Here is a 265,368-nt window from a genome sequence, read left to right as displayed (position 1 = left end):
AACACTGTGTGACTATGAATAGGAAAACCCCGAGATTTCCTTGTTCCCGACAGGTGAGCTGATCCTTCACACCCCACAGTTTAAAGCTGAGAGATTTACCCTTTTCAACTCCATTGTTGAAGTCTGGAGTAAAACACGCTGTGTGAGAAACAAAATGAGGAAAACGATAGATTTATAGCTATTTTGTCTTTGTGACGTTTTCTTTGTTTATTCTAATAAACTTTGCTTTAGTACTGTTGACACCTGTGTTTCAGTTTGTCTCTGTTCCGACCTTCACTGTTCTCAAACCAGCCTCTGTTTTTATTACACTCAGTTGGCAACTATGTTAATACATGTACTCACTTAAGTCATTTTTAGCCATGCTAGTGGCTCTGCGGGTGGCACTGTCAGTCATCTGCTGATTGATCCACCACTTTAGTCCAAACTAAAATATTTGGACTACTGCCCAATGGATTGGATTGAAATTGCTGCAGGCATTCAGGATCCTGTGAAATATCTCAATATAAAATATCTCAAATGATTGACACACAGTTTTGTACAGAGTTTTCCTGTAATGCCGCTGTAATTGACATTTTTGTTTTTCAATATAATACCACCGATTACTGGGTTTATTGCTATTAAATCTGGTAAAGATAGTCATGGTTCTCTGAGGATGAACTGCAATAACTAAAATTGGGTTTTATTTTTCATCTAATATCTGCAAATCTAATCTGTGTGTAGTGCTCATTAGCAAACGTAAGCTAAGATAGTGGACATGGTTAATATCATACCTGCTTGTAAATGTACTGTGTTTTGAGGTTTTTCTTCTTCTAAGGTAGTAAAGTAAATATTTTTGGACTATTGATCAGATGAAACAAAAAATGTAAGTATGTCAACTTTGTAAGATTATGATCTGTATTTTTACCATTAGTGACATTTTATTAAATGCATAAATCAAAAAAGCCACTGACAGGTGATTTTATAATGAAAATACTTATATGCACTTAATTTGATGTGAAATGCTCCAGGTATGTCTTTACAGAGTTTTCATTACATATACAAACATTAGCATCTTTCCAGTGTTTACAGCCAAAGTCCACAATGAGTACGAATCCAATGATGAATTCTATATATAGTATACTGTGTGTTCTATATGTAAGCAGAGTATACATAGAAAAAAAGAAATTCTAAGCATCATTCAGGCTGTTTGCATTCAGACCGCACATTTCTGCCAGCTTCTGCTTCTATACAGTTAATAATAGATTGGTCCACAATTGCTGTTGACCTGTGTTATCACATTATACAGTAGCAACATCTTGGGTCTTGGACCTTCCACATTCAAACGAGAAATTGAAAGAAAAAAAAAAAAGGATTGAAATCTCTTTGTTTCAGTGTGCATAGTAAACATGTGTGGGTTTCTTCTGGTGCCTTTGTCAAACCTGCTGAATATTTCTGTGCATTGTTTTCTCAAGCGCCTCATTAATTTCTGTTGTGTGCATATTTCTTTTCATCTGCAGTAAGCAGTGTCAAATTGGAACACACAGCAGCTTTTTCAGCTGGAGATATCAAAAGGTCTTAGGGGCTGAACTACTGGCAGGGTGACAGTGCAAACTATAGCTCCAGTAATAAGTCTCTACACTGGGGGGTTGAAACAAGCTGGTCAGTGACTGGCAGTGGAAGTCCTCTGCCAGCTCTCACCAGCTATTTTTGTCCCATCGTCAGTGTCCTGAGGCAAACGGGCCTTTGTTTTGTTCCGGTGGTGTCTTCACTCCATTCCCCATTCACACCAGATTGTTTGCATCCCTCCTCATGTTTAAATCTGTTTCATGAATGTAGACGACAGCAGCATCTATAGACTAAGACAGCAAATATTTATGATTCCATGACCATATAAAGACTGAAATGAGGATAAATTATGTAAACAGAAATGTGATGTAACAGAGGATAAGCTTTAGAAATAATCCTTCTCCTTATTCTTCATATATTGTGAAACTGTGTTACTGAGACTTTTAGCTTCATTTAATAATTAATTCATGTGAACTAAATGTGTAACTAAATGTGGTAACTCCCTTGTGTTTATGCACAACGCTGTGATGCTTTACCAAGGACGAGCCAGAAAACAGGACACAGGGACACAGCACTCATTCTGTACACACACACACACACACACACACACACACACACACACAGGTGATAGTGGAAATATTTCATTCGTCTTTAAATAACAGTAAGCTTTTAAGTTTATTTATCTGGCCTCTTCACCCATAGAGACAGGGTCTGTAGACAAGATCCCATTGTGATCAAAATGTTATATGGATTGATATGACATCAATAATATTATAGACTGTATCCAACATGATACAACCTTGTCTACGGTTTTGAACGAGTTGATCTGTTTCCTGCAGTTTCCAGAAATATTTATCAATACACACTGAACCCAGTTAGATACAAGAGGTACAGGTCTTTTCTCTTGTTTCTCTTGAAACATGGGAAATCGTTAAGTGAAGCAAACGTCCATTATAACAAGCAGAGGTCGTTTCGAGCTAGATACCCTGAAAAAAAAAAAAAAAAAAGGACATTAAAACTTGCTAAAATAACTCCTGCAATGCACTGAACATCAAAAGTGGGCGATATCTTCTCGTGTTAACAAGCTCTCAATGCAGACTTTCTCCAAAGGGGGAGCGCAAAGTCAACCATGCAGAACCACCTCTGGAAAATGCCCAGTCTTGTATTGATTACAGCGAGCATGCTTCACTGGAGCAGCTGGAAGGATGAGGCAAATAATATCATTTCAGATATTCTGATGCTCTGAGTTGAAGCTGCTTGATTTGTTTCCATTGAGAAGCTTTATGCACCTCATTCTGGAGCAGCTTTCAACCACATCTCACATCTTTTAGTCTCAGTGAGCAGGAGCCAAAGAGCCTCGCTGGACGTTCCCAGCACCAAAATGATGGAATCTTTGATATTGGGGCTGCACTAAGCACTAAACTAACTCCCTTCTTACTTACCACCACGAAGAGTAAAGTGATCCTCATGTTTAAAATTCATGATGCACCTTTGAAATTGTTTTATGAGCTATTACTAATAAACTATTAGGGGAGGACGGTGTTTGTTGTCACACAGGTAAGTTGTCACATTGCAATTATCTTCTCAACCAGAGAGGGCAACTAAAAAGTGTAATACTAGTTTTCTTCCTTTACGTGGGGTCATCTCCTGTAAATAGCACATTGTAAACTGAGATGAGCACCAATTAACCATTTTGCACAACCCAAAGTAAAATATAGGTCATATCCTACGTGTGGGCAGTTCCTAAGGACTTTAATCCAGTGCATGTTGCATAATATTTAATGTTAGTTTGTTCATGGCCGTGTTCAATGACTTTTTCAAACTCAATGATAAACATTTTCTGTGCCTGACTTCAATGTTCAATTTCAAGTAAAAAAAAAAGAAAAAAAGAACAACAATAATTTTGTCCTTGTTTAATTACTTCCAAAATCCAGTGTGACATCTTATCCCATAGTGTGGCAACTTATGATGGTGGGGCAACATGTCACGTGTATACGTGTTTGATTGCTTATTATTTTTTATATGACATATGCTTTTCGAAAAGAAAAAAAAAAGCTCCCCGAGGCAGCTGGGTAGCTGCCCCCCTCCCGTGGCAGGTAGCAGGGTCCTCATGGAGAGGACCCAACACCTGCCTCCCTCAGCGGCTATGTTCCGCTCGGTGCTGGGGAGCGCCGAGCAGAACATAGCCGCCTACCGAGCTGCAGCAGCGGCTTGGAGGCACCAAGCTGCTGCCGCCCGAGGACCAGGTCCCCGGGAGGTGATTCACGATCCACGGAGGGATCGTGAATGAAGATTTCAGCAACACTGGGTCCTATTTACAACCTCGGTTCGGGAGAACTTATGACCTCACTAATGACGTCAAAATGCCACTGTGCCAGTGTGTCTTTGATGTGTGGATGGAGGGATAGCACTAGGCTATATGACGTCATTAGTGGCATAACTTCTTCCTTATGACGACATAGTGCTAGCACTCCACACCAAAGTCACCACTGGCACAGTAGAGCTTTGTTTTGCGTCAGAATATAATGGCTACACCACATTACAGTGTAGCCTACCCTTTTTCAAGCTCAATGACAAACTGACTTTTTACTTCAAAAAAAAAAAAGAACAACAACAACCATTTTGTCCTTGTTTAAATAGCCTAGTTGCGGGATCCAGTGTGACATCTTACCCCATAGGCTATAGTGTGACAACTTATGATGGTGGGGCAACATGTCACATGTTCACACTCTGAACCCTGCACTATATGAACAGTGGTGTGAACACAGCACACTGCAGCTGAGCAGCGTGGCCGCACACAGGTGAGAGGAAACTGTTTTTTTTTTCTTTCTTTTTTGATGTGATCTGTAGTGGACTGTGAGCCCAAAAGGACCCACGGGTCGCCGGGAAAAGACCCGGTGCACCGGCCGCTGGACCCGCGCACAAAGATGGTTGATTTTTGACAGAGAGGGAGGTATAACCCCCAGGACACCGAGACAGGTCCCGGTGACCCCGAGGGGGCCCCGCTGCAAACTCAGAGGAAACCCAGATGCTCGGCCTCATCGCGAACCGCCAAGCCTCAGGCAGACTCAAGCGTGCGGCTCCTATGCAGCACGCTCCTCCTCCCTGAGCCCACCCCGCTGACTCCAAGTTTCAGCGGGACCGAAGTCCTGGGCTGCGTCTGTCCGCACAGCCGGGACTCTGAGGTGTTGCGACCACCGGCCTCCAGCGCCTCCTCCCTGAGGGACAGCGGAGCGGAGAGAAACAGCAACACCACCTCTATTTACAACCTCGCTTCCGGAGAACTTATGACCTCACTAATGACGTCAAAATGCCACTGTGTCTTTGATGTGTGGATGGAGGGATAGCACGAGGCTATATGTCGTCATTAGTGGCATAACTTCTCTTGATGTGTGAATATGTGACTGTGATATGTTTTTTTTTTTTTTCAATTAAAATATTTATTCAACATTTGAAAAAGTACAGACAATCAGAATGTTCAGAAACAGACATTGAGAGATAATGGGACAGTATATAAAAATATATAAATGAAATAAAAAATAATAATGTATGTAGCCTAATTTAAAATATAAATAAAGCAAAACATAAATAGTACTTATTTTCTCCATGTCTGGTGTCCATCTTTTATCCATGATGTGTGTGTGTCTCTGCTCTCAATATTATATGATTAATTTCCTTATCTTTTCAACCCAGTTCATATTCAAAAAGACAAATTAGTATTTTATTTATTACTGCAGGATTGTGTTCATCCTACATGTGCCTACCTAATAATTATACACAATTATAACAATATAATTGATATCTTGTTATTTTTCCACACTTATTGAATTTTAAATAAGTGTAAGAATGGTGTGAGTTACTGCCCATGAAGCAGACCTCTAGGTTAAGTGGGGAAGTTTTCAAGAGTACAGGGTTAGGGTTAAGTACATATATCATGTTATGTGATACAGGATGGATGGATATATCATTTGGTGAACCTTTTACATATGAAAACTTCATGAGGAAAAACTCAAAGGTAACAGTCAGTACGTTTACATGACACTTGAAAAAACCGAATTATTGCCTTAATCCGACTATAACTGGATAACTGAAGTGCATGTAAACACCTTAGTCCGACTGAAATCGGAGTTGAGAACTCCGATTAAGACACCCAGATAATGCGATTGGAATTCGATTTTCTCCGTCATGTATACACCTTAATCAGAGTATAACTGGACAATGCATGTGCGCATGCTCCACAACCGTAGAGACGGCACCAAGTGGAGCAGAGAAGCCGCCCGAACCCCGCAAAGTAAAGAAGAAAAAACAACAACGTCAGCGCAGATCATAGACTGTAAAAAGAAGGCGCAGATTCAATGCATTTCACACATACACAGCGCAACCAGCCAGATTGTTTTATTAGAGAGAGAGAGAGAGAGAGAGAGAGAGAGAGAGAGAGAGAGAGAGAGAGAGAGAGAGGAAAAAAGGAAGCCCGTATCCTATTCTCAGCGCGAATCCGGCCCAGACTGGTGCGTCTGGTCGGGAACTGCAGTTGAGAATTTATTAATAAGTTTACTAAGTTGTTTATATTCAGTTTTTTTTACGAGGTGACAGAAAAGTCAACAGGACAGGCGGCGTATTAACCCGCTGAAACAACAGGTGACGGCGCATGAGGGGGCGGACCCCGTCAGTTATTCGATTTTCTCAGTTGCATGTAGGCTATATTGAGACAAGGACAGAAGTCCGATTTGAGCCAAAATCGAATTTTGAGCATAGCTCGATTAAGCTCTGCATGTAAACGTACTGAGTGTGTGTTGCACGGATTTTGCTTTTTGAAAAAAACAAAAAGAAGACGCCCGATTACTTCTCCAATTTTCTCCATGTCTGGTGTCCATCTTTTATCCATCTACTGATGTGTGTGTGTCCATAGCAGGCAGTGGTTAGTGGCAGTTCAAGTTCCCTTGATCATCAGTTTCCTCCAGTGCAGCTACTTGAGGCCTAACCCCCTCTGAAGACTTCACTTGGGCATTCAAGTGCACAAACACTGAGGAAGGACTTTTCAGTAGGATAGAGTCACCCAACTTCAAATGACAAACATAGATTCATTTGTCTTCTTAGATTATTCATAAATAGATTTTAACAAGAAAATACTTGTTAAAACTCTTTTTTTAAATCAGCATCATGTTTAAATGTATCACTTAATCATCTGCTGGTACCGACCACCCACCGGCTAATTTACCACCAACAGTTGAATGAGGAGAATACCGGCACTTATTTTTTTCCACTTAAAGCACTGTTTATATTCAATTAAAACCAAACCATGTGTTATTCACTAGGTTCCTCACCAGTATCTGGAGGCCCTTGCTGGGATCCTATCCTAACCTCTACTTTAGGAACCACAGCACCAAACAAAATTGAGGTCAAGTACACAAAACCAAACCTTTTCACATAATTTTCATGTAACTACGTCCCCTGTTTTCCCACCAGCCGTCTGCTGCTGGTTCCACGTTCAGAGCTGAAGCACTTAGTCAAGACGTGTTTGAGTGATTTCATTGGACTTGCTGGACTCGTCAAAGAAAAGCTCAGTTCTCTGTGACACCTTCAAACAAACCAAACTCCACATTGTCCGTAGGTGAACTCAGTATTTCTCCCCGGGACAGAAGTGGACTATTTTATGGAGTCTAAACAGCATGGTTAATGCATTCGGCCCTGGCAGGGAGCCCCCGCTTTCTGGCACATGATTTGTAACTGCCGTTCCCATCCTGCAGCAGCTGAGGGGGAGTCTTGCCCCGGCTGCCGAACCCTCCTGCAAGTCTCTGATCCAGCTAGACTAAAATCTGGTCCTGGGTGTTTGTTCTCAGTTTTATTTTTGTTATATTTTTGGCCTTGAAGTGTTTTTCCAGTCTTTGCACCATGAGAATATACATTCTCTGGTTTGCAGGATTTTATGCCTGAATCGACTTGGCTTTGAGAGAAGAGGTTTCAGTGAATGGTGGAACAATGCTGCAGTTGTTAAAGGGATAGTTCAACATTTTGGCAAATTGGCCCATTAGCCATAATCCCTATAGTTTTAGGAGTAGGTTTGTTACCTTTAATTGTTGGTGCAAGAGCTACACTACGGAGGCTCATGGGATTTCTTGGTTTCCCTCATCAAACTCATCAAATACACAATCCAACAATTCCAAAGCGCTCTTGTGGACAAGTTGTGACCTGCACATTCACCACGCTACGAGATAATAATGGAACGTTATGAGATGGAGTTGTTTTCCAGGTAAATTCATGCAAAAAGTCTCTGCATTTGTCTCGAAAACAACTCTGTCTCTTAACGTTCTGTTATTATCGACAATTCAAGTTCAATCAGACAACTCTGGAATGAGAAGAAATCATTTATTGAGCATAAGCATAGCAAGCTGAAGCACAGCATGGATAGCATATTCTTGAGCATGGCTGCAGCAGGTTTGGCGTCAGGCTCTGACTCATATTCGTTCCCTGAATGATCTGGTTTGCCAGACATTACAGGGAATGAAGCGGACCCCCACAGGGAATCAAGAGACAGAGCCCACAGGTGGATGCTGGGGAGGAGGTGGGTTTGCGAAACCTCATGGGCAGCACCAGCACCAGCAGCAGCAGCAGCACCAGCAGCAGCAGCACCAGCAGCAGCAGCAGTAGAGAAAGGCAGAACAGCAGCGGAGTAGCAGCAGAGCATAGCCAGGGATGAGCAGGTAAACTGGGGGATTTAAATAACCCGCCCTATTTGGGTGAGGAGAGCACGTGACTGATCAACTGATCAGGATGGGCGCGGTTTGAGTTGTCTGCCTGAACTAGCATCGCAGGCTTCGCATCATGTAACGAACCTCCTTCTAAAACTAGAGGGATTATGGCAATGGACCAATTTGCCAAAATGTTGAACTATCCCTTTAACACTGTCGCTTCACATCTAGGTTCTGGGTTCGATTGGGCTTGGCTTTGAAAGTTCCCCTTAGTCACTCTAAATTGTGAGAAGTCCCAGTCCCATTTCTCCTCCTTTGACACTAGCTCTTGGTTTCGAGTGGCATCGGAAATCCCGAATCCAGCGGTTGTGTTACCTGGTGCGAAGGCTTTGATGATATTTCTTTGTTTGATGAACCAACAAAGAAGAAATGCAGAAAACAGAAGACGCCTTCGCCTTTGCTTTTCATTTTGCAATACGTTCGAAGTCTGCAGCTGGCCTCCCTCTGATTTAAGGAGTGATTTTAAAGATTGAATAGCACTTCCCCTTGCTCTTGGGTACCCTACCCTATGAGAACGTGCAAAACCAAACACTAGGGCCAAAACCAAGTGGGAAGTGGTTAAAATGGGACACGGCCTAAAACTGGGGATAGGGAAGTAGGGAGACAGGGTGACCCTGCAGAGATATGGCCAGTGGATTTTAGTGTAGAGTGTTTGAGATTTCTTTTTCTGGAGATGAGCAAACATATGCAGTATATTTAGACTGAGAGCATCCAGCAGATCTATTGTGAAAGTGAATTACTGGCAGATTGCTTGGTTGCTTTTGTTAAAAACTGTCACTACAGCCTTCCCAATCCCACAATTGTCCATAATAACACAGGAAGAAGAAGATGTCTATAAGCGCTGACACATGATGGGGAGATTTCAGGCTCCCCTCAAATGCATGAAACTCATGGTGGCCCAACTAAAAAAAGGAAGCTGAGGGCTCCAGCTGTGTACTGGTGATAAGAAGAGCAGCCATCTCTTTAAAATTAGAGGCAGAAATGACCACAGCTTAGTCCATGAAATCACACTTCATTGTGAAGATAAAAATTGATGGAAAACTGTTCTCAAAATCACTAATGTACACTCTCTGGTATCATTTCCAGCCGATTGTGTTAATAATGCAGCGCCTCTAATCATGTTAGCTTAGACGTAAAATGGGATTGGTTTTGATGCTGGGACATAACTGCATGAAATATTCAAATCGAGGTGCCCTACATTAGGCTGTGATTTTTCTTGCTGGTAGGCGAGCGTCTGATAACAGCTTTTCTCCGATAGCCATGCAGAGATGCTAATCTCGTTGTCCAAACATATAATTATGTTGCGGAGGAGAGAACCAAACACTTTCGGGCATTGCTTAAAGTGCAGCCACTGACAAAAGGAACAAAGCACTGCATTGTGGATGGAGAATCTTTTTGTCTGAGCGGAGAAAGTGCCTATAGTTGCTTGTGGTGGTTGACTTTGTTGTTGTGAATATGGTCAAAGTATTTTCTGAATATATTAAATCCACCAACATGTATGAAACATGAGCCATACTAGCAGGTCTGTGCTTAGGGACATTAGAGATTTGAGTTAAATGTCTATTAATGAAATAATTTATATTACTACTGTATGCTTACATTTGCCGTTCAGCACTAAATACAAAAAGTAGCCAGCTGAGACCTTTTTTTCAGGCACGTATGAAGATATAGTTTACAAAATATGTATATAATTTCCATCTATATTCAAGGATATGTATTTTCGAAATAGTCAGACATATTTATGAATTTCTGCATCTCCAAATTGCCTCTGGACGTGCAATCCAAATGTGGAGTTTCTGACCATGATTTCTAGAGTTATGTGAAATTGCAGACTTCTTCTTTTGTGGAATACAAAATTCACAGTATTTTTTTGATTTTGGGAGGATACAAATGTCATTCAAATGAACTATTTTGCTGTAAAATATTTTAATACAACCATATTGTTCATAAAATAGACTTATCAAAGTTATGAAAGAACATAGCTGTGCTTTGTTCTGCCTCGGTGGAGCTATCTCAGCTTTTGAAGGCTTTAGTTCCTCTGCTAAAAGACAAATATTTTGACATGACGGAGGCTCTAGATCAGGAGTCAGATCCAATAATTTATTTCAGTTCATCTGAGTGTAACAGTGTCAGTACCAAATGTCATGGCGATTCTGTTGTCAAGACATTTCAGTAAAAGACATTAAATGTCAACTTCGTAGTTCCCCGAGATAAAGTCAAGGGATCATCAAATGTCAGTAGGATTCATCTGCAAGGACCCATTAATATTTGGAGAAAATATCATCTTAATTCATCCAGTGGTTGTTGGTTGATGTTTCAGTCCAGACTGACAGCTCTGCTAAAGTGAACCAAATGCATCTCATCTCAGTCACCTCTTTGGCTGCACTATAGGTCATAAACTCCATGTTACACATAAGATAAAAAATTTAAAATAAATATTTGAGGTCATAATTGACACCCCATTAGCCTACTGTACAATTAACCTGGATGGGGCCGTGATATCATGACTCCATCCCCCCAGTCCTTACTGTACACACTCTGGCTCCAAAAGATGTCACCAGCACATCACGGCTGCACACACATCCTACAGTGGAAAACAAGTGGGAACACTTTCTTATGGATTTCAACTGAATTGTTGAGACAAAAGCCAAGACACTTTCACACTCTAGAATATAAAAATGAATATTTAAAATCTGGTCTTAAATTGTGTATGTGAACCTGTCGTATAGCCAACAGACCCTCAACCCAAGAACCTCTTTTAAACATTTATATCAGACATGAGGTCGACAGCCTGACATGAATGTGCAGGACATTCACCACCTCAGTGTCTCTGAAGTGATGATAGTTCCACTGTTTGGAGGTAGTTTGTATCACTCTGCCCTGACTCTGAAGACATGGTGACGCTGTCATCTCTGTGCATAAGAGATTTCCAAGCCCCAGACAGTGAGAGGTTGTAAGACAACTAAAAAATTGACTTGACTTGACAGGACTATTTTAAAGTGCAAAGCACCATGACATTTTTCTTAACCATATACTAAAAGAAAACACGAGGGCTGGGTGGGAAATGTCCAATTCACAAGGGTTTGTTCAACGTTCCCTGAGCTTAGCCCTGTCTGCCAGCAGGTACTAATAACACCTGTTGTATCTCTGCTGATCCTTTCAGGGATGTGTGGTGCTTAATTAGATATCTGGGTCAGAGCTCAGGTGTTAATTTGGTGTCATTTCACTTTGTGAGATAAATATATATCAGCCGAGGCTGGTTACATTAGATAAAATAAAATTAGGTTTTATTAGATTTTAGCTTTTGCAAGTGAAACCTAAGTCATCTGAGCAGGGACAAGCAGAGCAGTCGTTTCTCTTTTTTCTAAGTGAAGATCATTTCATTATTTTCAACCATACACACTTCTGTTAAATTCAGTGTGGTCATGAAGGTTTTTTTTTCTGTATAGAGGAACACATACAAAAGACATTAGACAAGGCTGGAGGATTACAGAACATTTTCATCTCACAAGAGTTTAACCTTTTATGGCACAAATGTTAGCCAACAGCCAGAGACATTTAAAATATGGAGAATTTGTTTTATTCTTTCAACAACGCAATAGTTATGACTCATGGAAAATCTCTCAGGAGCGATGCCTGTTCTCTTCCTGCCAGGCTGAAGTCATGCCCTCTTCAGTTCAGCACGAGGACAGTGTTATCAATGTTGGAGTCATACTTCAGCTTTAAAAGAGAAATCCAGTGGTTACACAAAGCCCAAATTGTGGAAAAAACAACTGGAGAATTGTTAAAGTGCTATATAGCCTCTCATTCTGAAAAATGTAAAAACTGATTCAAGAAGAGTTGGTTTTTTGTTGTTGTTTGCTTCTTATGAAATGTTGATTTGTTGACTGGTGGCGATTTAACAAACCCAGCTAGAGCCTGATGGATGGCCTCATGCAGGAGAGGCAGCCGAGTCCAAGTTACCTTTCAGCTTCACCCAAAAAATACAAAGTCAAACCAAGCAATCACACACTCTTTGTTCACTGCACACTGCAGCGTTTCACAATAGACATATTGTGTTCTGGGAGAAAGGAACTGAAGGCCTCATATTTCTAAGCCATTTTGAACTTTTGGGGAATTACTTTAATAAGTCCCTCCCTTGTTAGGATTTAAAATGGAAATTCCACAGCGAATTCATTTCATTGCAATGGGATTGCTGTAATCACAGGATCGGCTCGAGTGGATGAAATTAACTTTTGTAGAGTTCAGCTGGAACCACTGACGGCGCTGACCTTTGGAGAGACGAGGATAGTCTGAACTGGCCAGGCTGTGTTTTACCATTCACTGTATTTAATCTCTTATCTTGAAGCAAAAACTGTTTCCTAACAACAGAGCAGTGGTTTGCAGACGGTTATTAGACAGGAGTCAATGGTACCAATACATCTTGTAAAGTATGTGAGCTTATTGTACCATCAGTGACCGAGCCAGTGCTAATGAGCTTCTGCTAAACAGGCGTCTAACTGACCATTTGCAAGCTTGTTAGCCCCATTATCTCTTCAAGGAGGCAGTTTTAGCAGCAATAAAAACCGGACGATGAATGGTACAGGCCACATGGAAGGACTACTGATATTGCATGGGCCCAGAGGTCCAAGTGGTCAGAGGGCCCATGGGCCAGAGTCTTTGTTTGGATTGACTGTTGTTTCTTATTGCATCTCATTACATACTCTACTCAAATGCCTACAGAATGACCACAATGAGACAACATGATCATAAAGCAAAAGAGTCATAAAACCATCACCAAAAGACACACAGCTCACAACAAAGAGACCACAAAGCGATGCAAACCAACCACAAAAAGAAACTACTTCTACAAATAAATGCATTACGACTGCACGAAGACACAAAATGACCATAAATTGGACACAGAGCAATTTACTGCACCCCTGCATCATTTGTAGTTGTTCTGTATCTCTTTGTTTGGAGAACAGCCTTTTTTTTTTAGAAGAATAAAATCAATCTTAGGTGTTTGGAGAATCTTAACAGCCTTGAGTATAGTGTGTAAGTATAGTGTGTTTACCTGTATTTTGAATCAGACTGGTAAAGCCTTGCACCTAAAGTTACTCTGCAGAGAGAAGGACCCTTAAAATGAAAACGATCTCTTGGAAGTGGGTTTTTTCCCCTGAGAAGACGTTTTATTTTTTTTTATTTTTCTGGATTTTGGGAGGAGCACTTTAGGCAAGCGACAGATGCAGTGGCTTCCTTTCACGGCCCAAATTAGAGACACAACTCACGCGGGCGAGCGATGGCCTGAATTGTAGTCATTTTCTCACCGTTTGAAAAGGCCATCCATCTATGCTGTTTTATCAGCTCAACATGGGCCCACAGTTTGGCTTCAGGAACAAGACGGGAGGATGGAGAGGTGAGGGAGCAAGCACACAAGTATGTTTTATTGATCAAGCGCAAGATGGGAGAAAGCCCATGAACATGAGAATGAATAATGCATTAGACGGGGGGAAAGGCAACAGAGATCTGCTGAAGCACTGAGGTGAATTTGAGAGGCAACACAGGGATGAGGAGAAAGGCCAGGGTTTGAAAAGACTCGCTATGATGTAAGCAACTACATTTACCCGTAATGGAGTCATCGCAGTGTCTTGTGCTCTAGTCTGACTGCATTACACACACACACACACACACACACACACACACACACACACACACACACACACACACACACACACACACACACACACACACACACACACACACACATACACACCTGTGAGACATTTACAGCTCTTCCAATGCATATTGCATTGCAGGTTAATTGTTTGATCTCTCTTGACATGTCCCAGATGTTCCACTGTGGCCGTATATGGATTAGGAGACAGCGGGCCCTAGGCACATATGTGGCACCCTGATCATTTTAATCAGTTTATTTATTTGTGTAGACAGACACACCTGATTCAGGCTGGACTAATAACCACCTTACGCCAGTAGATGGCGTAAGGTAGCAACGGGTGGTTGCTGCGGGCCCCCGGTGTCATGGCAACAAGTGTAAGCTGAGAGGAAGTCCAGCCGCAACAGTTGTAGCTCGTAGTTTCCGATTGAGCTGCTACTGAGTGAATGTGTCTATCTGTTTGTATTTTCAGGTGAGTCTAACGTTAGTCTACACAAGCACCCATATGTTTAGATGTTTATCTGTGTATTCGCTATTTCCTGTTTAATCGCGGTGGTGTTAGTTACGGTGTTTACTAGTTAAATGTGTTAGGCTAAATATAACTGTTTGTGAGTGAGAGTTCGGTAGGCTAGCGGCAGTTAGCGACCGTTGTCATATTTGTTAGTATGCTGTCAATATGTCGACACTGTAAATGTATAGTCTATACGTGCTAACAAAATATTGTTGTTTATATTGTTTACATAGTTGTTTTGTAGTGGTTATATTGTGTTACCTGTGTCAGATTGTGCTAAATCATTACACGTTAAACATTACACGGTCGCTGCTGCTGCTGCTGCTGCCGTTGTCATGGCAACAAGTGTAAGCTGAGAGGAAGTCCAGCCGCAACAGTTGTAGCTCGTAGTTTCCGATTGAGCTGCTACTGAGTGAATGTGTCTATCTGTTTGTATTTTCAGACTGCTGTATATCTAATAAATACAGAGTGTGCAACATAATTTGGCGAGCCTGGCCAGGAGGGACTATTACGACAGCTGAGAGTTCCTTCCCACGAGACGAACCTAGAAGAATAAAGACCAAGTAAAGACCAAGATGGAAGAGATACAAGATAAGATCAGTGCAGTGCTGTGGACGCTTGAGAAACCAGAGCTCATCAGGGTGTGTCAGCATCTCAAGTGCAGCGAATCATCAGGAGAGGGATTCAGAGGACAGCCCCGTCGGACCCTGATTCGCCTGGCAGAGGGAACTTTGGATGAGATCGAGGAGAGTGAGGAGTCTCAGGTGTTCCAGCAGTTCCTGCATGACTTTCAGTCATTCCTCCAGTCATTACAAGAACATGCTTCAGAAACACCACATCGCACCACCACCACTACACCACCAAGTGAAATTGAGAGACTAAAAGAAGAATACCTACAACTCCAGCAGGCTCAGGCAGAGGCAAGGCGGGCCCTGGAGGAGAAAATAGAGGCTTTGGGGACCCAGATGAGCAGCACAGCGGTGGTGAAGGAAAGAGAAGTCAGTCAGCCTGTACCTCTCAGAGCTCCAGAGGTGATGCTGAGAAAAGATTTCCGGATCTGGGGTCAAATAGGTGAGGCTGGACAGAGAGAAAAATTATCCTTCACCAGTTTGACCAACCAGATCGAGTCTGGGCTCAAGAAGGGCTATTCAGAGACTGAAGTAATTGAGGCTGTGATTAAAGCTGTAAGCCCTGGCCTTCATCTTCGAGATCTGCTGGAGGTGAAACGAGACCTCACACTTTCAACTCTAAAAACCATACTGAGAGGACATTACAAGGTTGACTCATCATCAGACCTGCTTCACAGACTCATGAACATTTCACAAGAGCCCAAAGAATCTGCCCAGGAGTTTCTGTTCAGGGCAATAGAGCTCAGGGAGAAACTCCTCTGGAAGTCTGGTGATGAAGACGAGGGGGACCAGTTCAGCTCAGATTTAATCCAGCGCAAGTTCCTTCGCTCATTAGAGACTGGTCTGTTCAGTGAGGCAGTGAAGTTTCAGCTGAAACCCTACCTGAGTAACCCCAGAGTCAAAGACGAGGTGCTGATCGAAAGAATGAATGAGGCTGCCAGTCTTGAGCTAGAGAGACAAAATAAGCTCAGGAGAACCACTGCAGTCAGACCACCAAGAATAAATGAGATACACACAGAGCTGCAAGTCAACAACAGCCATAGTGAGACCGATACAAATGATGACGCAGTGAGTGGGGTCGCTCCCACAAAGAAAAAGCAAGGACAGAGTAAAGGGCCAGATCAAGAGACTGTGAAACTCATTGCAGACCTCAGGGCGGATGTTCTTGAGGTGAAGAAAATGTTCAACGAGGCAAGAGAAACAACAATGTCAAGGCCAAGCACAAACACCCGGCCGTCACCAGCTGCGAGATGGGCAAGAGGATGTCAGCAATGCAGAGAGGCTCAAGCAGGTGACACATGCAGACACTGCTATCGTTGTGGACAGGAAGGTCACCTCTCCCGCGGCTGCAGGCAGGGCAGACCCATGCAGGGAAACGAGAGGGGGTTGCTGAGTCGGGACCCACAGTAGCCTTTCCATCCTCCAGGTCCCAAGTGAACATGGTATCTCTGCAAAATACACGATCACATGCCCTAAATCCACCAAGTGATCACACAGACAATCCCTCTGCCATCCCACAACCACCCAGCAACCAGCCCGGAAATAACACAACTGCCAACTATGTACCTTCACAGCGACAAAACAAGCTCATCAGTCTCATCGGGAGAAGATGCATCGTCCCCTGCCATCTAGACAATATACCAGCTGAGGCTCTATGGGACACTGGAGCTCAGGCAAGTCTTATGAACGATGACTGGCGGAGACAACACCTCCCACACAGCACCGTCAGGCCACTTGCTGAACTTTTGGGTACAGAATCACTGGTAGCAGTAGCTGCAAATGGGAGTGAAATTCCATATGATGGGTGGGTAGAAGTAGAGTTTTACTTGGACTGTGACACACATGAAGGAAAGAGACTCTTAGTACCCATGTTAGTGTCCAGTGACCCCAATGTTGCAGAGAAACCAATTATTGGGTTTAATGTAATTGAAGAAGTAGTGGGTAAATGGGGCAGACAGCAGTCAAATCACATTCAGAAGATCAGTAGAATGTTCTCAGTGTCTGCAAGAACTGCTAAATCAGTGCTGAAGTTACTCCAGACCCCAGATCCAGGTCACGGTGTGGGCACAGTGCTGACAGGAAAAAGGGGAGTACACCTGGCTGCTGAACAGATAACCACCTCATCCATCCGTGCACATGTGGGAGCCAAGTTTGCAGGACAAAGTCTGTTGTTTGTTCCACATGAGACATCACAGCTGCCTGAGGGTCTGGTCATCCAGGAGGGACTGGTCACTGTCAGTGAGCGGAGGTCAGTCTATATTCCAGTCTCCATAGCCAACACCAACAAGCATGACGTCACCTTAAATCCTCACACCATCCTGGGGCACCTGGAAGAAATTAAAGCAGCGTACCCCATTGCAGTGGAGTCGTCTGATGAGACACAAGTGACAACAGCACAAAACAACATCCAACTGAATGAGATAACCAGCAACACACAACACAGACCATCTCAGTGGGATCCTCCTGTTAACCTGGACCACCTCAGCAAAGAACAACAGGAGAGGGTGAAGCTGGTATTAAGAGAGGAGTGTCATGCTTTTGCTTATGATGACAAGGACGTTGGGTGCATTCCCACTTTGAACATGCACATCACATTACATGACACTACGCCTGTTCGTAAGACCTACATATCAGTGCCAAAACCCCTGCATCAAGAGGTGAAAGATTATCTACAAGATCTTCTGAACCGCGGGTGGATTTCAGAGTCAAGGTCACCCTACTCCTCCCCCATCGTCTGTGTTCGCAAAAAGTCAGGTGAACTGAGGCTGTGCTGTGATTATAGAGAACTAAACAGGAAGTCAGTGCCAGACAGACACCCTATTCCCAGAATTCAAGATATGCTCGACTCTCTACATGGCAGCTCCTGGTTTTCAGTTCTTGATCAGGGCAAAGCATATCACCAGGGGTTCCTTGATCCAGAGAGTCGCCCCCTCACAGCTTTTATAACACCCTGGGGCTTGTATCAGTGGAACCGCATACCCTTCGGCCTCAGTTCAGCCCCAGCAGAGTTTCAACGGAGCATGGAGGACTGTCTGAAGGGGCTTCGTGATGTCACCTGCCAGCCTTATTTAGACGACAATCTAGTCCACTCACCCTCCTTTGACAATCATGTAAATCACATCCAAGCTGTCCTGCAGAGATACCAAAAACACGGTGTCAAACTCAGCCCGCAGAAATGTGACGTCTTCAAGAGAAGAGTTCGCTTCCTTGGACGGATGATATCAGCGGAGGGATACACCATGGACCCAGCTGAAATAGCCCCTGTTCAGGCACTCAAAGACCAGCCACCGTCAACAGTGGGGGAGTTGAGCCGAGTCCTTGGTTTCCTCTCCTACTACAGGGCCTATATCCCAGACTTCTCCAAGGTTGCAAAACCACTCTACCAGCTGCTGACCCTGCCTCCAGACAAAGTCCTGCCACCTGTGTCCAAAAGAAAAGGGAAAGTGAGTAGTACAAGACACAAGGGCCGCCCACCACCCAGCACACCCATCAGTTGGACTCAGAGCCACCAGGATACTTTAAATAAGTTAGCTGACTGTCTAACAGAGCCACCTATTTTAGGTTATCCTGACTTTGCAGAGTCATTCATTCTCCACTGTGATGCATCACAAGAGGGTTTGGGGGCAGTGTTATATCAGAGACAAGCAGGCAAGATGAAGGTCATAGCATATGGCTCACGGACATTAACACCCCCTGAGAAAAATTATCATATGCATTCTGGGAAGCTAGAGTTCCTCGCCCTTAAATGGTCAATTTGTGAACGCTTCAGAGACTATCTCTATTATGCCCCACATTTTGTTGTCTATACAGACAACAACCCCCTAACATATGTGCTGACAACAGCTAAACTTAATGCAACAGGCTACCGCTGGGTGGGTGAACTGGCCGACTTCAACTTCACAATTAGATACCGACCAGGCAAAAGAAATGCTGATGCTGATGGACTGTCCCGGCTTCCCCTTGACATCAACCAGTACATGGCCCAGTGCACAGCAGAAGTAAAGCAGGATGTTATTGGAGCTGCTGTGGAAAGTATAGTGCAACAGAGAAATGACATTTTTCCTGAGACAACTGTAGTCAGCCAGAATGTTATCAGTTTAGTGCAAGACACTACATACCTGTCTGCGGGGAAGGGTCTTTCACCAGATGACATCAGAGTGAGTCAGGAGCAAGATCCTGTGATTGGCCCTTTCCTCCAACACAAAGTCAACAACTATCTGCCAAAAGGTCGTGCCCTGAAAACAGAACCACCTGAGGTCAGAATCCTGTTAAGACAGTGGAGCAGACTGTATTTAAACGAGGATGGAGTCCTCTATAGGAGAGCGAATGGCAGAGATCAGCTCCTCCTTCCAAAAGAGCACAGAGACACTGTATTTAGAGAACTCCATAAAGATATGGGACATTTGGGAGCAGAAAGAACTCTGGGACTAATAAGAGACAGATTCTACTGGCCGCGAATGCAAAGTGATGTGGAGCATTTTGTGATGCATGCTTGTGAATGTTTGAAGAGGAAACGGCCAAGTAAGACAACCAGAGCCCCACTGACCTCCATCACCACCACTTATCCCTTCGAGCTCGTCTCCATAGACTTTTTACATCTCGAGACCTGCAAGCATGGTTATGAATACATTCTAGTGGTGATGGACCACTTCACACGCTTCGCACAAGCTTATGCAACTAAGAACAAGTCAGCAAAAACAGTGGTGGATAAAGTCTTCAATCACTTTGCCCTGGACTTCGGCTTTCCTGCAAGGATTCATCACGACATGGGCAGAGAATTCGAAAATCAACTGTTTTCCCAGCTGCAAAAGATCTGTGGCATGCGTGGCTCCCATACTACCCCATATCATCCACAGGGAAATGGTCAGGTGGAACGTTTCAACAGGACCCTCCTTTCCATGTTGAGGACACTGACAGATGATGAAAAAGCAGACTGGAAAAACTCTCTGTCAAAGGTAGTGCACGCCTACAATTGCACTCGGAGTGAGGCCACTGGGTTCTCTCCTTATTATCTGCTGTTTGGCCGCTCTCCCCGACTTCCTGTAGACATCTTGTTCAACCTACCATCACAAGAACAACAACTAAGTTACACAGAGTATGTGGAAAAATGGCAGTCACAAATGAAAGAAGCCTACGAAATTGCATCAGCAGCAGCTAAGAAAGAAGCTTCAAGAGGAAAAGAATACTACGACCAAAAGATCTACGGAGCTCAACTGCAGCCTGGCAACAGAGTCCTACTCCGCAATCTCAGAGAAAGAGGTGGGCCCGGCAAGCTCCGTTCACACTGGGAGGAGGTCGTGTATGTGGTGGTGAGTCAAAAGAGCCCTGACTTGCCTGTGTATGAGATCAGACCAGAGAGAGGGGGCCAAAGCCGCACAGTTCACAGAAATCTGTTGCTACCATGTGACAGCTTACCTGTAGACAAGCCAGAGAGAAAGGGACAAGACAAAAGGAAGAAAAGTCTCAGACAAAATATGAGAGAGCTGCAACAACATGACACAGACATGGAAAGTGAGGATGAAGGTGAACTTGTGTGGAGGTCGTCACGGCAACACGACCATCCTGGCAGAGTTAATGTCCCGATCCCTGACGCCGAGGCCTGTGAACAACAGATGGGAGAACTTCAGGACAGAGAGAGTGAACCAGATCTACAGGATGTGGAAGAGGACGAACCTGAGCTGCAGATCACACAGGATCATCACCACCAGCAACAACAAAGTGAGCACACATCTGATGAAGAAGAGCCACAACATCAAGGGAACACAGACTCTGATCAAGAACAAGAGCCATCACCTCTGGCATTCCACACTTACCCTCAGAGAGAGCGGCGGCGGCCTAGGATGCTGATGTATGATACACTGGGACAACCGACCGTCAGAGAAGCTGGTATGGACTGTTTAGAGGTGGACCAACCAGCACCTTGCTTTCAGAGACTGTGGCGTCCCTGGGCGCTTATGGACGCACACAATGTGTTTGGGACTGTGATAAACTGATACAGTTTAAAGAGACTGACACTGGAAAAAAGAACACTTGAAGCAAAACATTGACAGAACAATGGACTGAATTACATTCATTTTATAAAGGTCTTAACAGTGCAGTATAGTGTCACAAATTGCTATATAAATACATGTTTTGGTGTCTTTATGTAAACAGTAGAAGAGTGGTAACAGACTAAAGTGAAGTGTTGGCCGAATAGTGAGTCTGGTTACAGTAGTTCATCACAGTGAGGTGAACCTGTTTATTAATTTTGAAAGAGGCAAGTAATGGTTACTCTACATAATTTGGTAGTCTACAATGTGTCAATCGGGTGGTGCTTATCTCTATAGATTTACATGTGTTTAATCTCAAAGTACTTATATTTGACAGCTAAATGCCAACAGTGTGTAACCATTATTATTATTCAAGAAAAGACATTTGTATAATATTGTGAGTTTAAGAGAGAGGAAAAAAAAGTGTAACAACATTTTTTTTATTTATTTAAGTAGGGGAGGGTGTGGCACCCTGATCATTTTAATCAGTTTATTTATTTGTGTAGACAGACACACCTGATTCAGGCTGGACTAATAACCACCTTACGCCAGTAGATGGCGTAAGGTAGCAACGGGTGGTTGCTGCGGGCCCCCGGTGTCATGGCAACAAGTGTAAGCTGAGAGGAAGTCCAGCCGCAACAGTTGTAGCTCGTAGTTTCCGATTGAGCTGCTACTGAGTGAATGTGTCTATCTGTTTGTATTTTCAGGTGAGTCTAACGTTAGTCTACACAAGCACCCATATGTTTAGATGTTTATCTGTGTATTCGCTATTTCCTGTTTAATCGCGGTGGTGTTAGTTACGGTGTTTACTAGTTAAATGTGTTAGGCTAAATATAACTGTTTGTGAGTGAGAGTTCGGTAGGCTAGCGGCAGTTAGCGACCGTTGTCATATTTGTTAGTATGCTGTCAATATGTCGACACTGTAAATGTATAGTCTATACGTGCTAACAAAATATTGTTGTTTATATTGTTTACATAGTTGTTTTGTAGTGGTTATATTGTGTTACCTGTGTCAGATTGTGCTAAATCATTACACGTTAAACATTACACGGTCGCTGCTGCTGCTGCTGCTGCCGTTGTCATGGCAACAAGTGTAAGCTGAGAGGAAGTCCAGCCGCAACAGTTGTAGCTCGTAGTTTCCGATTGAGCTGCTACTGAGTGAATGTGTCTATCTGTTTGTATTTTCAGACTGCTGTATATCTAATAAATACAGAGTGTGCAACACATACATGTAGAAGGTGTCCTCACCCTGAGACAGGACATGTCTCAGAATCACAACAGGTTTGTGTCCTTTAAAAAAAAAAATTCTGATAAGATATTTAGAGTTAATTTCATTGTTAGTCGTGTCGTTTGCACTTGATCTCTTTCTAGTGGCTTTGCATCTCTTTGTGGTCATTTTGAGCATCTTTGTGGTTCTTTAGTTGTTTTTTGATTTTTTTTCTACTTCCTTTGGATCTCTTTGTAGCCTGTGGTTGCTTTGTATTGCTTTGTCATCCTCGAGTCACCCTCATGACATTGTGTGTCTCTTTGTGGTCCTAATGAGTCTCTTTATAGTTATTTTTGGTCCCTTGTTGTCATTTCAGGTCTTTTGATGGTTTGCTGTGTATCTCTTCGTGGTCATTCTGAGCTTCTTTCTTTAGCTTTCAGTGGTACAGTATTTTTCAGGCGAAACCTGGGAAACAATCCTGTGTCCACTGGCCTCATTCAGTAATCCATCCACAACTCTGACTACTCCTTTATGTTTCCAAAGCTTTTGTGTTTCAGAACCTAATCTAGGCCAACGTATTTTTAACTTCACCATATGTTTTATCTCTAAGACCCTCTCAACATTGCTCCTTTTCACCAGAATTGCTAATTTCCTATTTCATTGCTTTTAGTAGTCAGATTACTATTACTGATCCATTAGATACACACACAAACTTATTGTACAGCATGTTTTTCTGTTGAAAAAAATACACATAATGTGACTTTTTTCATTCAAGAGAGTTTATCTGAAAAGAAATCCAAACGATTGGGCCGGAGTTTGCTCACGTTGTGGGCCTGAGGTTGAGGATTGTCGTTTTCATTTATTGTTTCATAATCCTGGCTCTGTGAAGCCTTTTGAGACTTTGACTGTGTTCAAGGGCAGCACACATAAACATGACTTATTTGGTAATAAGGTGTCTAAAGCACTGCATGAAAACAGAGGTGTATAAGTCGGTGCTTAATCTGACCAAACAGTAAAAAAAAAAATCCATATGTGAAAAGCAACTGGTATTAGGCCTGGTGTCACTGAGCTGAGGAAAATAGTCTACATCTGTCTTGGCTTTTTCAAACTAAATCTCTGCATGCTGGATTTATTGGAAGCATTTGTTAACCAAGGGAAAAGTGAGAGTTTGCTGTTTGCCGTTGCTGTAGCAGGTCCAGTGGCTCAGGCCCATCAGTCAAACAGACCAGTTAAGATATCACTGTTAGACATATACAATACAACCAACTGTGACCTGACACAATGTGGAGCGCCGCTGTATCTTCCTATATATTAAACTCTATATCAAGCGTGAGACTTTACCATCTCTGACCTTCTGTCAGCGTTGTTGGGTTCTTGGCCCCGTGACTGGTGATATCTGCTGCAGAATGACTCCGTTTTACAGGAACACACTGTATTAATGAAAGAAAATGTGTGAATGTGAGTGTGCAGTGTTGTGTCTGTTGGTCTGTCTGTGAGCCATGTGAGGCTGCTGTCTGTGCTACACCTTGCCTCTCACCCAGTGCATGCTGGGATGCAATCCAGCACCCTGCTGCTGAAAAAATGGGGATTACAAAATTGGCTTGAGGATCACATGGAGCCCGATGACAGTGAAGATCCTCATGCGGTCTGCTGAGGTAGAAGTATGGCACCTCAGTGGCTCACCTGATAAACAGCATGTACGACAAGGGCTAAGTCTGAACTGGAATTTTGCTGCACCCCCCACCCCACTCCCAAACAGAAAGGCAAAAATCAAAAATAGAGTGAGAGAAGTAGGGAAGCAGAGAAGATGTGATGGCAATGGTCACATTTTAGTGTCTCACAGACACATGAGGGAAAAGAGAGAAAAGATTAAAGCTGCTTCCCAGCAGTGGTCGGGGCCAGGCAATTCTGGATAAATTTAGGCAATTCTGAGTAACAAGAGACAAAATAGGAAGACAACAAGAACATCAGCATTATATTGTCCATTCTGCCTTCGCTGATGCTTGAATGCACAACCTCTGACACCAAGAACTATCTCTAACTCATGGTGCTAATTGTCTGGAAGCGAAACTTGGTGTGTGGCTTCACAAATGGACTAAGCCAGTCACCAGGGTGACAGCAGCTGATAGGCAGATTTAAAAACTTGTCAAAATGTCAAAAATTCTGTTGTCAAGACAAAAATGATAATACATATTATATTGCATCTTGACAGCATGGAAATGTTGGTGATTTGTTTTTAACTATAAGTGTTTTGCTTCATAGAAAATCTGATGTTAAAATACCATTCTTACATTGACTCCAATTGTTCCTATGAGCGCAGATTCAATCAGATTCAGATTCTGTTTTTGAGATTTGCCAAACTTCATCAACCACGACAAAATATTGTCAATTTTTTTCAGGAAGGTTGAAAATGTATTTAGCGAGAATTGTTTACAGTGGCCTACTGTTTTCAGTCACACGTTTTCATGCAGTGTCGGCTCAATTTTTCAAATATCAAAAAAGCGGGTGGTGTTTTTGTGGAGGATATCTGAAGATGCAGTGTAGAAAGGTTGGTAACCCTTTAATTATGTGATAATGTCAAGAAATATAGCCAAGAAATAAAGATTGATTGTGTAGAAATAGACCAGAAATAACGGTCAATTACAAGGACTTGGTTGAGAAAAATTCTGGCCTCTCCCAAAAAATTCAAAGCATGAAAAGCATGACATTATTTATTGGCCATTTCTTGACATTATACAGTAATGTAATTAGCAGCCTGTAATTTAAAGGATTGCCAGAACATTTAATAAGTTTTACAGTTTTTGAAAAAAAAAGAAAAAAAGATGTCCTTGCATTTGAGCAAATCTGGCATGGGACTGGACCTTTGTGCAAAGCTTGGTGATTTTTCATATATGGGAAGTAGGATTTCCCAGGAAGAAGAAGAATACTGGCGAAAACACTAGGTTCCCAGCAGCATAGGCTGCCTGGCCCCTAATAAATATGTGCATGTCTACTAAAATAGAAGTTGTGAGCCAAAACACTCAAAGAAAATCAAAATAAAGTAAAGCACGTTTCCCGCTTCACCTACAGACACTGACTTGTGTAAATGTTTTCGCTGACTTCAGCAGGGAAGACTTGAAGCATTTCGACAGATTTGATTGCTTTGGGAACTTTTCTCTCTGAGGTCCAGATTAGTAAAATAAAATTAAGAACTGTGAAAAGACTCCCAGCACCTTCAGTGCTTGGACCTCAAACTGCATCTGAAAACATCTCCTAAAGCATTTTTCCTATGGGGCTATTTAATCAAACTGTGCCTCTGGTGTACTTATAGCCTGGATTATACTTGATGGCCAAAGGTAGAAAGAAGAGGAAGAAAAATAGGAACTTAAGGAGTCACAAAGGGCTAGAGGAGGCTTCACAGCCTGGAGATGAATCTTTATCATTGGAGCTCTGATTGGTGCTGGGAGGGGAACTGCCCCAGGCCAGTCTGGAGGATCCAGCTACTGTTCATTGAAATTCCACTGACAGAATCTTCTTTTTGTAGTTGGTGCAACTCTCATGTAAATCCACCTAGTAAAAAAGCCACATGTTCCATAGTACATGAAGCCATAAAGTAGTTCATATTCACTCTATACGATATTATGTCCAATTACAAAATATTTTAATGACACCGGCACGTAGCAGCAGAGGGACTATATTAAAAAAATGTAGATTCCGGTTGCTGCCAAACTCCCATCATCCATCCTGTTTGTCATCCAGGGTGTCAGCAGTAGGATTACACATAAAACCCTTCAGTGTTTCCCGTTGAGGAATGACAGGATGACGTGTACTGTTAAGTCGAGCCAAAACGTTTATTACACACCATCGCAGGAGACATGCACTTGCAGCACTTCACACAGTGCACTTTCCCAACTGTAGCTCTCATTTTGAAAACACATACAAACCATAAAATAATTTAAAACAAAACACATATTAAAAAAGGGTTACACTTTGTTTGTTTGTCTTTTTTTTTTAATTTTTTTTTTTATACATGTTCATAATACTGCTTCATAAAATGTATCACAGAAATTAGCTTTTTTTTGACACAGAGCAAACCATAGGAACCAACTCAGGTATTACACTGACACTGTGCTTGTTGATAGTTAGAGGATAAATTGTGAACCGGTGACATCCGAGAGCGAATGTCACAGGAAGGACAAGCATTGGAGAAAAGAGTCTGTTCGGGGAGGAGGAAGAGGAAGAGGAGGAAAGGGAGGAGGAGGAGGGGGAGAAAGAGGAGGAGGGGAGGGTCTATATCTGTCCCTCTCTGATGTGACACAATCCGAGGGTGCTGGATGGCAGAGAGGTCGTTCGCTAGGCGTAGAAGGTTTCCACTTTCACTGCCTGACAGAACATCGTCATAGAGAAGACCAGGCCCAGGATCTGCACAAACACAAGAAACACAAGACACAAATCAGACCTTAATGCCTTTAGATGTCCGTGTGTGAAGCCACAGTGAAATGCAGGAGGAAATCTTCAGTCTGTTTGGCTCATAGTCTGTATTGCAACGTCCACCTGCGCGACAATAAATGCCAAAAAGATGAACTTTCTCACGGCGTTATGCTCCAACCTCATTACATTTATTTCTTGGATAATAATAAGCGGAGCATCTGCACACTCCAGCCAGTGCAATATTCATTTATTAAATATTACACATATTGGAGAGTGTGGTTGCCCTTCTTTTTATTAGTATCATTATTTGTATCTTTGCTTCTCGCTTTATTGTACCCAGTCTCATCTGAAAAGGCAACACACGATGTTTCACCAGATTTTAAACGCATTTCCCCTGTAGCTCGTAGCTCTAAGAAATTGGATCATGTATTAACGCAATATTTTTCTGCCAAATTTTTAACAGTTTCTGTCTTTTAGTGTCTACTTTCTAACTGGTCTGAGTCTGGCTCCATTGGACAAAATGCCTCATTAGTATAACGAGTTAAATACTCAATAAATAACAGAGATGTGTTGTTGTTTTTGTGACTTATTTTATACTTATTCAAGGAGAATTATGAGATTAATGTTGTTGAGTTGTGTATTTACATAATCTCTGATGTTTACAGAGAAGTTCAGTCTGAATCTTTACTCAAGTAAAGCTGTATGTGTCAGCATCATAGCTGTGTGCCAAAAGTGTCAATATCAACCTTTTAACCTGTGTTAAAGGGATAATTCAACATTTTGGCAAATTGGCCCATTGCCATAATCCCTATAGTTTTAGGAGTAGGTTTGTTACCTTTAATTGTCTGTGTGCAAGCTATTTTCAGAACAGCGGAGCAGAGCCGTGAGCTGCTCAGAGCTACGCTACGGAGGCTCATGGGATTTCTTGGTTTCCCTCATCAAACTCATCAAATACACAATCCAACAACTCCAAAACGCTCTGGTGGACAAGTTGTGACCTGCACATTCACCACGCTATGAGATAATAACGGAACATTATGAGATGGAGTTGTTTTTGAGGTTAAATACAGAGACTGCTTGCCGAAAAACTGCCACCGACGGGAACGCGCATCAGCAGTTTTGCATGAATTTACCTCTAAAACAGCTCTGTCTCGTAATGTTCCGTTATCTCATAGCGTGATGATTATGCAGGTCGCAACTTTTACAACAGCCTTTTAGATCTTGATTATTTTTAATCATGGGAGGATGTGGACATCTGATGTCTTCCTAGACATTTCCTGTGGAGTCAAAGAAACAGTAACTTTTATGACTTTATTCTGTGTCTTAATTTGTCTGTGTGTTCAAAAATCTGATTTTGAAGAACTGATATATCATCAGCTATTTTCTAAGACACAGTGCAACGATGTCCTGAGCAGGTAACGAAGTCGCACCATTGATATATTATTTTAGGTTTTATATTACAGTCATGAGTCACACCCTCTCTGCAAGTGTTGTATTCTTAGTTTCTCACTTCTTTTATATTTTGGTGTGTCTGTCAAGCATGAATGTGTGATTTTCACCTGTTCAATCATTAGGCCTTTGGCATAATTACACATTGGGAAACATCCTGTCATGAGATTTCACAAGTGCTCAGGTGTGAGCACCAGATTGTCCTCCACGGAAGAAACCAAGTTTTCTTGTGGAGCCCAGCCAGGACGAGGAGAGAGATGCCTCAGAGAGCAGGTGGACAGACCACACAGACTTCCAGTTCAAAGGGAAGGTTTTATCGGCTCTATCAGTGTCTTTGCCTGCTGCTGAGAGCAGTAAGAGGTCCAAGACTTTCTGACCGTTGAGCCTGTACTGATCTTACTGAGATGTTCAAGGGCTCCGGCTCGGCCCAGAACCGGCTTTTCTACTTAACTTGATGGCCACATAAAATTACATGACACTTTTCACTGCACAATGCGTGCTAACGTTAGCTTCTCGTATTATGAATTTGTTTGGCAAATGTTGCTATCGATAGCTGGTAACTGCAAGCATACAGTAATTGTATGAAGTGTTGTGTTTGTTTGAGTAAATTTGCATAGTAGTAAGTGTGTGTGTGTGTGTGCATATGATTGAATTCATGCAACTGCTATTTATCATTTTGTTTTAGAATAAAAGAATCAAGTATCAAAAATAAACATTTATTTATATAGAAATAATTCCCAACATTTTACATATACTAGAGGAGGTGGCAGGAAAACACTTTCTTTTTAAGAGGCAGAAACTTTGAGTAGAATCAGACCAGAATAGTTCTGTTCTAATGAATCATAGTCATCATCACCATCACCGTCATCACCATCACCATCCTTAGTTGGATTTTAACCAGTTTCCTGTGTTACAGTTAACGGTTGCTGTTAACAGGATTGGATACACATTTTAGCGCCTTCCTTCAGACCCCCCGGTGGTATTCCCATCAGGGTCACAGCTGGCACGTGTGAGAAATTGTGATGAAACAATTCCTCAAGGGTTTTGAACCCTTCTCTCAAAAACTATTTTCGTCCACAACCAGGATACGTGAGAACATTTAGCCTTTTGTTACCATTAATTGGAGGATGGTGGTGAAGTCCCTGTGAATTCACTTTGTTGTCCGCGGATCTGTACAGCTGCAATTAAGGAACTGTTTTGTGTGATTGGTTTGTTTGCTGCTGCTTGTGTGTTCAAGTGAAACCATATTTTTTATAACGCTGTTCTCCATTAATAATTTGAATTATGATCACGAAATGTCTGCCTATTTTCATGGCCATTTTTCGTGATTTTAGTTTTCCTCCTAGCTTTATAATTTGTCATATTGATAAAACTAGACAACAGATAAAAAGCTGAGTTTGTACTGAACATAGCTGAAGAGATAGTAAACGTAGGCAAAGGGAATGCTGATAGGATCAGCTAAAAGAAAATAGAAGTGAAAAAGAAGAACCAGGGAATCAGAGGGTTACGATGTCACCAAATACTGAAAAGAAGAATATGCAGTTTCTTCTCTGCTTTAATTTGTTAAAGCATTGCTTGAACATAAAGCATGAATGCGCTATTCTTTGCATTGAAAGTGCAGCACGTCAGATGTTTGAGTGAAGTCATTCAGATGATTACTGTACATCTTTCTTTTCGGTTTTTTTTATGTTGCTGCATGTAGGATTTTGAAAAGGGGGCCTTGAGAATCTGAACAGGGGACTAAAAAGGAGCCTGCAGCATCACAGGAGCCGGGTGATCGATGCTTTCAAAAACAGCACACCCTCCCCACCCCTCCCAGATTGTCAAAGCACATCACGTACCACTTGGCTGGAGAGGACATAAAAGAATTTTATGGAAAGTAAAACCCACCTATGTGGTCTTCAGTGGTAACACAAGAGGTTTATACGGGCTCCTGCTGTCCACAGAAACCCTACACTCAGCGTTTAATGCAAAAGACACTGGAAGTATTAGGTTTATTTATCACCGCGAAAGAGCCTCCGTCTCCGTCTGAGGCCGGGGATATCAAGAGACTGAATTAATGACTGCTGAAAAAATAATTCACACAACTCAGAAGCTGTAATTACCTGAGTAAGTGCTGTGCATAGAGCAAAGATCCAAAGTGCCACCAGGTTCTCATTAAGCCAGTCCTTTACCCGCTCGTAGCACGGCTGTGGAGACACACACACAGACACACACACACACACAGAATGAGCAAACATTATCCAGCAAATATAAACCCACTGCTTTGATGTCCAGTGCTATATACAATAGAATGATCTACAATTAATAGCGAGTCTTCTGTGCTTGTATTAAGAATCTGTAGAAAACGTCCCCTGTGGCAACACCCTTATCTCCTCCTCCTCCTCCTCCTCCTCTGACCTAATATTCTCTGGGAAAACTTTCTAGAATTCGAGCAAGTCCCTGTCGTCCTTGTTTCCCTTCAGCTGTACAAACAGGAGAAATGCGAATATGAGAGCAGCACATGCACCGGAGGCATCATTTAGACATGAGAATGGGCTGAATTTTTCATGTCTGACATTGTTTGAATGCATTCTGAAGGCAACTCGATAAAAAAAAAAAAAAAAAGTTCTTTCTTTTTTGTCACTGGTACATTTTCACCACCTATTTCAAAATCTCCTTTGAAACTCTGGAAAATGTCCCTGTGTCACGCAGTGCCCAGCAGACAGACAGACAGACACAGAGAGATAATTATTATTAATAGAGGGAAGAGAGCAGGGTCCTCATGGGACAAGAACGTAAGCAAATAGTGAAAAGGAAATGAATCCTGAAAGCAAGGACAGTAGCTTTCAAAGAACACATTAGAAGTGACAGGAGTAGCATTTGGCATGTTGCTCCTTCACGTCTTACATTTGAAAGATGCACGCGCGCGTGTGTGTGCCAAATTGTGTGTTTGATAGTGTTTGTTACATTGGAGAAAAGACCGTCTGACACACTGTAGTACAGGGAAAGGTGCTATCATAACAGGCTACACTGCTGCTATAATTAAATTATTCATTTCTGCAGACATGCCTTCCCGATTGTGCTATTTTCTTTTTTTTTAAAATCTACTTACATCAAGAGGCTGAGTCAGAGCCAGGGAAACCAAACACGGTCGGCTCTGTATTTCACCGCTGCTTGGAATGTCAGGAAACCAAAAAATATATATTTTCCTTAGCACAAGGTGAAATAATTCTCGGCTGGATCAATATGGAAAGTCATGCTGTAAGCCAAATTTAGGACGGCTTTGGAGTTATTTATCAAGCTGCTGCCCGAAGGCAACCCTCCTGGCCCACAGAGCTGCAGCTGAAAATATATATATTCAGATTGTTCTTGTTTGACTTCCACTGCAGACTCTCAGAAGACCAGGAGTAAGAACAACAAAACCAACTCCAGCACAGGGATAGTGCTATATTAAAGGGATAGTTCAACATTTTGGCAAATTGGCCCATTGCCACAATCCCTATATAGCAGTGGGTTCATTACCTTTAATTGTCGGTGCAAGCTATTTTTAGAACGGTGGAGCAGAGCCGTGAGCTGCTCAGAGACAGGCAAGCAGTCTCTGCATTTGCCTCAAAAACAACTCTGTCTCGTTCCGTTATTATCTCATAGCGTGGTGAATGTGCAGGTCACAACTTGTCCACGACAGAGTTTTGGAGTTGTTGGGTTGTGTATTTGATGAGTTTGATGAGGGAAACCAATAAATCCCATTAGCCTCCGTAGCGTAGCTCTGAGCAGCTCGTGGCTCTGCTCCGCCGTTCTAAAAATAGCTTGCATTGACAATTAAAGGTAACGAACCTACTCCTGAAACTATAGGGATTATGGCAATGGCCCAATTTGCCAAAATGTTGAACTATCCCTTTAACAAAGTAGCTCTGTGAATACAAAGCAATATAATCTTGAAGTGGTGATAATTGCACTATGCAATACCATTGCTCTTTGAACAAAGTGATGGTCTCTCCCATGTGGAAGCTCTCATGGCCTTGAAGCTTTCAACCTGAGTGCAGTTGTGTGTGCCCATATTTGGCTGTGTCACTTTGAGTTTGTTGTTTCAGTTCAGGAGGCCATGAAGAGTTTTTTTTATTTTTTATTTTTATTAAATTAGATGAAATGACTGACACAATTCACAAGTCCACAAAATGCTCAGCTGCCAATAGCAAGAGCCAGAAGAATCTACAACGAACGCCAATTACCACGTTTTATTTTATCACTTCTTTTCATCACAAAACTGTACCCTGGAATGTGGTGTGTGGGTATTTATAAAATGTGGATTTTGATAAAAAAAACACCACTCTCATATTGTCTTGGAGACACAGCAACATAATGACTGTACCCACCACTGGGACCACCCAGGTCTGCACCTCAGTGTATTCTCGTGATGTAATTGCCTAAAATAACTCCCCTTAGGTTCTGCAACGATACTGTACAACACAAAGATCACAGACCTTCCCATTTCTTCACCTGCGCCACTGTTTTGTGTGGGTGGGTGGGGTGAATGATCTTGTTGTTACTACCTTAGACGGTATGTAGGGATGGACTTGACATCACCCTTTGTCTTCTGAGTGTTTGGATGTGGAGCTCAGCTGTGTCAGGCTGCTCTGCTGTTGCCATCTTGGCAGGTATATAGTGTGTGTGTGTGTGTGGAGCAGAGACTTTGGTGCTCCCACATGTCTCTCAAAATGGCCAAATTATGCATAATTTTAAACCTTCATAAAATGTTAACAGTGGAGCTATTAAATTCACTCATTAATTCCATCCATCCAAAGTCAGACTGGAAATATTTCAGTGAAAGTTTTAAATGCTTTTCTTAAATTTCAGATATAGATGTAGATATATAGTTTATTTATGGCCTAGGTAATATTCAGGTGTTGTGCAGTCTGAGGACAGTGGGGACAGAGGACTTGAACCTCTCAGTCCTGCAGTGAGATGATACGTTGCTGCTGCAGCTGCTTCTCTGAACCGCCAGTCTCTTATGGAGGAGCATGGTTGGTGATGTCCAACACGTCCTGCATCTTGTGTCTCTCATCTACAAGTCCTGACTGAGTCCAGACTCCTGCCAACCACAGTCTCAGGCTTCTTAACCAGCTTGTCCAGTCTCAGGTCAGACATGCTGCAGCACAGACAGGACACTGGCCACTACTGACTGTTAATGTGCTGCATTTCACTGCAAGGACCTGAGAAGGAAGACAAATCAGCCGTGTCCCTTCAGGTAGGTGGCGTCTGTGTTCAGGGACCGCTGCAGTTCACTGTGCAGGTATTCACCTAGCTGTTTATCAGGCTGCACCACCTCAGCGTCCCTCTCTGTGGTGATGAAATGCAGGGTAAAATGAGCTTCTCCTATAGTATGTTCTTATTTACATTGCAAGATTATCCTGGAGGCTGTTAACATTTGCATATAAATATCAATTGACGATTATGTTGACTTTCTTCACTGACACAGATGAAAATAAAAAGACTGCATTAATCAAAGCACAGCTTTGAGGGAGGGGAAGAGCGTGACAAGACGAGAGTGAGAGAAAAGAGAGGGAGAAGGTGAGTGAGATGAGGGAGGAAGAGCAGGTAGACAGAGAGACATAAAATCTAAGCAAGGACAAATGTCTCAAATCGAGCCAGATATCTGTTCTCACCAGGTAGTTTTCATTTTTATTTTTATGAAGAAGCATTTAACCTTTTTAGAGCTTATTTTATTATTTCAAAAAGTGAAAACTTCCTGTTTTGCTGGGTGATTATTTTGTTAATTGTAAACAACATTTCACCAATTTATTTATGAGAGCTGAGCTGCAGTGGCAGTTGACTGCAGTGTCCAGACAGGATTAGTCATATGTCCTTGTGCTATTCGACACAAACAAAAAAACAATTTACCCGATGTTACTGCCCTGAAGATGTACTGCATGTCATTTCCATGGCTATAGATTCATTTCAACAACATAGTGGTCTAAATTTTAGACCACTATGTTGCTGAAATGAATCTATAGCTTCCATGGAAATAAATGATTGCATAAGACACACTTTTGTTTTTGTCATGTGTATTGTTTGAGATACTTCTATAATTCCTGACACTGAGGTGGTTTTGAAGCTACTGTCGTCTAATTTTTGTCCTCCAAACATCTTAGAATGCAATAGATCAGGGAAATCAAAACTTGCCCTCGAGCCCCCATTGCAAGCTGAGATTTTGAATTATTTCTTGGTACTTGTAAAACCCTGCATATGGCCATGAAAAAACATAAACCTGTCAGTGGCCTTGAATGGTTTTATGCACTTCTTTTTGTTTCCTTGAGTCCAATAGAGACATGTCAGGATCAAACAGGGCATTACCGACATGGATGTTGCAGGCATGTATGTAATTGGAATCTAGAATATTTTAAAATGCAGGCATTTATTGGAAGAGGGAGCTGCTATGCTTCAGTGTGAACTACAGTAACTGAATCCTTGATCTGCAGGACAAACATTAATCAAAATACCAAATAGCCAGATTAATTTTGTTGTCAAAACGTCTGTCACGCCGGAGGAGCCGGGGGAATTCAAAAGGTCTACGTGAAGGCCAACAAGCTGTCACCTGAAGGAGGTAATGCATAATTTTGAAAAGTCTTTCAATGGGTTTTGTGGAACTTGGTTTCAGAAAGAAGTAATGAAAGTACATTTGAAAAGGTTATGTCTTTCATTTCTAAAATTGAAAAAAATGAAAACAGCTGCAGTTTGACCACTGTTTGGCCTTTTCCACTACTGAATGGACAAATTAAAATGAGTGACAAACAGCTGGAGTAAGAGGATTACGGTGGATTTGGAGTTTGAAAGGTTGACCCTGATGGCAACATATTTAAGATATGCCCTTTGCAAGAGAAAGTAAGTTTTTATTGAGGAGTTACTTTATTTACCAAACTGAAGAATGAGATTTACTACGTGTTTGTTGTCGACTGAGGGTGAGACTGATTGAAAAAACTGGTTGCACATGGTTTTTATCACGAAGTCATCCGACAAGACAAGAGTGATATGAAAGACACAGGTAATATGGGGTTTTATAAACTGTGACTGTTTCTACCGGCTCGATCTGACACAATGGATATGGTTTTGGAAACGGGCCCATTTACCATTGTGCTGCAACAACTTAATAGTATCAGAGGCTTTGCAGAAATCATGATGATGGTTCCTCTGCTTTACTCATTCTGAAGCACGCTGACTGCTGTGGCAGACAAAGACAATCAGTTGTGTTAAGTGGCTCTAACATTTGTTATTTGTACTGATAACAGGTCGACCTCAAGACTTAAATTTAATTTTACCACTCCATGCCAAGGCGTTTTATTTTTATCTTTCACGCTGGTGCCTCAAAATAATATGGTAATTATCAGCTTTTGCAGTTGGCAGAGCTGGAAAGCAGATGTGTCGGTCTGCAGAGTTACACAGTTTAAATGTTAAACAAGCAGAAATGGCATCTTTGTGATCCAGAGTAAAATAATGTTTTTTACAGTACTGTACATCCTGCAGCATGCACTGTAAAACATCTTACTACAAGGTAATTATGAGTTTTGGTTTTTAAATTAATCGGAATTTTAGGAATCAGTTCCTCTAATTCAGGTCTTTGGACCTGAAATAAGGAGTTGATTGAATATGCTTGTTTTTTTTTGTCTAACATTCTTTTCATTATTAAAACAATGCCAACTATAATTTAATATTGAATTCAGTCCAATTTAATAAAGCCACTATAGGCAGCCTTGCAGCTCAAATAAGAGGTGCTAAAGTGCATTTTTATTCAAATATTCAAAATCCTCCTGCCCTGACTAAACATAAAGGAGGAGAGGATCTAAAGCTGAACCATGAGGGAGCCGGCAGGAAACAATGAATTGACTATGAGAATGAATTTCCAACACGGACAGGGAAAGTTTGGATGAATCTGATGATGAATCTGAAACACCTTCTCACAGCACTAGTGGACTTTGACGGACAGACTGACTCTGTAACCTACCCAGCCTTTCAGCATGAGTGGTGTGGTCTACTTTGTCAAAGGGTGATTGAAAAGCTGGAGGAAGGCACAATTTGATGCATCAGCTGCCAAGAGGAGATCATTAGTTAAGATGGCTGATTCTGTCAAATGGAGCTGAGCCTCTGAAACCAGACTGGGATTTTTCAAAGATGGTGTTCTCTGCAATAAAACTAGTTTTCTTTATATATAGAAGACTGCATGGGAAGAAAGGGGATTTTGAAGATGACAGAGATTTCTCTTTTTCCAAGAACACACTGCACTATTGTACTTGAAAGGAAAAGGTCAATTGCCATATTTGGAGCTCTGGCTTCACTTAATGGCAGAGCGAATTCTTGGACCAATTATGTTAATGACAAATTTATAATGTGTTGCGGAGTGTCAAGAAAACGGGTGGGCACATTCATGTGGGACACAATTTGCTAATGACTCTGTAGGAAAGAACAGCAGTTGGAGTTTGCCAGGGTGACGAAAAGGTCACAAGAAGGTCGGATAATTTTAGATGTGAATGAGTTTGTAATTAATAGCAGCTGTTGTTACTGTACAGTATGTTTTATATCAACTCACATAAAGCTGCAAAAAAAACGATGCAGCTTATAGTGTTGATCCACACCTCTGCACACCTTGTTCAGCTTTTTCACCAGCAAGTTTACTCTCATAGACATCCGACCCCTTTTAGCAGATCAGGCCCTTTTTTCAACGTGACACTAAGTGCCAACCTTCTTTTCATCTGGTTTGGCAGCAGCAAAGACACTCAACTTGTTGGCTTAACCTATAAGTCTAGATGGCCTATTAATAGTCTAAGAGACTTGAAGAGGCGCACACCTCTAAACCTCACTTGCTTGCTTTTTTTCCCACCTCTTTCTGTGAGGTTTCTTTGTCAATCTTACATAACAATTCAAAACAGCAACTCTGCACTTTGGCACTGTTCTGAATTAAATATATAACACTGAGTATGCAGGAGTAATAAGAGCAGTAAAGGTTCTCTTGATAGTAGTGATTAATTCAATATCAGTAATTATAGATACCAAACTGTCAAATTTGTGAGGGAAGTTGTTTTTCAGTGAATAGATGAGTACATTCAAATCTTCTGGGTATATGGTAAAATAAAAGATAGATATGCTGAGTATAGTGGCAAAAATTATTTGGGGTCAAGTGAGGAATTGGCTTTACCTTACAATTACCTTATCTTGGCCTTACAATTTGCATTTAAATGAAATATGACCAACACTGTGCCAACCTCATTTCTCTTCATTGTTTTTCAATTTTTCTGAATCTGCACCTGAGATGATACCAGTAGACCTAAAAGAAAACGTATAATCAACTTAACGTTGCGTTCAATTACGTGGAAGAGAATATGTACTAAATAATATTGTATATACCACATAATGTATGACTATATTTGTGCCCTAATTTCCCTTCTGATTAACCGACTGCTCGCTAATCCCCACCCACTGCATTCGCGGTGTACAAAAAATCTGTGGCACATTTACCCCTCACACAAAGGCAGCAGACAACCGTCAAATTTGCTGGTTGAAATGTTGCCATCAGATTTTGATCAACTGTAGCTATCTACCACACTTTGCTATGGTAACTCAACGTGCAGTGTCTGTTAGTGTCTGTGAACCAGTTGACCTATTCTAAAGAGGAACTATGGAAGATTTGCACCTTAATTAAACAGCTCTGGAGTAATTGTGATGGTTACATGACTTGTTGCAGGGAGAATGGAAGCTCTCTGCCTTCCACCTACAGTAAGGTCTCTTGGCTGAAAAACAAGCTTGCAAGATCAGCGCCTCCGACCTGGTGTCCCAGATCTCATCTTTTGAGAAACATGCACCCCGCTTTATGACACAAACATGCCCCATAACCTATCGTTAATGTTACCAGCCTTGGTAGACATCGCAACATGGATTGCCTTCTCAATGGTTTTGTTGAAAACAAATTAGTTAGCTGTGAGTTTTTACGATAGTGAGAATATGCACTCTGAAACTGTAGGGGGAGCTCCGTAGAGAAAAAAAGCGACCAAAACAGCAAAAAAACAAAAAACAAAACAAAAAACCCCAAAAACTTCAGGACTATAGTTTTAGGTTCATTTCCTGTATTTGTCGGTGCAAGCTATTTTTGGAACGGCGGAGCAGAGCGGCGAGCTGCTCAGAGCTACGCTACGGAGGCTAATGGGATTTCTTGGTTTCCCTCATCAAACTCATCAAATACACAATCCAACAACTCCAAAACGCTCTGGTGGACAAGTTGCGACCTGCACATTCACCACGCTATGAAAAAATAACAAAACGTTACGAGACGGAGTTGTTTTCGAGGCAAATGCAGCGACTGCTTGCTGAAAAACTGCTCCCGACGGGAATGCGCATCAGCGGTTTTGCATGAATTTACTTTGAAAACAACTCTGAAAATCATAATGCTGAGGCTACATATGATATGATGCTAAAATCTATGTGATTAAAAACATACAATAGCATTGTTTTTGTAAAGGACTATCAGAATCGATATGTTGAAAGAAAGAAAAAAAAAAGACTTTTCTAATGTTAACCCTTTCTGTTCTGTTCAAAAAGGAGGGAGGGAACATTAGTTGCACATTTTGGGGGAATATTTAGATTTTCCTGCCACAACTTACCGCTGTCCACCACGTTCCTGGGTTGTCCAGGCCACAGTTGTCGCTGTACTCCAGGCAGCAGGAGTCTGGCACACGGGTGGCGTTGTAAACCTCAAACCAGTCTGTGTGGTTGGTTACTCCACAGCAGCGAAACTGCACCAGAGAGAAACAATGCATCAGGAAAGTCTGATCTTTCATCACGCTGAAAATCCTAATGCATGATAACAAATAAACATCCTCTCCTTATGGAAACCATTTACTGGGCAAAATATATCATGTGTGAAGCACTTCATCTTGCTGATATTGAGCTGCAGCGCTTTTGTAGGCAACAATCCACATCTCATTTGTCTCACAGCCCTAAAATCATTTTCTAACTCTCCTCCTTCTTTTTTATCTACATCTTCTCCCATTGTGAATCGTATAGATTTTTGATAAGGGATCGTGGCTTTCCCCACAATTCAATTCATCAGTTGGACTTCATGGAAAGATAAAGTGCCCCTGATGTTTTGTTCATTCGGTGGACTAATTCCACACAGGAACAACGCTGCCTGTGCCTCTCCCCACACCAATCCGTGCCTAGAATCGGGGATTATGTATTAATTCAAGACTTAGCTCAGCACTTAAACAGTGGATCAAATTTATGTGCAATTCATCATGAAGTACAGAAAAATTCAAATTACCAGAAAGCGTCTGAAGTAGCCTGTAGTTTTAAAGTTTGAGAACAAAGACCGAAGAATGCATCGTCAGAAAATATTCAAATGCTATTACCTCAGAAAGTTAACAGCCAGTCTGGCATGTGACCCTTTACTGATTTATTGTATTGGCATTTGGCGCCTTGTTGAATGTTTTTACAACTTCTTCTCATGTATGTAGATCCTCTCCTATTCCATAAGAGGCCATTAATAATACGCGGGGTGAACTTTGCCACAGGGGCATCTGCTGTATTATCTATTCAGTGACTCAGCATGTATGAAGGAGGCTGGGGAGGCAGAACAGTGACAGAATGAGAGCTGCCTTTTAATGGTCTTCATCTCAGCCAGACAGAGACTTTATGGAGCCCCCATACATTCGCACTGCACTGCTGATCTGACAAGGAGAGAAAGGTGCACATTCACGCTCGCACGCAGAAGTTTTCAAGCAGAGACTCATCCAGATTCCCCTCATGGCATCGCATCCAGTACACGGGGAAAAAACAAAACAAAAACAAAAACAACTTTTATATTTGCACCCACACATACCAACACACACTCACATACATTTGCATATATTATTTGCGTAGCGGTGTATTATACTGTCATCATTTTATGCCTTTTCAGTTGCATACACATGGGCACGCATTCAGGCAATATGCCTTCCAGGACGCTTGATGCATTGCAAACAGACGACAGCCTTACATTCAGTATGTGCTGCACATTGGCTAATGGAACAAAACGACACGACATAACAGTGGATGTGTAATGGGGGGAAAAGGTCCAAAGAGCCCTGAAGTCTCCGATCTATCATTTGATGTTCCCAAAGGCATTCGCCGGCAGCAGCATCTGTCCTGTGCAATTCTTAAATCCAAATCTCTTTCTCACATTGTACTTCCTTTGCAGAGGAATTCAAAAAAGGAAAATACAGTATATAAATAATACAGAGGGAAAGGAACATCAAAGTGAGGGCTGGAAACAAAGATTACCTCAGAGAGTCTATGGTGTTTGCATTAATCTCTCTGACAGCATTTTACCGCAGCATTTAAAGTAGAAAAGCTTTGCGTGTTTGTCTTTAGAGGCCTTTCAAACATTTTTCCTGGTGCCATTTCTTTTGGATTACCAGTGGTTTTTCTATCAGCCTGATTGTAAATGTCCAGATCCCATTAACGACAAAAAGGATTGGAGTGTTTTATTCAAATTTTACACAAAATGGAGAAATGTAAAATCAAATGGCCCTTCAACATTTGACTACCCCCTTTTTTTTAATTTAATGTGATCGCAGCGCTACAAATGGTGAAACCTCGCCAATAGCAAAAGTAAGCACTGTCACGATGAATAATGCAGTCAAAACGTCATGTATCTCAGCTTGTGACAAGGTATTTTGCATGACTTGACTTGCTAAATGGCATTAAAGTTAATATTGAATGGGCTGCAACGCTCACAACAGACTTTAAATTCTTTTTCAAAGCAGCATGACTTCTGCAAACAAAATGCAGGACTGTGTGTGTGTGTGTGTGTTTTTAAAATCCTCTAGTGTGTGTGTGACTTGTGTCTTACATCAGTTTGTACTATCATCCAGGCGTTGGTCAAACCCACGTTGCCCTCTGTGCCGAAGAGCTGGAGGCCCTTCTTCAGATCCCGCTGGGCGTAGTGATCGATCTGTGAAAACAGGACGGGACAAACATTTGTATCAGTGAAGATATTCATTTGATCTCATTTAATTCATCTTATTTGAAAATTCTTCGGCATCTTGGGCAGATAGATAGATTACAACCATCAGGCATCCCACCAATCCATATAGCATATATACTGTATAGTAAAAACAATATTTTCTATTCTATATTATATTTAACATGGCTCCAGGGAGGTAAAGACCGGCTCTGGCCTCATGCATCATATTATTTACTCAGTGTGCTGCGTTGGCCAGGAGGTATTGTATCACACTGAGAGCGGAGGGCACTTTCAGTGTCATTAAAAAACTGACACAATTTCCTATCCAGAGTAAAACTTCTCTGGAAAAACTTCTAAAAGCCGTGTAGAGGAAGATATAGCTATATTAAAGAAGCACCCTGTATTCACAAAAGAAAATACATTTTGAAGCCCTAATCTGAAAATCATGAGAAAAGGTTAATATGGTGATCAATCATTGCTATTTGAAAAGATAGGAGGGATTATGGCTCCACCTGATTTAATTTGCCGTTATTTCATCTTTGGTTTGAGACAGTGGGAGATATTAATGTCACTGAGTATTGTGGATGGTATTATCATAAGGAGACGTTTCTTTGTCTCTTATAGACTGTACTTGAATGTAAGCTTAAATAGTTATGGTAAAAAAAAAGGTGTTTGACAGGAAACAAGAAGCATGTAATAGATCCAATGAGTTATACTGTACCATGGGCTTCAACTGAAAATGAAGTACACCTACAAACTAGCAACTCAGTTTTTTATACAGTATGTACCTTTGGATGGAGTGACAACTACAGTAGCAATAATTTACACTGCAGTGTTTCCCCTAGCTTTTTTTGTTTTAGGCTCCAAACTAACTTATATCTAGATGTATAGCCGAAGGGGGGAAAAACGACTCGGCTTTGATTTTATTCTGAAAAACACGTGCATCTGCGACTCCGCGCCCCCGGAGCTTGCATTGCATTCATGTGATCGTTTTTGAGGGTGAGTGCTGGTGTTTAAAGGGACAACGAGGAGTTTTGGAAAAGCGAAGCGTTTTCACACTACATTTATGAGCCTCCGCGCGCACCGTGAAATTCTTTGACCGGCGCAATACAGACTCATGTTTTCATTCATCAAGAATTAAAGTCAGAGGTTGGAAGACGATCACATACCGTCGTAGTTCCGACTATAAACGGCGATTCGGCGGTATTATTCTCATGACTCGCCGTGCAGCGTCCGTGAAACCGAAAGTAAGGAAACGCTGGTCGGCTCGTCCAGCATTTCCGCCACCACTAATAACAAAATAACGACAGAGACAAAACGATATATTTATCGAAAATGGGCCCATTAACAAGTGTGGGTAGCGTAGATTCATCCACATTAACGTGAGACTTTTTTATTGTCTCGGAATTTTTCGTTCTGCCGCTGGAGAAACTCCTCGTTGTCCCTTTAAAAATCAGATAGCAGAGGGAGAATAGCTCTGTTTGGTCGACCCGTCTGCAGCTTCTTACTGGGTGCTTCGGGTGGAGGGCTCCAACGGTTTTGGACTAGTCAGACCAACAGGTCTGCTCGGACTGCTACTGGCTCCTAGATTTCCAGTTTTTCAAGGGGGGTGGGGGCTTAAGCAGAACAGAACAGTAGGGGAAACACTGCACTGGTACAGAAGAAATCATGAAAAACCTGATGACTTTCAGGCAATTTCACAAGTCTTCCAATTAGTCTGAATCAGTGTTTCACATGGCCTGTCACTGTGATAACCCCCCAGTGATAAATACACTTTTATCTTGTCTCTGGTTGGACTAGGGTGGAGGGAGAGAGAGAGATAGAGAGCATGCAATGATAGTGACATTAATTAATAATAGTGATAGCAGCAGCAGTAACAGCAACTGTGGTGCTGCTACTGATGTAACTAAAACTGAACGCTAGCAACAGTAATTATCATTAATCATAGTGAAATTTCATGGCAGAGTTGATGGAGGTGTTGGGCTGTCATAATTAAGAGGTCAGGATCTTGTGTCTGATCATAATTACAGTAGATAAGGTATCTGTTTTCTTCTTTGTGAATGCAATGCACTTGCAAGTCAGCACACCAGCTTTCATGGAAGACCACCAGCGTACAGGGTTTCAAGATGCACCATTAGTTTACAGAGTGGACCACTGACTTTCATGGTCACGTGGCAGACCACCTGAGCACCACGGCATCCTTCACACAAGGATTTATGGGAAGGACAAAGTGGACACTGAGACCTGGCTGCGGCAACACAATGGACTGAGGCAGACTGCAGTCGGTTGTATGCTCATTCTCAGCTCGTATTTCCTCAAGTGTTCATATTAAGACAAATAAATTGAGGTCAACAAAGAAAACAATCCACTTTGCTGAACTTGAAATGACTGAATTTGCTTCGACTGATCCGACACACTGCGGGATGTGTGGGTAACTGAGCTGCCGTCCAACAAACAGGGCCACATGCACATCACATGTGGGTTTAGTTTAGAGGCGGTGGTTCAGCACTGTGAATCTAAACAAACAAGATAAAAACATTTAACAAAATCTGCTTTTCCAGTAAGCTCCGAGTCAGAGAAAGCTTCACCGTAGCTGTGAACACAGTCGCAAAGATAAACAGGCTTAAAAACACTAAACCCTTTGCAGCTAATGAATGTGGAATATAATGCTTTAAAATTAGCGCGACACAACCGGGGACCGCGCGGGAGCTCGATACAAACAGCAAACAAAACTCCAAACTCACACACAACCCAGTCATCCTTGTTTACACATGGAGACGGTCAATCTCGTCCGACATCAATCACATTGATCCCCGCTGACCTTGCTCTCTCCTGCACTGCAGCCTTTTAGCCCGTGAAGTGCTGCAGGCGCCAAACACCTTGTTAAATCTGTCTTCATACAGTATACTCATCCACATTTAAACGTGGTAAATGGGTCTCTACATACATTTAGTGATTCTTGACGTTACATTAAGCATATTAGAGGGATGAAGGGGGTAAGTTGTTGCCTGACGAAGCCTTCCTGAAAATTTTGATCAGCTTAATCTGACAGTTCATTTTTAGCAGTGCAGTTAAATGTGTTAAACCGTCCTCCTCATCACCCACCACTGAGTGGATAATCTGGAAACAGATGTCTCGCAGTAAAATTAAGTTACTGGCTAAAGTTGGGTTGAGGTAAGAGTGGAAGTTTTGTTTCATGGCCCCCATCAAAGGAGAATTCATTTTCAAGTCATTTTCTAAATAACGCTCTACAGCTCTAGGTCCCCAAGTGCTGCCAGAAAAATTATGTGCAGCCAGGACCGAGCTCTCCTCCTGCTAGCTGCGCTACATTGCAGTTAAACAGCGAAGTAATGGGGGCAGAACTTTAAAACCGTGACTGTGGCCTCTATTATGATCAAAATATCACTACACACGCTACACTACATCACTACACAACACTGACTGTGCATAAACTCTGTTCATATGAGAGCAGTGTTAACGTGTGTTTTTGTCACATAGCTCTGAATGCTGGCTTCCTTGGTCGACCTTACTAGTCGACTGTCAAGCTTATGCCCGGTCTGCATCGGTGCAGAAAGTGGAAGAAGGAGAATAGTCCGGATCCGATGTTGAAGAGATGGAGGAATATTTTGAATTTGATGGTTGTGCGTGTTTATTCAAACCAGAAATACAGATGAGATGTCTTCATTCATTGATATGGAAACAGTCCCGAGCTCGACAGTCGACTAGTAAGGTCTACCAAGGAAGCCAGCATGAACAGAGCTACGTGACAGAAACACATGTAGCACTGCTCTCTCATATTCACGGAGTTTATGCACAGTCAGTGTTGTGTGGTAAGGCACTGGTGGATGTTGCAAAGCATGTGTAGTGATATTTTGAGCATAATAGAGGCCAAAGTCACGGTTTTAAAGTTCTGCCCCCATTACTTCACTGTTTAACTGCAATGTAGCGCAGCTAGCAGGAGGAGAGCAGCTAGGTCCTGGCTGCACATATTTTTCTCAGGTCTTTTCCTATGGTAGCACTCGGGGACGTAGAGCTGTAGAGTGTTATTGAGAAAATGACCGGAACTCTTCTTTAAGGAGCAGTGTCTGTATGAGTCCTACCCTGTTTTGTTTGACTTTTGTCATACACAGGCATGAACGCACAGCAGTGTAATACTAATCCATGCCAAAGGTTACACAATATTCCCCCCAGCTGAACATGGCGACTTGCCAATAGATGCACCAGCAAAGATGAGGATGCAAAACTGCAAGATAACAAACATGGGTGTAAACTGCAGGAGTAAGGATAGGCCTGTGAACATGAACCAGCCAGTGATTACCATCACGAAGCAATCAGGAAAACAATGTAACACCATTTACAGTAGGTAATGTGATTTCTATGGGACTGAGTTGGTGAAGCTGACTTCACATAGCGGCTCTGTGCTATGTTAGTTTTGTGTTGAGCCATATTTATCGTTTGTAAAAAATAATCAGAGGCCACAGATTTAAAAGGAGGCACGAGGTAAGAAAATAAGGTGATTTAATCATGGCGTGTATTGAACATCTTATTAGGTGTTTATTAGAGGTCATTAACAGGCCTGCAGGTCTGAGGAGTTGTATGAAGCAGTTTTATCATGCCACTATATGGAGAATAAAAGTGCCACGAACCCTGGGGCCAAGATAAAGCATGTGTTCATCTTATATTCTATTCACTGTAATTATATTCAACACTTACATTTGCACAGGCGCTATTCTCTAATATTACAGAACGGATATCATTATGCCAGACTGTTGAAGTTAACAATGAAACAAAAGGGGGCTCATAATGTAGGCAGCAAAAAAAAAGAAAAAAAAAAGATCAGCTAAATGTGAAGAGACAATGGAGAAAATGACACTACAAAGATGTACAGGAGAAACTCAGAAAAAAGGCTGAATTAACATGAACAGGTTATGACAGAAACATGTAGACATGATGCCAATTTGTCCCCCTTGTCGCATCCCAAACAGACCAATTTTTTTTTTTTTGGTCATTTTCATAAATGTGTTTTCTACAAAAAACACATTTAATACAACAAACCACGTTGACAGTTTCCGATTTTCACTCAAAACAACAGCACTGTGAAAATCTGCTCAATAAAACTGCCAGGCACAATTTTGTGGGGGTGTGGTGATGACCAACATGATAGTTGTATCCCTGCTATAATTTCTCCCCCCCAAAGAATTACAATCGTCTTATAAGTATAAAGAACAGAGAAGCATTGTGACATGTTGAGATGACAATATGCGTCACTCACACATTTATTCTCAGTTGTGTTAGCAATGGTTTGTAATTGCGTGATGTTGCGTGTTGGTAAATAAAAGATAAGACACTATAATGAACTTTTGATATTGTAATTGAGTGATATTGCTTCCATTTTTGGTATCTGAGATACTGTACTGTACCTGTTTTAAGCTTTAACTGGTCAAGCATTGGCCATTGAGCCTAATTTGATGTTGCATTAAGATCTGTATACATAAAAAAAAAAAAAATCATTCTTTGAATGCCTCAAAGAGATGAAGATGAAAGAGCATTCTGGATGAAAAGACAGAAGACACAACGTAATTTCGTGCAACCGCATATGAACTGTTGATTTGAGTTGGACTGGTGCTACAGTACGAGCTGCATGGCATCACCACTTTGGCACACGACAACTTGCAAGCTGTCTCCAAACTGATGTAAGGATCCAGCAGATGGACGCCATATTTGCCATTTGAGTGGATGAAAGAAAAGGGTGTTATTCTTCTTCTTCAGTTGTGCAAATAAAGAATAAGAGATAGTGAAAATGTGAGGGAGAAAAAAAAAAACTTTTTATTCAAATCTAAGTAGGTCATTAGTAAAGAGTGACTCCTGTGAAAGCGCACAAGCAGCCTGTGCATGAGCCAGGGCTGTACTTTAAGCTCAGTATTGATGTTGTCCTCGGGACTTCAGTCGCCCTTTAACTACACCAGACGAGCAGAAGATGGGCCATCAATTATTTATATAGCAGGGATACAAGGGGAGATAAGAGATGTACTGTATATGGCGAGGAGAGGATAGTCGGGGAGGAGAGACAGAGATGTGGATTTGAAAGAGAGAAGAGAGATGGAGGTGTGAAGAGAGTGGGTGCAGAGGATGATGAAGGGCAGAATAGGTAAAAGCCATCACACTGTGGGGCTGATGAAGTGGATGTATGACTACTGGACTCCAAAATATACAGCGACAAAGAAGTCCATCTGTGAGAGCCCAGGAGAAAGACATTATGTCTGAGAGGAATACAAGGAGCTGGTTTTAGAGGAGGGGGAAATAATGAGTGGAAAAATGCCTCAATTTACGCTCTCCCCTGAAATAGTGGAGATCCATTACCTGAGTTACAAATGTACTAGAGAGGCAAGAATCTGAGATACAGTAATGTAGACAGAGGTATTAACAAAGAGGGAAGATATGTGATCATATTCCCTGTGGATTTCCTGTGAACATAATGATTTCACTATAAGATGCCAGACTGGATAAAACATGCTCTGCTTCATCCTTCACAATGATGTTAAGTGATTCTATGAAAAATAGATTTAAAAAAAAAGAAAAGAATGATTTTAACATTATTGATTCATACCTTAAATTGCTGCCTTGAAGTTTGAAATAGTTTTTTTGTGGCGCTGACAGTTCTGAGCAGCAGGATAATCCCAAATCAAGGTTAAATTAAATGTTGGATTTTAAAAGTCATGTTTTAGTCATTTCAGATATGTGAGATCTGGTCGTCTCTGTAAAAAAAAACTCTTGGCTGTCCCTAAATACCGCACCGGTCCTCTGCACCCTCTTCACCTACAGTATGGGCTCCCTCACCCACCGGCAAGGGCTGGCTCTCTGATAATACGCTCATTTTATCCTTCCTCCAAGGGAGGTCAGATTACATTCCCTGGACTGCCAACCAATTTGGACCAAAGTGAAGGTTTGTCAAGGGCATTTACTTTGACTGCAAGACATACCATACTCATGTCTGACGAGCTGCACTTTATTTCCCCTGGCTTTGGACGTGAGCCTCAATCTTCCGAAGTGTTGCACTGTATTCGAAAAAAGGAGTTATAGGGGGAATGCCACCCTTCTGAAGAATCCACATGTTATTCCATGCGCCTCAGGACAAAACGGTCAATATTTTTGAACTTAGACGTCTCTGCTCTAAAGCTAGAGACTCCAAAGCTCAAGAACTAACCCTTAAATCTGTAAAGTGGGATGTGGAAATCTTGGCGGTGCTCCTTGGATAATGAATGGTGCAATTTAAAGCCTCTGTCTCTGACTTGTAAATTTGTCCTGGGGCACGGCAATGACATACGTAAATTATTAAAATGTGTAGCATTTCCCTTTAAGTGACTATTCTCAGTCCTTAGCTGAGGCAAATCAATTACAATCCCAGCTCTTCTCCATTCTCTGCTTCTAATCAGTTCCTGATTAACACTTGGCAAACCATGTGAGTAGACAATCAATGGCACTAACAGGAGGGAAGCAGTGAGGGATGATACTTGAACGGTGTTAATCAAGGTGGTAGTAAACTGAAGGGTTTTAGACAAGATGTCGGACAACAGCACAAGGTCAGGGCTCATTGTTTCAGAGGCTCGACAGAAACTCGCAGAGTGATGCAGTTTTTATACTTTTGTAGCAATTTGAATTTCAGCAGAGATTCTTGTGTTTTTAAGTGTTGATGCTTCAAAAGTGCTGAAATACTATTCAAGCAAAACTGAAACACTCAGAAAAACCTGCTAAGACCTGCTCTTGTTGGCATTCACATGGGTCAAATGACAGAGGACACAAACCCGTCACTTGTCCAGCAGTGTGTTGATACACTGCACTGCACGCCAGAGTGAAAGAGAGAGCACGCAGGCACTAAATAAGTTTTAAAAACACACAATGCCAGACTGAGGCCCTGACACCTTTACAGCACAACAATCTGGGTTGACATGTGACCGATCCATTTGACCAATTTGCTTGGCAGCCAGCCGCTCAATCTTCCTCGCTGTGTTTTTGTATTTAATGACCTCCTCTGCAGTTGGGTGTGTCCTGAGTCTGAATAGAAAAGCATGTAGGTATCAATTGGCTTTTATTATTGGGTTGAGACCCATTTACAAGTTTATTTATTTAGAAATCGGACGAAACATATTAATGAACATTTTAAAAGAAAAATGTAAATATGGAAAGAGATTGTAGCCGTACGCCTAATTTTCATCTCCTGTCCCATGGGCAGGTAGGTGTATAAAAGACGAGAAGAGAGAAGGAAGGACAATAAATTACAGAACCTATAACACCACAAAGAATGCACCACAACAAAGGCTATCAGTTTGGGATGACACATGATTAAATAATTATCTCGATATTAAAATTCCATTTGTACGTGGGAAAAGTGCCTGTATAGGGTGCTACACTGTAGGCTACCACTATAATCTATTGCAGATTTAAAGAAAAAAAATGCTTATACCCACTAATTTTGGTGGGAAAGGGCATGATAGCTTCTTTTTTTTTTCAGCAGCAGGTGCATTTTCCCGAAGCCTCCCTTCGCTGTTTTACACAACACTGGATTCATTATTTTTTAAAGTTTTCCTCTCTCTTTTACCTGCTGCTTTACCTTCACTGTAGTTCAGTCAGCCAGGCAATGAATGTGAATATAGAATGTGCACAGAGTGTTTTCTGCTTTTTCTTTTTTGTGTGTGTGTGTCTGACCTTGTTATTCCTAAAGAAGAAGCCTCAACAAGGGAGTGCAGAGTTCTGATAAAGAGATCATCACTTCCCTCAGACTCTGGGTCTACAAGTGGAGGTCAGGCCAGGCTTTTAACATGCTGGGTGAGCAGCACCAGTAGCAACAAAGTGTTCATGTGAGCTGTGATTCTTATCAATCTGTTCAAATAATAAAGTTGGCCTATTGATCCCAAATTCTGTCTTTTTCATAGTGTTAAAAAAATGGCCAACATAAACAGTGAAATGTTCCTATGAACAAGTATTGTCTGTGTAGCCAAAGCCTCCTAGATCTTATTCCTGTGAGCTATGAGCCGAAATAGTTGCAGAAATGATTTACCGTAAGAAAACACATAAATAAACTACACTGTTGCACTGGGTGACATTTTCTCTTATTACAATGGATGTGTGTACTATAGTTTAATTTGATTGAATCCCACATGCACCATGTGGCTTCTGTAAACACCCACTCGCGCACCAAATGTGTATTAATGTACAGCTGAAAATAGACTCCAACAAATACACTGTTTACACCTATTTGATAGTTGTTTGCTAAACATCCAGAGAGTTTGCTACTCTTCCTCTCGAAATACAACATTACTATACAGTTGTGGGTCATTTAAAAGATTTATGTATTTTTAGGAAACAATAAAAGACAGAGAGCTAAAAACAGAGTTTACTGCTTGTTTGTTGCAGTCATGTATTAGAATTACTATCATGACCTCCAGAACAACAAATACTTATTTTTACTTTCAACCTGAACCCCAAAAGTTGTGAACTAAAGTGAAATTGTGAACAGAACTTTTTTATGTTGTGTGTGTGATTGACAGCACCGCACCCACACTGATAGATTGCCTTTTCCAACTCAATTATGAGTCTTCAAAGAGAATTGTTCTGTGTGGGGTTTGGAATCAAACTAGTTGGGAGCTTCTCAAATTTGCCAAAACTATTTACTCATAGCAAAATTGAATCTGGTGATGTTTTTTTTTTAATCACTTCACAATTCAACCAGCCAGTTTTAACAAATTTCATTTTCTCCCCACAAACTAAACGGTGAAGTAATTTCATTTAAAGCAGCTAAGTAAATTTAAACTTTATTTCCTTTGTCATTTTCCCAGCACGACTCCGTCTATTCCTAAATAACCCTCTGCTCTGCATGTTTTTCAGAATAAAATAAATCATTTATCTCTTTTTGGTTAATTTCCTTTTAAAAGGACGTCGGATTTAAAAATCAATTAATAATGAAGTAGTGAAGTGCAGTGATTTTGTAAGCCCTGTATGCAAAACAATATTAACATCAGTTATCATTGAGTAGGTCTCTTTCAGAAGTTACTGTTATTTAAAGGCTGTTTCATAGCCATCGTCGTATTCATAACCACTGCTGCCCTCAGCGCTCCGTCCTGGCATGGACTGTCTCAGTGTCAGTCATTCAGGAGGTTTTTACCACGGGCCTAATTATCCACACAGGTCTCCTCCGCTCCAAAACAAACACACCACTTGATTAAAACAAGTAATCACTCAATAAAGAGCTTCAAAAGTTTCTCCACCTCTGTTGTGTGCACAGAAGACGTCTCAAAGGGGCTGCTTCGCCTTCTAAACACTTCAGATTCACACATTCAACGACTACAGTCCCTCAATTTAAAAAAAAAAAAGGTAGGCCTGTTCATACTCATAAAATTGCCACCGATAACACAACATCGATACCACTTTACGGCAGCGTGCGGTTGACTGCAAGGCAGGCAGCGAGGAGGAGTCATGTCAGTGTGGAAATATTTTCTGTTGAATGAGAGCGACAAAGACAAAGCAGAATGCTAATTATGTCAAGCAAAACTCTGGAGAGGAGGAACAAAATCTACCGCTTACAACACAAGCAACTAAATGAAACATTTGAAATCTCAGCACGACGCAGAATATACAGTAAGGAGTTCACTTTTGTTTTGTTAAATTTCAGACAGTAGCCTGTGGCAGTGCCATGTTTCTAAAAGCACTAATGTTGAATGTCAGTACTGTATAGGCTATATGACAATTTTTGTTAAATTTGTCTTACTGCAGTGAAACTTGTGACAGTCACTCATGTAGGGAAAAACACACTGAGGAATGTTGTTCAAATAACAGACCCCCAAGAAATTCAAAGTTATTTATCAAAGTTAGTAATTATTATGTGTAATGGTGTAAGTACTTGGTATCGGTGAGTACTCAAAAGCAAGTACTTGTACACTACTCATTTTGGAAAAAAGTGGTACTGTAGGCTATCGGTGCACCCCTATACCAAAATCTGAAACCTGTAGTAAAAAAAATAAAATAATGGGTACCTTTCATCTCAGTCTCCACTGTCTCTGCCTAAAAAGCATAAATGCCAGGAAAAAATAATGGACAAAAAGTTTATTTTGACTCTTTGTCTCTAGGCTTGAAATTTAATATATTTGGGATAATGTACACGCTTCAACAAATAACACAAGTCTAATATAACACTTTTTTTTTGTCATTGCCTCATTGTGTCTCCAACCTGCTCTTGCCTCCTATATACACAGTATTATGTTTTGTTGACACAGACTTACCATTTAAACATCAAATATTAATGCACTAAATAATTAAACTGTAATTTGCGGCCTCTAATCCAAGTGACTATGGGTTCCCTGTATCTGGCTGACGTAATGTTTTTTCAGTCATATTGTCAGAGTGTCCCACTTTGCTGCCACCTGCAGATCCTCACCCTCCTTCATAAGATCGGGATCTTTGCCTGATTGCAATTTAAATGACTTTATAATTACAGTCTTTTGCTCGACATTATCTGCAGCACTCCAACTCCACATTCCCTTGTCACATATATTCCAAGGCTCCACAAACAAACGTCTTGTCTGTTTACTCATCATCTCGATTTGTCTCTCATATTAACATTGCCCTGATGTGGGTGTATTTTAGTGATGTAATTAGCCAAGGGTGTTTATCTAATTGCATTTCTCCAGTCTACATGAAATGAAAATTTCTCGGGCTTGAAATGTATTCAGACATGGGTGCTGCATTGTGATATTTTGACAAGCTAAAATGTTCTGACAGCTGATGCTGAAACAGTAATGATGTGTAAAAAGTGGAGCTATCACTCTAGAAATGAGATTTCAAGTGGCCTGGCGTGTCGCATGTCTGCAGTTTTAGATATATGATGTTTGTCGTTTGCTTTGCCGCATGACTGGCCGCACTTCACCTGCATTTGAAGAAGTCTGTTCACAAGTGGATGGGCTTTCAGTTTTCCTCTCGTTATCAAAGTGGCTCACAGTTTTCCATGTTAAGTCTAACAAAACTGGAACAGAGCCAAGAGAAGGAGACAGTGATGTGAGCGGGAGACTGACAGCAGAAACAGACCCCGGCTCTCAGGAGAAATGATGTATGTCAACAGAATTTACCCCGAGACATCCTCTCACCACATTTCAGTTTCAAACACACTAATAGGATGCAAAGAGATGATTCACACAGCAGACAGGACCTTGTTCAGATAAGCATGAAAGAAAGGCTTTACCTAATCATCTAACCACTTTACCTTTTACTGTGACGTTGTAGATACATTTGTACACGGTTTAGTTTAGTTTTGCCCCAGATAGGCCTACATCACATACAAAAGCACAACACCACTAATAAAACACAAAACTTACTCACCCAAATTACACACAGATCTCAAATGTAATTTCTGCAGTAGCCTACACAAGTTACAGCAACTCCCTGATTCTGTCTACTATCACTTTCCAAGTGGAAATTAGTCCCAGCACCAGCACCATGCACTCCTGCAGCTGACAGCTCAGGACCAATTATATGTTAATCCACCGATGTTTTGTTTAGTTTCCAACATAAAGCCTGCATCTTTCTGGCTGTAGTGAAGCCCATTAGAAGAATACATTTCTTCAAACATGTTCTTTTTTTTAATGAGGTGCAGGGGGATCATGCAAAGGTAGCAGAGTCTGAACAGGAGCCAGTTACGTCCAGGAAAATACATAAACTATCATTTTCCTACTGTAGCCTACGTCATGCGCCCCTCAGTCCTTCACACCTGTTTGTTTGTTTTTTTAATGGTGCGGGAAGAAGCAAGATGGCGGCTCACCATGCTGGAGCAGTAGCGTCAGTGTAACGTATATCCATTTCTTCAGCGCCTAGCCTGTCCCTGGAGTTTGAACAGAATCTGCGGGTCGAGTCGGTATGACCGTCGCTCTCGTCCTGTGCGTTATAAACCTGGACCCACGCAGGATTATCGTAGCTACACTGGATATAAAGCACCTGAGCAGCAGCAGCAGCAGCAGCAACAAGCTAACGTTAGCCGGCCGGCTTCAAGGTAACTATGGCAACTGTCAGAGTGTCGTTGGCGGAGAGATCCTCTCTGAGTTTCTTTTGGGAAGAGGAGTTACTTGGGTGGAAAAAAAACAACTTTTTGTTAGGGTGAGGGCTCACTTTGAGTTTTTAACTTTCTGTGTTTGTTGTTGTTACTGGTGTGGGACATTTTGAACGTTCTGCTTTGTCGTTGGCTATGTCTGAGGGGGAAAAGGACGTTTTTGTATGAGATGTGTGCTCGGGCTGTAGCGTGTTTGACTCCTCTCATGCTGGGTCTTTGGTGGTTTGATTGAAGGGTCAAGTTGCTGAGTTGTGTGGCAAGGGCCTCACATCCTTACATAGCCCTCACCTAAGAACAGGTAGGAGTCCACCTGAGCACATGGATGTAGTCTAGTTTTGAGAGGACAGCTCTTCCATTACTCTAAAGTCAGTGTTTTTCAACCTTGGGGTCGAGACCCCACACAGGGTCGCCTGGAATTCAAATGGGGTTGCCTGGAATGTCTAGTATTAAAAATACCACACACAATCTTAAACAACTGTATTCTAAACTTTCACTTAAATCAAGTTGAAATAAAATGCAGCATATAAATATCTGAGCTGGAGCATCTTGATTGACGGCCACCAGAAGAGAGGGTTGCCAGAAATTTGTGATGTCAAAATGGGGACACAAGCCAAAGAAAAAGGTTGGGAACCACTGCTAAGTCCTGATATAACTGAAATCAATCTGCTGATGAATGGGGGTTTTAGTGGCAATGATAATTGAAGACCATATCTTATCAACTTCAAGAGAATCCTCTCCCGTGCTCGAGGCCATATCATGGAGAGAGCTGTCGTAGTAAATAATCTGGAAGAGTGAACATAAAACCTCTATATATACACTTCATGAATTGTTTACAACACACTATGTTGTAGCTGTGTGCAGATAAAGAAAATGTTTAAGAGGTTTCAACAATCACAACTTCTGTGAATCACCTGTAACTGATGTATAAACAGTTCATGAATAATTTACAGCACACCAGAGGAGCAGAGCAGAATCTGTGCAGCAAACCAGAGGCTGCGTGAGGCTTTTTGTGCAAAGTGCCAACATGCTCACAATAACACAGAAGCCTTATGATGTTCCCAAGTATAGAGTGTATAGATGGGCCTGATGGGAGTGTCCTCTGGTATATGGCCATAAATCAAAGCAGTGAACACTTTTGAATTGTGACTTGTTGTTGATGCCACTAGAGGAAAAGTTGAGATCAATTGTCATACAAGTCCAGCCAGAGTGGTTGTGAAGGGAATTAAGAATCTCTAGGCGAAAACCAGTTGGATACATCCATGAATGACTAAATAAGTGATGTACTGACATAATGACCAGACTCTCATTCACTGACAGTGTTCATTCTTGACCATGAAAATTAATTCTCAAGAAAAGTCTTAGCCTAACTCAAGGTCCACTTACTTTCTCTAGGGCTTTCGGTCATGTGACCCTCATCAGGTAGGCTAATGGAGTTTGTTCACTTTTCATCTGAGTATAGAAATAAGATGTATAAAAAAATCTGTTTCTACACCAGTTATCCAGATGATTCATGGGCGGATTTATATTTGCTGATTTGTACAGCAGTAAACACTTAAAATGCCCCCTTACAAACTACATCATGGAGTTTTACACTGAGTTTACACCGTGAATTAACTGTTTATGTACTGATAATAAACACTAAATTAGAGGAGGTTAAACCAAAGTCTTATTTTTAACAGCAGGCATTACGTCGTTTGGGAAATGATAAGACCAGAATGAGAGTCATGGCCACTACATCTGCTGTTGTGTGTGTTGTAAAAGCCATGATTCATCTTAACTACTCTGTTACCCTTGAGGTTAGTGCCTAAGGTCTTTTGGGGATCCATCCTGACCGTAGCTCTTCATGACTTCATTTTTACAGCAGCATTACCTCACCTTGACACGTCCCAAAGCACACAAGCAGATAGGAAATCACCTCCACAGCTGCCCCCATGACAGTCACCTCATTCACCCGTCGCCCACCGAGCAGCAGAGGAAATGCCTCATGCTGTATTGACTTAAAAATACCATCACGTCAGGGTGAAGGCTCAAACGACCCAGGCAGGAAGGGCTGCACTGGTGGTACGCTCGTGAAAACGATAAGCTTTTTAATGCCATTTGTTGGCGGTTTTTGTGTCACAGTGAAGTGTGAGGAGTAAAAGTGGGAAGTGAAACCATAAAATACACACATCCATGTTATAGATGTGAATGGAACCTATTGGGGTGTACATCAAGGTTGGAGAACAGTTCTGATATTTTACTTTGTGAGTGACACACATTTAGTTGTTTTGTTGTGCATTTGAAGCAGAAAGTTGGAGGCTGTGTGAAAACTAGTTCACTGATCTTGTGTTTCAGAGAGACTACCGTAATAAGAAAGATAAAAACAAAGCAAAACAATATGTGTTGTTTAGCAGTGTAAATGAGTTTTTATTAGATACTAGTTTAGGATGATTCTCTATTAAGGATGATATTTATATTTCATAATGCTGATTTTATTTGCTTTAACATCCATCCATCTATTCTCTATTCCAGTTATCCGTGTAGGGTCATGGGGGACTGGGGCAAATTCCAGCTGACATAGGGCGACTGGCGAGGGTGGGGTACATGGATGGGTCACCATCTATCACAGGGGCTGACATACAGCCTAGGGATGAACAACACATTCACACACTACGGACGGTTTAGAGTCGCCAGTCAACCTAGAGTGCACGTGTTTGGACTGTGGGAGGAAGCTGGAGAGCCTGTATGAACCCATGCAGACATGGGGAGAACATGCAAACACCACCCACCATTAGGCTAATGCCCCCAGGCCCAGGAATCAATCCCAGAACCTTTCTACTTAAACAATAGCAGAAAATATGAAGTTGATTGTAAAGATTTATTCTTGATCTATAAATTGTTTTTCTTCATTTGAGAGAAGTAAAAAGAAATGTACACTGCACGTTAGCTTTTGGTGTCATTTGATACCAAACAATACGACTCACATGTTTTGGTCATACTAGCAAAATGTCACCGAAAAATATGAACTCTATACATACTGGATGACTATCCAGATATTACATCATATCATATTATTCTTTCTTTGCGTTGTGCATTAAATCATCTATTTTGTTAAACAGCAACATAAAATAAAACAACATGAAAGTTAAGTTAGTTTTGTAGCTGAATAAACAATGTTTCTACATTTTTTCAAACTTTCTATTTCTATTCAGTAGGTACTCCGGAACCTTCAGTCCTTTCTTATCATCACACATTTTTTGTCTATTTTTCACATTTTCTGGACCCATTTTATCAAAAGTTCAGTCTGTACGCTCATGCCTGAAAATCAAAGGTGAGGTTTTTCTTTCAGAGTTGCCATTTTCTCACAACATTCAACAAAAACAAAAATAGAGAAATACTGTATATTCTACACCAGTTACTCCATTCGCTACACCCTGAATAGATTACATTACGATACAGTCAAAAGACATGTTGCCTTTTTATATAAAGGTCACGGCTCTCGACCACAAACTCTCACTCATACGGCCGTTTTCTCTTTACTCCCTGTGAAATCTACCTTTTGCTCCAGTCTCCTGGCGGTTGTCGAAAGTCAGAATGCAGGAAGCCACTAGCATTATCAGCAAGTACTGTAGATGAAACGAGTTGGGGTGAAGCCAGAGCGACAAAAGAGTGATTGACAACTCTTCGTCAGAACATAACTGCGCCGAACATCACAGACTGATGACACATAGCAGTTTAGGAGTATCTGAGGGCAGAGTTTTTTTTTCTGTAACTTTAACCCGTCAATGTCAAGATGAAACCTTTTGCTACAGGCCCTTTGGTGCAATCCCTGTTTGAACTCCGAGATCCCAGTAGATAGGAGACTTGCTGTGTATCACCGTCGATGTCAATTGCCTATTGGATTCGAATTTTAAATCAAAGATTGTTCATAGTTCATAGATTTATCTGTTTGAGTTATGTGTCTTCAGCCGCTCGCACTGCACAGGATGAAGTGAGTCTACGTGTGAGCACCCAAGAGCAAATTTGTTTTTGTTATATTTGGTTTCGTTCCACAGTGTTAGGGAATAAAACTAATACACAGAGGACACGATTCATATATCTAATGCAGTGTAAGTGATTCTAATGTGATAAACCATCTACACCAGTGTACACAAACACACTGCTGCTCAGTTATTGATCTGGTTTTGGATCATTAATGCAAGAAACTCCAAGTCCTATCTATCTGATATAGTTGCATAACAGCTTTACTGTGGATGCCCCTCGGGGGCAACTTATCAAGATGCTCCATAACAACAATTGCCAGTCATTTCTATTACTTGTATTGACCTATTCAGTGTCAGCGTTTTCAATCGGTTTGTTTCCATCCAGTGTTCACTCCATTACTTTTTGTTGAGACCTTTAAACATCCCCGCTGGGTGTTTGAAGAGTGAGAAATCAGTCTACTGCCTTAAGTACTGTTGCCAACGCAAATGTTTCTACTATTAGCAACCCTATTATGACTAATATTGCACTCTTATTACTTCTAACAAAACTCTCTTTAGGAAAATGCACTGCATTAATATTAATGTTGAAAAAAAGTCTCATTATTGAGCGTTGGAAAAAGCAAGCCTCAGTCAGAGAGCATTATTATTCCATTATTATTCCATTGTTTGACAACTGTAGCGCTACAGCCAACAACTATTTCATTATCAATACAATACGAATAAATTATTTACTCTAATCAATCAAAAGTTAACACAAAGAGAACGACACAAGACACAGAACCTTGGAAATGTTCACTAGCACCAGATTTTTTCTTTTTAAAGGTAAATGACTAATCAAACAATGAGTTAATCATTTCAACTCTCTGGTTGGTTTTGAGTTGGCTGAAGAAATAGTTAAGACGGCTATAGGCACAGACTGTACTACTGCTTTATCAACTACTCTGTCTCTACTATCACACTGCATTTGACACTAACAGCAATATGCATTCAACGCACACACCACAAACTGTTTTTTGCTCATTTTTTTGGCTAATTACTCTCCTCCAAAGGATTGTGTGTGTGTGTGTGTGCTGAGCTGAGTATGACTGACATTTCTGTTAATCTTCTTACACCTGCTCAGAAAGAGAGAGAGGTTACACCTATTGAATACAAAAGAGTATTTATTTTCTACTGTATTCACTTAACAGTTTTGTTATCGAGCTTCTATCCCACTGAGGGTTAGTGGTTGAACACATGACCACTGTGGCCGATACTGTTCAACCTACACCTTTTTATTATTCATTATAACATAGAGCTGCTTCGCTCTGCACAGAAAACCCAAACAGAGGTCTAATTAGAGCCAATAAGGAGAAACACCGGTGAGCGTTTGCAGGGAGTTTAACTAACAGCGGTCCAACCAGGCTGCACTTGTCATAGTTGCATTTTCGACTTTACACCATGCAACTTCTTTTTTCATTATGTTCAACTCGAATGAAAACTATCTGCTTCAATCTGTCTTCAATCTGTCTGTCTGCAGCATGCAAAGAGAAGAGGAAGAGGAGAAAGAGGAGGAGGAGGAGAGTTAATGGAACAAAAAAACACAAGTTGAGGATCCTGGTAAGATTCGAAGAAAGTGTGGATGCAGTCAGTATGATAATTTCCTGTATTGTTCTTTAACCAAAGATGAACTTGAACCTGAGATGTGACATTAAATCACCATTTGAATTCTGATTGACCTTGAGGTGCAAATGGATTTTTATGTGTGTGTGTGTTCTGTTCCCAAGGCTTCCTTCTTCACTGAGGAATACGGCTGAGGAGGTCATTGCTTCTCTTCAGCAAGGTAAGTGCTGGTTCTTTGTGCTTTTGTACATGTTGCAAATTGGTGTTCAGCTGCTTTTTTTGTGAGCTTTGCAGTGTCGGCTTTGAGGATGTTGGCTGCTGGTTGTGTGGATGTTGGTCACACACAGATCTGTTTTGGAGCATGTGCTGGTGGCTGCTTCTTTTATCTCCTCCGTTATCAAACCAGCATTGTGCTATTTGTACCGGTAATTAGAAGTTTGTTGTTTGTACAGTCTTCCTCGTGCTTGTTGCTTGACATGCATATTAAGATGCTTTTATGCTGTTTTATTCATGTTGGATAAGATATGTGTTCTCTAAATATTATGAGTATTATTGGCTAAAATGGCCTTTTCGACTGATTTCCCTCTTTGCTAATTTTGTTGCAATTGACTCATAACAAATTATGCACTGTGCAGCAGAGGGTAATGCGTTTTATTGAGTTTATGGATGTTAGTATGGTTTTTGAATTGCACTTGGAGCTCTGTTCTACTCCAGTTAGCTGACTGAAATACTGCTATACTGCAAAGTAAAGCAACCAGACTGTATTGTAAAAGCCCATGCGCAAATACAAAAGACAGACATGCATATTGTACTAACAAGCATATAATTAGCTACTTAACAACACTCATTAGAGGATCATTAGATGTTATAATTAACTTTAGAATTGCAAAAGGCCAATGCAGAGACCCATGAACTGATGACCAGATCAGATCCCCTCTGCAACCCCACTACTATTACTACTACTGCCACTACTAGTAAAATAACAAACGCTGAGTAGTACAAATGATGCTTATTATAGTGCTTGTTAATAACTTATAGTCCACTAATCTTTAAAGAAAGGAAACAGGAGGTCAGCTGGCTTCATGTTTGTCTGATTTTCCCTTAAGGCTGAAACCCATGTAGACCTATCTGTCTATCAGCTTCCATCGAGTCAAACTGTGACACTTTCGCACTCTCAGTCACACAGGTTCCACTGTAGTTAACCCCAAAAGACCTTTTCAGCAGCCTTGTAGGAAACAACAAAGTGAGCCAAACGATGACCGCCTGAGCGGCGTGGAGGATCTGTGAACTGTTTGAAGTAGCTCCCAGCTGCACCACAAAGCTTTTATCAAGTCCAAAGCAGGTGTAATAAACTGCACCACTGAGCGTGACCATCCCTACAGCCTGGGATGGAGTTCATCAACATGCACCTACGGCTGCACTCTGTTTAAGTTATGGCATCTGCAAGGCTTTGCATACAGCAGAAGTGGCATCGGCTTGTGCTTATTATGCAGGACTTGCTTTCAAAGAGTTACCATGGCGATGGAGGAGGTGGGGGAAAAAAACAGCAGGTCCTGATAATCAGAGATAAACTAGGGCTTCAGATATTGTGGGATACTGGAAGATAAAATCAAAGTAATATTGAAAAGGATCTCTTGAAATGTAGGTACATAAAAATGTGCATGTGGGTATGATTTCACATCTACTGCATCTAAGTTGAAAGTCTATTTGAGAAAATGTCTGTTTCCTTTCATGACATGCTCTGCATCTAATGTAAATTCTCTTCCATGGCTTTATTCTGATAAATATCTAGATTAAAAAACAGAGAGGTTTGATCCTTGAAACTCTACATTATGCATTTAAATCAGAGATGAGCTGTTTAACTCATATCGAAAGGCCTTTTGTGGGCAACGTTTTAATGTAAAGTCATTATTGGGTCACTGAGCTAGTTAGACTGAGGTCATAGTGAATTGTGTAATACCACAATGGTATTGAGGAAGTAAAAGCAAGATAAAATGTCACCAACAATGACAACTCATGCACTGTTACAGAGCACAATGCCACACATCATTAACTCATTGAGTGCCATTGACGTCTATGGACGTCAATCAAAATCCAACGCTTGAGTGCCAATGACGTCCATAGACGTCAAATGCACTTTTCTGCGGCTGGTAAATGGGGACGCTCTCGCGCACACTGTGAGTAATTTTGGGGCTTCTGGGATGTGTAGAACGAAGAAGACTGTAGATCAGAGCAAGAAGTGAAGAAGTATCAGAGGCTGAGGGGGCAGCAACTGCTCGTACTTGTTGTATTTTAGTTGTTGTTTTGTGTTTGTAAAAAAAACATGTGAAATGAAATTTTCAGATGTCTTACATATTTTTGAAGCCAAAAAAAATCACTATTTTTCTTGAGAGACTCTCTTTCACAAAAATGCATTTTTCTCAGCTTTCTAGAAAAAAAGTGGTCTTTTTGGTGCAACCAGGCTCTATTCAACTTCAGATATATCAAGAATGGAACAAGGTACAAACAAATGGTTTTTTCCCTAGTTAAATAGAGAGTCTCCTCTTTCCTTTGAGCTGTTTGGTGTTTTCAGAGTCATAGTACAAAATATTCTCTGGGTCTTGACATATTACTCAAAATGCCCCAAAACGCTGGCACATGGCACTGACCATTTTATAAAAGGTCTGGCACTCAATGAGTTAAATGGATATATACAGAATACATCTCCACTGTCATCAAAAGATTTGTCAAACATTAACCTTTTGTCACTTCTCTATTAATTTGTTCATCACAAGCATGAGAATTGACTCCACACAATGTAGCTCATAGTCAGCCACTGTTGTTTGCACACAGCAGCAGCAAATAGCACTGTTTTCATTAGCAAGTGTTTCAAAGCCCAGAATAAGACTGGAAACCAGGAAACAGTAAACGGTAAAGAGAGTCAGCTCTTATATTGGTTGTACGAGGTTGTTTGCGTGTGATTTAGTATCTAGTTTTCTTTTAAAATAATGACGGCAAACACAGTTTGAAGCAGCTACAAATTGATGTTATTTTTTCCCTAATAGCACATACAAATTCAAAGGTATGGAAAATTGCTTGCAAAACATGTAATTTAAACATCACACTGTTTGCATCTTGTTTCCTGATTTACAGGTTTTAAGTTAACCAGAATGTAACTATAGGTAATAATTCAGAAAATAACAGTAGAACCTGTTGGTGGTCTAAGTTTTTCAATACGAATATTTCTTTTGAATATTCTTTATGATATTGTACTGTATTGGCTTTGTTCATTTTTCAAGCCGGGCTCACTTTACCCAGTTGACTGTGAGGGTTGTGGAGTTTCCTGCTGTTTAAAAAAATATCAGTGGCAGTTTGGTAATGGCCACCCATTCTTTCAAGCGAGTGATTTCCCTCAGTACACCAGCTCTGCTGAATATCTGGACCATCCTTAAATTTTTACTGCGTTCTGTCGCTGATCGCCTCCTGGGTAGACAAACTGAATTATTCAGAGGCTGAATAACAGGGTGCACTGAATATGAGGGAACACAGATACTAAGAGAAAGGTGAGGCGTGACAAAAGACAACATTCATTAAAAGCTGAGCAGAGCAATGGTGATTGGCTGGAAGCCCAGAAGAACGTGCCAGAGTAGAAAAACCAATCTGGTTACAAACTATGATGCAAATACAGTATATTAGGCAATTAAGTAATCATGCCGGATTTACAATAACAACAAGATAAAAGCCAAAACAAAGTTTATTCAAGTCCAAGGTCTGGTGGCAAACATAATTCAAACAGGAAGAGGGGAAATATCAAAGTAGGTTGTTGTTTACCAAAATGTACAAAGGCACTACAGTCGGGGTTGGCCTTGGCCTAAGTCTTCAGGGATAATCTTCACTGTCCCAACACATGAATAATGTAACGCAAGAGGTTGAGAAATTGCCAATGATTTATGATAGAGCTCCACACTTCACCTGGTAGTGGTTATATTAGATGCCTGTAGAGGGTGCACAATATATTGTGCACTAAATTAAAAGACAGCATCTGCAGGGTTTCCCTGCTGTCTGGTGTTATCGTGCCAGTAGCTGATATAGTTAAAATATCACACTGTTTGCATCTTGTCTCTTTACCACTTTTCCCTATGAGGTGTTAAAGTTAACCAGACTGTAATTATAGGTAGCAATTCAGAAAGTCATCACCTGTAGAACCTGCTGGTGGCCAGGACACTTGTGTTGTAATTTGGTGGAGAAAAAAAAGGCCTCAAACATATAATCAATAAATCAATGACTGACTGTAAGAATTTTTATTTTTATTTCTATTTCTTTTTATTTTTTATTATTTAAGTAATTTTTTATCCTGTCATAGTAATAGAAATGAATTCTGAACATGTTCTTGCTTTATAGTGTCCAAATAAATCAGGATTTAAAAAAAATACCTACAGTTATATAGTAGTTGTTAATTCTGTTCCTTTAATACCAAATTTGAAATAGTAAGGATCAACCGTGATATTATACTGAGGCTGTCATATGTTCAGTGTTGTTGTTCTTTTACCACATTGCTGTAATTTAATTTATCTGGTAATATAATTAAAATGCAGCAATCGTGGACCCTTGATGCCAGTGTTGTAAAAAAGTTGAGGCTCTTTTGTTTGCTGAGAATCTAATTATACTTTCCAGTGTAGTGTGAGTAGTCTGCAGGCCTCTGAATGTGGAAACAGCAGTGCAACGTTACAGTGAAACATACACATAATCTTCAAGGGCCTTGAGGCACTTTGTAGAAGGCACTTAGAGCATTTAACGGTTGAGTCCTTTGTAGCATCAACCAAGACTTATTTTGGGAATTAAATACCCCCCTGCCAACTGATCTCACTAATCTCATAAAGTTCAATTAATACTCATTGTCAATATAGTTATTATTCTGTTACTGACAAACGTTCATGGACATAATAACAGACACACTGTAAGGGGTTTCCCTTGAGTATTCAGGATTTAATCTTTGCAATACCTTGTGACAGAATGTCATATTTGTTTATTTTTTTAATTATTTCTTTTTTTACGAAAAAACCCAAATCCACCCCTCAAACCTTTACTAATTAAGATTTAGATGGATGGAATTTAGCATGCCCTTTCCATGCATTATTAAAACCCAAGCTGAAATGTGAAGGGATTACAAATTCATATCAGGAGAGAGAGATAGCTCATCTGCTTCTTTTCTCTTGCCTGACTTGTTTATTTACAGGGGAAATCATTAAAAATAGATGGGCTAAGATAAATTGAGATTTATTAACAAGGAAAGGAAATTCTGACGGTGAATATTTTTCCGGCCATAGCCCACAGACATCCCCCCGAAGAATGTGTGAAAACGTTGAAAAAAAATCAGGCAGTTTCATTAAGTCAGTGTTTATGCAGAATGTCAGCTGGCATTTTCTTAAGGAGCGAATTACTGTTCATGTATGAACTTAGAAACGACCTCTCTGCTGAGGTTTTACACGCCACCTTCTATTTGAGACAACCTGCGTGACATACGGAGGACGGTAAGTGGACAGCCAGTTATTATCCTGGTCAGGGTGAGAAAAAAATCACAGGCTACAATTTGACGAGAGCAATCAATGTGTCTTACCTCATCTTGGTAGATGAAGAAAAGCATGATGGACAGAATCTCCAGGAAGAAGATCAACAGGAGGAGGATGAAGAACTGCGGAGACACAATGGGAGGAGAGAGGCCATCAGAGTCATTTAACACACACCCTCTTGACGACCACAGGCAGGATAATGGAGTTCTGTGTGTAAAGTTTAAGTCGCAGCGAGAGAAAGGAAAAAGTGAGAGAAGAAAGAAATGGCAGAGAAGTGTCAAGGAGAAAGAGTTGGTGAAGTAAGAACGATCGAAGAGCTGTAGAGCCGTTCGACCTCGATATTTCAAGCTGACAGGTCAAGAGAGCAGAGAGGGAGGGAGGAGGGACAATCAGAGCAAGTAGGACAGACTGGGAAAGGTGATATACACTTTTCCTCTATCCACTTTTGAATTTGTTAACGGAGACACATTTTATTCCACGCCAGTCCCACACCCACTCCTCCTCCTCCTCCTCCTCTCTGTGGCACTCGGGATAAGCTGCCTGATGGGTGATACATCTTCTTCCTGTGGCCCCGTGTGAGTGCTTAAAACAGTTACGAGCTCATCCATCAACTACTCTGTTGGGACATGGCTCCGTCTCTCACCCATGGGAGTGAGTGTCTGAACCAGGGAGGGCTGAGATATTTTGAGAAACAATGGCACAACGTCCCAGAGGGTCACTGAAAGATCGGCATGAAATGGTGTTCGATTATTAGCTATTAACTGAGCAGTGTTTTGGAGAACAAAGGGTCGTGAACTTCTTTTAGCCAGCTCTAGTGGTCATGATGATCAATGATGGTGAGGTAAATTCTGGACTTATGATATATTGTATTATTGAAAATCTATCAGACAGGACAGTGTGTTACAAACACGTCTAAGCTCCAACCTGAACCATCACACAGGCTGTCTGATGTGACTTCAGGAATGTCTTGTGGTGCTTTTCTACTCCACAGTCACGGCACGGTATGGCTCGGCACAGCTCAGTTTAGGTGCTTTTCCATCACAGCTGAGTTCTTCATAGTTCCTCCTCAGCGGGGGCGGGGTCGTCATATCACGGCGGCTACGGCCATGTTGTCTCGCTCTCTTTTTTCATATCCTCTTATCAGCTCCAAACTCACTCGTCTGCACCTCGATCACGGACCACAGTGTGGTTTTCCACACAGCAGTCATTTCACTCACATGAAACAACAACAGTCTCAGTACAGATCAGTGGTCACTGTTGTTGGTGTGTTTTTAGCGGGTTTGATTCTCGTGTCTTCCAGCAGTGATGACGCTCTGCCCAATCAGTGGAAGGAAGTCGGCTGACGTCATGTTTAGTATCGCTTCAGCTCACTTGGAACCAGGGCTGAGGCGTTACCTAAAAAGTATCAGGTACCTGGCTAGTGGAAAAGCAAAAAAAACCGAGTAGAGCCGTGCCATGCCGTACCGCGCTAGTGGAAAAGCGCCATTGATATCATCCTCCTGTCATGGCTTGACTCAGTATAGTCACAGAAGCAACTGTGCTCGGTTTAGGAAAAGATTGTAAATATATTTCCCACTTTCTGGACATTAGATGGTCTTTGTTGTCATGATTACAATCATAACTTTTGTCGACTGCTCATAGACGGTAGAAATAGCATAGTAAAGTGTTGGTTTCATGTGGGGATCAAGCACAACTCTCCTATGTTTTGTTGAGCTACTGTCAAAAGTACAATCACCGCTTTGTCACCTTACAACAAAACATCTATCATGACCTTCAGCACAAGTAATGTAAAGCCTATGCATTAATTCTTAACACAACAGTCTTGTATGTTAGCACATTGACATGCAAATCTGAGATGGTGAACATGGCAACACTGTATCCGCACATTTACATTGTAATTTGAGTATGTCTGCATGCTAACGTTAGCATTTAGCTCAGAGCATCGCTGTGTACAGCCTCTCAGAGCCGCTGCCATGGCTACACACTCCTCGTCCATGTTTTCTTGCCGAGGGTGATACATAGAAAGCACGAGACCATCTCGGAGGGTCAAAACAGATTTCTAAAGTAGAGATGTTGTTTTTGAGAAACATCATAGCTACACGTCCTCTGTGTATTCCAGGCGTTTGCTCGACAGTGGATGTGAGTGTTGCTAGTTCACAAGACTGGCATCGAGCAGGGCTGTCAGTTGCCCCGAGGTCCTTTGGCAGCACCTACATGAATGAATCACTGAGCCTGGAAAGGATGAAAGCCTCGGTGGCAACGCTGGAGAGTGAGAGACCGACTGGTAACAAACTGATGGCAGCACACAGCCAACGGTGTGTTTGACTCTCCTCTGCTCTTTTCAAGAGTGCTCTCGAATAAGTGCCTGAAATCAATTTCTATTGTTCTGTCAGACTTCATTTTCTGAACAATATGCCCAGTGTTGTATACAATTTCAGGTAACCCCAATTTAGTGGGATTGTTAGGTGTTCTCTGAGGTGTAGGTTAATTTAAACCGAAGAAATATGCTCCACTTGAGAAAATCCAGCCCTTCAGGCTGATAAATCTTTTAACAACCCACTGGATAATGTCAAAAATGCAATGCAGTCGAGAGTAGAAGCTATGCTGTTTTTTCCCCTCCAACTCTGAATAGCTATTTGACATTATGGAAATACACATTATACCCCTGACAGACACAATATTTGACTTTTTTCTTTTATTATTCGCCATATTTCTGCAACCAAAAAGGACAGACAGTTTAAATAAATACAGTACAAAACAAGAGAATGACTCATGGAGACTCATGGAGATTTACAAAAAATGGCAGAAGTTAAATTCGAATCTGGTCCATGTTACATTTTGTGCTATGTCTTGACCTGCTATCGACCTTTTGAAGGAATATCTTTTCCTGCTCCAGTGTTAAAAGACTAAAGGGTCAACTGTGCACCTACACAGCTTGAAATTCACGTTTATTATCAGGTCTAGAATTATGGACCAGAGTCATGTTGCCACAGGCACTTCTTCCTATTGGATTGTTTCTTCCCACTTAGAGTGGAGTTTATCGATTCTTGGCCACTAGAAGCAGACAGACCATGAATCCATGTGACAGACAAACTGCCCTGATAAATTATCACTGAGCTGAGTTCTCATGGAAATGTAACAGCACACTATTGCCACTAAATGCTAATCATTAGCACATCCAGCAGAGGTGCCTAATATTCGCACTACCAATGTATTTTCACCTCATTTTCAGTCTGATGCACTTTAGCAGGTTCCTGTAACCCTTCATTAATAGTCGCAAAAGTTTCAGTCCCGGCAGAGACAAAAAATATTCACAATTCATAAGTTCACCGTCTATCAAAAATCCAATATTGAAATATATATGATATACTTAAGTATCACAACCCAAAAACTTTATACTGTATAGTTTTATTGTTTCTTCTATCTCAGGTTTCTCTTTGGAGGTTCAATCAGCCAGTCAGAATAGAGGGGGTGCTGAACCTCTCTCCGATTGGCTGACTGTTTTCTGAATGAGTGAATAGATACATTATGTACAGTAGTACATTTCAAGGACATGACATGAGTTAGAGAAGTCCTGATGGCTCATGCTCAGTTTCTGAAAACAGGCTGTGTGCATTCTTCTGTGGACTGAGCGCTTTGATACTTTTGACAGTATTAGTACAGACCCTAGACCTGCTTTATTTTCATTTAAAAAAATATTGAAATATATGGGCCCTTTAATACAATATGAGGCCTTGGACAACAACTCCATTTGTTCTGCCACATTGATGCTGCTCGACAAAGGAAGTCGATGTTCCCATTCTTAATGTACCAACAAACTTATGAACGGCTAAGTTGGTTTTCCACCTGACAAAAGTGTGAAATGTGAACCACAAAAGAACTGTTTGAACCATTCAAAAAGCATTTCAGGGGTCTGAAAACAGGCACCCCACAGACGCCTTTATTTGGAGCCATGTCTCCAGACATTTGACAAATGAAATAGCCAATATTCACTTTTGTTGTCACTCTGGTTGGTCTGTACTGTAGCTTCAAGATGGCTGCATTTCTTCTCCAGCTATTGTGTACTCTGGGCAGGTACTGCACAGTGGGTCTGAGAATGTTTTTGCTGAAAACAGCTGCCTGCTGCAGCTGGAGATATCACTCGTAGCCATTTGATTTAAAGTTGCAATAAAAATTTCATTCTTCAGCTTTAACACGTTGCTCTGCTACTTATGGATATTCCATTAATCTCTGATGGCTCTTGGCCACATCACTTGGTTTTCCTAAACCTTTAAAGTTTAACTGTAAAAAACAATGAAGTGAAGATTAAAGCTGCAGAAACTTTTATGGTCTTCATTCTCTCTCCTTTTTACCATTTTATTTATGACACTCTCTTTGGTGTTCTGGGGTGTTTCTTCAAGACCATGAAATCACGCCAGAGAGCAAAGGGACATTGTTAAAAAATAAGAAACTGATGCTCACCAACATTCAGAAAACAAACAGACCCCATCCCCTGTGGCTCTCTGAATATTTCACCATTAATCTGCTCTTAATAAGAAATTTGACTCCTCTTCGTGAGACCACAGGCAATAGTTAGACTCAAAAGGATCATTTGATGGCAGAACACCACATTTTGCATTTCTAATACTACATGAAAATCTTTGAATTAGCTTCAGGAATGTCACACTGCTATATTGAATGTAGTGTTACCATCACCAAATGGGTTGCGGAAATTAACTGTAAATGATAACAATCCATCTGTGAACTGTGTAGAAGGGCTAATAATATCAAAAGCAATAACAGTGTGCCAGTTAAGTCAAGTGGAGAGGAATTGCTCTGTAGGAGCCGCTTCATGATGAATCACTATTCATTTAAAAGAACAGATTCAACTTCAAGTCCTGTTTATGATCAGAAAAATATCAAAACAGCATATTGAAAATTTCTCTTTGAGTGAAAAAGGGTTTTAATTGACATGTTAAATTAAAAAAATGCAATAATTTGTTCCAAATTACTTTGCCAGGCTGTTGCACAACAAGACTGTAATGACAAAGTTGTTTATGTGACACACACAGCAGGAACTGGAAATACATTTGCATCTGCAAAATTATGCTGGTGGTAGCATGTGCTTTAAAGTGAGGTCTGTGTAAATGGAGGTGGACACGGTATGTATCTCAGCTCAAAACTGAAATTGAAGTAGGGCTTGTTTTGTTGTGTTGAGTCTCACTGTGATAAATTATTATAAACAAAAACTCAGATCCCATTACAAAAGAACCCAAGCAGGCTCAATATGTTTTCCCTGAGTTGTCATTATTCAAACTGAAATACGTTATTTTGTTTGCAGCAGTGGCTTCCAGCGGCATAACTACAGAAAAGATTTATAGGAGATAGGAATAAGAGGAAACAAAATGTTTTTATGGAGAAAAAGCTTTACAGCTCTCTAAACTGTTGTAAAGCAGTCTTGAGATTCTGCTCATTCTACTCATCATTGTTGTCCTGACAGTGGTGGAAGATGCACTCAGAGTTCAAGGGCTAATGATAACAAATGAAATTCAAATACATTGTAGTACATTGAGATACTATTTATAACTACTGAATATGCAGTCTAACTTCAAGTGTGGCTTTTCCAAAGGTTCAGTAGATAAATCGGAGATGTTGTCGGAGTATGAAACACGAAAATGTTCCATTATTTCTTTTACATGTTACACAACTTGACCTTGGTCGTCTTTCGGTTCTTTAAAGGAGACATACTATGCCCCTTCTCCACAAATTAAAATAGTTCCCAGGTGTCTTATCTGTGACATGCTTTGGTCAAAATACCCCAAGGATCAAATATCACAGCTATCTTTTCGTCCTCTCAAAACAGCCCTGTTCAGAACGGCTGCTTTCAGTGCCTGATCCACTGCCCCACCCCGTCTACCGGTCCCAGGTAGGGGTGGCGTTATGCATATTTAAATCCTAGTTACATCACTGGAAGACAACTGAGGTTACAACTGCACATTACAGATTTTTTTTTGTCAATTCTCACATTTTGGAGACCGGAAGGCAAGACAAACACCCAGATATATGTTAAAGAGCCTTCAAAAAGTAATATTTCCATTAAACAAAGCCCTAGTTGCTTTAGCTTGTCTGTCTGTCTCTGGTCCAGGCAGGTGGTGTCCACTAGAAGTGGCGTTTTCAGCATATTTTCCAGAACAGCTGTGAAAAGGTTAATATCGGAGCTAAAAATGAGTGGTGAGAATGAAAACAATCTGGACAGATAAACCAGACAGGTTCCCTTTTTAAATGGTTACATAAATCATTATTAATAGAAGGCTATTCTTCGCTTTCTTGTCATTATATTGGGTATGTGTTCAGTATATTGGATATTTTGTGCAATATTTTAGTAAATGTAATTGGTAACATTCCTACGTTTATGTATAAATAACACCTTAATGTGAATATATTTTCTTATATAAACCATCACAGTTGACAATATTCTGTGTATTGTAGGAATGAAGCTTTCATCCTCAAAATCCTCACCCTGAGCATGTTTCACTGGCAGAGCAATAGCAAGAAAAATTCATACTTGCCCCCAAGACCTCTTATTATTCTTATCACCAGGTAACACTAAGAATTTCAAACCGGGAAAGCTGTACAGTACTATATGCTTTTTTTTTCTTACCTCTGCTCTGTGCCAGCATATGAGATACAGATAGCACTGACACGTGTAATGGTGCATGTAACCATGTCAGTCTATCACAACAGATATAAAACAGATCAACAAAGTGGTCCTTGAAGACTTCTCTATTCCAGTCATGGTGGGCTGGTGTCCTGCAGGTTTTTTGTTCCATTACAGTTTTTCTTCCATGGGAGTTAATGAACCACAGCTGGTCTGTATCTAACAGTTGCCTTTAGGGTAGAACAAAAACCTGCAGGACACCGACTCTTGAGGACCAGAATAGACCTCCTCAGGGTTGAGCATTTCATGAATTATTTTCGTGTCTGCTGCTTGTTTTATTGCAGCAGAATAGTCCATAGCACAAAAAACAGGGCCGCAATTAGTCACTGGAGAGCTGGGATTTATGTTGTAATATTTACTCTTACATTTCAGTTGGCTTTAATATACCCAAAGAACATGAGCATTTACTGGCCACTAAAATCTAAATGCAGATTGCATGCATTATGAAAATTTATTGTAACATGCCCAAGGGGCCATCTTGCATATACTCATGTACTGTATTTAGCCTATGTTATGACTTGTTTGGCCGGCAGTGTTGATATCCCTGTTTAGCAGAGATTGATGTCTCAGCGGCGCTTCAGGATGAGAACTATAATCAAAGAGCAGGTCCGGGGATTGATTCCTTTTTCTTTACCACTGCTGTGATTTCTGCACAGTGTGAGAGCTGCAGTGGCTCTTTGTGGTGTTGACAGAGCAGTGAGAGTGGTGAACCAGTCGTATCAGGCGCTCGGTCCATCAGCGCCTCCAAAATCAATACCTTTTTGGATCGTGCTGCCTTTGAGCCAATAGAGGGAAGCCTTTGAGGTGATAGCCTCAGTATTTCCATGCGGTGGGTCTAATCATTTTTACAGACTCCCTTTCCCAGTCCCACGTAAATCTGTTCAGCGTAAACAATCTGCCTCCATTTCCAACACACCGGTCTCAGCCTTCTGACTAATTTGTGAGCCGATTAGGTCACAGACCCATCACACCTCCTCTGTGCCCTTTGACTCACTCTTGTATCGACTACCCCAACTCACTGGTGTGAAACATGATGTTAATTTCCCATTGCACTGATGAAAATTACATTTCTGGAGGATTTCAGTGCCCCCAAATGGCTCTTATTTCAAACTTAAAGGGATAGTGTATTGGATTTTGTTCCAAAACATGGTCCAGTCCAGTGTATTATTATAGACTCAAATGATGAAAAGCATACTTTCTTTTCTTTTCAGCACAGAAACATCTGGCTCCAAATCAACGAGCATTTCTCTATACAAACACAACATAGTTACATATAAACAATAATTCTTGTGGGGTAACTGCAGCCACACACTCTGCTGGAAACCTTAAAAGAAAAATGTCATGGAGGAGCGAACTGCAAACAACCATAGGTGACGAGAGTTCGTGGCTATGTGTTTTGTGTAGAGGGTCAGGGGAGTTGGAGACCGACTGAGCAGCACTCAGTGTAGCATGGATGGAGAGCCAGTGCTGGTAGTTAGAGGTAGCCAGCCATGAGAAGCCTGTTGGACTTTTGTGTCTCTGTGGGAATCACAGGGAGGCTGGTGGAGTGATGATAGTGAATTTGGTAACACTTTATTTGACGCCTATCTCTTTAACACATTATAACCATACTTATAATGAGTTATAATGCAGCGTATACCTATAGTCATAAACACTCATAAATGATCATAATGCTTTATAACAATAATCACAACACACTATACTATAAAGCATTTTATCATGACTTATAAGATCAGGTATTGTTAGTAACTCTCTGACAATGCCCACATCAATAATGCATTATAAATATAGTTATGTCTTATAATTGGCTTATAAACATGTATAACTATCATTATAAACACTCATAAATTATGAGGCTATAAGGCTTTATAACAATTTGCACAACACATTATAGAGCATTATAACTCTATTATAACACTTGACCTTATAGCTATTAATGCTCTTTGATGTGTTATGCTTATTGTTATAAAGTCTTATGATAATTTATGAGTGTTTATAATGATAGTTATACACGTTTATAAGCCATTTATAAGACATAACTATATTTATAATGCATTATTGATGTGGGCATTGTCAGAGAGTTACTAACAATACCTTACCTTATAAGTCATGATAAAATACTTTATAGCGTGTTATGATTATTGTTATAAAGCATTATGATCATTTATGAGTGTTTATAACTATAGTTACAGTGCTATAACTGCATTATAACTCATCATAAGTATGGTTATAATACGTTATAGAGATAAGCATCAAATGAAGTGTTACCCTGATTTTTTTATGGCTTTTATGGAGAGGGTCACCGAGTGGGTTTATGTGTTGTTGCTGGGCGGGCTGTTGTACGTGTCTCTATGGGAACATAGTTGTAGCTATTTGTCACACACTGTTGACTATAGTCAAATGTATTTCTGGAGCCAGAGCTGCTGATGTCGAATCCTATTTAAATCTGCTGGGCAAGGACGATAATAATGAGATTGTTATATGACACCTGACTGCACCAATCAGAGCCGCTGTCCTCTGGGCTCCTGCCTGACCTGACCGGCGATGATGTGTACTGTACAGGTGCATGTTATCGTTCAGCCGCTGGTTGTCGAGGTGGTTTCCGGCAAACGTTGTGGACTTTGGAGGTTAATTGACAGACTCTCTCAGGTAGACCTGGTCTGACTGTGATGGCATACATCACCACTGGAAGGATCTAGCTGGGTTTATTAGAAAGCCAAAACCACTAAAACCAAGAGCTGAGACCAGGAGGCTGAGTTTCAGTCTTACATCCATCTCTGAGCATCCACTTCCTATAAACCCCATGGAAGGAGTTATATTTATAATAAACCCCCCCCCCCCCAAAAAAAAAACTATGTAAATGTGGACTATTAAATATTAGATCAAACTTCCTATCAGTTAATGATCTGGTAATTGATCATCACATTAATCTACTCTCTCACTGAAACCTGGATGCTGAAGGAAGCATGTTAGGCTAAACGAATCAATACCCCTAGTCATATTAATTTTCATATTCCTCAAGCAGGCGAGGAGGAAGGCTTGCAGTGATTTCTCATTCCAGCTTATTAATCAACCCTAGACCTAATCATAGTCATAACTCATTTGAAAGCCTTACTCTTTCAACTCCAAGCTGTAAAACACATAAAAACAGATCTGCTAGTTACCGTATATGGCCCCGCCTCGCGCTTTACTCTCAGCCCTTATCCCAGTTCTCAGACATTTTTATCTGAGTTCTCATTAAAGATAAAGTCACTATATTAGGCAATTTCAACAGTCATGCAAATGTTGATAGTGACAGATTCACTGTTTCTGCATTTAATTCACAATTAGACGCTCACTGTTTTCATCACACCCTCTGTCTTATTTTGCATAGAAAGTGAACGTTTAGTAATAATATTTCCTCACACCCGCCTTTGTCGGCCCATTCTTTAATATTATTAAGCTTTGACTTTACAGTGATGGATTACACAGCATTTGGGAAAAAATCCATTATAGTAGGTGTCTGCCTGATAATGCAGTAACCAAACATAAAGAAATTCCATTATTATTTAGTCACCTGTCATGTGTCAATACAAGGGAGGACAGCTACCTCAACCTTACACCCACACAAGTCGATGATCTCGTTGGAAGTGCTGCAGCTTCACTGCCTAAGACTCAACACTGTTGGCCCTCGGGAAAAAGGAGGCAGTGAGTCAGAAGAGACAAATTCAGTGGTAAAATTCACAAAAAAAAAAATTCATGAAAGCAAGTGTTCCACCAATTGAGAATTTCAGGATGGTTGGTTGATGGTCAGGATGGTTTCAGGAGGATTTGAAAGATAGTCCATTAATATACATAAAAGCCCTTTTGGTGGTTGTTAAAGGTTGTTTCTGTTCGGCTTTAGCCAGGCTGACACAGAGCACTATTGATCCAACTACTGCTTTCATCCTCAGGACTAATAACTTTATGAGCTTTACAAATAAAATTGTGACTATTCCAGAAAGAATTCATCACATGCTTCCCACGGCTGACAGATGTATATTGTTCATTACAGAAGAATCAACTGTGGCAGACTTATACTTAGTCTGCTTTTCTCTTATAGATCTATCTGAGCTAACAGTTTCTCCTGAGCTGTTAACCTGTCAGACCCTCTCTCTCAGTAAGGTTGTCCAAGGCTGTTCTTCCTTTTAACACCACTTCTGTATTGGACCAGATTATCACCATGTACAGGTAATGTAGCCTACCATAGATAGATTTTATTGGTGCATTAAACGACGTCTACTTAAAAGGCCTCCTCTTGATCCAGCCCTAACTTCTCCCCCTTTTCAATAAATCCTTGAAAAACTTGTTTTAATGTAAATGTAATGTGTGTCACAAGGTTGACGTTCTGTGGTACAGTAGGAGCAATACTTTTCTTTTACACTCTATTATCAGGAAGCACCACATACATTTTAATAACAGATGACACCCACATGCGTCTAATATGAAGCCAGATGTAACTAATCAGGTGGTCAAACTTCAAGCATATCTTAAAGGCATTCACTTTAAACTTCTTAATGCAGACAAAATTGAGATAATTTGTCCCTAATCACCTCAGAAATATATTATCTAGGTTACTAGTAATAAAATCTTGGGATCGTTTTAGAGAAGGACGGCAGCTGGCTTCTTCCACTTGTGCTGTGTCAGAGAAATTAGAGGCATCCTGTCTCTAGATAATGTTGAAAAGTAGTCCATGCATCCGTTACCTCTTCCATGGACTACTTCTAATTATTTTTATTAGGACATCCTAACAACGCTGTGAAGAGCCTCCAGCTGATTCACAACGCTGCAGCATGGGCACTGAATAGGACGTGAATAGGAAAGAGATAATACATCTCCTGTGTTAGCTTCCCTTATATATGAAATCCAGAGTAGAGTTTATACAGTGATCCTCCTCCTCACTCGCAGAGGTGTTAATGGTGAAACAGTGGTGTACCCAATTATCCCAACAGAACACCCTGCTCTCAGAATGCTTGCTTGTGCTTTTCTAGAGTTTCCAACATGGGAGGATGAGTCCTCAGCTATCAGGCTCCTCTCCCACGGAACAAGCTTCCAGTTTGGGTTCAGGAAGTAGACACCTTCTCTACAGTTAAGTCAACTGTCCTCTTTGATAAAGCTTATAGTTAGGGCTGACTCAGACCCTGAACCATCCCTTAACAATACTCCCATAGGCCTGGGCTGCAGGAAGTATTCCCATGATACACTGAGCTCTTTCTCTCTCTCTCCCCCTCCCACTCATATTATTCGTATTCTCTAATTGGCTCTGCTATCATTGCTGCTGTTATTGTTGATAACACCATTACACCTGTGGGTATTACTATTATTATTTTCCCTGGTCTCTCTCTCCTTTTCTCTTAACCAAGTCGCTGTTGCCTGTGCTGCTCATTATGAAAACTGGTGGGTTTGTTGCTATAATATTCTAAGGTCTTGACCTCATCTCTGTAAGCTGTCTTGACATGATGTATTTTTTTTTAATTTGTGCTTTACAAATAAAATTTAATTGATGAGGAAATTATTATGAACTTGCAGATAAGCAAAAGTCAAAGATAAAGTTTGAGGCACTGTCAGACTGCCAAAGCAGAGAGGCCGTCATTGACTGGTGAGGTCAATCTGGCTGAAACCTGCATTTATAATCACAGGAAATAACAAAGTGTTATTCTGAGCTGGAGCTGGAGCATCAACTCTGTCAGGAGGACACATGCAAAGTCTGGAACAACAAAATGATTCATCTAAATGTCTCCTTCTTGTTTTGTTCCTGTCCTGTCAGAATGATGACTCATGCTTTACCACCAGTGATCTGATTGTGTTAACATAAAGAACTAATTTGCTCTGAAGACCTGCAACAGCCAAACTGACCAAAGTTAGCTTCCTTAATTAAAAACCCTGCTTCATACTACAGGCCTCTCTGGTTGTCTGATTGTTGTCTGATTCCACGGTTCATGATTTAGCTTTGTTTTTTGGCTCTTGGTATTTTTTGCCTACTCCCTGCCTGGTGTTGTTTGGACCGACTATCCGCCTAACTATTCAGCAGAGACTTTGCCTTCGTGAACTTTTGATCATCTACCGAGAGCTTCCCCGCATCGCAGCCTCTGTTCGTTCTTAAGGTGTTGTAACTTTTTATCAAAGCACCAGATGTTTTGCGAGGCAGTTGCTCATCTGCTGTGTTGATGATTCAAGCATGAGTTCGGAGCTTCACATCCAAGCGAGCCGTGTGGAAGAGCTCCAACAATCACAGATCATAAAAATCGCCTGTTTAGAAAATGAAGAGAACTATTGCTTTTAGAAACAGAGACACCTCCTTAGACAAATACTATTATTCTACTTTTGACCAAAAATAGCCTTTTCATTGCTCATAGTAAGACGCTGATTGAGAAAGTAGGTCTTCAGTGCATTCAAAGGAGTCTCTGAAGGATCAGTTTCCACAGTAATATTGCTACCCACAGTCTTTGTGAAAGTCTCCTGCAATACCATCTTGTTAAAAAAAAAAGAGGTACGAAGTTTTAAATTTATACAAAAAGGCACACATTCCTTTGAAGTCCTTATCAAAGAATTACAAAAGCATACTTTTGAAGACTGGAAATATGTAACTCTAATGTTTAGCGCTACAACTTACAAGGTCCACAAAAGGCAATAATCATTTTGCATGCACAGAGCGCAACAGTTATACCGCAAATATCTCACATTGATATTGCAATACTCGGCGTACCTCATCAGCAATCAACATGCTAATTATCCCTGAAATTTGAAGGGAGAGGAGTCTTTTCTAATCTGCATGAAGAATGGGCCGCTCTGTCACTCATTAAGGCAAACTTGTAATTCACCCAGTCTCATTATATTGACACAGTGCACGAACTGGTCTGGTCACTGTGGGGAAAATGTCATGGATCACGTTAATGATCGACACTAAGACTCATTCCCACAGAGCTCATAATTGCTTTCTCCTGCTGTGCCATTACTATTATGATTAATTCTATTTTTTCCGCTCGGAATTATTCTGATAAACCCGGTGCAGTGTTGGTGCTTGATTGAGTTTGTTTGTGTATCAAAATACTTATAAATCTTGAAAGGATCTGATTGTTCACACTTTATCAAGGCCAGGCCCAGTTCAGAATTGGAGCTCATGCACCTCAAAGTTTGTATATGTTGGAGAAGATGTTTGATATTTGCTGTGAAACACTTTTTTGTTTTCTGGCTTGCATACCACTGAATCTCTACTCTCATGGCTAATTCAGCACAGACTGTCAGACCTGGTGTAAACATACAGTACTAGCACACAGCCCTTAAAACGATATGTATTTTTTGTCTTTCAAGCATTCAAGATTTGGTCTTTCAGGTCTAGTTCAAAAAATGAAATTCAGTCATTATTGTCTCACCCTCATGCTGATGAATACTCTGGAGTAGTTTTTTATTCCTCAAAGTGCATCTGGAGACCCGGGAGTCCGGTTCGTAGTCCAACGAAAACTTTATATGTAATAGGGCCCGACACAAAAACGTCCATAAAACTACACAACAACCATTTAATATTCCTCCACACTGCTCGTCCACGGCAATCCAACTGTCCTGAAGGGATATAGTCCAGAGTTTACTCTAAACGATATCATTTAGGACATTTTTACAGCCTAAACAGTCCTGTATTGAATTTGCCTGGGGCGCTCTCTGGACTGTTTCCCTTCAGGACACTTGAATTGCAGCGGATGAGCAGTGTGGAGGAATATTAAATGGGTGTTGTGAAGTTTATGGACGTTTTTGTGTCGGGCCCTATTACTCTCATATTACGTTTTCGTTGGACTACGAACCGGCCTCCCAGGTCTCCAGATGCACTTTGAAGGATGAAAACTACTCCAGAGTATTCATCAGCATGAGGGTGAGTCACTAATGAATTTCAATTTTTTGGTGAACTATTCCTTTAACTGTGGCTATGCTAATATTTATAATTTTCACGTGGGTTTTGCAGCTGTTGGTAGCCACATTACATGTGCAGTCTTCTGACGTATTTGGATTCTGGGCCATTGCACATTTTGCTGCTGACTCAGCTTTCAAAATCACCAACACACAAAATTCATTTCAATTCATTTTTTCAAGACAAGGACATTACTTCAAATTTAATTATACAAGAAATGTTAAGATGAATAGCAGGCCATCCATAGCACTATGTCTACTGACAGTTTCAAAGTGATATAAATGATGATCAGCCACAATATTAAAGTTTGTTGTGGTGTGTGTGTGAGAGTGAGAGTGAGTGTGTGTGTGTGAGTGCAGAATTCACAGCATTGAAATTGCTTACTGATCGTTATTGTATCAGATCAGTGCAGTGCATCTGCATCCATGTATCAACAACGGTTTGGCTGTAAAATAATTATCAACATGATGTGTTGCACTGTTGTCTGTCATGATTACAGTGCTGTCAGTACCCCACCATGACTGACAATAGCTGCTAAACCACCAATTAAACAGGTTTTTACAGAGATTAGGCAATGTAGTAAGAACATTTCAGGATGGTAAAAAAAAAAGAAAAGAAAAAGGAATCATATCGGTGGGAGCTCTGGAGTGGGTCCATGAAGACAGCATGCCTCTGGATTTCAATTTCTTGGACCTTTTTTTCATCACTCACCTGTCTAAATGTTATTAAAGCTTTAAGTTATGCGCAATGGAGGACCTGGCTGCTTTGAGTGACAGGCGCGTGAGAGTGTGTTGGCATTTGCCGCGAACCAGCATGTGCTGAAGCCTCGGTGCCACACGCTTATTTGATCACGCCGAGTCAGGCAGTGCAAACACAGTGATGATGGAGCAGCTCACTCTGAGCTTCAGAATCGCTCTTCAGAAACCCACCGTGACAGTATGGAGGCTACATCTTTATACACAATCTATCATTGGCAGCCTTCAGTCAGTTATAAACACCTCCACTGCCACCTTTTCAGTTGGATATTGACACAAAATACAGCGTCCACTCCAAACCCCCCTCGACATAATTATTCAGGTTGCTTCTACCTTTGATTTTGTGTCCATTGGGCTTTTAGTTTCCTTTGTCTACGAAGCCACACACAGTGATTATTGGGACTTGTGCATTTATCACAAACAAACCTCAGAGGCTCACCCTGACAGCTATTTTAAGGCCTAAACGTAAAAGCTTTTCATCAAATGGATGGAGATTGAATGTCCAATGTGTCTTATCAATCTGTGATTGCATGAAAATTGTATGAGGACGTCAAAGCTTATTGCTCTGCGAAAAATGTGTTGGCCATTGTGATGCGATGCCATCTGTCACGCCGGGCAACAACAAGCCGAGAACGACGTCACGTTTAACCGACAGCCTTGGGTTTCAAGTTAACAAGAGCATCAAGAGCCATCCTGACAAATAACTTACCGTGAGCAGCAGAGGGCGGCTCTCTTTGACAGCTCCCACGCAGCCCAGACAGCCAATCACCATGATGATGGTCCCCACCGCGATGAGCAGGTTGGCTGCTGACAGGGAGGGAAGGGATGATGACAGGGTGGCAAAGTTTCCCTGGGTCACCGAGAGCCACACCCCCACTCCCAGTATCCCGCATCCTCCCAGCTGCCGAGGAAACACAAAAGAGGGAAAAAAGGCGAAAAGCTTGTCAGCAGCAGAGCCTAACTCATCTTAAACAGATAACACGCAGACAAACATGGTGGTGCATGAAAATATTTAGTTTTTTCAAAGTGCATGCCAGAGGAGGGTGTGCAAAGACTGAAGAGGGAAAAAACAGAAGACCAGAAACAATTGGGGTAAAAAGATCAACAGAGGGAGGAGAATAAAACCAACCTCCGAGGGGAATCCAGTTTAAAGTAATAATTGTACGTTTGGGAAAGAATGTGCGTTTGCTTTCGAGCAAGAAAATGAATCCCACTCTCATGTCTGTTAAGTAAACATAAGGCTGTATATTTGACAGCCCGGGCCGGTCCTTGCCAGCAAAACATTAACTAAGGGAAGTCTTGTTGGACGCCTGGCGACTGATTTCTGCCAGGAAATGATCCCCGCCGTCAGACGCTGGAAATTAATTTTCACCGTTAATGAGATAATGTTTTTGTCAGTGAGCTTTTGGAGACGCTGATAGGTGGATTTTGCAGAGAGCCAGGTTTGCACCTTGTTTCCGGTCTTTATGCTCGACTGAACACAGGCGCTGCTCTCTGTATCTCGCCGTCTCGTCGTCAAACTCCCAGTGAGAAAGCAAATAGGTGCATCTTGCAAAATGTCACAGCGCTGCTTTAAAATCTCAAGATTCACACAGTCTGGACCACAGAGATGTGATGCATTGTTTGCTTTTGCTGTGTCTCTTTTTTCACACTAATTCGTCACAAATCTTGAACCCTACAGTTGAAGTCGTAAGGACTGATGGGCGGATCCGACATACTGAGTGGGTAGAGATGGACAAGAAAGAGGTGTCTTTTCCTCTAATGTTACAGGATGAGTTGTCACTGCAGCGCCTGTGCTTTCGTTCTCTTTTTTCTAATGAGGAACTGCTCTGATATCTTTATGATGGATCAGAGGGAATTCCTGCACTCGCTACTAAAACATTTGCATGGTTACAGAAAGGAGCCTGCGTGATCATATAGATATACAAATTTCCGTAGACATGCCTTTCTTTCCAGTTCACAGGATAAGCACCTGAATTTTGATAACACTGAAGCTTTCCAATGTATGCTAAATCACACATCTACATTGATAGTGCTGTGGCTGCTCTGTGCGGCTGTTTGCTTTCACACCTGAGTCTGCATAAGATCTGGAGTTGTTATTTTGATTAAGGTTTACAGACGAGAGTGTCAGTAATGATACTGCAGTCCTCCTGGAACTGGAAATGAACTGGGAACATGGTTGTAGATTTTATTTGACTGTAGACCACCACACTGAGTTTGTCTCGTTTTAAAAACAGAAAGTCGTTTGCTCAACATGGTGAAATGTTTTATGCACATTTCAAAGACAGAAAAGTATGAGTTTCCCATTAAAGAGAATGCCTTATGATATTAGACTAATTATCACCTCTACCAAAGAGGTTGGGATTTTAATGTATGCGACCAGTTACAGTGAGTTGGGGGCCAGTGTTTGAAGAATCCAGCTGCTGTGGGAGGAAACCTGCTGTCTCTGGAGCCATAAGCCAGTTCACACCCTGTTTTTTTTTTTTTTTCTCCTTTGCAAGAACAAGAATACGTTCGCTTTTATATGCACAGAATGACAAACGGTAACGCATTCATCATGAACATCAGTATCACACATACGGCCACTTGCCAAAACTCCCTAAGGCAAATAACCATAACCTTCCCTCCATCAGCCACACACACATGCTTTTCTTTCCATCTCCGGCTTTAACACAAGATCTTATTTAATGAGCTCTTGGGCTAGAAGTAGGGCAATGCAAAAATAAAAACCACTCATCTGGGGCTCCATTCACTGAGGCAGGTTTGTGCTCACCAACTAACGCGGCCGGGAGATTCAGCAGCTTGCAAATGAAGGGTCTTTGGGTCACTGTGGCTCACAACGGACCCCTGCAGTATTACACCCCAGAGTGTATTCTCTAATGAAGATTGGCCACACTGAGGAGGATGGAGGATGAAAAGGAAGCGCTGGGAATGAACGGTAGTGAACGGATTCATGAGCTCATCAAAGAGGAGGATATGACAATGTGCTGCTGAAACTACAACCACGCAGTCACTTTGACTAACTTTTACACCTACACATATCCTTATCTAATAATAAGCCAAATTCTACAACTATAATACCAAAAAGGAGTAATTAAGTGTAACTCAGTACTTTATTTACATGTACCACATGTTTCCATCATGATTGGCATCTTGGCTCAGCTGCTTAAAACTTTATAAAAAAGAGAACAATGTATGTGGTACAGTACAGTATGGAAACAAAATCTCAATCATTGTGGAGTTGCACAGGCACCCACTTTCTGATAAATCGATGTTGAAATGTTCTGAAATGCCCTCTTCACTGCTGCATTTTAATTTAGTTTTAGATTCAAGAAATATAATTTCTAGTTGAACAAGTATTTCTGTTTTCTCTGAGGTTGCAATCAGTTAAAATTAATTTTGTAGAAAATTTATGAAATTAAGTTTTTTAAGCTTGGGCATAAAACTTTAATAAGAGCTTAGTCGTTTCTTTTCCATTTTGACTCAATCGGATTTTTCTTTCTCGAGTGTTTGGTGGATATTAATAATTTTATCTATTTATCTATCTGTGGAGAGGGAGGGAGAGGAGAAGGACAGACTTCTTGAGTACAGGGGAAATAACCAAGAAGATGCCAAAGTAGCAGCTTCTCTGGCAGCCAGACATGTTCCTGCAGACTGCAGCCTGACAGACTCACAACAGGACTCCTCAAATTACAGATTTTGAATGATAATAAATAATTGTATTAAACTGTATTGTAGTGTATTGTACTTTATGTTACTGTACAGAAATCAAACAGTCGACTGTTGCATTATATAAGATGTAGTATGTGACACACACTATACGTACATTTATATTCATTTTTCTTCTTGGCAGTAAACCTATTTGAATCTTGAATCTACAGAGAGATGGAGGTCATAGGTGTAATTACTATATGATTTGTCATATAGAGCTTACATGGTTGTAATCACCTCTATTTCCAAGCTGCTGCTTTGCCTCATACTGTAGCACCAGCAGGAAAAGATGCAGCAATCTGACATAAGAACAGATTCAACTTAAAATCCCATTCCATTTATACGGTTCATGGAGCTGAAGTTATTTTAGAAATTATAATTAAATGACACATTAATGCAACGTGTCAGTTAACATCAGTTTTCAGCTATTATCACAATCAAGAATTAGCTGCAAGGAGCTTCACAGTCTATACAGAGAATATCACTCTCTATCCTCAGGCCCTTGTCTCACATAAGGAGCAAAAATAACAACAGATTTCTTATGGCAGTACTCTTAATAAAAGAAAGACATCCATACTAAGAGTTAGAACTTGGGTGTTTCAGTGAGGGGAAACATATTGTAAACTTGAATACAAATGTTTCAGATTATTTTCAAATAAATCAATGAATTGTTTGATCTATAGACTGTGAAACTCAAAAATAATGAAAACATACATATCATTATTTCCCAGAATGGAGCGAGGCTAAGGGTCCAAACTGATAAGGTTTTCCACTCATTGTTGCAACCCGGCTTTAAGTCTGTTATGCATCAGTGATCTGACACAGAGAAAGGCAAGAAATCCTCACATTCACACAATCGGCAATTCTTTTCTGTTTTTCCTTGATAAACGACTTCACTAATCAATGAATCGACAGATGATTTTCCACTTCTAGAGTACGGAGTAAAGTGTTGAATAATGCAAATGCAGCACTGTCTTCTTGCATACAATATAATCACCACAATTTCCAAAATGTTCATGCAGTTAGTTTTTCCATCCATCATCTGTTACACTTTCTCTCTGATCACAACTGGTCTTGATTAGCACTCATCCCAAAACCAAAACAGCGGCTTCAATCTGTACAGTTGGGCAGATTTTCAGTGTTTAAACTGATGCAGCCATCTGGAGGGCCGCCCTCTCTCACTGCAGATTTGTACATTTGAAGCAAAGCTTCTGTCTCTGATACATGGCTGCTGATAAAGGCCCCGGCTGTTTCCTTCAATAAATACCTTTTATAAACTAAACTTCCCTCATTGCCACGGAAACATGGGGCAGAAATATCTTCGCCAATATCACTTTGATAGTGTGGTAATGAAAGGACATCTCTCTGAATGGTTCTTCCAATAAAATATACATGTACAGTAGACGTACTTGACTCTTGGGCCTGAGATGTATAAAACAGGTGGATGTTTTAATGACTGCCTTCACAGTATGTGAATATCAGCGCTCTGATGTCTCTGCAATTATGAGCACTCCATCCAGAGCATGGGCTTGGAATACATTATTATAATTATATTAATCTGATTAAGGTCATAATTGTATTTCTTATACATTCATGAATAAAATGTGGAGGTCTCAAGGCCAGTGATTGGTAGAAGAGACCGTCTTCATGAGAACCAAACCAAAGACTGAAAGCTTGACTTCACATGCTTCATGTATTATTTCTTTTGTGACACTTTGAAGTTTGAGTCGTGTGTTCAGATTGTCCCAGGAGGACGAATCCTGGTCCTTAAATTTGTTCTCCTGGTTACAGCCTGGTGACAAGGGGCCGTAGGGCATTGGGTTTTAATTAACCTCATACTTTAGATGTGTATTGCCTATGTAACGTGTGTGATTTATGAAAGCAGCGCTGAGACCTGGGGAGATGATAGATTTCTGCACTGTCCTTGATTTGAAAGGGAAATAATACAAAATAGATTAGGGTCGAAGTATGAAGAACTTAAATCACATGATAAATTTCTTGCATGAGAATGAAACAATCCCACAGCGACTGAGATCAGGCACCTGGGTCTCCGGTGGCACATTTTTCATTTCTACACATGCAGTGGAGTTTTTATTACTTATTATTTAAGATATTTCTGATATGAAGAAACAGAAGCCAATATTTTGTATTTCCATCCAACCACCCAGACTTCTTACTTCTGCAGCCTGATTCTCCTGCATCTCACTATTCACTGCTTTAATCATCCCAAATAGTCACATTAGGAGTTCTCCCATTGGCCACTGGTCTTTCAAAATGACCATACTTAGATTTTGTGTCTTTTCAGGTCCGTTCAATAACTTAAAAGAAAGCAAGAGGAATGCCTGGGTATACAGTATGTGCACTGTGTGAGGAAGGATGGAAAGTATTTTGTTTGTCGTAAGCTTCTTTCAAAGTACATTCAGCTGAAATCACAGAGAAGTTGTTGTCTTTTACTGATCTGTTCAGTGATTTTGTCAGATGATGCCACAGTTAGAAAAACAGCATTTTATCCTCCATGCATCCATGGAAATGGCTTTGAAGTGGCTGCTGGTTAATATGTAGTCTTAATGGCCTGTGTCTAAGTCTTTATCTCAAACTCTCAGTCCACTGTCTGACAGCAGAAACATAAAAACACAAAAAATGATAAGAATCTTATCTTACTGGGAGTTATGCGAACAGATAAAAAAGAAATAAACATTGAACTTTACACAGTCAAGTCTTGATCTAAGACTGACTTTGAGACGCCTGAAGCACAAAATAAAACCTAAAGGCTTCACCAAATACACACAGGAACTGAACTAATATAACTTAACTATATATAATATAACTTAACTATATATCTTATCTTATCTTATCTTATCATTATGTACACCCAGCCCACAAACTATTTTTACAGTCAATAAAAAAACAAAAAACACTCAGCATCAGTTCACAGCACAGTGTGAAACACAAAACCTCCTCTAATCCCCGCTAAAACAATAAGATCTCACACACAAATGAACAAGAAAGGTCATATGGAAGGCACAGACTCTTATCAGCAGTTTCTGATCTCATCGCCTTTGTTCAGGGTTCATGCCATCCCAGATGACACTGAGGTCATGTGCTCTTCATCTCTGTATTTTTAGCTACGCCACATCTCATTTTCAGCAGTCTGGGGATGGTGTATTATATAATTACACCATGATGGGTATTTTGTTGGTTGATTTGCTTTGATGTGTTTAACATTCAGCTTTTCCCATCAGATAATTATATCTGGGTGTGTGAGAGGGTTTTAAAGCAGAAGGCACGAACAAGTAAAATATCAAATCCAAATAGTTTGAATCACTATTTATGTGAACTTAGACTCATGACTAAAGCATTTCCAAATTCTTGGCTCTGACCTTGGAGGCTGTAGAAGCTTACTTTAAATATTTCGCTTGAAACTGAAAAATACACGTTTTCCCACTTGCAGGTAGAATCAAGCCCTGCAGTTCACTTTGGTTGTGTTTTCTTAGACAGTGAGATCTCTGCCACCCAAATTCAATCAATGGAATTGATTTTGTGGTCCTCACATCATTTGGAAAACAACAACAACTAAAAAAAAAACAAAAAAAACTCAGCAGTGTTTTTTCTTCCTCAGCCACTGTCACAGACTGAGGTTTGTGCACAGGTATTTTTCCACCGTGTACCTTAAGAATAAAATAGCTCAGCTGGAAAGTCCACAGTGATGCTTAAGGATTATCCTGAACAACCTGAGTCTCCAAGCAAATGTCAAATAGAGCATTTTTATTTCTATGATGTCTCTGCTAGAGCAGGAAGTCTTGTGGAAAAAAATGAAAATAAAGCATTGTAAGTGTAGGTCTGTAACAGTTGTAAAGCACTGAAAGGCTGGCTGACATCATTTTGGCCAATGGTTTTCAACCTCTGTAGACTTTCAGAGATTTCTCTTCATCAGCCAATTACAGTCCCCAACCACATCTAGTTAAAAAGCTTTTCACTTCATCTCAAGTGAAGTATGGGCTGGAGAGCAGATTTTCCAACCTGTTAGTAGGTTTAGGTGTAAAGTAAACATCCAGCATCTCTCCTGAGGCCTGTGCATCATCATTAATCATAGCAGCTGTCTGTAGCATTTTATGAGGGCTGTTGGTCAGTTCGACTTCTGAGAGAGGCAGAGTGGACATGATTTTTTTTCCTGAATCAACTTCTCTGGAACTGAATGTCTCAAATCACAAGAACACTATTATTGTTTTAGATTTATTTTATTTTTTTTAAACAATATTGTCACCGGCCACTATACATGCAGCACTACAGTGGGATCAATTCTTTGTTTCTTTTTCTTTTTCTTTTTTAAATTTTAGATTTAGATTCAGATGCTAATTATGGTTCTTCTGCAAAAAAAACATTTTCTCAGTCAGGTAAAATAGTTTTTTAAAGGTCAGAATCTGACTGTTAAATACAGACTGGAAGGTAGTCAGCAGCATCATCACTGGGGTTGGGCTCAGCTGGCTGAAATCTTTGCTCTTCTTGGCAAATACCATTCTTGATAGCTGTGGTCACCCCCTAGAGGAGTTTAAAATGTTGCTCAGTTAGAGCCGCTTCACTGCGTTTAAATGCTGCAGAGAAAGGAACACGGTTTTAAATTGTTTTATATAATCTGGTGTTGGATAATACCCCCCGTCACATTAAAGTGTAACAGCTTTGGCACTCTGACTATTTACCTTTTTGACATTTCAAGTATTGTGGAAAACCAGATTTTGCAGTTATTTATTGCCATATTAAATCCTCCTGTTTTCCATTATATATGCTGCTCTTTACCGACACTGTTGTCCTTCGTTAAACGAAGTAACAAGGAGCACCATCTGTTCACAAACCTCGAGCAAGATGAACCCAAAATGTTCAAACCTGTTAAACCCAAATCATGCATGTTTTTTTTTTTTTTTTTTGCCTGTACTGTTTTTGTGTGAGCCATTATGTAAACAGGAAACTGTACCTCACCTGAGGCTGTTTACTGCCTTCAGATTGGGAATTTCAAGATGCGAAACATCCTGCCCCTTGTTGCTAAGGCGAGCACAAACACCAAACTTCCCTCAAGCACCTTCGTCTCTGGTTTCCTCAGAGCTAACTGCGCACAAAGATGCTTTAACAGCAACAACATAAAAAAACACCATGCAGCTATATCAGGAATCCAGTGAGAAGTTACAAACAGAAGAGACATCTAAGTGACAACCGCTAATGAAATGATGACAAACTGACGTCTTTAAGCCAGTGTAGCTGAACATATGTTAACCATACAGTAGAGTCTTGGTAATTGAAAACACTGCATATTTGTTAAAGAGCATAACATGCGTCTGAAATCAGTGGGCACTTTTTAATCACCAATCAAATTCCACTCCAGCAGCCCATTTACAAAGACAAATTAATTCATTTGAAATAATTCAACCCCCCACCCCCTCATTCCCCCACCCCTCTACTCTCCCCTCATCCATTTTTCAATCCATCCAATTTTGAATTAATTTACACAGCTACACCCATTTCTCTCTTTGGCTTTTACAAACATATTTCACTAGCAGTGAGAAAGAAAGCGGTGAAATGCATTCATGTCACAGTGATCAGGATTTTAACATCAGATTACACTGGCTGAGTAATAATGCAGTAGGGGATGAATTTCCATAGAAAGTACTGACCTGTTTTACTGTCTGTGAACATTTGACAACCATGAAGGAGGAGGCTGGAGCTGTGCTTTGTAAACCTCCAACACCAACAACACCCAAACTAAATTCCACATCTGAAAACTCCTTGGAGTGGAGTGAGGCTTTATTGAGATTTCCATAAACCTGTTACAATTCATCCGTAATCTTGTCACTCTACAAACAATTTGAAATGCAAACGCCTTGAGGTGCCACCACCAGTAAAGTGTCTGAGTGCTTTATTGAGACTGTGACACAATGTGCAGTGGAATTGATCATCTCAAAAAGTCTAATCAAATAAAAGCACAGCATGATAACATTTTGACAAAACTACACATTTCTCCCGCAACTGTTCAGCCGTGCTCCAAACTGAAGGTATGTAAATGTATCACAGTTTTGGTTTGGGCGTTAATGTATCTAATCCCTCTATAAAGAGATTTGTCGAGCAATTTTAGGGACACGAAATCTCATCCCACAAATCTTCCATTTGATCTTCTTTGACTTATAATTGCTTTTACTTGTGCTTCTGCTGCGTCTGCCATGGTGCCGTGACTTGCAGGGGTCGTGGCAAATATGAGAACCCACATACTGTAAGCTAACATCTCCAGTAGGAGGTGTGTGTGTCAGTGTTTGCCTCCCACGCTAACTCACCTGTCCAACAGATGCCCCAATTTAGTTTTCCCACCTCTGATAATAAACCGACTGTTTCCCACATAACTGTATATCTTAGTTATTAACGACATACTTTTAAGTAAAGAACGGCTTCAAGGTCTCAACTGTGTTTTCTTATTGTGATATAATTCCTGTCGTTAGTGGATGAGCTATCTCAGGTGCCCTTAGTTCTGTAAGTAAAAATTGTTTCCTTTTTTTTTACACCATAGGCAATTTTTCATGACTCAGAGTCATCTCTTCTGCAGCTTGGATGAACATGAAACTCTCTCGATTAAGTCCATATCAGTTCAGAAAGATCAAAGCTCTACATTAGATGAACATTGACATCAGAAAATAGCTGGTTCTTTGATTGAAAAAAAAAAAGTCAAAGGTACAGTACAATCTCTGTACAAAATAAAAATGTGCACTGCCAGCAGCAGTGAGAAGCTAAAGATTGGGACACAATCTGCAGCTCAAGGAGCAGTTCATGTCTGAATTCTTGGTATCTTGGTCTTTAGATGAATTCATTCAATGTGCTGCTTTTTTTTTTTTTTTGCACAGATTCAATGAAAATAGTTTTTTGTTTGATTCTGCTCTGATCAGCATATGGTAAATGGAGTCAAATGGAGTTCTAGTCCACTCAAAGCGCTTTACACTGTATATTCACAGTCACCCTTTCACACACATTCATACAGCTCAATGCCTATAGACAGGCTCGGAGGCTAATGATTCATACACATTCATACATCGGGGGGAAGTGTGGGTTCAGTGTCTTGCCCAAGGACACTTCGACATGCGGACTGGGGGAGCTGGGAATCGAACCTCCGACCTTCCGACCTACTTCCTGAGCCACAGCCGCTGCTGCTCCACTGCAGCTGTGGCCAAGGCCAGGGACGGAGTGGCCATAGGGCAATATGGGCAAATGACACAGCGGCCGAGGCGCGGCTGCCGTGTGAAGGCGCGACCTAGGTGGCCGCGTGAAGATGCAGCTGTGCTGATGTGGCGACCAACTCTAAAAGACTGAACATAGTAATAAACGGGGGTAAGAGCAGTGTAGCTCACCTGGAAGCACAGCTTTCCCTATGATCAAGAGCTACGGTCCAGTCTGGGTTTGAATCCTGCGACTGGAGATCAATGCATTTTCTTGTCTCATTATCATTATGATCACTGCAATGTGTATATATAGTGTTTGTGTAATGTGTGGCCTCTCTCTGTCAAAAATGCCAGGGCCTCTTTTTGATGCCAGTCCGTCACTGGCCAAGGCTCATGGGTATTGAGATATTGTCGTGTCTGAGTTTGAAACATAATCCCCCATGAACTCAGCTGAGATTAGTCAAATCTATAGGATTGTTACATTATCTAAAAGTCCTCTGTCACCATGATGTAGGTGAGACTGATGTGTTGGGGGTCAAATTCACCATATTAGTTGATTGGCTGACCAGCTGTAGGACTCTAACTCCACCTCACTGCAGTGATGTAGATTCAGCTTGTTATTCTCCTCGCTGCTCTTTCCTCTTGGGGGAAGACTCAGTGTCTCACTTGAGACAAGCACTGGAATTAATGGTGAGTCCTGTAGGCAGCAGCCCAGGTTCAAATCCATCATCCCCTCTCTCTCCCCTGCTTTCCTGTCTCTATAATAAAGCCATTAAAAGCCAAAAAACATCTTTAAAAAGACTGTTTCATATTGGTCAGATGTTGCTCTCACATACCTCATTGGTTCCAGTAACCTCACCACCTCCTTCTTAGTGAAGTGCTTCAAACTTTCTCTGCAGTGAGCTCCTAATTCTTGTTTCCAGCCACTCTGAACTATAACATTGTGGGAGGGAGTTTGTCTGGCAGGTCACATCTATGTTTAATCCACCACAATTGGCACTAACTGGCACAAGCCTTTCTTCCTGAGCTTTACAGAGGAACCTAAGGAACTTGTTGAAGCCAGACCTGCGTCTGTGGGTTTTCCCACTGTGACAGTTCTGGTGGGTGTGTTCATGTAGGTGTGTTCTGGACAGTGGACAAGTTTGACTAATCCATTTCCACCCAAGACTGCCTCGCAGGCAAACAAATCTCCTCCTGTTTTATTTACAGAACCTCTGCACACAGCAAACAGGCAAAGTTGTCGAGATAAGATGAAATAAACGCCGTGAGGAGGAGACATTGTGTATGGCAATATTACCCTGATACAATAAACTCCCTGTTAACTGGGTCTAAAACATGAAGTGTAATGTGTATTAGCCTATATAACAAGAGTTTAGTATGAATTAAGAACATAAACAGGTGCTGTGATTCTCATTCTTGCATTGAAAATGCCTCAGATGCTGCATAACATACCACAGTAGCTCAGGGATCAGCCAGTATGAGAGTATGCACTGAGCCAATGTAATGTAATATATATACACATATACTGTATACGTATATATTTTTCTTCCTGGAACTTGATTCTTCTTTGCTCTTTGCTGCTATTAAATTGTAGCCAACACAGGAAGTTGTGCTGCAGCTACTGTCACATTGAAGATGAATTGATTTCTGGGAAATACTGAAACATTAGCCATTGGTTGATGCCACTGATAGGTGAACCGCAGACCAGGTCCAGACTCAGACACACAGTTCTATCTGCACCTAGACATAAATTATTGACTTCTTATATTTTGACCAAGGTTTTCTGTTGTAGTGAGACACAGACTGACTAGAAAAGAGTTGGAGAAATATGTCAGACATACAACAGCTCACAGCTGTAGCTACAGTCTTACATTCTTTTCATTCCAATGGTATTAAATGGGTTATAACTGCTTTTACATAGACTATACTGTATACCATTCTTGAGCTTGAACCTAATGCAAAATATATGGACCACACATTCATTAATTACATCTTTAATTAGTTCATCCACCTGATGATTTATGCTGTTTCTTTAGGTCGTAATCAGATATTACAACAAATTGTTGTATAAGTCTAGACGTCATACTCAGTGTGTCAGAGCGACTCAGGTATTAAATCATAGCCTGTGTGACATTAAACGCCTGAAAAAGCTTTGTATTTACCTTGGTGACCCTGCAGAAACTTCAAATAAAATGTTTTAAGATACAGGGCTAGAGTGAAGACTCTGTAAAGATCAATTTGTTCCTGATTTGTTTTGCAGAGGGCCACTGTGACATAGTGTTTTCTAGACTTTGTTATATTTATCATGAGCAGTTTAAGATGTTAGTGGAGACACTCTCTGTTCTGTGTCTAATGGAATTTGGGAAAGATAACAATGGAGCTAATGAAGCCAAAAGACCACGTCTGCAAAAGTGCAATACAAGAACAAAAGCCTGTTCATTTTCTATTAACAAAGTATTAGTGTTGCTGTTTTTCTTTCTTTCTGTGCTTTGATAATTTATAGAAAACAAACCTGTGGCGAATATTTACCTACGGCTCTTTCACAACTGTCAGGCAACTACATGATCTTTATTTTCCTTATTGAAGTCTTGATTTTCAGAAGTGCAAATGTGGTGGGAGGGGTGGTCGAGTGCTGAATCTGATGGAAGTTCTTTGATACGTACGTCTTTGATACGTACATTATAGAGGCTAAACATGTGTTTTGTGAGGTTGCAACATGACCATCAAAACACAATCAGTTCATCCATCCAAGCTAATACTTTTACAAAATTTCAAGAAGCTCCCGTAAGGTGCTGAGATTTGTGTCCATGAGAGCTGAACGGATGTATGACCAGAAAACACAGTGCAAAGGCAGTTTTGTAGAGAAACGAGCTCATATCCCTGAGAGTAAAGAGTCAAACACTCACTTGTTGTTCTGGCATTAGAATAAAAAAGAAAAAAAAGCTTAGTGCCAAAAGGGATTGTCTTAGTTTTGAATAAACAAGCAGTTTTTATGAAATTAAACAGCTGAGTCTTGGATTTCCTTGTTGGCCAAAGGGAAATTGAAGAGATGGAGAGAACTTTTTTTTCTGCTCTGTCCACTGTCTTGACACTTTTCCTTAAACCTGAGAGCTGAGGTGCTGACGCTTTGAGAAAACTCAGGAGACGCAGTGTCAACAAGTAAAGAGGTAAAGTGAGGAGAGCTGAGACAGGGATATAGTCTGCAGGGTCAGAAAGCCACCAATTCACCTGTCACCTGTACAATAACCATGTTCAACTATAGTTTGAAGAAGGAGACAAGTCAACCGTTGTTCCCCTTGCTCCAGTGCAGCAAGGTTAACTAGGAGCCACCATGACAACCTCCCATTATAAACAGTGCAGTATCAGTCATGATGTCACTGTTACTACAGTACATCTACAGGGAAGCAGTGATGGCAGTCAATAGAAACTCATTAGTCTCATTTGAGTGTGGAGAATAGAATAGAATAGAATAAATCTTTATGGTCCACCCTGGGGTGGAAAATTGACAAAAAATTTAGAAACTTCCACTGCATGTAGTCAATGTGTGTGTAATAGTTTCTCTCCCAAAAACTGTGAATAAATAAGAGTTTCAAAAAACCACCTGGAGACTTTTTGGAGCAGCAATGCCAACTTATCCATCCTTATTACCATTCAGTAGCATTCAGTAGCAGTCAGTATTAATACATCGAGGTAAAGGCACTCTATTATAGACCTGCTCTCAAAATCCTACAGTAAGTGCAGACATACTGTATTATCAGTTAAAAGCAAAAAAACTTGTTCTGCTGAATTGTGACCTGAGAGTGCCGTACAGTACTGTGATTATTGTGATTACAGTAAGAGGTGTAAGGTATTAAAGTTTGTTCACTTTCATGCTTAAGTAATCCTAGTAATGCTCTGTTATTTTGCTATTTTAGGGCCGTCTGTTTGCTGTTTGAAGCAGGGTTGATGATTAGTCTGGTGTGTCCTCAGTATCCAGATGGTCCAGAACATAGTTGAAGGTTTAAAGAGGAGAAACAAGACTCCAGAGATGTCTTTTTTTTATTTTTTATTTGGTGTCTTCTTGAGGCTGGTGTGGCAAATGTTAGGGATAGGTATGTGTACCTCGATTTCACAGCTGGAGGCTGCACGACTGGCGCCCCTGAGGTCGGGATGTGTGCAGCCACTGAGGCCAATTTAGCTGCAGATGATGGTCAGTAAATCCCTCTGAACTGCGCGGCTGCCGGCTTGTTAAACTGCAAAGTCTTGTCTTCTGCGGCTATTAAATGCAGTGGATGGACCTGACAGCCGAGGAACTGAAGTAAAGTAATGAGGAGTGCCGCACGTATTTCTTTTGCTGAGTAATTAACACATTGATGCGATTACTTCTGCAACAAGTATTGAGTAATGAGTAACCGATAAGCTGTGTAACACACTGCATATGACATTATAAAGTTGTTAGTGTGGGTGCATCGGTGTGTAAACTGTGTTTTACAAAGTTCTGCGACACAAATTTGGATTTATTTCCTGGACTCTAATCATGTGTGTATGATTGTGTGCGTGTGTGATAGAGAAAGAGAGAGATAATGGATACCATTTCCTCTTTGGCCTCAATGTGTTATTTCACGAGTCCATCTGAGAGGATAAGAGGGTAAATGTCTCTTTAATGGAACTGCTAAGAACTCATACCTGGAACATGACAAACCCTGCTTTTATTGTAGAGAGGCACAGGCAACAGATGTTATAGTCTCCACTGGTTTAATCTTTGACAATGCACTGTTTTATAAGATTATCATGTCTTTTAGTGTAAAATCTGATGTGATCCTGAAGCTTACAAAACTGCACGTATCCATGCTACATTTCTTCCTGCCGTTGACTCGACTCAGAGTTGTTTGGAACTGCTGCTGGTCACATTTTTGTTTGGAAAATCCAGGATTGTGTTCCACTATGGATGTGCAAAGATAGCCATGGTTTCTCCCTGATTAGGTTTCATCAGCCTCAATTTACATTGGTGGAAACAACATGGATAACAAATTACAAGCGTTACTGACCTTGTTGTCTCTGCAAGCAGCTGCTGCACAGGTAAATTCAGAATTTTAACTCTACAGCAGTGTTTTGCACCATTTTGTGCAACAAATCAGTTGCAGGGTTGAAAATCAGCTTGTTTACCACATGCTTGTGTCCTTCCAGGTGTGATAGTCTGGACAAATACTGTTTTAAAAATACTCTTTTAAAATGAAAAGCAGGGTAGATGTGGCATTGAGTAGCCTAGCCTAGCCTGAGTCAATACTGTTCACAACTGAATACTACATTTTGCTGCTATTCCCCTCTGAAACTGTCTTCCTACCACAAGCCGTTCACACGCACCAGTATAGTACATAGAGTGTTTGTTTGTTGAAGTTTGCCTCTGGCGTCCCAGCATCCCCCTCACAGAGACTTCAGCGTCTCCTGAAGCCTGGCGAGTGTACAGACAGTCGGCACTGATCGCTACTTGTTTTAGCTGCTCCGTACCTGAAGAGAAGGACACACTTGGCACTCACACGCTGACCTACTTTCCACCACTGAAGCCTGACAGTGTCTCCTCAGCCTGAAAATCAGTTGTTCTCCACAAGAGGAAGCAGTCTTAAAAAAGGCAGACAGTCTGGCCGGGTCAGCAGAATAAGGGGAGTTAAAGGGGACATATTATGGAAATATAACTTTTTGAAGACTCTTTATTTGGGTGTTTGTCTTGCCTTCCGGCTCCCAAAATGTGAGAATAGACAAAAAAATCTGTAATTTTCAGGCTCCTTAGGTTGAAGGTAGAAGGGGTGGGGCAGGGCAAGCAGTGGCTCATTTGCATTTAAAGGGACAGACACTGAAACCAGCCGTTCTGAACAGGGCTGTTCTGAGAGGATGAAATGAGCTGTGATGTTTGATCCTTGGGGTATTTTGACCAAAGTATGTCACAGACATGTCCTTAAGACACCTGGGAACTATTTTAATTTGTGGAAAGGGGCATAATATGTCTCCTTTAAAGGATGTTGGGTTGGAAGCGGGGAAAGTTGCAGTTCAGGAGAACTGGTCATTTGTCCAGCAAATTATATTGAATCAGTTCAATTCAGTGCTTTTATTGTCATTGCACATGGTACAATGAAATTAAGTTTCTTCAGCAGTTCATACAATTACAGAAAAGAAAACACACTTATAACTCAGAGCCATCAGATTTGAAGCCGCTCTGATCCTTCACACCTCTTCTCCAGCCTCCACCTCTCTCTAGAACATTTAAAACATTTTACATTCCTGTTTCAGGCACTTAGTTGACATTGAACCCAAATTTAGAAAGAGTATGACAAAGGTGAAAGCTTCTGTGTACACCAGAATGTACAAGCACCCAGGACTTGCTCATACTTGGCCTCTGACTTGAGTCTTTTGTAATTAAAAAAAATCACTTGTTTTTTTCCCCCACTTCAGCTTCTCCCACTATTTAAATCATATATTTAACCTCTCAGGTCAGGCTGTGCTACTTTGTACCCAGACTGTTATGTGTGTGTGAATATGTGTATTGCAGTATAACACTCTGTTATTCATACAAATGAAATCTCAACTCTCAAACAACATTATGATACCCATTACTGAAGACACACAGGAGAGAAGCTGGGTAAACAGAAGAACTCTGCAGGAGTCAGTTGCCCATCCAAAATCCATACTAACACATTTCTCATAGATTGGAGGGAATAAATCTGCATCTGCCACGAAGTACACTGTGTTCACTGTGCCATTTTCCATTTAATTAGGTACATAGATTTTTAACCCTGGCTTCTCTGCTGGGGATAACGGCATCTTTTCTGAATTATCTCTCCGAGATCTGCTCAGAATTGCAAAAAGACACATGTTCTCGGAAACTTAATATCTTCCGATCTATTAGGAGGGCGCTGCGGAATGGAGGAAACATACTACCCCCAAGGTGTTTTGATGTTCCGTGATAAAATCACACTGTCGCAGGTCTCACACAAGTGAAAGCTGTGAAATATTGCTGTGTAGCATCCGCTGTGCTGTATAGCCTCCTGCTGCCATCCTCCCACTCCCACACTGTGAGTCTGGGACACATTAAAATACTCGTTTGTGCAGAATGCATTGTCTAAATCTGCTATTTTTTGGGGAAGGTAAGGCAATCTCAAGACCTGCAGGGAGTTAGGATGGAGGGTTTGTGTCTCCCTCGACAAACACTCAATGTCTCTTCACTGCCCTGGAGTAGATGTCAGACCGGTTCACTGCATCGTTATCATCATTATTATTATCAATAATTTTGCACTGCAGTAAAGAAGAACTGCTCTGCATGGATGTCCTCTCCTTTAAAAACATGTGCACCCTCTCTGCACAATACATACTGTCTAAACATTTTCTGATACTGTCAACAGGGGCTGCCTGCCTTACAAAGTCATTGCCAATGTTAGGTTTAAAGGTTTCATATAACCACTTAGTTAGGGTTAGAGGAGCTGTGTTGCCATAGTTACAATAATAACCACTCTGTTGGTTCTCTAACTTAATAAAAAAAAAATATCGATAGTCACCGGTAAACGGGAAAGGAGGAGTGGTCTCCCCTGCCGTCAAGCCTCCCCATGTAGACCGGGTCTCCATGGAGACGTATTGCAACTAATGAATCAAATTTCGAGAAAATCAACAGAGGAGGAGCGCGAATGAGTGCACAAGCAAATATTAGGAGTGGGTTTGTCGGGATGAACAGGTGGCGGTGCTGAGTTTCCACCTGCTTCCATTTAGACCACTGCAGCGGGCGGGGGGAGGGGGCACGTGACGTCCTCATTCCTCCACAAACATCTCACCTGTAGTTCTTGGTTCCTTCAGTGCAGCAGAGACGCTCTCTGCACGTGCGCTTGCAAATCCGTCAGATTTTGTCGCAGTTTGATACACCCACACACGTACAACTTTTTCACTTCAGCCAAGCAGAACATTTTTTTCTTGTGATATCTCAAGAATTACAGGCATTTCCACTCAGGTTTTTTTTTTCTTCCATATGAGCATAAAAGAAGGTGGATGGAAATTCACTTTATCACTGTCACTTCCTGTAGTAATCGTGACTCTCGTCATAAATACTGCAGCCACGGGAGTGAATATTTGTCTTTTTTTTTTAGGCATTTCCTGGACTCTTCTCGTGCTGTTGTTTTTCTTGGAAGAGCTGTCTCGTATTTTCTGCAAGCGCTGGTGTTGAGGAGGAAGATTTAGTAGCCGTGCTATACTGTGTCTCTGCCTCCCTGAGAAACCACCAGACCTAACACATCCTGCTGTAAAAAGCCTGCAGCCTCCTGAGAATCTAAACACAAACTGCCAAGTCTCAACCAATACCTGCCCCCACACCCCCTGTCCGCCCCCTCTGCCTCCTGTGCCACCATCCATTCATATTCCAAACACAGTCATTATCAAGCAGCGCAAGTACAAGCACGGCACAATCGTCTAGATGTCTCCAATTTGCTTGTTTTTTCATGCCCATCAGAACAGCTAAGGCAGGGTGCATCCTGTACCCACAGGGAAAGCTGCATTTACATTTTAACGTCGTTTAAAGTGCAGCTGCGCAGGACATCATGGAGCATTTATAAAGACTAAAAGAAAAGTGGGGCCTGGGTGATGCAAGTGCTTATTGCCTTCATGTTCTGCTTCCATTACAGTGAGGCTGACGTCGTTGCGCTCGATAAGCTTCTGGAATGATGTTTTAAGAGAAGTCAGGTCACTAGAAGTCTGTAACACACTGCTGAGCCAAAACACAGCTCTCAACAACCCTCTATAAATAAACTGGAGGAGAGTGGAAGACCCAGAGAAGATGGAGAGAGACAGCAGGAAAGAGAGAGAGAAAGAGAGAAAGAGAGGGGGAGAGACGCCACAAAGGGTAATCAATAAATCTCTAATCTCTTGAGGATTCTCTCCTCCTCTCTCCTCCCCTGTTCCCCTCTCTCTTACCAGGAACACACACAAACACACACACGCACCCCGATGCCCTCGCACACACAGACGCCTGAAGGTCTGGACTCATTATATTGACTGAGATTGGGAGGAGACTGATTTGTTGCAGCGCCGCCCGGTTTGTCAGACACGGCGACAGCAACCCTCCAGTCCCAGGGCAAAGTCAGAGACCAGGGACCAGCTCACAGCCGGCTAATATGGTTCAGCTTATTTCCCTAATGCCAGGTGCTAAAACCGCCCCATAAATCACGCAAGTGCGCATGTGCCCTATCCTAAAAGTGAACCCGGCTCGGCAACCATGGAGTTAAAAACCGGCAGTGGTGCAGAAACACGTGACTGTTTAATATTTAATGCAATGCGTGCTCATTTCATGAGTGAGTAAGTCGTGCCATTTGACCTGCAGAGATTGCTTTTTCATGCCCCCAGATTGATGACTCACTTTCAAAGCCTTAGAAATCATCAAGGCGTTCATATTTGAAACTTCCTCAGTTTCTGATAAGCCATTTTGGAATTCATTACAGAGGAAGCATATTGAGGTAAATTACCCTCAGCCCCCAGACCCCTGAAGTGTTGTCTCGTGCCCTCATTTGAGAACAGGTTCTGTTGCTACGAACACACAAGTCTATAAAAGTCCTGCAGCTCAGTGAGATGACAGATAATAACAATAGTAACAAACGTTAGACCCTCACAAACACTCAGGGGGGCGGGGAACATGACGAGTAGTGACTTTCCTCAATAATGACATCATTTGCCTTTAGGACAAATTCAGCCATCTGATGTTACAGCTACCACTTGCACTAAAAGTATATTTTCATTTTATCACTTTTATAACTCTATTTATTACTGTAGGTGCAATAAAGTAACAAGCATAAAAAACCCATAAAGGTCCAATGACTGGGATATAATTTATTGTCAAAGGAAGTCAATTTTACCTTGAATTTGTATCGTGTGCAAACTTTCTCCAACAAATGGTGTGTATAACCAATCTGAGGCTGCAAATATTGTAGGAACTGTAATAATGAATAGGAGGCAGATAGGACTGCAGAGGCTCCTGGATTACGTTTTCAAGTGAAATGAGAAAATGTCATTAAATGAGTTTCAGAGGTGTTGACGCAGGAACGTATCAGCACCGTGTTCACTGATAATGTAGTGCATTTGTTTCCCAACAAACTATCTAAGGGTGATAGTGCCTGCTCATAGAGACCACTATTACAACTTGGTTAAGGCAGAAAATGTTCATTGTGACTTCAAACTGACTTCTTATAGATAAAACCCAAACCAGGATCTTTCTACAAACTCTTTAACACTGCTGCTGCCTCAAATGGGACTCCACATACAAGACCAGAGGGGTATTGCACAAAACTAGAATAAAGAAATCCAGGATAACTGAGCAAGCGCGGCTTGACCTAGCCTGATCGGCGCATCTTGGCTTAATTGGTTGTATGACCCCCGAGCCAGGCTGAGGAGCAGTGGCTTGGTCAAGCCAGGTGTAACTTATTCTCTCATGAGTAGACCACAGAGATTGATCACAGATTCACCGATGAGAGGAGAGGTGTGGCTACTTTCCTCCAATCAACAGGAACTTAATGCTGACGTCAGGTGACTCACCTCTTAAAATAAAAAAAAAAGCACCGCTGTCGCAGAGAGCGCAGCGGACAACTGCAGACTGATTGAATGATCCAAAACTATAATCACAGCTCAAGTTCCTTTCACAAACCAACAGTTGTGCACTTTGCCTTAATGATGAGCACTGGAAGTTGATTCATTGCACAAATTCCTTATAATCTTAACTACATAACAAGTAATACAAGTTCATACAGCAAAAGTGGCCAAAAGTGCAACAGGTGAAAATGAATTACAGGTAAATATAAAAACATGCTTCAATAAATTGCTGATAACAATGTTCACATGAGATGTACTGTATAAATTATTTGGAAGGTGGTTGCTCACAGTCACTCAATTTTTCTCATTTTCTTACCTCAACCAATATTTAGGCCAATATATTAACATTTTATAAAAAAATAAAAATAAATCTACATGCCATTTTTACTCCACTGCTTTTTATGAGAAGCCAGTGATGTACTAGTGGTCATAGAAAATATCACAGATGGACACAGATTTATATATATATATATATATAAATCAGGCCAATATGTACATAAGAACATGGAATAACTGTATGAAACACATTGATTTCTGATCAGTGACTGCTGACTTCACAGATAAAGACAACAGAATCAACTAAGCCTGGCTGTTAGCCTGGTCTGGAGCAGGCTAGCTGCAGAGAATAAATCACCATAGTAACTTGACCAGGATAGATTTAGCCTGCTTTTGAACAACCGACTTGAGGCTAAATTCAGCCAGGATAACCAACATATCCCGGCTTAATCCCTTATCTAGGTTTTGTGCAATACCCCTCTGGTGTAGGTCATTGTCCTGCATGTGGTGGATTTCAGGTGTGATTCATATTATATAGCCTAGGGGATAGACGACAGGGATGTTACATGAGATAACAGTAATTAATGCTTGGATGGTTAATGGAATTCTGTAGATTAAAGCAGAAGTAAGCGATCCGGTCGTTTTGGCTAATGCTGCGTTCCAGGCAGGCTTTTGAAACCGTAAATTACAGCTTCAAGTCACAACTTACTACTTTGTAGCGTTCCAGGCAACCCAGTCGTATTTTTCTGACCTGTTTTACCTGTGAAAGTGCACTATAACGGCCACTCGTAACTTCCGACCCTTGAACTCGTACCAGATCGAACTGGTGCGACTTCACAGGTCGGAAAAATACGAGTTACGGGTTGCCTTGAACGCACCATAACGTCTTGTCAGCCGATGGAGTTAGCAGCCCCTGGATCTATTGGTCCTCGTCCCTACGTCACCACATTCAGGCGCATCCCTTGGCTGCACACACAGCCCTTCATGCCGTTCTCTCTCCTCATTGGATAAAACTTGTAGGATACGAGAAAAGTTTCTCTTCGGCTCAGAGCAGAGCAGAGTGACTGAGAGACCCGTGTTTCGATCCAAACACTCTATGTAAGTGATTGCTGTCGGAAGATATAACTATTTAAGATCGCTTACTTCTGCTATATAATTGATGTAAGCAGCACCCGTCCCATAGGTTATATTCAGTGTTGTGCTAGTTACTGAAAAATAGTAACTAGTTACAGTTGCTACTGTAGTTACTTCATAAAAAAGTGGGCGCCAAGTGCTTTGTTTTTCACAGTGTCACAGTGTGTTTTGTCTTTCTTTCACTTCAATGAAACTTTATTGATCGCCAAAATGTTATGGGAACAAAAGGAACGGAGTAACGCAGCGTTTGGTAACGGAAATGGAGTTACTGAATTTAAAAAAACAACGCATTACGCTATTAGTTACTGAATAAAGTGGCGTTATGTAACGGCATTACTAATAACGCGTTACTACCCAACACTATTGAATATTAATTTATTGATATATTCGTTAAAATAACTTGTAATAAAACATTTCAAAAGTTTTGATGCAAGTGAGGAATGAGATGTGGTTTGACAAATGCAGGCCACTGATAATAAAACCAAAGCAAACCCTTTGTGTTGACCTGGCGTACAAACAAATCAAAAAGTCCAATTTATATTCACCAGAATAAAAGCCTGAGACTCACAACTATAACACAAGATGTAAACATAAATCAATACCAAAGCAATCTTGAAATCAATAAGATAAAAACATAGAAGAAAAGGCAAGGATATATTGTACAGTCAAAAAGTGAAGCACGTAAACCTTTCAAACACTTTAATACACTTCATTTGTGGCATTATATTCAAATAAAAAGCCACATTTTCACATTGAAGGTTGAGGGAGCCTCATATCTGTGTCCAGCAGACAGGAGAAGGTAGTAAACAATGGGCACATTCAATGAATAGCAAAACAGCTAAATTGTGAAAATAACCCTCGACACCACAGGGTTAACCGCTTGAGCAGATCCTTCATTATAAATGCGTATTGTGCATCCACGCATTGTTCAGACCCAAAGACCTTCAATTTAAATTGCTCTGAGATCCCGGGATACCTCATACTGTATGTCATGTTGAATCCCATAAATAAATTGATACACAAGAGTATTCCCTCTCAGTATAACTGTTATATAGTTTCACTGCAGCGAGCCGCGGGGCATGTTGGTAGAAATTGAATGTGTGACACTGTGAGACTGTGAGAAAAATGTTTTATCTGACGAAATCTGGCGAAATTTTACATTCAGCATTATCCCTCCCATTGTGGTTGCATCCCCAGTGAGATAATGGAGCTTTCAAGCCACACTATATGGACATTTATATCAATTAGTATTTAGACAAGAGGCAATCATGAAAACATGTTTTGCATCCTGTGTGTCATCTGCTGTCATCTACACACACTGTTGTCCTACAGGAACAATAAAGATTTTAAAAGTCAACAGTCAGTGATGTTTACATCCTGGTTAAGTGAGCCACGAGGGGCACTAAATGTCCAGGAAACCACCCTTGAATTTAATTGTCAAACTATTAAATTGATGGGAGTTAATGTCCTTGGGATGGAAGAACATGAGGTGGGAGCAGCGTCGGTGCTGAGGTGCACCTGGTGCTGTAAAATGTCCCCATGCAGAACTATCATCCGACCTAATGACTCCCACGAGATCCACGCACACAAGTGTGAATGTAAGGAAAAGTCATCAGACCACGCTAACTGCAGCACGGTGTGGTGGCCCAGCCTTCTGTTAGCCTTAGATGGTCTGTTAGGCTCGGGTACAAGTGACTGGAGGACGGCCTTGTGATAAGGTCTTATCCAGGCAGTGAGGAAACTGGATATTACCACCTTTAATGCTCTGATAGACACCAGGACACTGTAGCATGTAAATGCTTTTTCCAGCTCTCTGATTCTTCTATGCTGATGCTGTTGTGACCATACAGAGGAATATAGACCCAGGGTACTAAAGTGACAAGGTGTAGTTCATTGTGTTATGTCATATGTGTGAACCTTACCGCTGAAAGGCAAGTAAAGACTACAGGCACCCAGTTACACTACAGGAGATGACCTCCATCTTTAATGCTATAGACCTTCTTTTTTTAGTTCCTTTTGTGTTTATAGCATTTTGCAGCCAGAGCCACAAGTCTGAGCTAGTTCTGTGTCAACAGCTGCTGCAGTGATATAAGGATCCAAAAATGCTTTGCACAGACAGAATCAGGAGACTGTCTTATCCACCACTGGCCTTAGTAGCACTACTTTAGCTCATAGAGCCCCATGGATGGGACAGGGTGCTTAATTTTAAAGGGATAGTTCAACATTTTGGCAACCTGGCCTATTGCCATAATCCCTATACTTTTAGGAGTAGGTTTGTTACCTTTAATTGTTGGTGCAAGCTATTTTTAGAACGGCAGAGCAGAGCCGTGAGCTGCTCAGAGCTACGCTACAGAGGCTAATGGGATTTCTAGGTTTTCTTCATCAAACTCATCAAATACACAATCCAACAACTCCAAAACACTCTGGTGGACAAGTTGTGACCTGCACATTCACCATGCTATGAGATAATAATGGAACGTTACGAGACAGAGTTGTTTTAGAGGCAGTTTTGCACGAATTTACCTTGAAAACAACTCCGTCTCGTAACGTTCCATTATTAATATAGCGTGGTGAATGTGCAGGTCACAACTTGTCCACGAGAGCGCTTTGGAGTTGTTGGATTGTGTATTTGATGAGTTTGATGAGGGAAACTAAGAAATCTCATTAGCCTCCATAGTGTAGCTCTCTCCTAAAACTAATAGGGATTATGGCAATGGGCCAATTTGCCAAAATGTTGAACTATCCCTTTAAATACAAACACTCAAATATAAAATAGAATTAAAGATGATCAATGTCTGACTAGACTTTAATCATTATTTATGTCTCGTCATTAGCAGTTTTAGCAACTTCTCAATCATTCAAAAGGAGTTATGAGCTGTTTTTACCAACATGTTACACAGCAGGAGAAGATTATTTGGAATATGAATCAGTGTTGTCAGTGGGTGCAGTCATTTTTGTGAATACCTAAATGCTCCCAAGTCAGAATAACAAAGGGTTTTGTTTTTTCCCCTTTCTGTCAACTCTTGTGTGAAAAGCAGCATCGGTTCACCAGCCGCAGCAGCTTGCCAACTAGCCCTTAACCTCTTTCCACAAGACACACACAGAAGGTGCCACTTTGTTTTGCGACAAGACGGAGAGATTTCTCGCAACAATATAACAATGTCACTCTGTTTCTGCCTCCGCCACAGACGCCATTACTCTCACAAGACTGTTTGTTGAGTGACGCTTGAACTTAAGTTGCTTGAAGTACTAGAACAAACAACTGGTTCTGTCATTTCTCCGGTGAGGACGGTCTCATTATGGCGCGTCGGAGAGATTAGTGTCATTTCCTTGTGCGGCGGTTATCATCTATCCCGTTAAGCATCGGTGGGCACACGGAACGAAGACACAAAATGATTCCACAGTTTGTGCAAAGATAATTAGTCCCTTTAGAAATATTTTTAAAACTCACACATTACAGAGACAATTGTTAGACATCTCCCAGACTTGGTGCAGCCTGCTAATTTAACATTCAGAGGGAGCTGGTTTGCTTGTGTAGCTCGCTGTGTCACTGTGAGTTAGGGACTTCAAAGTTGAAATTCCTTTGTCACGATGGGGGTATTTCCATAAATTTGTCCTTGTGCTCCTTACTTTCACACATACACACACCCAGAAACTCTCACACACATCCAATCACATCTAACAGGGAGACAGCGGTGCGGTATTTCACAGCACATCCTCTGTTTTCCCCCAATAATGGCCCGATAGCCCCCATTCTCAGCCTCTGAATGACTCCTGGTGCGTTCAGGTGATACTAATGACAGATTGAAATTCCCCCATGAGCGGAAATATGGACTGAACTGAAGCTGCTGTCCTCGCACGCAGTTTCCAGATGCTGCACTACCTCTCTGTTATCCGCTGATAAAAGTGTTGCAGATGAAAAACACCTCAGTAGCGTGCTGTAGGGAGAAACAAATCTCTGACAGCAAAAGTAGAAGATCAAACAACACGGGGAGAGGGGTAAAGGGGGAGGAAGGAGAGAGAGAGAGAGAGAGAGAGAGAGAGAGAGAGAAGGTAATAGAAAGCTCAGCGGACAGTGACCGACGAGATGTGCATGAGGGGATGGCACTGGCATAACAAATCAGAACTGGAGGACAGAGGGACGGAGACCAATGAGAGCCGGCCTGCAGAGCAAGAGTGGCATAACAAATTGTTAATGGAAAAAAAAGGGAGGCTCGGGTGGGGGAGGGGCAGGAGAGACAGGGAGAGGGGTCAGTGCGTGGCGTCCCATGAGAACTGCATGACAAAATGCAGAGACCAGGCAGCATTACCCGCAAGGAGGGAGAAGGAGAAGTAGGATTGAGCGAGACAGGGAGGATGGGAGGGGAGTGGAGCATGATGACAGGAATCAGTGGGTCAACAAAGCGAACAGAAGCAAAGCGCGGTGACAAATAGAGCGGCGGGCTCGTTCAATCAGCGCGTTGTTAAGCAGCGGGAGGCCCCCGTCATGAGGCTGCGTTTTCATGCACTTACAGTAAAAGGATGCTCTGCTGCAGAAACCTGCTATGGCTCGTATAGTATCTGAGGAATCAGGGAGGGAGTTGTTGTTTTTTTCAGGGCCAGTGCTGAGAATTAGTCCTCCGTTCATGTAGAGAGGAGGAGCCAGTGTGGAGGTCAGTGTCTGGACATGGCAGCAAATCTTTCTTATCCAATTTCTCCCAAATCCTAATCAAACCCTGCCACAGCTGTGACGTGTGACAGTAAATCATTGGATGGCACAGGATTCACTGATAGTAATCCAGGCTTTTGTAGAATCATGTGATATCAGTGTCTGCAGTTTGGATTGGCACGGAGTTTATCGTGTCAGTTCATCACTGATCACAGATTATCATGACTCAGGTCCTATTTGTGTCGTTCTGTGCATCGTTTTCATTGGCAGCTGCTAAGAGCTGGAAGAGGAAAGAGAATTCAGATCATGATGAGACTTGATGTTGAAGTAGAATCAATGTTTTTTTTTTGCTTTGTTTTTCAATCATCTATGTGACATCTATGCTGACATTCACGCTTCACACTTTCTAAGTATATAATGATCTTGATGATACAAATAAATTGTGTGTAATTTTATTCGGTAAGCATTGCATCAATGAATGTGCCAAAGCCTGCCACCTCATCCTTATGAGAAGATTGCCTTTCATGATACAATTCATGACACCATACGTTCTTTTTTTATGACTTTTTAGTGTGTGTATCACAGCTCTTTTTTGAGTGGGCCTTAACACCTCTTATTTTTGTCAAGGGTGGGGGCCGGTAACGGTTATTTAAGTGTCATGCACCAATTAAGGCACCCAGCCTATAAGGGCTTACAAGACACATTTCATATTTAGACAACAAACAAAATCATCAGAATACAGACAAAACAAAAACCACATGGAATTCACATAAATAATTAACTTTTTCTTCGTGTCCAGGCACTTTTTATGAAAGTAGCTATAGTAAAGACTTCTTTTCTGAAGAACCATTCCAACTTTACCTCATCATCAGCCCAAAACCACTCAGGCTTCACATTTTGCATTTTCTGAAACAAAAACTGCCTGGCTTCGTCATATAACGGACAATAAAACACAAAATGCAGTGCATCCTCAATTACATTTAGATTACATAATGTGCATAGTCTTCCCTCCTCAGGTACTGAGTTAAACCTACCAAATTCTATTGCCAGTGTTTAGTGTTTAGTGTTGTAAAATATATATTTTACTCACTGGGGAACAAAGAACATGCAACACCAAGCTGGAATTCAGGAACATAGAGCACAAACACAGACAATTCAACAAAGAAAAATGGTAGAGAGCTGAGGTCACATACACGAGGAAATGAGACACATGAGGTCATCACAGGAGGGCGAGTACAGGAAGACAAGACAGGAATTTCAAAATAAATCAGGGAACGAGAGACACAAACCATGACAGACCACAATGGATACCAATACGTTATCTTTGTAAAAGTTCCACGTGGCTGACATGTTGACTTTTATTAACCACAAATGATTGATTCTGATCTATCATCATGTATTTTTGATGAGCACCAGCCAATAATGTTTGGCGGCCGATCAATCTTTGAAATCCCTAAAGTCACTATATCCAGACAGCTGTCAGTGCAGAGACTGGTTTCATACTTCACCCTCTGCTGTAGTGTACCGGTGTGACTCGCACTGTACGCTCAGGGATTATTGGGATTTCAGGTGCGCTCATTCTCACTTACAACACGTTCACGGCTGCTTGTTTCCTGCTGATCCTGTTATGTTGAAGTGCTGCTAGGTCTGAAATGACTGAAATTAGTGTAACTGCTATGACAGCCAGTCCTTTAAAAGTAAGACTTTTGTTGTTTTTTTAAGAAAAAATGTTGTTATTATAAAGTCAAAAGTAGAGAGATGACGACAAATGAGAGAAAGATGAGAAATGAACTGCAACAAAGGTTTTTGATCGTACTTTAACGACGCTGCTGTGCTCCAAAATTATCCTCCAAGTCATTTTCCACGACAAAGAGACATCTGGTGGGTCCAACTTCTCTAAAGAGAAAATTTGCTGTTCATTTTCTTTGAATTGAACACATTTTGAATTTAATTTAGACATCACTTGGAGCTCTGACGGGGTTGCTTTGGGTCATTTATATTTATTGGTGTTATTTACTTCATTAACTAGTTTAATTATAAGGATAATCAACAGATTAATCCACAACAGTGGTCGTCTTTAGTTTCTGATCTATTAGCTGGCTGTCAACTCTCTCCTATCTTTCGTATGTGTGGGCATGCACTCACGCAGCATGTTTGTCTTCTCCCCATGTCGCTCTGGCCCAACCTCTGCATGTGTTTGTGAATGTGTGTTCACGCTTCAGCTGAGCGAGGCCATCCATAAACCTCTTAACGCTCCTTCACTCAGCCTCTCTCCTTCTCCCAGACGACTTCGCTGACATTTTAATTCCTTGTTTCTTAATTGTGCTGCTCTCTCCCTTCTTTCACATCCTTACCTCTGCTCTCTCCTCCTCCCCAACTCCGATCATTAACACCTCATTCCCTCGAGCCTCCCGCCTTGTTCTGCTACTCCTCAGCCTCTCCTCCTCCCCTCTCTTCCTCTCTCCATCATTAGCCGTCTCTTTTGCCCACCGACTCGCACATCCCTACCACGTTCTCCTTCGCCCCCCCTCCCCGCCACCCCTCGTCTATCCCGTTTTTCTTTACCATACCATACCATGTCATCCTTTACCCTATCTGCCCTCCCTCCATCCACCTCTCCCTTTCATCTCATCCTTCCCCTCTCCTTCTTCCTGCCTCTCCCTCATCTTCCTCCAACAGTCGCCAGTTCAAATCGCCGCCGTGTCCACCAGCCTTCTCAATACGACAAATCCACCCGGGGTGAGAGGGACTTAGACTTGAGCAGGCTAAACCCGCCCAATGCTGCCCAGAAGAGCGGACATAGAAGGCTGTGTTACAGTAAGAAGAGGATTAATCAAATAAAAGGAGAGTTCAGAGCTTTTTTTTTCTCCGCCGTGCTTGCATACACACTCCACGCTGCAGCGGCATAGTATAGCGCCTTCTGCCACCGTGTATCCAGTTGGATATGCAGGTAATAAGATGGAAGGGTTAGCAATGAATATTTCAAAAGGCCTGTGCGGCATCAAATAGAACAGGGCGGACCAGAAAACATAGGAGTAGCGGGGGGGGGGGGTATGTGGTGGTGATGAAGAGGGGGGTTATGTTGTACTTTTCAGAATCAAACGGCTTTGAATGTGATGTGCCAGGGAAATACAAATGGCGGAAGAGAGAGGAGTGATCAAACGCAGCCAGGTTCCTGATCAGGCGGGAGGGAGCTCTCACACACTGTACCGTTTTACAGTCTGGCTCTGTGTATACGACCAGACGTAGGCTACACATCTGTGTGTTTGACGCCTTGTCTTGCGTTCAAGAAAACTCGGAAGTCGAAAAAAAACAAGCTCCAAGTTGTCAAAAACGAATTGAACGGCGTCGAACTCGGAAATTACAGGTCGGAAACTCGGGTAGTTTCAGAGCTCCGACTTTCAGACTTGACGACACAACATCAAAACATGGCGGCCCTCGTCTTAAATGGTTAGAATTTAGAAATGTTAAGTTATTTGTTGAGGTTTTAATGCATATATTTTCTGTATTATTGCAGTATATGAAATATGTTTATATTAAGCTGTGATTGTTGTATTGTGTGAAATTGTGGTCCTCGTATGTGACGGAAATAACGTTTAACAGTTATACGGCTATGACGTTATATGTGCACTCATCTGCGGCGTCTCCTCTCCTCTTCATTTGCCTTCAAAACAAACATAATTTACTGCTGCATATATTTTTAGTATTCAGCGATGAGCCACAACATTCCAAATTTTCTTCGGGTATCCATGTTTTTTCTCTTCTGAGTTCCTGCAGCGTGAACGCAATGATGTCGGAAGTCGGAAATTTCCGAGTTGGGAAACCCAACCTCCAAGTTGTTTTGAACGCAGCTTTAATCCAAGCGTTACAAATTACCAGCACCTACAACAATATTTAAGGAATAAAAAAATTCTGATAACCAGTTAATCAGCCGATATTGCTCATGTTAAAGGAATAGTTCACCAAAAAATGAAATTCAGTCATTATTGACTCACCCTCATGCTGATGAATACTCCGGAATAGTTTTTTATTCCTCAGAGTAGACCCGGGAGGGGGATTCGCAATCCAACGAAAACTTTATATGAGAGTAATAGCACCCGGCTCAAAAACGTCCATAAAACTACACAAAAACAATGTCCATACTGCTCGTCTGCTGCAATCCAAGTGTCCTGAAGGGATATAGCCCAGAGTTTACTCGAAACAACGTAATTTAGGACATTTTTCATCCTAAACAGTCCTGTATTGAATTTGCCTGGGGCACGTCTTCACGTTCACGCGCGTGAATGTGAGAGCGCAATACAGGGCTGTTTAGGCTGTAAAAATGTCCTAAATGATGTTGTTTGAAGTAAGCATGAGGGTTAAGTCAATAATGACTGAATTTCATTTTTTGGTGAACTATTCCTTTAACATAAACACACAGTCCCTCAAAAATCATTCAAACACTTGTGACTCAGTATTTTATAACTATACAATTTCATAACTTCTATTATCAGTGGCTTCAGTGCACTACTGCAATAAACTCATAATGAATTAATTTACATAACCACAAAAATGACAAATTAATAATGGCATACAAGCTTCCGTCCTGTGAAGCAAACTTCTACAAATAATAAAACCACAAACTGAGCAAGCATGACACAATCATTACTTCATCTAAATTAAACGGCTGCAAAGTTTGAAGGGACAACAAAAGTGTCCACAGCAGCTGTTATTGGACGACTAATCAGTCAGGTCCTAACAGAAACATGTGAATTAGTTGCTTCCGTTCCCTGACCATCGGTTTCAAACACCCTGTGACAAACTCGTATCACTCTGTGGTGTGATTTGCGTCAGGTTAGGGGTCTGTGATGTACAAAAGTTTGAGATCATCATGATACGTTGTAATCTGCATGCAGCTCGTCTCGTTGAGGTGGAGAGAAATAAACTGAGCTAACTGGCGATAACAGACAACATGGGAAAGAAAGGAAATCATTTTGTGCTCTGATTAATTAAAAAATCCAGACTTCTGCACGGTAACACATCTTTAGCTGAACTATCGTTGGTGTCATCAGTGTAGCTACATGAATGTCAAGAGGCCAATCAGCCTCCAAAGACATGACGGGCTGTTTTTTTTTTTTCCTCATTAAAGAGCCCCCTCCTGACTGTCCAATCACTCTGCCTACTTCAGTAATTATCCCGATTAGGAAACCTTTTCAGTCTCAAGTGAGCTTAACAGCTGAAAATACACCCTTAAATTCTCCCCATGCTGCCTCTGATGTCTTAAGTGTCAGCCAATTTTTTTATTGCGATTATTCAAAGGCGCACAAAATGAGATTCTTAGTGCTTCAAAGCACAAATGATACCTCTGTCTGGGAGGAGAGGGGTGTGGGGAGGGGGGCAGCATCACCGATAAATACTCAGAGATGATTAATCTCTTGCTTCCAACACCTTACGCTGCATCCTCTGTATTTTCACCACTGTAAACAAGGGGGGGGCAGAGAGAACCTGACATAACATCTTAACTGAAAGCTCACTGACAACAGAGATGTCAGAGAGTAAAAGCTGAGAAACTGGAGAACCTGAAGCCAACAGTGACTTCATTATCTTCCACCTCCACCTGTGGCCGACAGCTGCTACGGGTGGGAAAACAACATCATGTTTTCATACTTGTTTAGATTTTCTTAGTCTCTCTTTCTATTTTACAGAATTTAATTGCACAATTCCGTCATTTCCATTCCCCCCGCGTTCCACCAATGCTCCCGTCATTGTCGCTCCCCAAGGAAGAGTGTGAACCATCGTGCTTTTCCGGTGCTGTTTGTGGACTTAGCAGCTGCTTCTTTTCGCCTGGCAGTGAAGAGTTTCACTTCTAGACGTGTGATCATGAGAAAACACTTAGTGTGGCTGCTCTCTGTGGAGAAACCGCAAATGCTGCATACGTACTGACTTACAGTATTTTCATATCTCTGCTTTATTTATAGGCAAGAGAACACCTGTTTTTCCAGTTCATGACTCAAATAAACAAGTCAATAAAAAAATAAATAGAAAAAGTTCCTCATTTGTAGACCATCACTCCATGGGTGAATGAGGTTTCCTCCTTTTATTGGTGTTTTCCAAAACCACCACATATCCCTATAGAAAAAATAAAACATCTTTCTGATCAATAGTCAGAAGAGTTGGGCGTTTTGGAAGTATTCTTTTGTTTTTACTGTGAGTTAGATGATGAGATTTGCACCTCTAGTTCGGGATAAAGACTGGAAACATTAAAAAAAAATGGCAGCTCATTTTATGGGTTATATGCCCAATTATTTCTACCTGCAGACTTCCTGGAGACTCCAAGGAACAGAACAGTACATGACCCGTCATAAAACCAGAAGCACATTTTTACACTTTAGTATTGATTTAGCATGAAACACATAAAGTGTAAATGAGTGTGTTTTTGAGGCAGTGTTTGTAGGCAGTCGTATAACCAGCTGCTGGATGGAGCTTATTGTTTAATGCACAGTGATGAGAAGTAATCTTCTCACCTCAGTCGCATCAGGAAAACAAATAGCTGTATCTCTGAAAAGAATCAACTTGAGACTTAGGGAGACGGGTTTGTTGAAATTATTACTTTGTTAAGGTTCAGGCTGTTATTGAAATGTAACATGTTGTATTTGGATTTATGATATGCTAAAATGACTGATTCCGCTCACTCCCAATTACACATTTGAAAGGCAGATTAAATAACCTGTTATTCATCTTCATCTCTTCTCTGTCATCAGCAAGCTCTTATTAATCTTTGACATCTGTAATTTAATGAGAAATTAGCCTCATGCAGAATTGTGACTGGAAATATTTACTCACATCAGTTAACAGTGACACTCTCATGGCTCAAATTAGAAATCTTGTTATGGGGCCATCTTCTCATAATTCATGGTCAGTGAGAAACTGTTGAGAGATCGCATGCACCAGCATGTATCGGAGCATCAGTGTGATGGCTGTGCACCGCATGCCTTAATTGGTTTCTCAGGCATTTGGAAAAGAAAAAAAAACACACAGATCTATAATTAAAACCTGCAGTCTCCAGCTGTTGTATTTATCAGTTAGCTGCATGGGAGCCAAATCAATGTGACAGATGGTACACTCAGCGATGCAATGGTTCTCATTTGCTTTTAGCCATTCGTTGTATTTAGCATTTGAGGAAATTTAATTATTTCAAAAAAACATTAAACTTTAAAGTTTCAAGTTCAAAGGGTGAAAAAGAGCGTTTCCTCTATATTTTATAGTGGAACGTCTCCCTGTCAGAGCGAGGGAACTAGATTCACAGATAACGAATAAAGCTCATCTCGTCTAAAGCTAAAACTATGAATTAATTATCCTATTGACAGATAAAGTCGATTACTAACCGAAAATGCATAATGTTGTAAGACCCAGCTCTTAAATTCACTCAGTTTTATATCATTGTAACATAACAGTTCTGTTTTGATACTCTTTATACTTATGGTGTGAAAATGTGTAGAATAGTTTTTCACCTCCCTGCTGATGAAGGTGTTCTTAACGATGGAGTTAACACCAAGCATTCTTATTTCATGACAAGTGAATGTGTCATAGGGCCATTTGTGAATGAATACATCCACAGAAAAAGAGATGTGTTATCCTAGTGTGATGTTGATGTTTATGCTTGAGGTCATAGCAGCGCCCAGAGAGGATTATCACCCCGTTAGATGTCGTCTGAACAAACAGTTTGCACAGCTACAGATCATATGAAAAGCCACTGCATTTAACCATGTTTTTCAGACACAGTCTCCGAGCCCCTAGAAATGATGAGACACTTTTCTGTAGAGGACCTCTAAAAAATGGCATCAAAGCCCACAAAACTATTTCAAGTTTGTTTCTTGAGCTGTTCAAAAGGCATACGGTCTCCAGGATACCAAACCAAACATTAGAGTTAAATGTCTTTGAGTTTTGTCGGTGGGGCAGAGCGAGCTATTTAAAGACCTCACCTCAGGCTCTTAGAGGCTTTTACAAAACATTGCTGTAGGCCGAATTTCATCACGATTTGATACTAAACCAAAGTCAAAGTCAAGAGCTCAGTCCTTCATCGTGCTCATCTCCTGCCTGTGTCATAAAGTATCTGCAGAAAACATACAGAAAATACCAAACCATCAGCTATTGTCTGAAGGCAGCGTTGAGGGCTGTCACAATCATGACATTTCAGTTGACAATCAATTGAAGAAAGAGATCTCTGCACACTTAGATCTATGCAATCTCACTTTGTGAGAAAAGTGAGATAAGTGTGCAGAGATCTCTTTCTTCAGTTTGGACACTTTTGATGCCTCCAGCACCTTAGCAAAGAACCAACCGGGTGAAGCGGCAGCCCCTTTTTGCAGTTGACCATCAATTGCCAAACAAATAATTGTGATTAAATATAATGTAATTGTCTTTTTTGATCATTTTATGCCACTTTTATAGTATAAGCCTTGACATAGTTTAATGATACACATACACATTATGAAGAAGAAGAAGAGCCTTTTATTGGCATTAAACATTGGAACATGTAAATAAAAACTGTGTTTCTGTTTGCCTTTAGGCTTTGCAACTAAATCCATGATGCTAATGTCAATAGCTGCTCATTGAAATGCGTTCATCAAATATTAGAAATTAAGCTCCTTGAGATAAACAGTTTTTGGCGCTCCACTCATGTGTCATTAAACCATAGCAGAAAGGCGGTGCAACGTGATGATGTCATTAAAAGAGCACCAGTCAAACCTCAAACCTCAAACGAGGAGGAAATAGTGAGAAAAATATGACATTTCTGTTAGTTTCACCCAGCTGTCTTTATAGGAATGAATGGAAACAGTTTTAGTGATTGTACAAAATAATTGCCTTGGTCAGCTCAAATAATTGCCATCAGGCGATTATGTAATGATTGTGACAGGCCTAGCAGCGTCAGATGGAAATTGCTGAAGAAAAGCACATTTAACATTTCAGTCGTCATAGCCTCTATAGAAATTGGGAAAATAAGGCCTCTGGTGGATTCTCATGTTTTGGCACTCATGGCACATAGACCTTTAGATAAACATGCCACAAATCCCTTTGGAAAGATACATATTTCATGAGGACGTTTGTGTTTGGGCTTTATGTTTATCTCGTCAACACTTAACAAAGCTGTCTCAAAGGCGGATGCGCCCCGTGGTATCACTTCACATTCCCATTGTGTGCCCACGCGACGCCTGCCCCAAAGACTCGGACTTGTCTCAATAAAAGGCCACAGAGGGTGTAATAAGAATGGATGTCATCCATTCTTCCTCATAAGACGGAGGGAATGGCCTTTAATCAGTACGACACTCCGCTGAGGATTTCTTTGTGGCAGCTACAAAGCGGGGACTGGGCAGGGGTGGCTTTTGGATATTTCAGGCAGAACCCTGCTTTGTGGGGAGATTGATTGGAGGAGCATTTCCCTCCTTATAAAAGCAATTTCTTTATCTCGCCGGAGCATATTATTGTGTGTAAAGCAGAGGCGCCCTGCCCTAGCGCTGGCCCCGGGTCTGGTCATTCATTGAGCTGCCCTGGTGCATGATTGGTGCTGCATAATGAGTAGTTCCTAGTTATCTCCAGAGTCTTCACCCATAACAAGTCAAACAAACAAACAAGTGCCCAGAACCTGCCACTTAACCCCAATAAAACAACTGGACTTAAGGTCGGTTGATGAGCTCTGGTTTGATGAGATTCCCCTCTGCTGACACTATCCCTATATATTTACTTGGAGGACCTATTAATTGATTTATTTAATTATTCATCTTCTCCATTTTTTTCCCCTTTTTCCCAAAGAAAGAGAAGATGAGATGTATTTATGCATGCACTCACTGTGTGCACTGTAGTGTACGCTTGAATACTAAGTCATCAGTGTGTGTCAGGTGCAGCAAGGTCGAGTTGAACTCTTTGGCAAGTTTCCATCATAGTGTGGAGAGACAGATGGCACAAACCTGATAAATGTGACAACAATATTGAGTGGTATCGAATCTATGAGGGGCTGTACAATGAGTATCAAGGAGAGGGGAATTCAGAAAAGTGCTTTATGGTATCTAGAGGACAGCAATGTGGGGACAGTTTCAAGGCTTATTAGCTCATCGGGCCAATGCCGTTACAAACAGGGAATAATACAGAATACAGTTAACCCCACTTGTATCTGGTTGCCATGAGCACACATGAGCGCAGTGGACAGATCTTGTGCCTAGACCTTGACAATGCATATGGCTCAATACGCTGCAGGCTCCTTATTCCACCATCCTGACATGTCACCCTGAAAGATACCGCATCGCTCCAGTCAACCATCCTGTTCTCCACTGGTCCCCTTAGATCCCTCTGACAGCTGTGTGTGGACGGCTACGTAGGAAACAAAGCTTAGAAATACAAAACCCACAATGCAAATCAACCAACAACAGTTCTATCGGAGACTTTATTTTCAAACTTGCATGACTGCATCTCATTCCCATTTCCTGTCCCTCTCAACTATCAGTTAAAGGCAAAAAGCCCCAAATATATCCTTCAAAAGAAAGAAAAACTTGAAATCATCTGCCCCAGTTCAGAATCAGGATGCTTTATTGATCCCAGGGGGAAATCAGGTTAAGTTACAGTTGGTCCCTCAGCAAAAAATAGAGGATAGATAGATAACTATTTAAACATATAATACAGTCAAAGTCCTTGTACTGTCATATACAAATAAGAAATAGAAATCAGGATGAATTTAAAAGTGCACTTGACTGAGAGTGGCAGAATTTCAGTTAGTTGATGCTGATTCAAGACATCACGAATTTTGAATAGTGATTGCAGAGCATCAAATGATATAAAAATATGTATGCAGGCCATTTTGGTCAAGGTCTTAATAAGTTGAAATGCAACATTCATTAGGGAATCAACTTCAATATCACACCCGATAAAATATCAAGAGTGTTAATTCCTTGTATATTTAGCTCACTCTTCACGAACAAGCACGTCCAGGTCATTAAAGCATCATCAGGCTTTATGATGCAGCCTACCTGGGCCGTTACCACGACATGTTTTCTTCCCTTACCCCCTCGCCACCTGCTGTTTCCCCACCTGTTCCTGCAACCTCCGCGCCTCGCTCCCTCATCCCTCACTCACTCATCCCTTTTCCCCCCCCACCCCCACCCCTTCCTCCTCCACTGGCTCTTCCAGCTCTGCACCACTCCACCTGCATTCAGCACAGGTCCCAAGGTGCACGGGCAGTCGGGCATCCTTATGGTTTGTACGTCCACGCTGTTCGGACTCTGTGCTGCACCACACTGCAGTCATTTTTTTCCATACTGCTACAACCGAACCTCGATTACACTAACAAGGGCAGTAAAGACAAATTCACCTCCCCCCATCGCCTCCTTCCATTCTCTCCATCTGTCTCTCTCTCTTTCTCTCTCTAACTCTCAGTGGTGGTTATCGTTCTCCCCCCACTCTCCATCTCTCAACGCCCAGTCCCTTTTTCACCCAACAACCATCTGTTCCTCACATTGTCCAGACTCACTTTGCTTCTGTTTGGTGTCACTTAAACACAGATACTCTCTCTCTCTCTTCTTCCCCCCATCCGCACCCAAATCATTCCCTTCCTCTCTCTCACTCTCTCTGTGTGTGTCTCTCTCTCTCTCCCTCTGCCCAGCAGAATCTTTATTCTAGCCAGTGCTGCAGCAGAGTCTCTCCCGCCTTTCTCCGGTTCCCCTGTCGATAAGAAGATGGAATTTTTATCAGTGTTAATAAAAAACCCTCTATTTTTATAGCCTGCTGAAAGAGCAGGGCCTTCGTCGTTGCATCCTCTCACTGTTGTTAAAGTGTGAATGCGTGAAATAATCAGTATGGATGTGTGCGTCTTACAGAGGAGTCATGAGCAGATGCAAATGTGAATGGAGGTCTAAAAGGGCCAGCACCACAGAGCAGAGCCGGGGTTGAGTCAGAGGGGTTGTGATTTACTAGTACATTTTTAAGTCTTGTCAAGTGATTAAAAATATGTGATTGACAGTTTGCTGAAATAAAGCCAGGAATATAACCCAACATTAAGCTCTTGAAGCTTTGATAAGAATTGCACTTGGCCAGCTACATGAACAACCACAGGCTTGTAAAGTTAAAATTTATGAATAAAGAAGGGAAACATCTGCTGGTGAGAAACAGTGAATATCACTGAATATTCGCTGTAATGTTTTTAGTGTGCTAAGCCAGAACTCACAGCATAGGGAAAAAAAAAACAATATGGCATTGAAATATGTGTCAGCCGCTTCACTGAAAAACAAAAATCGCACGTTAAGGCTCTGTGAAAAGCAACTTTCATACCTCAAGGTCTAAACCGTCTCCTCTGAAAGGGTTTTATTTTGAATGGCTATTATTTCTGAAAACTGAAGGCACAGAATTACAAACACTTTAGTTTTTTTTACTAGTCTACCAGCCATGTCAGGTGCAGCTGATTTTGACCAGCAAAAAGAAAAGAATAGATGCATTGCAAATGGAAATGTATTGCCAATTTCTCTGCGCTTTGATTTTGAAGGAGCATGACGGCGACAGCCAGGTGTTGGGCATAATTACACAGTGAATGTTGCTGGCATAATCTAATTAAAGTGATGCATGCACTTGTCAAAGTTTCTTCAAAAAGCTTTCCTGTCAGGACAGAACTTATGGCTTGACGTGTGTTATTAGCCGTTACATGACGGCTGCCATGGACTCCATTAGGGAGGTGACAGGAAGGTCCTGAATCAGAGGATGTACAAGTAGCAAGAGGTTCACGTTTCTGGTTTGATTATGTAGGTTTTTGGCGCTGGTGCTGAGGTTGATGCGTGGGCTGTGTGCTGAATCAGTGCCAAAATGTATGAGGAAACAGTTGCTTTACTCAGTAGTTTACCAACACTGAGTCACTGTTACAGATCACACCATGTCTACATTCACATGACATTTTGTTATCTTGCTCTTTCTTCTGTGGTAAAAGCTTCTGATGTTTTTGTGTTTTGAAATATATAGCATTTCCTTGGTGGCTTTAGGTGGAGTCAGAATAAAGAGGGATTTTAAAGAGTGAAGTGTTTGCAGAAGCTCAACCACTATATTGCTGCTTCAGTCAGTGCCACCACTACTACCAATATAAACAAATGAAAGATGCTACTGTAACTACATCTGATAGTATCTGTCTGCCAGTCACCAATATTGATGCTCTTCATCTGACTGATTCAAACTTGTGCTTAAGGACAATGCTTAGAAATGAAAATTGAATTTTACTTCCGATTGGGTTAAAGCACAGAGCTGCTAACCTGAGCTTCTGGAGTTCATAGCAACAAAACAGTTCTCCTTAAACATAAGTGAAATATCAGCATTTCAGGATGCACTCATAAAAGTGAGGAGACCATTCCCCAAAAAGGCAGCGTCTCCTCAGTCATCTGGAAGAGTTTAGCCCAGTTTTGAGCATCCAATCTCTGGAGCAAACCACTGTCCCCTGTTAAGTTTGTCAATTGCATTAGGCAGCAGACTGGCAGCAGTGTGTGGAAACTACTGATAGAGCAGCTAACGTTAGTGGAGTCTTTTATCCTATGAGAAGACGGGTCCTGGTGGAAAGACATTACAGGTGCAGTGGTGTTTCACATCACCATAGATATGGTTGCCCATGCACAGCTGAAAAGCCCGAGTTCATCAACATGTTGAATACAACTGAGCCTTAAATTGATTTGGATAATATTTTCGGACTTTTTATCTAGGAAACCCAATTTTTAAGGGATAGCTCAACATGCATGTTCCTGTCGGGGGCAGCTTTTCAGTAAGCAGTCTCTGCATTTGCCTCGTAACATTCTGTTATTATCTCATAGTGTGGTGAATGTGCAGGTCACAACTTGTCCACCAGAGCGTTTTGGAGTTGTTGGATTGTGTATTTGATGAGTTTGATGAGGGAAACCAAGAAATCCCATTAGCCTCTGTAGCGTAGCTATGAGCAGCTCACGGCTCTGCTCCGCCGCTTTAAAAATAGCTTGCACCGACAATTAAAGGTAACGAACCTACTGCTATGACTATAGCGATTATGGCAATTGGCCAATTTGCCAAAATGTTGAACTATCCCTTTAATATTAATCAGTACAACATGACTTGGTTGAAGTTGTTGCACTCTGTACATGCTCTAAAAAAGATAATTTCTCTGTGGATAATGTTTTGTAGCTGTAGCTGTTCTTTTTTCCAATGACTGAGTCTTCCTTTTATTTTCAACGCCCCAACAAGGTGATCTGTTCGCCTTAACATAACCACACAGATGTTGACTACATAGGCATCAACAAGCAAACATTGTAGGAAGAACAAAGGAAATATGCACCTTGGCAGATTCATTCGTTGAAATGTTGTGTGATTATGTTGATGTCAAACATGAAACAGGTGGCTGATTGCTGCTGCACATGTACAGCAGGTAAACGCGGGGTCATGTCAGCTGCTTTTATCTTGAGTGTTGTTGTTTTTTAGCTTTGCGATGGCGCAGCGCTGAGTGACTGTTGAGCAACATTATCACAGTAGAACATGTGGTGTATTGTTGTTCATTGTTGTGTGCTGGAGCCTATCGAATCGTTGCACTCACCTGAACGTCAATACTGCAGACCAGTTTCCCTCTGGGATAGTAGTCAGTTAATCAATCAATCAATAAGTCAGTCAATCAATTATGCACAGCCAAGCTTTGGGCAAGTGCATCCTGTTCAAATTCACCCACACGAAAAGAACCTATAGGTTTCAATATACTGTAGGTTTGAATATACAGCGGGGAAAATAAGTATTGAACACGTCAACATTTTTCTCTGAAAATATATTTCTAATAGAGCTATTGACATGAAATTTTCACCAGATGTCGGCATCAACCCAAGTAATGCACACATACAAAGAAATCCGAACATTAATGTCCATAAATTAAGTTATGTGTAATAAAGTGAAATGACACAGGGAATAAGTATTGAACACATGAAGAAAAGGAGGGGCAAAAAGGTATGGAAAGCCAAGAAAACAGCTGGAGTTTGTCAGTATTTAGAATGTAATCCTGTCTCCTATCAGTACAAAGTAATATCTGCTGGTTTAGTCCTGATTGATGCCTTTTAAAAAGGTTTCTCACCACCAAGGTGTCAGACAATAAGGACTGCATGATAGGTAATAGCAAAGAGCTGTGTAAGAGCTGTCTAAAGACCTACGCAACCAAAGATTTCAGACAGAAGAGTCAAAACAATAATCAGAAGGGTTCCCTAACAGTCCAGGACACTGGTGGAGAGCTTCAGAAAGATCTGGAATCAGCAGGTACAGTTGTTTCAGAGAAAACAATAAGTAATGCACTCAACCATCATGGCCTCCATGCACACACACCATGCAAGCCATGATGGTTGAGTGCATTACTTATTGTTTTCTCTGAAACAACTGTACCTGCTGATCCCAGATCTTTCTGAAGCTCTCCACCAGTGTCCTGGACTGTTAGGGAACCCTTCTGATTATTGTTTTGACTCTTCTGTCTGAAATCTTTGGTTGTGTAGGTCTTTAGACAGCTCTTAGACAGCCCTTTGCCATTGCCCACCATGCAATTCTTATTGTCTGACACCTTGGTGGTGAGAAACCTTTTTAAAAGGCATCAATCAGGACTAAACCAGCAGATATTACTTTGTACTGATAGGAGACAGGATTACATTCTAAATACTGACAAACTCCAGCTGTTTTCTTGGCTTTCCATACCTTTTTGCCCCTCCTTTTCTTCATGTGTTCAATACTTATTCCCTGTGCCATTTCACTTTATTACACATAACTTAATTTATGGACATTAATGTTTGGATTTCTTTGTATGTGTGTATTACTTGGGTTGATGCCGACATCTGGTGAAAATTTCATGTCAATAGCTCTATTAGAAATATATTTTCTGAGAAAAATGTTGACGCGTTCAATACTTATTTTCCCCGCTGTATGTGACATACATAAATTGTCCGTTTTCATATATGCTAATATATATGGTGCATATATGCAGCATATGATAAACTGCATATAGGTTTCATATATGCGCATATATAGTATATCTCCTATACATATATCCTCATGAGGATATATGCGCATATATGAAACCTATATGCAGTTTATCAGTGCATATATGCAGCATAGATGCACCATATATATTAGTATATATGCGTATATGAAAACAGCCAATTCTATGTATGTCACATATTCAAACCTATATTAAAGCCTATAGGTTCTTTCCGTGTGGGCACTAAATTCATGGCTGAGTTTATGTGACATTTAAATATCTATAACTATAGTTTTGAAGGAATAACACACTCAATGTATCTGATATAACTTCAGTCAAGAACATAGTCATGCAGATACAGAATATGTCTGCGGCTCCGTCAAAGTATGTGATTTGATTCGACTTGCCGCGACGCTGAAATAAAAAATCGTTTTCTTTTTCTATTCTGTTTAAGCCTGTCTCTGCCTTTCTCCTCTTTCATTCTTCCTTAGCCAATGTCTGCCAATTATTATGCATTTTAAATGTTTTTTTTTATGTGAAGCACATTGTGTTTTCCTCATGCATGAAATGTACCATATAAAAATTTGACTCGCTGGGCTCTGTCTTACACTGAGTAAGCCTTGCAATCGGAAATATTTCCTTACACTATGTAAAAGCGTGGCGCGGCTTCTCCACAGAGGTAATGGAGATCGTAAGAGAGGAAGGAGAATATCAATAGAAGGACACTTTTGCAGAAAGAGAGAGAGAAGAGTACCAAGTGCGTGGGCACATCACAACCACATATCAGAAAGAAAGTCTGGCTCTCCTTAAATTGCCATTACTTCTACACCGCTGCTTGTTCTTAGACATAAATGACTTGTTACTGAATATTTGTATCCGCCCCCTCCATCCTCTCTTGACACCTTTGTGATTTCTACAGAAATATCTCATTGAGGATGCCGCGCGTCCTTGAACACAATCACACGAGCCAAACAACAAAAAGCGGTCTGTTTTTTTGATTGTTCCTCGAGCAACACGGGACAACAAGGTATCCTGCAGCTTTTCTCCCTCACGTCCTGCCCCGCTGATAATTAACACCGACTTTCTTCTTAGTCGAACATCAGAGGGAGAAGTTTGGTTCCTGCTCGGTCCCCTCAGCGACTCGTCAGCAGCTGCGGCAGGATCCACGCGGCTCTGATCAGTGTCACTTGGCTGTTTATGCATTCCACTTGGGACTCCGCTGCAGCCTCGGCTAACAAGAGGAGCTCCTCCAACTTAAGCGACCAAATAGGTCACCTGCACCTGGCAGGGATGCAGGACCTTTGTTGTCATGGTAGCAGTAATAAACACACGGGAAATGAACGGCGGCCTCTCCGTCCACATCCGTTCGATCCATCATCTGCCTTCCTCCTTCATCCCATTGGCGGTCTCCTGACTGAAGCCGTGGGTTGACTAAGCTGCTTGCACAGAGACTGTCCCCTTTCCCTAAAGCTCATTTGATGACACCACACTGTCAATTAGGTGCATCTCGCTGCTTTTTTTCTTATTTTCCACTCCCTACACCAGCAGAGTGGTCGGGGTGCTGGAGCTCACTGCCTCCATCTGGTCTCTCATATGTAATGAGACAGACTGACAGGTGCAAGCCAGGTTAACGGCCCGCTGCTGTATACTAACACAGAAAACCTCTCCATATGCACGACTGAGGTACTGCACTGTACATCCTTGTCTTACACGACATCATCCCCAAGGTCCACGTCAAATTTTCAATGAAACCTCCTCGAACGTTTCGTCATCACTCCAATCGGCTCCACATGGTCAGCCGAGTGAAACAGAGTGGATTATACTGACGGGCAGACACTTGACTCTCACTTAAATGCATGGTTATTCAGATCACTATTCTCAGACCCGAGGGTGTGTGTGTGCTGAGGCTTGTGTACCGTGTCTGTCATGTGACGTCTTAATCTTTTCATAGTAACCTAGAAATGAGAGATGACACACCTTTACAATGCAAGAGGACCCTATCACAGCAGTGCAGCTACTCACTGCTGTTACACTGAGCTGCACATCGCTTTGACATATCCAGTCCTCAAGTGTCCTTTATGAATATTTAAAATATTTCATGACTCAGATCTGTCAACAGCAGTTACTCAACACTTATTAATTTTAGCATACTGGCAGAGAGCCTTTGAAGAACAGAGAGCAAAGTATTTTTTAAATGACTGGCTTGTGCACTGGCTGCATTTTTATTTTATTTTAATGTATTGGAGTCCTATGTATGTTTGAAAAAGGAAATGTTTTATACCTGTTTTAAGAGATGTCCTTTGTTGCCATGAGAGGACAGAGGAGATAAGGCCATCTGTGTACAGGGAGCAGCCTCACTGCAGTCATGCCAGACTGATGCAGTGGAGAAAATGATTCACTGTCAGAATACTGACAAAATAGTGAGCACAGCCTCCCTAAGTACTTCCACTCAGTCCCCCAGACTAATCTGGAAAAGTGCTGGAGAGATGTGAGAGCTCCTCTTAACAAATAAAGTATAGTGAATGGGAGTAAACATTTACATGTTTACTGTTATGGGACACATTATGTGGAGAGGCAGCAGCATTATGGTTTGGCTGAACAGTTGTACATAAATACCATTCAGACTGATGAGGGGTTTCCTTCAGCTGTCATGGACTGAGTCATGATGGCTTTTTCTGTGGGAAAAAAATCTACCTCCTGTTTGCAGAAAAAAAAAATTGTTGAGGCAACTTAAAAAAAAAAATCCTGTTATGGTGTCATCTTGTACACACATGCTTGGGCTACAACTCTGAAGCCCCCGATGCTGTCCACCCCTCTGCTCTCAGGTTCATTAATGGTGATGCTAATAACACTCATCACTGCATTCTGTACAAAAAGGCAAGGTGCCCCCCCTCTCGCTCTCGCTCTCTGAGAGCCATGATTTGCATATTTATTTGTTTATCTACGAGGCATTTATTGGAAAGCCGCCTTCCTCACATTGCTTCCATGCTAGTTTGGTCCACTGGGCCATATTGCATCAGGAGTAAATGAGTGTCTCACGCTCCAGGTCCCGTGAGTTCATACTGAGCTTGGAAGAGCTGTTTTTGGCTTCTTCATCAACCTGGAACTCGCTAAAATGCACTTTACAAATTAATTTGTTGATACCACTGAGCCATTTCTAATCCATCATATCCAACTTTCTCACTTCTTCTTGTAACTGTTTTAAATGGTTATGTTGTTACGTTGTTCGTTTCTATTCAGTCATATTCAAAATTTAGCTGTAATTGATTGGTTATTTAGAATCAGAAATTCATTTACTTTTACAATTAAGGGAATAGCTCAACATTTAGGAAATGCACGTATTTGTTATACCACTCATTATGAATGAACACCAGCAGCTGCTGGCATGAGGGAAGTGGAAATAGGAGAGAAGAGCATTTCTCGCTCTGTGCTGTTGTAACAAAGCCAACCAGCACTTCTAAAGCTCACAGGTCTTAACACATTATGTGTGCTTTGCTTGATTCACCGCCCTTTAAGCCACTTCCCCCACTTTGACCTGTTCACCTGCAAGGCTTTGAACACATTGTGCTAATATTGTCCACTTTCTTGGGAGCAGGAAGGTTACTACATTAGTTTTGCTCTCAGAAATTGTTAGTTGGTTGCCCAATTGTTAAAAAACACGTGTCAAAATGTGTGCTAAAGTGCCCTCGTCAGTGGCGACAACGCACTGTATGTGCCCTTTTTTTTCTTTTTGCCCCTGCCCTCCAAAAAGTCTGTGTACGCCACTGCATATTTGTCATCTACAATGTTATGTTCAGCTAACAGGAAGCTGTCGAGACATCAGTCAAACGAATACAGTGAATAGTAATTTATTTTGAGAATTATTATATCTAAAAATGGATTAAGACTTTGTTGCTGTTTTTTCTGTCATTTGTATACTTACTAAGCCCCATAAGTAATGAAAACAACACCAGAGTAAATCAGAAATATGGCTCGCCCTAAGTTTCATTCTTCAGCACAAAATATATCAGTACTTTGTACCAAGTTTGTGCAAGTTTGCATGTACCCAGAAGCATTGACACTTATATTTTCCAACTTGCATATAAAGCAGTGAGGAAAGAAGCACAGGAGTCTTTATCATTATAAAATCGCCTCAGGTCAAAGTGAATTTCAATAACCTGTGGAAATGGAAATGTATTTAAAAAAGAAGCTTTTGGGAAGGGCAATTAAAACGCACTGTGATGTGAAGAACGTTGGCAGAACACAAAGGGCACGAGCCATGTTATCATTAGCATCAAGACAATTTACAACTTTGTTCGAGCCTTTAAATGAAGTGCAAAAAGTCGGGCAAATATTGTGTGTAACAAACAACACAAAGGGAAACTTTCAAAACAGACCTGAGATCAGTGTGTATCAGGTTTATAAACTGAATGGATGCAAAGGCAATTTTATTTGAGATCGTCTTTCTCTTCTTTAGTTTAAAAATGTGTCTAATTTATCACAGCATTAGGATTCAATCAAATCAAACACATTAGCTCTATCAGTCTAAATTGTGCTCATCACCTCATAAGATAAGGAAATGAAGCTGCTCGCACATCACTGAGAGCCTAAATGTCACTAGTGAGAACAAATAAAGTCATGACTTCATGCTGTCAAATTCATGAGGCTGTTGCTTTTCATCACCATGGGAACATGAAGAAAATTGGATTGTAAAAAGCTAAAGGAGGCTTCAACTAGGTCAGTGATATGGCAATGCCAAAATCTGGTGTCTATGAAAGCTGAGAAGTGGAATCAAAGGGGTTTGAGTATTAAACTGGCAGTGATGATAGAGGCAGAGCAGCTTCCCTGAGCCACCACCTAAGCCTCTGTCTGAGCCAATCAAAACCCCGGAGAGCTTTATTAAAAGATATTTCCAACAAAGTCAGTCTGAAAATAAATTTTTGTTTTATTTAAGTTTTTTATTTTTTATTTTTTTTATTGTGAATTTATTCAACATTAACTGCAATGCCGGCGCTACTTTCTACACTTTCATGACAAGCCTGCCAGATCTGATGACAGCTGACAACGTTTAGACACAAAAATGTGTCATCATCTGGAAATGTAATTCTCAAGACTATAAAAATGAAAAATGAAGACATCCTTGTGTTTTTATTAAGTTTTCCCACAATTGAACGTGGATGTGATGCTGTTTGCCTGTGAGCTCTGTGCACAAACATGCCAAAGTCAGCAAATGCAAACTGCAGGGCCATTATCTGGACCACTCATGCTGTGCACGTCAACCCCCACCACCACCACCCACCCCCAGTCCTGCTGCAAATCGATGGACTGTGTGGCAGTATAGGGCCGGGCGGGGCGGGGCTGACAGATCTCAAATCAGTAGAAAGGCAATTTCTATTGATCTGGCTAAATCAGCGGAGACAGATGCAACCCATTCACAACTCCGGCAATCTATGGATCCTCCGCTGGGCTCTGACCTACATTACGATGACAAGTAAACACAACTTCAGAGGACATGTCTTCAGTCTCTTCCGTCTGCCTGCTGCTGCCTTCCCATCTTTCCTCTGTCCCAGACTCATCCCGCTGCTGCATGAGCCTCCTCCCCCTCCTCCACCCTCCCGCGGTGTGGAAAAGACACGTTTGTGCTAACAAGATTAATTAAAAAGTGGCTGTAAATGAGAGTCTTATTTTGGGTATTTTGTAACTGTGGGGCGCTTTTTCTCCAGCTCTGCGGTGGTTTCCGCTGAAGTCGATTATATTTTTCAGTTGCCCACTGTTGCAAATTTATGGCGGAGTCATTGCTGCTACATTTAGGGGATAATCAGCATTTTTCCTGGAGCACAGATATCAGTCGCTCCTCTTTTGCATATGATTATATATATATTTGTGACACTTTGTCTGGCAGCAAGCGATACCCAGGCTGCTCTCACAAACACAGGTCTTAACGGACAAGGTTAGAGCTTATTTCATACTCTTAACACCAGAGCCAGCGACCATCATCTAAATTAAGTCAAGAGTCATTGAATTTCAATATATGTGAGTTCTATTAGCTGCTGTTGACTTTGTGTGTGACATAAACTAACGCACACACACACACACACACACACACACACTTATGCACAAACAAACGCAGACCTTGTGATTCCTTTTCAGCGCTTTGAAAGAAACTGCTTTCCATGACAACCTGCGAACTGATGCACCTCTTATTGACTTTAGAGAATGAATGGGGAGGAAGTTGCAGAGACTGTAAGGATGTTTATTATACTATCTTGAATAACAATACACTGCTGGTCAGGAGTCAGAAAAAGACCATTTTTTCTAGTGGTTATTGAAATCACAGCAGTTCAATGAGCAGAAATGACACGCGGGGGAATGCTGAACTGTAGAAAAAGTAGAAAAACAGGTGAAAAAAGACAAAACCTGTGCAACTCCAACATGGGCAGCGATTAATTGCTTTTCGCTATTTAAACAGAACAGATTGCTGGCACTCACGGATAAATAGTCTTCTCAATTTAATGTGGGGCAAAGAGCAAACATGTTGCAGCTACAAGGACTCATCAGTGTAAACAACAGTAGTGGATGAGACCATCTACACAGGCAGGTGAGGTTCAACCTTCAATTGACAAAGAGGATACGACAAAACAACAGGTTTAGGTAACGTTTGTGCCGCTTTTGTTGAAGACTTGCAACTCATCTAGTGTGGGAAATAGTCCTATCAGAGTGGTGAGGAAAAAAACAAGTAACAAAGGAGGACAGATTGTTTGGTGAAAGGTTCATCCTACAGCAAGATAATGAGCCAAAGCTGAAGAAGAGAACCAGACTGTGGCTTCACCGGCTGGAGGAGCAGCACAGGCTCCAGACTGAAACCCCAGTGGAGCTGGTTTGAGATGAACTGGACAGAGGGCGAAAACATAGTAAACTGTAAAAGTGCAACATGGTTGTGGGAACCTTTGCAACAAACTTTTCCAAACAATCTGTCAATTTCTAATGTAGGAGGAACAACACGAGTGCATTCTCACTGTTTTATATTTAGCATTAAAGGTCCCATGGTTCATTTTTCTCAAAATATATTTATGATTTATTTGTTCTATGCTTTCAGAGACACTGTGCATTCCACTAAAAGAGTGGTAGCTGGTATACATTTCTTTGCATCTGCTACTATTAAACTACAATAATAGCTCATATCAAGTTTTTCTACAGCTTAACCTTTGAAAAAGAAGATATTTTTGTTTATTAGTTTCCTGGGTGTTATTTCGAGTGTTTAAAAATAAAAAGTAAAGATCTGTTTATTTCTAGCACAAACACACAGCAGTGTAATTGTTGCTTTTTCTCTTCCTTAGTGTGAATCCAGTGCATAATTAACACTTCATTTGTGTTTTCCTCCAATTTTCTCTCCCCTGTCTTTTAGCAGAAGCATTGTCTGAGCTGTCAGCGCCGTAAGATGACTCTGTTTAATAAGTGGCTGCAGCAGGGAACTTGACTGGAGTGCTCGGGGACAATCAGAGTCCAACTGGGTTTAAACCAATCTGCTCCTTTAAGGGACATTGTGTAACTTTTTCTGTTATCTATTCACGAAAATTGATTATTTCGTTCAAAAGTATGTTTTTCATTAATCAGTAATCACCCCCATCAACAAAGTGAAGTGTTCCTTTCAGCTCTGAATTAGCCGTTCATATCATTCATATCTCCATGGAGCGGGTAAGCTCTGTGCTGCTGCCATGTCGTGTCGCCATGTTTTTACGTTCAGTGGCACCGTGACGGTAGGAAACCACGGAAACTCAGCGGAGACACCGGAGCTGTCGGCTCAGGTGGAGGTGGCGTCTGTGAAAAGTCACCGCGGTAACGCAGTGAGGAGGAATGGAGCGTTACACTGATGCTGCATTCACCTGCAGTCGGGCAGACGGCTGTCGGTGACAAACCAGATGTCATTTTAGTCACAGAAGTCGAGAGAAAGCCAGTAAAACATGGGTCAGGTAAACAATACGACATCGCCATGACAACATGTTGTCACGTGTATTGTTTTGCCTCGTTTACATAGAGGCTTGTTTATGCCGTTACGTGCAGCGGCTGTCGCCCGTCTGCTGTCTGCCCAATTTCACGTGAATGCAGCATGAAAAATACGACTGAGTTGCTTGCGATATACAAACGCAACACTAGATGGGAGTAATTTTTTTACACAATGTACCTTTAAAGGGGACACATTATGGAAATATCACTTTTTGAAAGGCTCTTTAACATATATTTGGGTGAAAATGTGAGAATTGACAAAAAAAATCTGTCATTTTCAGGCTCCCTAGGTTGAAATCCATGTGCTTTTATGAGCTGTTCCCTCAGTTGTCTTCCAGTGATGTAACTAGGTTTCGAATTAATACCACCTATTAATACCACCTCTACCTGGGACCGGTAGAAGGGATGGGGCGGGGCAAGCAGTGGTTCATTTGCATTTAAAGGGACAGACACTGAAACTAGCCGTTCTGAACAAGGCTGTTTTGAGCAGATGAAAAGAGCTTTTGACCAAAGCATGTCACAGATATGTCTTTAAGACACCCGGGAACTATTTTAATTTGTGGAAATGGGGCATTATATGTCTCCTTTAAAGTGAGGTTTGTGTAAAAATCACTTAAATCAGAAATAGAGACAAAGGAGCCTCAAAGCAGTTTGAAAGGGATTCAGAAACAATTGTCACCGTAAATAAAAGATAACATGAAGAGCCAGGTGAGGCTTTGTAAGGCTTGGCACAGGTTTAGTCAGGCTTCTTAGTAAAGCTGTTTTAACGCTTCACTTTAAGTCACCCATTGTCAGCCTACGGTAAAAGTTGCAGTGCATCAGAGTCGCGTGGAAAGCAGGACTGAAGCCGAGTGTCGCTGCAGACCAGCAGCTCCTGACCTCAATCATAACGATCATTCTCAGTCCCCCGTCACATTTTGACCCCGTGGCCTCTTGCAGTTGCCTTGAGAGTAAATTAGACAGTGGCTCCGCCGTGAGCAGACAGTTTGTCCCTAGAAATACTCACACTTCTGGTGTCTGTGTGTCAAAACATATTCATCCACTTTTTTATGGGTTTACAAATTCCTATTATCAACCCCACCAAGAAACCTGTCATTTGTTTCACTGCATAGAGAAATATATATTTTTAGATGAATGAATGCATAAAATCTACAAATAATAAGAGAAAACACATGTAATCAGCCGTTTCTATATATTTTCCAAACGGTATTTTGTTGTGCAGCGGAGCCTCCACTCCGAGGGGGATTTGATGCTTTATATGCAACAGTGAGCAAATGATTAATTGATGGAGTCGCTGAGTCAGAAAGGAAACAAAACAAGTAGCCAACAAGAAGCACAAGCAACAAAACCTTCTCACATGGCAGGAGGCAGATTTTTAGTAAAACATATAAAGAAGCCTTCTGCCTCCAATACGAAAAAAAATAGAGTCGTCTGCTCCAAACTCACTGAACAGCAAACTGTGAAGTTTTTTCTTTTATTGAATAAAACACCTGCACTTGTGAAAGATCTTTTTTTTGTTGCTGCACAGTTAAACAACTTTCTAGTTTTGTCACTTTCCCACCTGTAGAGGAAGGTATAACACTGTAACACTATGAAACAACACATCGTTTTCATTTCATTCATTTTTCTTTTTTTTCTTTTTAGTTTGAGGAAACACCCATTGAATGAGTGGCAAAGTTCTGGTGTGGCAAAGATACATGAAGCTCGAAAATGTAAATGTCAGGATTTGTTGTTGTAGAGTAAGCTGAAGGACTGGTTTTAGAAGCTAAAAGGCCTTGATATTTTTAAAGGGATAGTTCACCCAAAATTCAAATTTCACTCATTATCTACTCACCCTCATGTCGACTAAGAGCTGTGAGAATTTTCAGAGTCCTCCATACTGCTCGTCTGTAATGTCCCTCTTGTATTGAAGCCCCGACATGAGAAATTGTCCCGCCGGTCAGTGCAAATCATGCGAGATTTGCACTGACACAGGAACAGCAGTGAACTGAGACACTGGGAGCTTCCGCTACAAACAAGCTTAAAATATAGACTTATTTAATTTTTTTCAGAACAATTTCTCATGTTGGGGCTTCAATACAAGAGGGACATTACAGACGAGCAGTATGGAGGTATTTGGATGTTTTTTGGTGTGTCTTTTTCGACGAAGAAAAGTTGGTATCCATTCACAACCATTATATGAACAAATACTGCTGCGCGGACCCCCCCGTAACTCAGAGAAGGCACGGAGGACTCTGAAAATTCTCACAGCTCTTAGTCGACATGAGGGTGAGTAGATAATGAGTGAAATTGGAATTTTGGGTGAACTATCCCATAACTGCTCTGACCCTATAGGGTGTCACTGTGACCCCTTATAACTGCTGCTATTTGAAGATGACCACAAACATGACTGTACAAAACGAGCCTATAGGCTGTGTCTTCAGCATCTGATTACAACAGTTGCATTTTGCTTTAAGGCATCTAGCATCTAGTGGTCATAGTAATTATGACAGGATGTACTGAGCTTCAAGGAGCAGCAGAAGTCCAGTGGTTGCTGCCGGTTTGGGTGGATGGACTTTGATGTAGGAGTGTTGTGTTTGATTCCCATGTGAAACATATTAATGAACCATAACCAACTTTTACTTTTACTGACAACAAAGTATTTTTAGTGTCCAAACTAATGAAGCCATGACTGTTATTGTAGTTACCATGACAGTCAAGGTTAATTGTGGTGCTGTAGGTGCAGTAGTATTTCAGGAAACATTGATACTGGTTGGATGAGAGGATAAACACAAACTCCTTGGTTGTTTAGGTTGGAGGACCTGATGGACAAATACTACAGAAAAGCTTTACCTCAAAATGCATTTGAGTCTGTGCAGCAGACGTCTGTCCTTAGACCTTCGCTTCAGATAAGGACAACTCACAAAAACCTTGTGGCTACAGAGGAGCCGTCCCTCAGGCTGAACAGATCTGCAACACGTGCTCAGAATATAGCCTACTGAGAATAATAACAGTAACATCAAAAGATAGTAAAGTCAACATGAAAATATGTATTCTTAAAATGGATCAAACACATATTTTATGTTTAGACAATAAGTTCAGGTGTTCCTTTAACTTCTTTTACTGTATATCTGCAGAAAGGTATTTATAGTCTGTCTCTGTCTTTCATGTTTCATACTGTCATCTAGCACAGTGTGCAGCAGTGTTAAGATGATGTGTGATGGTTTATAAAAAGAGACGTATAATAACACAATAACACTTCCTTCTCTCTCTCTGTGTGTGTGTGTGTGTGTGCAGTTTGTCACTTTCTGCTGTAGCTGTCAATACTTATTTCCAACATGACAGATCCCTGTACATCCACTGTGCTTGGCAGACACACTGATTCTCCTCTTCATTATTTGTGTCGTTCATCCCGCTCTCCGAGAGTGTTTAGCAAGTATTTGAACACGGTAGCCGGTGAGATTACTTTATTTATTTATCTTTTAATCTTTTGCAATAAGCACTTGTTGCTATGGTATTTTTATTTTTCCTCTGCAATTTACAGAGATCATCTGTCAGCCGAACAGCCCGCACACTGCTGTGCCGTCTTCATCCACTGATTCTCCTGCCTGAGTTTCTCTTTAGAGTCATGGCGGCTGTCACTGGGCTACTATAACGGTCCAGTTCATCTGTTGTTGTTGTTTTTTTTTGTTGTTCTTGTTGTTGCTCCCCCTGGAAAGACACTTAACCAATCCACGGTGAACCTTTCTTCATTATTATTACCATTATTTTCAGTCCTGCATCCAAAAAGTATCCATTCCCACCACAGTCCTCATCACAGTCCTGGGGCCACATGTATGAAAGATTTGTAGGCACAGAAATGGTGCACACACCATTACCCACACATCAGCTGCTGTTTTTTTTTAAAGTGTGCCTCATGCATACTTGAGACAGTTTTGGAGAGATAGCTGCAGGTGATATGATAAGGAGGGGATTAAAACTTCAAGTGGGAGATGCAACCTCAGAATACAGCTTATTTACAGTAGGTTGTTCCATTGATTGTGCTGTGGTGTTTGCATTCTGCACTGCGTTCAATGAGTCAGCCAATAGCCTTAGTTTTAAATTACTAAAGAGTCATGAATTGATAACATTCTGTTCATCTGAATCCGAGCCCATGTTGATATTTCCTCTTTCACCCTGAGCTGTGACTTTGTGAAGTCTGTTTCAATAAGAGCTCCATCAATTAATCATCGACCTCCCCTTTGACGTTTAATAATGATGTCTGAGATCCCCCTGTGATGATGCTTTACAGGTACATGTGATGAATTAGTGGCATGGGGGCTATAAATATCCGTAGACCTGCTTAATGGTTGTTGCAGAAAGACGGCTGCTCTGGTGCTGCTGGACAATCTCACCCGTGCGCTCGTCTCTCGGTGTAACTCCTGGCGCTGACAGGTTTAGAGAGCGGAGGGGCGGGCGCAGGTATCAGTATGCAAACGACTTCTTAAGGGCATTTCTACATCCATTAACGGCAAACTGTGGGAGTGGAAATGAGGCTTACTGTACTGTATGCGCACACATCCGCAGTGACTGAGATTTATCAGGCAGAAGCATGTGTGTGCAGGGCTTTATAAATCTGGCAGTCTTTGCATGTGAATTAATTATTTACGCTAATAAATGTTGAAAATAGTGGAGAAGAAAACAGTAATCACAAATTCCCACAGCCCAAGGCAACAAAACCCAGAGATATTTATGAAGATAAGAGATCAGATTTGAGCAATTATTTAAAAAAATCATTGGCGTTTGATTTCCTGTCAGTTTAACTGATTGACCAATCATATTAAAATAAGATTTTACACGTCTTAACCAACTGAGTTTAACTCTAGTTTGTCAGAAACCAGTTCTTAACATCACTGTCATATGTTTCTAAGAAGTTCCTCTTTCATCTGACACAGAGCTGTGTGAATTGAAGGCTTCCCTCACATGTCGTACGACAGCCCCGATCCAGACGGGTGTTTTGCTAAATCGTTGCCTCTTGTAAAAAAAAAAAAAAAAAGTGCTTTTTCAGGCAGTGTGTCCTCATTTTGTCCTGGCTGCAATGTTGTTGGCTGCGGCACACTGAAATTATTGTGGGGCGGAATAAATGGGATAAATAAATGTCAAAGTTATAGCTCTGCAACTTTAATTTAGAATCAATAGATCACAGAGAACAGTGATCTGGGTCCATTACAGAATCAGTCGCGCATTGCTCTCAGTAGGCCACCGGCGTTCCATCAAATCCTGTGATGTTTTCAGAATGGAAATGTGTTATTTTCTTGATGTGGGAATCGAAGGACATTCGCGCCACAGTGGCTTGATGCAGCGGTATAGCATTAGTGTCGCCATTTCAGTGAAATGACTGCGTCGATAGAAGAATCCACACCAGCAATTTGTCTTTCCTCTCATTTTGAGAAATCAGAAGTTTTCTCTACAAGATCAGAACCATTCCTATTCCCCAACTCTCTCAAAAGTCACAACTGCAGCGTACTCTAACTTTCTGGACTAATTAAAAGTTTATTTCAGAGGAGATTCCCGCCTCAGAAACTTTGAAAGAGCTTATTAATGGTTGAGCAGGTGAAGTTGGGAATCTCAGCGGTAAAAATAACCTTTTACAAGCATGTGCTGATGAAAACCGCCTCTGTGCTCCTGTTTTCCATACACCACGCAAACTCCTTAAGTGAAAGTAAAAGTTGAAATCAAATATATACTTTGAACTGGTCGATGTCCATGCAATCTGTGTTGACTGTGGGGTCCGCCGTAGCCGCCATCCCATCGAATCCATTGTCTGCAGAATATTGAGGTCACATTTAAAGCCTGTGTGTGTGTGTCACCCCCCTCCCTTAAAAAGCCCTTTTCAATGAGACTGCAGAAGCTGGGGGTCTGTGTGAACCAGTTGACATGTTACAGCTTGTAAATTGCTGTTGGAATGGTGGCGACATTGAGGTCTGACATTATCCATCGGCTCCGACTATGACTCAGATGCATTATTCTCAAAGACAAGCTTTTTATTGGAAGAGCTCCTCTGTTCTTACCTGGAGGATCATAACGTGATTGGCTTCTCAGAGGGGGAGAGGGGGGGGGCTGCGGCTCGTCGCGGTCAAGCGGTCATTATTTATCCCCACCGGCGAGGCACACAAGCACGCACACACACTCACACATTGCGCTAATAACAAGCGTGTACCCCTCCCAACCCGCCTTTGACGGCAGTTTATAGCTGACAGAAGATGGGGAGGTGAAGAGGTCACTCATTCCTGGGGGGAAATTGCATTTTCGCAAACTAGATTGCATTTCGCCGTCCTATAGGCCTCGTCTCGTTCCATTACCAATAAGAACAGACGCATGACAAATCAAAGTAATCCCAGAAAGGTAACCACAGAGGCCAGCATCCCTCCAACGCTGACACCTGGCAACAGATTTCACAAAGAAGGGAAAGAGTGTGTGGCACGAGATCCACTTCCCTGAGCTATACGCAGCAGAAGCACTGCTGAGGGAAAAACCTGACAGGCTTCACGCTGTAAATGAAAGCGATCCGTTGTGGGGGCTATCTGACGGAGGCAGGCAGACACCGACGCTCCAGCATCCCCACGGCAAACCGATATGATCGGCCAGATAGAGCAGATTGACAGCTGATGCCTTGATTTGCTGCGAGGAGCTGCGTTGCGTGGAGAAGCAGAGGTAGGTGAAGAAATTACGGCACGGTTGTAACACTCTGATTAACTAGTGTACACACACAATGCAAGCTCTAAATATGCCAAAGCTTAACTCAGCAAACAATGCAGCGCACACCCACACTCAAAGTACTGTATAGGGAGCAGAGAAAGCTTGACTCACCCACACAGTGGGCTTTGTTGCACATGATCTAAATGCATGATCTGTCTCTTTCACACTCCCCTCTCCTCACTCCTCTCACATCACATCTCTGGATTGCACAGACACAAAAAACAGAATAAGAAAAATATGCAAAGCAGAGAAACATAAAAAAAGAAAGAAAAAGAAAGAAAAGAAATCACCACCACCTCTCAGCAGGACAAACATTTCTCCAAACTGGAGCACACACACTCAAGAGATGATAAGGGGACTCACCCAGAAGAGCAGGTTGAAGAAGACCATCCCATATCGCAGGGCCATCATGCAACCCTCGGCCATCCTGCAGCGCCGCAGTTCTAGGAGGAATATGAAGGAGAGGTCCAGGTAAAACACCACATACTTCTTCCCCTGGGCGTAGCGGCCCTTGGAAGTTTGCGGCCCCTTTGTCGTGTGGAAGCCAAACGCGAACGGTGGCCGCTTGTACTCAAACTCTCCACTGAAGCGGTGGAACCCAGACGTGAACGGTGGCGTGTCGGGTTTACTGTCCAAAGATGGACTGCGCCGGTACGGAGTCTCATCTGTGCTGGAGCGTCTCATTATGGAGGCTATAAGTGAGTCTTTTTTTTTTTAAAGAGTCTTTGTGCTTCAGGTCTGAACAAAGTCCAACAGTGGAGGGACACAAGTTATTCCACCGAGGTCTGAGAGGAGATCTCGCTGATGTTTCTACCTGTCCTCAGTTTCAGCACAAAATATCCTACGATACGAACCCTCCGGAGGGCTGCTGATTTAATTATAACCTAAGTGTGATCACACTTTGATCGGAGTTAATCTGCAGAAGATAATGTACTGTCATTCACTTGACTCGTCCCTCTGTATAATCCTATAGTGCCACTATATTCAGAGGGAGAGTTTGCATAATCCTGCTGCAACGCCTGTGTAATTCTGTGTATTTAGGACATAATCCCAACACACACATACACATCCACACAACCCTGTCTCCCTCCCTGTAATCCCTCAAGCACAGGTGTCATGCTCTTTCCAGATAAGATGGTTTGCAGTTTCATCTCGCAACGGTTCAATCAGGTAAACGGCTGGAGGTTTCTCCGGCTCGACCTCTCCAGCTGCTCTGGGTTTGGCCAAAAAAAAAAAAAAAAAAAATTGATCCAGAAACGTCCTACCTGGTCTCATGAGAGATGCCCGTGCAGGTGCTCTCCACCGGGAGGTAATAGCACCCCCCCCCTCCCCTCCCTGCCTCGGCCAATCAGTTTATTTCACTCAATAAGGGATCACACATCCGCTGGGGAATGAAATGCTATACGCTCAAGTCGTGTCTGAGTGCTCGGCAGCATGTGGTTGTGGCAGCAGCATGTACTTTTGCTGACATGCAAAAAAAAAAAAAATATGAGAAAGAGCAAAAAAGAAGACAGGATGGAAGGATGGTGTTATGAGCGTGAGAGGAGGATGGAAAACAAGCATGAAAGGATGAATAATGTGTGTGAGCGGACCGTTCTTTGGCTCCCTGTTGAATTCCTGCCCTGCACAATTTCCTCCTTGCTTATTTCACCCTCTGCCCTAACTTGTCCGATTTGTCTCTTAAAAGTGTCTGGGGGAGGGGGGGTTGCTCCACCTCTCCCCACGCAGCCTATTCTTCACACAATCTAGCAATTCACCCTCTTCAACTCTCTCTTCTTCTCACTCTCTCTCTCTGCGCTCCCTCCTCTGTGCTGACGGCGTTTAATTAATTTCCAGACTCTCATCAGCGAGAGGCAAAGTGTGCGGTGTGTCCCCCTCTTCTCGTAAAACTCCCTCCTCCGCTACAGCGCGGCTTCTCCTCCTTCTTCTCTAGGTGGGGAAGAAGATCAAGGTGTCCACTGGGGTCATGGCCAAAAGCAGAAAGCAAGAAGGAGAAAAGAGAGGAACGGAGCAAGGAAGGAGAGACAGGGCAGGTTGGAAAAAGAAAGACAGCTTCCTCAGAGAAGCAAAAAAAGAAAGACCGCAGTGTTTGAGCGTTAGTCCTGCCTCGCTGCCTGAAGCTCCCTCCCTCCTTCTCTTCTCTTCACAAGCTCCTGTTCTCTTTCTCTCTGTGTCTCCCCCACCTCCTCCCTTTTTTTTCTCTTTGCTCCCTTCTTTCAGCAGCTCCGATGCTCTCCCCTCCGCACGCACAATCTCAAACACCCCATCCCTCCTTGGTAACTGTCCCCTAAACCTGGCAGCGCGAAATGCTGGAGCAGTCATTCATATTCTAGCCACACCCTTAGAGGAAGCCCAGCCAATCAGGGTCTCGCAGCCCCATCCTCCCTCGTGCACACGCCAATCATGCCCCACCATCTACCAGATAACACACACACATACAACGTAGATGCACACACACACACACACACACACACAAAAAAAAAACCTGGTGCGTTGTTAACATACCAGCGCTGCACTTGCGCTAGTGCTTCCTCCTCCTCTCCTCTCTGCCTCCTGCCTGGAACTCATTCCACATGCAGAGGTTGTTGTTGCGCACAGCCCAGGCTGCTCTCTGCACACTTGGCTTCAGTCGCGTTCCTCTCCGCCTCACTCTCTCCCTCTGGACCTGGACTTCGGTCATACAGTATCCATGTAGCTGCACTCGGCCCATACTGTATTTCCCTCACTACAAACATCTACAGTAAAAGACAACGGAGGCAGGCGCGCACTGCCCCTGGTATTCACACAAATTAATTGCGTGCACTCCACAACCTAACTGCCATCTGGGTCAGTGGCTTTATGAGTCCACAGGGACACTTCAAAACCTGCGAAGGTAGTGACTTTGTTCAGGGCTGTATCAAGTATTTAATGGATTTCTGTCTGCGTGCAGGGCCGTTGTATAGGGGAGATAGGTGATGATAATTCCAGGGGCCCAGCGCCCAGTGGGGCCCACAAAAAACCCCAGTAGTCTAATCTTTGTATGACTGAATTATTCTGCATAAGACCCTGACTAATACTCATAGTAATGCTGCATTAGCATTAAAACTAATTAATAAAACATGATAAGTTGATATGTTGTCTAAGAAAAAAAAGTGGAAAATACAGGGGAAGGGGGGCCCACTTTAGTATTCCTTCAGGGGGCCCAGAATTTATAGTAACGGCCCTGCCTGCGTGTGTTTGCTGTTTGACCACAGAGACGGCGGCCCAGGAGAGGGACTCTGACTTTAATGGTTGACGTTGTTGAAAGGAACATTCACAACACTCTGCGCTGTCTCCTGAAACATTACGTGACGTGTGCCAACATCAAAGTAATGCGCAGGCTTTTTAAAATATAGTGCTCATGTCCCGACATCACGTCTGCGCGAGCTGCTGCTCCACTGGATAAATAAGTATCTTAACTTCCTATTGATGTCTCCTTTGCTCTTTGATGTTGGTGAAAACATTCACCTGGAGGTTGTAGTTTTAAAATAGTTTGTACAAAACAGGCTTTATGTGATGCAGTGCCAAAAAGATGAGTCTTTACCATTTTTGGACACATGCCACTGATTTCTAGCATCATCCCTTGTATGCCTCCAATATATATATATATATATATTTATACAAACAAATCAGAGTCTGTGTTGTAAAAAGAGAGAAAAAAAAGTGAATTTGTCAGTTTGTGGGTGAGAGGAGGTGGTTTGTTACTTTAACTGAGACTGCTAATGAATATGTCTACAGTGATGAGTAGCATAGGAGGGGTCAGTGCTGGGTCTCCACATTTATTTAGAAAATTGACCCATACACCTTTCAGCTCTTAAAGAGGAACTATGCAGGATTTTTTATCTTAACTATGCTACATTTTTACCTTTTTTAAACAGCTTTGGAGTAATTGTGAATAATGACAGGCTCTCTGCCTTCCTCCTAGCGTCCCTGAAAACCAAATTTGCAAGATTGCTGCCGCCCAGTGTCCCACCTCTCATCTCTGCACACCACAACACAAACACACTCGTAACCTGTAATCTATTTTTATTTTATGACAGATAAGACTACACAAATATACACATTGTAACATGGTATATGATCTAACGTTATGTAAAGCTTATTGTTTGCTTTCTCGCCAGCTTTGTTGTAAACAAATGCACATGGCCATGAGGAGGGTTAGCAAAAACAGTGGAAATGTGACGGGACCTGCAACCTTTTCTGTGGAGGTAGAATTTCCTCCATATTATTTGTTAAAGTTAGGGTAGGAGATTCTGGAGAAACTGTTCAAGCAGGACACATTTTGAAAATACACAATTCAAAAGTCCAAGCCCCTTTCCTCAGACTTCACTTTGAAGCCACGCCTCCAGAGCACAGGAACGCCCAACGCTTGTTCAGCATTGGGTTCACATTAAGGTGGAGCCCCACTACACGCAACAGTAGCCTCTTGCAGAAAGCCTTGTCGCTCACATTGGGATTACACTGGAGCGTTTTTGAAAAAGGGTCCTATGTTCCCCATTTTCCCCAAAAAGGGTCCTATGTTCCCCTGTCGCAATTGAGGTGAAGAGGATTTCAAGCAATAGTACAGTAAAAAATGCTCCAACCCTGCCTCTAATCTGTGCATAAATGCCTAATCTGTAAACATGAAACACCTTTCATAAATACAGAAAATGAACTTGAAAAGCCAAAAATATCGTGCAAATATGAGGCAGATCCACAAAACCACACAAACAAAAAACATGAATCAAAATGACAGTGAATATTCAATTCATTTACAAATAAATGAAAAGCCTTTGTGAGAATCTCCCTCACAGTTACAGCTTTCAAAAAGGCATTTTCGGATCAATTTTCTATTTGGGAAGCAAAAAAAAGCATTAGTGGATCTTAATTCTACGCCACACGCACACAATTTTGAGACAAATTGTCCAACAGTCTGAACGAAAGTGGACCGCTAACAGCGTCATTTTCATTTCTCATAGTTAGAGCCATTTACTATTATATGCTTCATATTTGCAAGGTATTGACAAATGACTGACTCATTCTGTGGAAGGTGTTTTTATATTTACAGATCATACATTTGCACACAGACTTTCAATGTTTTCACACAAACTCGTCTCTATACCTCTCTACCTTTCTCTGGTCGTGTTTCATGGGTAGTATAAGGACTCAAGAACTTTGAGTTTATTTCATATAAATGCTTAATTCTTAAGTGATCTTTTGAAAATGGGTTCATGGAACAAATGGATCTTTGCTAAGCTATAGGTAGTGATAGCATTGATTTTAATTAGTAGTGGACAAATACCCATGTCTAGCGAGCATACTGCATTTCATTGGTCTATTTTGCCGTTTGTTCTGTAGGATATTGTTCTGACCACCAGAGATAAGAGTCGTTTCCATTCACATGTTACTCACACTTCAGTCAGTTTGACATGATCAGCAACAGAAATTGCACAATAATTAGGATTTCTATCAACCACCATTACGCTAACATTAGGGGTGGGATCGTTGTGGTAAATAGCCTGTGGCACTAATTTTCCAGCTGGGTGCCGGTAAATTGTGGAAGAAAGAGGGCAGAACAGGATAGTTTCATTAAAAGACCATCTCAATGCTCAAACTGTGAACATTTGTGTAAAAAAAAACATCATGAAAAATTGAGCTGAATGATGCAAAAAGAAAAAAAAAGATGTGATTGTGTTTGGCAGATACTCCTATCATGATTAAGTCGTGATTTTCCTTGTTAGTGACGTTCTTGCTTTTCATTTTAATTGAAAAAATATATATGAAGGACGATGATGTGATTTTTGTTGAGGCTTGTACCAAACAAACATGATCTTACTATGACTTACAGGCAGGGGAATCTCTGCTGCAGCACAACGCTTCATTTGTCTGTTCAGCGTGTGTGTTTTTTTTTTATGATCTTTTTGTTTCATGTGTTCGAGTTCCCACATCGCTCCACACACGTCATTTCATCGGCTGCTATTAGTGGTTTATTCTCTTTCTATGGCGACATGTACGTAGGCGAAACGCTTCATGTACATAATGATTTATTCACTGGGTCCATTTCCATTGCACTACTGTATGTTGCATTTTGCTTTTATCAATACACCAACTTTTCCTCCTCAGGCAACCTTAAAAAAAACCCAATATAAATTGTTTGCATCTTGTCCAACACCATTAATATGAAAATACATAAGGCTGTTTGTCAATGCAACCACCCTGTGACACATTATACAGCTGATCTATTGTGTCTGCAGCTGATGTTTTACCAGTGAAGATTAGACAAGGAGCAGCTCAGTGCTGTTCTCTCCCTTAGGTCCACCACACTGAGGGTGTTTATATATGATCCATACTAATGCACCTCCATACAGAGGGAATATTATTCTATATACAGCATGTGGTTCTTACTTATGTGTCAATTAGGCCAGTAATTGGAACAATCTGCTGTCACTTCTGTAACATATACAGACTTGGATGAATAATGCATCACTAAACACATCATAATCGTAAGAAGATTACCATTAACATGCTGTGACACCACCAAACAAAATACCTTACACCTAGTCATTCATCTTATCCCCCTAACCTAACACAACCACGGCCACACAACACAACTTGGAGCCTAGATTCTAAAATATATTCTTACAACACACACACACACACACACACAAAGTCAGTGGCACCCTGGGGGTATCGTCGGCTTTGATGTCCTCAGCATGTACAAATACACGGATGGAGAAAAAAAGAAGGGTTTTGGCTGCAGAAAGGAAACGATACACAACATGATGAAATTAATCTCTGTTAAGACAGAAGAATTATAGGTAGATGCACATATTAAAGCACTTTATGAATCGCCGTGATATGAAACAGGGATGTAAATGGACTGATGCGCCCAGATTGATTCACAAAGTGCGCTGTGCCGCTCTTGGTCTCTGCGCAGCCATAAAAGGATAGCAGGCTGGCTTGGTTTCCCTTGTTTAAAGCTGGAATATGAGTCTCCTATGAATATCTCTGCTAAATGACAAAACAGGCAACAAGGATAACTGCGGCGCACATTGAAAAGCATTATGAGCATGCGAAATGAGAATGGCCCTCCAAATGACTGCCAAGTTATTTAACGCTATTTATCTGGTTGAATCTTTGCTTGTGCAGCCTCACAAAACCCTTCTTAGTTCACACTTTCAACTTTGGATTCTGTTTTAGGTGAAAGACATGTCTCTTTTAATGCAACTCATTTCCTCCCTAGACATCATTCGGCGGTTATGAATCAGCATTATAGCTCCATGATTCAACAAAGCATCCATTATGTGAGTTTTTATGACATTTAGTGAGCTACAGAGGGTGAGATCAGATTTTGCTGCTTATAATTATTTTTAATTTTAGCTTCATTTCAATTATCATGTTATCTTGAGATAAATAGTCTGTGACTCAACTTTTCCAAAGATTCTTGTTTGACATCTTGAGATACAAGATGTGATGTGCTACATCAGATATTTTTGACAAAAAAAATTATATCGTTATCTTGAATATCAATGCAATCAGCGCTGTGGTTTGAATCCTTCCTTCAAAACGAATAAAGCATCTTCAGTCTCCGCAGAGTAAATACCCTTAAGGAACATTAAAACTCCTTCCAAACAACTTAAAGCAGATATCAACGGCACGGCCGTTTCGGCTAATGCTGCGTTCAAGGCAGGCTTTTGAAACCGTAAGTTACAGCTTCAAGTCACAACTACGACTTGGTAGCGTTCCAGGTAACCCGTAGCTCGTGTTTTTACCGTCCTGTTGTCTGTGAAAGTTCCCTATAACGGCCACTCGTAACTTCCGACCCGTGAACTCGTACCAGATCGAACTGGTATGACTTCACAGGAAGGAAAAACACAAAGTACGAGTTTCTTTGAACGCACCATGAGTTAGCAGCCCCCGCCCTTGTCGTGCTACGTCACCACATTCACGCGCATCCCTTGGCTGCACACACAGCCCTTCATGCCGTTCTCTCTCCTCATTGGATAACACTTGTATCCCACAAGGAAAATTTTCTCCTCGGGTTACAGCAGAGCAGAGTGACGGAGAGACTCGTGTTTAGGCTGAAATACTTCATGTAAGTGATTGCTGACGGAAAATAGGACTATTTAGGACTTATATTAACAAAAACATTCCACTGATATCTGCTTTAAGTCCACATACAGTAACAGCTCCTGACATTATCTGGTCCATGAATAATGTGTGGACCAGAATATCACATTGTGAACAGAATTTGCCGGGCTCAGGTGCCGTCAGGACATCGCTTTTCAAAAATCACAGTTGTGTGTGAAGCAGATGAAGCTGACTAACGGCACATTTTCACAACGGCATGACGCCAAAGATCGTTGAGGAATCGGAGCCATAAAGCCTAATAACAACGGCTCTGGAGGGAAATAAGCACGATTTACCCGATTGAGCCAACTCACGAGGGACTCGAGATTCGCTTTGCTGATAAAATAGAGCTTTATGGACGATAAAACAGAAATAGATGCAACAACATGTTGTGTTAGAAAGTGGAAGCAGCGCTGCACAGTGTGTAAAAACACAAAACAATGCAAGATGAAAATAAGAGATGAAGAATGTAGCCTAATAATATTTGTGGTAATGCAGCATAAAAACTATTATAACAGCATATTATATCATTTGTTAGTCTACAAAAAGTGGGATGATGTAACACATGTTTTCGTAATAATTCTTCTTGTATAATAGTGGTTATTTAAATATTAGATAACACACACATTTTGTTATAATTCTGATGCACACAGAACAGAAAAATGAATTTGTCTATGGATGTACTGTAGTAGATTGAAATTAAAGCAAAGAGACAGAGTGCTGAGTGCTGTTGGCATAACAATAGCACGGATGCAGGAGAAGGACATGCACTTAGCCTGTATTTGTATTATACTAATGCTGTCAACTCTCTTTGATCAGAAAATCCAATTGAGATAAAGTTCTCCTTTTGAAAACAAGACATTTATAATCAGACAACAGCGTATGAATATCAGACGACCACGCCACAGAAATAATTAGCAGGAAAAAATAGCTGGGGTCATAAAAAAAACATCAGATAAGAACACTTTAAGTTACTGAGGGGGGTAAAAGAATCTTAATCCTATTCAACAGAATGAGAATCCAGTCATGCCATGGTTATTTATAGTCTGTGGTTATGGACCATGTGCTACAATTACAGGGGTTAAATATTGAAGAGAAGATGTGCTTATTGGTGATATAGTAGAAAATTGTCACGTGATGATGATTTACTCTTGTCAATAGGTGAAGTATTGAAGAATTTAAAGATTACCAAAGATCAATCTACTGTGGACCATCAGAGGCAACATGCTTGGAAAACAGCCTATGGGACATTTACATGTGTTAGGTTTGTCTTTAATAAGTTTCTTCAGCTTCCACCAAGCCACAAACTGCAGGGTTGGAAATCAAACCAAAATAGAAGTGACAAAACTGCAAAGTGGCCACATGAGGCTGGCTCCAAAAACAAGTCAATCCCCATAGACTCTAATGGTAAATTATCCAACTGTACAGCAGAAATAAACATGCTGGTTAAAAAAAAACTGATTTGGTCTTTACAGCTAATTTCCTCATGACAACTTATGGAGGCGCCAGCAGCAGCTGAGCAGTCACATGGGTGACTTTATTTACAGTCTCTGACTATGTTCTCCGCCACATTTCACATTATACATCACATTTATGTAACAGTTATTGTTACTAGTTGTTTTTTAGATTAGATTTGAATAATATATGTGTAGAAAAAGTCTGAAAAATAAGCTTCATAATCAATTGCAATGTTTTATGTCAACATTTAAGTCTCACTCTCACTTTATCAAAAACCTCCACCCATATGAAAATGCAACACTCAGTATAACAGAGTATAGCCTGCTTTTACTATTGGTAATTTAAGCACATTTTGCATGAGTAAAATTTTGAGTGCAAAATATTTACTTGTGATGAGGTACAGTATGTTTAGATGTCTTTTTTATACTGCTACTTTTAATCAACACATTTCTGCAGTAGCTGTTTTGGGTCCATTTCTGCCTGATGTTACATAGCCCTATTTAATGCTCACTAACTCCTCCTGTAAACATCAAAGAAACTCCTGAACTGGAGAAGGCACTTGTAGCCTCCTTAAATATATAGAGATAAATAACCTAATTTATTCATCTCCTTGAAAAATATATGACATTGCACACGCATATTTCAGATTTTATCGCCCCCAAATTTGAGGTAAATATGTAAAAGTGCTAAGGTTTTACAGGGCACTTAATAAGCAGCTAGGCATCATTAGGTGTGCTGGATCTATCAGACCCAACATGAGCTGAAAACTTCCACCACCGCCAGGAAGCACAAATGTCTGCAGCAGAGTCAGGGACAGCTCATCCATTAATCGTCACGATATTTAATATTGGACCAATTAACTGACAGACTGACATTTCTCTCCCAGGAGTCACACCGGTGTTTAGGTCAGATCGCACTGATATTGATCAGAGGGTAACACTGAGGGGAGAGCTGTGAGGCTTACAAAAAACATCCTGTCACATTGTTCCCATATGGCTAACATTGCTAATTAAAAATTCATTTTAAAAATTAACACACACATTAACTGCCATTAATGAATAATTTGAATCCACAAAGCCTGAGAGTGAAAAATGAATGCATCACACATTGGTCACCCTTAGTTAAATGTGGTGACTTAATACCTTTGTGCATTTGGATTCAGCATTAATTACTCTTGTTAACTGTAATGTTTAATTAATGTATTAATTCAACAAAAGGATTTTACGAGGGGACTCAAAACAATTAAGTAACCATGAAAAGCCTGTGAGCCACCTATTGTTTATAGGCATCTGTTTAACGTGTAATTATTACGCAGCATGCCATGCTTGGAGCCAGAAATGATGTATGCAAAGAGTATGGATGTAGGCGTCGTCAAATAATGGCTCTACACCTACCTGTATTCTTAGTAAGAAGAATGAAGATAAATGTATAGAATTTTGAGTATTGAGCTGAATAAATATCAAACCATTGTTTCTGGTCCTGAAGCTTAGAAACTCCCCTCGGCTCATCCGCCCCGGCCCACCCACAGACCTGCCAGCCATCACATCGTGTTAGGGCAGCAAAGGTCATGCACTGTTCAAAGGATAAGGCTGGTGATGGTCTATATACTTTTCTTAAGCAAAACTCTTGACCTCAGAAATAATAGTTCACCACCAAACAATCCAAACTTGAGATAAAAAGCTGAGAGCTGCTCTAATCAAACTGTTTATTTTGACAATGGCACAAATGATTGTTTGATGTGAAAGGAGGGTTTATCAGATGAAACCAGTATTCCTCACGCGCTTAAGCATCTTTTTTGTTGTTCTGAGTTTCTTAGAAATCACTATAATTCAGGATTATTGCTTAAAAAATAATAACACAAATCTTACTGGCTCATCTTTAAATCATCATTATTTTATCATTTATATGTACCAATTCTGACCACTTGGGGGCAGCATAAATGAAAATATGAGCTCAGCATTGACTCATCCATCCATTGGTCCATCCATCCATTGGTCCATCCATCCATCCATCCATCCATCCATCCATCCATCCATCCATCCATCCATCCATCCATTGACTGCTTTTCCATGCAGGGTTTTGGGGGACTGGAGCTAGCATTGATTTGTCCCCCTCTGATCTTTTGAAATTGATCTAATGCACCTGTTGGCAAATACTTTCTGGAGTAGCATTATCATCCCTCTAGAGTCATGTTTCTGGCCACTTGATAAATGATTGTCCAGTATTTACTCTGTTTTCTCCCTCTTTGCCTTGTGTTACTGCTGTTCAGTGCTGAGAAGGTTGTGTACAGAGGGTTTATGGAGCCTTTTCAGTGGCCAAACAATGATGTTAGAGCAGCGAGAGTGGTGAGAACTGATCTCAATGCAACCTCAGACACACAAAGAGACAAAACATAAACAAATTCCAAGAATATCTTCATCAATTTACAATGCATTGAGCTTTCAGGGCCACCGTGAGTGAGATTAAACCAAAACGGTTCATTTTGGACCGGTCTCCTAAACGATGAGCCAAAACACGCTTTGCAATGCCAAGAGTATAGCTGCAGATTCAGCTGATGGCTTTCTAATGATTCTCATCAACACAAGCGTCTTCTCTCATTATGTCACATTGTTTTCACACTGTCATTTGATATAGATTATAACCTCTTTAAGGTCAGTGGCTAGATAGAACAGTTTGAAAATTATGTTAACATAGTGCTCTGCCTGAGAGGACAATATATGAGGACAGCCCCTGGCTTGCAATATAAAGAGTGGGAAAACAACAATACATATGGCAACAGCCCCTGTCACAGAAAGCTATGGCTCAACTTTGGTGCCAAGTGCAGCTGATTCCTTTCCGCCCCTTGGCTATTTGCCAAGCACTGTTATTGTTTGCTCGTAGCTGGAAGAAGTTGGTATTTCTATTAAAGAGTAAAGTATCTGTTGTGACCAAGTTCGCAGTGGATTATCTTTTACATCTCAGATGTGAAAATCTTCGACCTGCCATGAGATATTGTTATAAACCAAACTGCTGTTTAAGCTTGGCAAAATTACTTTTGAGGAAAAAAAGATTTGATTTATTCTGCAGTGGTCTTTCAGGAAGTATGTCTTACTACGAGCCTTTGCCTTCTGTACAGTACTGTATGTGTTACTCAGACAGAGTTAAGAACAGTTTCTCTGGATCTTCAGCATCTTTCTGAGAGGATTACAGAACAAGAGAACAGCAGGGGCTAAAGACAAAGCAGTAATATGAGGATTGACTCAGCAGATCAAACATATAGCCACCAAAACTGACAGTGCAGTGCAAATAAATAAATAAATAGAAAACTGAGCAGCAGCAGGCTGACATCAGCAGGTATGTGCTCAGAGGGATTATCACCAAGTTTAACTTTCCAATTGTGCATTATGTATTGGAAAAACTGTCATTTTCAGACTTTGTGTCTACCCAAAACAGACGATCTTGCCCCACCATTCTCCCCAACCAAAAACACTACACCACTATTATAGACAGGGTGATATATTGATGCGGTTTTTTAAGGTGGCCAAGTGTAATAAGTTAATGCAGGTTTAAAGTCTCATGGATGAAGTCATAATAGCCACTGAGCTCCGGTGTCAACGGAGTCATCTCCATGGCTACTGGCTAAACTCCATCCTCTCTGACAAATCACTTGAATCAGTTGAAATCTCTAGAAAGGCTAGTAGAACAAAATTGTTTTGATCCATTAACAGTGTATTCAAAGCCCCGCACATTTCATCCCACTGCACCCTACAGCTCTATTGTTTTCCAGGCATGATCCTTTACAACTATGGACACGGTCACTGTAGTTTACTTAATGCCAAGCAACTGTCTGCTCCTCATAGGTGTGAGTCCACAGCTAGCATTTGTCCCAAACGACAATGCACTATTCCCTCAGTTTGACTTATGTGTGCTAATAGACAACAACGTACAGCTCTTTGTGCAAATGATCATTTTGAAGTCCCTACAAACACACGCACAAATGCACACACACTCCATTTGTAATGCAGACTCATGTTGACTGACATTTACTTCAGTGTCCATTTGCAAGTTCCATTCCCATTAGTTCATACGTTTTCTGACCTGATGTTATTCCCATCATAGCTTGACGACACTGGAATCTCAGCAGATCAACTAAAATGTATACTGTAAATAAATAAATATATATATTTGCACGATCAACAAAAAAACATCATATTGTGGTTACATAGGCAGATCTTGGGATTATGATTTCAGTTGGAATTGTTGTTTCTGCTTTTCATTTTCACTAAAAGAAAACATACAATTGATGATGTGATTTTAGTTGGGATTTTGTACCAATAAAACATGTCCCTTTTCATTTTGAGAATATAATCTGTCCAGGGTATTACTGTAGCTCTACAGAACACTTCTGGTACTCACAATGTTGTGACATGTTTTACCCAAATTTAAAATAGGGAAGGGGAAAAAAATGCAGCAATTTGGATATTGCAACCGGCCATATTGCAATTACAATTAGAATGCAAATAATTATGCAGCCCTAATGCGCATTTGTGAATTTACATGTTTATGACCTGATTTTTGTGTTCAAAAGGAACTCGTTTGCTTTGTGCGGGTGCTGTGGGGATGTCAGAAGGGCGGCTGTGGCTCAGGAGGTAGAGCAGGTCGTCCAACCCACACTTGCTCTCCGATGTATCACCGAATACGTGTGTGAATGATTGGCCTCCAAGCCTGTTTGTGCACAGAGCTGTATGAATGGGTGTGTGAAAGGGTGAATGTGACAAAACAGTGTAAAGCACTTTGAGTGGTCCAAGTGACTAGAAAATCCATTTACCGTTGCTGAGGAAAAACATGTTGTTGCTTTTGGTTGATGATGTTGATATATGATGATGATATATAAAAAAAAAACATGAATATGTTATTCATTCTGTAAGAGGATCTTTACTAAACTGAACTTATGGTGCTTTTTGTGTCCTCATTGTTGAGTGTTTCGTAGTAGTGGTGGAATGGGTGAGAAAGGATGGATGTGCATCTTTAACATTTGTTGTGAGGCTGGTTCAGACAGCCTCAAGGCAAATTACCTATCATCAGTGAAGGTGAACTGAGGAAATTGAACTTTAATTATTTATACAATTTTTATAGCACAGGCTGCCTCCACAGACAAAAGGACTAATTAGGTCTGAAGTTGTTATCAGTGAGCATGTCTCCCCGTAATCTCACACAAGACAACATGAGAAGCAATGCATAGATCTAGCTTTAATAGAGTATCTAATTATATCCATGACCATCATTTTTATGAATATTTAAATGCCTGTCATCTTGTGATTACTATACAAACACTAACTCAACTAACTCAAACACAGATTGAATTTAACATAATGGTTAAATATTAAGAGCAAAGAGTCTTGAAATATTCATCCATTTAATTCGCAGCATGGGGAGTTCTCCTTTGTCTTTCGGGGACAAATCAGCATTGTGCATTATTTGTGAGAGTCACAGAGCCTCCAGGAGGCAAACAAACACACTTAATAGGACTTCTACTTCACTTTCACAATAACATAATCACTAGTACAATTCTGCTAAATGTCAATTTTGGCACTAATTAGCAGCATTCATGAGCTTTAAAAAAGGTCTGGTAATCAACACGCTGACTTACAAAGGGGCTTCCAACAGGGTCAAAAAATCTGTGACCAAACTGCAGTTGTATCAAAAAAACATAAACTGAAGTATTGTAATATGTGGAGGGGAACAGGAACAAAATAACATGAGAAACAATAGTATCTAACTGAAACAAACAATGACAGGACTGGAGCTAATGTAGAGTGTTGTAAATTGGTGAGGGAGTTACATTATGGTTACTGCCGAATAATCACCTGGATGTACCATGTTCCCTTGAGTCCCCTGCACATATTATTTCTTTGTTTTATATAGTTTGCAGAGGATTGACAATTTGCTGCTTGACTGTCACTGGTTTTAAAATTTACATTTTGTGAAATACACTTTTGTTGAGAATTGTAGAGTCTACACCACTGTCACATCTATCCATTTATTAAAGGGATAGTTCAACATTTTGGCAAATTGGCCCATTGCCATAATCCCTATAGAGTAGGTTTGTTACCTTTTATTGTCGCTTGTTTTTGCCTCGAAAACAACTCTGTCTCGTAACGTTCTGTTATTATCTCATAGCGTGGTGAATGTGCAGGTCACAACTTGTCCACCAGAGCGTTTTGGAGTTGTTGGATTGTGTATTTGATGAGTTTGATGAGGGAAACCAAGAAATCCCATTAGCCTCCTTAGTGTAGCTTGGAACAGCTTGCAGCTCTGCTCCACTGTTCTAAAAATAGCTTGCACTGACAATAAAAAGTAACAGACCTACTCCTAAAACTATAGGGATTATGGCAATGGGCCAATTTGCTAAAATCTTTAACTATCCCTTTAAGAGCAAAGGTTCGGCCATCAACTAGTTAGTGTAGCTTAGCTCTGATAGTTTAGCTTGAAGGGAAACCTAAGCTGGCTCCACCCACACCTAGCGCGTTTAATCATCACAGAGAACCAGTGTAAACAAGAGACCATTTACGTACGACACATCACTATTCTTTGGACATTACTATATAATTACAGCTTTAGAAGTCTCATGACTGTATCGTGCACAGTTGCAGCTCCACTGCAGGGACAAAATCTGGTAAATGGACTGTCAGACATGTGAAGACTGTGGTACAGTATTTCTATTAGGTATATTATTTCCCACTAGGGTCACATAGGCTACACACAAGCCACACACTATCGCAGCTGGTAAAAACACAAGTCTCTGCTTTGTGACTCCAGGAGGTTACTGGTCCCTGCCAAGAAATAGTCTGGCTCATAAAGCCCCATGAAAATATCACATTTACCCACAGTGAAAGGAAGTTAAAGTGTGTGTCCTGGTCGCTGCTCAGCAAAATTAGAGTGCACCCAGGAGTACCTCTCCTGCCAATCTCGTACCCGTCCCGTTCACACTCCAGATAATGTTTCCCTACCATTACTGCTGGGTTTGCCTTATCGCCTCCCTCTGTGTTTGGGGATAGGACAAGGTTGGTTTCAAGTTAAACTAAGGGAAACAGATCCACAGTGAAACATTGAGCAACTGACAGTAACAGAGTAGATAGTATCGGAGCGGCAGACAGACACAACAAGCCTCACTGCCCTGCTTCTTACCTCCCAGCATCACATATGGTACATTCCCCTCCATTTCCTTCACTTACGTCACGTGTAATTAAATCACAGGCAATTTAGTGGTTTGGTTATTTTGGGATTAAACTAAATGTGTATAGTTCACATCCTGCTGTGGTTTGGAGCCTTCATTGTTCTGCATTCAACTGCAGGTTTGCAGGGGAGTAATAAATATGTCACTTTATCAGATGTGAAAAGTCACTTCAACACATTTTCTGGCAAGTGGATAATATCCATATCAAGGTGTGTGTAAATTATGGTAGCAGGCTAGTGATTAACTTAGAAAAGCTCTTATCAAGATAGAACAATGGCTTCCATTATTTACACCTTAGTCCAGTCCATGTGATATAATTACCGAAAGCTGATTATCACATCGTAGCAAACCGCCGCTATCTCTGACCTAATCATTTTTCCCACTTTACAAACCGGCGAGGAAATGACAACCAGATGCAGCATTAGTCAGCTTGAGAAAAACACTGCCAACATGTCATTTTAAACCGAGCACAGAACAGTAATTTACAACTATAAACACCTCCATCTATTCATCTTCATCAATATCTCTTCAATTCATCAAACATTCCTGCCATATGGGGTGTCAGCGGCTTCATGACCGATTCTGATCTCTGCCCCACACCTCTCCACAGCCGGCATGAAAACCCCTGCACCTGCAAACATGATGTATGCGTATGTGTCACATCTGTGATTTGCATTCTGCTGTTAATCCGTTCTAGCGGGAAGGTTATTACCCTGCTTGCCAGTCAAATGCTGCCCAAGAATAGACAAATATGGGGTCTGTGCGGACATGTATTTATGGACACGAGGGGAAGAACCCTCCCCCCCAGAGGAAAGAGACGCAGCAGGAGGTTGTTGTAAATTCATCCATCCATTTTACATAAAGTAAAGTACACATCTTGCACATGCAAAAACCAGCTACGGAACATGTGCAAACCACCCCCACTGTGTAATGACATCAAGACAGGTAGTTGACAGGCTCATACACACATTATATGACTCCCACTCCAAGATTATACGCCTCTAAAAAAAAACCCATCTTTCCACATCATTCTGGATTTTTTTACAAGATCCTCTTTCAATAAAATAATCCAAGTAATACTTATTCACAGGTGGTGTTGTTTTAAAGGTTTCCTTCACAAGTCTTTGCTGAGACGGCGTATCCAATGGCGTTCAGCGAAAAGCAAATTGGATTGTCTCATTTCAATGCCGTACATGCCCACACACGCGAGGTAGTCTGAAATGTGATTTTCGCGGCCAGACGGAGAAACATTTCTTTAAATCTGACTCGACTATTAGATCAATAGTTGAAATCTGATTTGTGAAAATCAATTTCCCTGAGCTTGTCTTGCTTTCAGACTGAAACACATGAAATGTTGTCTGCGCTGTAACGTCGCCTCCCAAACTTATTGTCCCATCAGGCATTGCTTGTTATTACAGAGATTATATTCACTACAAGCAAATTCAGACCCGCTGTTATCACAACGAGAACATAATGGATTCTTAAGTGCTTAAATTCACAATGCATGTGGGTGCGTGTGGGCATTCGCAAAGTATTGTACTTATCTGTAGCTTTGAAATTGCAATATATGTAGATTAATAGACATGGTGATTGTTTTATGTCTGAGGATGCCTGTCCATTTAACAAAGCATAATGAGATGACTGTCTTTGTGTGGAAACTGAAGATATTAATTTAGCTGAATGTGAGCATAATGCGTTGATTCTAATAATTTGCATTTACTACAGTCACTGTTGTATAATTCCCTTGAAGTCCCTGAGTATATACCATAACATTTCAAATGAGTCCACTGTTCCGTACGGCAGAAGCACCGAGACATCTGTCCTCCCTCATTTGCAGCATTATGAGGGTATCACATCAAAACACATGCACAAAAAACACAGCTGAAATCCCAGTGTGCGTAATCTCATCAGAGGAGTGTTCAGACAGGTGGCTGTGTGTAGGCAGACCCGCTTGATCCAGGAGACAGAGAGCACCAGCGAGATAACCAGTGATAAAGTCCCTGGAGCAGACATGAAACAACCTGGCAAGCCACGCTAATTGATGCACAAGTGTGTATTTGTGCGAGGCAGTATTTGTGTTGGCATGTGTGTTTGAGCACCAGGTCTCCTCAAGGACCTTGGTCCATCACGCTCTCCTGAGGCTGTCAATAGAGTTTAAACACAGTGCAATACAACATGCTGCACTCTGTACGTCCCACAGGCAAGTCAAATGAAGCTCTATTTAACCCGACAGGCTGCGAAGAGCAGAGCTGCTATTGTCTGTTATTGTTACAATCACATCATGTATATCACATGCGTGCATTTTTGTTGTTGCTGTTGCAACAGTGTTGCAAAGGGGTGTTGAATCGCCCAAGTTAGTGTGGTCTGTGGTGAAGGATATGGTTACCTCCAGCAACGTCTGTTATAAAACTGTCAGGACAGAAATGGGTTTAATACCACCAGGAGACCTGCAACTCAGTGACTGTGAAATGATGACACAAAGCATTTTTTTAATGAATCCCTTTCGTGTTGATGCTTTGTGCGGGTGGTGAAAGGGCCAAGCTAAAATCCAGTCCTGATCTGCCTGTGCTCATGTATAACATTTTTAGGGGTCGCTATAATTTGGTAATCGGTTTGTAACTATGTGTGTTTCTATGGTGACGATACACAATGGGCCAAATAATTACTGTAAATCCTCATAGAGGACTGAAATGAACAAGAAATAATACAGACAGCAGTGCTTGAGAGAGTCTTGTTGTTGGTTAGTGTGTGAGTTGCAAAGGATCCAAACCTGAGTGACGGTAGCCTTTGACAATCATGTTATTGATATTGAAAATAAATTGCCACATCCTCTAAAATCAAAAGGCGTCACCGTGTTCATCTGTGTTTAAAACGATACCATCATGGTTGTTGACAGTCATAATAAGAAAATAATAGTTAGGTGGTTTGGTCGCCTTTCAAAACGGACCTTAAAATTGCAACATCCCAAGTTTGAGTCTGACAGGCGTGATGATTCTCCATTTTTCTGTGTCTGTGGTCTGCATTTACACTGTTGGCTGTCACATTAAAGTATCTCTCATGGGTCTTTATAGAAGCTATTTGTGCTATTGGCAAGGGTAACATCAACAGCTGTTTACTTACCAGTCTAGAAAAGTTCAGCATCTTCAGCCCTAACTTAAAGCAGATATCAGCTTCACGGCCGTTTCGGCTAATGCTGCGTTCAAGGCAGGCTTTTGAAACCGTAAGTTACAGCTTCAAGTCACAACTACGACTTGGTAGCGTTCCAGGTAACCCGTAGCTCGTGTTTTTACCATCCTGTTGTCTGTGAAAGTTCCCTATAACGGCCACTCGTAACTTCCGACCCGTGAACTCGTACCAGATCGAACTGGTATGACTTCACAGGAAGGAAAAACACAAAGTACGAGTTTCTTTGAACGCACCATGAGTTAGCAGCCCCCGCCCTTGTCAGGCATCAATTGGTCCTCGTGCTACGTCACCACATTCACGCGCATCCCTTGGCTGCACACACAGCCCTTCATGCCGTTCTCTCTCCTCATTGGATAACACTTATATCCCACAAGGAAAATTTTCTCCTCGGGTTACAGCAGAGCAGAGTGACGGAGAGACTCGTGTTTAGGCTGAAATACTTCATGTAAGTGATTGCTGACGGAAAATAGGACTATTTAGGACTTATATTAACAAAAACATTCCACTGATATCTGCTTTAATAATCACAAATAGTTGTCTTCAGTGTTGGAAAGTAACTCTGTTTGTTTGACTTCTTTTTACCACTTATTTTCTTGTACCGACGTTGCCATGCTAACCAGTTAGCCCCAGCCTTTTATTGTCTCATAATTTTTGTGTTACCAAATAACAGTGGTATCAAGTTAGCCTTGAGAAATAAGCGCTGCCATTATACTCTAAATTCTCCAACAGAAGCCCAGGCTTTTATTTGCTTCAACTGCTGAACTGACACGGCTTATATTTGAGACAGGCATCTGTACACAGGCTTTTATTTAATTTTGAACAAATCTTATGCTCCTTGAGTCAGTTGGAGTTTTCAACGGGCCGGGCCGGCCCAAACAGTATGACCTGACACGCCAGGTTTGGGTTAAAAACATAAATTACTTGAACCGGGTCCTTTTTTGTGTGTGTGTCCGAGTTTGGGCCGAGAATTGATGCTCATGAGTCCAGCCACATCAGGTCAAACTAAGGTCTTACTGTAATTTCCAGGCCCATTGAAAAATCTAACATGAATTAAGCGGCTTAGAAACTGCTCAAACAGATGATTGGGGACTTTGAGAGGTTTTGTACATTCACAAGAACTTGCAGAAAAAGCTGAATCTATTTGAGACTCAGCTTTTATTTGAGAATTTTCAGTCTATTGATATAACCTCTCTACTTGTAAAGATAACGATGGCTGATGCCTCTGCAAAACTGGTAGGTTAACAACAGTTAATGCTAATAAAAACTATGTAGCTATAGCAAAAGTAACAAAAAGCTCTTTTGATTAAAGCAGAAGTAAGCGATATTTTTGTGTTAATATAAGTCTTAAATAGTTATATCTTCCGACAGCAATCACTTACATAGAGTGTTTGGACCGAAAAACGGGTCTGTCAGTCACTCTGCTCTGCTCTGAGCCGAGGAGAAAACTTTTCTCATATCCTACAAGTTTTATCCAATGAGGAGAGAGAACGGCATGAAGGGCTGTGTGTGCAGCCAAGGGATGCGCCTGAATGTGGTGACGTAGGGACGAGGGTGGGGGCTGCTAACTCCATCGGCTGACAAGACGTTATGGTGCGTTCAAGGCAACCCGTAACTCGTGTTTTTCCAACCTGTGAAGTCATACCAGTTCGATCTGGTACGAGTTCACGGGTCGGAAGTTACGAGTGGCCGTTATAGTGACTTTCACAGGTAAAACAGGACGGAAAAACACGAGTGGGTTGCCTGGAACGCTACAAAGTCGTAAGTCGTGACTTGAAGCTGTAATTTACGGTTTCAAAAGCCTGCCTGGAACGCAGCATTAGCCAAAACGACCGGATCGCTTACTTCTGCTTTAATTAAAATTTATGAGTTTCCCTCCACTTAAATAACCTTTGTCCTAGCACAGTAGCAAACTGTATTATGTAGTTTGTGCTTCCTGAGCGGATGGTGTCATTTCTACATCAGAGATGGAAAATGATAATTTCATGAGCCTTGTGTCTGGCTTTCTGTTTGCTTTGAGCTCTGACAACACAGGAAATGTCATGTTTGTCTCCTTTTGCTCCCAGGACTGCAGAAGGCTTAACCACACTTTTATAGTGTTTAATTCTTTTTTTCTGCTTAACCTAATTACATTTTTTACAAATTGATGGTTTGTGTTTCCCAAAATTAAAATGGGTGGCACCACACAAACTATTGTTGTAGATAATTACTTAGTGAATATTTAAAACTAGTGACTTTGCATATATAACTGCTCGTATCTGACCAAACTAGTGTTAATTGGCAAAACTAATGTTTGCATGCTAGTTTAGGTCAACATTCAGTCACAGTGCACTTCATTAGGAGCACCATATGAGTGCTGGGAAGAGCTTCGCTTTGCTTTCAAAACAGCCTCAGTTCTTGGCATGGATTCTGCAAGATGTTGGAAATGTGCCTTTGACATTCTGCTGTATGTTGACACGATTACATCACATAATTTCTGCAGATTTGTCAGCTGCACATTCACACTGCCAACCTCCTGTTTCACCGCATCCCTGTAGTGTTTACTGGATTCAGGTCTGGTGATGAAGGTGAATGAACTAATGGCCATGCTCATAAAAACAGTTTAAAATGACCTTTGCTAATTCCTGGTTGAAGTAGCTATTAGAAGTGGGGAATGGCGCCATAACGGGATGCACATGGTCAGCAACAATACTCAGAGATGATAGCAATTAGACAATGATTAATGTGTATTAAAGGGGACATATTATGGAAATATCACTTTTTGAAGGCTCTTCAACATATATTTGGGTGTTTGTCTTGCCTTCCAGCCTCCAAAATGTGAAAATTAACAAAATAATCTGTAATGTTCAGGCTCCATAGGTTGAAATCCACGTGGTTTTATGAGCTGTTCCCTCAGTTGTCTTTCAGTGATGCAAGTAGGATTCGAATTTGCATAACACCACCCCTACATGGGGCCGGTAGAAGGGGTGGGGCGGGGGAAGCAGTGGTTCATTTGCATTTAAAGGGACAGGCACTGAAACCAGCCGTTCTGAACAGGGCTGTTTTGAGAGTAAGAGCTATCGATGTTTTATCCTTAGGGTATTTTGACCAAAGCACGTCACACCTGGGAACTGTTTTAATTTGTGGAAAGGGGGCATAATATGTCTCCTTTAAAGGTGTTCAGAAATGGCTGTTTGTCCTGTTTGTCGCACCTCCTTCTACAAGTTGCCGCACGAGTTTACCCAAGTAAGGAAAACAAATTTGATTGGTCATGATCGAGCAGGAGGGATATTCAATGTTTGGAGCGAGACCGAGCTCGGTGTGTGTGTGTGTGTGTGTGTGACGTTAGATTGACGGATGACGGATCCATGTTCTTCCCCGTGCATGCGTGGGTTCTCTCCGGGTACTCCGGCTTCCTCCCACAGACCAAAGACATGCAGGTTAGGTTAATTGGTGACTCTAAAATTGCCCATAGGTGTGAATGAGAGTGTGAATGGTTGTCTGTCTGTCTGTCTATATATGTTAGCCCTGCGATAGACTGGCGACCTGTCCAGGGTGTACCCCGCCTCTCGCCCGAAGTCAGCTGAGATAGGCTCCAGCTCACCCGTGACCCTAGTGCAGGATAAGCGGTATAGAAAATGAATGAATGAATGAAAAAAAACTACCCCACTTTCATCCCGGATTTACTTGAAAATAGAATTTTGCACAAAGTTTGGGCTACATTGTCTGATTGATGAGTTATTACACTAATGTTAGGACCCAGAGTGGAACCAAATTCATTTTTCTTTTCTGTACAGCTTTAAGATGCACAGAATATGCCAAGAAGAAGACATGCTTTGGTCCAAATACCCCAAGGATCAAGCATCACATGGTATGTTAGGTCCATTCTCAGTAGAAATCTATATTCATCAGACCACACACACACACACACTCACAATCCTTTTTGAGGTCTGGCACAAAAGGGATCCAGAGCTCATACAAGCCTCTTGCTAACAGTGGTCAGTCATGTATGGGAATTCATTTGCTCACAGAGAGAAAAGTGATTTATCAATGTGTGACCCAGATCATTTTCTTTAAAGAGTTCCTTACCACACACCAAGCAGCTGATTAGTTATTGTGCTCCCCCGTCTGTGTGTTGTTTCAACTACAAAACGTAATCATAAAAAAAGAAAAGACAGATCAAACTTCCTTTCATATATGCACACAGTGCTTTTGCTTTGATAACTAGTTATCAGAAGCTATTGTAATATAGTAGTTGTAGCTATCTGGCACACCTTGAAGAACTGGACGTGCTGGATATTGTTAGACTTTCCTTTTAAGTGCACAGGACGCCTCTGAATCCAATTATCAACACCACTGATAGTTGAGCATTTGTTATGTGGGGAGACAGGAAAGCTTCGTTATGAATGTGGGCCCTGTGAAGGTTGGCGGCTCGCTTTGAATGAAATGAAATGTTCCATCTGACAGGTGCGACGCCGCCATGCTGCGGTGCACACTGATTTACGTCAATACGCTATGAGGAGAATGAAATTAAATAAAAAAAGAACCTGTGAAAGCAATCTCATAGTTTGTGTAACTTTTGTTGAATCTGTCAGTTGTTTAAAGCTATGATGAAAATTAAGCCTTGTTTCTTTGACAGGTCACATCGGTTCAGTATTTATATCTGTCTTTCTTAGATTTTTTTCATTCCGAGAGAATAAGACTTTATTCATTGTTCCTTGTTTCTCTTATTGTCAACAAATCCTGCAGTAAAAGAAACTAAACCAAGAGGTGATCGTCTGTCTCTCACTGCTGCTGCGCCTCGACTCTGTTTGTGGCCTCAAGTCTTTCCGACAACCCTTGTGAACAGTTTGCATATCTATTGTATTTGATTTTAAAAAAGAGTCGAGTCATCTATGGGCATAAACAGTGGTGAATGGTACATTTATTATTAAGAACTATTTTCAGCATCACCATGTGGTTTTCTGGCCAGTGTTTACAGCAGCAGGACGCTGTAGGCTGTGCGAGATTGCCTCAAAATCATCTACAGTGGCTCTGTTCATGCTCATGAGGGGACGTGTTACCCACAGTGCGGCTATGATTGCAACCATTATTGCTTGTGACCCTTTAAAAAACTAAGTGTGATGGGGACTTGCAACCTCTCATTGGCTGTTGCATACACCACTTGTGACCAGATCAAGAAAAGACAGACTACTTCTTTCTTTCTTTTTGATCCTGAAGAAGTACAATTTTATGCACGCATGCACAAAGGTAATACTCATATTTGGATCAATTCATTGTTGTTTTTGTGACATGAGAGAAGGCTTAACATCGCATAAAGACAGTGTACCACCATTATATTTAGCATAGAATTTATTCTTTATATCGTTACATTTTGATTTCCAGCCCCCGTGAGCCTGCACACAGGCAACAACAACAAAAAAAAACACAGGGACCTCTGTTGTATGTGTGACTGTGGGGACAGAGGTGTTTACATGACACTTAAAAAAAACGAATTATTGCCTTAATCCGACTATAACTGGACAACTGAAGTGCATGTAACCACGTTAGTCTGACTAATATCGGAGTTTTCCAACTCTGACTAAGACACCCAGATAATGCGATTGGAATTCGATTTTCTTCAGCATGATTACAGTACGCCTTAATCAGACTGAAACTGGACAATGCATGTGTGCATGCTCCACAACAGAGACGGCACAAAGTGGAGCAGAGAAGCCGCCCAAAACCGGTCAAATAAAGAAGGAAAAAAATGGTGCCGATTCAGTGCATTTCACACAATGCGATCAGCGAGAGGTTGTGTTTTATTTCTTTAAAAAAAGATAGAGAGAGAGAAAGGAAGGAAGCCCGTGGACCGTCATCTGTATCTTTTTCTCAACCTGAACCCGGCCCAGACTGGTGGGTCTGGTTGGGGACTGTAGTTGAGAATTTATTAAGCTTATTAAGTTGTTTCAGTTTTTTACTTTTTTAAGTCAACAGGACCTGCTGAAACGACGCATATCGCCACCTGAGGAGGCGGACACCGTCAGTTATTCGATTTTCTCTGTTGCATGTAAACTGGGACAAGGACAGAACTCCGATTAGACGCCAAAATTGAATTTTGAGCATAGCTGGATTAAGCTGTGCATGTAAATGTACTGACTGTGTGTCATGAGAGGGAAGGATTAAAACATGTTGTGTTATTTGTTTTCAAGACAGAACAAGAAGGAAGGGCGCACATGTGCATTGCAGATGATTAGCCTACTTTTTTCCCAGAGGGTGCCTGGCGGTGCCCCTCAGGCAGGTGGCGCTCTAGGCGACTGTCTCCGGCCCTGCACAGGGCAGTCATGTCATGCAGCTGTACCATAGAGCTGTACACAGGCTACCAAATGGCTCATTAAGCCCCCTGTGGCTGAGCTCAGAACTGCGAGCTGGCACTGCAGTGGCTCTAGAATCACCATTATCGAGAGGCTTCAACTCTAACCACAGGAAAACAACCCGGTAAGATTAGTAAGATCCCTTGTTGTGACGAAAAGAATGACAAAGTAACAGGCACACATTTTAATTTAAGAGCACACCACAGGATGTGCGTAATACCTTTTGTTGTTGAGTATCAGACACGACATGCAGCTGCATTAGCTGCTCTTTTGAAGCACTAATGAATAAAAGCTGCGATATGAATTCAGAACGGGGGTGAGTATGTAATATGCAAACAATTCAAGGTGAAGTTGTGTGAGTGATACCACAGCCCTGACAGATAAAACAAACATACTGTAGCACCTCTTAATGAATAATTCATGAAGGAATTATCAGGTTATTAATGCAAGGCCTATGACTTTCTGTTTGTTTTATTCCTTTTTCAAACATTACACAATTTGTTTTTAACATCTTTGCTCGACGCGTCAATCATCACAAATTATGTGTAGGAAGCTGGTGCCCATACACAAAATAAACATCATTAAAGAGTCCAGAGAGCAGGAGCAGGATGAGCAGGAAGAGGAGAACAGTCCCATTTTTTCCCCAGTGCACCTCAGTCAGAAGGCGCAGCGTCCTCGAGAGCTACCCAAACCTCTGTCAACAACACTCTTCCAACTTTTCCGTATATCGTATCCTCGCACCGAAGGAAGCAAATATAAGTATCGGGTAACTTATTCCTCCTGACTTCCGACAGCTTTGTTTCCATGGCAACTAATCCGCAGGCTATGGCAGTAAAGAAGTACCTTGTGAACTTTTCAATGAGAACAAGTCACTGTGGACTATGGTGTGACAGACTGTGAATGTTAATTATACCACAGACCTAGATAGGGACATATATGAGCTGAGAGAGCCGGTTGGTCCTCCATCACTCTTCACCTGCCTGTGTGGAGATTCACCTCCGTCCTAAAAGTATGAGTAAAAGACAACGTTTGACTTCCTTTGTCTCACAACACCAAGCACATCTATACACACAGATGGATGATTAGACAAAGGGCCTCGGGGCTCAGCTGTGTAAGAGCCCATGCATGCCTGAGGGGTCATTTCCTATTTGTTTGCTGTTGTTTTACTTTTCTGTGGCTGTATCACTTTGCTGTCCTTGTCCTTGTGGTTATTTTAGGTCCGTTTCTGGTTGTTTTATGTCTCTCCGGTTGTGGTTTTGTTGGGTTTATGTCTCTTTATGGTCATTTTGTATCTGCGTGCTGTGCAGTCATTCTGCCTCTGGCCGTTGTGTGTCTTTTTGAGATGCCCTTGCCCTCGGTGCAGGAAATGTAAAAAACAAAACAAAAAAACCCCATCATATTGGGCAGACATTGCAATAGTGAGATGCAATTTCAGGTGGCACTCTGAGTTTCTTTTCACTTTAAAAAATATGAAATGAATGATGAGATGTTGTTGTACCAAACAAACATGTCCCTTGTGTCTTGTGAATATGATTTGTTTGCCAGGGTAGCAAACACATCACTTATAGTGCTGGCAATGCATAACAAGGCTGTGACACATTTTATCTTAAAAATTAAATTAAAAAAAATTTGAAATTAATTAAATTGAATTAATTGTGCACCGCTACCTCTTTGTCATCATTTAACATAATTATCCTTGTGCCTCTTTGCAGTTGCTTTGCAATTGTTAATTGGTGTTTTTAATCTGTTTTTGGTTATTTCATAATATCTTTGGGATGGTTTTCCACCACTTTATCTTTTGTCTTTTTTTTTCTTTTTTTTGTGTTTGTTGGAGTCTCTTTGTGCTTGTTTTGCACTTATTTGTTGTGTTCATCATTTATGGTCATTATGTGTGTGCGTGTGTGTGTGTGTGGCCAGTATGGAGCAAACGTTACAAAGGGCACCGTAATCAAGTCAACAAAAGCCTCTATATAAGGGTTAATTACAGAGTGGGAAGAATCATCTATAACATGACATTAACCACTGTGAGCTGTTTGGGGATATAATTGGATGAATCATCCTAAATGGCAGGAAAACAAGATATTCTATTAGTCAACGCTCTCAATGTGACATATTTAAAAATATGGCAAATCAAGAAAATCCAATAACGAGTGCTGCTGAAGGGAGAAAAGGTCGGTGGAGCTTCAAGCAACTGTGACAAAAATAAAAGACCAAAAAACCCCAGAAAGATTTCAGTTCATTCCTCTTCTGGCTCCAGGCTTTTCTCACTGATCCGGATAATAAAACACAGGTCTGAAGGTTTATCTGACAATGCTCGCTGTCTTCACAGACCTCTTTGAAGAGACACAACCCACTTTACATCAGTTAAATCAAATTAGAGTGTTCTGTGTTTGTGATCTCCACAACTAACCCATAAAATTCAGAGTGTGTTCATTTGTGGTTTATTTATAGTTGTTTAAAAATGAATTAAAACTGATAAGCTGAAATGTTTTGAAGTAATTATTTAAGGCTTTGCAGTGACTCTTCAAATCAAGTTTGCATTCAGTTTGCCTTAAACGTCTTAGATTCTCTGCAGCCTAGATTCATTTGTTGACTTCACTTCGGATTTCAGCACATGATTGGAAACCAAGCACAGTGTACATGGTCTCACTCATGACAGTGAAAGCGATATTAGGGTAGAGACTCAGAGGGAGCCAACAAAAGTTAAAAGTGCACAGCAGGCAGCTTCATTAGGAGGGAAAAATACAACTCCACAGTTTCTTCTTGGTGCCAGCCATGCAAACAAACTGAGCAGGAAAAAAAGTCTCTGAATTGGTCAGTAGACAGATCAAGGACAGACCAAAAGTCAGAGCTCTTTTGATGTGATAGAATATCTTAACAAAAGGACAACACTGGACTGTAAGATAGCCATGAACTGGGAAAAAAGGGGGTCACATGCCAGCAGCATGGAGACAGCCAGATAGCAGATGAAAGAACCAGGCAATACTATTATAATTAACATTAAACACGCAATAAACTGAGTTTTTTGGCTGTAATGAAACAGCTTCATTATATAGACACTGGGAACTTTACATATCGTATATCTCATATTACCACAATGTGGTTGCATAAAGACATAAAGCCCTCATCACTCTTCTTGTGTCTGCCTGTGCCACCACATCACTAAAGGTTTAAATCAACTCACAGAAAGTTGTTCATTCCTCTGACGCCTTTTACTTAACCAAAATCTGCTTTAAAAAAAAAAAAGTCATTCACACATCCAGGACAGTCAGTCGCCGCTGCAACTTTAATGGAGAGGTCTTCTTGGGTCCTGTTTTCCTGACTGACATTCACACACACACTGTAGCTCCCGTGAATGCCACAGCAGCCGTAAACAGTAATCTGAAAACTTCAAAACATCCTTCTGTGACAAACATTCATGTTCATGAAAGACCTGAGTGCCAATTTACACCCCAAAAGAAGCAATGACTGACTTCTGTTGGCAGATGTTTGTTTTGTTTTTTTGTCCAGGACGACGTGAGGTGTTTCCAACGACATCAGATCAGGAGAAGACAGATATTTAATGACAGTCAAGCTGTATGCAGGAATGAGAGGCAGCAGCTCATTGTCTAGTACAGCACAGCACTTAAAAGTGCATGAGGACGAGTCATAATGCACAATGGAGTAGCTTCAGTGCTTGACTGTGTGAGTGGCTGAGTGGCTGAGCCAAAAAAAAAAAAAAAAAAAAAATTGGGTTTGAATGAATCGCATTCAGAGTGTCTGCAGCGACTTGAAGATAGCTGTTCACAAAGACTCCCTATTGAGGTGGAGAAAACTGCACATTTTCAACAGTTAAGGATAAAAAAAAAAATCCTCAAAACACGATTCCACAAGTAAACAAGGATGCATCTCTGAAGAGCTGCAGTGATAATTTCAGCCACAGATTTTTTTTTTATATTGAATTCGATTTTTTTTTTTTTTCTAACGAACTGGGGGGAAACAAAGAAAATTATAGCTGTGTTGAAATTTTCATCATAAGCTGTTCTGTGTCAGTTGTCAACTACAAATCCCAATTTACTTTGTATTCAGCGTAGCACACTTTGAGCACCATATGGGGTTTGGAAACTTTCTGAAGGCATTGTACTTCAAATCTGGAAGACAGATGCTCTCCATTTTAAAAGTCATGAACATTGATTTTCACTCTGAGGCTATAGCATGAGCCGCGTCCAGGGAGTCAGCCTCAATAAAGTTAGACTAAATCTATTAGGATCAGCATGGACTGGCCATGAGTGGCTGCCAGAAATGAATGTAAATGAGGGAGAAGCTCTTTGAGATGCTTCATCCGGTGTAAGGGCTGCTCGGATGTGACACACACAAAAAAAAATCATATCAAGAAACAGGGATGAGGAGAGAAAGCTTCATGAGGATGCCCACAGATCTAAAGAATTCACCAACGCAGTAGAAAATTACATGTTATGTAAAGATTAGTGTGCAGTTGCGCCACAGAGAAGTCTAAAAAGAAGCAGCTATATACAGAATGTAAATGCTTGCTGCTATTTTTATCCCCTTCAAAGGGAACCAAGGAGTCTAAACAAAAGCTTAAATGCAATATATGGCTGAGTATTTCAGCTGGGAGGAGTAAATTACGGTGGACGGAGTGAGAAAGAGGGTGTGAGCGGTGGAAGGAAACATCAAGAGACGTAGTGAAGGGAGGGAGGGAGGGAGAGGGGGAAACCTAGTTTGTATTTTCTTCTGTGTTAAACTGGGCATGAGAATGGGAGCCAGCAGCAGGGAGAGAGTGCGGTTGCGGCTTGTGGTTTTCAGTAGGCGCTAACATCTCAGCAGTGCACTCAACAAGGGGGAACAGAGGGGACAAAATAGACCCTTCAGAACAAAATCTAAGAGGCCGTGTTGGTGCCTCACATCCTGGGAGGACAGGCTGAAGAATAAAACAACCACCATGAGTGTGACATCAAGTGTGTGTAGTGAAATGCAAATTGTTGTTGCTGTGACTATGGCTGTCAAACACACTCCACTATGATTCCCCCCCTTCCTCATTGTTGAGGGCATCCTCAAACAAATCTGTTCCTCACATGACCCACATAGAGACAAGGCACATGTCACATACACATTTCCCACATGTGCTCCTCCGTAGACGTGTCGCTTTTTTTTTTTCGACACCTCAGTCGTTACGCAGATTAAACTAACACACTGTGTTAATTAGTGAGTTTAAGAGCTGCTGATACACCAGCGTTTCCACTGTTTACATTAAATTAGAATAAACATAATCCCGATTATGTAGGTAATTAAAAGCATATACCTTTGCCAAATCCTACAGTACGTGTGACGTCTGATTTGCATTTAGATTCACTCCAGGTGATCTCAAGCTCAATCTGCACCAATTACTGTAAATCATAGATCTCAACACGGATGTCCAGATTTAAAGAAACTTATCAAAGTGTTGAAAAATGTCCTGTCTTGCAAAGTTAAACAAAGTGGTGATAGATTCCACCAAAACCAACAAACAGACTTGGGTGAACAAGTCACAGTACCTCCTTGGTGGAGACAACCTTCCTGAGAATTTTTTATTTATTTAGATTAATAAAAAAAGACGTATTATGTACCCAGTTAGTAAAAGTATACTTTGTGTAAATCTACTGGATGATATTTTGTTAAACAAAGAAAGAAAAACAGAAAAAGGAAAAGAAGGAGAAAGTGGCTAAATGTATAGGTCTTATTTCTAAAAGCCTCAAAAGTGTGTCAAAGTAAAGGCTACTTTTGACACACTTGCTGAAATATGTGAAGACTGATGTGTATATAACTTATTCTGATACTAAAGATTAACCTTCCTGCATCTCATACTGGACCAATAATGAATCAACAGGTCTTAGGTTTATACCTGCTGTGGTGTATTGTGCTGAGAATGAACTGTCGTAATGTTCCTCCAAGGTTTCTCACTGGAAAAGAAAACCTTTTTGTTTTGCTCAGCCTCTAGTGTTTTTCAGCCTTGGGGTCGGGACCCCACATGGGGTCGCCTGGAATTCAGATGGGGTCGCCTGAAATGTCTAGTAATTGATAAAATAACATTTTTTTAAACTACTTATTGTTCTTTTTAAAATTATGAAAACACCACAGACAATCTAAAACAACTGTATTCTATACTTTCACTTTCTCAAATATAAATCGAGTTTGAATAAAATGCAGCATATAAAAATATGATTGACGCTGGGTTATCTGGGGTTGCCAGAAGTTTGTGACGTCAGAATGGGGTCACGAGCCAAAAACCACTGCTCTAAATGCACACATGCACTGGAGTGCACTGGACTTCCATACTGAACCGCCGCCTTATGTTCTATGTTACTCCTGATTTTCCTTAAGATGTCATTTATTTTTCATTCCTACTCTCATGCATCCTTTTAGTGAAGCTCCGACAGTTGAAGAAATGTCTTACATATTGTACGCTACCATAACATTTTGAATCCTACGCTTCACAGCCCTTTCTTCTTCTGGTAGGACTGAAGAAAAGTGGGCTGCGACAACACGAAGGGGAAAGCTGCAGGTATGAAATGTACAGAGGGAACAAAGGGAGAGGGGCCCAGCTGAAATGTGGCAAAGAAATGAAGTAAGGCAACATAGAAGTGACGGAAAATTGGGCGACTGAATTCGGAGCAGAGCAGGGTACACACAGGAACACACAGGGACACACACGTACACACACCTGCAGGCAGCAGTACAATGCAGCCTTGTTATTTCTGCTTTCAGTGGAGCCAGTGTTCAGAAAATTATCCTCAGAGGTGCCACACCTAGAGAGGCCCACAAGTCAGCTGGGCCGACAGTACCAGCTGCTGCAGTTAAAACCATTAAAGCCAACCTCAACTCAAACAACATGCTTTCACTGCTCCTTTCAAAACAACTCAATGCCATAAAGCTTCAAGAAAAACACACACTCAGAATGATAAGTTTGTGTATTTGCACCACGTTCTTTTTTTTTTTTGGGCAACTGAAAGTAAACAGAGGGCAGCTGCCAACTGTCCTGAGCCATCAGTTCAGCCGTGCTGAAGCGGATGAGATGTGGGAGGACGTGGGGGAGAGGAAGTTGCCTCCTTCTCTTTACTGTCTCTGTGCACATCCTGGAATGTGTCAAGGCAGTCACAGACTGTCAGTGTGAGCTGGAGAGAGCAGGAGATCTCACGAGCAGCAGCCATTAGGTTATACATAGAACATGAGCTCAGTTCATTTCTAAAAGGAAAATATGGCTTTAAAGAGTTTTTATACCGTTTGATTTGTCATCATGAGATGTTCGGTGAACTTGAGGAGTCATTCAGGCGTTTAGAACAGCTTTCAGTTTTGGCCTTTTGTCTCATAGTTACTGCAGTTGATCATGAAGATGCAGGTGATTGAGATTGTAAAATATCAAAATAATTAAATAGGCCCATAAAAGACAATGGTTCTCCATTATCATTCACTGGATCAGCTTTGGGTCGGACCATCATCTTACTATATGGATTGGGTTGTGGTCAGATTAAGGGCATCATGAGAACCGATACTTTTATGCCACATCAAGTTGTATCTTACATAATGGCTGTTCTGTTTTTATTTGACACGATTATTATGTATGAGTATCCTCATATTTAAGAGGCTGTAACCAACAATTGTTTTTTTATGGTTCACTTTATCATAGCTGTATTATATATTGGTTTCATTATAGTCTAAAAAATCAAACCATTATCATGTTTTACATTCTTATTTGAAGTGAACTGTTAACATTACACTGTGTTAATGAAAATATAGTCGCCAGTTCAGTCACACTCAGCTAAAACTCATTATAAGTGAAATAATAATAGCCTTGTAAAAACTTGAAGGTTATAGCTAATGTAACAAGTTTCCTTTATTAGTTTAGATTTGTGTTGATTAATATTAATAATCTTTAGCTTGTCATTTATTATGCAGGTGGATTGTGTAGGCATTACATTCATAACAATATAATAATGAAACCTGTATGCTACAAATGACCAAACACTGACTTTAAAACAATTTCAAGCTTTTCAGGGCTATTGCATTAGACCGAAGCTGTTTTTAGGTAAGCGTAGTTGATAAACCAGAAATTCAGTGTATATTATATTTTTGTTTGAACTGCCGGAAAAAAAGTGGAGAAATAGGCAGGAGATTAGAGCTCTGGAATAGGGATAGTGTTATCCGGTTATCTGTTATCCAGCTTCTGCAGGAAGGGTGTAAGCTTTTGGCATTCATATGGGTTTAGTAGGAAGCACAGGAGCCTGTACCTCCACAGAGTGAGAGGTTTTCTAGTGGAGAAAAAGCCAGAGTGATGCTTGTGCTTCAAATCTTTTTTATCATGATTTACCAATGCACACAAAATTGCATCTCTCACTCTGTGACAGTATTTCCCTCCATGTATGACAGATAAGAATCAGCACAAAATATAGAATCCATGTCTTTCCTGCTGGACTGATGCCGCACCGCTGATGTTTTTGGACAGGTGAGAAAATGTTTCTGCTCTCAAATCCCACTGATGCAACAATAACAAAAATACACTACAAGACAGGAAAATCGACTCTGGGATACAAGGAACATCTCCTGTTTTATCTGTTCCAGGGTAGATTTCCCTTTTACACAGCCTCACCACCTTCATTAAAGTTAGATTCATTTTTAATGTGCCACATGTAATATGGAACAGCTTCATCTGGGAGAATTTAAGACCTCTGCTACCTCAACATAAGGGCACATTGTATGTCAGTGGATTCCTCTGCACTTTGCCAGCCAGCCATGGCTCTAAGAAGTCAGTGAGGCCTCGAGTTCCTGAACCCCCTCCAGACGAGAAAAAAAAAAAAGAAGAAAAACTTTAGGGAGGGAATGGCTTGAGGAATGGTTGGTATTCAGAAATGTTGCTCTTATCCACAAGTTTATTTCTGTCTTTCATCGAGGTCCAGGAAAACACTCCCCAGCCAATCAGAGAGCTTCGTTCTCACACATCAACATGTAGTGATAGAGCGACTGACTGTATGGGCAGCATGGTGGCCTGTATAAAAGACAGGCTTTATATAAAAACAAATCAATGCAATTGCTGAACCGTCAGCTCAAGTATGATTATTGTAATCCCTCCGTTAAGCAAACCAATTGCAACACTTATTTACCAATTCACACAAGATCAGTGAAACCTAGATATAGTTTATCCTTTCTAATTAGACAAACAGCCCACAAAAGCTCTGGATTAATCAACGTTAAAACCTCTAAAACATTCACCGATATCAGCGAGGGAGCCACAACACAAATGAAAGAAGAAATAAGAAGAAGAGAAGAGAGAAACAACAGCCTGTTAGATGATACGTGTCATTTGGATGGTAAGAAGAAGGTGAAAATGACTTACCACTCACTTGTCTCACTCTCACACTCTCTCCCGGCTGTCCCTCGTCTTCCCTCAGTGTATGACAAAACTTCCCAAACTGTTTCTTACCACAGGCTGTTTCTCTCTCCCTCTCTCCTTCTCTCTCCTTCTCTCTCTCTCTCTCTCTCTCTCTCCCTCTCTCTCTCTCTCTCTCTCTCTCTCTCTCAACATGGGTGCACATGTGACTGTCGCTGACCCGCCACATAGAAAAAAGCTGGCATCTAGTGGCGACTGCAGACACAGCACCCAAAAGCAACAGCCATCCCTCGCAGAGCCACTGGCCCGCAGACAATTTCCAAAAAGTAATTTATAGGCTAATTTGCTCTGATTCCCTGGGCGATTTAAGAAGCAGGAGCCGATGAATACAAATAGGTTCTTATAATAAATACAAATAGTTTTGACCATCCACAAACACCGAGCTGGATCATAAGCAAATTCTTTTTCATTAAAGTAGGCAAAAGTAACATTTTCATCATAAACTCATGACAACTTATTTACACAGCTCATCATATTAGAGAGGCATTGGATTCTGCTTTTGCCAGTAATGTTTTTTTCCATTCATCATTTATTGCATATACATACAGTATACATAGTATATGGACAGCATGAACACAGACATAACACATTATATTAGCTAATGACGCAGACATAAGGACATCAAGTGTGTCAAATAGCCTACCACCACTCAAATGTGTTTTTTGTCCATGTTGCTTCTTTTCTCAATTGAATGCTGTCTTCAGATTCATATGCTGAAAGTGGTTCTCTCTACTCACCTAATAATTTGTGACACAAGTGAGTCATTGTTGTCTGGACAATTTACCCAAATGTGTGGTGGAAGCTCAAAGCAACTAAGTGATATTTTAACTTTTATGATTATCTCACTGTTTTTAAATGGAAAAACTATAGCTACCACACACAAAAATTGTCATTCATAGCAGCCTCGAAGCGGCCTATAATACCGTACGAAAGGTCACTTCACTAAGTTTCACTGCAGTAAACAAATGTTCTTGTTTAGTGTGAGACAACAAACTGCAGCCAAGCAAGCAGCTCTGTGACACTGTAGTTAGGCACATAATGCTTGAGTTAAATGCTAATGTCAGAATGCTACTGTAACCTGCTCATAATATAATAACAATGTTAATTTAAAGGGATAGTCGAGGTAAATTCATGATGCGTGTTCCTGTCGGGGGCAGTTTTTCAGCAAGCAGTCCCTGCATTGCCTCGAAAACAACTCTGTCTCGTAACGTTCCGTTATTATCTCATAGTGTGGTGAATGTGCAGGTTACAACTTCTCTATGAGAGCGGTTTGGAGTTGTTGGATTGTGTATTTGATGAGTTTGATGAGGGAAACCAAGAAACCCCATTATCCTCTGTAGCGTAGCTCTGAGCAGCTCGCGGCTCTGCTCGGCCGTTCTAAAAAATAGCTTGCACCAACAATTAAAGGTAACGAACCTACTCCTAAAACTATCGGTATGGCAATGGGCCAACTTGCCAAAAAGTTGAACTATCCCTTTAACATGCAGGATGTTTTCTCTATTCAGCTCAAACCAAACCACTAATATCAAACTCATGCCAGAAGTCATTACATTAGTGCGAAACTGTGCCTGTATTTTAAGTAAAAATTCCTCCCATGAAAATCTGCTCCAAATTTCCTACAGATGTTCATCCAGCTGTTTAGATATCTAAGTCTGAACCAATGGGTAGACCAACCAACATCCCTAAAGCCATGCTGCAAGTGTGGCTAAAAATACATGATTAATTTGACTATATAAACAAAGACAGGGGTGAGTAAATGACAGTTCCCTCTCTTACTCACTGGTGCTCCACCCATATGACAGGATTGTGTGCTTGTGGTTTCTATAGTTTATTGGTTCCAGGCATTGGTAAAGACAGTCTTTGTTCTTGTAATGAATAAGTCAACAGATCTTAAACTCAAGTCAAGTGTGGCTTTGGTTTGGTTCAGTAACTCATTTAACTCACACAGATTTACAAGGCAATACAAATACAGACATACAGTAAAACATGTGAACTTCAATTTATATGAAGAACTAGATGACAAATGATACACAGATCAAATTGTTGTTTTATTTAACAGAGATGAAGTGTGGATTTAAAAAGAAATCATCAAAGATGAGTGGCAATGACAACACCAGGGGAGGAGCCAGGGAGCCTTCATACTCCAAGCTACCAGGATGGGGCAGGTCTTATACTTATCTACTACTCCTACTACTACTTACTACGTCTGACAGGGAAGTGCTCCACCTTACTCCACTTCATTTATTTGACCATTTGTCATGTTGTTGAGGCTTTATTTAAGAAAAAAAAACAGTTTAAGACTGAAAGAGTAAAAACTTTTCATTTGTGTTTTCATTTTTCATCCTTCTTAAAATCCATCAGATTAATTTTGTTTGTTGATTTTGTCAATCATTTGGTTAGGTAGAAACCCAAGAACTAAAATAGGTGACTGTAGGCTATATACAGTAGTTAAAACTACACATATCTAATAATGTCATATACTGTTTAATGGCACATCAGTTGAAACAGGTATTTCACTAGGCCACCAATGATGTTTCACAGTTAAAGGGATAGTTCACCCAAAATTGAAATTTCACTCATTATCTACTCACCCTCATGTCGACTAAGGGCTGGGAGAAGTTTCAGAGTCCTCCGTGGCTTCTCTGAGTTACAAAAAGACACACCAAAAAACATCCAAATACCTCCATACTGCTCGTATGTAATGTCCGTCTTGTATTGAAGCCCTGAAATGCGAAATTGTCCCGAAAAAAATTAATAAGTCTATATTTCAAGCTTGTTTTGTAGCGGAAGCTTCTCGAAGCTCCTCTTCCCGGTTCGTCCAAATTTGACGAACCGGGAAGAGGAGCTTCCGCTACAAACAAGCTTGAAAAATAGACTTATTTAATTTTTTTCAGGACAATTTCGCATTTCGGGGCTTCAATACAAGACGGACATTACATACGAGCAGCATGGAGGTATTTGGATGTTTTTTGGTGTGTCTTTTTGTTACGAAAACAGTTGGTATCCATTTGCAACCGTTATATGGACATGTACTGCTACGCCGAGACCCCCTGTAACTCAGAGGAGCCACAGATAACTCTGAAACTTCTCCCAGCCCTTAGTCGACATGAGGGTGAGTAGATAATGAGTGAAATTTCAATTTTGGGTGAACTATCCCTTTAAGTACATTTTGCTGAAAACACTTTTCATTAGAATTTTGAATGCAGGACTTGTAATGGAGTACATTTACACCAGCGTATTATCACTTGTACTTCAGCATATACATAGGATCTGAATACTTTCACCACCTGGACAGCTGCATCTTGTACCCTGATGGCCTCTAGCTGCACCCGGTCAGGAATCTGCAATACCGAAACACAACACACGCACATATGAACATAACACAACAGCAGTACAACACACATGGCTTGACAGAGGCCCCTGGGCTGCCACAATATATTTCCAGTCTGTTTAAACCTGCGGGTGACAAAGATGAGCTGTATTTAATGTGCACGTTATTGCACAGTGTTTATATTACACTGGAAACTAAATGAAATGCATGTACATTGAGATGCTTTGTTAGAGCAGCATTACATTTATTTCACACTCACAGTAGTTGTTTTTAGACCTCGCATGGCTCATTTAACTGCTCATGAGTGTGATGGCATGTGGAGAACTGTTCTGATGTCTGCCATACACTTTATGCAGTGCTAAAAAAAAAAAAAAAAAGTCAACCACTAAGTGCAGACTACAGTTTTCAGACATAGGATGTGTCATTATTGACAAAATCAACAACAGAGAGAAAACATCACGTTAGCACATCCTAACTGTACTGGTGTGGGGCTGTGTTTGTTTTAGCCTGTGGGGGGGGAAGTGTTTGTTCACTGTTGGTTTTCAAACATGGAAAAATATGAAGCTCTTGATAAAGAAATAATTCAGGCAACAATCATCACCTTCTTTTTATGACTAATATTTTGAGAGCTGCTTGGTGTTGACTACTGCCTCAGTGTCTTATGTATCAGCAGGGAGATAATGTTAATTCCTGGTTGCCAGTAGAGTTTCAGTGAATTCAGTGATGTTTTTTTTTTTTTTTGCAAACAATAAGTAGCTAATGTTCAGGAAGTTGTATCTGGAGGGCAAGAAACACATCCAGGAACAGGTGCTTCAGTAGAGTTATTAAATTAAAATCCCATAATGCAATGGCACCTGGTAATATGCTGAGCAGACTGCGGTCTTTGTGTAATTAAATTTTTTGCATATTGCTAATTTCATGTAATGTTGTGCAATTTACTGAGTAATTTAAATGTTATTGCATAGCAGGTGAAACATTCCAGTTTTATTTCTCCAATAAACGTAGCTGTACTAACAAGTCCCTCAATCACTGGGCTCACAAAAATGACTGAACCTGTTAGATACATCTAGAAGAGATACTAACAGCTTCACTGACTTTTGCTTTCAGCCATCTTCCACACAGACTGCGCTGGGAAACCTCTGCAGCCAACCTCAATAGGAAATATCCAGTAATGCCACCCATTGTTCCTTTATTGTTGAACCAGTTCCTGGTACTTGGTGGCCTCTTCCTCTATGAGCCTGTCTGCTTTGTTAGTTTTTTTAGTTTTTTTGGGGGGTCTTGTTTTCTCAGAATAAATAAGATATTTTTTGCCTTTCCAGCAATGTGCAATAAATGTTAGGATATAAGCAGGAAAACCCTTGTTATTAGACTGCATCAAAAAACTCAAACACTAAGCTTTTTTTTTTTTTACACCATTGTCCTCAACAAACTAGCCTACTTCCTTGAAGAGAGAACAAAACGCACAAGTCACATAGCCACTATTTAGTCTTCCTGAAAGAACTGAATGACTCAATCCATGTTACCTAGAATATTAATTATGCCTACTACTTAGTTTAGTTTAGTACAGTATAACAACTATAACCAAGCCACAGATAAGTTATGACTACAATGTTTAGAGATTTGATATTTAAGATTTGAATTCCTATTTTGTTACTTTGTTGAAAGAGATATGTCTGATTTGTAACAGAGCTGCACTGTTTGTTACTTAATCTAATCAGATCACACACACATAAAAGGCTATATAGCCTACAGAAAAACGGCTAATAGGCTATAAATAAAATGAAATATTAAATAGGCTACTACAGCAAAACGTTCTGCATTGTAAATGTAGCAGTGCACTTTCAGAAAATGGCCCCTCTAGTCCAGCTTGTTAATTAATATACAGCCTCTGCGGGCCTCTTCTCTGGAACTATATCATAATGGAATAAAAACAATAGGGTATGTGGTTTAAATCACACTATAATTTGCTCTGTGTTTTCATTATATTTACGGTAAATGTAGTGTATATTGCCTCATTATTTCCCTGTCGGGATCATTTCCGCAACATAATTTCCCATTAGTCACTCCACCTTAACTCCTTTACTGTACCTGCAGGAGTTTGGCTCCTGGGTTTATCTTAGCTGCGCGCTCCCGTCGCCTTCTTCCTCCTGTGCTGCGCGCTCCCGTCCCTCTGACATTCCGCCTGCTCTCACGTGTTTTCTGTGTATAAAAGGGTCTCAGTCTCTGCTCACTATGTCCAGTGTGTCACCAGACAAACGGAGAAAAATGGAGTCAGCGCTGAACCAGCTGAAGAAGCACACCGTGGTGGTGGCGGACACGGGGGACTTCAACGGTAACGAGCGCAGTTTTAATTACATGCTAATGTTAGCCGGTTAGCTTGATAACTCGGCACTATCGGTTTAATGTTAGCGCCAGTCTCACTCATGTCGGCGTTAGGCAGCTACATGACGAGCTAGCCAGCTCGTAGGAGGTTTGACGTTTAGTTTTTAACCCCAAAATTTAGCAATCTGATAATCCGATTACTTGTTATTAACGCTGCCTAATTTAGAAACAGTTGCTACTTTACGTTAGCCACACGAGCAACTAACGCGAGAAGTATTTTGTTTACTTTAGTCTCTTATCAGCCTCACGGATGACACAGCTAGAAATCGACTACGTCTATTGAGCAGTGTGTTGGTGGTGAAACTGTGTAGCTGATATGGTGGCAGCAGAGCTAAGTGAGCACAGTACTGTAGAAATAATGTAATTTCCTTCCTTGTTTGTCCCCGTCATGCCATAAGAGGGAAAGGTCATGTTAGTCAATTGGACTGAATGAGGAACCATGTGCAGTAATACTGGTGCAGTGTGATGCAAAGCGCACACAGTTCCTCCTGCACAGGTTGCAGACTCAGGATGACATGACAGAACTGGTTTGTGAGTGTAGCCAGGCGTGACAGCTGGTAAATGGTGCTCTCATTACACAGCAGGAGTAGTGGGGCTTTGCATTAGCCCACTAATGATTACACAGCCAGAAGTGATTATAATTTTTTCAATTAGTCCACCTAATAATTTCTTGATTGATTTTTCATTTTGTCTTTGAATTGTGAGAACACCACTGAGAATTTCCCCCCGATGAAGGCAATATCTCCAAATAGTCTTTGTGCAATAATCCAAAATTCAAGCTGTCAACATCTAATTGTGTCATTTAGAAAGACTGAACCATCAAATATTTGTCTTTTTGATTAAAAAAAAAAAAGTTACAGGTTGATTATTTGATTATCAAAATAACTGCTTCCTATTTGAAGGTGTAGCTTTGCAGTAATGTTTTTATTTTACATACTAGCGTGCTGTTTGCATCACCGCACTATTCAAAAACAAATGACACCAATCATGTATACAGTGGTTGGACAGATAAACACCTGCTGTAAAATTTAGTGGTGTCCAACAGTGCTGAAATTACAATGTGATTAATCAGTTAGATGAAAAAAGTAATTAACAAAGTTTCAAACCAATTGGTATCAAGTAATCATTATGTAGATTCATTATGTTTAGGTTTTTTCTTCTTGCTCAGGCAGATAAGGCAATCACATTAATTGGTATTTTTCACAAAGAATTAATGTGATAAAGTACTTCACTCATGACTGAGGAGATTAGGACAAATATAAACAGTAAGCAAATTGAAGATGTTGCCTTTGACAGTGCTGACGTCTCTTCCAGTATGTAAAGAATAACTGACACATTGCAGATGTACAATCCAGTGCGGCGACAACACAAACAGAATCAGCCAGCAGGCAGTTGACACTTATTCGCATCATAATCCCCTCTACATTAACAGTGGCTGTCACACACCACACAAAGCCGCCGTTCATAGTTTTATCTCAGCATCTCTCTGTCATGGTAAATACATCTGCTTTCACTGTCGGTGACAAGTCAACGACGTTATGCAGATTTTCTGATAATACTGGTCACTCGAGATCCACAGGGCTTTTTAGTTTTACTTCCTTGAGGACTTGACAAACTTACATGATATTCAGGTTAGACATGAACGATGCAACGTTTCAAATGGTTCACTTGTTGCAAGTTTAGACATGTGCTAATCAGCTGCAGCACTTCTGTTTCGCGTCCAAAATGCAATGAAGTGGTCAAACATGATGTAAGAGTTACAGCACAGCCTTGCCTCACTTTGTAAGTGGGGAAAAAGCTTCTCAGGAATAGACAGTGACGGAGGGGGGGCTCATGGGGCACTTGTCTTGTGAAAGTTTGCACAAGGCTACTTAGTAAATAATTAGTCTGCACAAAAAAAGATGCATGTTTAAGCAAAGTTCCTTAGGAGGGGATATCTCAGTAGGTCAGATGCTGCTTGTCTGCATCAAAATCACATTTGGATAAAGGTAGTTATCTGACTGTCTGATTTTTGTTTAATTATTATAATACATTTTATCTGTAAGCGCATTTACAAATGCTCAAAGACACTTTACACTTTAAAAAATCATAAAATAGAGCAAAGTCAGAGTGAAATACAATAAAAACAGTATAAAACACACAAAATTATACATTAAAAGCTAATTTGATTTGGTGTGTGCAGATACGGATGGGCTTGGGGAGTGAGTTCCAGAGGGAGGGGGCAGCAATGCAAAAGGCTCTGTCCCCCCCTGGTTCGGTGCTTTGTAATTATGTAAGTTTCTCATATTTATGAAGTTGGATTTCGTGTTGTACAAAATGTGTATAGAAAACAGTCTTTCTGTCCACTAAAGGGCATTGCTTTTATTCCAAACACAACCCCACATCAAATAATCCTCTCCTCACTTTCACTTTAACATGCTGGTGGTGATGTGCCTTCCTTTGCCAAGTCTGGAAAAAGCTCCTATTCCTTATTTTGAGGTTAATCAGATGTTGTCCCACATGCTTGGAGTAGGAGCCTGGTGGAGCAGGAGCCTGGTGCACCAGCAAACATCACAATCACATGACCACCAACTTGTCTAGTATAATCTAGTTATTTGCGGTAATTGTGCGTTAGCCTCAATGCACAATTTGTAATGGCTCTAAAACCCTGGAGAGCCTTCACTAAACTACCCCCCACCCCATCTATGGAGTGTGTTCTTGAACTGTTGATCACAAGTATTCATTCCACACCCACTGACCCATAAAAGGATCCGATTTTTTTTTTTTTTTTGGAGGGGGTGTGAGAAATAACTGGGCCCAGAACAGACACGCGCTTTGTTAGTAGGTTGAAGAGCTGGCAACACCCGCTGGACTTGATGGCTACAATTGAGTGCTCACACAAAAAGCACCCCGTGAAAAGGCCGTGCAGCTCATGCATATTGAATTAAAATCTGCAGGATATTTCTGTAAACTACACCAGGATGATCAGAGCCAGCTCTACACAGTTCTGTAGATCATCATGTAAAGGACTCGTACAAGCTTTGTGACCGTTTGTAGCTTTTGTCAAAACTTTAGTTTTACAGTCTAATAATTCACAGAAATGTATGGTCAAAATTTGTAAAGACTATCAAAAATCACATCTTACCTTGAACTGTATATTCTTTTCTATTCTTCTCTGTGTTTATATGTGACACGCCGACATTCATCAGTCTCTGAATTATAACTGGTACAGCAATACATCCAAACAGCAGATGGCGCTGTTTCTGTCTGACAGCAGAAATGTGCTGTACGTGGACAGGACAGTTTTTTTCTGATTCTGATGTTCTTTAACTAATCATGTAAAAGGTCCAATGCACAGATTACAGATTTGACAGCATGAGGCTCTTGTGCTAAATGGCCATGTGTGATTTGAAAGAAATGTAACTTTTTTCCTTGACTAAAATTAGAAGACAGGTTATTTCCCTTTACCCTATACTTCGTAGACTCCAGAGGATCAGCAGCACTAATATATCATCTTAATGCCATTTCTGTCCAACTCCCTTTCCATATTTTCCCAAATTAAATGGCTAAAAGAGATCCTGGCCTTAATGAGATTACAACAAATTGCCAACTCAAGTATTGGAAAAGCAATAATGTGTATTTGACTTTCTTGTCTTTGTTGTCCTCTCATTTTGCAGCCATTGACGAGTACAAGCCTCAGGATGCCACCACTAACCCATCTCTCATCCTGGCTGCTGCCAAGATGCCAGCCTACCAGACTCTGCTGGACCAGGCCATTAAATTCGGCATCGCCAAAGGCGGGTAAGAGGTTTTAAGTGTGAAGTGTTAACCTGTTGGATTACGCTAAAGGTCAAACTGGGATATAAACAGCACCGATGTGTGTCAACAGAAAGAGAACATTTCATGTGGTTTTGCAGATGTTGCACAGGACACAATCCCTCTGTCTTCATGCAATGTCTTGGCTAAGTTCCTTAATTCAGAGCAAGCTGTTGAATCTAATGTTGGTCTTTTCTGTTTGTGGTGCATTCAAATGAATATAATCCTTCGGTTCAAACTCAGATTTTTGAAGAAATGCTGATTGTGTTTGGGACTACCTTACTAGTTGTGTACCTAAGACATTTGCTGTCATTTGAATAAGTGGAAGTTGAGGAGTGCGGCTTTAAAAAATATTAGACTATTATAATGTTAACACACAATGTCTATTTTTAATTGGCATATCTCAGACACTGAGCTCCCCAGCTTCATAATGTCTCCTCCTCTGTTCAGGACTGAAGAGGAGCAGGTAGCCAACACCATGGACAAGCTGTTTGTGTCGTTCGGGCTTGAGATCCTCAAGAAGGTGCCAGGCAGAGTTTCCACCGAGGTGGATGCCAGGTGGGTGAACAGAACATGTCACTAGATAATGATGATGATTATGACAGGAAGCATCTTAAGTGTCTTGAACCTTTCAAAATGACACAGTAGAATCAGAGCAACTTAAACTGTGTCTGTTAGTCATGTAACACTTTATATAAAGTCATTTATTTTACAGTATACAAAGAAGCAAATAACAAAACACAAGAAGAGGGCACAGATGGGCAGGAAAAAATAAGCAGGGGGAAGATGAATCATAGTGACAACATGTGTACACTTTAAGAGATAGAGCTAAGTCCAGGGTTTAGGAACATTTCAGCCCTTCTTGTTTCACCTGTCTATAGTCTTTTCTCCACATCAAAACAGGGTAGAGGCCTTCTCATATAGGTGTACAATAAGCATTGGGAGAGTACATCGAATAGGACTTTAGGGGGCATTTTACTCAAACAAAAGACAAAACAAAACACAGTTAGTTACACAAGTAACATCCTGTTGTGAAGAGGGGCCATTTATTCGAGATGAGCTGTCCATTTCCTCCAGTACAGTCAGTTTTTCAATCATGCAACATTTTAAAAGTAACTCCACAAGTGGTTTTGTAATGTAATTAGTTATATACTCACAACTGGTTATGTAATCACTCACTTTTTAAATTTCTCCTTCTTCAATATAACAATATTTCTAATAATAACAATAAGTGTGTTAACTACTTTGCAGTCGAATAGGCCTGGCTTCATACATCCCTTTGCAGTTTGCCTCTCATCCATCTATTTACACACTCAAATAAAGCTAGCACGGAAGATGCCGGCCTAATTATCAGGAGCAATTGGAGTTCAATTTGCTGCTGCAGGACATGTAGACAGGAGTATCTGGGGATCAAGCCACTCTAGTGATTAATAAACCCACTCTACCTGCTGAGCCACAGGCGCCCCAATAAATCATTGCAATTTAGCTTGAAGAAAGCAAAATAATTCAGCATGGCTGCCAAATCCGAGCTGCTGCATAATGTGTGTTGTTTCACCCAACAGATTATCTTTCGATAAAGATGAAATGGTTGCCAAGGCCCTCCGGTTCATCGCTCTGTACGAGGAGGCAGGCATCAGCAAGGATCGTGTGCTCATCAAGCTGTCATCGACGTGGGAAGGGATTCAGGCCGGCAAGTGAGTAAATAATTTCAGCACTGCATCTGCTACGCTTACTTAGCTTTAGTAATGTCTATATTAACTTATTGTTTTAAGCATTTTATGACGTTTCCTCTCTCGAATGTGAAGCAGTTCTGGTCTTGCCTTCACTGAGGTGAAGACACACGGTTTCTTTTTTTTTTCCTCCATACAATGGAGGTGGTGCTGCGGCACATAAAATAAAGAGTTACCTGTTTTAATGTTATTGCCGATCGGTGCAAGTCAACCATGAAACAAAAAAAAGATTCTTTCACCACTGTTTATACCCTCATTAGTTTCCCTCATCAAATACACAATCCAACAAGGTTGTTTTCGAGGCAAATGAAAAGACTGCTTGCCAGAAAACTGCCCTCGACAGGAATGCGCATCAGCGGTTTTGCATGAATTTACCTCAAAAACAACTCCATCTCATAACGTTCCATTATTATCTCATAGCGTGGTGAATGTGCAGGTCACAACTTGTCCACCAGAGCGTTTTGGAGTTGTTGGATTGTGTATTTGATGAGGGAAACCAAGAAATCCCATGAGACTCTGTAGCGTTGCTCTGAGCAGCTTGCGGCTCTGCTCCGCCGTTCTAAATAGAGCTTGCACTGACAATTAAAGGTAATGAACCTACTCCTGAGACTGTAGGGATTATGGCAATGGGTCAATTTGCCAAAATGTTGAAACAGTTTAAACAGTGTTATTTATTTAAACAAAAAATAAGACTGAAGTTCATCATTCACCATTCCTCCTGGTCAGTGCGCATTTAAACGTTGTTGAACGGATTTGTTAAGATCTTTGAACGTCTCAAACACAGCGTTGAAATCCTCCATCTTTATCATTATGCCTCGATAGTCCGCTCCCTTTCCAAACAGATCCTCAATCTGATTTGATTTTAAGGTGAGCTGCCTTAACTTTGTCCTCCTTGCGCCGATGTCATGATACAACTTATCATCCTCGCCTTTTTCCGCGAGGCCAGTATCGCCGGCGTTTTCCTCCATCATGTTTCACAGTCAAATCATTTATTTAATTCATTGCGGAGGCAGAAATCACGGCTTTCGCTCTTATGGCACGTTTGATCCAATGGATTTCAATTCAATGCATCAGCCAATCTTCACATTACCTTTCGATTTATTGTAGTGGCACCTTCAAAGCAAATTGGGTGACACTAGTCAGCGGGAGGCTGACCTTCAATGCGTGTCCACAAACCAAAAAAGGCATTGCTTCTGTCTTCAGTCATTTCTTTTATTTCATACAATTCTTTACATCTCAAAATGTTTAACTTACGATCGAAAGGTGTGGCGTGACGCTCCCGCTGATTCAGAACAAAAAAAGCATTCAGTGCAATCATAGATATCAGCTGTGCCTACTCTCGGGCTGCGTCAGCCGTCCCCGTTATCCCCGCCCATATGCCCCTCAGAAACTAAATGAAATTAAGTGGCCTATACACAAGGAATATTGCATGTTTATATGTTTGATTTGTTTAAATTAATATTTTTGTCTCTGTGTAGGGAGCTTGAGGAGAAGCACGGCGTTCACTGCAACATGACCCTGCTGTTCTCGTTTGCTCAGGCCGTGGCCTGCGCCGAGGCAAAGGTGACGCTCATCTCCCCCTTCGTCGGACGCATCTTTGACTGGTACAAGGAGAACACAGACCGCAAAAGCTACGAGCCGCACGAAGACCCAGGTAATGAAGACTGTCGTTAGGGATGTGAACCCCCTGCTGTGTGTGTGTGTGTGAATGTGGTGGTGATGAGCTGTACAGCAGAGCCTTGCATAAGACAAATGAACATAACTGTGTCACCAAGATCTTTGAAGATCGTATCAGATTATTGTTTAGAAGCAGAACAAACCGTGTGATTTTGTGAAGGATTCAATCCTAAATTTAATTGACAGCAGCTGAATGCTTGCTGAACGCGCTTCCAAATAGAAAAGCAGTGTATGCACGTACGATCCCATCAGCTGAGCCATAGGATTTTCAGAGCCTTCGAGCAAAACATTCACTCAGCTGTCAAATAATGCCAACTCTTATTTGTGTGGGAAATGTCATTACAAGAAAACCCGGAGTGTTTTTTATTGAAAGACACAATAGACGTGCATAGAAAATACACAGCTCTTTAAAAACATCAGCAAAGCCAAGTGGACACATCTGCCACATGTGTAACAAGGTTACCTGTTACCTTTGAATTTCCCAGGTGTCCTGAGTGTGACCAAGATTTACAACTACTACAAGAAGTATGGCTACAGCACCGTGGTGATGGGCGCCTCCTTCAGAAACACAGGACAGGTGAAGGCCCTGACCGGCTGCGACCTGCTCACCATCTCCCCCGGGCTGCTGGCTGAGCTCAGCCAGGATCACAGCAACCTCACAGAGATGCTCACCGTGGAGAAAGGTACTGTGACTCAAAACCTTTACGCAGAGCACAGCTTTCCTAGGTAGCGTTGCCAGCTCCGTCTTCATTCATGCATGGACATCCAGTTAACTAGAGACGCAAAAAGTGAAGAAGTTACAGATCATTCCAGTCACACGGAAGGTTTTGGCACCCAGTCGGTTCATAATGAATACACTTGTGTTTATGAAGGGAGAGAGAGTCCAGCCTCTCTGCACAGGCTGTTCTGAAGCTTGTATTGATGCGAAGTAATGAATCGATGTACTTCATTCTTCTGTCAAAGGATGATTGTTAGTTTTTTTGGCAGGTTCTCAAGAGGCTCAGATGCTTCTTGTTATTGCAAAAATATTGAAAGACACAGACTTGGCAAAGGATGGCACATCATCATCTATGTTCAAGTAAAAGGAGAGGGTTATTTGATGTGGGGTCGTGTCAGGTCCTTATCTATAGTCGGTGCAGCAGCTTCAGATCAGTGAGCTGCCAGTTTGGCGAGGCAGCTGGGAGCGCAGGCACGGTGATGAGCTGCATCTGTAAAAACATTTTTTTAAACCACTTAAATGAAGCCAATATCAGATAAAAGTGCACTTTGTGTACGTCTTCCCTGTACTGTGAGCAGTGGTAAATAAAGTTTCCCCCAGAGCAGAGAACAAAACTTTAGATGTGTGCAGACAGAATGAAATATTTGTGTGAATTGATTCCAAGATATCTGCTCTCTTTTGAGCAAAGAAACAAAAACAAGAATAAAAACCAATCTAAGAGCCTTCCACATTTTTCTGCATTGACCTTGATGGCTTTGTTTTTGCAGCCAAGGCCTGTGATCTGGAGAAGATCCACCTGGATGAGAAGAGCTACCGCTGGCAGCACAACGAGGACCGCATGGCCGTGGAGAAACTCTCTGATGGAATCCGCAAGTTTGCTGCCGACGCCATAAAGCTGGAGACCATGATCAAAGTAAGAGATGAATATTCTTCTCTGGGGGGAAAAATGCACATATTTCTTTGTGTGGACTCGCACTAATGACACTCTGTCTCCTCGCAGCCAGGACAGAGATATTCAGGATCAGGATCAGGATCAGGATAAACTTTATTGTCCCCAAAGGGAAATGTATCTTGGACAACAGCACTGCTAGCTGCAATTCATAATAAGTAACAAGTGTAATCGTTAAAAAATGACAAAAGGGGACATAGTTTAGTTTATTTGAAAAGGACAATGCACATAAATAAACATTGTATAAAAAACACATGTAAATGCACTCGAATTAGCTTAAAAAGCTAGTTTTCATTGATTGTCCCTTTGCCAGTTTGCCACATACAAGACAAACAAGATCAACACATTAAACATGGAAATGTACTTTGTACAAATGGAGTATAACATGGATTATTGTATTGCAATCGATTACACTTAGAATATGAAGGAAAGAGTTAAGGACTTAGTAAAAAAGACAAATAAATATAACCAGCTACTGTGGTGTAAAGAAGTGACATATCATTAGAACAAGTAAAAAAAAAAGAAGAAGAAGAAAAAAGTTAATCAATGTGTTTGCCAAGCTTCGCATGCTGACTCTTCTGCCTCTGTTGTTTAATTGCAGGAGAAGATGCTCAATGTGAAGAACGGCAAGTAACGGGGCAGCTCTGGCATTGACAGGAAGTACAGAGTTCGGAGGCTGCCTCCTTTGTCCCCCAGCTACCTGATAGAAGGTCCAAAGCACCAGAATGCCTTCCCCCTCCTCATCTGACCAAACTCCAGGGACCTGAACGGACACCTTTCCTCTCCTAGGCTGGCACTGACTCTGTCTGTTTTCTGACCAAACATAAATGGTGATTAATGCTAATGTTGTGTGGGTGTGGAGTTACTGTAAAATAGTCTTAATATTTACTAGAAACTTGACCAGAAAGGAACAAAATTGAACACCCAGACCAGAAGAGACGTCTTGGCCTAGTCTCTATGGGGTAGTAATCATGTGACTGCTGGAAAGGACCATGAGCTCTTTTTTTTGGCAGGAAGGGACCACAGTTTTGCTACACACTTTGGCAAATAATGATGATTGTACCATCATTCCTCAGAATATTACAGTTTGTTCTTTCAATAAATAAACGTCTCAGCCTTTACTGTTGTGTTTGGATGTTTTATTTTCTCCTTCTTTGCTCACAGATCAGGTGTCAAAGCCGTGCGAGGGATTTTGAATGTTATGTAGTTCTACCATTGAGGTTTTATTATTAGTTTGACAAAGCCGTCCTCCTGATGTGAACCTATTGTCTTGCCTCATTTAGCGTGCTGTTGAGCCAGTTCAACTCCATTCTTCCTTTACCCAAATGCAGCTGAACTCCACCTCCATGTCTAAGAACAACACAGAGGAGCAGGACGCCGACTCTAGTACATGTTCCAGACCACGTTAGCTTGGACTTTGAAACCTTTGTGGCCGGTGGCTCAAGGTAATGGATTTGTTTTCTTCTGTATTAGAAATGTTTTAAGACTCTGGGCTCATTTCAGTGCTCATATGTTTAAAAAGACAAATATTAAAAGAAAGATAGTTAGTATTTACACCTTTTTGATCATAACTGAGCAACAAATATACATTTTAGGCGTATAATTAGTGGTCATATACTGAAATGCTTTCACCAAAGAAACCTTTAAACAGAACAAGTAGAGGATTTTCATTTTTCGCTTTCACAAAAGCAAAACATAATGATATGGTATTATTTTTAAATGATGTTGCACAACTTTAAAGAATCCAATCAGTGTCACGAACAAGTACCTTAATCCTCAAGTGTTTTGTTGAAAGCTTGGCAGGTTCAACAATCAGCCTGAAATGTTTAAGTTCCAGTTTTGAACCTGTTTTAGAAAACTGAAGTCAAAGATGCGGGCTGTTCAGTTCCATAATAACAAAACTATAGTTGCAGCTCATGATTGATCCAAAACACGTAAAGTTTTGGTTAATGCTATAAAGAAGCAACAGAGAAACACATGCACAAGCATTAGTGTGTATTTTCTGTAAGGATCGTCCTGTCAGGAGGTTGTCCAGAGTCTAAAGATGAGAAAATAACAGAACTGGTGTCAACTGACTGAAATGCAGACATTTCACTCTCACAACCACCAATAAATCCAGTCCAGATTATTCACAGAGAGGATGCAGCTGTCTCCATTTACCACAGCAGGGAATAAAATGACTTTAAAAAGAAATAAACGTGAACGATCAGCCTCTCCACTGGTCATTCACTGAACTGTTGATACAGACAAAACCAACAATCAAACAGAAAAAGAAAGTAAAGTTTAACCTCGAGTTAACACGTACAGTAAACTGTAACCGTTTTTGTTCTTAAAGTGGATAAATTACATTTATAGAGAGATGCTAAGAACAATTTCACAGTCTTTGTTACATCACAAACAGCTCAAGAACATTTTATTCTCTACAGAAGCTCATTTGAATGAATATGAAATACTCTCATACTTGCTCTGTCGTCCAGTTTCAAATGATTATGATAATAATGTGATGAGATTTGCAGTCCATGTCACTCTCCCTTCATATACCACGGCAACAGCAGCATGTAGTTTTATGTGAGATCTGTATATTTTTTTATATTGTGTGTTGTTTTCTCTAATACTGTCTGCTTACTGATGTTTTCTCTGGTGGTACACATCAAGAGGAGCTTTAAAACTTTATGCATCTGCCATGACTGAAGTTATATGTGTGAATATAAATCCCATTGTTCAGTTTATTGAAAAATAAGTTTATTATCTTTTCATGCTGACATAACTTTTTCATATTCACACAATTTACAGTATAATATCACATACCATGAATCAGAGAGTTGCCACTTCCTTAATTTCAGCCTTCACCTCCTCAGTCACCCCGCCGTCTCCCACAGACTGCCAGCACTTGTCAGAAAGTGTCAACGTTCATTATCCTCTGCAGGTCTTAGATCACATTGTGCACTGAACTTAAACATAGTATAATGAGCCCTGACTGATTCACCTCTCTGTCTCTGTGTCTCTCCAAGGCTGAGACATCCTGTGTGACTGAGGAGGAGCTGAGATGTTGCACAGATTCCCCCTGGGCCTCCTGGTGCAGGGCCTGACTCTGCTGCTGCTGGGCCCGGCCTGTGGAGCCTCCTCTCTGGGAATGGCAGTGCACGTCGTGCCCTTGGACACTGATGGAGGGACGACGGTGGGAAGTGTTTCTCTTCATCACAGCCACGATGCTCGAGACCAAACTCTGCAGCACTGGCAGACACATTATTATTACACATTTCAATTCTTGCATTTCTGTTATCAATTATTTTTGGGGAACCTGAAGCAAAGTCATAAACTAATACAAACTGCTGAAAATTTCATTGAATGAGTCTCGGCATCTTTATAAATACTATATTCCCTAAAACTACTTTACTACTGGGATTCATTGATAAATGAAGAAGATATAAGTTTCTCTTAAAGGGATAGTTCAACATTTTGGCAAATTGGCCCATTGCCATAATCGCTATAGTCATAGCAGTAGGTTTGTTACCTTTAATTGTCGGTGCAAGCTATTTTTAGAACAGCGGAGCAGAGCCGTGAGCTGCTCAGAGCTACGCTACGGAGGCTAAAGGAATTTCTTGGTTTCCCTCATCAAACTCATCAAATACACAATCCAATACCAAAACTCCAAATCGCTTTCGTGGACAAGTTGTGACCTGCACAATCACCACGCTATGAGATAATAACGGAACGAAATGCGGAGTCTGCTTGCTGAAAAACTGTCCCTGAACGCAACGCGCATCAGCGGTTTTGCATGAATTTAACTCTAAAACAACTTATTGTCTCAGCATGGTGAATGTGCAGGTCACAACTTGTCCACCAGAGCATTTTGGAGTTGTTGGATTGTATATTTGATGAGTTTGATGAGGGAAACCAAGAAATTCCTTTAGCCTCTGTACCGTAGCTCTGAGCAGCTTGCGGCTCTGCTCCGCCGTTCTAAAAATTGCTTGCACAGACAATTAAAGGTAACAAACCTACTGCTATGACTATAGCAATTATGGCAATGGGCCACTTTGCCAAAATGTTGAACTATCCCTTTATTTCTATATCCTAAAACCATTAACAGTAAGTACAGGCTGTAGCAAGAGGCTTATGGTGTTGGCACTACTAACTCTAAATATTTTATTAATTCAATTCAGAATAATAAATTGTGCACCGTTAATAGTGTAATTCTTATTTATTACTTCAATGTACTAGTTAATAATTGAATTGTTATCAAATCCATTAATATGAGCAACAGTGGCCACAGCAGTTCACCATATACGTAATATCCCTTAGTACAAACCCTTACTTTTCTAATATAGGGCAGTTTAAATGATTTATATTGATTTATGTGATGAAATAAATATTTTATATTAACAGATCATTATAAACAAACTGAGGGTCTATTTGAAATTCTTTATGGGCAGGACAACACCAGCTGCAGGTGTGTGTGATGTATTGATGAGTTCAGACAGACACAGCTCCCCCTGCAGGTTCTCCACCCTCAGCTCAGTTCACTCTGCTCAGTTGTAAAAGTCACTGGGACATAAAGCACTGAGCAGTATGTCATGTTGTTAACTTTGCTTCTTGCAGGTACGGGCACATTTCATCGCCATGGCTCCCAGTCCCTGTCCACCTTTGTCTGGGCTGTGCGCTGCAGGGGAGGACTGTCTGGTCCACCCCACCTCTTTACCTTTCAATGGCACCCTCCCCAACCCGGGCTGGTGTGTCCGCCAGTGGCAGAAAACTGTCCCCAGTAATTACAACGCCTCCATCAGTTTAGGGTATGAATGAAACTACACTGTGTGGAGTTGAAATTCATTTACACTCTGCTATTCAGAGACATTGCTGTGAATCACACTTTGACACAGTCTAATTTGACTTTAATGTTAACTTCAACAGTTGAAACACGTCTTAGGAATATTTCTCTAAGTAATATTAATATAATCAATGTGTGATAAAATAAAGAACACACACCTCTTTTCTTCTTCACAAGAACTTCTTATTATTCTCACTCTACATGCTTGTATTGTTAATGTTATAAGACTGAGGATTAAGATCATTCCTCACGTTTGTGAGAAGGAAAGTTTTATACTTTCATGCATTCTGTGTCACTTAAATTGGTGTTGTGATTTGTTTTGCATGATGTTTAGCACAACCCTGAATTTAGGTCAAATGCACTGTGTGCCACATGTGCAACAAGTCCTCAAAGCTCCAGTCTGTGTCCTACTTAATATTTGTCTTCTATCATGATCTAGTTTGTTATTTGAATTTGAATCAGGCTACCTAAAACTGAGCTGCTCTAATTCTAATATGTTCTGATTTGTTTTACCTCAATGTTCAGGTCCAACACAGAGTTTTATGTATCGATGAAGACAGGACCAAAGGTTCGGGAAAACAGTGGGAGACTCAATCACCCTGCTTTTGTTGCTCTCCCTCCTCCATTGAGGTAATATACACATGCATAATCATCACACATACACACATAATAACACAGTTATAAAAATAGAGATATTGTTTAGGGCATATTACATTACATTAATGTCCAGAGGAGCCCAGCAGGGGGAAAAAAGTGTATTTAGTGCACCGTAAATATGAAGCTGCTACCAGCATCCTTACTTATCTTCATAAATAGACAACACTAGTTGCCTGGTTTTATGTAGAAATGACAAAACCTGCCTTCATACACCTCTAAAGATCACAGATTACCACACACCTCTCAAAATATGAAACCAGTCATGGATTTATGTGTTGAACTATTTCTGAAAAACAACCAATTAACAGGAGTCCCTTTGTTGTTGACGCTTGTTGTATTATGGGATCAGGGCTCGTGTGAACTGTCCTCATCACTTCCATCTATCTGTGAAAGACCTGGATGGAGACAGGGTGCGATGTCGCTTTGCCCGGCCCGACCAAGGAGAGTGTCTCAGCTGCGCGCAGCACTCCTTCATAGAGCTGGATGAGGTCAGTCCAACTTCAGTATTTCTTCGAGCTAACCACATGATAATACAAAATTAATTTAGATACTGCAAGAAGTATCTAAATTAAAAATCTGTGGCCACAAAACTTTCTTGTCCATATTTTAAATAATGTTTTTATATTTAAAAAGATGAATGTTGTTACTTTATTGAATCTTTTATGAGTCATAGGGGAAAAGTTTCGACGAGGCAATCTGATTAATACTAGAATAGAATTCGGGGGGGAGATCACATTTGCAGTAGATGGCAAAAATTACATTATAAACAGTAGTGCGAAGTACTCAGACTTTTTACTCAAGTAAAAGCCACCATTACTGCAGGCTCATTAACTTCACTTTTATGTACCTTATTGAAAAAGATTAACGTATCCATCTTGCAATATTGTCAAATATCTTAATAGCATTATTCATATCATTATAACCTTGTCATTGCTCAATTGTGTCCTTATGAACAGTATAGTTGCAGGTAATTAAGGAGGAGTTCATTTGAACTATTCATGTAAAGCTCTGCCCTTCTTGAACATATTAGCAATATGATCGATTTATCTATAGAATTTTGATTTGCAAAATAATGTGAAAATGTCATTTATTTCCTCCTTAGTGTGGTACAGTAGAAGTAGATTTGCCAAGCACTTTATAAGGAACATACTATAGTGCCAGTCTCCTGTTCCACCACATACCTGTCCTCTATCTATCTGTCTATCTCTATCTGGTGACAGGGCAGGCCACTGAAGTTTTACTTTTGTTCACACCACATGTTGAGATTAGAAAACTTTTGCTTGATGACACTGGGGTATTATTGTATTGGAAGGAGCCATTAGAAGATGGTGAATCATAGTCATAGTCATAAATGGTCAGCAACAATAGGCTGTGGAATTAAGACCACGATCGGTATTACCCATTGTCTGTGAAAGAAACAACAGGACATCAGCACCTTCCACAAACACTGGAACTGGCACCAACACTCACATCTTTCTTTATTCTGATGTTTTTTGTGAACATTTACTGAAGCTCTTTGCCTGAATCTGCATGATTTTATGCCCCTCGCTTCTGCCACATAATTGGCTTTTTGACTAATTGCATGAATCATCAGGTGTTGTTCCTAATTAGCTGTTCAGTGAGTCTATATCTGTGTCCTAATTCAGAGGCTGCATTCTTCTGAGGCTGCGTTTGAAGGCTGATTGTGTCACACTGATGCGACCACACGCTCTCATTTCAAATGCAGTCCTCTTTTCCTGGGCAACATGGTCGGGTCCTCTCTGCAGCCAAAGATTCTTTGCACACCAATAATGAAGGGAAACAACATGGAGAGAGAAAGAACCACCTTTTAATTTAAGTATTATGTTTCAGCTCAGTTCAACAACTATAAACTGTTTAAAAATACAGTCAGTGGAAAGACCTCAAACTAGATCTAATCAGAAAACTTGGGTGAATGTAGTTTCCACCACTGGATAATATGAATTTATATTCTGTTCCTCCAGTGAATATGTGGGGGATACATAATCAAAACTCTCCTGTCACTGTTTTCAAAGTAAATAGCAAAACAACCAAGATGTAACTGTCAGAGCGAAATAGAAACTTGCTCCAGGGAGCTTAAAAATAATAGGGGCCTTAAATAGCTTACCTTAAGAGACTGCAGTGTACCAATCTGTCTTAGTGATGAACGAAGACAAGGTTTACAATTTCACTGACAAGAGCAAGTTAGCAAAGTGTGTATATAATCTTTATACATACTGTAGCAAGCAAGCATTCAAGACATTGGCGATGGCATTGAGGGACCAATCACAGAGTTGGTGGTTTGATCCCTGGCTCCTGTCTGTTTGTTATGTCTGTGGGCAAAAACACTATAAACCCCGTTCTCTCTTTTCTTGTTAATGCGTCCCTTATTATGACATGCCTAACATACATTGTCTTAGATTTACTCATCTGTTTTTTTTTGTTTGTTTTTTTTTTATCGTTATTATTACTATTTATTTATGTATTTATTTATTTTCACTTCATGGGGTGGGGACTCTGTTCTGAGTGTTCCTGTATGTATGTGTTTTATTGTGAAAAAACCTTAATAAACAAAGTTTAAAAAAACAACAACAAAAAAAACACTATAAACCCTAAATGTCCCCTAACGGTTCATCCATCAGTATGCAAATGAGTGAAGTTGAATGTAGCATTGTGAAAATCCGTCAGTGGTCGCAGTCTATTTACTTATGGCTGTAGGATGTGGTTCCTGTTTGTTCACAGGTTTGGTGTCAGCTCACTTCGTATGTTTTCAGTTGCTCCGTGAAGGTTAGAGAAAGGAGATTAGCTGCACGTTCAGAGAGGTTTGCATCATTAGGATGTGGGGAGATGCATAAATTGTTCTGTAGGAAGAGGCTTTGGGTTAAGGTTTGTGCACCTTGTGTTATTGTGAACAGTGACAGTGTTTACAACTGTGTGGTGTTCTGTATTTGAAGCTGACCTATATGCTTTCCTGACCAGGAGGTGTGTTTTAGTTTGAGATGTATAGTTCTGTGGTCAATAGCAGGAGAGTAGGTGTCAGCTCACTGTGAGGCTGCAGTGCTTTTTGTTGTTATGGCTTCAGTTATTTTTTTGTTGAACATCCAAGGCTTCATTTTTCACCTCTTTGCCAATATTTTAGTAATAAACATAATTTCTTGAACACGTTATTCTGCCAGCCGACTTCCTATTTGGCAATATCACTTTGAAGGATTCCAGTACCTAAATAACAAGTCACCACTCAATATTTCATCTTGGTAGCCAAGGCTGCTTGCTCGGCCCTGTAGGTACGATGGAACATAAAAAATAAAAAAAAATCAGTAGCAGCTTGGCTGTCCAGTTATTCTGAATAACTCACAGAGCATGTTCTGTTTGGCTGAACTCTTTTACCAGGATAAATGTATGCTGACATTCACTGGGAAAGCACCAGCAGGGCAGTATTATATCTACCTGATGGCCGAGGACCTGATCCCGGTGCCCAGAGCCATCCACATCAGAGACAACACACCGCTCAGCTCTGTTCCTGTGCACCTCTCTCTGTCTGGTGAGTCTTCTTATGGCATTAATGACCATGGAGTAAAAACACGTAGACCTGCTACTAACTTTAACCAGCATGGTTAAAGACCCCCTAAACCAGAAATTGAGTTTTTGAAATTATTCACGTCAATGGAGTGTTTGGATTCTGCTACAAGACATTTCAGCAGCAAAGTCGCTAATGCAGCTATAACTGAGCATTTTAGATGTGAAAATGCAGTTTCAAAGTTAGAGTCTAAAAAAGTTGGATTCAGTTCTTCAGCACCCAGTCAGGTTTAATACATCAGAATCCCTAGCAACCAATCCCGTTGATTTTTTTTGCATCTTGTTTATTGCCGCCTTGAATGCGAGAGACCAGGGTTCGAATTTCTGTGCAGGTCCCATGTTTTGACATCGCCCCTCGCGCACCGCTGTTACTGAGCAACCTGGTGGTGGTGGGCGGGCGCAAGTCATCGTGCATTTGCATACTCATGAATATTCATAAAACCAGGATTTTTCAATGAGGGAGAAATAGTAGACATGTTTTTAGCCTCTTTGAGGTTTTTTTTTCAACAACTTTTTTGTGGGAAAGCAATTTTAATCAAAAAATAGTCATAGGAGAGCATAATTTTTACGAATTTAAATGCCTCTTTTAAAGAATTTTTAAAGAATATTTTGAGTTTTAAGTTGTGTCCCATGTTGGTCCTTCTTTTGATGGCTTCTCTCTGTTCTCCTTCCCTCCAGTGGAGCAGTCAGCTTCCATCTGCAGTGATGAACCTGTGGCAACAGGTGACACGCCCAACGAGGACTCCACGCTGTTTGTCCTGCCGTACCAGGAGGTGAAATTCGACGTCAACTTCGTGTCACAGCTGGAGAGGTGTGTCCTGCAGAGCCATTTCATGCCACCTGAAATAATTTCTGTCTCTCACACATTAGAAAATAGTTATACAACAAGTTACCTTTAATTGTCGGTGCAAGCTATTTTTAGAACGGCGGAGCAGAGCCGCAAGCTGCTCAGAGCTACGCTACGGAGGCTAATTTCTTGGTTTCCCTCATCAGACTCATCAAATACACAATCCAAAAACTCCAAAAAGCTCTCATGGATTGTGTATTTGAATAGTTTGATGAGGGAAACCAAGAAAAATCCCATCCAAAACGCTCTCGTGGACAAGTTGTGACCTGCACATTCACCATGCTATGAAATAATAACGTAACGTTACGAGACAGAGTTGTTTTCGAGGTAAATTCATGCAAAACCGCTGATGTGAGTTCCTGTCGGGGGCAGTTTTTCGGCAAGCAGTCTCTGTATTAACTCTAAAACGGCTCCGTCTCGTAACGTTCCGTTATTATCTCATAGCGTGGTGAATGTGCAGGTCACAACTTGTCCACCAAAATGCCAAAATGTTGAACCATCCCTTTAAGCATTAAATACTGAATTCATCGTTTAAAACACATGAATACTCATTAGTATGTAGTTTATAAACACAGTGAAAAATGTTTTACTCATCATTGATGAGTACTAACTGTATTTATAAACTACTAATGAGTATTCATGCGTTATAAATCAAGAATTCTGTATTCATTAATGCTTGACTAATTCTTAATAGTGTGTAGGCTACTTATTACCGTGTCCTGTTTGAAGTCACTGAGCTAACAGCTACAAGACTACAGAAACCACACAACATTCATAACTGAGAAGCCGTGACCAGATAAAATAGTTTCATAGTTTCTTCTTTCTGACTAATCGCTGCAGCTCGTTATGCAACACAACAAAACAAGCTAATTGAAGGAGGGATAGCCTCCTTGGAATGACCGTGAGCACCTCAATGTGTAAATCTAAAGTCTTGTCTATGTTTCATCCGATTCTGACATTGTGTGAACGCATCACAATCAGGCACAGGAATTAAAATGACCAATCTTGTTTTACCAAGGTGTTCAGAGCCTTTTCATATGAAAGCAGAAATGAAAGGTTTCTCTCTACATTCGCAGTGTTTCTGAGATGGCAGTGGTTGGTCCGCCTGAACTCTACAGGACTGGCTTCAAATCAGTTGGCCCCCTGTCAGTGATGACCATGGCCTGGGTCCACTCCGAAAACAAACTGACCCGCCTTTTACCCATCTGCTTTGCTGCAAATACCAAGAGGTAGTTGATTCACACTCTGTTGTGGGTTACACACTTTAGTGATTGAATCCATTGAAAAACAAATCTCCAAGACAAACAGTGTGCAGAGGGTGAAGGAATATGTAGAATAGAATATTAGGGATACTTTCTGAAGCCACTGTAGTATGTATTATACAAGTAGTAAGTATTGTGGTGGTGATAATGTAAAATCTCCCACTAACCAGCCCTGGAGTTTTTTTCTTTTCTTTAAATGTGTCTGTGTCACTTACACTTACCTGTAACTTTTTAAAGAAAGAATTTTAGTTTTACTTAGAAGTGAAAAAGTGAAATTACGTACAATAAATATGCAGCGTAAACTGGGGGCACCCTCTAATGAAGTACCTCAAACCTGTTTTCACTGTGAATGTCTCGCATTATCAAAAAGATGAATTAATTACAATAATTTGGGGAAAGCTATAATCGACTGTGATCACAGTATTAGTTCATTACAATATATTATTCACACACACACTTGCTCCACCTGCCTGCCAAGTGTTCTTATCTTGAACCGAGATCTGATCTGTACTTCCTGCATTTCCAGTTTACAGTCAGAGCCCAGATGTGTGTGGCTGTACCAAAGTAAGACTTTCATAAGAATTTCAGTCATGCTGTACTGTAGCTTGCAACACACCACTACTAAACTCATAGCAAAGATGGTCTGAAAACAGTATAATATCTATCTACTATTAAAACGTGTGTTTCTTTTATGTTCTCTCAGGGGAAATTCGGACTCTTCCTGCTGGAACAGGTTTGGAAAATATCAAACTTTGTTGCATTCAAGTGTTGTGTGTTTGAGTGGACTAATTGTGTCTGCATGAGTGCAGAAGAATCATAAGAATGTGCTGGTGTGTGCCTGCAGAGCTGAAGTGTGACAACACAGAGATGAGTCTGGTGCTCCCCGTCACCTCCCTGAGCGACATCAACTTGGAAGAACTGCAGCTCAACAGCCCCACCTGTCCTGTCGTCTACAACAACACACACCTGACTGCTCACATCTCCCTCAACAGCTGCGGCACCAAGACTGTGGTAACACACTCACACACCTGTTCTGGGTCTTTATTGCACCGAATGCTGACTAGTGTGGGTTGTTAGTGGTGTTTGGTGGTGTTAACATCCATATGAACAGGGCAGTGCAGCCTTTTTTTAGCCTGAGGTCTGAAAAGTGTATGAAAAGTGCTACAAATTCTGGATTTAGTGCTGCAACCAATGATACTTTTTATTGTTCAGGAATTTATTATTCAACAATGTATTGATTAATGTCAATTAATCCATTCTTTGGTCAACTTAAAGTAAATAAATACAAAATTAGAAGAAAAATGGCAATAAACATTTCCAAGAGGCAATTTTCTGGATTTGTTAATAACCTGACATCATAGGAAAATATAATGTATTGTAATATGGACAGAAAAAACACAAATTTTGTCACATTTGAGAGGCTGAACCAATATGTTGTGGTTTCTTTCAAATCACATAAGAGTAGCCTTTAATAGTCCGAAAAAGAAAAGTCCAGAAGGGCAATATGGGCAAAATCAGATAGACTTCTTGCAACCATCTTTATTTATGTCCTACTGTAATTAATGTATGTGATGGAAATTTGCTTTTCCAAATATAATATTTGAAACATTTCAAATATTTCCAAAATATGATAATTTCAACAACAACAAAAAAATTACAACAAAACAAAATAATTCTGGCTAAAAAAGTCTGAAAATAAACAAAGGAAAATTATTGCAGCTCAGCAGGGACAATGTCTGTCTGCGAGTTTAGATCTCCATCTAACTGGATAAAGTTTTTTTTTAAGTTGTTGAAGAAAAAAAAAGAGTAGCCTTTGATATTTTACTGTCAGACGTCAACCACCACATACTGGACATGGAAAATCATAAATATGTCTCCCAATGCTGTAGAAATGTGTTGGATTGGTTCATCAAATAACCTGAAATCTGAATATGGAAAGTAAAAAGATGTATCCACCTCATCTTCTCCTGTTTTCCAGCACTCTGGCACAGAGCTTGTTTATACCAATACCTTGCAAAGTGTGCGTCCCTACACTATGATCAGCCGCCAGCCCTCCCTCGTCCTCCCTCTGGCCTGCCGGATCCCTGGAGTCCAGATCGGGGGACCGCAGTACGAGATCACCATGCCCACGGAGAGGCAGACCTTTGGTGAGGTTACCTTCTGGATAGAGTTTCACCTCCCTGGGGAGGGACCGCTGGCAGAGTTCACGCGCACTCCCACGCTGCGCACCATCTTCCTGCCAGAAGAACGAGTGCGTCGATCGGTGGCATCACCATCAGAGGCCGACAGCCCCTCAGCCAGGTCCTCTAACAGCAGCCCCCCCATCAGGGACGTTGGGTCCAGGATCAGACAGCTGGACCTCCATGTGATGTCCAACTGCAGCGTGGATCGAGCTGAGCTGTTGGTGAGCCGCTGCATTGAATCTGAGACGGAGGACTTTGCTGAGAGCAGACCCATTATGGATCGAGGGTTAGTGTGTCAATCTACTTATCTCCTGTGTTGACCTTTTATGAAAAAGGCCGATATTGTGTGAAATAGTATGAATAAAACCAATTTTGGCTGCAGACATCAACAGTGGATTTAAAATGCATAATATGAACCAGTGCAGTTCTCTTATCCTCTCTCCTTTAGGTGTGCGACTTCCAACGCCACATTTGAGATCATTTCAACACAAACAAACTCCAAAGTTTACCGCCTTGATTTGAGTAAATTGGAGCACAAAGGATCTATGGTCTGTACTCTCACACAACACTTACAAAGCATTTTATTGCTCTCTTCTCTTTTGTATTTTTTTCAAAATGTCCCAAGCAGAAAATCTATTTTACATTTAGACGTATGCAGTGACTACTCTCTTTGAGCAGAAAGTGCCCATTTGGGCTGAGGCATTGTTGAAAATCACTACATTGATGTTGATTCAAGTTAACTCCACTTATCTCCACACTTTTTCTGCAAATTACCAGGAGAAGTGTTTGTCAGTTCACAATTTTGGGCCAAACTCAAATGTATTTTTAAGTGCTTGGTGGATTTCCATGAAATTTCATATTATGTTCGTTATGGGTGCTGACTTTGGCAATTCTTTGATTTTTTTCTCTGTTTGCATAAATACATTTCTGTGGTTTTGAGTGAAAAAGATCTATATTAACAACCATTTGTGATCTGCATGTAATTGTAATAATAACTTTGAATGGCCCATAGAGCAACCAGAATATTAATTTGTTTAACATCTATAAAATGAATGACTTTCCCCTTTAGCATCAACATAACCATGTGTAGTCCTACAGTGTTTCAAGTTCCATAGTGTTTAAATGCTATGAAATGTTTTGGAGATGTCTGTCCACACTGCTAACTCAAATCAATCAAATTATTTTGTGTTCTGCAGATGTATGTCCAGTGCACAGTCAATCTGTGTGTAGCCACCATGCCTTCTCAGAAGTGTCCTGACCTGTGCACCCGCTCCATTAGTCCCAGAATCCTGCTCAACAGCGTGTTCACCAAAAGCTACACCATCCGCTCCAAACCTATAAGCCTTACTGTCACTGATCCTCCATCACCTACAGTTACACCTACACCTACAACATCAACTACCACAACTACCACTACTACCACTACTTCTCTTATAAACACTGCAGGTGTCCAGAATACGACCACAAGCACCACCACCACCTCACACGGTAAAGAGTTATCTTTCCCACAAACCTCCATTGCTTTGTGTTGTAGGTATAATTCTCAAAAGGTCAGTCAACTGATCTGTTGTTTACGGCAAGGTTAATTTAAGCTTGTAAAGATTATCTGCAAGCGCAAGCATTTCTTTATATTTCAACTTTTCTTTAATTCTTGTTTTATTTTGAAGGGAAAATAATGAGCACTGGCTCACATTATAATGTTTGATATTAATCTTTTTTAATAACAGAGCTCATTAGGGCACAAAAACTAAATAAATGTCCGAAGCCCCACAGCAACCAATAGGCAAATTAAAAATGAGCATTTCAGGGTCAACTTTTATTTCCATAATTCACAGATTCCCTTAAGCTGTTTCATTTTTTCATAATGTCATTATTGATTCAAGTTTCGTTGTCGTATTTTTAATGTCTGTCACCTTTTAAAGTTTAAAATGTCCATGGACAAACACACACAGAGTGAGCTGTGAATGTAACTCTGTGCCCTCTGCTCTCTCCTCCCGCAGCACCACAGCAGGCCTCATCGGTGGCAGCAGGACTGATTTTAACAACTGTCAGCATATTTCTTCAAAACATATTTTCTTACTGAATATGCTGCTGAACGATGACCTATCACAACATAAAGCACTACATTTGCCTGTTTTGGACATTTAAAGATTTAATTTAACATGTTTTCCCATGATTCTGCTTCAGGCTCTAATCTTTCAAATAAAAATGTGGGCACATAAGGGGCTAAAGGATATGACATACAGGGAGTCATGGAATATAATATCCTCCCCAAGATGAGGCTTTATTTTTTTTACTTCCTTATATGAAAACACTCTGATTTTTGACCATGGAGACTGTGTTGTATGTAATTTTTCCTCTCTTCTCCCTCATTTCCTGACACCTCAGACTTCATTATTGTACGCTATTTTGCATTTGTACTGTAATAGCTATCAATTTCACAGTAAATTGTTCAGAGGCTGCAAGCAGCAGTTTCTTTACACATGAAGGGAAATGAGTATGTCTAAATAACAGAATCCAGTCAAAGTAGCTCACTATGATCCATATGGTTGGATGGCCATAATAACAACCGAACAGGAGATAGTAAATAGCTTTCTCCCCCTCTGGACTCTTATTAGCTACTGCTGCCCAATGTTTAACTTGTCGTGAACATTTTAAATTTTTTGGTGTATGTGAATTGAATTGCGAATGATTATCTATGAATATTTAATTTGACTCAAACATTTACCATGCGGACTCTCCAACTATCAACTATCTTTACAGCATAAAGGAAAAATACCTTTTTCTCCTACTTTTGTATACCATGATTAAATTAAATCAGTGGATTAAACACTCAACTGCAAACTGAGTTACTGAGTCTGTGTTTCAAAGCTGCATCATTTAATTATCAGTGTGCCACTTCAAAAATGTAAAAATAAATAAATACTGGACCATGTAATGAGAAGTTGTCATTTTGTGGAGCTAATCAGCAGTATTCAATCTATGCACTTATGCTCAACGAAGATTTTAAGAAATGATTACTGCAAAATAAAAATGTTTATTGCACTTTTAGCATGCCATATTATGATGCACTTTGCAGAACATTACATATCCCCCCTCCAAAAAAAGCATTGAAGAAGTCATAGGTAGCATAGGTGACTGTAGGCTATAATGTGGGGTTTGGGTTAGGAAGTTAATCCAGTCATGTGTGCCTGATGTACCAGACAAGTAACATGGAGGCTATGAGGCAGACAGTGTGCAGATAACCTGCACTTGACAAGACCATAAACTAACCAGACGCCTTTAACCAAAGATACTGGCTTACTGCCTTCACTGTATTTGTTTTCATTCTGCGCAGCGGACCAATGGGCGCTCGGACTGGGAGGAGACCAGCCCGCCTTCGTGCTGGACACGCCTCTATGTTCAAGGAACACCGCTTCATACATACACTGTTGTTAGCGACGTAGCCTCTACGGTCAATCTCATTTTTGACATTTCCATTTGCGACCACCTCTCAGAACTTCACTTTTTTTGTCACAGGCCGGTGAATGCACGCTTGGTGACCGAGTGTTTGTGCTCCGTGAGACCGGTGTGTCCAGGTGTGTCCGGTGGCAGTCCAGCGAGGTAAGTTAAAGTAGTGTTAGCTCGTTAGCCACAAACCCTGTACTGATGGAGGGGGGTTGGTTGTTGTGCTAACGTAGCATTTAGTTAGCTGCTACATAACCTTGCCGAACAAACCAGATGGCCAGCTAACACCAACCACTTTCTCTGTGCTGACTTAACATTTGACGGGTTTTTGTCTTTCAACAAAACAACGTGAGTGTTGTGAGCGGCGGCTGCATCAGCTCGCAGGTCCTACAAGTTAGTCGAGCTAGCGAGCTAAAAGCGGCGACCATGAATTAGCTGGCATGCTAACGCTACGATTGACCTGACAACATGAATTTTTGTTGCTAGTTTGTTTTGCTAAATTACAATTTAGTGTCTATGTTGGAGTTGTTTCGGGGCAAATGTGACTGGCAGAGAGGCGGTTTGTGTGACAGCCTAGTTTTTTTCTGTTCAACTTCTCGCATAACTTGACGTTAATGCGACGTTAACGATGTGTTGAAGCTACAGCGTTAGCCTCTGGGCTAGCCAGCGCTCTTCCTGACCTGACCAACCAACACAGCCAGAATTAATTACTGATCCTCCAACTTTATTTAAGTACTCTAATGTAACGATGGCCCCTGTGCCGTGTGCGAAGCAGTCGACTTTGTTGTCGCGTTATCGGCTGCGATTAGGTATGGCTGATTTTCTTTTCGACATCTTCCACTCAACGTCAGCTAGCCAGCACGCTCAGCTCAGCCCCGCGCACCGAGCACTGTCAGCGGCCACTTTCAGACACGGCATCGCTCTCACTGGGTCTTTCTGCCAAACCAGCCTATGGTCTGTCGATAATAAAGGCTAGATTGCTTGTCACATAACTTCGAGCTAGGACGAAAGCCAACGCCAGCCAGCAGACAAGCGAAAGCGGACAGCTCAGAGAAAACGGATGGCGTTAAGCTCGGTGTTTGGCAGAGAGGGGGAGGGGATGAGGCAGGGCTACAGCGAGCGAGAGAGAGACTGCGCCTACACGCCTGGAAAGTGTTTGCTGGCGGCTAAATGTCAGATTTTTTGCAGCGATAGTCGACCAATTTCGATATCTTTTACTGTCTGCAGTGTTTGCTTCGCGTTTCGGCAAAGAATATTTGCAGATTGATATGCGACAGACACGATCTCTGCGACTGAAGACCGTACGCGCAGCCACCGTCTTTTCCGAAATTGGTGGTGCAGGGCAGTGAGGCACAATGTCTGCTCTCCGCTGACAAAATGCAATGACGTTTGCTCAGGGAGTGTCAGCAAATTACTATTCTCTGTGTACATGTGTGGCATGTCCCGAGAGCCACATGGACGGAGCCGAAAAGGAGTATTAGTCATGACATCATCAAACTGGCTTCTTGTAATTCAGTCCTGATATAATGCAAGCTTTATTACTATTAAACATATCAATACTAATGATAATCTGACAACCCATTTAGGTTTAGAAAGTGGCAAAAAAAAATTAGCCGCCTGAAATAGCATACCGTAAACATTAGGCTAACAGCTGAAATCTACAAAGATATATCAGCCATCATTTTTGCTGAAATGGACTGTGTCCTCCATTGTTTTCCTGTTTGTCCTTGTGAATAATTATCCAACACTTTATAATCTGTTAACATTTTGGGAATAAAAAAAATAGTAATGATTGAAGCAAAGAATCAAAGCCTAATATGGACAAAAATCTGAAAAAAAATCTGAGTATTATGATTATTATGTATATTTTACAGTACAAAAAAGAAAAGAAAAAAATAACCATGGTAACTTCAATGCGCTTCATGTCAGTACCATGTTACTTGAGAGACGGTCCCTAACTGGCAGCCCCAGCCATTCTGCTGAACAACAACAGCACGTCTATTTATGGACAGTCATAGGCAAGCATTTTGCGTAATACTTTTCTCGTAGGCTTTTGTTGTGCTGATGCAAGTTAGTTTTGCCTCTGTTTCTCACTGATTTGCTCTTCGTTGGTGATATTTTTTTTATTCAAAAAAAATTGCTTAATTTGATTTGTTTTTGTGTATGTAATTAAAATAATAAGTCTTGAAACATCTAAACAATAAACTCTGTAAGTGTAAATGTGATGCAGGTTGAAGCTGAAATTGAAATCACTGTGTTAATGTGTTGAAAACATGAGAACACTTTATCATGGGAATTTCAGATTGTTCAGCCCTTTGTACACTGAATGGACCTGTGTAGATTGGACAGTTTTTACATCAATGTTACATCTCTTAGAACACCGTCAAATACCAATATAATATCAGATTGAAATTGTTTTCCATAGGCCACAACTGGGAAACATCATAACCAGCTTGTTCATAATCATATACCTTAGTAATGCAGTCATGTTATATTTTTTTTTAATGGATGTTAGTTTTAAGATCTGTGGTTCCAGGTTATAGAGCCTCTGGTTCTAGTTGTTTATTATTGGGTAAAATGACCTCTATGACAGTTGTGGTAAAGTTTGATTGGATTGCATAATACTGAACACTTTTGATGCTTCCAAAATGGCCGTTGAGTTAAATCGACATTCCTGAGTTTGCACAAAAAATAAACATTTCCCAATTTCCACTAAAATCTTAATTCAATTCATTGTAAATGGAAGTATTTTAACTTATTTGTCAATCATTTTATAATTTTAGATGTGGTACATGCAATTAAGTTTTATGTACTGAGTAGCACTAAGCAGCCTGTTAATGCTTAATCTGTCTTTGTTCACTTAAGCCCCTTTGAGTATGTGTATACAATGAAGAGGCGTGTGGAGGACCAGGAACCAATATTTGCACCCCAGCAACAGCAACCACGTCGTCCCCCAGTTCAAGGTATTGCAGAGAGCTTCCAGCACCGGGCCCTCGCCCCGGCCCCTACTGTGATAGAGGCAGCCACAGACAACATGCAGCCATCCACTGGCATCCAGTATTCTCTTCCCCAGGGCTACCAGGTATGATATTGTGGTCTCTACAGACCAGAGCTGCTGTTAATGTTAACTGATGAAATGAAAGATGATTATTGGCTAATTAAAGGTATTCACCTCAAAGGAGCAGCATCTGAAATGAATGTTGATAAAAAGCTCAGGTTGAATTGTGAATGTTTGCAAGATTCAAAGTCCTTTACCCAGTTTAATAGTCATATTATGTGTATTAAACTTTTCAGGGACATTTGTATCTTTTAAGCTTCCTGGATCTCTGATAATCTTCTATGTTTCCTCCTCAAAAGGTGCCAACAATGCCTCAGAGCACAAGTGGACATGGACACAGCAATACTGCGCCACACGTTGGTCCCCATGCACACAGTCTTGCGGTGCAGTCGCAGGGTCCTGCAGTGGTTCAAGGTCATGTTCACCCACCCGCTCCCATAACTTCAACTCAAGGACAGCAGCAGTTTCAGCGCCTTAAGGTACCGCTACATGAGCAAACCTCAAACATTTGCACCAGAGTACACTGATAAAATGAAATGATGTCACCAATGAAACAAAAGTATTTATTTTACAGAGTACCAAACATGACCTTCTTTGACATTTTGGTCATCAGCATTGCTGTGCTCGTTATGTCTTTTCTAGTTCTGAATTTATATTGATTATCAATCTGGGGCTACGGAAATTAGGATTTTTGGGAGATGAGATTTTGCTATAATGTTTTCTAATAATTCATAGTCAAAGTAGTAATGTTGGTCTTTATTTTGCAGGTTGAAGATGCCTTGTCTTATCTGGATCAAGTCAAGTTGCAGTTTGGGAATCAGCCACAAGTCTATAATGATTTTCTTGATATTATGAAAGAGTTCAAGTCGCAGAGGTAAATTCTTATTTTAAGGACATTTTCCTCAACGTGTGAAAAAAAAAACATGTACAGGTCAAGTTTATCCATTGACCCAGTTGATAATTGCATACTAATATTCAATCAATCACTCTCTCACTACAGCATCGACACTCCTGGAGTCATAAACCGTGTGTCCCAACTCTTCAAAGGCCACCCAGACCTCATCATGGGTTTTAACACTTTCCTGCCCCCTGGATATAAGATTGAGGTTCAAACCAACGATCTAGTGAATGTGACCACGCCAGGTCAGATTCACTACATCACCCCTCATGGTATTTCAGTTCAGAACCTCCCTATAAGTGGAGCGCCCAGCCAACCTGCAAGCCATCACCAGCACCAGAGTCTGCCACAGCCTGGCCCACCCACTTCTACCACCACCACCACCACCACCCCACCCATCCCCGCCCAACCTGCTCCAAATAAAACCAGCAAGGTAGACTATATTCTATATTTGCCACTTTAATTTAGTATAACAAGGTAGATGATGTTTTTATTGCTACAGTTTTTGTTGTCAGTGTTATACGATGCTATTTACACCCCTCTTTTTCTCAACAGCCAATTCAGTCTCCAGCCCATACACCTACAAGCCAGCCCAATCCATCCATCCCATCCTATGCCTCACCGCGCTCACCTTCAGTTCAGTCCCACACTCCTGTGAGCAGCACGCCGTCTGCCGGACCACCTCTCCAGAACAACCAGCCTGTTGAGTTCAACCACGCTATAAACTATGTCAACAAGATCAAGAACCGCTTCCAGGGTCAGCCAGACATCTACAAAGCCTTTTTGGAAATTCTGCACACCTACCAGGTAAAGGAATAAAAGAAGAAAGTATGAAATATTATTCCAGCATTGAATAATTTAACGGTCTGTTTGTCAGGAGCATAAATGTATATCTTTGGAGAAAAAAATACCAATTTCAAGATAACACTGAGTGGTGGTGTTCTGTGTGAGTGAAAACTACTAGTTGTCCAGTGATATTGATGTGAAACTTTAGCAGCAGCGGCAGTGCGGCGCTGCTGAGTGAGTATAGGGGAAACTACTACTGCTAATCCCACCACCTTTTTCTTCAATGTAAATTTTCCAGAAGGAGCAAAGAAATGCTAAAGAGGCAGGAGGCAACTACACCCCAGCACTGACTGAGCAGGAGGTCTACACTCAGGTGGCTCGGCTCTTCAAGAACCAGGAGGACCTGCTCTCAGAGTTTGGACAGTTCCTGCCTGATGCAAACAGCTCACTGGTGAGTCTCTGTGAATACACTCCTACAGGTTGGCCCTTCTTACCTACCGTAGTCTTTATCAAACTAATATGGTTCATGTTGTTGTAATCCTTGGCCGTGGAATCTGCAACTGTTTCTTATTCACATACTGTCATAACACATCCCATGTCTTTATAATTACGTTTTGAAAAATTTTAGTAATTTAACATGTATTTCTCTCACCCCTTTCTGGTGAGATTGTGATAACACCGTGTGATATTTTCTTTTTAGCTGCTGGGCAAGGCTACGCCAGACAGGGCAGAGTCGGTGCGCAACGACCACGGTGGGACTGCAAAGAGACCATTACTGAACAATAAACAAAGGCTGAGCCAGAACGGCCTGCCGATGAGAAGACCCGCTGGAGTGGGAGCCACACCACCTGTCAAGGTACACACCACTCTCCATGTTGACTGCTTATGGTTATTTGTTTCTTTCTGCTTTATTTTAGTAGCTAGGGAGCTTAGGGAATTTATCGCCATGTATTCCTTTTTTGAATTAATGACGGTAGACAAATTGTTGTTGCGCCTGACAAGTTAATTTCTACATCATCATACAGCATACTAAATCCTCCATAGTGACCGTACAGTTAAATCTCTTTTAAACGGTTTCAATAAAGATGGAGCATTAGAAACTTAATAAAAATAGGATTTATTGCAGGGCTTTTTATTTGATTTTATTAGTTTTGTGAGGGTTCGTCAGATAAACTGGCAATTGAATGTTTTTAATCCATACTAACCCCACAATGAGGTATTTTTAAAACATTTATCAGTTTCAAAATGAAACTGACATTAGTTTTAGGGGTTAGGTTCTAATTTTGACATGTTTTTTTTTTTTTTATCTTTGCAGAAGAAACCAAAAATAATGGGGAAGGACCACAGCATGACAGAAGTCGGCAAACACAGCACCAGCACTGAAACCATGTTCTTTGAGAAGGTCATTATTGTTTCATTCTGCCCCTTCAATAACAGTACTTCAATGATAATGTGAAGGTGGTGATTATCAAAATGTTAATGACATGATGAAACTGTTTCAGGGGAAAGTTTTTTCTTTACTTTCCATTTATACTGTTTTTTTGTCATCACTGACAACAGGTGAAGAAGGCTCTTCGGAGCACTGAGGCGTATGACAACTTCCTTCGGTGTCTGCATATCTTCAATCAGGAAGTCATTTCTCGTGCTGAGCTCGTCCAATTAGTTATCCCGTTTCTTGGGTAAGTCCACACAGCCTGTCAGGTTACACACATGTATGACTGTCGTGTTACACATTGTAGCAAATTAGTCAACCCTTCCCTAAACTCTTGAGTCATAGACCGTTTTTTTTATGGAGAAATTGTATGATGTCCTGTTTGGATTTGTCGAGTTCCTTTTCTAATGAAACATAGCACTACAACCAAGGACAGCGTTAGACATCTGTCAGTTACAGTGACACAACCCTGATTATTGTGTATTTCATCTATGCCGTTGCACAATTTCCAGAAAATTCCCCGAGCTTTTTACTTGGTTGAAAAACTTCCTGGGCTACCGAGAGTTTAGCCATGGAGAGTCGAGCCATGCGGAGAGTTTACCCAAGGAGCGTGCCACGGAGGGCATCGCCATGGAGATCGACTATGCTTCCTGCAAAAGGTTGGGATCCAGCTATAGAGCACTGCCGAAGAGCTACCAGCAGCCCAAGTGCACAGGAAGGACACCGCTGTGCAAAGAGGTGAGTCACTGAAGGAAGTGGGCGTCGTTATTCTCCACAACACGGCTACCAATTGCAAGGTTATCGATGTGTGTGTCTTGGAGAGCAGCCTCAGGAGTGGGACTTAACACTAAACCACATACCAAATTCCAGTAAAAAGTGCATTTAGTGGATTAATTAAAATAGTCCAAATTACATCAACTGTGTGGCGTTTTAATAAAGGAGGAAAATAACTACTTGAAATCACTTAGTGTTAATATTTCAGTAAAATTATTCAAACAAACAGAACATTCAGTGTGAGTGCATGGAATTATTTAGAATGAATTCAACCATTTTGATCCATTGCCATCAGTTAGGCTTGGATATCATTATCTTTTTCTGAAGTACAGGTTTTTGCAAGTGAGAGCCTTCACGATTAATGTCTTGCATAAATGTGAAATTGATTTGAACCAAACCTCCCTTTGCTCCAGGTCCTGAACGACACATGGGTGTCATTTCCATCCTGGTCTGAGGATTCTACATTTGTGAGCTCCAAGAAGACTCAGTATGAGGAGCACATTTACAGATGCGAGGATGAGCGCTTTGAGGTGAGGAACACTCAGCCCACTCACACTCCAAAGTGGAAACTGTAGCTCCTTTATGATTTAAAGAGCGTATACGGCACCTCCTTTGTGTGATTGACGTTACTAAAAAAAAGCACAGACTTGGATATCCAAACACAATCTGGTGACACCTCCGGCCAGTTAAACTCAGCTAATGATTTCACTCTTGTCTCCCATTTAGCTGGATGTTGTGTTGGAAACCAACCTCGCCACGATACGAGCATTGGAAACGGTGCAGAAGAGGCTTTCAAGGATGTCCGCTGAGGAGCAGGTGCGCTTCAAGCTGGACAACACTATGGGCGGCTCCTCGGAAGTCATTCACCGCAAAGCCATCCAGAGGATATATGGAGACAAGGCACACGACATCATTGACGGCCTCAAGAAGAACCCAGCTGTGTCTGTGCCCATAGTGCTGAAAAGGTCAATGGTTTATTACTTTCTGCCTCTGATCAGAGTTAAATGTTTTATATAAAATCCTATATAATTGATAGGATTTGACTTTTCAAGATTCAAGACAAGTTTATTAATCCCTTAAAGGGCAATTCCACTTGGCGGCTTGCACACCACATGCTCATAGCACAAAACAACATAACATAACAAAACAGAGAAACAAGAAAAGAGAAGTTGACAGCTGGGTGCAAAGTCTGCTAGTTGCATGTAAGGAATATGAATAAATAACTTCATTAAAAATAGGAATTTTAATAAATATCACCATTAAAAGTACATAATAAAGAATAAAGAAATACATAAAAAGTACACAGTGCGATGTTTGTGGTGTGTACTGGGTACTATTTCAATTAAAAAAATCTCTGTTTAAGTCCAATAATCTTTGAGCAGGTTGTCACAACACTGTTGAGACTGTTTTATCCTTGAGTGACAGGTTGTTACACCAACAGATAAAAGAAATGGCAACACTTCGGGATGTGAACACTTTTTTTGTTGTTGTTTTTTCAGATTGAAAATGAAGGAGGAGGAGTGGAGAGAAGCCCAGAGAGGCTTCAACAAAATCTGGCGGGAGCAGAACGAGAAGTATTACCTGAAGTCACTCGACCATCAAGGCATCAACTTCAAGCAGAATGACACCAAAGTGCTGCGCTCTAAGACTTTGCTCAATGAAATTGAGTTGCTATATGATGACGTAAGTGAACATGTTTCCTTGACAATGATTCGTTTGACTGAAACTGACCGCATTTGACACGGTGGAATTTATTTTTTGAAGCTTTAACTCAAACTTGGAGCACTGGCTCATGATGTAGAGATGCCTTTTATTTTCATACATGATATTTACTGCTCAGAGCAATAAAACTCGCGTCTGTTTTTCTTGTAGCGCCAGGAGCGAGCATCAGAGGAAACTGCCACGCCGCCACCCAGCGGCCCACACATGACCCTGACCTACGACGACAGCCAGATCCTGGAAGACGCAGCCGCCCTCATCATCCACCACGTCAAAAGGCAGGTGGGCATCCAGAAAGAGGACAAGTACAAGATCAAACAGATCATCCACCATTTTATCCCTGACCTGCTGTTCGCACGGCGAGGTGAACTCTCTGACGTAGAGGAGGAGGAGGAAGAGGAGGACGAAGACGCGGAGATGGATCAAGACGGTCCCAAGAAGCACAACGGCCTGCCAGGCAGCAGCCCAACAAAGTCCAAGCTCCTTTTCAGCAACACGGCAGCTCAGAAGCTGCGGGGCACAGACGATGCCTACAACCTGTTCTTTGTGAACAACTACTGGTATATCTTCCTCCGTCTTCACCACATCCTCTGTTCTCGTCTGCTGCGGATCTACGGCCAAGCCGAGAAACAGATTGAAGAGGATGGCCGGGAGCGGGAGTGGGAAAGAGAGGTTCTGGGCTTCAAAAGGGAGAAAAATGAAAATCCAGCGATCCAGCTGAAAATGAAAGAGCCAAGTAAGTGACAAGTTGATTAACTAGTCATATAAAACGTATATATTGATATTTTACTGTGGATCACACTCTGATCTTTTTTTCCACCATACAAGTTTTGACACTGTTGTCTTTTCCTACAGTGGACGTTGATGTGGAGGATTATTACTCAGTGTTTCTGGAAATGGTGCGCAACCTTCTGGATGGAAACATGGAGCCGGCTCAGTACGAGGATTCCCTGAGGGAAATGTTTACTATCCATGCCTACATTGCCTTCACCATGGACAAACTCATCCAGAGCATTGTCCGGCAGGTCAGCTGATTTTAAAATTTACATCATTTGATTACCTCGGCCAAGGAGGTTTTGTTTGCAACTGTGTCTGTTTGTTGGTTGGTTTGTTTGTTTGTCAGCAGGATTATGCAAAACCTACCCAGGCAGTTTGCATGAAACTTGGTGGTGGGGGGATGGGGCAAAAGTTAGGGAACAGCCCAGTAAATTTTGATGCCAACTGGTTGGAAGATCCAGGAATTCTTTTATCACCTTAGCGACTTTGCAAGATAGGAGTGGTTTTTTTTTTCAGATTCTCAGAAAATGTATAGGAGTATTGATGTAAATAAACAAGACATGAGATTTGTGAGTTTGTTCAATTTGGTGCGGATCCAAATGATAATCAGGAGCTGACAGATCTGTAGGATTGTTTGGCATCAGCAGAGGTATACGCTCTGCTGGTTGTGCAACACAAATCCAACTAGAATGGCAAACCTCTGTACTGTATGTCATTAAATTCCACTCAAGCTTGACATACTGGGCTTAATTTATAGAATGCATAAAACAAGTATTCAGTTGTCATGTCACAAAGTGATCAGTGAGCATGAGGTCATGTCTGTTACGTTAAAACAGAGGGGTAACCAAACCACAAGCGTGTGTATGAATATTAAGAGTTGTGAGAAAAATGACGTCTTTCACTTTCACATTTTACTATGCAACTCACCGAGTGTGCTGCTGTCCCTAATCCTACAGCTCCAGCACCTTGTCACTGACGATGTATGTTCACGTGTAACGGACATGTACCTGAGCGAATGTGCCAACAAATCCACGGGAGGCACACTGTCCACACAGACTTCCAGGGCCACGGCGGAGGGAGTCTACCAGCGCAAGGCCGAGCAGCTCATGTCAGACGAGAACTCCTTCAAGGTACCACAAACCTAATGCTGAAAACGTCAAGTCTCAACTTTTTTTGAACACTCTTGTCTGTTTTTAGACAGCTCCCCTTGACTGTTTGTGTTTTTATCTAGTTGATGTTTGCAAAGAGCCGAGGATCTGTCAGTCTGGCTGTGGAGCTGCTGGACACAGAAGAGGACAACTCTGATGAGCCGGCAGAGGCAGAGGTACGACTCAGTCTATTGTGTGTCTATCACTTTATTAGCTTCGCCTACCTGTTACCAAATACAGCAGCCGAGGAAATAGGGGGGAATATGACAGAATATTATTATGAAGCTGGAGCTGTTGGTGTTGTTGAGTTTTTTTACATTACATGTGTAACCTTTGAACCCTCATGACCCTTAGGAACAGAAAGTAGAAACTAAATATTCCAAATGAGTACAAGCCAGAACCTGTAGTCTGTTTGAGAAGAGTCTTCAAAATTATTTCCAAGTCCTATTTTACTGTGTGTATATAATGCATGTGTTTTGTACATGTCATACAAGTGTTTCCTCCATGTATTTGGTCACAGAGCTGCTGAAGTTCCACGATTATTCCACTATCACAGTTTACTTACACTTTACACTGCTTTCTACATTGCACGCAGTGAATTTTTGGGCTACAATGAATTGAAGAGAAATCTTTTATGGATTCCTGCTATATTAATTTCTGATTGCTGGCTGCTGCAAACGATTAAATCAAGATGGTGAATAAAGATTCAGCCTAGTACTCTTATGCAAAATCAGATGTTGCGATGCGAGTCCATCAGTTGTCAATGTTGAATCCTCACCCATGTAAATTGTTTTTTTTACAAAAAAAATACGTGCAGCTAAACCAAACAAAAAAATGTTACTTGATTGAAATGTATTTTCTGTGTCCAATAGGTATAATGGAGTAATTATATAGCCAGCATAGCTCATTAGATGTGTGTCTTCCTAACATGATAACTTTAACAGAGATATGGGATTTCTCTCTGATTTGAGTAAAAGAGATGTTTGGGTTTTAATCTGTTGATGACAGGGGACTGACGTTTTCTAGATAACCATTCTGGAGAACTCTATCAGGGACCTAAAGTCCTGTTGTTTCAGAGAGTTTGCCGTAAGTTGTGACAATGATTTCCGGCCATTGTACTGATGACAAATCAGTGCATTGAGGTTGGTGTGAAACTCTGGGAAGGTGTCATTCATTTCCTGAGGTTTGCAGTACTTTTTTAATGTTCCCTGTGAGTGGAAACAGGAGTGTGAAGGGGTTTATAAGTGTGCTTGAGATTTGTCATACAGTTGAGTTACGTGTACTCAATACAAGTGTAGGAGCAATGAGGCAGTGAAAAGAATGAAAATTCACCAGGGGGTCATTGACATGTGCACAACAGCACCTGCTGCTGGAAAGAAGCCCTCTTTGAAACGCTGTTGATTTACTTCTCTCTGCTCTCTCCTCCACAGAGGTGGTCAGACTACGTGAGCAGATACCTGAACTCAGATTCCGCATCCCCAGAGCTGCGTGAACATCTGGCGCAGAAGCCGGTGTTCCTCCCCAGGTGAGGCTCCAGCCATGTCCCCCCTCTTGTCTGCACACTTACAGCTTCTGTCCTGAGGCACTAGTCAGCCGAGCAGCCACTCCACTGTTTACAAGCCAAACCTGCTGCCAAACACCAACTCATGTTTTTTTTTAGAGCTAGACACAGTGGTACTTCTGCACAAGCCTGACTTAGACGGCTCTCTCTCTCTCATCACAACACACGACAAGAGCTCTGCCTTTTTAATAACAGACAAACACGAAAGGTTTGAGAAGATCAATCAAAAAGAGTAACACTGAAGTGCTCGCAGTGCCCGAATCCTCTCCTGTCTGTTTGGAATCTCATTGGCCATTAACATAAGTCTTTCAGTTTTTGACCTCTGCCTCACTTGGAAGATTGCACTTTACATGGCCATCTTTTAAAAAAAGAAAAAAAAAAAGAAAATGGAATTTATTTATTCATTGATTCAGTTCCTTTTTAATGGGAATTTTATTTATTGATAGTAAGGTTTTTTAAAATGGTTTTGGCTTGATCGTGGGTTTTGAATTTCCACCTTTAGTAGACGGCTAACGAAAAATTTGATTTCATTATTCACATTGTATTGAACTTAAATGGTGATTTTTCATTGTGTAACATAAGAACAAAAAGTCACTGAATGCACAAACTGAGAGCAAAACAAATGGGTTCATTTTGTCCTTTTTATTTCATTTTTCTACGATGTCTGTGACCTGAGTTTAATAGACTACAGCTCTTGTGTAGGACCAGAGAGACTTTGTTAAGAGAGGACAGTGAAATCGTGGTTTCCTTTTCTACCTTATCATGCCCTTTGTTTGTGATTGTATTCAGATCAAAGGTCCTGTATGTGACTTGTTCACTGTTTGCAACTGTAACTGTTCAAATGTCCATTTGTTTAAGTCTGTTATACTCAGTGTTATGTTTGTAATAATTTTCAGTGGAAACAGTGCACTCCCGTTGCAACTTTTTGTTGTGGGTGAGATTTTTCCACTGGTTTGACAGAGATTAGTGCTCATATGTTTTTTAAAACTCTGGTCAAGCACATTATCTGCAACACTTGTACAGAGGAGTAGGGTTTGTAAATAAAATGAACGTCTAAATTGTATGTTCATATGTTGGTGTATTTCTTTCCGGACACCTCAGAGCTGTGCATGGAGGCGTGATTGTGTCTGCTCTGTCGTAAAAGCTCCAAATGAGTGTTGCACATAAAGCCTGTCTGCCATTGTTTTTGGTGCTTTCATTTGAGTTTCTGGTTTCTTTGAGATGGCTGTCCATTACCATACACATTTCAATGGGCTTTTTTAAAACCTTGGTCTTAGTTTTTTAGTTTTTATTCAAACCCATTGCATAAATCTGGTACCTGGCTGTGATTTATCAGTGGGCTCACCCACATCTTGTTTTATTATTTATATATTTATTTTATGTTCTTTGTCATCAAATCTATGAGAGATCAGCAGCACGAGGTCAAAAGACTTGTCTTTCCTCACTTAAACCTTCAATGGCAGTGAAATTCCAGCAGTTTCTTTTTCCAGTTATGTTGTTATGTTCATCTCATGATCATAAACACTCTGTACATTGTTGGTGGAAGTATGTGCACATCAAAGTATCCTCAGCTCATATATATATTTATATAACAGTTTTTACTTGAAATTGGCCTCACTGTCATGTCTTTTAAGTGGAGCCCTGAATGCAAAAATATGCTTCATGGTTTCAGTCCTCGCTCACCTGTAACCTCTGTGGTAAGTACTCATTTAAAACTTTCATTCAGGTGGGGTGAATAATTGCATTTTTGTAACCTGCACAAAATCAAGATCAATTTCCAAGTAAAATAAATATTTGTTTTGCCAAGCATATTTAGCCTGAACTACATGGCTGTGCAACGGAAGTGCACTGTACAGAAAGATTACGACTGCTGCCTCTGCTGCTCTTATAGATCCTCTTTTCCCACGAATGATTTGACTCCCAATCTAATTCTGTTACTCGGTGAGTTGCAATGCATGGGTTTAAGAATATTTGTTTAAAGGGACAGTCCTCTCAAATTTGACTATACCGTTCTTAATGAAAATGTGTATTGTGCCTGACCACATCCACTAGACTTAACAAAATAAATAAATAAACACAGTGTGTACTGTCAAACAGAATTGTGCCATACAACAAATAACAGTTTACAGATTTTTAGAAATTTGTGCGCACTTTCCCTGTAAACTTTGATTTCTTTTTGGAGTGTGGAGTATTCAAAAGAATTTACCTGGTGATGAGACGGTGTTATTGACGGTTGTCGATCTGTTTTCACCTTCAGGAATTTGAGACGAATAAGGAAGTGCCAGAGAGGATGGGAGCAGCTGCAACAGGAGAGAATGACCAAGGCCCCCTCGGACAAGTCTCAGGACGGTAACAGTGAGCTGAAGATGGAGTGTATGTTCAAGCTCAACTCCTACAAGATGGTCTATGTCTGCAAGTCAGAGGACTACATGTACAGGCACACGGCGCTGACGCGGGCTCATCAGGTAGGCACAGAAAGAAATGATGTATAACTGCCTTTATTACATTAGTACAGTGTTTTTCAACCTTGGGGTCGGGACCCCACATGGGGTCACCTGGAATTCAAATGGGGTCGCCTGAAATGTCTAGTAATTGATTAAAAAGAAAAAAAAAAAATACTGATATTATTATTATTTTTTTTATTATTATTCTTTTTAAAATTATGATTAAAAACACCACACCACACACAATCTTAAACAACTGTCTATACTTTCACTTTCTCGAATATAAATCGAGTTCAAATAAAATGCAGCATATAAAAATATCTGAGCTGGTGCATCTTGACTGACGGCCGCGATCACAACTGCTCATGATCGCGGGGTCGCCATAAATTTGTGATGTCAAAATGGGGTCACGAGCCAAAAAAGGTTGGGAACCACTGCATCAGTACAGGTGCCTCTCAATAAATTAGAATATCACAGAAAAGTCAATTTCCAGTAGTTCAAGTCAAAAATCCCCAACTAAGTATTGAGTGCATATAGATGGACATACTTCTCAGAAGGCAAACATTTCCATATTAAAAATGTTCAATTTATGAGATACTGAATTGTATGTCTTCATTTAATGTGAGCCATAATCATTACAATTAAAAGAAATGAATTAGAAAAAAGACACTAAACATTTAATACTGAAAAAAGTCTCCATGTTTCATTCTGTGTGTAATGGATCTATATAATGTATTAGTTTCACTTTTTGAGTTGAAATACTGACATAAATAAACTTTACCATGATATTCTAATTCATTGAGATGCACCTGTAGTTCCAGGTTCAATACTAAAGCCTCAAACAGGCTGTATTTGTTTCTCTATGCTTTCTCTATCACCTACTCAGGTCAGTTATTTTAGTCCCATCTGGAGTGTTTACATTGCTGATTGTCCACTCCCACCACAGTAACAATTCAGGAGTTAGTTTCATTGTTATACTGTATTTTAAAGTGAGTGTTACAGGTGGGCACATGCCAATATCACAGACAAAAATATTTAACTGCCATTTAAAAACTCATCTTAAACTGTCTTAATATCGGCTCTAGATAAACACAAGCTTGGATCAGAACTGAAATGTGTTTGACATTATCAGATTTTGGCAGATGTTCACTTTTTACACAATGAAAAGAAAACAATAGTGAGCTTTTCCTTCCTGTCATTACAGTCAGAGACTTCATCTTACATATTGTTTTTATTTTCGAGACGGCGTCTTTTGTGTTCAGTCCACTTGATCCTGATTTGTTCTGAATTTGTCAGAAGTGTTTCGTTAGCCCAGCTGAATCTGCAGGAGCTGCTCACGTTACTCGAGTTGCTGCCTCAGAGGAACTAAAAGACGGCAGGAAAACAAATTCACAGCACTCAAAGACGAGGGAGTGAAAAATGCTATCTGTCAGACTCTTGGACATGTTCAAAATGATTTTCTCTGACAGGAAGAGTCTCTGGATAGATTAACGGTATGTCAGGGAAACTTTCCAGACAGAACAAGGGTAAAAGTCTTTCTCACTCAGCTGTTGGAACAGTGAGCGTGTTTTATTATCAAGTTTGACCTATATTCAGGTTTATCTCATTGTCAGTCATATTTCTGTGACTTACTTTGAACTGGCCCCAGTAGCTGAGCTGTGTCTCTCTGCCTGATGTCTCTTACAGTCCCACCAGCGGGTGAACAGGCGTCTCCACCGACGCTTCCATGCCTTTGTGGACACCTGGGCTAAAGAGCACGTGACCAGCGACATGGCCGCCGACAACCGCAAGTGGCTGATGGGAGAAAGACAAGAAGGCCTGCTGCCCTGCACCACCACCTGCAACCCCGAGGTCCTCCACTATCTCAACGTAAACAAGTACCGGGTGAAGTACAGAACACTGTAGTCCCTCAGATCTAAGGATAAACTGTGGGAGGGGGGGGCTGTCGTCACACAACAAACTGCCAGCGATGACATACACTATACAGTAGCTTCATGTGGATTCCTCCAATCTGCCCTTACCGGATTCATTTGCCAAAATGTTTTGGGTTGTCGATCCACGATGTCAATGGGATGTCAAATTTCTGCTCTCCTCAAATGTTTCACAACTGACCGGGCAACTTGTCAGAACTTTCAAGCTTCCACTACAAATGTGTCTGTCACAAAGTTGGAAAATCCCACTCAGTATGTATTAAATGCAGCTTTTTACATGAAGAAGATATTCAGAGAAAACACTCCTTACTGCATCTTCTCTTGGGAGTAACTCACAGTAAACAAACAAAAGGTAAGCAATTCACAACACAAACCCAGAAACTTCAGATTGAAAGAAGTGTTTGTTTTTTGAGGACCACCTCTTCATTTTAAACTTAATAAGAAAAACTAACCTCAGTTTTTCCCTCAAGGTAGCAAGAACAAAAACCTGCTACCTCGGTTAAAACGTATGGACTCAGACTCAGCTGTAAAGTTGTATAGCCTGTGAATGTTTTCCTTTTGGTGGTGAAGGTGCAGCAGTGCACTATATATATATAAAAACATATATATATATTTTAAACATCTCTGGCAACTGCTGGGTAGATGTTTGGCATCGGTGCAATGCCAGCAGTTTGTATCAAGTATAATAATTTATGACCGCCCAAACACTTTGTGTAAATATGTTGTTTATATCTAGATTTCTTTTTTTATTGTTATCAGATGTCATTTATGTGTAGCTTACATCAACATGCGTATAGTATCGATCTTTAGCTAGAGGGTTAAGAGAGGTTCATTAAGGAAAAGCTCAATTTTACCTGTTTTTTACCAAAGGATGATAATTAGACCTTTCTTGTTTGTGGTCTGTCGTTGTTCCTTCCTCAATCTTTGTCTAGTAAGAAAAAAAAAATTCCATTTTATACATGTTTGGATCCCTTCCTGCGCGTTTCTACCTTCAGACTTCAGTATCAGTATCGCTCGTGGTTTAAGATGATTGAATGTAGCCGAGCAGCAATTTCTCCTTCTTTTGAAAGTACAGTGTATGTCCACTTTTCAACGTACTGAAGTCTTAACAGTGCTATCAACTTTTTTCTTGTACTCAAACTCAACCAAATGATCGGACTCTGAATCACAGGTTCAGCGGTCTCATAATGTAACGCATACGAAAAACCATACAAGTTGTGTTTATTTTTTATGCGCAGTGTTGATGACGAACACTGGCCGATGTACAGTAGGTCTTTATGTGAATGTCAGCCATGTGACTTGTGTACAGTTTAGAGTAAGAAAACAAGCGAGCAATAATTCCTTCTGCCGCAGTTTGTCAAAGCTATCGGTTTGTGTTTCTTGCTGAAATACAAATGTGAATGTTGTATTCCCTTAAAAGAGGGACGTAAACTAAGGATTTTTTTATTGCCTTTTCCTCTGCTGTTTGTTTAATAAAACTGGAACTGGCCCTGTAGATATTTTAGTGAAGGAAAACTGATACACAAGAAGCAAGCATTTCCTAGCATTAACGGGAAATCAGTCCAATCAGTTTTACACCTAACATGGGCAGGATAAGGAGGGGTGGGAGGGGGGTGTGGGTATAAAAAACAAAAAAACAAGGAACCTTCAACCTTCACCTGAGCTCCATTTGAAGCGACGGTCAGTAACAACCAGCTACAGACAATCTTGGAACAGTTTATTTTGTGGGTTTTTATTTTCATAACGACACTGTGTTTAATATGGAATACAATAGGAAGTCCCGGGTTCTGATTGTACACAAAGACATCATTTGTACCTCGTTCCATGTGTCTCTTCTCTCAACTTTTATGATGTTGTACATGAGTGTTAGTATGGTGTTTGGCATTAAACTATCCTTTGAATAGACAGAATCTCAGTTGACCACTCCCTTTTTTTTAATTTCTGCCATTGTGTTTATACACAGGGATCTGATGCTATCACAATGTCTTCAACAGTAATAATTTCGGTTTGAAGTTAAAAAGAATCATTTTTATTATAACAATTTTTTTTATTTTTAGCCAAAAAATCCTGACCAAGTCTCTGACCCGATTTCTGGAACTGGAACTATACAAATGTGAAACAAATGTCCATTAATGTTGTAGGTGAAAGGAGTCCCCTCTACAAATAACAGTCCATACACTGAATATTGCCATACAAATCTTGATCAGCAAGTTCTTCAGGTGATCCATCTCAAGGTCTAAAGCATGAACTGAACAATGTAACTAAAAGGAATTTGATTTTCATCATTGAATTCTAACGACAGAAAGGTTATGTACAAAAATGAAAAAAGCAGTGGTATCCAGCTGAAAATGCAAACTACTAAATGTAAGAACAGTTTTTCTTGGAGTAATTATTTTTATGAAATTTCACACTCAAACAGTTGAGACACTGACTGACTAATTTGATGGACATGGACTTGTGTTATGCACGTACGTAGATCCTTGTACACACCACGTCATCGGCTCCGAAGATCTGAAATGAAATTGAGAGGAAAGGGACAAAAATGTATCACCACTGACAGCATCATCTTGTTTTCACTTTTGTTCTGTTCTTTTACAAGAAAGCTGCAACCAATTAGTCCATCAACAGAAAATGAATCAAACTGTTTGGATAATTTGATTAATGCTGTTCTTTAAAACAACAACAACCCATTAAATCAAGCTTTTCTTCTGCAAGAGTTAAAACTGAATATTTTAGTCAGAACTTGAGCTTGGTTGCGGGGAATAAACAAACAGATTTCAGTATCTAGCAGTGAGGTTGTAGATTATAACCAACTGAATCACCCGTTAGTACAAGTGGAATGAAAATATAAAGTAGCCTACAGGGTTCCTATACAGGTATGGAAAATATGGAATTTGATTTTATTATACATTTCCAGGTCTGGAGAAGTATGGAAAATAGAAACTATTATGGAAATATATTTATCTTAATACTTATCTGGGTTTGGTCTTATCTGAAGTTATTTGGATTAATTATTTTGTATGCGCTATTGTACCTGGCTACAATTTCCTTGAAATTATTTGGTGACATAATGGCATACAAATTCAGAATAATGATAAAAACGATTAATTGCATAATCTATTTACATGATATACATCTAATTACTCAATAAATTATTTTAATTTTTTTACCGACAACTCTGGGAATTAGGGTCTGGAAAAAGTATGGAATTTTGAAATTTCAAATGTGTAGGAACCTTGAAAGTAGTATTGTACTTGAATAAATCTACCTTGTTATTTTCCAGCCCAGCTCTTACACATGTTCCTCTAAAGCTGCTGTAGGGTCAGCATTATACACACACCATACATCTGTAGATTTTCTTCCACTACCATGGTAACACATTTGTTGTTACATAAGTGTGTAAAAAGCTGATTAATGACATGATGAGGAATGCTGAAGGAAACAAATGCAACAAAAACTGACTTCAAAATGGATAAAGAATGGATGAATGGGACGTCCTGAGTTAAGAGCGCGTGTGACCGTGTCCAAAGATTTATGGGTGTCCCCGGGGTGTAGCATTATGGGTAAATGCAGCGCCACCCATCATCATTAGCTCAGGCCATGCAGCGTGGCAGAGTGGGAAGGACGATGGACCTGAGATGGCTCCATCTGGTGCGCGGCGCGATGCCGAGGGAGACATTAACTGGAGGAAACATGAGGGTGTTTCCCAACAGCTTGATCAATGAGGCCAATTTAAAGAGAGCACACACACAGATTTGGACCCGGAACGTCATCACAGCCGCACAATTTCACCTGATCCCAATCCCATCATGTAAATAAACCAGTGCAGGATCCTATGAAGCTGTAAAAACCAATATTTTTTTTTTGCCTTGAAATGTAAAACAAGGTTGAGGCTCTCCATATAAACTACTGACAGAGAAGTTCATCATTCTCAAGCATTTATCCTCTTCCCCCCTTTCACGGCAGACTCCCCAAATGGTCATTACAGTCCACCCATCTCTGATCAGCGAGCGCAGTAAGTCACCACATGTTGTCTTCATTAAACTCCACATCCATCCATCTCTCCCTGAGAGCCTAATTACCTCATCTGCTGGCCGGTGCTTTTATTCAAGATACATTTTTCTGTTTATGCGGAAGGATCGATCACATTCCTCCGTGAGCGGAGAGGAGAGTGAAGTCATTAGCAGGAGATGGGTGGTGTTAGACCTCGGCTCTCTGGACGTTAACAAGGAGAAGTGTTTAGTAGCAGCAGAATATTAAACTGGTACTTTCCATAACAGAAGTGAACAGAGGAGGGTGACAAAGACACTGGTGATGAAGAATCCCTCATGTATTAAACATAAACTATGTTTTTAAAGATAGAGAAAAAGAAATAGCAGTTAGTACTGTATAGTAAAACAGGCCAATATTAGTTATCCTGAACTCCCCACATTTTTGATACAACTGGCTCACTACAACACATATAGTACTGACTACAGCCAAGACTGATATCAGTATTGTACGTTGTGTTATGTATCTGACTAAATAATGTGTTTTTAACATTAATGCATTAATACTACCAGGATTCATAATGATTAAGCCGTTTTCAGCGTCTTTTTCCTGCTCACCTGAGGGTCTGGTTTTAAGTTTGACTCCAAATTCACTGCTTCATGTGAATATTTATAATTTTACAAAGAAAATGTAACCTTTATAGAAGCGAGTGGTCTTAATTCTGTTTTTCCTTTTGTGATATTGTTTTGAGCGGTGCTTTGTAAATGAATTCATAATGACTTTTATTTTGCAGTTGCAAAAACCAACTAGTTGTTGCCCTCCGGTGGACAAACTACATAACTTTGATACTGTTTCTAAAATATCTCACACCTAGTTTTGCAGGTGTACACTGCACTTTCTTTTGACTTATTGCTTTATGTTCAGAATACAATATATTTTCAAAAGGCCAAAGTAATTGGCCTGGATGATTTTTTTTTATAGGCTTCTCCTGGGAAAAAAAAGAACCAATGTTGCATGTGAGCCCCTATTTTACAATACCAGGTTTACAATAGTTAAAGGTGTACAGAAAAGAAAATTGAATTTGAGCCCACTTTGGGTCATAAAATTAATGTGATAACTCATCTTTCAGACGTTGTAGGCCAAACTTTGTGCAAAATTCTATTTTTGAGTAAATCCGGGATGAAAGTGTGTATTTTTTTTTCTCGCATTGGATAATGCAGGCGCACGGATTATACGTCAGCCTGTACACGATTCACCAGCCACTGATATTGGATCCGTCATCCGTCATTCAACGTCTGAGACACGCACACACACACGGAGCTCGGGCTCGCCCCAAGCTTTGAATATCCCGCCCGCTCGCTAACGACCAATCAAATTCGTTTTCCTCACTCGGGTAAACTCGTGTTGCAGCTCGTGACAACTCGGCGCGACAAACAGGACAAACGGCCATTTCTGTACACCTTTAAACATTTTTTGAAGCGTTATCACATGGCAAGGGTTTCAACCTCCAGACAAGTTAACAACCAAATAAATTGATTAATTCTGCCTATAATGGTATTGGTAATCAATTCAAACTTGGAAGGAAAACGTTAATCCTGGAGCAATGGTCTAAAAGTCAAAACAGATTAGATTATCTGCTACTCCTTAAAGGGCTGGAGCCATGAAACGTAACATGTTTTATTTGAAAATGACTTTACCAACCTCATATAAAACAGAGAGGAACGGCTAATCATTTACTGTTGTTAAATCAATCGATTAATCCACAGACAGTTGCAGCTCTTCTCCAGGCTGCACACTGAGCTGTCAGGAAGTGATGTGAGCAAAGAAACAACGATGATTCAGTTTTACAGTCTATAATTTAACTTCATATCTTTGCAGCAGCTATCTTGAATTCGTTGCTGTTTGTTCTGTTTATTCTGAGCCATGCTATATTAAAAAAATTTTAAGGATATTTTTGGGGACTTTTTGGTTTTAATTGATAGTATAGTTGGGAGAGACAGGAAATGGGGAGGCACAGCCATGCAGCAAAGGGCCACCAGATTTTGGGATTCGAACCAGGACCGGCTACACTACAGCCTCTGCATATGGGTGCGCCTGCTCAACCCAGTGAGGTACGCGGTGGCCCGGCCATGCTGGATTTAAAATCCAAATGTCATTAAGGCAATATTGTGAGACCCCTGAAACACACCCCTTCATTGTTTAGATTTCTCTTTGAGGTTTAATTGAAGGTGATTTGAGCTTTGATGTGTTCAGGTACTGACCTCAGCGCTCAGATCACTGGAATAAAAGCTCTTTTTTTTCAGTCCGTCACCTCAAAGCCAAATATTTCTGTTGCAACATCACTATAATCTTAAAATCTAAACAATGCCTGAGTGGAGGTGTAACATGAGGGAGCGATGTTTATATTACACAAGAGCAGGGAATAAATCGGAGTTCTCCCTCCTTGCTGGTATCGCATTCAGACTCACAATCTCCTCTTTGAAAGTCAAGGTTCTTTCCAATGACTCAATCTCATATACCTCTCAGATTACAGCCTATCGCTCCGGCGCGGACAGACGCACACACCCTTATCTTGAATAAAACCAGATTTGGTCCTGGTCTAAAGCTTTGTTCCCCTTTAGAAGACCGGCATTCAGTCCAAATTACAGCCCCGTGCAAATGTTTTCCTGATTGCCTCTCTGCAGAGGTGAGTCACAGTCAGTAAAGACACGTTCTCCATCAAAGCCAAACTGGACGCAGCAGCCTTGTGCGCATCTGGCCAATAAACCCAAACACATTGGACCCCAGATGTTTACGGGAAGAGACTGCTTTGTCTTTAGCCATCATGACTTGCCAGGAACTGGAGGCAGAAGTGTCTCTGATGGATGCAAGATCATGAATGCAGCATCTAACAGCAAATGTATGACAGGGAAAAGTTCATTTATCCCTTTTGAAATCTGATTTACGTCCCCCCCCCCAGTGGAGCCGGCCGCACACCGCAACAAATAATTCACTTTAGTGTCATTTTTTCTTTATGTGGATCCTGCAGATGATAGAGGAACAAGATCTCTATCAAATAAAAGAATAATAAACGTCAATTGTGTTGCACGTTTCTCCACTAATATGCCGTTGGGATGTTCTGTCTGACAGATAAGGGTGTGTGGAGAAACAGGGAGGAAATACAAGGAACGGATGATTGCCTCAAGTGGCCATGGGAGTTTAAGGACATTTCTGAGGAACGACAAAGTATTTTGGAAAAATATTGACATTTTCACATCTGGTGTAACCACCCAGTCACGGCCTCTCCTGACCATCTGTCTTGTTTTAGTTTCTGCTTCTGCAGGGATTCTGCTGGCATGACCATCATCACTGGGAAATCATTCGCTTTCTCGCAGAGAGTTTGATATCACTCTCATGTTTGGACAGTGAATATGAAGCCTTCAATTGTGTTCCGTGTAAAAACGAACACTTAGGTTTCAACTCAGATTGAATTAGCTACGGATTGTTTCTCGATCAATGTTTTGGTATTTAAGATGAGATAAGAAAAAGAAAGAAAGAATTTCGGGTGTCATTAGATTAAATGTTTGATCTCAACAACAACAAAACAGAAAATACAGATATTCAATTTTCATTATCACAGTAGATTGAAAACTGTTTAAAATATGCATCTTTGCAAAGCTGGAACCTTTGTTGTCTTCAATAAGTCATCACTGATTTGTTAATCAATTAGTGGATTTATGGCCTAACTGCTGCAGCCGTTTTGAAAACAAAAGCATTTTGTGAGGATGCCAGGTAACCAGCAGAGACGCCAGAAAGCAACTTCTCTCAGCCAGGAAATAGCCCGTCCAGTAACCTCAAAAAAGCAAAAACCACAGCATATGGTTTTCATGAAATTTAAACAAATGAGACAGTCGGCTAATTAGCAAGCTTTAAAGCTGCTGCTAGCTGGATGTAGTTACTGTTTCACAGAGCCAGACTGGCTGCTCCCCTCCCTCTCCATGCTAAGCTAAGCTAAATGAGCCAAAATATGAAAGTGTTCCTCTGAGGAGAGGCCACGACAGCTGTGTGCTTCACACTGTCTCCTTCAGTTTTGGTCCCTGGCAGAGAGGGAAGCAGAAAGTGGCTCTTGTGGTCAAAGAGGGCCACCTCCAAATTTGACAGCTCATTCCACTTCCAAAGAAAAGAGAGACTTCAGATGAAACTGGGAGGCACTGAGTCAGTATCCTGCTCTCATCACATTGTGAGCCACAAGCTTATGGAGGAAAATGTAGAGAAAGAAAAGAGATGATCCTGAACAGCTATGAAGTTTCTGGGGTGACAGAACTACACCTGAGGACAGCTGATGTTATAAACACTCAATTAGTTGTAGAAAACATTAAAGGGATAGTTAAACATTTTGTAACATTATGAAACTGAGTTGTTTTCTAGGCAAACGTGTAGCCGGAACTACATTCCAGACACGGCTGCTGGGCGGAGTGATATCAAAAGCGCAAGTAGTTCTGAGTATTTGCTTGATGTGTTGTAATGTTACATTATTATACATGATTATTTCATAGCGTGGTGAATGTGCAGGTCACAACTTGTCCACCAGAGTGTTTTGGAGTTGTTGGATTGTGTATTTGATGAGTTTTGAGGGACAGGGGACCTGTACCATTCACCTCCGATTGTGTTCACTGAGCAGCTCATGTCTCTGCCCCGCTGATCTCAAAACAACATGCACCGATAATTAAAGGTACTGAACCAACTCCTATGACTATAAGGATTATGGCATTAGGCGAATTTGCCATAATGTTGAACTATTCCTTTAAATCTACACATTGTTCTTTTTACTTTGAATTGAACACTCTAATCACCAGTGTTGGGAACGTTACTTTAAATAAATAATTACTTAGATTTACTTGTTACTTTTCCCAACTTGAATTACTACATTATAATAGTAACTAATTACCAGGAAAAGTAACTATTTAGTTTTTTATAAAATGCTCAAATATGTCATATGTTGGACCATACCAACCATACCTAACCATAACCTAACCTCCCTGCCTGTGCGGAGGAATACTGAGTTGGCTAGTTCCAGATAAATGGCTTTTTTTCCGACTTAAGTTGATGGACTGAAAAAAAGTGTACCTTTTATACAAGGTAGCCTACACTTTAACGGGTGTATTATTTTGTGACAGGACTTCTTGAGTCAAGTAACAGTGCATGTTATCATCAGTAACGGTAACAGTAGCCTAACTTTTTGATTGGTCGTTACTGAAAAAAGTAACACCGTTATTCCCATCACTGCTACTCACCAGTATGAGTTCGTCTCCTCTGAGCTCTCGGCTCCAGAAGGTCTTCGGCCCGCTCCCGCTCACCAGAGTCTGTTTGCAGTAAATCTTGTTTTCTGTTTCCCAAGTGGCCAAGCTCTATAGAAAAGCAGCACTTTAATGAGCTTTTCCTTATATTTATCCCCTCAGTCCCACCTGGCTGACGGCAGGTCAGCAGTAAAACACGAGTGGTAGACAAGAGATCAGGGAGGACTGAGTTTAATTCTTTCCTCCTGTCAGTCTGTAAAGCATCACAACACACTCAGCCTTTTGTTTAGTGACTCTAATGGTTTTCTGTGCACATTAACCTGCTTCCACTTGCAGAGTTCACTCTTGTTTTAATCCATTTTTAATCTCTTTTTTGTTGTACTGCAACTAATCTGTCTGTTTTTTTACTTTTCCATGGTGATGTGTTCAAATGCAGGTAGGACAATGCAACTTCCTAGACACATTTTTAACTCAAGGAGCTAACAAATTCACAGCCCTCTCATACTGTATGTCCATATGTTCCTATTCTGAAGATGTCAGGGTGTGTGATTCAGAAATACAAACTGAGTTTAAAATTACCTTACACTTTCTGCCGTCCACCGTCTCCTCATTAAACTCCTCACCGATGAGGAAGTTGATCTCCGTAGTGCGGACCGTAGTAGAGGTCTTGATGTAGAAGCTCTCGCCGTTCTGCTTTATCTCCACGTGGGGCTTGGATGCAGCCGCCCCCGCCACCTTCCTCAGCATGGCGTTCACCCCTGAAAACAAGAGAACACGCTGTAAATCCACCGTAGAGCTGACGAGACATGAATGGATAAAAACTGACATGTGTTAGATCCATGTTCTCCATTTCCATTAAGATGTGTCATATCACATTTTTTCCTCTGTCTGGCTCTGGCGCCAAAAAAAGAAGGGCTGGTGGTGAGGAAAAGAAATCAGTGGATGAAGCTTATATAGCAGAGAGAGAGAGATGCATGGAGGTTAGAGGTGTCTGCCACCATGGAAACAAATCACTTTTTTATTTGTCAGGGGACGATATCACTGTACTAAGCTGTTGGTTTTTTTCATATTTCAAAAGAAAGGAGCCTGGAGCAGCTGCAGGAGAGATTGTTATCAGCCGATTTCTGAATGGAGAGTGCGGTGACAAGGTGATGAGTGGGAGGAATGCCGGTGCCTTTTTGCTTTGTTTAGCTCTCCTGTAGATCTTGATCCACTCCTTCCTCCAAAACGAGTGGAAAAACCATTAACCCTCTCTCTGTCGCACGGTCACAGTGCAAACAATTAGATGAGAGAACCGCCTCGGTCTGTTTCTCCTCTCTTTCTCTCTCTCGTGGTCCATCACTCTAACTCAGCTTTGGTACAGCAGGACATGGAGTTTGTTCCTCTCCTCCCTTAATTAAAACCAGCCTTGCCTCACTTCTTGGCTGTGCGGTGCAGCTTCAGTGTAACCTGCGGTAAAAGCCTGTGTTATGGAGTAGAGTTGTAATTGTAGCTTTTATTTGTGTGAATTTAACCAAATATTCGTCACCTCTTAAGCCTCCGAAGCAGTTTTTACACTGGAAAATCAAAAATACTCTTCACTTACCATCAGTCGGCTCTGCAAGCATTTCTAAATGAGCCTGTCTGTGAGTGTCTGTCTGTAATCCAGGTGTGGTTGTCTACAGAGCAGGTATAACAGACCTCTGACAAGCTCAGTCATCATTTTGAGAAACCTTTCACACTAAAACACATTCAGGAGAAACAGCAGACTGTCCTCACCCAGGGCTTTCAGCAACTCATCAAAATTCTCGCTGCTCTTCATTTTCCAGGATCCTGTAAAATCGGGCATTTTCCTTGATGGCTCTGTCTGCTCCACACGTCTGTCTCTCTGTCTGTCTGTCTTCCTGTCGTCTGTTGTCTCCTCTGCTCTCCCTTTTCTTTTCTTCAGCCTCTTTCTCTCCCTCCGTCCGTCCCTGTGCTCCCTCCTCCTCCTCTCCTCCCCGTGTGCAATGAACCCACACAGCAGACGAAGCCCCCTCTACCCCCGCTTCCTCTCCCACACACGCTCCCTTAATGGTTTATGCTCATTACAGATTTCTTTTAATGATAGGGATGAATGATGTCTTGGTTGGAGGGACTTCGTGTCTCATCTCTGACTAAGATCTGACTGAGTTTGTGGAATTCAATGGCGCGTTCACCCAAATATGTGTTCCTAGAGCCTCTAAATATCAGTCTCATTCACAGATTTCTAATTGGCACGCACAGCTGAACAGAGGATCAGCCACTTTCCCTTTCATATGGAGGATTGAGACCCTAATTCATAAGAAAAAAAATCTCACTTATCTCCAGTTGTAGGCTACCTTGTCGACAGGTTTGGGTCCATTCGTCCAAGAACATCCACAGACCTCGTCGTTTTCTGTGGTAAAAAGTAGTTCCAATATAATCCATTCAAACAATGATGTCAGCACTCTGCTGTTGAACAACTTGTGATGATTTTAGCACATAAAGAAAATTGAATTCACATCTTTTATGGGAGATAGATGAGCAGATCTCAGTGGCAGATGTTTGCACAGGTTTTAGGCAAATACCATGTATAAGATATTTGCAATTACTACTGAAATTTACTTTATTTATTTATTTATTTATTTATCTATCAGTTTTTGCAGTTTGTGTGAATCAGTCTTTGGTATGATACATAATTTTGGTATGATACATAGTCCTCTATTCAGCTGTGGTCGCGGCCAATAAAAAGACTGGTACTTTAAAGCAGAAGTAAGTGGTCCGGTCGTTTTCGCTAATGCTGCGTTCCAGGCAGGCTTTTGAAATCATAAATTACAGCTTCAAGTCGGTGAAAGTCACTATAACGGCCACTCGTAACTTCCGACCCGTGAAATCGTACCAGTACGTCTTTTTGTACAGTCTATGTACCAGATCGAACTGGTACGACTTCACAGGTCGGAAAAAAACGAGTTTCCTTGAACGCACCATAACAGTCCTCGTCCCTACGTCGCCACATTCACGGCGTTCCTTGGCTGCACACACAGCCCTGCATGCCGTTCTCTCTCCTCATTGGATAAAAACTGTAGGATACGATAAATGTTTTCTCCTCGACTCAGAGCAGAGCAGAGTGACTGACAGACCCGTGTTTCGGTCCAAACACTCTATGTAAGTGATTGCTGTCGGAAGATAGAACTATTTAAGACTTATATTAACACAAATATATCACTTACTTCTGCTTTAAGGATAGGTTCATCTGTCTTTAAGTAATACTCACATGTCCTGATGTAGATTTGTGTTTTTGGTCTCTTACAAACAAGAGATTCCTTTGTTCCTAATATCAGTGTAAGAAATGAAGGAGACAGTCAGTGATCTGTGTAAAAGTTCATGTTGAAGTTCAACTGAAGTTGATTAATACAAATCAGATATAAACCTTGTAGAACAAATTCCTACTGTATGCTGCTGTTCTTTTACCTTTTGCTCACTAAAGACGTAGTGTCAAGTAAAACACAGGACAATTTATAATTACATTCACTTCATAACATAACTACTTGGCCACCTAGACTGCTGAGGCCCCAAGACCACCAGGGACCCCAGGAGCCCCATGTTTCATTTTAATGTCTGTATAATGTTATTAATCATTTTTTGTTGCAAAGTTGCTCCACTTCAGTACGACAGGAGGAGAAAATAGAGTTTTTGGCTTTTTGATTTCTCATCAGGAAATCTGTAATGTGAATTTTCTGTTAAAGGTTATAGCTACAACTTTTTCATCAAAACGCAAAATTTTTCAAAAATAATAGCCTACATCCAACGTCTAGAGGGTTGTAGAATAAAAGTATTAATTTTACTGATTTTTTTAATAGTATATAAATAATTGTTTTATAAATTTTGACGGGTCCTAAATATGTAAATATTTACTACATCTGGTTATGCTGGCAACGCCCGCATGATCTCTGCACCAACAGCATTAGTATGTCAATGTCACGTGAGGCGGAGCTCAGGGGGGGGGGCGGATCCTGATAGCTCTCTGTGGAGAAAATGGCATTGTGCTAATGCTAACTAACGGTCAGCCCGTTTCCGGTGCAGGCCGGATGCTGCGGGTTTGTCAGGTGAGTTAGTGTGAAATGATTCAGTCCGCTGTCAACACTGGAGCTGCTGCTCATTTTAGCTTAGCTTTAGCTACTAACCGCTCAGGTATTTGGCGTACCTGGCAACCAGTACAATTGAAGGTTGGAGCGAGAGCGGGCGAGTGTGAGTGCGACACCTACTGGCCAGGAGGAAATAAACTTGTAGCTACTGTAGCACCTTTAATTCACTCATTGATGACACATTTTTGATTTAGATTGATGGTTCATTTTTTGCGTTCCTGGAAAAATAAAGACTCTGTCATGTGTGGTGGAGGTCAGTAGGAGCCCAATAACATATTTTCATCCCTAGGGCCTCCAGGAGTATGATTTCAGACAGGACAGAAGGTTTTATCCCTCATCACTTCATTGGAACATCGTTAGGAGGGAATCGGCAACCAGGAAGTGTTTCAGTGAACATATGGCTGGGAGTGCTGTTTCAAGACAAACATAAGGACGACACATTTATGTAAGTACATGATGAGTTCCCAGTGAACCTGTCTTATCTTCTCACACTGAGGATGGATAATGAAAGCTCCTCTATGACACCTACTTGTCCTTTTGCTGCTTCACTTCTCAAAGCTTTTTGGCCGGGGCTGCAAAACAGATTACACAACAGTCCTTTCATTACAATCCAATCACTCAGTGCTTTGACTATCCCGCCTTTTATCCAACATGCACACACACAAAGACACACACACTCACTCGCACATACACACTGGCAGAGCTACCACCGTTACGTCCCATGAGAATGAGGGGGCCCTTCCTCTAACCCCGGCCAAGTCAGATTTGTTTCCTCTGTGACACCACCTCATCAGTCTTTTTGACAAAGTGCCTTCCAGACACTGCTTGATAATTAATGTATAGAGCAGAGCAGGGAGCACTCCGTCATCCCACCAGGAAGTGTCAGCTCAAAGAAGGCCTCCGCCGCCATCTTCGCCGGGCCTCCTTGCTTGTTTCATTCATCAGTAGATTTATCTGTTGGTCCCTGGGTGGTTTTTATTTCCAGGAGGGGAAAGTGAGTGTTTGAGAGTGCAGCACAGGGGGAAAGTTTGAGGATGTGTGACGAGCCTGGAGGGGAAAAAACACAAGCTCTAAGAGCTTTGTCTGCTGCCATCTAATGCCCTGTGCATGGAAATTTAGATTTAGAACATATGTGGGAATTTATAACGATTTACTTGCTTTGATCTGATTTAACTATGTTTCAGGTGAGCTGTCGCAGTTGTGAAGGGAAAACTGTCATTATGCATCAGAATGAAATTAATCCAAAAGGAGCAGAGCTGTATACTTCAATAACGTAAAATCTGTTTTATTCCAAAGCCATGGACTTTTTTTTTGAAGAATCAAAACTGCGCTGCAGGTTGAATTTTTTATAACCAACTGAAGAATCGTACTCATACTGAATGTCATGAGGCAAGTCAGACAAAAAAACTGTCAGGAAAAACACAGTTTTTAATCTAAGCTGACGTACCGCAGTGAATCCTCTCATCTCGTTACCTAACTACCGTAACGCAACGTGACCTTTGATGTCAGAGTGTCACCTTCAGTAAGACGTATTGATGCCCCACGGTTATGAGAACATCAAGGAAACACATTAACTTCTCAGGCCACACAATCACATTTTCACCTCCCAGAGGACGAGAGTAAAAAAAAAAAAAAAGCACAAATCAAACCACGTACCTCGGTTTGACAAGATTTTATTCCAGGGTCCCCATCTATAAGATTTTGGCTTTGACATGTTTTATTACAGAAATGAACAAATAATACATGATGTCATCATCATGGAAGGAATTATAGTGAAAATAAACAATTCCCCCTTTTTGCAGGAACTCCCTAAAGGAGCCCACTTCGAATGGGACTAAGAAATTGATAGTTTCTGCTATGAACACAGTAAAAACACAAATTTGTTGAGCAGTTGTGGTGTTTTATTGAGCAAACAGATGAACCATGACACACTGGGACGACACATGATGAGAAGCATGTATTCTCTACACGGCAGGTCAGTTCTGGTTAGTGTGGTCACACTTAAAGCTGCAAAAAAAATAAAAATGGACCAGAGTCAATTTTCCCCATCTACCTCCAGAATTTTTTTTTTATTTTAGTTTTATAGTCAAATAAAACAAGATTATCCAGATTTCGTCACATACCAGCAATGTTAATAACACACTCTGGTGTGGCCTGAGCAAATTTATTTAAGAAGACATTATCGAATTATGTGGCTTTATCTAAACAAAGTGTCAGATTTCAAACAAAAGAAAAAGAGCCTTTTACTATTCTATCTTCAGTGACAACAGCTAGTGTCATATTTAAATACTATTACTTTGAAATTCCCCAAAAAAGTCACTAAAGCAGAAATGAAAAATAAGAAGAAGCAACAAACAGCATGAGTCTCAGTGCCCAAAGTTATTCATGTTAAAACAAATGAAAAACAAATATGACAGTGTGAAATTTGGAAGTTTGGACACTTGTGTAGTGATCAGTCTAATAACTTGCAGAAACTCCCCAAAACAAACAATAAAATAAATTAGGTAACGCATGATGTTATTCACACGGTTTATAGGAAATATACTGTACAATCACATTTTGTGCTGAAGAGGATAAAACATTTACATTATTGCACTAAAACATTGACTTGTTACAACAGCACAACAGCATTAGTTCTGCTTACTGCACTTCAACTTGCCTTCTATCACAGGTTATCACTGAAAACCTCCTGGTGGTTACCAGCCAGATACGATCTCCATAGTGTCAATAATACAGCAGAGGACTATAATGTTACCAAATGTCTGAGAAAATGTTGCCTTCTATGCGTAATGTTTAGCATGGAGATTTTGATTTGTGCAGTGTACAGTTCAACTGTACAAATACACACAACGTACCGTAAAAACTGCCACGTTACAGTTTCTAATAGCTACTGTTCTTCTGTTGCACATTCAGCAGTTAAAAACTTAAAGCAGACTGTTCACACTATGAAGGCAGCAATTTAAAAAGGCAGAGAAAAAAGTTGCTGCAGAACAGACACAGACGCCAGACTGGTGAGCATACGGAAAAAAAAAAAAAAAAACCGTGGGAGAGATTTGTTTAATGCTGATGTGAATGCGTCATCACGAGTTACTCGACCTTTATCCAAATCTTGATCAGAACCAGGTTTTTTTATTTGGGCCCTGCACAGTTTGTTGTCAGCACAATCTATGGAAGATAATAACAGACTGTCAGTGATGAGTTCCACTTTTCTCCACCTAGACATGATTGTAGAGTGAGGCTGCATCAATCCGTCTGCATCTCTCTGCGTTAAAACAATATCGCACTTGCTATTTCCATTTGCACTCAAACGCAGCAACCTTGTAAAGCAGCGATATAAACCAACGGCAAAACCTGGGTATGAATTTTAATGGCCAGACATTTAATCTGTAACCGACGGGATGGTACGAAAGGTCAACCACAGATTCAAACAGAGAGTTTGTGTGTTTAAAGTGGCCTGATGATTCCATATTGATTCCCAGGCCGTTATTCAAAACAAACCTTTCTTTAATCCAGTGCTATCACAGGAGGTTTCATTTGGGGCTGAGGGCTAAAATGGCACGTGGTCCGTATGTTGCTTCTCGACACGTCGTCTTCTACCAGTGTCTGGAATCCACCAGCTCGGGACGCAAACTCAGTTTTTTGAGCGTCTCGTAGCCGACCACCATGACGATGGCGGTGGGCGTGGATGAAATGATGCGTGCCGACAGTCCTTTGGTCAAACCCCAGAAGCCCTCCTCTTTGATCAGCTGCCTGAATGTCTCAATGACTGAGTTCCTCCCTTCAACCTAAACAAAACACATATATAATACATAATAAATTGATCTGAACGTGGGAAAAAGGCAACACCTACACTGGAAGCTGAATTTGCTCACTGTTAAATATATGCCAATTAATTATATGTAAACTTTGCTGCAAAATTTCAGGTTAAAGGGCATTTCCAGTCATAATCAAGCCTCAGAGTCCCTCTACTGTTGTGTTCTCTGACCCGGAGAGGAACAATGCGGAAGCCGCAGTAAGTCCCAATTTTGATTTAATTTAATTGTAAAGCGAATTTTAAAATTTAAATGATGGTCAAAAGAACATTACTTGCGACCACAAAACAATTTGAAAATTATTCCGGAGCCCATTAATGAATACTGAAAAAACGATAGAGTCTTGAACGGAAACAAAAATAAACGTCCACACGCTGCAGTTGGGAGTATGGATGGTATGAAATGAACAGATCATAGGTGACCTGATATCTGAGGTAAACATAGATGACGACTGGAAATGCCCTTTAATGAGGTGGAAATGTCATGGGATAGCTCCTCTAAGACAATATCAGAATCAGAATAGCTCTTATTGCCAAGTAGTTATTGCACTTACATGGAATGTGACATTATACAAAGAACAAAAAGGAGGGATAGTTTAAGAACAAAAAAATACAATTGCAACTAAATATTAATACAGACAAAAAAACTATAGTAAACAATATGTACACAATGCACAGTATATAGAGCTGGGCAGTATGTACAGATAGACACAGAGAAATGAACATAATGGACTATCCCTTAACTCCTCCTACACACAATACTTATTCATTTTGGTGGTTGACTCCACTCCAGGGAATAACTCGGCCTGGTCAGGAATAACTTCCTTCATATATATGTATAATTATGAAAATGACAGAGGAGCTATGTGGTAACTTGTGACCTTACACATACATAACAAAGAAAAGAGAGACTAATTATTAACATTTATTGCGTCGCGTGTTGAAAAATGTGTGACTAAACATAATGGACTGTGCACTTTGAGGCACTTTTCTGCTCAGTTTCTCCACATAGGAAAACAACTACACTTATTATTATTATTACAACAGATGTTGCACAGTTACCTGTACTCTGGCTCTAACCACATCCATTGGGTTGGTGACAGTCGAGGCAGTGGCAGCAGCTAGAGGTCCAGCCATGGCTTGTAGAATCAGATGAGGGCAGTCACTGGGAGCCATTTTGGAGAGTTGTTCTGTAAAACATAACACACATAAAAACATGGCAAGGACTGCTGGAATTCATTCTCAATACAGATGTAATATAAGCTGAGGATTTTCAGATAATATGCAGTTAGTGCATGTTCACATTGCTTACCAGCATAAAAGTGATAGAAAGGCCACCAGACTGCACTGTTTGGGATGTAAGTGAGTAAAGAAGCCACGTATCCTCTGTAGAAGCCCCGGAAACCATCAACAGCAAAGATCTGAGCCATAATGTTCCTGGTTTGGCCGAACACCTTTTTGGGCTTTCCACTGTCCGTGTTTGAGTTGAGCCGGAAGCGGGTGAGGTGCTCCCCTTGGCCCTGCATCATCAGCTGCTGAGAGACCACATCGATGGGAACGGTGATGCTCTGAGCGACCAGGGAGGCCGAGCCGCCGGCCACCAGCGACTTGACCGTATTGTCCTCAGAATACTGGGAGACGTACTTCCTCACCAGCTCGTAGGTGGTTATGTAAGCCTGGCCTGAGATGAGAGTGAAGGTGTTGACCATGAAGCCACGGTACAGGCCTCGCACTCCCTCCCTGCGCAGGATCTTGAAGAATGCATCGAAGGTGCCGCTGTAGAGCGACTGGCCCCTCTGCACCTGCAGCCGGGTGCGGATGAGCGTGGCCGGGTAGACTGTGGCCCGGATGGTCATCGTCATGAACACCCCGAAGGAGTAGAACTTCCTTTTGTCGAGGTCCTCCCATTCAATGATCTGGATGTTCCTTTTCTGCTGCATCCTGCCAGCTGTAGGTGCCCCCTCATCAGACTGATTCCTGCCTGACGGAATAGATAACAATAGTGAAGTCAGTCAATTCGTTTTTTTCGCAAAGCGTGGAGTTTCATTGTTGACACTGGACACTGTAATGTGACCTACAGTAAATACAACACACAAAGGCTGCTGGAACATCTCCATGAAAACTGAGCATGATGACAATGTGGGGCATTAACTACAGATACTTGGTTTGTCTTACATCCCTTCATGACCTTCATGATCCAAGACCACTCACAGAGCCATAATATGTCAGAAATATATACTATATAATATACTGTAAGTTAGCAGTTAGCTGCTAAGTTACAGGGTCTAGGACAACAAATGAGCTATGAACGACACTAATGAAACCTGATCCTGTCTCGTAACTTAGCTGCTGCGTATAAGGGATCAGTGTGATACTGATCCACAGTTGCATATGAGGGAGTCGCTTTCCTGCTCAGCCCACCGCTGTATATCATCACACCAGTTTGTACTTGACCCCAGTGACAACACTGCTCAGAGGACACCGTGTTCCCGAGCCGGTGTGAGCTCAACCGAGAGCTACGGGAGTAATCACGGTCAAAATTAACACACACTAAACCATAACAAAGTAAGACAAACGATTACAAAAGCAGATGTTGGGTGAAATACGCCTGATGTGACCTGCTGGATGTGCTAGTCTTGTGTTAGCTTCCAGCTAGCCCTGTGTAAAACGACGTTAGCATTGCTTCAAGCACTTACCTCTTCGGACAGATGTTTATTTCAGAGCTGTGTCCTTGGGGTCATTTGGCCGTTAAACCTCGTACCAACAGTTGGTTTGAATATATAATTAAAATTAACGCCGCTAAATTGATGTGAGGACTCTTTAAAAACGAGCTGGCTAACTCCTAGCTGGGGAGCTAACTGTCAGAGCTCTTCCTGTTCCCATTCAAACACCATGCCTCTCAAACAGCCAGTCACAGGCGTGCTGCGTTCACGTCACGTCGTTAAAACTGGAATTACGAATAACCGAGGAGGAAAAACGTTCACGTCAGATGAGGCTATGTATTATATCCATCCATGGATGTAATAGATCCATGATGATTATATCACACATTTCTGACACCAGTGGAAGTTAGTACAAAATCTTTGGTTCAGATGCTATCCGTAGGAATTACACATTGTTATGAGGTTTCAGTTGGTCAAGGACAGCTACAAAATGCAAGATAATAAAAGAGGCAATTTTAGACTGTCTGTCCAATGTGGTTACAGGATTAGCATCACTTTGGGATTATGTATGAACACTCCCAAGGCGACGACAAGGGTTTATTTTTAGTTTTTGCTTGTCTGCCAACATTGTTTACATGGCTGTAGGGAGAAGTAGCAAGACTTCCTGGCTTTGTTTTCAGTGGTAGTTTGGTTGGTAGTTATGAAAGATCATAAGGGTTACAATACCTACTTGAATCACTTGCAACAGCAGTGGGAGTACAACACAATCCACACATATTTATATAAGTAAAATGTTTATACACTATATAAATAACCAAGTACAAGTGAAATGTATGCATTCAATAGGGCATGATGACTGAAAGTATGTAAATATGTACTGTATGTTCTGACCATCAGTACCATACGGCCGGTCCTCCTGCCGACAGGCGGCGCTGCCGAGCTGCAAGTCCCGCGGTCATCACATCCGGTGTGAGGGAGCATCAAACTGAAAGTACCGGAGCTCAGTGCCTGGACCAAAGTAAGCTAACTTAGACCTGTTCTCTAAAGGTAAGGAATCGATAAATTACCATTAACTACAGCATTGTTTTATTCAGCCGTGGTTGTACCTGTTGCCTCGGACGGTGACGGTCCAGCTAGAAAAGTTTCTGTATTATGGAACAAGCTTTTCAACATGCTAACGAGTTAGCATGCTCGGATATTGCAGATTCATTGTGTGTAGCTGCAGTTAGCAGCTAGCTGTCACACACCGACATACAGAGAGGCGTGCAGAGGACTGGGTCCAAATCTATGCTGTGATTCACAGATTTATTCGTGTAATTAATATGAGAAATGAGATTTAAGTTATCTAAGAAATCAGACATACGATGGCCCACTATTCTGTGTCGCTGTTGTTGTAGATAATGAAACTTTCAACACTGAGTGTTGGGTTTGTCTTTACAAATAGTGTAAACATCATATGAGGATGAGTTTCAAAAGAGTCTATAGCCTGCTAGAGATAATCCGACCTGCATAATTCAACCCGTTGTGTTCCTTTAATTTCACTTGGTCTGATGTGGAAAAAATAGTGAAATATCCCTTTATGCATAATCTACTCGGCGCATCAGTTGAAGCACTGGTCCTGCAGAAAATGTTTCCTTATTATTTCAAAATTGTCACTATTACGGTGATTATATGAAAACATTACTATTCACGTTGCTTTTACTAATTAGCTGTTTAACGTATAGGCCTAACTGATGAAAAGGATTAGAAACGTTGTGTAAATGTTACACTTCTGTGTTTATTTGTGTTGGTTTTCCCATCTTAAAACAACTTATTTATATTTTGCAGAATTGCTCCAGACACATAAAAGATGGTAGGTTGCTGTTATACGCAGCACAACTTTAAATTTCCTTCACAAAGCACGTACATTTTGTTTTTCACATGTCTTTTCAGTTACTAAATGTTGTTTCTTTACTGTTCAGTCTCGCAGATATGATTCCCGGACAACCATATTTTCTCCTGAAGGTGGGTGTTTTCTGCTTGTTTGTTGTTGTTTTTTTTTCTTTTAAACACCTGATAATCACACATAATGGCAAATGACAAAATGTCAGATATTCTGCCCCCACTATTATATTATGTTACAAGGTTTATAAGCTGTGTGCAGTATGCATCATATTACTTGATATATCCATAAATCGAGAGACATATTGGATATCATGCCTAACCAACACAATGGTGTGGATTTTGTGGGTTTGTAAAGATCAGAGAAATTTAGTTGGTTATCCTAAGACGCATATTTACTTTTCCCATCTGTTTTTACCTTACAATGAACCACTGGGTTTCTGGTATTAAGGCCTGAAAGGTTTGAAAAGCTTTGACGTAATAGTGGGCAATAAAAATTTTGACTGTGAACGACAGGGCGCCTGTATCAGGTGGAGTACGCCATGGAAGCCATCGGTCATGCTGGAACATGTCTGGGGATTCTGGCAAACGATGGAGTGCTGTTGGCGGCAGAGAGACGCAACATCCACAAGCTGCTTGACGAGGTGTTCTTCTCCGAGAAGATCTACAAGCTCAATGAGTGAGTGAACCGAACCTGGGGCCCGTTGTTCGAAACCTAGATAAGGGATTAACCTGGGATATGTTGGTTATCCTGGCCTAATTTAGCCTCAAGTCGGTTGTTCGAAAGCTGGATACCTTTATCCTGGTCAAGTTACTATGGCGATTTATTCTCTGCAGCTAGCCTGCTCCAGACCAGGCTAACAGCCAGGCTAAGTTGATTCTGTTGTCTTTATCTGTGAAGTCAGCAGGCACTCTGATCAGAAATCAACGTGTTTCATACAGTTATTCCATGTTCTTATGTACATATTGGCCTGATTTATAAACAAATTAAATACATTTACAATAATCAAAAAACATGAAACATTTACATTATTTATTAGGTTATTTTTTTTATTTTATTTTTTTTATAATTAGGCCTAGTGCTTCTCACACTGAATCTTTGCATCTGCCAGCGCTGCCTGCTTATTCATCTTGCAGGGCTACAGATGTCTGACGGTTTGTGAAATCTGTAAAACACATTCGCACAGAATTGTGCACACTGTTCTTCAGTCAATACTCACTATTTTATTATCTGTGACCCATCTATGATATTTTCTATGACCACTAGTACTACATGGCTTCTCATAAAAAGCAATGGAGCAAAAATAGCAATAGATTTATTTTTATTTTTATAAAATATGTTACAAAATACATTATATTGGCCTAAATATTGGTTGAGGGAAGAAAACAAGAATAAAATTGTTCCAAATAATCTATAGGCTACACCTCATTTGAACATTGTTATCTGCAATTTATTGAAGCACCAGACTGCATAATGTTCTTATATTTAATTAATTTTCACCTGTTGCACTTTTGGCCACTTGTATTTGTGCTGCATGAACTTTACTTTAGATGATAAGAGATTTGTGCAATGTATCAACTTCCACTGCTCATCATTAAGGCAAAGTGCACAGCTGTTAATTTGTGAAAGGAACTTAAATTGTGATTAGAATTTTGGATTAGGCTACTTCCACATTCAGTCAGTCCACAGTTGTCCGCTCTCTCTGAGCTTTATGACAGCGGTGGTGCTTTTTTTTTTTTTTTTTTAAGAGGTGTGTCACCTTACGTCAAGATCCGCTGTTGATTGGAGGAAAGTGGCCACACCTGTCCTCTCATCAGTGAATCTGTGATCAATCTCTGTGGTCTACTGACGAGAGAATAAGTTACACCTGGCTTGACAAAGCCGCTGCTCCTCAGCCTGGCTCGGCGTTCCAACAACCAATTAAGCCAGGATGGACTTAGGAGACTTTGTCCAACCTGGCTTTTCCACTTATCCCGGATATCTTTATTCTACTTTCGAACAACAGGTCCCAGAGAGTGACCCTGCTGCCTGCACCCATCACTCAGCACCCACCAGGAGCCTCAGTCGGTCTAACATCCTGTGGTTTGTGTGTGCTTTTCTCTTTCAGAGACATGGCCTGCAGTGTTGCTGGGATCACATCAGACGCCAATGTACTGACAAATGAGCTGCGGCTAATTGCACAGAGGTAAATTTCAAAGGAAATTTCCATTCAAGTTTTGGGGCTGTCGCATGTTCCTGTTTGGATAGTCCTTGTCTGCTCCCAAATATTGGATCTAAGTTGGTATTCGTTTTTTGTGACCATCACCATCAGCTGTTGTCCTGTTTCTGCAGATATTTATTGCAGTACCAGGAGCCAATACCCTGCGAGCAGTTGGTGACAGCCCTTTGTGACATCAAGCAAGCCTACACACAGTTTGGAGGTAACACACAGTAATCTCTTTATCTAGTTGACTGGTACACAAGAGACCAGAGTATTTTTCATTGTTGAATAAAAACACTCATGGATTTCAACGTTCGGTAACATCTGTGTGGTCTGTCTGAAAAGGAAAAAGGCCTTTCGGTGTGTCTCTGCTCTACATGGGCTGGGACAAACACTACGGTTTCCAGCTCTACCAGAGCGACCCCAGCGGTAACTATGGAGGCTGGAAGGCAACCTGCATCGGCAATAACAGCGCTGTAAGTCTGAAATGACTTAGATAATGAGGATCTCAACACATACATTAGACAATGTTCTGCAGTTGTTGTTGTTGTTGTGTCATTGTAGAGACCCCCACTGTTAAAGGGATACTTCACCCAAAATCGAAAATTCACCCATTTTCTACTCACCGTCATGCCAAGGAAGGGTTTGGAGAACTTTCAGAATTATCAAAACACTTTTGGGGGCACCAAGTGGCGCAGTGGGTTAAGCAGGCTGTAGTCCTTGTGCGGGTGGCCCCGCTTCGAGTCCCGCGTTGGACGGCCCTTTCCTGCGTGTCATTCCCCCTCTCTCTTTCTCCCCATTTCCTGTCTCTCTCGACTGTACTGTCAAATAAAGGCATGAAAAAACAAAACAAAAATAGAGTTCCAGGGGGGGGCAACAGATTTTCATCTAATGGCGGCGGATAGTGCTCACTTTTGAATCGTCCAAAACAAATACTATTAAACATCCCAAGTGTCCTGTAGCCGCCACATGAAAAAGTTGTTCGGAAAAAATGAATGTGATCTCTGTTTTTAGCCTTGTTGTAGTAGTAGCTCCCAGTGAGTGAGATTTGCTGCGAGATGTTCTTCCGTGTTTACATACAACATCCAATGGTTTACGACGACAAACGAACGCCGCAAATCTGGCGCATGTGCACAAACATCAACAGAGCCACTGGGAGCTACTACAACAAGGATAAAAACAGAGATCACATTCATTTTTTCCGAACAACTTTTTCATGTGGCGGCTTCAGGACACTTGGGTCAGTACGGACGAGCAGTATGGAGGTATCTGGATGTTTCCAATGAAGTGTGTGTTTTGGACGATTCAATAGTGAACTCTATCCGCTGCCATTATATGAAAATCAGTTGCCAGCCGGACCCCCTTGGAACTCTAGAAGCGTTTTGATAACTGAGAAAGTTCTCCAAACCCTTCCTTGGCATGACGGTGAGTAGAACATTGGTGAATTATTGATTTTTAGGTAAAGTATCCCTTTAATATCACCTTTGCCTGTAGAAAAATGCAAAAGTCTGTCACTAATTTATCACTAATATAAGATTAGTTGAAGAAGTGAGTTCTTGCACTTCACCAAAGTAGAGTTGCTTTACACTGATCCTCTGTACAGTGTTTGACTCTCTGTCTCTTTGGTCTCAGGCTGCAGTGTCCATGCTGAAGCAGGACTTCAAAGAGGGGGAGATGACTCTGTCCTCCGCTCTGGCTTTGGCCGTCAAAGTCCTCAACAAAACAATGGACGTCAGCAAGCTGTCAGCAGAGAAAGGTGAGATTTAGCAACAGCAGGCCACTCCCTTGGAGTTCAGTTTTTAGAGACGATGGTGCCTCTGATTTTCAGTGAGTTATTGTAAGACTAATCTTAGTTATCAACAGTAGTGTCCAATGACAACATCTGTAAAAAGATAAAATTCAAGTGGTTGCCAATTCTTTGACCTTGCATCTAGAAAGTAATGTTTGTCTAAATTAGTCATTTAATCACAATCCTCAGGGTTTGTCCACTGCAGTGTTGCCAAAGATCTTTTAAGTGCAACTGCCTGAAGTATAAGATTTCAAATGAAAAACTGCACAATAATAACACAATGTTACATTTGACGTTTCAGTGGAGATTGCCACCCTGACACGGGAAGGTGGAAAAACAAAAATCAAAGTGCTTAAACAGAAAGAAGTAGAGGAACTCATCAAGCGGCACGAGGCTGAGGAGGCCAAGGCTGAAAAGGACAAAAAAGAGAAGGAGCAGAAGGAGAAGGATAAATGAGCAGATGATATATTTTCCCCCTTGTACCACCAAATCCTGTTGTTTTGTCTTTTTCATTAAAAGTGTGGAAACTAATGCATGTGTTATTGTCTCAAAAATTGAAATTTCTTTATTGATCCGATGTCATATAACCTAGAATCAGGCACAGATGTTAAAGCATCCCCGATGGAGAACTGCTGCCTGCATGTTTTTCCTTTGGTCGTGCACAGTGCAGTGTATGGTTTACTTGCAGTTTGCTGCCACACGATGGAGCCGTTAGTCCTGAGAACACTTCTCTACTGTGGCCCGTGGAGTGTGTTTGCTAAAATCAAAAATACCTAAACCTGTTTTTATTTCCTAATGGTATAATTTTAAACAGTGCACTTACAACCTACTTACTATAAATTGATTAAAATCCAGATCTATTTCCTGATGAATTATACACACTTACTGTTTTGTTAGCATCAATTGATGATGATATTTAAAAATATATAATGGTACTATGGAGGTAAAGAGGTTATAATTCAGGAGAGGAATTTCAAATGATCGCATTGATGACAAATAAGGTCAATTATTGTGTCCTAAAGTCTGAATCCAATGTCTGTAAACACTGTAAAACATTTCTGGTTTTTATTTTTAAAGAAAAAACGAATCAAACATAAAAATATAGCAGGTGATATATTTAATTGCGGAAAGATGACTTTATCATTATTTATGATCAGATAAAACCAGTTTACCTAACATTCAGTCCGTTATAAACAGCGTCTTGTGTTAACAGACCCAGTCTCTGCTCAATTGTCTTCCTGGTGTTATTTGTTCTCCGTACCACTTGATGGCGATAGAACTTACTGACAACATTTCCTGAGGTTGATATCCCTCTGTTATACACGGCTGCCCATAAAGTTTTTTCCCCTCTTCTCATGAAATGATTGTTACAATGTGATTTATTCTTGATAGATAAAGTGTAGGCTATATCCATCTCAAAACTCTATTGATCATCTCTTCCAAACACATCACAGTGGAAATTAAACCCACAGTTAACCTTTATTATAGGAATAATAAGAGGGATGTGTCTGAAAACTAAATGATTCCAACTTTATGGGCAACCAACCATGTATATGAGGAAAAAGTGTTTCCACAATATCAGAATTGATCCACAATTCGGCTGATCAGCTTCATTCATCAATTATGAAAATAATGTAATTTAGTTTTAAACTCAGTATTTATATGGAATCCAAACAGTGAAGAATAAATACTGAACAGTGAGTTACAGACTTTATGTGAAGACAAAGACAACAACCGCGAGAAGAAGTCTGATACTTCCTCATGTCTATTATCTTTATTAGGAGGTTAAATGAAGATGATCAACATCTTTCATATTAAGTTTGCATATTCAGACAGCCCACAGTGTTCAAGGTAGTGATTTAAATATCCTGAGCTGAGCTGTGTTGAGTCAAAGAGCAGGTGGTGAATGGGACCACAATGAGTGTGTGTTTTATCAGTAATGAGCAGTCCGTTACTCGCTATGTAGGTGGTCATGTCTGGATGGAAACCGGCTGTTAATGCTGTAGTAAAGTCGCTGTGATGACACAACCACCACAAGGTCCAACATGTATAATTTTGTGCCTAGCTTCTTTTAATCATGGTTTTGCTGAGCCATAGCAAACTGTTTTATCTACTTTATCACCAAGTGATGATGAGCTTCGACTGACATGATTCTTTGCAATTTAATTTAAGTTGCAAGCAGCTGCAGCAGAGGATTCTTATGGTAAATGACCATTTTGGAAATACTGAGTGCAAGTTCCCCCAACAGAACCACGATAGCCACCAATAAATGATTACATGTAATGTGTTGGAATAGCTAGATTTATTTTTACATCCCATACAATGAACATCCTCAACCTCTCCTCATCACCTGAAAAAGTAATTCTGCTAGAATAATAATATCCCTTTGTTTTATTGAAATCTTATATTGTCCTCTTTTTTGGCCTTAACCAGTCAAATACTGTATGTTGAGACCACTGACTTCCTGAATCTGCCTTTGAAAATCCATCATGTATATTTTGTGCGTAATAGTAGAAAGTCAACTCCCCCTCGGTTTGTTATAATGTCCCACACATTCCCAGAAACACACGTGGACATGAGCTCAGTGTCTTCAGTGGCAGCTACAGCCCTGTGTACAGAAGAGACGCTCTCGCCAGTATTTTCACATTCTGCTCAACACTTCTAATACAATGATTATAATAATTTGTGTTTGTTTAAGAAGTGACTGATATGTTTACTAAGCTGTGCTTTAAATCATTTTAAAGACCAAGTTGAACAAATTCTTAAATAATAAAAGAGTTAGGTTAGTCGCCTATCATATGATAACTAGCTGGTTAAGATTTGCAGGTAACACTTGCCTTGTCTTGTCTTTCATATAAAACCAACAAAGATTAATATTTACGTCACCAATTTTATAAATTAACTTTAATAAATGATTGTTTTCATTTGCAAATTTTATCTTCTCTACAAAATGTGAAATTATGGGGGGAAATATCCAGTGTAATTTCCCACAGACCTCAGTGACACATTTTATTCCTGCACCAATTAAAAACATAAAGATATTTATATGATATGAAGCAGATGAAAGTATTAAATCACCACACTATAAGGTAACAATATAGCTAGTGGACAATTCATATCATGGTGTAGATCTAATAAACAGGCCACAATAATACAACAACAGATTGTTGCCTTAATGACATTGGTCTTTGACAGTTGCTACAGATAGCTTGTTAGTCAGTGTACACTGACCAAACAGCTGTAATCTCACAGAAGTACCTGAATGCAACACTCCAACAAGACCATTTGGGAATATATTAAATAAACCTGATACAGATTTGACAAAATGGCAGCTGTAATATTGTCAGGTAGACTACAACGTAACCGCTTTGGGACTGTAGTAATGCCAGTTGCTGTAGCAACAGAATGACCAATTGCTGTGGTCAGAATAACATCTGCCTTTAAGTGCTGGTAACAAAAATAAACACAGATACGAAGGAATCTATAATACTTTATTAAAGTCCCCCAATTCAATATTTACAGGCAGAATAAAATATATTTTTTAAAGAAAGTAATATAATGAAGCCATAGCCTAGATTCAAGTCTTCATTAATGCTGTTAGGTTAAATAGTTCTCCACCTCTGTGTCGTTTTAAATAAATTAAAAAATAAAAATTTCACTGATGTTTTAACTTAGGCTATTTGTGTCCTTGAGTTACATGAAATATGTAAATGTAATTAATTATTGTCAGTAGTGACATTTTCTCATCCCGTGGACAGGCTGGTGTGTAAACATAGTGCAGGACAATGTCAGAAAACACAGGTGTATATAGCCTAATATAAAATAGCTAACCTCCTAAAAATTACAATTGATACTCTCAGCATCATTACATTGTGTTGTAAACCATTCCTTTGTATCAATGTTGGTATCCTCAGCTGCTAAACAGATGCATTTACAGTCAGGTGTTATTCACCCTCCACTGCCGAGTTTCTCTGAGCCAACTCTGTGGTTGACGTCCCATTAAAGACTGAGATATTTGAGGCGCATCTACGATAAAGACTTGGCCTAGACTCCTGCAATGAAAACCTCTTTTCATCTGACTTCAGTCTTTTGCTTAAGATCTTACATGGGCTTTAACTGTAAATCAGTAGCACTAATTCATTTTTAAGGGCAGACGCAGTGAGGTCATGGTGTTCACATGAGCTCTCTCAGTGCTGAGGGGGAGGATCCTGGCATCTGAATGACTGGAGTGGAGCTGCTCGCAGGCCTCCTCTCCTGAGGCCGAGTCCAAAACACAGAAACAGAGATGCCCAGTCCACTGACCTCTGAATCTAAATCTGGTGAAATTAGTGTTGGAGTCCCAAACTTCCATACTCACGCTCCTATTCTTGAACAACAACACCGTCTCTCTGGATCTCTGGCCGGCTCACTTATGGCGCACCCACAGGAGAACACGAGCGCATATTGGGGATGAGTCTGGACGGAGGCGTAGAGGCCCACCACTGTCCACTGTGATGAAGCAGACAGAGAGAGCTGGGCAATCTGTTGCAGTGTAAACACAGTCCCAGAAAAGCACTGGAATGTCTCTGCAGTGGGAGCTGGAGTACGAGGTCAGCCGGAGGCCAAGGCAGGTGGTATACATCAGAATCAAGGCTGACATCTCAGCATTAACTTATCCAAACAAGAGGCAGGCGGTATGTTATCCTGCTAGCACTGGAGGAGGAGCAGGAGGAGGAGGAGGAGGAGATAGGAGGAGGAAGGAAGAGTGAAAAGAGAGAAAACAGGGGAGAATGTGAGACTGGAGGAGACAGAAACAAGAGGAGGGGGTGGGGGTTGGGGTGGGGGGTTCTACACAGCACTCATCTTCCCATCTCTCCTTCAGCCCCAGAGGAGAGGGGAAAAAAACAGTTAGCATACGAGGTTAAACATGACATGAGACTTGCTGCCATTTCAGAGTCTCGTCCTCCTCATCTCGATCCTGTCACTGATCTGGAGACTTGTAACCACGTATCACCAGCTGCTGCAGGTCCGAGATAGTTTAGACTAGAGGAGAAGAGAGTCGCACTGTTCAGCATGTTGAACTACACAGTCAGTGTATGTCCAAGTGCTGCTCTTCCTCTTTGAAGAGTTCATTTGCAAAAGCAGATAACTCCGTTTTAAAAAAAATTCTAGAATCTTAATTTTTTATTCTTTATTTACATAAGGTGATATCAGTCAAACCAAAGTTGAGTGACTTTGAGATGTAACAAAACAGACATATCTCAAAAAAATAAAGTTTTATTGAAAAGAATAATTAGCAAAGAATAATTACAAAGCCTCAGCTCATTTTTTTTCAAAATGGCACTTATCTGCTTTTGCAAATGAACTCTTCAAATAGTGTTGAAGGGTTTTTTGTTGTTGTTTTTTAATCACGGCTGCGTCTCCCTGCGTAAGTAAGATAGTAAGTAAACATAGTACTGATTTAAATCACAAAAGACCAACTAAAATAAAATTCACTCAATGCCAGCACCAAGGCATCCCATATTTGTTCTGAAACACAGAACAAATGTGGCTCACCACAACGGCAAAACATGTTTGTATCACAGTCATGTTGACAAATTTGGCATCTCCCTTTTTTATATATTTTTTTGCTTTAAACTCAAGTGTCAGGGACATTGTTTTAATGGCCTTAAAGGGATAGTTCAACATTTTGGCAAATTTGCCCATTGCCATAATCCCTATAGTTTTAGGACGGTCGGTGTCGGTGCAAGCTATTTTTAGAACGACGGAGCAGAGCTGCTTGAATCTAATGGAATTTCTTGGTTTCCCTCATCAAACTCATCAAATACACAATACAATGGCGGAAACTGCTTGCTGAAAAACTGCCTAGACGGGAACGCGCGTCAGAGGTTTTGCATGAATTTACCGCGAAAAAAAACTCTGTCTCGTAACGTTCCGTTATTATCTATAGAATGAAGAGTGAATGTGCAGGTCACAACTTGTCCACCACAGCATTTTGGAGTTGTTGGATTGTGTATTTGATGAGTTTGATGAGGGAAACCAAGAAATCCCATTAGCCTCCGTAGCGTAGCTCTGAGCAGCTTGCGACTCTGCTCCACCGTTCTAAAAATAGCTTGCACTGACAGATAAAGGTAACGAACCTACTCCTAAAACTATAGGGATTATGGCAATGGGCCAATTTGCCAGAATGTTGCCAAAAATCTGATGCACAGAAACAATAACAGTGGACACAAATTTAATTTGATGTGTTTTACATGTAAAATTAAAATCTGTAAAGGACAGTAGATTCAGCCGTCAAAATGAATAAGAATGGTGTTCAGTATGTTGCAGGAAGTGATCTGCTATACATCTCAGGATCAGACAAAACAAGTCTGCTAACAAAAGACTTAGTTGCAATGTCAGTAGTCCACTGGGGAATATTGCCAATAAGGAATAATGTCAATCTTTGTCATCCCTAAAGAAGAACAGTATCAGTGTGTGGATCCTGAGCCACCGGCTGCACAGCGTGGAGCTTTTGTGGACGGCAGCCATAATAACAGACCTGTGGTCAAGCTGGATTGTTGATATTATTAAACGGTACACACGCGGTGCCAAGTGTAATTTTCATTTATGAACTATAAACTGCACCTCAGGTCACCGCAAAACTCCAAATCTCTGAAAAAACCCGGAGTGGCCTTGATGTTCTGCCGTAAGAACACAGCACATGTCGACAGACTGAGATCCAGCATTACTCCTCATCATTACCTCTCCTACTGACTGTACCACTAACCATCAAGCTCCCATTTAAAGCCAAGTTCACTCACTGATGTGTGAAATCCTGACCTTACTGGGAATCAGGAATTAAATAACCTCCTCATCCATGACAGTAATTTTGCGAGCAGCCTGCAAATCCTTGAGATTACAGACTCGCTGCTCACCACCAGTTCAAGACGGTTCACCATAAATGGAGCCAGAGTGGCAGTAAACAATAATTACAAGCCGTGCTGCTGATATGACCTATTATGGAGTGGTATATGAACTATTGTGGCTGCTGCCACGTGATAGCAGCAGGTCTTTCTGGCACAGCACAGTATAGTGGCATTGTTAGGGGTTTTTGGGCTAAGAAGTTACATGGCCTTGAAATAATATTACAGAGTTGCTGTCAACAACGTGATCCTGACTCAGCTTCAGTTACAAGACTGAGTGCTCTCACTGGTTCGGGGGAAAAACATCTTTGGCTCGTAAAATCTTTTCCTCACTCTATTGGACTAACCTAAAATAAGGACAAGATGTCAAGCTGATATCAACATGATACAGTGATAATTTAGAAACAGGACACACAGGATTTCATCCTACAGCTGATACCTTACATGCCCCAAACAAAAGACGACACAGACAGTTTGTTATGATAGTCAGTTGTTTTTTCCTGCAACTATGGCCTACTTACCTAATGAGGTGCTGGGGTTAAACTCTAGTGTGGAGAGGTGATCAAGCAGTAAAACCAGCAGAGAATATTAACTGTGTGTCTCTAAGCTGATCCTCTTATTCATAAACCTGAATAAGAACTCACTTTTAGACAATCATGAAACAATAGCATTCAAACACCTTATTTAGTTTTCTGAAAATGTATTTGCCATTGGCATGGGTGCAATGATAAATCTGGTAAGACTGATTAGTAAATTGGGTGTGTAGTGCTGAAAAAGAAATTAATGAAATTGAAGTCTTGAAGTCTGTTAAATAGTTTTGAGAGGCAATGTGGTGAATGCAGCCGTACCCAGAATCCAAACTGGGTTCACTTCTAACCAGAGGTGGACAAAGTACACAGCTCCATATTACTGGAGTCAGAATGTAGAGTCAGAGTCCCGGTCAAATATTACTGCAATACTAGTGAAAGCTGTTCAGACAAGTATTTATTTGAGTTAAAGTAGGCCTACTGCAATTTGATATCTAAAAATACGTCAGTATTAGTGCTATTTATGTCGACACTATTCATTGTTGTTTTGTCCCACATTTTCAGAAGCCGAGGCAGGCTGTAGAAATTGGTGAATCAAAGCTTGTAGAATATGATACAAAGTCTCTAGAGACATAGACACAATTTAATCAACAGCCTGGTAAAGACAGCAAACATTTAACACAGGAGGAATATTTCTTTCTTTCTTTCTTTCTTTCTTTCTTTCTTTCTTTCTTTCTTTCTTTCTTTCTTTCTTTCTTTCTCCCGCAGCATCGTGAGGACACTGACAGGCTCAAACTGAGACGTGACTGACAGTGGAGGAGCTGCCTCATGGGACTGTTTTCTTTCCTGTGATGATATGGTCTACTGCAGTTTATTTCAAAATAAAAGAGACTTATTCCATTGACTTAAATCACTCCTTTAAAATAATGAGTCATAGAAATGTAGTGAAGTCAAAAGTATAACATTTCTCTTTTAAATGTAGCACAGTGAAAGTCCAAAACTGGTCAAAACAGAAACCTGGCCAGGAGCCTCAGAGGAGCAATTTATTAATTGTATTAATCACAGATTTGTTCTTAATTTTACATAATTGAAATATGACATCTAACCCTCTTTTAGGCTCATGTGTGTTTTAGTTAATGTTGAGGTCTCTTGATTCTGTGTTATTATTACTATTATTTATTATTTTAAATCTAACTAATTGTCTATCATGGAAGAAGTAAGGCTGCAACTAACAATTATTTTCATTATCAATATGTGACAATTATTTTCTTTAACAATTACTTGCTCACATGCTTCTGTACTGTATGAGTCTCTCATCAAAACTGTTAATGACAAACTTTCTGTCAATTGACCAATTTATTGATCAACTAATTATGTCAGCTGTAGACTGCTGCTGCATTCTGGGTGTCAGGTAGAAATAATGAAACTGCCACGTGTAAGAGATGAGACTCAAAAGCAGGAAAAGACTGCATCTGAAAAGGAAGTAATCCTTTCTGCAGTACAATCTGCTGCCATGATTGGTTTGACTATATGTGACAGTGTTCAGCATGCAACACACATAGCTCACATGCTACGGTCTACAGACTGTAGCACGCTAAGCGAGAGTCACAACAGCACTTGTGCGCTAAGAGTGAATGAGATGAGCTCAGAGCGCTGCAGCAGCACCTTGATCAGCATTACATTTTTCTGTTTCTACAGGAAACAAGCTGAGCATGATGTAAAGCCGCGCCTGCCGTCTTTCCTCAGTGCACTGTAAGTTCCTCCACATCACCCATCAAACATCACGCAGGCCAGGAAGCGACATGCCAAAACGTATGTCTCTTATGCAACAGAATATATATTTCATTAACGATCTAATACATTAACGCACATTTAATTATTGATCCTAATGCATTGTGGAATATATCCAATTGCTGCAGTATCTAGCAAGTGTTGCCATATAAACTTAATTTACTGCATTCAACCGAGTGTAAAAGGTGGCAACTGACATTTACCCATCATGTTTACATCTTTTAATAATACATTATTGTTCAGTGTATTTGTTCTAATATGCATGAGCCCACTGGCAGCTGTAAGTTAGCATCCACTGTTGGTTTCCCTTCCAGTTTAAAAGAAGTTTACAAACCTTTACTTACTTTAGAGCTCTCTGCAGGAGGCAACACCAACTCTAACTCTTGACTTTCTTCTGCCTCTATTGCTTCTTTGGTTTGACTGAAAGTTAGCATGGTAACTATGACTACTACGACTTTGCATTAGTGCAGTGGTTCCCAACCTTTTTTGGCTCATGACGGCATTGTGACATCACAAATGTCTGGCGACCCCACCGTCAATCAAGAAGCACCTGCTCAGATATTTTTATATGCTGGGTTATCGTCCACATGCATGGTGGAAAATTGCCTTTGCCATTACCATTTTATTTGAACTCGATTTATATTTGAGAAAGTGAAAGTATAGTAGGCTATATAGTTTTAAAAACTAACTATATTTTAAAAAGAATAATAATTTGTTTTTAAAAAATTATCAGTACGACCCCATTTGAATTTCAGGTGACCCCACGTGGGGTCCCGACCCCAAGGTTGAAAAACACTGCATTAGTGAGTCACAGTTCAGCATGGGAGGATGGAGAAATAGTGCTAATAGAGCTAATCTTCTGCAGCACAGAAAACTTACATACAGCAACTTTAGGCTTTTTTTTGCATGTGAAAGACATGAAGCACAGTGATGTCAAGTCAGACTACAGAAGAGTCGGGAAGGAAGCGCAGTATACAATAGTATACAATAAACAGTGTATGATGAATTTTTGAGACAGTGATCTGTCAGTAAGAAAGGAAGAGAAATAAGGCCTCTGCTTTTTGATTTAAGAAATTCAACATTCCCTAACGAGGTAAATGTCACTTTTACTGGTTTAACTGAAGAGACAACAGCAAATACTCTGTGATCTTTTCTTTAACAGGGTGAAGTCAGATATTCTCAGCAGGTGTTCGTCTCTTCTCTTAAATATCTTTCTTCTCCGTGTGACCTCAGTCACCTTGACCTGCCCAACTGCAGCTGGCCACCCTGGCTGCATGAGGTACCTTCAATGGGCCTTTTGTTTCCCTGTATCAGCTCCAATGAAACAATGCTCTGATTTATGAAATATATGTTATATACCATGATCCCCCCGCGCACCCATATGCTCAGATACATATCATGTTAGACCTTCAAAGACACATCTGAAAGAAGGTCTACAGTAGTTTGCCAAAGTAAGGACTTGATTTTAAAAATCTGAAAATATGGTATATTTATTAGTGCAGGCTTAAAGGGATAGTTCAACATTTTGGAAAATTGGCCCATTGCCATAATCCCTATAGTTTTAGGAGTAGGTTTGTTACCGTTAATTGTCGGTGCAAGCTATTTTTAGAATGGCAGAGCACAGCCGCAAGCTGCTCTGAGCTACGCTACGGAAGCTAATGGGATTTCTTGGTTTCCCTTATCAAACTCATCAAATACACAATCCAACAGCTCTCATGGGACCTGCACATTCACCACGCTATGAGATAATAATGGAACGTTATGAGATGGAGTTGTTTTCAAGGCAAATGCAGAGACTGCTTGCCGAAAAACTGCCCCCAACAGAAACACACATCAGCGGTTTTGCATGAATTTACGTCTAAAACAACTCTGTCTGGTAACGTTGTGTTATTATCTCATAGCGTGGTGAATGTGCAGGTCACAACTTGTCCACCAGAGCATTTTGGAGTTGTTGGATTGTGTATTTGATGACTTTGATGAGGGAAACCAAGAAATCCCATTAGCCTCTGTAGTGTAGCTCTGAGCAGCTCACAGCTCTGCTCTGCTGTTCTAAAAACAGCTTGCACCGACAATTAAAGGTAACAAACCTACTCCTAAAACTATAGAGATTATGGCAATGGGCCAATTTGCCGAAATGTTGAACCATCACTTTAAATAAAGAATACAAATTCTCTTCATAGTCATCTTAAACACAAAACAACAACATATCTGGTTTAGGATTTGCCGTTAGAGGAGATTTTCCACGTGGACAGTTTTACCACACATGTCACTGGCTCTGTGGGGATTGAGAAAAGTTGCAGGGAAAGAAGTTGGAGAACTTCTAGCCCACGCCTACGTCCATTGTCTCAACTGGAACATCTTCCATCGCCCCCTTTAGATAAAACACCCCCAGAAACCCCGTCTGTTACATTTTTGATAAGAGATGAGCCCAGAACACAGCAGGCGGCAACTAAATTATGCAACCGTCCGCATCCTCTTAGGGGCAAAAGTAGAGTTGGGCTGAGTTGTCGAAGGGAACAAGCCATGACAGGCCTGTGCGTGGAGGGGGGAGGCTGAGCATGCATTATGAATGGTGCTAAGTACGCTTCAGATGGAGGAGCTGAGTGGAGGCGATGGAGGGCGACGGGATAGTGCCAACCTATTGGCTGCCTGTGGGTAATGCACTTTACTTTACCCCCCAAAACATTCCCTCTCTCCTAGTTTCCCCCGTCAGAGCCCCCACCTCTCAGCCCAGCACCTTACCACGGCCCTAAAATGTCCACCTGAAGTACAGAGCCTCCATTTTCCAAAATAAAATTCATGCAGTCGTTTTGCATCAAGGAGAGTGCAGGGGATGACGGCCGGGGTTGTAAGAGCCTGCACTTTCTGGGAGTGAGGAGGATTTTCAAAATGATTTATATGTGTTCTTTAGATAACTCTTACTTCTGTTCTGTGCATCAATGAAGCCAACTTTCATCATACCCATACATTTTAGTCATTTAGACATTCATGAAACTCATCAAAAAGAAACAAAGTAACACCAGAGGACACTCAGCTTTAAGTGCCTTAAGAAGAAACACAGAACCTCACTGAAAACTCTCAGTCATATTTAAACATGATAGCCTCTGAATGCAGCTTTCCTTAGAGAGCAGGATATCACACATTACTGCACAGGAATAAAAACACTCCATCAAATAAAACATAGAAGCCATGATTATATAAATACACCTAAATACTTCATTTCAAGCAGAGTGTTTTGTATTGTACCCAAACTTTAATGCTTTTGTTATTGTATGTAGACTTTAACTTTTACATGTTCTTCAGCAAGACTCTTTTCATTACCTCTTTTATTTAAACATGGTTCATTTTTTTATTTTCATAATTCAGCAGACTGTTCCAGTCAGCTCCAAATGATTCTATTTTGACTTTGAAAGTAGCTATAGTTTTTAATCCAGTAACGATGGAGACAAATATACTGAGAATATGCTACAATGAATTGTATTAATTACTTTTCAAAATGGCTACCACACAGGTCCACTTCCTGTACAAAATGTCCCATGATCCTTCAGCTCTCCTCATGCAGCCAGACTGGGAAATCCCACTGGACTCCTGCACCGCTCAGCTGAGCCTCCTAACCAGGTTTAATATTTGATGAAATTAGTTCTGCTCACTGCTCCTGTGCTCTTACTTCTGCTGAATGCCTCCCGGCCCTAAATTGCAACCTGAATATTCCTTTTTAGTTAATGGTTGCTGTGTCTTACTCGTAATGAGTCACAATTTAAAGCTATTTGCAAAGAAAATGCAGCCTTTAGAAAATACAGATTTTTCAGGACCCTGGTTTTTCACGAGCTGGGAACAGTTATTGTGAAATCTATTTAAAAATCCAACTTTCACAGGACGCAGCCCCTGACCCGTGAAAACATACGGAATGAGATGAAGTGTGTTGTATGAAATAGTAAATGTGTGTTTGTGTGACTTTCACGTGCGAGAGGGGGAGAAAACGCCCGATTGTCTAAACACGTCAAAGGGATAGTTCCGTTTGTCAGGCAGAAATAAACAACAACCAGTTCAGAGGAGAATTTCACACCACAATGAGTTTTAACCTTATACAACAAAACAAAATGTTTGATTGTCCTCTCAGAGGATTTGTGTTTCCAAATAGTTTCAGATTTACACATTTATTTCATGCTGAGGATGTGATGATGCAAAAAAAAAAAGGGCAGAGCTAATATCTTTTTCTTTTTTTCTTCCAAAAAATGTTTTCATTCATTTTCAATCAAGATGCACTAAAACCAGGACCAAACCTTGACCTTCCACTCCCACCCTCCCCACCCAGTCCTTAACAAACTACAGCTCATGCACACTGTAACTGAGGTAACAACAACACTTTTCAGAGATTGTGGTTGTGGTTAAATGTTAATTAAATTTTCCTAGTTTCATTCTTCAAGTTAACCAAACCAAAATACTGATTCTCCTAACCTTAACCAAGTCCTGTGAGTGCTCAAGACCAGAGGAAATGTAGTAATGCTTTAGTTATAAGGTGAAAATTATACAAAAAATGATTTAAATATGTTGAACATTTATCATTTCTAAGTGTAATTTATATAACCTTGTTTCCACTTTTAGCACTCCCCTCCCCCTTCCCCTTAAAGAGCTTCCAGCTCTTTTCAGGCTGCACTTGAAAATAAGAATTTTGTTCTTGCCTGGGTAAATAAAGGTTAAAGAAAGAAGAAAGATCAGATATTTTCTGCATTGCACTTTTGTGATTTGACCGATTTGTTCATTATGAATGTTTCTCAATATTTTTAATGAAAAAACTATAATTTTAGTGGCAGTACACTATAATATACTGTATGATGTAATTTCTCGGAGACATTGCGGAGTTGTGGCTGTCTGATGTGAGAGTCAGCTCAAGAATTTCTAACTGGAAAGACTTGGATGATTACCATGAGAAAAACAAATCCAGTTAAACTTAAGCAATATAATTTGAGCAGAATAAAAAAAAATGACAGTGTCTGGCCTACATGTCCTTGTGTTTATGTAAGAAAGGAAACATGGTGAAGTTTTGAAACAGTTCCTCTTAAATGCAGGAAGGGATATTTAGATCAGAGAGCTCTGACACAGGAACCATGATAGGCAGCAGAAATATGAGGAAGAGCGAAGATGTTTAGTTCACCGACTGTACTGTATTAAATCCAGGATTAATTAACTTTTCATCTGTTTGTCACTAGACTGTCATAAATCAGAGGTGTCACACTCTAAACTCAGGTTTCAGGATGAGCAAGTGGCGTAAAAGGCTGATGTTTATTTGGAACAGATTGATTTAGTGTCTGAGTGGGACTGAACTATGTCCTGCTGCTATTAACTGCCTTGTTATTGTCCATTAGATGAGAGCCATGCCTCGGGTCTGTGGAGCGGAGAGGGAACAGGAGAATGTGTGTTTAACATGTGTTTGGATTGGAGTCCAGTGATTGATGCTCTGGAAGACTTACCTACTGTCACTATAATGTCCTACTGCACCATAGGACATGCTATCTATCTATCTATCTATCTATCTATCTATCTATCTATCTATCTATCTATCTATCTATCTATCTATCTATCTATCTATCTATCTATCTATCTATCTATCTATCTATCTATCTATCTATCTATCTATCTATCTATCTATCTATCTATCTATCTATCTATCTATCTATCTGTCTGTCTGTCTATCTATCTATCTGTCTATCTATCTGTCTCCTTCTTTCTCTCTTTGTTTCTTTCTATTTACCCCTTCTCTGTCTCTTTCTTTCTTTTGACCCCTCTCTCTGTCTTTTTTCTATCTATCCATCCCCCTCTTTCTTTCTTTCTTTCTGTATTTTTTTCTATCTACCCCGTCTCTCTGTCTTTTTTCGTTCTTTCTGTATTTTTTTCTATCTACCCTGTCTTCTATCTATCTTTCTATCTATCTATCTATCTATCTATCTATCTATCTATCTATCTATCTATCTATCTATCTATCTATCTATCTATCTATCTATCTATCTATCTATCTATCTATCTATCTATCTATCTATCTATCTATCTACAGTATCTATCTATCTATTTTCTGTAGAGCTCAATCAGCATGAGTGGATCTTTAAGTCTGTAATGAAACTAGATAGAGCAACAGGATATCTTACATTTGAATATGGTGTTCAGGCTTTCAAAAGAATAACTTATTTCAGTTCTCCCAACATGCTGAGTCACTGCAGCAGGTTGTGTTATATTGCTCATGTTTGTCACGTTTTTAGTGGATGTAAACCAGCGCATCACAGGTCAGAGTCCACAGTGATTTGTTAAAACTTTAATATCCTCTCCACTGTTGCCTCATCCTCTCATGACGCAAAAATAGCAGCTCTCACTCTCTCTGCAGTGCTGGTGGCAGACTGGAGTGTATCTGCCTGTCGCCACGGAGCTCTGAAAGCCTCTTATAGTCAGTCTATATAAAATCTTTGACAAAAAAAAAATATCTCAAGTGCAAAGTGGTATAGGTCATGGACCAAGTTTAGTTTTTTGTAGATCTGCCATCTTTATCAAACAGTCTGCTTTTTCAATGTCCACAGAAAGTTGCAGGAAATGTAACTCTGTTGCCGTTGGAACAGAAGGGGAAAGTATGTCAGGAATAGACAAATACTTAAGTCCAGTGGCTGAAGTCTACACCGTCACACACGTCATCCTCACATAAACACAATAAACACGCAGCTGCCTCAAACTGATGACCTCAAACACATTGTTTGTATTGATAAAACCAAAAATACACACACTGCTAATCTAATAAGTGGAAGTGACCACGGTTCGTTTAAAGAATCCCCCATGAGAAATAATACCCAGCAGCAATAATGACTGTTGTTGTTGAGTTGAATCCAAATCATGTCAAATCCAGTTAGTTTTATGCGGCACGTGATGGTGTGGCACATTACGTGGGAAAACTGAGCTTTTTTTAGCTATATTTTTTATTATAGGGTTCACAACATTACTACAGTTGTTGTATTGTGATGTCTATGAGCAGGTATTTTACATGACCATGTCTCATCTTACATTCGGCTCTGTTTGGGTGTCAAACACGTGCCTGCAATTGGAGGGAATTACAGTCATGGGCAGGTCTGATTGTTATCCGAAGGCGTTCCCCTCTGCGCCGGTTGAATATCATTATCATTCCTCATAATGGATTTAGATGCATACAAATACAATAACAGAGAACAGTCAGATTAAAGCATTCAGCAAGAGAAATCAGCCTCTTTACAGTCTCTGTCCTTTTCATTTCATTAGTCAGTCTGAATAATAAGGTGCTTCTTTACACATGAGGAATCTTGGATTCAGGAAACAACATAGTGGTTCAATTAAACATGTATCTCCTCCACTTTTCGCATTTTGTTATCTCGACCAAGGAGTTTTGTTTATCGGTGTGTTCGTTTGCAGAATATCTCAAAGAAAGTGTTTACAGATTGCAGAAAGAGTTAGGCAGTGGGCCAAGAAACACAAGAAACAAACATTGTGTCTGGGGCAGATCCAAGAATTTCTTTTTCTTTCTTTTTTTTGATAGGGTTACATAACAGGATAACTATGTGAAGCCCTGTGATAGACTGGCAACCTGTCCAGGGTGTCAGCTGGGACTGGCCCCAGCCCCCTCATCAGCAACCTTCAAAGGATAAGAGCTAATAGATGGATTGATATCTTTGTTGTGAGAAATTTCTATTTTCTCATTGCACAACAGCTAATAATCATGTAGGCCTATTTGAAACAGATTTCTTTTAAATAACACACTCATGGGATTTGAGTTCTTTTTCTTCCCGTAGAGGTTTTAAAGCACTGAATAATCCCAAAAGCATTCTTTAATGAACAGTCATACGCAGTCCTC

The 265,368-nt window shown here is 40.9% G+C and overlaps 6 protein-coding genes across 8 annotated transcripts; 3 read left to right on the top strand and 3 right to left on the bottom strand.

Moving 5' to 3' along the window:
* Positions 1-26,201: 26,201 nt before the first annotated feature.
* On the bottom strand, positions 26,202-174,669 carry tspan4a (tetraspanin 4a; the record flags this gene model as incomplete). 3 transcript variants are annotated; one of them, XM_084001678.1, is made up of 8 exons in its annotated part: positions 26,202-26,727; positions 30,291-30,374; positions 38,811-38,942; positions 41,039-41,140; positions 65,400-65,474; positions 81,432-81,623; positions 139,296-139,375; positions 174,613-174,669. In XM_084001678.1, the coding sequence occupies 7 exons, from the start codon at positions 139,356-139,358 to the stop codon at positions 26,659-26,661; spliced, it is 717 nt and encodes a 238-aa protein (XP_083857804.1). In that variant the 3' UTR covers positions 26,202-26,658. The 3 variants fall into 3 exon arrangements, with proteins under 3 accessions (XP_083857804.1, XP_083857805.1, XP_083857803.1); XM_084001679.1 differs by having other exon boundaries at positions 174,620-174,640; XM_084001677.1 differs by lacking the exon at positions 174,613-174,669 and having other exon boundaries at positions 139,296-139,616.
* Positions 174,670-180,135: 5,466 nt separating this feature from the next.
* taldo1 (transaldolase 1) lies at positions 180,136-190,369 on the top strand. The gene is made up of 8 exons (XM_084000228.1): positions 180,136-180,329; positions 184,036-184,159; positions 184,625-184,732; positions 185,737-185,868; positions 187,383-187,558; positions 188,067-188,264; positions 189,067-189,212; positions 189,850-190,369. Exons 1-8 carry the CDS (start codon positions 180,230-180,232, stop codon positions 189,880-189,882), a joined length of 1,017 nt encoding a protein of 338 aa, XP_083856354.1. The 5' UTR covers positions 180,136-180,229; the 3' UTR covers positions 189,883-190,369.
* Positions 190,370-206,019: 15,650 nt separating this feature from the next.
* Positions 206,020-222,920, top strand: LOC311001267 (paired amphipathic helix protein Sin3a-like). Its single transcript, XM_083992312.1, has 21 exons — positions 206,020-206,198; positions 208,908-209,124; positions 209,400-209,579; positions 209,868-209,974; positions 210,101-210,431; positions 210,554-210,805; positions 211,083-211,235; positions 211,485-211,640; positions 212,100-212,186; positions 212,345-212,463; positions 212,729-212,954; positions 213,404-213,520; positions 213,717-213,955; positions 214,490-214,673; positions 214,863-215,445; positions 215,565-215,734; positions 216,443-216,616; positions 216,718-216,810; positions 218,065-218,159; positions 220,453-220,660; positions 222,326-222,920. The coding sequence occupies exons 2-21, from the start codon at positions 208,930-208,932 to the stop codon at positions 222,542-222,544; spliced, it is 3,888 nt and encodes a 1,295-aa protein (XP_083848438.1). The 5' UTR covers positions 206,020-206,198; positions 208,908-208,929; the 3' UTR covers positions 222,545-222,920.
* Positions 222,921-223,218: 298 nt separating this feature from the next.
* Positions 223,219-233,788, bottom strand: LOC311007252 (cellular retinoic acid-binding protein 1). The gene is made up of 4 exons (XM_084000369.1): positions 233,595-233,788; positions 232,416-232,594; positions 231,834-231,947; positions 223,219-225,081 (listed from the first exon to the last, which is right to left on the bottom strand). The coding sequence occupies exons 1-4, from the start codon at positions 233,662-233,664 to the stop codon at positions 225,031-225,033; spliced, it is 414 nt and encodes a 137-aa protein (XP_083856495.1). The 5' UTR covers positions 233,665-233,788; the 3' UTR covers positions 223,219-225,030.
* A 5,430-nt stretch (positions 233,789-239,218) lies between these two features.
* Positions 239,219-242,663, bottom strand: slc25a44b (solute carrier family 25 member 44b). Its single transcript, XM_083994078.1, has 4 exons — positions 242,468-242,663; positions 241,084-241,752; positions 240,834-240,961; positions 239,219-239,745 (listed from the first exon to the last, which is right to left on the bottom strand). The coding sequence occupies exons 2-4, from the start codon at positions 241,709-241,711 to the stop codon at positions 239,554-239,556; spliced, it is 948 nt and encodes a 315-aa protein (XP_083850204.1). The 5' UTR covers positions 241,712-241,752; positions 242,468-242,663; the 3' UTR covers positions 239,219-239,553.
* A 704-nt stretch (positions 242,664-243,367) lies between these two features.
* Positions 243,368-248,830, top strand: LOC311002668 (proteasome subunit alpha type-4). Its single transcript, XM_083994091.1, has 9 exons — positions 243,368-243,481; positions 244,262-244,286; positions 244,396-244,438; positions 244,832-244,994; positions 246,424-246,501; positions 246,648-246,736; positions 246,862-246,992; positions 248,149-248,272; positions 248,607-248,830. Exons 2-9 carry the CDS (start codon positions 244,284-244,286, stop codon positions 248,759-248,761), a joined length of 786 nt encoding a protein of 261 aa, XP_083850217.1. The 5' UTR covers positions 243,368-243,481; positions 244,262-244,283; the 3' UTR covers positions 248,762-248,830.
* Positions 248,831-265,368: the final 16,538 nt, after the last annotated feature.

The sequence above is a fragment of the Trachurus trachurus genome, assembly GCF_905171665.1.
Source record: "Trachurus trachurus genome assembly, chromosome: 3".
Taxonomy (NCBI): domain Eukaryota; kingdom Metazoa; phylum Chordata; class Actinopteri; order Carangiformes; family Carangidae; genus Trachurus; species Trachurus trachurus.
This window is presented reverse-complemented; position numbering and strand designations above follow the sequence as displayed.

Bases quoted from the DNA above. Each gene is read 5' to 3' on its own strand.
- taldo1 (XM_084000228.1), top strand. From the start codon at position 180,230: ATGTCCAGTGTGTCACCAGACAAACGGAGAAAAATGGAGTCAGCGCTG. The intron at 180,330-184,035 runs GTAACGAGCGCA...CTCATTTTGCAG, and splicing joins GGACACGGGGGACTTCAACG to CCATTGACGAGTACAAGCCT. The intron at 185,869-187,382 runs GTGAGTAAATAA...GTCTCTGTGTAG, and splicing joins GAAGGGATTCAGGCCGGCAA to GGAGCTTGAGGAGAAGCACG.
- LOC311001267 (XM_083992312.1), top strand. From the start codon at position 208,930: ATGAAGAGGCGTGTGGAGGACCAGGAACCAATATTTGCACCCCAGCAA. The intron at 210,432-210,553 runs GTAGACTATATT...TTTTCTCAACAG, and splicing joins CTCCAAATAAAACCAGCAAG to CCAATTCAGTCTCCAGCCCA. The intron at 212,955-213,403 runs GTGAGTCACTGA...CCTTTGCTCCAG, and splicing joins GGACACCGCTGTGCAAAGAG to GTCCTGAACGACACATGGGT.
- LOC311007252 (XM_084000369.1), bottom strand. From the start codon at position 233,664: ATGCCCGATTTTACAGGATCCTGGAAAATGAAGAGCAGCGAGAATTTT. The intron at 232,595-233,594 runs GTGAGGACAGTC...TCTTGTTTTCAG, and splicing joins TGAGTTGCTGAAAGCCCTGG to GGGTGAACGCCATGCTGAGG. The intron at 225,082-231,833 runs GTGAGTAGCAGT...ATTTCATTTCAG, and splicing joins GAGGAGACGAACTCATACTG to ATCTTCGGAGCCGATGACGT.
- slc25a44b (XM_083994078.1), bottom strand. From the start codon at position 241,711: ATGCAGCAGAAAAGGAACATCCAGATCATTGAATGGGAGGACCTCGAC. The intron at 240,962-241,083 runs GTAAGCAATGTG...TATGTTTTACAG, and splicing joins TTTCTATCACTTTTATGCTG to AACAACTCTCCAAAATGGCT. The intron at 239,746-240,833 runs GTAACTGTGCAA...TGTTTTGTTTAG, and splicing joins TGGTTAGAGCCAGAGTACAG to GTTGAAGGGAGGAACTCAGT.
- LOC311002668 (XM_083994091.1), top strand. The intron at 244,995-246,423 runs GTGAGTGAACCG...TTTCTCTTTCAG, and splicing joins AAGATCTACAAGCTCAATGA to AGACATGGCCTGCAGTGTTG. The intron at 248,273-248,606 runs GTGAGATTTAGC...TTGACGTTTCAG, and splicing joins CAAGCTGTCAGCAGAGAAAG to TGGAGATTGCCACCCTGACA.